At 42.8% G+C, this 288358-nt stretch overlaps 2 protein-coding genes and 1 pseudogene across 7 annotated transcripts; 1 reads left to right on the top strand and 2 right to left on the bottom strand.

The window, feature by feature from the left end:
• Window positions 1-23909: 23909 nt before the first annotated feature.
• On the bottom strand, window positions 23910-40158 carry KCNMB1 (potassium calcium-activated channel subfamily M regulatory beta subunit 1). Its single transcript, XM_069954327.1, has 5 exons — window positions 40011-40158; window positions 34438-34572; window positions 31628-31831; window positions 27141-27336; window positions 23910-24273 (listed from the first exon to the last, which is right to left on the bottom strand). The coding sequence occupies exons 3-5, from the start codon at window positions 31759-31761 to the stop codon at window positions 23989-23991; spliced, it is 615 nt and encodes a 204-aa protein (XP_069810428.1). The 5' UTR covers window positions 31762-31831; window positions 34438-34572; window positions 40011-40158; the 3' UTR covers window positions 23910-23988.
• Window positions 40159-81703: 41545 nt separating this feature from the next.
• LOC138781819 (U6 spliceosomal RNA) lies at window positions 81704-81804 on the bottom strand (annotated as a pseudogene).
• A 36147-nt stretch (window positions 81805-117951) lies between these two features.
• KCNIP1 (potassium voltage-gated channel interacting protein 1) lies at window positions 117952-273986 on the top strand. Of its 6 annotated transcripts, XM_069954270.1 has the most exons (10): window positions 117952-118316; window positions 139343-139372; window positions 167982-168026; window positions 224140-224264; window positions 238434-238503; window positions 239922-239992; window positions 249178-249285; window positions 257942-258046; window positions 269770-269832; window positions 273358-273986. In XM_069954270.1, exons 1-10 carry the CDS (start codon window positions 118256-118258, stop codon window positions 273403-273405), a joined length of 726 nt encoding a protein of 241 aa, XP_069810371.1. In that variant the 5' UTR covers window positions 117952-118255; the 3' UTR covers window positions 273406-273986. The 6 variants fall into 6 exon arrangements, with proteins under 6 accessions (XP_069810371.1, XP_069810382.1, XP_069810389.1 ...); XM_069954281.1 differs by lacking the exon at window positions 139343-139372; XM_069954288.1 differs by lacking the exon at window positions 167982-168026.
• The last annotated feature ends 14372 nt before the right edge of the window (window positions 273987-288358 follow it).

Raw genomic sequence — 288358 nt, 5'->3', positions numbered from 1 at the left:
CAGAAGGAGATTCCACCAACTTCTTCCCTATACTTCTACTATAAGTTGATGAAATGAGTTTTCACTGAATAATACTTATTACCTAACCATAGAAACCCTCTTTAGACCCATCCTGTCCAGCCAACTATCAACCTGTCTCCAATCTCCCCTTCTTCTCTAAACTCCTGGAATGTCTGATCTACTCTCGCCTAACCTGCTATCTCTCTGATAACTCTCTTCTTGACCCTCTACAGTCTGTTTTCCGATCCTTCACTCCACTGAAACTGCTCTCACCAAGGTGTCAAATGATCTCCTGAAGGCCAAATCACAAGGAAACTACTTCTTGCTGATTCCTAGGATCTCTCTGCAATGTTTGACACCATAGACCACCAGCTTCTCTTCTCCATGCTCAGCTCTTTTGGCCTCAAGGACTCTGTTCTCTCCTGGTTTTCTTCCTATCTCTCTAACCACTCAGTGTATCCTTCTCTGGCTCTACTTCTTCTCCCTTACCTTTTACTGTTGGGGTTCCCCAGGGATCAGTCCTGGGTCCCCTCCTCTTCTCCCTCTATATAGCCCCCATCAGACAGACCATCAGCAGCAGATTTGGCCTTTAATACCATTTTTACATTGCTGACACCCAGCTCTACATGTCTTCTCGAGACATTACCCTTACATTCCTACAAAATACTGTGTTTCCCAAAAAATAGGACAGTACCTTATATTCATTCTTCTTCCCAAAGAGGCACCATGTCTTATTTGCGGGGGCTGTGTTTTTTCAGTACCCCTGCATCCCCCCTTGGCCCTCTGCCCTTGTCTCTCTGCCTTCCTCGGCTCTCTCCTCCCTCATCTCTCTTTCTTTCCCGTGTCCTCCCCCCGTCATCCCCCTTCGTCTCTCTTTCCCCTTGTCTCTCTCTCTCCCCTCAGCCTCCCCCCTCGTCTCTCTCTCCAGCCTCCCTTCTCAGCTCTCTTCCTGCAGCATACTCACAGGACATCAGGATGTGGTGCAGCGGTGCGGCCAGATGTTGGGACGTGCGGCTAAACATTGGGATGTGCGATGGAATGTTGGGAAGTGTGTAGGTGAGCTGGGACGTGTGGTGGGACATGCGTACGGCCATGGAATAGTGAGCCTGCGGCACCTGCTGTCAAGATCCACAAGGGGATTAGGTGAGTAGAGGGAGGCTCGGTCGGATCGGTGCTTATTGGCCTTACTTTTGGCCGGTGCCTTACTTTTAGGGGGTGCCTTACTTTTTTTTTTTGGGGGGGGGGGAGTGCCTTATTTTAGGATAGTTGTAGGATAGTGGGGTTGTCTTATTATAGGATGATGTCTTATTTTCGGGGATGAAAGGTACCAGTGACTGTCTATCTGCTCTCTCTAACACTTTGACCTCTCTTTTTTTTTAAACTCAACTTCTAAAACTTTTCTAAAACTAAACTTCACATATTCCCTCCCTCACTATCAGTCTGTGGTACTAGCATAACTCCTGTGTATCAAACTCAATGTCTAGGAGTTTTGCTAGACTCGAATCAATCTTTTGCTTTCTATATCCAAGCCCTTGCATACTCCTGTCATCTACAAAAACATCACCATAATCCGCCCATTTCTCACCAATGACACAGACTCTTACTGTCACCCTTATCCATTCTAGTCTTGACTATTGTAACTCCCTACTAATCAGTCTTCCTTTCTCTAAACTCTCTGCTCTCCAGCCTATCCTTAATGCGGCAGCCAGGCTCATCTTTCTCTCCAGCCGTTACATTGACGTCTTCTCCCTGTGCCAGGCACTGTACTGTCAGGGCCGGTGTCAACACGTGGCTTAGTGCTGGGGCCCACAGCTGCTCAAGGGGCCCCCCGCTACTTGCCCGAGCAGTGAGCCACTGGACACTTGCAGCAATGCCACCCGCCGCATTCCCCCCCCCTCCCCCGGACTCGGGGGTGTAAAGGGAATCGGGGGTGCGAAGGGATGCCACTCTCCACCTCTATGGCTTCCTGGGCCTCCCTCTGCAGCGCTGCGTGGATGGGATGACGACGTCATTGCACCTGCTGGAGGATCCATCCTTGCGGCGCACATGAGGGTGAAGACAGGAGGGAGAAGAGCACCCGTCCCCTGGCTGGATTAGGTGAGCATGATTTTATTTTTATTTTTTTTGTGTTAAGGCAGAGCAGGGGGCATCTACTATGGGACAGGGCAGGGGAAATTACTATGAGGGCAGAGCAGGGGGCATCTACTATGGGGCAGAGCAGAGGGAATTACTATAGGGGCAGGGAACATTACTATGGGGCAGAGCAGGGGGCATCTACTATGGGGCAGAGCAGGGGGTATTACTATGGGGGCAGAGCAGGGGACATAACTATGGGGCAGAGCAGGGGACATTACTATGGGGGCAGAGCGGGGGACATTACCATAGGGGCAGAGAAGGAGACATTACTATGGAGGCAAAGCAGGGGACATTACTCTTGGGACAGCAGGGGACATTACTATGGGGGCAGGGCAGGGGACATTACTATGGGGACAGCAGGTGACATTACTATGGGGCAGAGCAGGGGACATTACTATGGGGCAGAGCAGGGGACATTGCTATGGGGGCAGAGCAGGGGACAATGCTATGGGGCAGAGCAGGGGGCATTACTATGGGGACAGAGAAGGGGACATTACTATGGGGACAGAGCAGGGGACATTACAATGGGGGCAGAGCAGGGGACATTACTATGGGGGTAGAGCAGGGGACATTACTATAGAGACAGAGCAGGGGACATTACAATGGGGGCAGAGCAGGGGACATTACTATGGGGGCAGAGCATGGGGACATTACTATGGGGCAGAGCAGGGGACATTGCTATGGGGGCAGAACAGGGGACATTGCTATGGGGGCAGAGCAGGGGCATTACAATGGGGGCAGAGCAGGGGACATTATGGCGGCAGACAGTGTCGGACTGGAGTGCCTTGGCCCACCAGGGGAAATCATTCTTGGGGCCCACCCTTCTGCCACCGCACTTATCTATGGTAACATTAATAAGGGTCCATTAACACGGCGTGATATGGGGCAGCATAGGGCTGCAAATGATTGCTAATCAGCAGGGCAGGGGATGTGCAGCCGACAGCAATGATCTTAGCCGCACAAAAGATCAAATCAGTCGACTATGGGATATTTGCTGGCATGTCAGCAGATCTCTGGCACTTTTACATGGGCCGATCATCGCCTGAATAGACTTCCTAGGAGCACTTGTTACCGATTATTGGCCGGTGTAATTGGGCTATAAGACAATATTCTTTGCATGATAGCGCTGTATACTTAGATACAAGTCATACAGCTACCAATAACACCAGTATACAAAGAGCAAATATCCCCACACATATTACCGCTATATAGTAACTGACCAAATCCTGTCTATCAAGACCGATATTACCAATAAACCAGTATATTTACCGCAACACCACAACCGCATATTACCGCAACACCACAACCATTGCTACCATATTGTTACTGACCAAATCTGGTATACTAAGACCAATGAACACCACACCAGATTACAAGTAACAAATAATACCCCCACATACTGACTAACACCACCACATACTGACTAACACCACCAAATACTGACTAACACCATCGCTGCTACTGAATAAAATCCTCTGAACAAAAGATCAATATCCCCTCATACAGTCATATAGAGGTAGCCCCAGCTCTACACTATATACGTTACAGTGCACATAGATTTAGTGACTCACAGGGGACGTCTTCTCTGATCGGAGTTCTTCCCTTTTCATCTTCTTCTCCATCTGCCCTGGGCCCTTATGAGAACTTCTCCGAGCCACGAATCCACAGAATCTGCCAGAGAAATATATTAGGCTCCTCACTCTGTCACCATCCTAATCTCTCTACACACTGCACATCTGTACTGGCCCCTTTACACCTTCTCTCAGTGATTAGCCCTGACTATTTGTAGCGTGTGTATGTGTGTGTATATATATATATATATATAGTGTACACACCTTGTAGATGGCCCCTTGTTTAGTTCTCCATATAGATGGCCCTGTGTGCCTCTACTATAGTAGAGATCCCCCTCTGTGTAATCCCCTTACAGTAGATGACAACCTCTGTGCATTCCCTATATCAGGGGTAGGGAACTTCTCCAGCTGTTGCAAAACTACAACTCCCATCATGCCTGGACAGCCACAGCTAAAGCTGTAGTTTTGCAACAGCTGGAGAGCTAAGGTTCCCTATTCCTGCCCTATAGTATATGGCCCCCTCTGTGTAGTCCCCTTATAGATGACCCCTCTGTGTAGTCCACTAAAGTAGATGCCCCTCTCTGTGCATGCCCTATTGTATACACACCGCACCCAGTAGTTACCCTTATACATTGTTGTCCCCCTCTGTGTAGTGCCCTTTATAGATGCCTCCTCAGTGTTGTCCTCCTTATAAATTGCCCCCAACCAGTGTCCCTTATAGATGGCTCCCTGTGTTATCCCCCTTATAACTGGCCCGCTTGTGTTATCCATCCCCCCATATAGATAGCCCCCTTATGTTGGCCATCCCTACCCCCCATATAGCTCCTTATGTTGTCTATTCCCCCGTATAGCCCCCTTAGGTTGTCCTTGCCCCATATAGCCCCTTATGTTTTCCTTCCCCTGTATATAGCCCCTTATGTTGTCCTTCCCCTGTATATAGCCCCTTATGTTGTCCTTTCCTGTATACAGCCCCCCTTATATTGTCCTTTCCTGTATACAGCCCCTTATGTTTTCCTTCCCCTGTATATAGCCCCTTATGTTTTCCTTCCTTGTATATACCCCCCTTACGTTGTCCTTCCCCTGTATATACCCCCCTTATGTTGTCCTTCCCCTGTATACAGCCCCCCTTATGTTGTCCTCCCCCTGTATATAGCCCCCCTTCTGTTGTCCTCCCCCTGTATATAGACCCCCTTCTGTTGTCCTCCCCCTGTATACAGACCCCCTTATGTTGTCCTCCCCCTGTATACAGACCCCCTTATGTTGTCCTCCCCCTGTATATAGCCCCCCTTATGTTGTCCTCCCCCTGTATATAGCCCCCCTTCTGTTGTCCTCCCCCTGTATACAGACCCCCTTCTGTTGTCCTCCCCCTGTATATAGCCCCCCTTATGTTGTCCTTCCCCTGTATACAGCCCCCCTTATGTTGTCCTCCCCCTGTATATAGCCCCCCTTCTGTTGTCCTCCCCCTGTATACAGACCCCCTTCTGTTGTCCTCCCCCTGTATATAGACCCCCTTCTGTTGTCCTCCCCCTGTATACAGCCCCCCTTATGTTGTCCTCCTCTGTATATAGCCCCCCTTATGTTGTCCTCCCCCTGTATATAGCCCCCCTTCTGTTGTCCTCCCCTGTATATAGCCCCCCTTATGTTGTCCTCCCCTGTATATAGCCCCCCTTATGTTGTCCTCCCCCTGTATATAGCCCCCCTTATGTTGTCCTCCCCCTGTATATAGCCCCCCTTATGTTGTCCTCCCCTGTATATAGCCCCCTTATGTTGTCCTCCCCTGTATATAGCCCCCCTTATGTTGTCCTCCCCCTGTATATAGCCCCCCTTATGTTGTCCTCCCCCTGTATATAGCCCCTTATGTTGTCCTTCTCCTGTATATAGCCCCCTTATGTTGTCCTCCCCTGTATACAGCCCCACTATGTTGTCCTCCCCCTGTATACAGACCCCCTTATGTTGTTCTCCCCCTGTATACAGACCCCCTTATGTTGTTCTCCCCCTGTATACAGACCCCCTTATGTTGTCCTCCCCCTGTATATAGCCCCCCTTATGTTGTCCTCCCCCTGTATACAGCCCCCCTTATGTTGTCCTCCCCCTGTATACAGACCCCCTTATGTTGTTCTCCCCCTGTATATAGCCCCTTATGTTGTCCTCCCCCCTGTATATAGCCCCTTATGTTGTTCCCCCTGTATACAGCCCCCCTTATGTTGTCCTCCCCCTGTATATAGCCCCCCTTATGTTGTCCTCCCCCTGTATACAGCCCCCCTATGTTGTCCTCCCCCTGTATACAGCCCCCCTTATGCTGTCCTCCCCCTGTATACAGCCCCCCTTATGCTGTCCTCCCCCTGTATACAGCCCCCCTTATGCTGTCCTCCCCCTGTATACAGCCCCACCCTTATCTTACCCCCTCTGATAAAAAAAACAAAAAAAAACACAAGACTACTCACCTAACCACACGATCCCCCGTCGGTCGCCGGCCTCCTCTTCTCTCTTCTCCTGACAGGTGAGCAGCTTCGTTGCGAAGTCCCGCCGGCGCCATCACTGACCTCAGTGTGCGCCGCAGTGGCTGGGACTTCCGGTATGCGCTCCATGAACCGGAAGTCCTAGCCGCCGCGGCGCACACTGAGGTCAGTGATGATGCTGCTGGGACTTCGCAACGGAGCTTACGACACTCTTGTGATCGCAAGCAAATCTCTGCTTGCGGTCACAAGAGTGATTGACAGGGCGGGAAGCCTACGGCTTCCCGCTTTGTCAATCAGAACACTGCTTACATTTAACTGGAAGCGATTGTTGCGATCGCTTCCAGTTAAAAAGGGAGGCGCGGCCCCCGGCCCCCCTAGGAGCGGGGGGGCCCACTCCAGCTCGGGGCCCACCGGGGGTTTCCCCGGCCCCCCGGTGGCCCAGTCCGAGCCTGGCGGCAGAGCAGGGGACATTACTATGGGGACAGAGGGCATTTTTACTTTATGGAAGGCACAGCATGAGGACATTATTACTATACGGGGGGCACAGCACGGGATCCTACATATGGGACCCACATACCTCCTTACTTTACTGTACATGATACCAAGCAGCAGAATTACTACTGTATGAAAGCCTATGGATGGGAAAAAAGGAAGGAAGTTGCTGGAAATGTGCGGAGCCTAAGATGTTTGTCTGACAGGTTCTGAAGAGAAGAATTGTAACTTGAAGAAATCATCATGGTGATCTGGGCAAGATGGAGAGGAAACAGAGAGCAATCGCCTCAGATCAAAGAAGACATCACCTGTGAGTTACTGAATTACGTTTTTTCCGGTATTTTGTCAAATTTTATTTGGAAGGTGTGCCCCGAGTTGAAAAAGGTGATCAGCGATGTATTATATACTTATTATCCTCCTCCTGTATGAGTGTGTATATATCTTTCCATTCTGTGTAGGTGATCAGCAGTGTATTATATACTTATTATGCCTCTCCTGTATGAGTGTGTGTATATATGTGCCCAGTGTTGGACTGGGGTATCTGGGGCCCAGCAGAGAAATTCTTCCTGGGGCCCACCAATAAAGAAACTGTAAGAAATTACATTTCAGTCAGTGTTTGTGCAGGTTCTAAAGCTGGAGGCCCCCCGAAGGATCCTCCGGTCCTCTGGTGGGCCAATCCGACACTGTATGTGCCTGAGAGATAGATATATACACACTCATACAGGAGAGGGGATTATAAGTATATAATACACTGCTGATCCCCTACACAGAATCGAGAGCTAGGGACCCTCTAACAATGATGCCACATAATTTGCTATAGAAAGGGGCCCGCTGAGGCTCACTCGACCAAGGGCCCACAAAAACCTGGAGCCGGCCCTAGAACTGGTTGTCCTTAAATCTTAAATTCAGTTTAAACTCCTCACCCTCACCCATAAAGCTCTCCACAACTCTGCCCCTCCATACATTTCCTACCTCATATCCACCTACCGTCCTACCCGTGACAAAATACAGGAAGTCTGTTAGTGCCATCAGACCTCTGGATTCTATTGTGCTGTCAATCACAGTGCAGCAAGCCCAGCAACAGACTTCTTATAAAAGATTAGGTGAGCAGAATGTTATTTCACTGTAAATTTCACATTTGTGGTAAAATAGCTTATCAAGATAGACATGACTATGGAAAGCATAAATTAGTAATTCAACAGCAGGCACATCAGCAGAAATCGTGACACCTAGTGGTCAATGTTATACCTTTCAATTACACATAGAAACAACTTTTTTTTTTCTCTCAATAAAGTGAATTACAATTATGTTACATATTGATGTCTCTATCCAGAGTTGTTTATAATGACAGTGACCATTTGATATCAACCTTTCTTTTCATCTACTAAACATACATTATGAGTTGCTTAACATAATAACAGAGTTAATAATATTAGAAATCAGTTAAAATTGCCAGAAATAGTAGATGTGTTTTATGTTATCTTTAACTACTTTTTAGTCTCCTTTATCCGGGAGCAAATATTACCATCATACAGTGATGAATGGTAAAGTGGACTGAGGTGACCCAGGAAAGTCCCCTTGTCAGGATTAGCAGACGTGAGCCCACAGTGCCACATGACCATCTGTCCCTAAGAGAGTTATCCAAGTATGCCTTCCATTCATTATTAGATACTAATAGTGGAGATAGGCCTTCCCGGAGGACACACCCGGTCGCTACCCCTTGAGACAATCAGAACAGGTGGCAACTGGTACAGGCAGACCAGATGGCAAGGGTGGTAACTACCCAAGTTGCCCACTGACAGTTCAGACACAACAGATGTAAGAGACAGGCACAGGTAGGTATGGGAATCACCTCAGGACAGAAACACATGGACAGGCAGGATCCAGGAACCAACAAAGAGCGCAGGACCAGACAGCAGGAACAATGAGGTATGGATACACCACAGTGGGAATACGTGAATCTGGACAGAGCATGTGGGATCACCACAGGAACACAGGAACCAGGACGGAGAATGCAGGAAAGCTCAGGAATGCTTGTTCAGCAGAGAGACCTAGCAGGACCTTTGAAATCTAACGCACAGACACGGAACATATGCTAGAAGCTTCCTTATAAAACTCCAAACCACAGGAAGTGGTAGGGTTAGTTAAGGCACTGTGCCTTTAAATCTGAGAAGGGTGAGCACTCCGTCCAATGGCTTCATCTATACTGCACGAAAGGCGGAAGAGAGAGAAACATCCTGCTCCATGCAACTAGACCCAGAGGCCTAAAGGCCCAGGCCGTGATGGAGAGCAGGACGGCGGAATAGAGCTGGGAAACCACCCACTGCAGATGGGAAAAAACAGCGGGGGGGGGGTAGCTTTTCTCATTAGTTCCTCACAGGATAGGTAGTAGATTAATGGCCCTAATATGTAGCTGGCCTGAATATGTAAGTTGCCCCCCGTTAGTAATTCTCCCCAGTATGTAGGTCTCTCATTAGGTAGTTTCCATCTGTAGATACAACCCCCTTGGCAAGATTAAAAAATAAATAAAAATACTTACCTTCTCTCAGATTCTGGCTCCCTCTAAACTTACCAGGACATATCCTCACCTTTAGGCCACAGGGAGTTTAAAGGGGTTATCCAGCACTACAAAAACATGGCCACTTTTCCCCCTCTCTTGTCTCCAGATTGGGTAGGGTTTGGAACTCAGTTTTATTGAAGTAAATGGATCTTAATTGCAAACCACACCTGAACTGGAGACAAAAGAGGGGGAAAGTGGCCATGTTTTTGTAGGGCTGGATAACCCATTTAATGAATGAGGCCAAAGGGGGCAGGGTGCTCCTCCTCATTCAGGACTTGCTGCTGCACACATCATTAGGACCTGTGCATCCTAAAGGAAGAAATGCTTCCAGCCCCTTATGTCTGAAGGTATGAATCTGCCTGTGGCCTAGAAGACTTATTGAGTGACAGAGCAAGGAGCCAATGGCTCCTGAGTGCTCCAGTTGTAAACATGTCATTAGAATATGCTAAGCTAAAAATACTTCTGCATTTATACATGGGTATGTGGGCCAAATTTTGTTGGAACCCCCATCTCACTTCCTTGTAGCTGATATCAAAGTTAGGATAATAGAAGCCCCAATATTTTTATTTATTTATTTTTTTGCAGTTTGCATAGTTTAATTGCTACTTTCTTAATCACATCCATTCTGCTTAATTACATACATACTGTATATTTATTAGGGTTGTAATAATAAAATCAGGTTATTAATGATTTAACAAGAAACATATCTGCTCTCCAAATGGCCTATTTACAATGCAGGTGAACACACTTTATTAATATTTTATGGTTAATGCAAAGAATGATTTATGTTTGACCTGGTTTGTTAATGTTCCAGTTTTATCCTAGAATCAAGTTTTATAAGAAATATCAACTGCGGTAGGTTCAGGACTCCAGTCTTGTCTTTAGAAATAAAAGTCTGTCAAACTTCAGTCACCAAACATCATAACAAAGTTTTCCCAAGCAGATATAGAAGTGTACATTGTGCTTATATAAAGGTAAAGTGACTTCAGCCATTAAACCCAATTAATTACAGGTGTTTTCATCACAATTAGAGATGAGCGAATCTACAGTAGGAATCTGATCAGTCTGCGGGCTGCTCAACTTTGTGCCGCTCCTCCCTGGGTGCTGGAAAAAGATGGATCCAGTCCTGGAAAACTGGAAGAAGTTTCCCAGGACTGGATCCATCTTTTCCCAGCATTCGGTCAGGAGTGGCATGGAGTGGAGCAGACTTTAAAGCTCGCAGCCTGATAAGTGGAATGCAGATAGGAACAAAACCATTTGCTCCATTTCTACTGTAAATTATCTCATCTCTACACATTTGCTTATTCGCTTGTTCTCTTACAACACTTACCATATACAATATAAATAAACATGTACAATATGCATAGTGATGTATAATATTCGAAAACATAAAATATACATATATGCATATTAACTTGTTACATATGCAGACCAGTTGGATTTATAAGAATAAATACATGTCCCCTACCTTCACTGTCCGTTACAGAGCAGCTGCATGCAGGGCATGAAGACCGTCACCTGCCGCCAACCCCAATGTCCCTATGTTCTCTTCTCCGGCCGTCACTTGTAAATGTGCAGGAAAGGAATCAAGAGACCCATCACCTGCTGCCATCCCCCTTCTCCCCTACCGCCAGATGTAGAGCTGCACAGAGTTTGCTGTTATCCCGTCGCTTGCTGCTGTCCCTACAGTGCTGTAAAAGTGTGCTGTGGTGAGCTCCTCCTGGTGGCCGGAAGCCACCATACTGTATGCTCTGTCCCCGCTGTGCATGTGATGTGATATATTTTTCATGGAAAAATAAGACATCCCCTTAAAATAAGACCTTGAGTATCTTTGGGAGTAAAAATTAATATAAGAAGCTGCCTTATTTTTGGGAAAACATGGTAGGATGGGATCAAGCATTTCAAAGTAGGTGGTATCATGATTCATCTTCTCCCACTTGAGCCCAGAGACTTCTTCACAGGGCACAGTCACCCCCCACCAATCATGTGCAGGAAGTAAGTAAAAATGTATCACAATATACAAGTCAGTAAAAATATAGCTGAGTCACTCCTAATAAACCATTCTTTTAGATTATTTTATATAAGTTTTGGCACAGTGTATTTCAGAGGCATGGTACATTTGGTTTAGTTTTATTGCTTCCATTTTATGCCACCCTGCTTGCTTAAGTAATTAAATTATCAATAAAATAACATAGTAGTTTTGGTAATGACTTTTTTTTTTTACTTTTCAGCAGACAAACGCCCAATATTTATCTAATGGCAGCCAGAAAATGTGAAATAATAGCTTTACAGAGCATGAGCAGGTCATTTAGTGTCCATTGTTAAAGAAATGCAAGTTGCTGAGTTTCCATTTTAATTTGAATACTTCTACTTTCCTTTTAATTAACCGTATTTGCCTAATTAAGCCAGGCTGATGATGCGCTTCTTTTCAAGTTAGTGTAGCCCATAGTATAATTATTTTTCCAACAAAGTATACACATAACTTCCATTGATAGTGGTCAACCTGACCTTCTGCTAGACCAGTATAGAACACCATCATTTTTTAGCTCTCTCCCTGCAGTGCGCTCCGCTCTCAGATATACCCACTAGGGAGTCTGCAGAAGTTGGATGTTTCCCTAGGGAGTCCTGGAAAACATGGATACAGCCATAGGCTGGGACCACCAGTTCTTCTAAAAAAAAAAAAAAAAAACATATAAATCAAGTGTTTCTTGCTTTCTTTATATAAAATCCAAAAGGGGCATCTTATGGGTTGCTTAATAAAGAAAAAATGTAAATATACAAATCATGAAGTATTAAAAAATGTAAATGTAAAATAAAAAAGAAAGAAAAAAGCAAACCGCACTTAATGAACTGTGTATAATTATACTCACATGTACTCACTCACATATACTCAAAGTGTGAAATCCACAGCGGATGCGTTATGTGTGAGTGCATCCTTAGGAAGATTTATCAGTAAACATATATATTTTTGTACTTACTTACATTGATTCTTGTTCCTAATTGGCTCACAGTTTAAATTCCAAATATTCTTACTGCATGTTTTGGAGTTTCAGGAGGCAAGCCAAGCCACTGTGCCCTTCAATATACCACATTTTTGGCAGATACTTTCAGGGCGTTCACACGTTACATGCACTAATATTGTAATATATGTGTTCAGTTCATATAGTTAAAAATGAAAAGGTCTCCAGTGATGGAATGAAATTTAAAAAAAAGGAGTTTTCCCTTCGCTGTGATTTTCCACCATTGCTAGTCCAGGGGCACCTGGACTCTGCCGCTCACCACTTCCTGGTTTCCTCTCGAAACAAAGAAGTGTTTACACAGCCAAATATCTGGAAGGAAAGGGGGGGGGGGGCACCACTGAAGTCAATGATTGACAGGATGAGCTCTTCCAATTGGGTTGGTGAGTACGGTTTTAGCCCAGCCCTGCCACTATTAAAGAACTCTGGGGAAATATATAAAAAAGTAGTAAAGAATAAAGATAGGATAATACTTGCCTGTCCCTATAGGGCAGCGCCACCAGATAAGGACCCCCACCGGCCTCTTGCAGCTTACGATCTGGTGATATCATATTGTGGGTCAGAAACTCACGCTCAGACAGTCAAGAACACCGCTGCAGTTACTAAATGGCTTAACTGGTACTTACCACCGGGATGTGATGATGCAGGAAGCCAGGAAAACCAAAGACCAAAGGACAACAGAGAGCTGGTGATACTGTACTGCGGAGGCATGGGAATGGCTAAGCATAACTTCTTTGTTATGTTTCCCCTACACCCTGCCCACCAGGGATTATTAGATTTTGCCATAGTTCTCCTTTAAAGATTTTAAAAAATTTAAAGACAGCTCCTTTAACAAAATTTTCCCTATTCTGCCACCTTGTGGTATTGACTGTATAGTTAGACGCTCCATAGCCTAGAATTACCCTTGGCACCAACTCATGCTGCAAATTGAGTATAACAGGTAAATAAGTCCCCAATGTCAGGGCCCAATTGGAGCCAATTTGTGTCATCTGATGTAGATTAGACCATCACATTTTATATTTTTGTGGGTAGGTAAAGGGTGATCCATGCGCAATGCCATCTACCCTTTTTTGTTCAGTGGTTAAAAAGTGTTATAGAACAAATCCAACATACAAAATAGAAAGGATAGTTCACACCACATTCAGGCTGTACAACAATGGTGTATGTCAGGCTGCCAGCATAAAAGCAAGCCAACTTATACTGCAGTTTACCCTTGGGGAGGCTATTTACTTTATGTACTAAACATAATTTACAAGTGACTACGTTTTATTATGCAGTAATTAAAGCATGGTCTACTGAGCATTTGTTCAGGAAACATAGACACTTACAGACAATGTTTAGTTTGTTGGATACTTTTTTGCTAGTATCTTGAAGTATACCAGCAACATATAGCACAATCATGGTGTGAACCCAGTCTCTTCATATTCACATAGGACAAAGTTACAATACCTTGCCCAGCTGCTACAAAAGGAAAAGGCATGGTGTGTGCATGGTTTGCACCACAAATGAAAACAAATAAATAAATATTTTTAAATGGGGGGGGGGGGGGGCGTTGGGGCGGGGAACAAATCTAAAGGCAGTGTACAATAGGGCTTCTCACCCTGAATAAGTAAATGTAACTCTTATATGAATCCCTTGCTCGAGCAGTGAGATATACAGTACAAGCCGGCATAAGAGTGATCACATTCCTGGGCTTCTGTAGCACAGGGGAATGTCCCGTGGGCTTTGTCTCCTAATTTGCATTAAACTTCTAAAGCTTATAGCTTACTTATGGAATGAGGGATATTTCTCCTGACACTGAGATGTCTGTGGTACAATGCAGAAGACTGAAATGGCATTTTTTGCTTAAAAAACCAAGGGGTAAATTTATCAAGGGCTTTGCGCCTATTTTTAGGTGAATAATTGGATTTTTCAACTATTTTTGGTCTAAGTTCTGTTTATGAACCAGTATTTGACGGGCGAATATTTTTTAGATGTAACTTTTTTTTAAACCCTTTGACAATCTGGGGGTTACTCACTCGTTGGGATCGCCATCTCCCGGGTCAAAGATGGTTGGCACATCACAAATTGCAGTTCAGTCAGCGCTGTACGGTTTTATACTGACCACAGTCAGCTTTATTTATCAGTTCAAAACATAAGAGACAAGCAACACTTTGCAAAATAAAATAAACCTAGGCCGTCTAGCCACTGACTATACAACACAGCTTCCCTAGCTGCACTCCTGAGCCTACTGCTCAATACTTCCAGGTACACTGGTCTCACCCAGACTTCTTGTCTGCAGCTCCCACAGGCCTAGCACTGCCTGTGTTCTCCCACTCTGGGAGCCTTCACCTGGGAGCCATCACCTGGAAAGCTCTGGAGTCTCTAATAGAGCTCCACCAGGTGGGTTTCAGAGCCTCATCAGCTCTAGGGCTAAAGTGGAGTATCTGGACCAGGAGCTCCACCTGAACTTCAATTCCCACTCCAGAGGCATAGAACTGCCTCTTACAGCCCCACCATGCCACACCCTTCATGGCTGAAGGTCATTGATGCACGAATGTCCAGGTTAAATTAAAGCAATGTTCCTCCTAGCCTTCTAAGAGCCAATGCGCTTTTTTGCGCCATGATCTCTTGTTTTTATTTATATCATGGAGTTATTTATATCATGGGGTGTTTTTTTCCACATTTCATTTACACTGTTCACCGTGTGGGAACAATATTGTTATATTGTAATAGATCGGACAATTCCACACCCTATGATATGTAATATGTTTATTTTTTATTTTTATTTTTTTATATTTTGGATTTCTGATTGCATATACTGATGAATGCTATGCTATAGCATAGCATTTATCAGTATTATCGGTGATTTGTGCATAGTCTGTCTGACAGCAGACTCTGAACAGATCGAAGATCTCACAGGACGGTGGTCAGTAGCTTACCCCTGCCTGTCGGTACAAGTGATCAGGCCCCCGCAGTCGTGCTGCGGAGGTCCCACTTAGTCAGTGACAGGTCCTTGTCCTGTCACTGACTACCTTAAATGCTGCGATCGCTGTTCATCATGGCATTTAAGAGGATTAATGACAGGCAACTGCGTGACTGCGGCCGCCTGTCATTAGCTCTGGAGACGGCCACACTGATGTGTGCAGAACCACCCACATTGGAGTGATCCCGCACACATTTAAAGCCCCTTCAGTCTAGGAATGTATATATATATATATATATATATATATATATATAGGACGTGAAGGGATGAATCTGCTTGTTTTTAGTATTCATTCAAAACTTCACACAAGGCTGGGTTCACACTGTGTTTTTGCAATCCGTTAAACGTATACGTTGTATGCAAAATATAGATGCAAAAACGGATGCAATTGTGTGTAGTCCGTTTAAATCAGTTTGGATTAAAAAGTCTACTAAGTGTTTTTGCTTTCACTGTTTTGGAGCATATTTGTTTGTTTGTTTTTTTATTTTGCATGTTTTTTTTCTGGCATGAAACACATTTTCCCTTATGAAGGCAGCACTTTCTGTCTTACCAAAATCCAAACCACAAGACTCCAAAAAACTAAATGATGTGTCTGTAGACCGTAGACATCATTTTTGACATAATTGTTAAGGTAACATCTGGCTGCTACATTCTTTCCCTAAAAAATACATTGAAAACCGTAACAAAAAATAGCAACACTTAAACTAGCCAATAGGTATTTTTGTTGTAAAAGAAACCATGGCACAGCGATGTTCTTGTTTAAGTACTTTATTTAACATTTTCCTTTAATATATTAATACATTTTTGGTTAATCTGTAATTGCTAGAAAACAATCTGTATAAAAATAAAGGCAGCTATTCAAATGCATTTATTAAATAGGTGATACACTGGTTAAAAATGTACCACCTGTGAATACTTTATCAGTCCCCATTCTGGCTTGCTGCTACGGCTCCTGGCATCCTGACATCCCGCTCAGCCAATCAGTGGAAAACGCAATGATTGGCTGAGTGGGACGTGAGAATACCTGGAGCCATAGAAGCAAGCTGGAATGGGGACCAGTAAAGTATTTACCAGGCCGCCACGGGTAAGGGGGATGGCATTTACATACTTGCAGAGAATGAAAAATCTGCTGCGAACTTGCAACATAAAATTTACTGCAATTCCCTTATGTGTGAACCCACCCTAAGGGTATCTTCACACGTACCGTATCACAGCAGATCCACAGCAGATTTGACTAAATGAATGAACACAGCACCAAATCTGCATCATCAAATCTGCTGCGGATCCGCAGCAGATCCGCAGAAGATTTTACAGTGCGGATTTGATGCTATGTTCATTCTTTTAGTCAAATCTGCCATGGATCCGCAGCAGAAAATCCACTGCGATGCGGTATGTGTGAAGCTACCCTTTAAGGCTATGTTCACACTACATAAACTTACGGTCGTACTTACGACCGCAAAAATACGAACGTAAGTTTGAGGTTCACTGATATGAATGTAATGCAATGGAACTACGGCTGGGAAGTGCACACTACGTACAAACTTATGGTCGGATTTTATACGGCCCCGTGAAAAATGAACAAGACCATTATTTGCGGCCGGAAATGCTGCACCTACGGCCGTTAGTTTCAATGCGGACGCAAACGTACATCTGATATCTGCCAAAGTAAACTTGATTTTGATATAAATTATATTCTAAGTGGTTTCTCGGGCTGGGCCCTATATTTAAAGTAAACGACCTGTGTCAGCCCGCTTGAAATCATGCTAGGAATCCACATTAAACAACGTCCGTATGTTCACGGCTAGCACTTACGGTCGGAAGTGCGATCGGACATACGACCGTATGTGCGAACACAAATCCTCGGGCGTGAAAAATTACGACCATAAGTTTACGTAGTGTGAACATAGCCTAAGGGTGCGTTCCCACGTACAGGATCTGCAGCAGATTTGATGGCCCAGATTTGAAGCTGCAGATGGTTAAGCAAATCAATTCTGGGCCATCAAATCTGCTGCAGATCTGCTACAGATTCAAATCTGCTGCAGATCCTGTACGCGTGAACGCACCCTTAGGCTATGTTCACACTGCGTATGAGTCCGGACGCATTTTGTTCGCCGCCGTCCATGTGTGGCTGAAACTACGGGCGTGGGAAAAATCGACATGCGGGCGGATTGCAAACATACAGGCGAACCGCGAACATACGCCCGTAGTAGAGTTATGCTTCCCTAGCTTGTTTCGAAGCGATCTGAAACAGGTCATTTACTTGGAAATCTTCGCCCAGACCAATAAAACTCACAGAACCTTTTGGATCTAAAAATCAAGTTCAATTTGGCTGAAATAAGTACTCCGTACAGGGCCGCATGGAAATCCACGGCCGTGTGTTGGAACATTTCCGTCCTCAAACAATGGTCTTGTTAATTTTTCACTGTGCAGTATACGATCCGGCCGTAAGCTCATACGTAATGTGCATTGTGCGGGCAAATATCGTATACTTTCAAGCGAACGCATCAACCTCAAAACTACGTGCGTATATTCACGGTTCGCACTACGGCCGGACTCATACGCAGTGTGAGCATAGCCTCAGGCTATGTTCACACTATGTATGTGTGCGGCTGTATTTTTTATGCGGCTGGAAATGTGCGGCTGAAACTACGGCCATGGGAAAAAATAGACATGCGGCTGAAAACATACGGTCATTTACTTGGAAATCTGGTTCAACTAAAAATAACAAATAAAATCTTAAGAAAGTGATGCAAACACCTCTGGAATGCATCTGGGAAAGCAGGGAAACAGTTTACATGAATTGCTATTACCGGGGTTTGCGATCCTCTGCAGTATGCCGATGCCGATGCCTCTCATGGTTAATATATTGAATTAATAAAACACATTTTGCAATTAAATATACTGTTAAAATAAATATATATATAAATAAATGTATATTTATATATATATTTATTTTTTGACAGTATATTTAATTGCACAATGATGGATTCGTTTAAATTAAATTATTGAACAACAAAACTGATTTTATTATTTTATTTTATTTATAAAAATGTGTTTTATTAATTAAATATTAATTAGTACAGGAAGCTTCATAAGCCGTTAATTCATATTGCCGGCAATAGAGCATTCTGTACTAATCATCAGTTTACTTTAATTAAAACATCAAATGTTTCTTCTAATTATGTTATCACAATAGCATTATTAGAAGACACATTTAGAATTATATGTGCGCTCAGCTGATTGGCTGATCGGCTGAGGGCACATATAAAGAGCCGGTCCGCAGTACAGTGACTTCATTGTGCTGCGGACCAGCGAAGAGGACACATCGGGGTGAGTATACAGCTCTCCCCACCCCCTCCCCAGCACTGCACCCATCCCAGTAAGGAAGGGGGGTCACTTAACCCCTTCCTTGCTGGGATGGGTGCAGTCTGACATCAGTCTGGCCCCCAAGGGGTTAAGGGGGATGCAATACATCCTCCCTTAACCCCTTGGGGGCCAGACTGTAAGCAGCGATCTGTAAAGATGCTGCATACTGTAAGGAGCACAACACCGCTCACAATGATGGGTGTTGTGCTCCTGTTTGTGTGTTTTTTGTGTGTTTCTCCCTTTTTGTTTTTCAGATATCGGTATCCTGTGGATTACGTCGGATTCCGTGGACTACGTCGATGACCAGCAGTTGTTTGTTGTTTTTAGTTAATAAAATGGTCAATGAGGGGTGTGGGGGTGTTTTTATTTGAATAAAACATTTTTTTAACTTGTGTCTTGTCTTTATTTCTTTACTTTATAGACTTACTTGTGGAAGTCGTCTAATAGACGGAATCCATTACTAAGTCGGGGCCTAGTGTTAGCCGGTATAAAATGGCTAACACTAACCCCCCATTATTACCCCAGTACCCAATGCCACCAGGGGTACTGGGAAGAGCCGGGTGCCAGTGGTCCCGGAGCGTCAAAATTGGCGCTCCTGGACCGGGCAACAGCAGGCTGGTAAGATTTAGGCTGTGGAGGGCCTAAAACAATGGCTCTTCCCACCCTGGTGTTACCAGGCTGCTGTCGTTTGGTTTTTAACCCGGCTGGTTATAAAAATAGGGGGGAACCTATGCGGTTTTTTTTTTTTTAAATAAATAAATAATAAAAAAAACCTCATAGGGTCCCCCCTATTTTTATAACCAGCCGGGTTAAAAACCAAACGACAGCAGCCTGGTAACACCAGGGTGGGAAGAGCCATTGTTTTAGGCCCTCCCCAGCCTAAATCTTACCAGCCTGCTGCCGCCCGGTCCAGGATCGCCAATTTTGATGCTCCGGGACCACTGGCACCCGGCTCTTCCCAGTACCCCTGGTGGCATTGGGTACTGGGGTAATAATAGGGGGTTAGTGTTAGCCATTTTATACCGGCTAACACTAGGCCCCAACTTAGTAGTGGAAGCCGTCTAATAGACGGAATCCATTACTAAGTCTATAAAGTAAAGAAATAAAGACAAGACACAAGTAAAAAAAAATTTTTATTCAAATAAAAACACCCCCACACCCCTCATTGACCATTTTATAAAAAAAAACAACAACAAACAACCGCTGGTCATCGACGTAGTCCACGGAATCCGACGTAATCCACAGGATACCGATATCTGAAAAACAAAAAGGGAGAAACACACAAAAAACACACAAACAGGAGCACAACACCCATCATTGTGAGCGGTGTTGTGCACCTTACAGTATGCAGCATCTTTACTGATCGCTGCTTACAGTCTGGCCCCCAAGGGGTTAAGGGAGGATGTATTGCATCCCCCATAACCCCGTGGGGGCCAGACTGATTTCAGACTGCACCCATCCCAGCAAGGAAGGGGTTAAGTGACCCCCCTTCCTTGCTGGGAGGGGTGCAGTGCAGGGGAGGGGGTGGGGAGAGCTCTATACTCACCCCGATGTTGTCTCTTCGCTGGTCCGCATCACAATGAAGTCACTGTGCTGCGAACCCGCTAATTATATGTGCGCTCAGCCGATCAGCCAATTCTAAATGTTTCTTCTAATAATGCTATTGTGATAACATAATTAGAAGAAACATTTGATGTTTTAATTAAAGTAAAGTGATGATTAGTACAGAATGCTCTATTGCTGGCAAGATGAATTAACGGCTTAATGGAGCTTCCTGTACTAATTAATATTTAATTAATAAAACACATTTTCGAATAAATAAAATCAGTTTCGTTGTTCAATAATTTAATTTAAAGGAATCCATCATTGTGCAATTAAATATACTGTCAAAAAATAAATATATATATAAATATACATTTATTTATATATATTTATTTTAACAGTATATTTATTTGCACAATGATGGATTCGTTAGAATTAAATTATTGAACAACGAAAGGGACTTTATTACAAAGAAAATGTGTTTTATTAATTTAATATATTAACTATTAGAGGCATCGGCATTCGGCATCATTGCCGGCTATTTTTGAAGTACTCCGTACGGACCGTCTGTCAATCCATGGCCGCATTTCCAGCCGCAAACAATGGTCTTGTTCATTTTTTATGGGTCCGTTTACGATAGGGCCGTAGATTCATACATAGTGTGCACTGTGCAGCCGTATATCGTATACTTTCCAGCGTACGCATGAACCCGGAAAAATCCGGCCGATGATTTACCGCCCGCAATACAGCCGCACAGATACAGAGTGTGAACCTAGCCTTAGGGTGCGTTCACACCTACAGGATCAGCTGTGGATCCTGTAAGTGTGTACGTACCCTTAGGGTACAAACACACACAGCATGTACGCTGCGTATTTACTGCTGCAATACGCAGAAGATACGCAGCAGATACGCAGCAGATTAGATCTAAATAACTGAACACAGCATCAAATCTGCTGCGTATTTGCTGCGTATCTGCTGCGTATCTGCTGTGTATACGCTGTGTGTGTTTGTACCCTTAGGGTATAAACCCACACACCGTATACGCAGCAGATATGCAACAAAAACGCAGAGGATTTGTTGGTACAGATTTGATGCTGTGTTCAGTTATTTAGATCTAATCTGCTGCTAGTTTGCTGCGAGTTTGCTGCGTATCGCAGCAGCAAATACGCTGCATATACGGTGTGTGGGTTTATACCCTTAAAGTAAATTTGTCAGTCCCTGCCCACTGAACTGGCAGTTCTAATGGATTATTTAATTATTATTATTATTATTATTATTAGATAGATATCAATAAAAGCAGCCAGAACACACCTTTGTTGCCTGTGTCTGTGTTTCTATTTTTATTACAAAAAACTTTATTTGGGCTGTGGTTAGTGTCAAAGAGGCCTATAGTTAGGCCTCGTCTCTTTGACACGAAATTCATAAAAAAATATATATATTTTTTTTATGGAAGGACAAAACACGAAGGCTTACTATCTATTTAATATCTATCCAGCGGCACCACCCGGTTTTTGACAATCAGGACAACAAGGGGCTATGGTCGCCATCTTCGGCTTATGACATCACATGAATGATAATATCACCATATGATGTCATAGATGTCTCTGTGATGTAATGGTGATCATTAAAGGAGTATTCCCATCTCAACTAATATGGTTAAACTTGTAGGACTCATCAAGTTAAACAGTTTTGCAAATGCGTTCATTTAACTTGCCTCCTTCACCTGACATGCCTGCCATTTCCCTCCCTTTGTTGACAGGTCATTGCATAGGTTATCAACCACCACTCTACTCTAAAAGTAGTGGTTGGACACAGCAAGAGAGAGAGAGAGAGAAAGAGAGAGAGAGAGAGCACAGGTATATAGATATATGGGGGAGATTTATCAAACTGGTGTAAAGTAGAGCTGGCTCAGTTGCCACTAGCAACCATTTAGATTCCCCTTTTTATTCCTCACAGATTCTTAAAAAATGAAAGGTGGAATCTGATTGGTTGCTAGGGGTAACTAAGACAATTCTACTTTACACCAGTTTGATATATCTCCCCCATAGTGTGTATACTTGGGCCAGGTTCACACACAGTATGACACCGGCCGTTCAGTGACATGGTGTCAGTGAAGTTCATCTCGGCTGGAACAGCAGTACTGGCGGGATGTACTTAATTACTTTAGAATTGGGATGTGGTCACATTCCGGTGTGCCCGCATTCCAATTACCCGGTTCGCACTTTACCTTGTCTGCTCTGTCAGTCTTGTTCTGCTTCTATTCAATAAATAGCGTCCACACACAAAACTGACATGGGAGTTTTTTGTGTGGCCGCAAGGATACCCCACCGGAGTGTATTCAGAGTGTATACACTCCAGCCGGGATTCCATTACAACCAATACAATGTATTTTTCATTTAATAACGTCCGCTGTTACAATGGTCGTTACTATATAAAAAAATACATTGTGTGAACTTAGCCTTATACTTAGCAAGACCATTACTTTTAGAGCAGAGTGGTAGTCGGTAACCTAGACAACTAGGGAAGGAAAAGACAAGGTATATCAGGAGAAGGAGGCTAGTTTGGTGATTGTATTTGCCTTGTAGTGCCCTACAAGTTTACCTCTGTAAGTTTAAATGGGAATACCCCTTTGAGCCCTAAAGGGGCAGTACAATTGTACAGTATGCACCATATACTGTTTGTATGAAGTAAAAAATAAATAAAAAAAGATTTCACTAATTGACTTGGTAACAGCTGGTTAGTTTTTATTTTTCCCATTAGCAATATCCTCCAGCTATGGATTTTTTTTCCATACATATTTTTGCATAGCATTATGAATCTGAATCTTTTTTTGGATTCAGGCACAGCTTTAACCAAAAGAAAGTACATTTAAAAAACATACACACCTCTAACATTTGCCTTTTTGTCTTAAGTATAACATTATACATTTTATTTACAAGCTTTTTGGTGATATCTTTCAATGAATTACATTTCTTTTTGCAACATTTACTTTGTGCATGGCCTTATGGAAGAGCTGTTTGAAAGGCATTATGGGTTACCTAATGCTTGAATTGTATTGCTAAACGTATTGCTAAAGGTTTGAGTACATGCTATATTTTTAGCAGAATGTTAGTTTAATTGGTCTGGTCCTCTGAATTCTAATCCTAAAGATGGGCCATTAATAAAATAAAAAAATAAAAAACGTCTTCTGAGTTTTCTTACATCAGTTTTAGGTTATGTGAAAAAAATAACTGTATTTTACAAAAGTACGTAGTAAATAATGAGCTTGTTCATTATTTGGATGGCCGTAGTTATTACAGGCTAATTTCCCATTTACTTAATTGGAGCGCATTATTATGTAGAATATAGTTATATAAAATATACGGCCTTGTTTTAATCTTAAAATTAAGGTTGCATTTTTATGCTATTTATGCTGTGTGTGTGCCATTATTATTATTATTTACTAGAAGATAACTCCCTCATAGAAGGACAGACTCGTATGCTGGGTGGTCCTGCAGCTCTTGGTTATACACCAGCAGTTTTAATCAATAAGAGCTTTGCAGCAGAGGCAGATGCATACTATGCCTTTATTACTGTGTCTGGTCAGATCCTAAAATCAGTAACCGATGCCAAAATCAAAGCCAACTCATTCACTCAGTACGTCAAACATGCACACATGTACATGTAACAAACCAGTGACAGGTACTGTAAGTAAAATATATAAGCAAAATCAATATAAACTATATCTTTGTATATCATATCATATAGATAATATTGTGCTTAGTCGTTTTTTACAGGTTTTTTTGTGTGGTTATGACTTAGAAGAATTGTGTTAGTAATACCATAAGCATGTGGGGTTAACATGTACACATAGATTGCATATTGAAAGAAATTCACAGAATCAATTACCTGCTCTGTTTGCTTGGACAGAAACCATGGCAAAACACTGACTTATTTTTACTATAATAACAACAAAAAGTCCAACAGTAAACATTGATGTTGGCCAAAAAAAGTATGAAATCATTTTTTGAGGTCCAAATTTCCTTACTAAAATAATGCTCTTCTGTCTCCCTTTAGGATCAAAGTAGCAAGCAAATGAAGATGACTTATTGAATCTTCCCTGAATTTCTTGTACATGCATTTCCACTTCTGTGTAGTTTTCCTTACAGTCAGGAATGTAGGTGCACTGTAAAGATAAAAGACAATGAATATTCTGTTAACTATTTACACAGTATAAGCAAAGCCCTAAAGAATATCCTAGGTATCTGTGCAATATCTTAGGACCTGTGACCAAAGTAACTTACATATAGATAATCCTAATATCCCTACATATGGGTAATCTATAGGTAATATAGGTAATCTATATGGGTAAACATATAGGTACCTAATCCTTATACATGGATGGTAAAGACAACTACAGTGTCCCAGAACCCTATCTGTACACTGCTGCTGTATGAATATACTGTATGTCGGGCAGCAATTTCTATATTTTTATTTCAGGTCTAAAGGGTAATCTGGAGATGAAGGATGTTATACTGCATTTTGGTCTGTAGATGTCATTCTCTGCTCTTCTTTGTAAGCATGTTGAATGTGTACATAAGGGTTAATTGTGTAGGACATGTTTTTCTATCTGTTCCACCTGCTTGAGAATTTGTTTCTCAGGTGATTCCTGGGTTGACCAATCCCTGTAAAGGTCACCCAGCAAATGTTACTTTCCTGATTGCCTAACCTATCAGAGCCCAGACATACTGCACGTAACCATCCATTGATACATGCTGCAGTCATGATTTAACCACGGACTGTAATGGGTTAAACTACCAGGATCAGAGGTTTCTCCAGTCCTGGCCAACTGTTCAACTGGCATATAAAAAACAAGCCTTATACACAACAACAAAAAAGGTTGAAAACAATTAAAAATGGAACAATGCATTATCCCACTACAATATAAACAAAGACACGTATATTAAGTTTTTCTATGTTTGCTTTGTCAGTTCAGTAGTAAAGTGCTCTGACTGTTTAAGAGCTCATTGCATCATAATGAATTATGATGCAGGGAGTTCTGTGATGCTGGTTTCAAACAATTTGCTGGAAAACTGTCATTATGCTGGGGTAGCTCTGTGGTGTTGTGGTTGCTTGCGTGGGTGAAGGGGTCACTTGGGCATTCGTCACGGTGGCCAGAGTGGTGTTGGAACCCACTCCCGGACAAATGGCCACTGTGCTTAAGGTTTGAGGATAACCCAAGGGTGTATAGGTGCAGGTGTGACAATATAGACCAGAGTCCAATAGCTTAACCAGGATAACTTGGTTTACTGGTAAGGACTTCAATGCAATACGTTAGGTACACTTTTGTAATTTCAGGTGCAGGCAAGAGGTAGTAGCAGGAGTTGTAACAGCAGGGTAGACTAGAGGAACATCTTAAGGGCCCTGTCCAATATAGCAATGTACTCAGCTGGGATAGCGTAGTGGAAAACAGAAGTAGGAGAAGTAGATACTCATACTCATGTATAGATTCTCTAATCTGACCGCCTTTTGCCCTACAGTGTCGGCTTCCCATTCTAATATGGTAGTACGAGGTCCCAGGACACTGCATTGGGTTGAGCAGACTTTCCAAGACTTCCCAGAAGAGTCGTGCATTACAGTAGGATATGTCAGCTTGAAAAAACGCTATTAGTTCTACATGGGTCAGTACCTAGCTGTGGGTACTGCCCTGTGTCTTGTAGAAGGTATTCCTGGACAAGGTTTTTCTCAGAAAACGTCACTACCTGCAGCACTGCATGCTAGCTGTAGTCACTGACATAAGTAAAGTTAAAGGGAACCTGTCACCCCCCGTGCCGGGGTGACAGGCTCCCAACCCCCCGCTACAGCCCCCTATACTCACCTGATCCCGCCGAGTCCCGCTTCTGGATCCGGTCGGGTCACAGAGATCTCATCCGCTGCAGCCCGGCACGCGCTGAGAGATGAGTCCAACGCTCATAGAGAATGACGGAGCGCTGGACTCTCCGTCATTCTCTATGAGCGTTGGTCTCATCTCTCAGCCCGCGCGCCGGGCTGCAGTGGCTGAGATCTCCGTGACCCGACCGAATCCAGAAGCAGGACCCGGCGGGATCAGGTGAGTATAGGGGGCTGTAGCAGGGGGTCGGGAGCCTGTCACCCTTTAAGTCTCTAGGTCCCTGACAAGGGTTCTGGCCTAAGCCAGGCCCTAGCTTCACTGCAGCAGGAAGTGTCTGTGTCTCTCCACCTCTACTGACAAAAGACAAAATACCCTCCTTCCAGGAACTATCTCCTTTTTATAGGGGCAACTTAGCTAGTGTGTGATTGCTGGGGCTGTGTGTGGACAAGTAAGAAGAGAGGTAATAGGAGGAAAAGTGAGGGAAAAGAGCCTGCATCTGTAATAGGACAAACCATAACATAAACATTTTAACCCATTATTCCTCCTATGCTGTGTACAGTATACACATAGCACATAGAAGAAATACAAAAGTGACACCTAGTGGGGAAAATACTTAACACACTCTCCTTCATCACCTTCCGTGTGAAACCTGAGAGAGTTACATTACCCAGGTGCAATAAGACTTAGTGGAACACTTGTGCTGGGACACTACAGCAGTTGTGCCAAAGCCAGAAGTGGTTTCAAACAGGATGGGAAATATAAAGGGAGGACATCTCTTTCCAGCTGGATCCCCTTCTGGTTTTGGCATGAAATCTGCTATGCCTTTTTTCTTAAAAACTGTCATGTGTGAAGCCACTGGCCAGCATAACAGGTAATTGTTCCTCCCATGACGTTGCCAGCACACAGACCGTATATCACTGGCAGTATATTGTGTGTGGATGAGGCCGAAAACTCTGAATGTGCTGGAGCAGCCTAAGGGGATATAATATAGCCAAGAAACTGAGAATAACAGATTGATAAAGTAAAAAGTAATTCCTCTGGTTCTTTCATAATTGGTCTCATATAACAGTTTAACAGTTGTTCCACACATTTACTAGATGTAATATCTGATGTATACACATTTATTGTTAACTAACCGGCAGACAGATAAAACTCCGTACTACCTTGTTATTCCATTCTGAAGACTCCTCTGTGTGATATAACATAAATACATCTTCTGAAAAATTCAAATTCACCAATACCTCCAGGCAGGGGTATTTTAATATACTTTCTGGCTTTGTATTGGAATTATGAATACAGTTGGCTCGTTCTTTGAAAGTTGCTTGAACAAGGGTACATGTAGTTTCTTCAGTCCACACACTAGGAAAACAAGTGTCATTATGTTATTCATTATGTAATTTGTGGTGTAAGGCCATTGAAGCAGCACACAGTATAATATACCCTTATAGATACATAGTTTAGTACAGTGGTGGACAAATGCACAACCTGCTTGGCTGAAAAGGAGACCAATGTTATAACTTTTAAAGTCTAAATGATTCTATCTGATACAGCGAGTTAGCAATTTACAGTACTTTTTTTTTTTTTTTTTCCATGCTTTAACCCCTTCACGACCCAGAATGTAACTGTACATTCTGGGTCGGGTAGGGGAGTTCAGAGGGAGGCGACTCCGCTCTGAACCGCCACAATCCCGGGTGCTACTAATAGCCCGTGACCATGGCAGTTCCAATCGGACCACGCCCGCTAAAGACCCATTTAAATGCAGCTGTCAAAGCTGACAGCTGCATCTAAATGAGATTTTCTTCCCCTCCGTGATGGTCTAGTGGCATTCCCCCCCCCCCCCCCGGCGATGCGATCGTGGAGGGGTGAGACGTTCAACTTACCTGGTCGGGCCTTAGCGTTGAAATGACGCTGATCCCGGCTTTGTATTCTATCGTTCTGGTCTGCAGCAGACCAGACCAAAAGAGTACCGATCTAATGGATCGGTGCTCTATTATATACACAGCATTGATCTCAATGGGGAATTCGTATTACTGTGTACAAAAAAAAAAAACGTTTTTTGATTAATAAAAAATTCCTTCCCCTAATAAAAAATGTAAATCACGTTCTTTTTCCCATTTTATAAATAAATAATAATAATTAATTAATTATTAGTAAATAAATAAACATATTTGGTATCGCCGGTAAAGCCGTAAAATAAAAGTTATACAAGTTACATATCGTTGTAATCGTACCGACTTGAGGAACATAGATAACATATCAGTTTTACCACAGTTTTTTTTCCTGTTTCGCAGCATATTTTATGGAAAAATTAAGTCTGCCATTGCAAAGTACAATTAGTGGTTTGTGTGGGTTTGTAGGTAAAAAAAAAAGGAAGTGCTCTGGCCTTTTAAACATGAGGAGGAAAAAACAAAGTCAGGGGCCCTGACGAAGTCAGACACACATAGGGTGTGCAGTTCGGAGCCCCATCTCAGAGTCCTGGGTGATATGTGATCTTTATTTTGGTTATACGTTGATTCCTCTGTTTGGAGTATTTTGCCAAATTATGGTTACTGTTAGATACAAGTGTGTTTTCATGAACTGATTATTTATTTATTTATTATTCATCTGTGTGGGCACTTGCACTTTCAATAGGTTTACATACAAGGTTTCTAGTTTACGCCATGAGGATTGTGTAATATAAGTCTACAGGGCTTTGATTGAGAATTGTTTGGGGTTACAGTGGGAGTGATAGTTATATTTCTATATGTCTCCCTTGTGATGGTTTACCCTTTAGTGGCTTTTTAAGTGTTTTTAACATGTACAGTGGTACCTTGGTTTAAGAGTAACTTGGTTTAAGAGTGTTTTGGTTTAAGAGCTCACAGTTTTTCAAAATTGTGACTTGGTTTAAGAGCATTGCTTTGGTTTAAGAGCTCCCTGTACTGGGTGGGAGCGTGAGTGGGGCAGGGGCATGGTCTGCATAGCGGGGTCTACAGCCCTGTACTCTGACCCAGGAAGTATGCCTCACCTAATCATAGCAGATCCACTTCGGGCTAGGGCTTACATCAGGGGACAGGACTGTGGAGGTAATCTCTTCATAGCTGTAACACTTCTCTCCCTGAACAGAGAGTGCTGCATGCATGCACCCAAATATGTCCTGCTCATTCCTTCACTCTCCCTGCAGTCTTTGTCCACCCTTGTGTTTCCTATCCTCTCCATTACTGTACAGTAACTTATAATATGACATATTCTGCTGTTTCTGAATGTTTATTTCATTTGTTTTACATGTTATTCAGAATAATAAATCATTATTTTGGGGTGTGGAACCAATTGTCTGCATTTCTATGATTTCTTATAGGAATATTTGCTTTGCTTTAAGTGTGGATTTGGATTGCAAGCACGGTCCCGGAACGAATTATGCTCGTAATCCAAGGCACCACTGTATTTCCATTTTGACATGTTTTTTTTTAATTTTTTTTTTTTATGAATAATAAAGTTGTTATTGATTTTTTCAGATATTTGTGTGGTTTTATTGTTTCTCTGTTCTTAAGTGGTAAAATTTTCTGTAGTTGGAACATTGGCAGCATCCACCTATATTTTTTGTAGTAGCTCCCACCTTTCTTTTTGTATAAACATCATACATTACCTAACTATGTTGCAGGCTCCTGCACTCCTCTTCCTCCCGCTCCAGCAGCAGCTTCGGTGCGGCCTGTCTGAGCTGACAGATCGCTCAGCCAATCGTTGGCTGCGGCGGTCCTGGCCAGTTATTGGCTGAGCGGTCTGTCAGCCAACAGGCCGCACCGAAGCTGCTGCGCGCGCAGGACCGTGAGGAAGAGGAGCACAGGAGAAGCCCTGCAACATGGTTAGGTAATGTATGTTGCTTGTGGAATCGTCGGTCTCCCGCTATTCCACACAGCGATGCGCGCGTGGCGACTGATTTGGCCGATGATCGCTCCGTGGAATAGGCCCCTTACCCTAGCATAGTTTTTTAGCCAAGCTGTTTTAGGCAAAAGTTGTGGAAAAAATTGTGTAAGAATTATCATTACATTTGTATATGCCTAATAGTAAATTTTGCACAAGGAAAGCAATAATATACACATTGCGCAGATGATACGTTCCCCCATAACGTTATGGGTGATCAGTATGTTTGTAGCTCTATCTATCACTGAATTATATATATGCCTACTTGAGAAAACTATCCACATAGAAGTCCATTTTTCAATGCAATTATTGCCATACTTCTTGTATGTTTTCTGACTATGACAGCAGCTGCAACGAGACATTTTGCTGACTTACAAATACATGTGTGTAGTCAGGGGACCTTTCTGTATAATAGTGTTAAATTATTAAGAATTTGCCTTGAGCTAAACTTTGAAACCAGAATTTATACAATTGCATTTGTCTTAATTATTTTAAGGCTATGTTCACACATAGTATTTCCATCAGTCTTATTTCAACCAAAATCAGGAGTGAAACTGACAGGGCAAAATTATCATGGAAAGATTTGCACAGTATCTTTGTTTTCAACCCACTCCTGGTTTTGGTTGAAATAAAACTGACCAAAAGACTGACAGAAACTGACCAAAAGACTGACAGACTGACAATGAAAAAAGAAAAACTGTGTGTGAACAAATAAAAAATAACCGGTGTTTGCAATAGGCATCCAGAAATAATTGTTATGATCATTATTTTTATGTCCGCACAGACGTCCGGCATTTTATACACTGTGTGCATTTGATGTCCGTCATTTCATTGACTTCAATACATTGCATTAAAGTCGATTAAATTGCAGCAATTTCAGATTGCTTCTTTGTTTTTTTAATTTAAGCGATAATCTTTCCAGGTATATGCAGGCAAGGATCAAACAACTAATGAAAAATTTTTTGTATTTCATTAATCACATCCTTTGAGTTGACCATAACGTTTGTTTGTAATGACAATTGTATGTATACTAGAGTATACAAACAATCATAATTGCAATCGTAAGTGCTATCTTAACTAATGATTGTTGTTCTGAGTATTATGGTGACTGATTTCAGGTCGTTCCAAAAAGCGCTAGTTTGCAATTGTTTATCGTTAGTCAAAGAAAATGAAAAATCGCTTAGCCTAGTAGAACCCTAGGCAAAGCTGTTTGGGGCGGAGGGGGGGGGATATGTTCCTTAGGCACAGTGATGTAAGAATGCAATGGCAAGTGCAGGATAAGGTTGCCAGTTGCCTGTAGGTGCTGTATTTCCCCTTCCTCTCCTATCACTGCAGTCGCAACTGTTGCGACAGATAACTTTGCATTACTATGAGCTTTCATAAAAAAGCACATGTTAAAATTACAACAGAAATGCAAAGTGTGAACTCGAGGGTCCAACCACTGCAATGTTAAGACTCCTTTCTTTGAAAGGAGCGGCAGGTTGACATGTGTACTTCCGCTCCATTCATTGACATTGTGAACTTCGTAAGGTAGCCAAATGTTGCGCTGCTTCATTTATATAGAAATGTTTTTTTTACGCTGCCAATTCTCTGCAATTGAATAATAACTCTGTAAAAGGGCATGGGCAGAAAATGAATTTACAATCAGTATAGTATGTAACCATCATAATATTTTTCAAATGGGTGGTACATTAAAGAATAAGTACTTCTCCATAAGTCACAAACAAACTGAAATAGATTAAAGATACAGTACCTTTTTATATATTTAGGTAGCACGGTCACTCCCAGTAGAAAAAACATCATGACAGCACAGATAATCATGCCAATGCCCAGACCGACTGCTCGTGTTTCCCCTCTCTTTTGGGCCATAAAAAGTTTCTTTCCCATCGTTCATGCATTTAGGTCTTGCGTCAATTATTCAAATGATGACAAAACCTTGTGATCCCTCTCCTTGTAGCTGTAGAATACAGAATGTAATGATTACATCAGAGAGAACTATGACACCCGTATAAGGGTATATTTTTACAGATGTATCCTTCCATAGGCACTGACAGTCACTTTTCCATAGACTTAATTGTAACACATATTAAATAAAAAAGGGCAGATTTTTGTACCATTTTTGGACTGTAACCCGAATTTCCAATGACAGGAGCGACTGCATGCAGATTGGGTGAGGAAACATAAGGACAGGCTGACTTTAATACCCACTACCACACACACACACACCAGTTATGTAGATAGGTATTCCCATCTAAACTGAACTTGATACCAAGCTAATCACTGGAGGTCCGACCACCTGACCCCCAGTATTCCCGGTAACAGGGACACACTTGCCCTGCAATGTGGAGTGGAGTGCTAAGTGTTGCTGTCCTTGGATTCATTAGGGTCCTGGCAGTTAGATCCCCAATGGTCAGCTTATCATCCCTTATCCATAAAACAACAAGCTTTGATGGGAATATGCGACCAGTAGGTTGTTAATCCCAACCCCCATTACATAGATTTCCTCAGTAGGAGTGTGTGCAATATATAGGGGAGAGAAGTGTGGACAGCGCTCCATAGTGTAAAGTCTGATGGCAAATGTGTAAAGGAAAGGCGAGAAATTGGAGACTCTCACCTGTGAAGGTTGTGCATATGGAAGGCACAACACTCAGTAAAGCATGTGTGTGGACCGCAGCCACTCCCAGAGACCAAACCGGTAAGCAAATGATCAAATCCTCCACTCCAAAAACTCTGGGTAGGTACAGGCGCAGGTCCAAGATAGGCAAGATAAAAATGGATGGAACTAAAAAAATATTTATTAAAACAATGACACTTGTTTTAATAAATATTTTTTTAGTTCCATCCATTTTTATCTTGCCTATCTTGGACCTGCGCCTGTACCTACCCAGAGTTTTTGGAGTGGAGGATTTGATCAATATATAGGGGAAACATCTTCCCCTTAAAAACAGAGCTCAACATAAATAGCTGCTGCAGAACATCTTTGGAAGCAAACGTGTCAGTCACCTGATTGCAGAAATTACATAATAAATACCACTGAAGTGCAAAATCGGGACAGGGCAATATATGGGGAACACATTTTCCATGTGTAATCGGGTCTTACAACTAACGAACACAAAAATAGCATAAGTAACAGCTGTTGCAGAACATAAGGGAAGCACACCTATCAATTACCTGACACATCACATACACAAGCACACACACACCACTATATCTATTCACACACACAAACAGAAGTACATACTTTTGCACACATACAGCACACTACATACATACACTGACACAGGCACAGATACTGATACATCTTCATCTACACAGATACATCTATTTGATGGTCTAAACTGACAGTGTGGTGTATTTTTATTTACTTGGTTTCTTTTTTATGATCTCTTTTATCTGTTATAAATGTTATAAACTTCAATAGAAGTTTATTTAAAAAAAACAAACATTTTTTTCTTTATTATTTTTTTTTTAGCATTTGGTAACATTAAAATGACTTTGTACCAACAATCTGTCCCCCCTCCCCCCCTAAAGCACTTGTACCGTTGGATAGCTGCTTTAAATCCAACATCTGTCCTGGGGTCCGTGCGTCTGGGTGATGCAGTAATTGCCCTAAAAAAAAAACATTTAAACTTGCAGCCCTGTGTCAAACTGCCGTGGCTTCCAGAGTCCTAGGCCTGCACCGCCTTTCCTTCCCTCCTCCCGCCCTCTTCACCATTAGGAATGCCCCTGCGCAGGATTTCTCTTAATCACCACTTGTCTGAACACTGCACATGTGTTCAAACAAGTGATGATTAGGGCATGGGCATTCTTAATGGTGATAAGGGCGGGGAGGAAGTTCGCAGAGGTAGTGCAAGCCTAGGGCACTCTAGGCCATGCCAGAACAATAACTGCATCCCCTGCCGAACAGACCCCAGGACAGATTTTAGATTAAAAGTAGGTATCCGGTGATACAAGCAGTTTTGGGTGGCAGATTGTAGGTTCAGAGTCGCTTTAAAGGTATATGCTGTACACTAAAAAAGTACACTAAAAATGTTTTATTTATTGCTGCGGCTACAAAGAAAAAAAATGCATAATCAGCTACCTTGTTCCCTTGGGGGTTCCCCTAGCACATCCCATTAAATGCTGGCCGCTACTTCCAAGGTGGACTCCTTTTATCAATGATAGCCTAATTAACCAATCACTGGTCATAGTTGTGACTAGCCCTAGAAAAAAATTAGGTGACTGGCCTTTCATGCTAGTCACTGTAGGACATGCACACAAGAGACACATAAGAAGCAAACAAAACTTCCTGTCTTCTGCAGCTCACTTGACAGTCCTCCCCTAGGTCCTTCTTACAGTAATAATTCTTGCAACTGTTTGATCACTGTCATGGGCAATTGTGGGTTGTGACCCAATTTATTTCTTTTAGTGGCAATGACTTGTCGAAATGTCAACTTTTGAATACTGTACTTGGTGCTTTCTTTACTTTATTCCCCGATCCACGCTATATACGTATACATCTATGATCTTTTTTTTTGTCCTATTGCTATTTCTTCTTCAGTCAGTGTCTATTCATTCTATTACCTTTTCTGATCATGCCATCATTTCTATGTCCCTTGCACTTTTGCTTGCAGTTTTCTTCCCAACCACTGTCTTCGAGGAGGTCTTTGTTCAAGACCCTTCTGTCATGGAAAAAATATGCAAGGATCTCACTACCACCTAAACAGAAAAAAAGCAAAGAATTTAAAAAAAGAAAATGGAAAAATTATTATCAGCATCAACATGCAAATCCTGGAAACTGCAGCAAATAAAAACTTTGGGTGAGATAAATAAAAGTGTGTGCACCAGAATTTTGCCACAATTTGACAGATTTGTAAAACAAATTTGAGTGGACATGCAAAAAAGTCACAGATTTTCAAGCAGTCTGAGCCACTGTTAAATCCCTGATGCAGTTCTAGGCTATGTTCAGACTACGTAAGAAAGTCTCTGAAAAGATCATTCCGGTCGGTACTGCAGTACTGGCCTGATGATCTTTAGCCCTGCAGAGTTCTGATGAGGGCGCATCAGAACTCCCCACTGCATACTATGGAGGGTGCCGCTGGAGCTTTATAGTGTGCACTGACAGGGTTTTCTGTGGCCACTATTCACTGACATGTCAGTTGTTTGCGGCGCCGCTAGGGATCTCGGCCGGAGCGTATACTATGCGTATAGGCTCTGGCCGGGATTTCATAGACGGGAAGGCAATGTACATTTTCCTATTAATCACGGCCGTTGTACAACGGCCGTGGTTTTACGAAAATATACGTTGTGTGAACTTAGCCTTAGGCTAGATTCAAATTATGTATTTTTTCTGCAGGCCTTTAAGGGGGTTTTACCTCCCCATATTTCTTGTAGGGGCCATTTATATATTTAAATAAATTAATCATATCTCCCTTTAAACGTCTCTTCTCTAGACTAAACAAATGTAATTCTTTTAATCACTCCTCATAACTAAGATGCTCCATTCCCCTTATTAGTTTAGTTGCCCATCTTTGTACCCTCTCCAGCTCTAGAACATCCTTTTTATAAATCAGATTCCACAACTGGACAGCATACTCCAGATGAGGCCGCACCAAGGCTTTATAAAGCGGTAATATTTTATCCCTGTCCCGAGAGTCCATGCCTGTACATGATTCATTTGTACATGATTAATTTTTTCTTCTTCTCATGCTTTTGTCTAAGAGTTAGACAGTTTTTATTTTATAGATACTGAAGTATACCTTCTCCTAAGCCAAGGTGTGTTTGATTAAATGCTGTCTGTATTATTGTAGCTTGGGTACAGGCCCATCAGATCTCTACTCACCCAGGCCACAAACTCACAACTGCTTCCTATTCCTGCTATACTTGTCAGTACAATTAATTTCCACTAGAGAGGTCAGTGATTCTGAAAAACCATTAGATAAGCTAAGTCTTTCTGTCCTACACCCTACATTAGTTCCCAGAATACTGAGCTAAGTTATTCCGCTCCCTCTTCTGCTGTCAATGGTGTCTTATCTAAGTACTTCCCTATTACAAATGGAACCTTCTAGGAACCCTCACCCCCTTATACTCTTATATGGAGTGCATGGTATTTTTTATTTCCAATATCTTTGTCCCCTTCCTAATCTTCTCATTAAAATTAACCTAAAATGTCTAAGACTCACTACATTTTCCTATCACCTATCATGCTCTTTTCCCCTGCTGTCTCTTTTCCATTTCGGTTATTAAAAATGTCTTCCTAAAGCACCTGACAGTTTATGTGATTGCCCACATCTCCAGCCTCCAGAAACTCCGCTCCTTTCTTCTATTCTCTCAAATAAGACCTAGGTTTCTGATCTAATGAAACTTTTGCAAGGTGAATGCCACAAAAACATATCCCAATAAATTATGGTAGAATTGATGTTTGTTTTTTTCAGTCATGACATTTCAGTCATGACATTTTCAAAAAATGGCAGCCCAATAAAGAAATTTTATATGACAGCATCTTGGTAATAGCCCATGATTCAGCCACAATTATTTTAGCTTTGAGCTGGCATTGTTCTTTAGTATATAACATCTTTCACTTTATTGATTGCTTTTGTAACAGACCCAATAAATACAATAGTAAACACACTTCAGATAGCAACATATAAGATGATGAATTACTCTCATAAGTGAAACAAATCACATTAAGTATCTCAGAAGTGTCTACAGCACTGCATATTAAAAAAATATATAAATAACAACTACAAAAGAACAGATATGCCTTCCTTTTTATATCATTAGTTGAAATTTTGTAACAAATAGTATTTTTTGACTCTGAAGATACCTAAAGCATAAAGCACAGGCTTATCAGAAAGGTAATAAGTGTAAAAAGTAGAGTTGTAGATCCGCTGTACCACCGCTAGTGATGGACTAAGCTGCACCAGGGAGCGGAGTCTAAGGGAACGCTGGTCTTTACCAACTTCCACCACAAGGTAGGATGGACATGCTGCAGCAGATGATCCCCAGGTCACTACCCCTGGCTTGGCTTGTTAGCGGGGGCCACGTAGGCAGATGGCAGGAATCACAAGCAGGCAGTAGCGGATTATAATAGGTTTGGGGGGCCCATGACCACCCAAAAAGACATACTTTAAGTGGTGTATTGTCTCCTGACTACAGTTCTGCCATGATTTGCAAAAAAAAAAATGCTGCTTTTTACTGCAATTTTGCACAAATCAGGACATCATGACATTATCTATCCTGTACTATGAACACCATGCTTGTGCTGCCATTGGTACAGTGGGGAGGGGGGCAAGCCTTGTGAACAGCCCGGGGCCGAATGGTAAAGTTAATCCGCCCCTGTGGGCAGGAACCACAAGAGATTAAACCCTTATACACCCGAGAACCACGACCATTTATTTACAATTCAGATGCAAGATATTCTCTTCTGAAACACTACACCTACAATGAATACCTGTGCCTTGACAAATCAGGATCGAAACGGCGTTGGAGTGTGAGGTGGGTGCAATTATTCTGGGACACCAGGTTTGATATAGCACTACTAGCTTTTGTGCATCTTAAATAACAGAGAGGCGGCACGTGCTCGCCAAAGGAGGTGGGTACGCGCACCAGTCAAAAGGAGAACAAGCAAGAGCATGTAAGGCGAATTGCGGGGCTGAAGAAACGGCAGGACTGGGCCCCTGGGGGGGAAAACTGTTGCAGCAGCAGTCTGGAGCATAGGACACTGCCGCAGCCATTATAATGAAATTTCTGGAGGCTTTAAGTGAACTTTAAAAGAAGAAGTCAGAGGAGTGAATAGCTCTGCATTACATTGACATATGCCAAAATTGGTCAGGTCCTAAAAACAGGCAGTTTACTGAAATATCCATTTGAGAGGCTTAAAGTGTCATTGTTGTTTTAATTGGTCCGGGAGTATTCAGACCCATACCGATCAGGAGATTGAAGTTAGAAAAAAGTGTTAGAAGAGAGAGTCAAATTTATAATGGAACTTGATGGAGCCCAACTCTTTTTTGCAACTGCAGCGCAGTCTTCTCCCCGTTCGTTCACCAAACACTCAGACCCGGACCGATCAAAACTTTTGACATGTCTCTATGAGATGTTAACATTTTTTTGTAGGGACAGTGACACATTAAAGGGGTTGTGTCATGAAGAAAACTGTGCCTTTATTTAGAAAACTGTGGACTATACAGTTCATTATGTAAGATGAAACACATTTCAAATATACAAGCCTTTCTTAAAATGTATCATTTGAAAGATTTAGCCTTACTAATCCTCAATGTTCCTGTTTTGTTTTGATAAGCTGTTGCCCTTGGTTGGGCATCGAAGTTGGGTCACTCATACTCAGTTTTTTTGCAGTGTCCTACCTGATCTGTACTATGCCTTGTCTCCACATGCAGACATGGGGGATTGTGGGAAAGTGTCTGCACTGTTACATGGCAACAGCAAGGTCACAGTTTTTGGCTATGTTCACACTACGTATATTTGAGGCTGTATGTTTGAGGCTGTATAGCAACCAAAACAAGGAGTGGATTGAAAACACAGAAAGGCTCTGTTCACATAATGTTGTAATTGAGTGGATGGACGTCATTTAATGGCAAATATGTGCTGTTATTTTAAAACAACGGCTGTTGTATTGAAATAATGGAAGTTATTTACCGTTATATGGCGGCCATCCACTCAATTTCAACATTGTGTGGACAAAGCCTTTCTGTGTTTTCAATCCACTCCTGGTTTTGGTTGCTATGAGGACCTGACATGAGGGCCAAATACAGCCTCAAATATACATAGTGTGAACCCAGCCTAAAGAGGAAACAAGGAAGTAAATAGGTCCATGGAGGAGAAAAGCTGTGCAGTGATGTAACACAGACAAACATAAAAAATGTGAGCTTTAAAGAAGTCTGGCCAAGTACTTTTTTCTTTTTTTTTTTTTAAGGTAGGGGCAAAAACAATCTCAACTCCCCTCTTAACCTGGTTGATTGACTAGCTGCTTAGCCAGTCAGTGACTGGGGCAAGATGTCGCTTCAGTCACTGATTGGCTGACGGCCAGTCCATCAGTATTTTCCCCCGAGTCGTGACATCATGACAACTCAGGGGAAAACGCCTTCCAGCTGGGGTCCCAGGGCCGGTTGAGAGGCATGAAGAGAGTATTATGTTCCCCCCTGCCCCTTCCTTTAAAACAAAAAAGTACTTGGCTGGATTTTCACTTTTAATGTGGGGAGATAGTCAGACCATTTAATCAAGAGGAAGCTCTTTAAGCCCTTAAGCCCCTACACAGTATAATGGCCTTTTTTCTTTACTTAGAACGCAAGAAACTGGTATTCATTTTGCTGTTAAATTTCTTTTCTTTTCTTTTTTGTCTTCCCATAATATAATGTGGCATTGTTTTATTGTTCTTTTAAGATTTCTGAGAACAAATCTATCATCTATCTATCTATCTATCTATCTATCTATCTATCTATCTATCTATCTATCTCCTATCTCCCTATCTATCTATCTATCTATCTATCTATCTATCTATCTATCTATCTCCTATCTATCTAGTTATTCTAGAATTTAACTGTTGCATTTACTTAACACAATCAGAAACACAAATGTGCTTTTATGATCATGACACTAAAAATACAGAACTATGAATAATTTAGAATAGGACAATAAAAATAGACAAAAAATACTAATAAAAAATAGATTATCTATCTATCTATCTATCTATCTATCTATCTATCTATCTATCTATCTATCTATCTGGACACCAGTAGCTAACATCTTTTAACCAAAACAATAACAGAAACAACTGTAGTTATTAACGTACAATGCGGTACTTAGGAAATGTCATGTTATTCAATAGGTATTGTAGACATTGCTCAGTAGATATATTGCATACTCCACCCTAGTACATCTGTATAATGAAGCAGTTTACATATATAAATGTAACTGTCAATGTAACATTAAAACGTTTAGGTGACATGCTGCATTATTATTGTAATACTTATCTATGTACTTATGTAGTGATCACACATGTGATATAAAACAGGTCTAAATAAATTAGTAATAAATGTACATACAATAATGAATACAGTACATGAAAATAAGTTGTCATTTAGATTAAAGCCATTTTCCTTATATTATTGTAATAGGGTAACTCCATAAATTATACTTACAGTGTATGGTAATGCTTTTGTTGTTTCTTAAGGTTCTGCTCACTTTTCCATATTCCAGTAAAGAAAAAGTGAATAAGTGTCCAGTAAAGTAACAGATCTCCATACACAGGACGGCTATTCTTGGCCGGCTTCTCTCTGCTTCCATTAATCACAACAATTAAACTCATCTTTTGGCCATAAATGGTAAGGTATGAATCTCTCCTATGCCTCGACCACAGCTCGCAAGAAATTAATGCTAAGCAGCTAAACTGCCATTAAAGAGTAAAAAAATAGTGTTTAAATATTAAAATGCAGATTTTTATGGTCTCTGTTGCACTTATTGCATAACATATCGAAAGACAGTCACTTATTTAAAAAAAAATATACATTTAGGAGGCAATAGGCGCATTTAAATGTGCATTAGTCCATTTTCAACCATATGAAACACTTTTTTTAATACAATTCTTCAGTTTTTTTCTGTAATTTAAATTAAATTGTATTTTGTTAATTGCCTTATATGTTGCACATTGTTCAAATGTTGATATCCTTCAATCCTACCCCAGAGACTACTGTGATGAAATCTTGATGATAATGAAGAAAGCCATGTATCAATCATGGGATGATGGAAATAAAGGCAGGTGTAGGTGGATGAAGAAAGAAAGCTAGTGGTTAAGTACATGGAGACACCACTGACTGCTGCTATTAGAACAGGTGTTGACAAAAGCTGTAACGTCTCCCAAGACCTACGCTGTAGCCAGCAGTATGGATTTCACTGGTAACTGAGATGCTATGTGTGCTGGCAAGTAGAAGTAGAACAACATAGATCACATCACAATAGTTTTCTGTTTTGTAAATGTAGCTGGCATTTACTCATTTACCAAGATTTATTTGCTTGTTCATTAATAAAATATGTACTGAGATTTCAATTGTACTGTATTTCTTAGTCCGCTTTTAATTTGAATCTATTTGAATCCAGTTTTCTCACTATTTCATATTTACATACATATTTAAGGCTCAATCAATTGTGCTGCTGGGCCTATTAAAGGGGTTATCCAGTGTGGGGGCACTTTTTGGGGGGGGACTGGGGAGGAGGTGGCTGAAATAAAAGACGTCCACTCACCTCCCCGGTTCCAGCGGCGGGTCACTCATCCCGGCGCTCTGGTCCCCTGTTCCCGGCCGCTTCCTGGTGTCTGACGCTGCCCGAGACGCTACGTCTCAGGGCCGTTCAGCCACTCAGTGAAGGAGGCGGGATCCATTTGAAGTCCGCTCGGATCCCGCCTCCTTCACTGAGTTGTTGAGCGGCCCTGACATCTCGGGCAGCGTCAGACACCAGGACGCGGTCGGGAACCGGGGACCAGAGCGCCGCGATGAGTGACCCGCTGCTGGAACCGGGGAGGTGAGTGGTTGTTTTTAATTTCAGCCACCTCCTCCCCGCCCCCCCCAGAAAGTGCCCCCATGCTGGAGCACCCCTTTAAGTTCATCATAGTCGGCTGCTCATTCCTGTTTATATGGGAACATTAGAGATGTTGCAAGTCGAGTGAGAATGCTCAAATCCAATCATTCTGCATTTGAATACCAGTGGCTGGAGAAGCTGGATGCAGCCCTATGGGAAAAAACATGGATACAACCTATGGCTATGTTCACATAGCATAAGTTTTGTGTTATTCATGGCTGTTGTTGCTGATTTGCAACAACGGCCATGATTAATACAAAACGTTTGTTACACTACAGTCAGAGGGAATCCTGGACGGAGTTTATACACATAGGGGGAGATTTATCAAACATAGTGTAAAGTAAAAAATGTCTCAGTTGCCCCTAGCAACCAATCAAATTCCACCTTTCATTCCCCCACAGACTCTTTGGGAAATGAAAGCTGGAATCTGGTTAGTTGCTAGGGGCAACTGAGCCAGTTTCTGTTTACACCACGGTTGATAAATCTCAATGATAGTTTACACTGCGACCACACATTGAATAGTGGCCGTGCAAGCCTGACAGCTCACACAATAGAGAGTGTGACTCCAGCTGCATGCTCCATTGTCGGCTATGGTGAATTGGGATGCAGGCGCAAACGGATGCACCCGCATCCCAATTCAGCACAAGTGAAGATCATCCGGCCAGTACTGCAGGACTACTGGACTCTCTAGGGCTGCATCCCTAGTGAAGATGTTTGACCAACTAGAGATGATTTAGAGTGAATGTAGCACCAGCCACTATGGGATTTTTACATTAACAGACTGGCACCGGCGCGAGGTAACCGTGGCACAGTCCTTTTTTTAACTGCCACCTGGTTCCCGCATACATCGCCGGTCTATTCCTGAGCACCAGCTGATCATGAAGCACTGGAGACATACCTGCCAAACCCCAGTGTGACGATCTCTGCCCCCCCAGTGCTTCATGCCTGGCCAGTGATTGGCAACCAGGTGGCGGTTCAAAAAAAGGACCACAATACCGGCATCACTGCGCTGGCACTGGTCTATTCACTTTAAATGCAATAAGATGCGATCAGCCGAAGAACTAGCGATTTTTCAATAAGCTCATTGCTGGCAGTTTTACACAGGCCAGTTATTGATAGTAAGCATTCCTGTCTGCTGATAATTTGTCGGTGTAGAGGGGCCATAGCAGGGACATTGCTAACTTTAGATATCCGAGGAATAAGCCCTAAATTTTCAACCCATTGCCCCAGATGCTCTAGACACAGATGCAGTCAAATATAATGATAGAGGGAGCAGCTGTCTCCATCATTATCTGTCTTTCACACAAACAGGCTGCAGACAAGTCAGGTCTGCAACATGTGAGCTGTCAGGACATGATTCCTGCATGAGCTGGCACAATGATATGAAATCTCCATGCCTGCCCAGAAATCCAATTCCTGCAGCCTGTGTAAGCGAACAGCAGAAAGAGAGAGGCAATTTTTTCAGTGTGGATGCCAGACTAGGTAAGTAGTATGTTTTAATTTCATTTTGCCACAGTGGGCCACTATTTCTGTATGCGGGCACAGGAGCATCATCTCTATAGGGGGGCACAGCCACTGTATAGGGGTACAGGGGGCAAAATGTGTGTATATGGGCACAGAAACATTATTTTTGTATCAGGGATAAGGGGGCATCATCTCTGTATGGAGGCACAGGGAGCAGTAGTTCTGTATAGGGGCCCAGAGGGTATTATTATTTTATTGAACACAGAGGGATATTATTTATGTGTGGAAGAATTATCTCCAATGCCCCATAATGTAGTCCCTTCTCACCAACTTGTAAGATGAACTAAGGTTGTCTGCCTGTAAACACATGCACAACAAAGAAGTAGGGGGGAGGTGGGGTTGTGCATGTAGGAAAGATTTAAGTCTGTGATTTGGACAGACCTTGGTCAGGGTTTTTGAATACTTGACTTCACACAATCTGATACTACCGGCTTTTCCTATGGGAAAACTCCTATAGGGGACAAATTAAGGAGTCAATGTAGGGGCTATGTTCGCACAACGTTTTTTCTTCTCCGTTTAAAATGACGCCCGTCATTTTGAGTTTAAAATGATTTAGGGTGCCTTCACACACACTGGAACCGCAGCAGATCTGCAGCAGATTTGATGGTGTAGATTTGATGCTGTTTTCAGTTATCTAGATCTAATTTGCTGCGTTGCGGTGTGTGTGAAGCTACCCTTTAACTGTTTGGCCGCCTGTCCGTGCAATGACGGCTGTTGGTCCATTATTCTTGTTCAGGTAGACTAATTGGTCTTTTGGGTGAGTCTTTAATTGAATTTAATAGTACAAACAGTAAAAGAACGGTGAAAAAAGAAAAACTGTGTTTAAATAAAAAAAAATTAAAAAATTGACATGATCATTATTTTGACGTCCGCACAGAGAACATTCATCATTTTATACACTGTGCATTGGATGTCCACCATTCCATTGACTTCAATGCACTGCATTGAAATCAATTACATCACAGCATTAAATTGGATATCTTTTTAAATAGAAACGGCTGCCGCCTTTTTTCTTTTTTTGACGTGTAAACATAGCCTAAATGCTACATACTAAAAATGGACTTTAGTTAGCAGTGGAGTATCAGAAGGATGTGTGCTAAATTGCTTCATTAGTATCATTGTAGATTACCTGGGTTCACACTAAGTATATTTCAGTCGGTATTGTGGTCCTCATATTGCAACCAGAACCAGGAGTGGATTAAAAACACAGAAAGGCTCTGTTCACACAATGTTGAAATTGAGTGGATGGCCGCCATTTAATAGCAAATATTTGCTGTTATTTTAAAACAACGGCTGTTATATTGAAATAATGGCAGTTATTTACTGTTATATGGCGGCCATCCACTCAATTTCAACATTGAGTGAACAGATCCTTTCTGTGTTTTTAATCCACTCCTGGATTTGGTTACAATATGAGGCCCACAATACTGACTGAAATATACGTAGTGTGAACCCAGTAAAAGTAAAGCAGCAGTTTTTGCTGATAATCAAAATATGAGCTGAGCTTGTCTATAAAACATTACAGAAAGATTTACATATACTGGCAGCATGGGCAAGAACATGACAAATGGATTTTAATTTTGATAAATGTAAAGAAGTGCACCTAAGCTGCAGTAATCATATTAATGCATATACAGTAAATAAACCTGGGTATTGTGATTACAAATAGCAATGTCAGGCAGCAGCCAAGCAAATCAGATTCAGGGTCTATAAAAAGGGAGTTAAATTCCTGCAATTCCAATATAATAAAGCCCCTCTACAAATCTCTTGTAAGACTCCACAATATAAAAATGATATACTGTAGGAGGGCAGCAGGAGGGCTGGAGAGGGTTCTAAGGAATATGGAGAAAAAGCAGCCTAGCTGATTACTTCACAGCTCAGCAATTTTTTCACTTCTACATTGTAAAACCTGTAGGGTTTGTATTTTGTAGGCTGACTTAAATTTTTCTTTGGCACCATTTTGTGGTACATTTAAATATTAACTTTTAATAACGCTTTCTAGATGAAATTTCACTTTTTTTTTACACTGTTTTACGTATATAGACACTTTTATTTTGTAGGTTAAATTATGTTTTTCTATTTTTATGACTAAGTTCACACTATGCGATTTTTAGCCATCATTGCTGATGACCATTAAAAAGACGACTAATATTTGCTAATAATGGTCATCTGATCACGATCATTACAGACGGCTGTCAATTTTATAAATCAGTTCTGTTGATGATAATGAAGCTGAATTGCAATACCTACCTGGATACAAGGGTGATGTTGTTCTTGTATGAAACTAGCTACGTTTATTCTAATCCTGTTTATTCTATTCCTGGATGTTCCAAACTGCTGTCACCGATAGATAGAGATGAGCAGATTTCCCGAAGTTCGGGTTCGTATGAACGCCTAGAAAACTGGGATACAGCCTATGCCAATGGCTGTATGCCAATTTTCTAGGCGTTCCTTAGGCTGTATCCACCCGCTGCACAGAGCCGGCAGAAAGTGGGAGTCAGATGCCGATAGTTCAGGTTCATACGAACCCGAACTTCGGGAAATCTGCTCATCTCTACTGATAGATAGTTGTAATAGTGTATTTACACAGATTTATCTGACAGATTTTTGAAGCCAAAGCCAAAACAGACTATAAACAGAGAACAGGTCATGAAGAAAAGATTGAGATTTCTTCTCTTTTTAACTCCATTCCTGACTTTGGCTATAAAAAACTGTTAAATAATCTGTCTGTGTAAACACACCATTAGGTGAAGGAGACCCATTACCTTTCATATAGTAATCTGTACTTCCAGAACATATAAAAATACTTTTAATCTACAGTTCATAATGTCAGGGAGGTTTTCCTAAAAGGAAACTGACAGCACAGATATGCATATATCAGCGCTGCCTGTTTCCCATTGCTGATCACATGAGCAGTGCGTATGTCAAGGAGACACTGAGGTAGGAATATGAGCTGTAAATACAGAAAAGCTTCTTGCAAAGATGATTCTTTTTTTTAACAAAAAAAAAAGAAGAAAAATCTGGAAGGGGGGGTTCAGAACTTTAAGCATGCCCACATCCTTGGGGTTATCAGAAGACATGTAGCTAACCAATGCAGTTTCCTGACTAATGTTATTATTAGAGATGAGCGAATCAGCCGGATTTCTGGTTCGTATGAATCAGAAATCTCATCGGCTGATTCCCGCTGTCTGCTCCCTCTGTGCAGCGGGTGGATACATCATAAGGAACGCCTGGAAAACTGGGATACAGCCAATGCCAATGGCTGTATTACAGTTTTCCAGGCGTTCCTTACGATGTATCCACCCGCTGCATGGAAGGAACAGACAGCGGGAGTCAGCCGCTGAGATTTCTGATTCAAACGAACCAGAAATCCGGCTGATTCGCTCATCTCTAGTTATTATCCATGATCTCTAATTTGTACATGATCTCTTTGGATGTACAAAGACCATTCAGGTGGATACTCACCATAAAGAAAATCTGTCAGATGGTTTCACATAATGTAACTAATCACAGTGTTAGGTAGAGGCTAAAGGGAAACTTAACGCATGTTTGCTCATACGGACCATTTAATATGGGGCAATAGGGCAAATCATGCTGTTTAAATCCTTACCACTTTTAGCCAGATCTGTTGTGCAGTTTTGTAGATATGTCGGTATATAAAACAATATGCAAATTAGGTAATAAATATTCATGTGACTCCTCTGCTGGGACCCTGCTGTCAGGTGCAGATGCTGCAGCTAGGCAGTGTAACTAAACTTGTGCAGGATCAGAACAAGATCCACCTACATCACAGCAGAGGATTAACAAGGTAATTTAATTGGCTTGATTCGTCTTACCGGCAGGTCTCTATGTGTGAACCTGCTGTTAGTTTCCATTTAAAAGCATATTCACGGGCTTACCTGTAAACTTTTGCTTGTGAGTCGAGTAATTTCAGTTTCATATATGAAAATAAGTAGTAAGTGCCCACAGGGCAGGACCGATCATCTCAAGTGCCCAGTACTTCCTTCCCCCATCACTCCTGGCCTCTCCTCATTCTGCTTTTGATCTGTATCTCACTTGTCTATAATGTTCAGATGCTACTTATAGCTTCTCAATGCTTTGTGTTTATTTTGAGCTTTTTTTTACTGTGTCTGGATACATTGCTGGGTTTGTCACAGTATTAAATTATAATGAGAATATTAGCTACTCTGATTAAACAGTCCGATTGAACTATTCAAATTAAAAATTTAACATACTTTACATTAAACAGTAAACAGGAAGGGTGACAGCCTTATGTTAATGAGTGTTTTGTACTGATGCCTTTAATGTGAAAGTCATGTTTGTCTTAAATGTGTTAAGCTTATATTTACAAACTTGTAAATGGTGGAGTTTAACCTTTTAATGACTTTTCTTTCGATTTAATCACAAGACGCAATATAGTAATTTTGTTAGGTGCTGCATGAATGGCTGTAATGCTTACTTCTTTGTGAGGCTATCTGTAGTAAAAATAGGTTTTTGGAGATTTCACTTTTTAAGAAACAGTGGGATTTTGGACACGTCTCCACTATGTCGCCTAAACCCCCTATAATGTGTTTATCTTGTCTCTGTCTTGCCACAGTTAACATATGGCCGTGAATAAGGCAAGGCCTCTGCCAACTAAACAACTATCACTCTGGTGTTGATTCCTTTGTATACATTTGGTCATATATCCTGCATACCCTGTCTAATCCTAGTTCAAACAAATGGTTTTGTTTCCTGTGTCTGGTAAGGTCTCATTTTCAAAATATGTTTTCAGTGATTCTCCTTTACCGCATATTCGCCTATTGTCCTATTACCAGAACCTTGACATAGCAGTTACAGGCTTTCTATAAAGTATTAACATGTTTCAGTTTTACTTATCGATCAAGCAGTATGCTCCCTTGCTTTTATATTGCACATAAACCCATCATTTCTCCAGTTAAAATGCTTGATTTGATGTAATGTGATAATGGGAGGACTCCTATTATTCATGTCTGTAGTGTATACAGTGGTTTTTTTATGAAACAGAATCTGTAATTGGAAGAAAAATGGGACACTTGGCAGGATTAATGTGGGCTGCCCAATAAGGAGGAGCAAACTGTTTGCAACTCACCCCCAGTGATGATAAAAATCATGGTCCAGCACCACCACTGTGATGCAAGCTGATACTCCGATCCAAATAGGATTGAGTATGTTTATTTTTTCCAGCATCTAACCTGCTCTTATGTTCCTATAGCACATGGGGCACTTAAGATGAAGGTAATCTTCTTATCTTGATCCTCAGCTCCATTTTTGTGGGAATCTTGACTTTATTTACTATGCAAATTAGATGGTTTGGTGCACTGAGGACCGGAACACCACCCTTGGTGCCTTGACCCACCCCTCCCCTCCTAATAAATTATCATAAGCGCTCTGCAGTAGGTTAGAGATCAAGATGCTTGATCATAATATGTGTGTGAAAATTAAAAGAAAAAAAAAATTCTAAAGTTCTTTACTTTATTCCAATATCAGCGTTACAGATAGAGAATACAGTGTGTTGTGTGGTGTTACAGGTAGAGAATACAGCGTGCTGTGTGGTGTTACAGGTAGAGAATACAGTGTGCTGTGTGGTGTTACAGATAGAGAATACAGTGTGTTGTGTGGTGTTACAGGTAGAGAATACAGCGTGCTGTGTGGTGTTACAGGTAGAAAATACAGCGTGCTGTGTGGTGTTACAGGTAGAGAATACAGCGTGCTGTGTGGTGTTACAGGTAGAGAATACAGCGTGCTGTGTGGTGTTACAGGTAGAGAATACAGTGTGCTGTGTGATGTTACAGGTAGAGAATACAGTGTGTTGTGTGGTGTTACAGGTAGAGAATACAGCATGCTGTGTGGTGTTACAAATAGAGAATACAGCGTGCTGTGTGATGTTACAGGTAGAGAATACAGTGTGTTGTGTGGTGTTACAGGTAGAGAATACAGCATGCTGTGTGGTGTTACAGATAGAGAATACAGCGTGCTGTGTGGTGTTACAGCTAGAGAATACCGCGTGCTGTGTGGTGTTACAGGTAGAGAATACAGCGTGCTGTGTGGTGTTACAGGTAGAGAATACAGTGTGCTGTGTGATGTTACAGGTAGAGAATACAGTGTGTTGTGTGGTGTTACAGGTAGAGAATACAGTGTGCTGTGTGGTGTTACAGGTAGAGAATACAGTGTGCTGTGTGATGTTACAGGTAGAGAATACAGTGTGTTGTGTGGTGTTACAGGTAGAGAATACAGCATGCTGTGTGGTGTTACAGATAGAGAATACAGCGTGCTGTGTGGTGTTACAGCTAGAGAATACCGCGTGCTGTGTGGTGTTACAGGTAGAGAATACAGCGTGCTGTGTGGTGTTACAGGTAGAAAATACAGTGTGCTGTGTGGTGTTACAGGTAGAGAATACAGCGCTGTGTGGTGTTACAGGTAGAGAATACAGTGTGCTGTGTGGTATTTCAGGTAGAGAATACAGTGTGCTGTATGGTGTTATAGGTAGAGAATATAGTGTACTGTGTGGTGTTACAGGTAGAGAATACAGCGTGCTGTGTGGGTGGGACCACAATGAAATCATAAATTACTGCAAATAATTCAGTAACTCAATGAAACTGCAATGTGTGAACACAGCCTAGATGTTCTGCAACAACTTTGGGCAGGGAATAGGCAGGGTGGAGGACTGTGATGAACAGCTGAGGAAAAGCATTGCATTCTGGAACCTGTAGTACTGTGTACAACTGATAAACCAGGAAGTGCAGAAACACAAAACAGAACAAAACCCCCCAAAACAAATGGATTTTTGGTAGTTTCAAAAATGGAATCGATAGGTAATTAATGCTTTATGCTTCTTCCGAAGTTTAATTTTTTTTAACCTCTAACCTCTTTTCTGAAGATGGGTTTGCACTGCCCATTATACAGGGGGGGAGGGTTCAAGAAGGAATGAGTGAGTTGGGAGAGCTGAGAAACAACCTGTGCAATATACAGATTTCGTGGCCAGACAAAACGCTGGATTCCCATGTTAGACTGCCTATTACAATAAGTGCACGTGAAAGGGAGTGAGGAAGCATAGTACTCCTACACCCAGAAGCAGAACACATGCTAGGGGCTTGATGCTGTCCAAATGATTGTATGTCTGCTGTGAGGAAGACTTTACTTCTATGATGAATACCATGTAGAAACATAGAAGATTAAATGGGTATTCCACTAAAGAGCTAAAAAATAAAATGCTCCCAATTATAGAAAATTTAGCTAATCGAGGCTGGAGACGTCTTAGTTCGGGGACCGCTTCTGTCAACAGAGGAAATGATCCTTGGGGTCCACCAATATAGAACCAGTGAGACAGGACATGCTGACCCCGTCCTTTCCTGGATTCATCTGTATCTGTGACAAAATCCCTTGGGAATAACATTTTCAGTCGAACTAAAACTCTCTGAAAACCGTCCATTTATACAGCTCTCAGGGTATGCTGGAAGTTGTAGTTTCTGAGTGGATTTAATAAATCACTGTGTGGCTCCTGGTGGCTGTAATCTGCGGGTGACAACCATCAGCCCTGAAGGTCCAGCAATACATCTGTCTACAGCGGCAGTTATCAGAGGGATGTACTACTGTACTACAACTCTCAGCATATCCTGAGGGCTGCAGACTGTCAGTAAATGCTGGGAGTTGTAGTGGCTGCAGTTGTAGTCACTTACCTACACTGAGCCCCCACAGATCTATGTATTCTGATCTCCCACAAAGCATCCAGTGTATAGGACCCAACTACAACAGCTGCAGGCACTACAACTCCCAGCATGTAACAAAACACAGTAATCACTGAACTCAAGGAGAACAGTGAAAAAAACTCCAATGAAGTACTCAATCAAGAGCCTCCACTGATGCCCCCAAAAATTTAAATATGCAAAACAAGAGTCTACTCCACACTGGCGAGGGGCAATACCCCGAAACAGCTGTCTGTGGATGGAAGCCTGCCTTGGCAAGCCCTTGTCATGATCGCAATACTCGTACCTTGAGTTAGACATTGACAAAAAGGGGCCACCCTCGTATTTCCCTATTTATGTTCCAATACTCGCAACCGAGTGGGACTTAAGGGGCTATTTATCAGGGTGGTGTGGTGCTCTCCCCATCATGGAGGCACCCCGTGGCAACAGGCTAGAGATATCTGGCTATCCCGTGTTTTGAGACTCGCAACCGAGACTCCACGGACTCTTGTTTTGCAATCTCCCTGCATGTACTGACAGTCTGCAGCCCTCAGGATATGCTGGGATTTGTCGTGCCTGCAGCAGTTGTAGTTGGGTTCTAGTTTAAAAGTTTGCGCTAGTGTACTGTAGTGACCGCGGGGCTGTGTCAGTACACTGCCGCAAACAATACATTTACCCATTTAGACCCCAATGGTACACAGGCTCTGCACACTATAGAAGTGATTACAGTGCAGTTACTAATGACTCACAGGTGATGTCTTGTCCAATTGCAGTCGCTCACTTTTTGCTTTCTTCTCCATCTGGTGCAGCCATCATGAAGACTTCTCCGACCACAACTCATCTGCAGGTGGACAGCTTGGGGTGAATGAAGGAGGGAGGCAGCTGGGGGTGGCAGGGGGAGCAGCTGGGGTGACAGGGAGAGCAGCTGGGGTGATAGGGGGAGAATCTGGGGGGGCAGAGGGAAAATCTGGGAAGGCAGGGAGATCAGCTTGAGGGCAGGGGAGCAGCAGGGAGGGGAAGCTAGGGTGGTAGGGAAGAAGAGGGGGCAGCTGGGGTGACAGGGGGAGAAGATGGGAGGCAGATGGGGTGACAGGCAGGTGGAGCAGATAGGGGGCAGGGGGCAGCTAGGGTGAGAAGATGGGGGGCAGGAGGAGCAGCTGGGGGCAGCTGGGGTGACAGGGGGAGTAGCTGGAGTTACAGGGGAGAAGCTGGGGTCAGGGGGAGAGACTGGGGGGTCAGGGGGAGAGGCTGGGGGCAGAGAAGCAGCTGGGGGCAGGAGAGAAGCTGGGGATAAGGAGAGCAGCTGGGGGCAGGAGAGAAGCTGGGGATCAGGGTGAGAGGCTGGGGGGCAGGGGGAGCAGTAGGGGGCAAGGGAGAACCGGGGGTTCAGGGGGAGAGGTTGGGGGTCAGGAGCAGTAGAGGGGCAGGGGAGGGCCTAGTCCACTCATAGATATATGTTTATCCCAGCCATGGTTAAAATGGTATCTGGGGACTCATGAAGGTGGTAAGATAAATAACCTATACTTTCTCTTTCACCTGTTCAGTCAATCAGCAGCTGAGGAGACACCGCTTAGGCCACTGATTGGCTGAGAAGGTATATCCTTGTGTCAACCCCTAACCCAGGAGTGATACAAAGCAGGACAGTTTTGTGTACTATTATATTAAGCTACTGTTGCTATATGAGTCTATTCACATAAGCATGTAAGGAGCATGTGCTATTTGTATATGTCATCAGAGAGGTATTAAAATACAGTTGCATACAGATTTGTGTTTTGCAAACTGATTTGTGTTTTGTATTGCAATTCTATTTCAGTTTTACATCCGTTCTTTTAAGTGTAATATAATTTATTGTCTACACAATAGCCAATCTGTGTTTACTGAATGGAAATATAGACGCACTACTGCCATACTATGAGATACTGATGTTATTTCATCTACAATACATCAGTATATTGAATCTGTACAGTATTATGCTATGTTCACACTGCATAAAAAAAACGGCTGTATTTTTTTATGTAGTATGAGCCCGGCCTTACAGACATTACCGATATGTGCATGTGATGCTGGCTGAGCTTGAGCAGGAAGGCATAGGAAAAGTACCGTATATGCAGCAAACGCACAAAAAAGAAGTGCAACCTACACACAACCAATCAGATCATCTATTTAATTTTTTATGTAAAGTGTCTGGCCAACTCCAGACAGAGGGTCAATAAATTTTGGAACTACTATCAATGTACACACACTAGTTTCTGTGCACTCCAACATTCAGAATATGAAACATTGCTAATGGTTTCCATGTTTAAAGGGGTACTCTGAAAACTGTATATATATATATATATATATATATGTATATATATATATATATATATATATATATATATATATTTGTTTATTTATTTTTTTTTTTGGGGGGGGGGGTAATACATTGCTTTAATAAAGTTGTATTAAAGGAACATTTGTGGCATGAATTGCAGGGCTGTCTAAGTGTGGTGAACCAGGGGTGCTAGATTGAACTTGCAAGGTGTTGTAGTAGCGCTGTGGCACTTATCATGGGCCTTGGAGTGGTATATACCCCCCCTGGTTCCCAACACACACCCGTTATAGAGCAGTGTAAGTGCAGTTGTAGTGCAGAGGAACCACAGACTACAGGACAACTTTTGCTAAGGTTGCTCTTAAAGGCACAGTACATGTTAATAACAGTTCCTTTAATTAAGGTGCAATTGAGTTAGCTTGAGAGTTTACTGGCTGAGATCCCTTTTATACTTGTAATACTTGAAATCACTGCCTCCTAGTAGGTACACTGAAGATACCGTGAGATCAAAGGGGGGACATGATTCAAACCCTTAAGTATGTTAAAGGACTAAATAAGGTTCAGGAGGGAAGTGTTTTTAGTAACAAACTAAATTCAAGAACAAGAGGACACAGTGAGAGGTTAGTTGAAGAAAAAAAAAGAAGCAACGTGAGAAAATATTACTTTACTGAAAGAGTAGTAGATACTTGGAACACACTTCCAGCAGATGTGGTTGGTAAATCTACAACAAAAGAATTTAAGCCTGCCTGGGATAAACATATATCTATCCTAAGATAATAAGAATGGAAATACTAAAAGGGAAGACTAAATGGACCCAGTGGTCTTTTTCTGCCAACAATCTTCTATGTTTATATCACTGCTGCGAGCATGTTTACTGAGTTTAGCAGTTCTTGAGCAAAGTCTCTTGGACTTGGACTTTGGTAGTTTAGACTTTACTTGAGACTAGGTGGCATTGGGATAAGGGGGACCTATCTAGACAAAGTCCTCAGCTATAGGGGGTATATGTGAAACATATAGCACAGGGAAACTTTTGGAGAGATCAGTAATCAGCATCCTAGAATCCAACAGGTGGGTCCTGGCCTCCAGGCCAGGCCCTGGAAAGCCTCTTAGTAGGGATTACTCTGGCTCTTACTCTGACTGGACCAGAACTATCCGAACAATCTGCTACCCCACTTTATAAAGAATTAGGGAGATAACTGATTAGAAAAGACTAGTGGAAACAACATAGGAAGACTGTAAATCTGGCGTATTATAGGTTACTATGTAGAGAAGGGACCTGTAATTGTAACTCCACAGGAATTGGTTAGCTAGCCAACTCTAGGCTGGTGGCAATACAACAAAAAATACATGACTTTGGACTATGATAACAGCTCACAAACAGTTTTCTCTTTATTCAGCACAAATCAGCAGCTCAGAACTGGGAGAAGGAGACTAGAATGGTAACAACAAGAAACAATTGTTTGTCTCCAGGAGGGCGAATGAATCACAATGTGAGTGGAATACCCTATTAAGATGTGTGAGCTGGCCAGTCAAGTTCTCCCACACCAAACTCACCTAACCATGGCTTAATGTAATTAGCTTTTTGTACTGACTTTTGTTTTCTTTTTGAAAATGACTTTATGTACAATTAGTCATCATAAGCATATACAATGCATGCTATGAAGCAGCACACAATAAATTATTAAAATCACCATACATAGCAAGGCAGTGCAATATACAGCAGTGACATAGCCACACTGTACATAATAATACATGTTACGCAAACATTCCTGCAATAATTAGAAAAAAATCAAACAATTAAGAATTTCAGTCAGTGATAGGAAATAGAGATCGGGTGTGAAGTAGACAGGGGAGATCACAGGCCCAAAGCTTTATTGAAAGACAAAACACAGGTAAGAGGGGGAAGAAGAGGGGTGTTAATTGCCCCACAATGTTAGGGGAGGCTGCCCCAGTAGTCCGTGGGACAACAGAGTTAGGTCCGAGATGCCTTGATAGTGGCTTGATAGTGTCTTGATAGGTCTCCTCATCATGGGGATATGGACCACGGCACTCCAGACATCACGGACGCCGACATCATATCTATTTGAGGGACTGTCACTACCTTGACAATCTACTTAGGGACGGGACAGTCTCTTCACAGTAGGACTTCGGGAGACACTATCAAGCCATCACCGACATCTCGGACCTAACTCTGTTGTCCCATGGACTACTAAGGCATCCTCCCCTAACATTATTGGGCTACAGTACACTATAATGAAGATACCCTTGGAATGATACTACCTTTATTCTTTAATATACAGCAACAACTACCATTCACCCCCAACTAAGAAATGTATTCATTTCTATACAAGACCCACACCTTATTTCCCTGATGAACCCACCTTATGGTGCGTTTACACAAACAGATTTATCTGACAGATCTTTGAAGCCAAAGCCAGGAACAGACAATAAACAGAGAACAGGTCATAAAGGAAAGACTGAGATTTCTCCTCTTTTTGAATCCATTCCTGGTTTTGGCTTAAAAAATCTGTCAGATAAATCTGTCTGTGTAAACGCACTATTACTGTCAATATTAGGAGGGGGAAACGCATTGGATGACAAGTGTGACGTCTTTTCTTAATCAAATTTGCTATGAAATCAGGGTCTGATTAATTATGTATATGCAGACATGGTGGAGGATGAATTGGCGCCACAAGTGTAATTCAGTGCTTTATTTATTTATATACACTGGTATATCGGTACTTACCTAGATTATCAGTGACAATACGTGATCTTTTGAACTATATACCACCAATCACTGGCATATCGAGACTTACCTGTATTATCAGTGACATTACGTGGTCCTATGCAATTTTTATTCATTCATTTTGTGGCTCCAGCATAGGGAGAGTTCCCCTGCACCTGGAGTTTGGGGACGCCCACACCAGGGGGTCCTGTATTTAGTGTAGGCAGGGACATTGTAGTCATCTGTATATATGCAAATATATTTGTATGTCTGTATTTGTATGTTCACCACAACTTTTTTTGTAATAAATTCTTCCACATATGACGAAGAAAGGTCATACAGGAACAGATACTACACTTAATCTAAGTCAAAAGGCAGAAAGGCTTTGTATAACGATGTTGGGCCAGAAAAGGACCTTATCCAAACCGCTCCCACAAAGTTGTGAGCATACAATTTTCCCGATACCGGTATAATAATTGTCCTTGAGAATTAAATATGGAGAATTATGACTGCACCTTTTGGGACCTTGTTGCCGTCCTCTGTTTGTAAGGTATGACCAAGACTGCGCTTTTGGCCATGAATTTGTGCTTATTATGTGTGTTATTTGCATTGCATGGTTAGTGATTGGCTGAGCAGGCTGTCACTCCCGAGACGATAGTGACATCCCGCTTAGCCAATCACTAGCTGCTGCATGGCCAGACAAGAGTGACAGCCCGCTTAGCCACTTACTGACTGAGACAGCTCTGTGGCTCAGCCAGTGGCTGAGTGGGCTGTTACTCTAGTGTTGTGAGTTACTACCTGCTTAGCCAATCACTAGCCACGGTGCTGTCCCATTTCAGTCAGTGATTGGCTGACCAGGCTGGAGACGACTGCGATCAGAGACCTGTAGGAGGACATCGGGAAAGTACAGAAGGGTGGACATACCCTTTTTTTGTTTTCTATGTCTATTAAATTGTGCAGCAAAAAATACCCAGTTTTTTACCAAACTTTTAGCAAAGTTCATAACGAGTTTTAGTTCATAAAGTTTGGTTTACTCATCTGTAGATATCTCACCTAATAATTTACTCTTTGAATGTCAAGATATGGCATAAGGGACTGCTAAAAAATTTTTTAAATTAAAAAGGATTACTAAGATGTTTTCTAGTTCCTGTCTACATAACAATTATGTTACCCACTTACAAACATTGTGGAGAAGACAGTGCAGTATTACATGTAGACACTTTAAAGTGTTCTATGTCTTGTACGAAGGTGAAAAGATTTTAAATGTTATTTTCACTTACAGACGTACAGTGATAACAAATCCCCCCTAAGTCTCATGTAGATAGGCTTCTCACCACTTTTTTACTTGGAAACCTGAGCATCTACTCCTGTGAGAGGCAGCAGATAGGATTCCTGAGTAGCTGAGCTCTATTGGGCACTGCTAAAGCTAAAGTGTGGTACTCGGCCAGTAGGATTATTGTCATGAAGCCAGTGCTTGTCCAGCACACAGGTGTGATGTTAGTACCTGTTTTGTTGGTGGCTGGTTTGTTTCCTCAAATGGTCGGTAATCTGACGGGTTATAGTGGGTCCCTTGGGATCTTGTCACAGCAGTCCTGAGTGTCAACTGACCCAACCAGACTGTCGGTATTACCACCCACAGAAAGGGGAAAAATAACCCACACTGATTTTTAGTGCTTCAACTTGTTGGGCTTGAGAAGGTGCTTGAGAGTAGAGGAGAGGTAGCTGTAGTGGTGCTTGAAGAGTAGAGGAGTGAGTCAGAGGAGCCCCAACCCAATGTAGCTGTGTACTCTGCCAGAACCTGAAGAAATACTAGAGAAGTGTTAACTTGTAGTTCTGTTTAGACTTTTGTCTCACCACCTTTTGCCCTACAGTCTCGAGCTACCTGTCCTGTCAGGGTACTACAAGCCCCAGTTGTGGTTATCTGAGCAAGTGTCCAGGGGTCTCCCAGTACTGCACAATAGGATACTTAGGTCTTTAGTACTGGCTGCTTTGTCCTATTGAAGCTAGTTCCTCTTGCTTCAGGATACTGCCCTGCTCCTTTAAGACATGTTCTCGGCGTGGGTTAGGGTGTTCTTCTGTGACCTTTCCCTTTAATTTGCTTAGCACTGCATAGTAGATGTAGTAGAAGTAGATAAAGAACTGTTGATGTCTAGCTGCATCTGCACACTCTTGTGTCTAGACTAGACTGCACTGACTGACTTCCTGCCACCGGCAGCTTACTAACTCGTCCTACAGGGGATAAATGTGTGCAGAGCATGGATAGGCAGAAAGAGAGAAAGCTCCTCCTATAGGTTAGCAAAAAAAAAAAAAAAAACACAAGGTACAACAGCAACAAAATTAGCCCAGTACTGTGCAATACATAGACATAGAAAATACTGACACCTAGTGATGAAACTGAAGAATACCTCATCACCACTTAACCATGAGTGAGAACTTTGTAACAGGTGCATAAGGCACTCAATAGTGGGACACCACAAAAGGACCTTTTCTGACATCATGTGCTCTGTTATGTGGGGAGGGTAGAATTTGAAGAAAGAATTTGAAAAAATGCTAAGTGCTCCATGTTTTCATAACTTTGCACTGTGCAAACACATAAACAATCACACCATACTTGGCACCTACATCTCTGTATGCATCACCTACACACCTCTGCACTGCATTCATTACCTACACACCTCTGCACTGCATTTGTTGCATACACACCTCTGCACTGCATTTATCACACACGCCTCCACCTACTTCCTACCAACCAAAACCACACTTCCTTCATAATATACACACTTCTTTTTATAAATAGATTTATGCAGGTAACAATGGGTAAACCTGTCACCAACCAATTCCTGTATGTACAGGTGTAAGTGAGTGTGTGTGAGGTTGGGGGAGGTGCCAAATTAGGGAACCCTTTAAAAAAAAAAAAAAGTGTTTTGAGGGCCCATTTAAAGTATTCAATATTGGGGATAAGCCTGATTTTTCTTGGGTAATACATTTCATAGAACTGGTGCAGCTCAAATAAAGTCTTTAAGGGTAGCTTCACACGTACCGTCTCGCAGCGTTAATAAGGCTGCGAGTCGGCTAGGTCCTGGCAGATCACTTTCACTACATACACACAGCGGTCTGAACGACCGCTGCGTGTATGTAATTCTGCCGGCCGCTTAACCCCTTCAGCTGCCGCCCGTCTCCCGCTCCGCTCCCGATCTCTATACATTATCTGTTCTCGCTGCACGGGGTCCCGGCGTACTGCTCTCCCGCCCGACCAATCAGTGTGTTGCCCAGCCGCAGCCACTGATTGGCCAGGCAGGAGAGCAGTACGCCGGGACCCCGTGCAGCGAGGACAGGTAATGTATACAGAGCGGGAGCCGGGCGGCAGCTGAAGGGGTTAAGCGGCCGGTAGAATTACATCCAATTACAGCCAATCATAGGTGAAAGACACTTTACCCCTTTCTTCTCTATTCTCTCTTTCTTCCTGTCACACAACCCTATAAAGGTTAAGGTAGCTTACTTGTCTAGAGTTCTCCTAGACAATGTGCATAAGACACAGGTTCCTGCTGCAGTGACCAAGCAGGCCTGACTTAGGCCAGAGCCTTTAACCCCTTAAGGACGGCGGGCGTACATGTACGCCCCTACCGCCTAGGACTTAGCGCATCAGGGCGTACCCCGTAGACACAGTGATGGCTTGTATAACTGATAGCAGGTCATCTGTGCTTGTCGTCCCGGGGGGTAATCTACTCCCCCGCGACGACGATCGCTGTCGCTGATCACTGTCTTTCATGGCTCCGGTGACCCGCTAACCCGCAAAGAAATGGTAATTGGTGCTGTCCGACACAGCACCAATCACCATTCAGACCATGGACCCCTTAGCCATGGTAACACCCCTCCCCCCCCCTGCAATTGCCGTGATTGGTCGGTTGGGACCATATGACCAATCACTGCAATAAGGGGTTAACCCAAACATCATCCCTGGCGTTGCACACCTCAGTCAGTTAACTGTGGTGTGCAAAGTAGGTGTGCTGCCACCATACTTACCTGATCCAGGTGTGCAGAGCCGGGGATCGCCACCGGAGACGAGCTGCTGCAGGTCCTGCTTCAGGGCCTGGTCCTCTTCGGCTGAATTCAGCTTTCTTCGTCCAAGGTTTTTTGGACTGTGTGCTGCTTCCCCCTAGCGGCTGATGAGTGAACCTACACTGATCAGCAGCCTTGGGGTGTGCAACTAGTGAGGTTTTTTTCCCCACTTTTTTTGACTTTATAATTTTACTTTTTTTTTTTGACACCCTACCGCCGCTGAGTGCTGATTTGTGCGGCACGTTACTGCCGCACTAATCAGCAACTCCTTTTTAGGTGTTTTTTTTTTTTTTATTACAGTTGAAAACACGTAAAAAAAACACTACACTACACCACACTACATTATAATACACAATTTGAAATAAAGTTTCATACTACACTACATTGCACTACACATTTACATTCCTTATATAAAAATGGCCCACAAGGTGTTTTCAGCGGAGGAGACACGCTCTTATTGCCTCCGACACCGAAACAGCCAGTGATCCTCATCATCATCATCATCATCATCATCCACTGAGGATGAATACTCACATAGGCGTCCCAGGAGGACACCTCGGGCTGTCCCCCAGACACGTGTTCCCCTCCCTATCCCAGCCCCCCAGACAAGTGACCCTATACCACCCCCTGGCCTCAAGACAGGTGATCCCAGTTGGACCCCAGCCCCCCAAAATTATGAACCCCAGATTCCTGGCTATGTAGCACAAGCAGGAATTCAAATTGAGTCCTCAGGCTTCACAGAAATAGAATTTTTTAAGCTCTATTTCTGTGATGACCTTTAAAATTTGATGGTGGCGCAAATAAACCTGTACGCACCAATTTATAGCCCAGAACCCCTCCTCTTCTTTTGCTAGGCCCATGGCGTGGACCCCTGTTGATGCAACCGAAATTAGAAAATTTTGGGGGCTCCTGCTGCATATAGGCCTAGTAAAAAAAAAAAAAACACAGTTCGGCATTACTGAAGTGGGGATATTATATATAATACCCCACTTTACAGTATGGCCATGGGACGGGTACAATTCGAAACCATCCGAAAATTCTTGCATTATAATGACAATGCAAGGTGCCCCCCGTGAGATGATCCCTCATATGACCGCCTGTACAAAGTACGGCCGGCAATAGATCATTTCTCATCCAAATTTGCTGAGATGTATATCCCAGAGAAATACATCCCAGTAGATGAGTCCCTCCGCAGCTGCAAAGGAAGGCTTCTTTTCCGCCAGGAAATCGCGGTATGACTTGAAATTATATAAACTCTCTGAGAGTACCTCAGGGTACACTTACAGATTTAGAGTATATGAGGGTAGGGACATCCAAATCCAACCCCCAGAATGCCCCCCCATTCTTGGAGTTAGTGGGAAGATCATTTGGGAACTGATCTTCCCACTGCTGGATAAAGGTTATCACCTGTAGGTTGATAACTTTTATACCAGCATCCCCCTGTTCCATTCCCTCGCTGCACAAGCTACTGTAGCTTGGGGCACAATTCGGAAAAATCAAAGAGGCCTCCCAAGTCATCTGGTTAGACAACTGATGCAAAGGGTTGAGAGCAAGGCTTATGCCTGTGAAAATATGTTGTTGGTCAAATATAAGGACAAACATGATGTCCTTATTTTGACCACAATTCACAGGAATAGCACCACCCCTGTCCCTGCCCGTGGTACCACATGTCACGGCCGCGGCGGCTTCCCGCGTTCCGGGTTGCCGCCGCGACCGCCTCCTGTCCCGTGCAGCCGCCGGGGTCCTTGTGTAGGGACCCGGCGCTGCTGCTGCTTCGGCCCCTGGGGCGCCTCACCTCTCCTCCGTGCATGTCGCGGTCTGTGCCGGCCGGCGCGCGCGGCCCCGCCTCCTAGGGCGCGCGCGCGCCGGCTGTCTCAGATTTAAAGGGGCAGTGCGCTCCTAATTGGTTAGTGTCACCAATCACTCCCCTATAAATCCCAGCATGCCCTGTCCTTAGTGTTGGAGCCTCTACATGCTTCCCATAGCGTTGGCCCAGCCCCCTGTTGTTCCTGAGTCCTATCCGTTACCTGGTCCCAAGTCCCTGTTCCTGAGTCCTATCCGTTACTCGGTCCCTAGTCCCTGTTCCTGGTTCCTGGTTCCCTGTCACTCCATCTGTTCCTGCGCTCAGCCTGTCACGTGCGCTCTCACCTGCAGACCATTGCCAGTGCCATCTCCTGCCTACTGCTCCTGCCACGCCTCGCCTGCCGACACCAGCAACCAAGCCAGGGGTAGCGACCTGGGGGTCGCCTGCCGCAGCAAGTCCATCCCGCCTTGCGGCGGGCTCTGGTGAAAACCAGCGGCCCCTTAGACTCCGCTCCCTGGTGAGGTTTGTGCCATCGCTGGTGCCGGTCCAGTGGATCCACTACTCCGGGCGTTACAGTAGGCTCCAACCATGGATCCCGGCGAGGTGCCAGATCTCCGTGACGTCGCCAGAGTGGTCGCGCAACAGGCTCAACAAATCCAGAAACAGTCACAGCAGATCCAGCAACTCACTGCCGCCTTACAGCAGCAGACTACTGCCCAGCGCACACCATCTCCTGACGCTGCCTCTTCACTCCGACTGGCCCTCCCAAGCAAGTACTCTGGGGACTCTAAGTTGTGCAGAGGATTCCTGACTCAGTGCACCATGCACATTGAACTTTTGAGTAGTCAGTTTTCCACCGAGCGCTCTAAAGTGGCTTTCATCATCAGCCTATTAGAAGGTAGAGCCCTGGCCTGGGCCACGCCACTGTGGGACCGTGATGATCCTGTTGCTGCCAATCTCCGGGCCTTCCTATTCGAGTTTCGCTCCGTCTTTGAGGAACCTGCCCGTGCTTCTTCAGCCGAGACTGCTCTCCTCAACCTCTCTCAAGGCAGCTCCTCTGTTGGTGACTACGCCATCCAGTTCCGCACCCTGGCAGCTGAATTGGACTGGAACGAGGCCGCCCTATTGGCCACCTTCAAGAAGGGCCTGTCTAGTCGAGTGAGAGACGTGCTCGCTGCCCGAGACCTGCCTACCTCCCTGAACGAACTCATTCTACTGGCCACCCGAGTTGATACTCGTTTTTCGGAGAGGGAGGAGGAGGTTCGGCATGAACATTTACTAACCCATTCCCGTCGCCATCCCCAGCTGGCGCCGGTTTTCCAGAATCCTGACCTTTCGATGTCCCAACCCTCTCCTGAGATTCCTATGCAGGTGGAACGGGCTCACCTGACGCCTGATGAAAGAATCCGGCGCCTGGAGCAGAATCTCTGTCTCTATTGCGGTGGTTCCGATCACTTCCGGCTGGGATGTCCCCTACGTCCCCAAACATCCGGAGGATGCTCGCACCTGGGTCCGGTGGGACAGGTGTCCCTAGGTGCGAATGCCACCATTCCAAGTCTGTCTATGCCAGTTTCCATCCGGACTCCCTCAGGACAAAATCATCAGACTACTGCCTTCCTCGATTCTGGCTCAGCAGGCAGTTTTATTGCGGCAACATTGGTCCAAAGATGGCGGCTACCCGTGACCCGACTAGCCAGGCCCCTGACTATCTCCTCGGTCACGGGCGAAATTCTTACCGACCGTGTGTACTACCAGACCGCATCTTTAGTCCTCCAGGTGGGTCCTTTACATCAAGAAGAGATATCCTTCTACGTCCTGCCCCATTCTTCCCCCGCGGTCCTCCTGGGACTCCCGTGGCTACAAGAACATGCCCCTCAGCTGGACTGGAGAACCGGGGAGATTCTCAGTTGGGGTCAGGACTGTTCCCACCAGTGTCTCAAGTCACCTCAGACCAAGTGTATTATGTCATTTCCTGTCCCGGCCAAGCCTCTATCCGGCCTACCGGCAGAAGACCAAGACTCGGCGGATGCCTTCTCTGACGAGGTGTACCCTCTCCCCGTACCCAAGACTAAGGTCGTGTCCTCTCACCACCGGAAGAACTTACAGAAGGTCCTCGTCCACAGACCCACAGTCCCTTGCCACGTTATACCGCCTGATCGCCTAGTACCAGTCGTCACCTCCACTCTTCAGAGAGTACCCCCCGGAAAGACTCATGTTCACCCTGCGCTTCGAAGAGGTATTTTGAAGTGGGGACATTCCTCGTTGGAGGCCGGGCACCCTGGAGTCCGTAAGACCGGCCAACGGATCTCTCGCCACTACTGGTGGCCCAGCCTATCCCAAGATGTCAAAGACTTTGTGGCTTCCTGTGCCATTTGCAGGCAAGAAAGAGGGGGAGGCCAAAGGGGGGGGGGTACTGTCACGGCCGCGGCGGCATCCCCCGTTCCGGGTTGCCGCCGCGACCGCCTCCTGTCCCGTGCAGCCGCCGGGGTCCTTGTGTAGGGACCCGGCGCTGCTGCTGCTTCGGCCCCTGGGGCGCCTCACCTCTCCTCCGTGCATGTCGCGGTCTGTGCCGGCCGGCGCGCGCGTCCCCGCCTCCTAGGGCGCGCGCGCGCCGGCTGTCTCAGATTTAAAGGGGCAGTGCGCTCCTAATTGGTTAGTGTCACCAATCACTCCCCTATAAATCCCAGCATGCCCTGTCCTTAGTGTTGGAGCCTCTACATGCTTCCCATAGCGTTGGCCCAGCCCCCTGTTGTTCCTGAGTCCTATCCGTTACCTGGTCCCAAGTCCCTGTTCCTGAGTCCTATCCGTTACTCGGTCCCTAGTCCCTGTTCCTGGTTCCTGGTTCCCTGTCACTCCATCTGTTCCTGCGCTCAGCCTGTCACGTGAGCTCTCACCTGCAGACCATTGCCAGTGCCATCTCCTGCCTACTGCTCCTGCCACGCCTCGCCTGCCGACACCAGCAACCAAGCCAGGGGTAGCGACCTGGGGGTCGCCTGCCGCAGCAAGTCCATCCCGCCTTGCGGCGGGCTCTGGTGAAAACCAGCGGCCCCTTAGACTCCGCTCCCTGGTGAGGTTTGTGCCATCGCTGGTGCCGGTCCAGTGGATCCACTACTCCGGGCGTTACACCACAACCGTGGTGCACAAACCTGATTGTGTTCTAGACTACAATCAGTATATGGAAGGAGTCCTCAAACCATATAACGCCACAAGCAAAACCAGAACGTGGTACAAAAAGGTGGCCATACATCTGGTCCAAACAACGATATACAATGCTTTTGTGCTGTATCCATGTGCCAGCCACCCAGGGAAATACCTTCAATTCCAGGAAGCAGTAATAAAAGGCCTAATATTCGGCAGCCATGGAGAGGGCCCCCAGCGCTTCTGGAAATGAAGGACCCCGTATTGTACAGGGACAACATTTTCCAGGTAAAGTACCCCACACTGAAAAAAAGGGGAAATCCCAAAAGAAGTGCAGAGTGTGCCACAAAAGGGGGATCAGGAAGGAATTTTTTCCCATTGATGAGGCTACTGTCGTCTGCCTCACAAGGGTTTTTTGCCTTCCACTGGATCAACACAGGTTGAATTTGATGGACTCCTGTCCTTTTCAACCTTATAAACTAATAATTGGCAAAATACCCCCAAATAAATTAAATAGGCATGGCTTCCATTCCCATTAGAGGCTTGCAATGTTGCATTTACAAAGCTTCTGTGCTGCCAGGACAGTGGGAACCCCCCACAAGTGACCCCATTAATTTTTAATGTAATTTTTACACAACATCATTGATCTAGTCTTGACATTTTTCATTTGCACAAGGGATTAAAAGAGAAGAAACAAAACAAAATTTGTAGAGAAATTTTAGTACGAAAATACCCCACATGTGGACTTAAGGCGCAATGCTTTGCGTTTAGCAGTGAGGAGGAGCTTGATAAAGGTGTCAGTCCGACACCGAAATGCGTCGCTCATTTTTAAGCCTAGTGTGAATAAACGCCCAAGATGGACACCTGTGAGGTCCTTGCAGTTATTTTGTGAGTCCTGCGCCGTGGCTGTATGTATGGTCCAATGGTCGATTCCAAAATGTCGCATTTACAAAGCCCTTGTGCTGCCAAGACAGTGGAAACCCCTCACAAGTGACCCCATTCTGGAAACTAAACCCCTCAAGGAATCTAACAAGGGGTGCAGTGAGCATATGGACCCCACTGGGGACGGGCACAAATGTGGAACAATGTGACATGAAAGGGAAAATTTAAATTTTTTCATTTCACGGCACAAATGTGCCTGTAATCAAGGGGGCTTTGTAAATGCGACATGGCCCTTGAAATCCGTTCTAGTTGAAATCCAGCTTCAAAAAGCCAATTGGCGCTCCTTCCCTTTGGAGGCTCGTCCTGTGTCCGCTTGGCACTTTATATCCATTTGTGAGGTATTTCTATACTCGGGAGAAACTGCGCTACACGTTTTGTGTTTTTTTTTTCCTTTTATCCATTTGTGAAAATGAAAAAGTGAAGGCTAGAACAACATTTTAGTGTAAAAAATAAATTTTTCCTTTTTCACGCCACATTGTTCTCAAAATCTGTGTAGCACCTGTGGGGTCCAAACGTTCAGCACATTCCTTGTTACATTCCTTGAGGGGTGTAGTTTTGTAAATGGTGTCCCTTTAGGGGTCTCTTTTATGTTTTGGCACCCCATGACCAAATTTAGCAGTGACGTTAAAATTCACTAGGCCCTCCGTTATATCTGAGGCTTGTGGTTGTATCAAATAACGCAATAGGTGCCACATATGGGGTATTTCTATAAACTGTAGAAATGGGGCAATAGATATTGGGGTGTATTTCTCTGGTAATAGGTTTATAATTATGAAAGATATTGGATTACAATAAAATTTCTGCACGGAAAATTGACATTTTCAATTTTTGTACATACTTAGCTTTTATTTCTGTGACTCACCAAAAGGGTTAAAATATTTTTTGGATGTGCTTTTGCAGAGTTAAGGGGTGCAGTTTCCGAAATGGGGTGCTTTGTGGGGCTTTCTAAAATATAGTCCCCTCAAATACACTTTGAGGCTTTGTTCACACTGCGTATGATTCCGTCCGTAGATTGTACGCCGCCGTACATGTGTAGCTGAAACTACGGGCGTTGGAAAAATAGATATGCGTACAAACTGCGAACATACGCCCGTAGTACAGTTATGCTTCCCTAGCTCGTTTCAAAGCGATCTGAGGCAGGTCATTTACTTGGAAATCTTCGCCCAGCCCCGTAAACCACACAGAACCTTTTGGATCGAAAAATCAAGTTCAATTTGGCTGAAATAAGTACTTCGTACGGGACCGCATGAAAATCCACAGCCGTGAGTTTCAACATTTCCGTCCTAAAACAATGGACTTGTTCATTTTTCACGGCGCCGTATACGATCCGGCCGTAAGCTCATACGTAGTGTGCACTGTGCAGGCGTATATTGTATACTTTCAAGCGAACGCATCAACCTCAAAACTATGTGCGTATATTTGCGGTTCGCACTACGGATGGAATCATACACAGTGTGAACATAGCCTGAGGCTATGTTCACACTACGTAAAAAAAAAAAAAGGCCGTATTTCATACTAACTGTCGTAGTTGTGCAAATAACTGCCGTTATTTTACAAATAACGGCCGTTGTTTGCGCAACTACGGCCATTAGTATGAAATACAATTGTGTTTTTCACGTAGTGTGAACCCAGCCTAAACCTGAACAGGTCCCTAAAAAAATCTGATTTTGAAATTTTACTGAAAATTTGAAGAATTGGTGCTAACATTTCAAGCTTCCTATTGTCAAAATAAATTTAAATATCATTTAATAAATGCTGCCAACATAAACTAGATATATTGCTAATGCTATTTAATATATAATATAGTCAGTCATTGGGCTCTAGGAGAGAAGAGAAGTGCCAACATATCTGACTGACAATTCTCATCCACTTGGGGAAATCTTCAGTGGGAGCTTGACCCTGAGACATAGACCTAGGACTCAAACTACATCACCTGGCGGTCTCCGAACTTGTGTAGGCAGAAAAAGGTTGTATATGCTCAGTCCACATATACGTGAGTACGAGAAGTTCTTCTTTCAAGTATCTAACACCAAAGTCCTGGCAGAATAATGCACTAATTAGACAAGGGCCCCTAAACAACCCCTACACTACCCCCACTACCAAGTCTTTTCTCTATACTTTACCTCTACCTGCAGTCTACCTCAAGACTTGTATTACTTTTGCACTAAGCACTGTGAGCAGTTACCTTCTGTGTGTCTTTTATATTGCACCAAAGTATCTTAAGTAAAGCATCAACTGTTGGCTAAGTGCTGGACTTAAAGGGAATGTACCATCAGGCCTGGGCTGAAGCACTGGAGGCGGGCCAACCCACTCCCAGTGGCAGGAATCCCCCGCCTCTCTATGACACGCCTTAATTAGAATCAATGGTTTCCTCCCACTGGGGGTGCGTCGGTCCTCCTCCAGTGCTTCAGCCCAGGCCTGATGGTACTTTCCCTTTAACACCAGAAGCCCACCAGTTGCCACAACCTCTGCATACAGCATCCGGGTCACTACACAGGTAAAAGGGGGGCCACAGCAAGATGGGAAGGAAGAGTGGCCTTCTCCTATGCCTAATTTATTAAGGTTTATCCTGAAAACAGGCATAACCCAAGCAAAAATCTACACCTGCTCCGGGCACAGATCCAGCCTGCCTTACTAAGAGGCGTACAGGGATAAGGGATAAAAAAACATCCTCAGCCTTTTTTTTCCATTTTTTTAGGGTTAAAACCTTTGTCTTGTCTTTTGTATGCAATATGGCAGAATAAATGCTACACGTTTTGTATAAAGAGTTGCTAGACTTGTTGTTGTAGACAGAGTTTATTGACAATTACAGGAATACGCATTTTAATAATTCTGTAGAGTTTTTTTTTATTATTTAGGAAGTTGTATATGTAGAAATAACATCATATACTGTATGTAAACCAGAGAGAGAGCAGTGAGTAATGTAATGTCTGCATAATAGGTTTTTTTGCAGCATAGCATCCACACAAAGGAGTAATGCATTGTTTGAACAGTAGAGGGCAGCAAAGCTTACATATAACCTGCTTCATTTCCAAAATTGGCACAGTTGATATTGCTCAGGGAGAAAGACAGCTCTACAGGGAATTCATGTAGAAATGTAAATGGGTTGAAAGCTGAACGCTACTATAAAGCAGAGCTGTGCTAAAGGTGAAACAAGTAAAAATCAAAATAATGCATCTTGATAAATCCACCATGCCAAAGAATTATGCACTCCAGTATTCTCCTAGGCAATGTAGAATAGATAACAGACTATCATTCTTTTGCCATATAGTTCTAGGTTTCTGCTTTTGTAATAAAAATCTAAGCTACAAGATAGACCATTATTTAAATAAGCATGGTTTTTGAAGGGCTTTATTACTCATATTTGTTTTGCTAAAGCTTATATGTAATTCGTCAGAATAGTCTACACAGAAAGTATAGGTTAAATATTGACTTAGGTCTGAATGCTTGGAACACACTCACACATATCCTACTAATTCAACTAACCCACAGAATTGTAGTCCATTTTATCCACCTACAGTACATATCTCCAAACTTTTTGAATGTCCAAACAGGGACATTTGTAGTTCAGGCCCTATTCACACGTTCTCAATATTTGGCAATATCCACAAATACGGAGTACTTTGTAAGGGTGCGTGCACACTCCGGAATTGCCGCGTATAACCCGCGGCGTATTCCGTTGCTCGTACCCGCATGCGGCAGCGTGTGACATGTCAATTCTTTCGGCGGAATGCGTAATCCGCCCGTGCATAGAATAGTGTCTATGGCACGGGCGGAAATGCACACCGCCGCGTGCGGGTATGAGCGACGGAATACACGGCGGGTTATACGCGGTAATTCCTTAGTGTGCACGCACCCTAACCGATTAATAAATGGTGCAATTCAAACATACTCGTAAAAAACGCAACATAAAAAAGCAGGACTGGGTAGAATGCGGTCTGCAATTGCGGTACAGATACTCCAATAGAGTCTATGGGAGCCAGAGCCGGCCTTAGGGTAAATGGCGCCCTGTGTGAAACCTTTTTCGGCGCCCCCCCCCCCCCTTAAGGTAACATAAAGCTCCTTCAGCCTCCCATGCCTGCAGACAACACCCATCACCCCCCCCCCCCGCCATACACACAACTACCCCCCCAGCCATTCACACAACTACCACCCCCAGCCCCCCAAACAACTAACACCCCCAGCCCCCACCCAACTACAGCCCCCCCACACAACTGCAGCCCCAACCCAACTACTACCCCCAGCCCTTCCCCACACAACTACCATCCCCGGTCCCCACACACACAACTACCACCCCAGCCCTCCCCCACACACAATTATCACCCCCAGCCCCCCCACACACAGTTATCACCTCCAGCCCCCCCACAAACAGTTACCACCTCCAGCCCCCCACACACACAGCTATCACCTCCAGCCCCCCACACACAGTTTTCACCTCCAGCCCCCCAAACAACTACCACGACCAGCCCAACCCTGCCCCCCCCCCAAATACACACACACAACTGTCACCCCCATCCTTTCCCCCACACTACCATTACCCCCCCCCCCCCCCCCCCCCCCCCGGGAGAGTTCTGTTACCTGAGCGCCGGCGTTGAATGACCTAGACTGCACGTCCCCTTACTGATTGGCTGGACATGCGGTAGGGCTGGGCGATATTGGCCTAAATCAATATCGCAGTTATTTGTACAGGTAGCTGCAGTAACAATAATTGAACCATAATTATGACATGCTCCTTTTTGCAAGCCACATCCACTTGGCCATTCCAAAAAGGAACTCACTGAGCATCAACACAAGGTCGTGCCATTTAGTCTATAGCCATTATTATTATTATTTGTTATTATTAGGGGGTCTCAGCAGAAACCTGGATGAATATATACACAGGTATACAGCTATATATGTTCACACTAAAGGATGTGTATATACAGGTATACAGCTTTGTACACACTACAAGAGTGTATATCCAGGTATACAGCCACTACAGGACATGTATTTACAAATATACAGCCACTACAGGATGTGTACATGTAAGTATACAGCTATGTACACACTACAGAATGTGTATATACAGGTATACAGCCACTACAGGACGTGATACAGCTATGCAGTACATAGCTTTATACCTCTACATACAAGTCCTGTAGTGTTTACATAGCTGTATACCATACCTCCCAACCGTCCCGGATTTCGCGGGACAGTCCCGTTTTCGGGGTGCTGTCCCGCGGTCCCGGAATGGCCCCCCGTGTCCCGCATTATATGTGGCCCCACCGAAAAAAACAATAAATCAGTAACTCACCTGTCCTCCGGTCCCAGCAGCTCCTCTCCCGGCAGAGCGCGCACTCCCGTCATCCTCCGGGGCGGGCAGCGGGTGACAGAGACACTGACTGTGCCGGAAGTGACCTGCAGCCTCTATCATGAATCACTTCCGGCACAGTCAGTGTCTCTGTACCCCGCTGCCCGCCCCGGAGGATGACGGGAGTGCGCGCTCTGCCGGGAGAGGAGCTGCTGGGACCGGAGGACAGGTGAGTTACTGGTTTATTGTTTTTTCCGCTGGGGCCACACTAATGGGGGTAATTGGCTACTCTGTGGGGCGTTATCTGGGGGATTGGCTACTATATGGGGGATTGGCTACTATGTGGGGCACTACATGGGGGGATTGGCTACTATGTGGGGCATATTTGGGGGCATTGGCTACTATGTGGGGCACTATATGGGGGCATTGGCTACTATGTGGGGCATATATGGGGGCATTGGCTACTATGTGGGGCATATTTGGGGGCATTGGCTACTATGTGGGGCTCTATATGGGGGATTGGCTACTATGTGGGGGATTGACTACTATGTGGGGCATATATGGGGGCATTGGCTACTATGTGGGGCACTATATGGGGGATTGGCTACTATGTGGGGCTCTATATGGGGGATTGGCTACTATGTGGGGCACTATATGGGGGATTGGCTACTATGTGGGGCATATATGGGGGCATTGGCTACTATGTGGGGCATATATGGGGGATTGGCTACTATGTGGGGCACTATATGGAAGATTGGCTACTATGTGGGGCATATATGGGGGATTGGCTACTATGTGGGGCACTATATGGGGGCATTGGCTACTATATGGGGGCATTGGCTACTATGTGGGGCACTATATGGGGGATTGGATAATATGTGGGGCACTATATGGGGGCATTGGCTACTATGTGGGGCACTATATGGGGGCATTGGCTACTATGTGGGGCACTATATGGGGATTGGCTACTATGTGGGGCACTGTATGAGGGGATTGGATACTATGTGGGGCACTATATGGGGGATTGGATACTATGTGGGGCACTATATAGGGATTGGCTACTATGTGGGCACTATATGGGGGCATTGGCTACTATGTGGGGCACTATATGGGGGCATAGGCTACTATGTGGGGCTCTATATGGGGGCATTGGATACTATGTGGGGCACTATGTGGGGGATTGGATTCTATGTGGGGCACTATGTAGGGAATTGGACACTATGTGGGGCACTATGTAGGGAATTGGACACTATGTGGGGCACTATGTAGGGAATTGGACACTATGTGGGGCACTATGTAGGGAATTGGACACTATGTGGGGCACTATGTGGGTGATTGAATTCTATGTGGGGCACTATGTAGGGGATTGGACACTATGTGGGGCACTATGTGGGGGATTGGGCACTATGTGGGGGATTGGGCACTATGTGGGGGATTGGATACTATGTTGGTCACTATATGGGGGCATTGGATACTATGTGGGGCACTATAATGGGGGATTGGATACTATATAGGGCATTTTTGGGGGGATTGGATACTGTATAGGGCACTATTCAGTCAGCAGCATGTGGTGACTGTAGGGGAGTGGCTACGGAGGGTTGCTATGGGGGCGTGGCTACGGAGGGTTGCTATGGGGGCGTGGCTATGGAGGGTCGCTATGGGGGCGTGGCTATGGGGACCGCGGCGCACATGTCCCTCTTTGCTCTTTGCAAAAGTTGGGAGGTATGGTATACATATATGTACACATCCTGTATATACATGTTCTGTAGTATGTACATAGTATGTACACACAAGACGAGTATTTACAGGTATCCAGCCATGTACACACTACAGCTGTAGGAGCAGTGCAGACTAGGAAAGCTAGACTAGCAGACTAGTAAGAGCAGTGCAGTGCAGCTGGTACAGCAGTTTCATTTAATATATCAGCTCATCTATCCCAGTGTGTGTGTATGTATGTATATATATATATATATATATATATATATATATATAGAGAGAGAGAGAGAGAGAGAGAGAATTGCTCATCTAAATGAAGCGAAGTGCTTTGCTTGCTCAGCGCTCTGCTCATCAAGCCGTTTGCCTGTCAGCGCTGCTCTGCTCCCTGCCACTCCTCCCAGGAGAGCTGGATCCAATCCTGGGAAACATCTCTTAGTTTTTCAGGATTTGATCCAGCTTTTCCCTGGCACCCAGGGTGGAGCAACAGGGAGTGGAGCAGCGCTGAATGGCAATTGGCTCGATGAACAGAGTGCTGTGCCAGCGATTCGCTCATCTCTGAAAAATATACACACACAGTATATACACACACACAGTATATACATGATGTGTGTAGAGGCCAGGCTTGTATATAAGGCCCCAGGCCTCTCCCCTGCATCCATCCAGGCACAGCTCTGCCTCCTTTATGAGAGGAAGCTCACATCACGCACATCATAGCCGCCCTCCATCCCAGTGATGTCCACACACACATCATACATAACACTGTCCCCCATCTCATCCTTCTCATGGGGTAAGGGGAGCACTGCTGCATCAGATTCAGGAGGCTGGGAAAGCTGGGTGACAGGTAATGATCAGCCAATATCCTTCTATATACACTCTGCCTGGTTGTTTAGTAAGAAAGGAACACAACAGAACAGGGCCGCCATCAGGAATTTTGGGGCCCCATACAACCAATGTGGGCCCCCCACATTAATAAAAAAAAAAAAATTGTGTGTTCGCCCCACGCCTTGCTGGGAGGTATAATTTGGTTCAGATCAATTCTAGAGAACTGGCTCATATACCCCATTTTCCCCAGTGGCTTAAAATGTAACCTCTGTTATACAGTTATAAAATTGTAGAAACTAAATTTGAACAAGGTGCAATTTAAATGTCACCATACAGACACTTACTTGTATAGCTGCCTCTTGTGCTCTGTATGCAGTGCATTATATTCACCCCTGCAACATACAATTTATAGCGTGTCTACAAGCCCAGCGGGGCTCATTATGATGGAGACTAAAACTTATACAAGAGTGGGGTAGGGGTTCCCCTGTATTCAGAATGCTGTTGAGTACTAGGCAATGCCCCGTTTGGGGTTATTGAATTTCGAGGGTCTGGGGGGCTGTTAGATTTGTATATGTTCACCAATATCCCCCCCCCCCCCCCCGGTATGCTCACTAACATAGAATATGTTGATAAGGCTAATATAATGAGGCTGTTCCATGTTAGTGAGCATATACAAATCACACAATCCCCCAGGCAGACTAGTTTAGCTCACCCAAGCCAGTGATAGCGAATACATGGCGGTGAGAACGCTTTCTAGGAGATCCTGTTTGTGCAGCAGAGGTGTCTTTATCCTGCTCTGCATAGACCCTCGAAATTCAATAATCCCAGACGGGGCATTGCCTAGCACTCAACAGCATTCTGAATACAGGGTAACCCCTACCCCACTCTTGTATAAGTTTTAGTCTCCATCATAATGAGCCCCGCTGGGCTTGTAGACACGCTATAAATTGTACATTGCAAGGGTGAATATAATGCACTGCATACAGAGCACAAGAGACAGCTATACAAGTAAGTGTCTATTTGAATTGCACCTTGTTCACATTTAGGTTCTACAATTTTATAACTGTATAACAGAGGTTACATTTTAAGCCACTGGGGAAAATGGGGTATATGAGCCAGTTCTCTAGAATTTATCTCACACACAGACACCAGCACACATGTATACAGACACCAGCACACATGTATACAGACACCAGCACACATGTATACAGACACCAGCACACATGTATACAGACACCAGCACACATGTATACACACATACAGACACCAGCACACAATGAAGTTTGAACTTCTGCAACCTGGAGAAATCACCTGCAGTCCTATGTAACACCACATAACACAGTGGTATCTCTGAGTACAGATAATGTAGTAGATTTCACCTGCAGTCCTATGTAACACCACAGATAACACAGTGATATCTCTGAGTATAGATCATGTAGTAGATGTCACCTGCAGTCCTATGTAACAGCACAGATAACAGTGATATCCCTCAGGGTACAGATAATGTAGTAGTCACCTGCAGTCCTATGTAACAGCACAGATAACACAGTGATATCTCTGAGTACAGATAATGTAGATGTCACCTGCAGTCCTATGTAACACAACAGATAACACAGTGATATCTCTGAGTACAGATAATGTAGTAGCTGTCACCTCGGGGCGCCCCTACTAAATGATGTTCTACAAAATAAGAAAAGTGTCATACAGTGACTCACAGGTGACGTCTTCTTTGATCTTCTTTGAGGTGTCACTTTCCCTTTTCCTCTCCATCCGGCCCAGACCTCCATGATGATTCCTTCCAGATATGCTTCATCTTTTCAGAACCTGCGAGACAAACAATTTAGGCTCCGCACATTTCTAGCAGCTTCCTTTCCTTTCTCCCCCCTGTCGGCTCCCATAGTAACTGCGCTGTTTGGTGTTATGTGCAGTAAAGCGAGTAGGAATGTGGGATGCCCCCTGTATGTAGGATCCCCTGCTGTGCCCCCTGTATGTAGGATCCCCTGCTGTGCCCCCTGTATGTAGGATTCCCTGCTGTGCCCCCATGAGCTAATAATGCCCCTAGAGGTGGCCCCCATGAACTAATAATGCCCCCAGAGGTACCCCCATGAACTAATAATGCCCCCAGAGGTGGCCCCCATGAACTAATAATGCCCCTAGAGGTACCCCCATACACTAATAATGCCCCCAGAGATGCCCCCATGAATTAATAATGCCCCCAGAGGTGCCCCCATGAACTAATAATGCCCCCAGAGGTGCCCCCATATACTAATAATGCCCCCATGAGCTAATAATGCCCCCAGAGGTGCCCCCATATACTAATAATGCCCCCAGAGGTGCCCCCATGAGCTAAAAATGCCCACAGAGGTGCCCCCATATACTAATAATGCCCCCAGAGGTGCCCTTATGAACTAATAATGCCCCCAGAGGTTCCCCCATATACTAATAATGCCCCCAGAGGTGCCCCCATAGGTGCCCCCATAAACTAATAATGCCCCCAGAGGTGCCCCCATATACTAATAATGCCCCCAGAGGTGCCCCCATGAACTAATAATGCCCCCAGAGGTGCCCCCATGAGATAATAATGCCCCCAGAGGTGCCCCCATGAGATAATAATGCCCCCAGAGGTGCCCCCATATACTAATAATGCCCCCAGAGGTGCCCCCATACACTAATAATGCCCCCAGAGGTGCCCCCATATACTAATAATGCCCCCAGAGGTGCCCCCATACACTAATAATGCCCCCAGAGGTGCCCCCATACACTAATAATGCCCCCAGAGGTGCCCCCATACACTAATAATGCCCCCAGAGGTGCCCCCATACACTAATAATGCCCCCAGAGGTGCCCCTAAAAAAACAAACATCCTACTCACCTAATCCGCGCTGTGGCTGCAGGCAGCAGCTCTTCCTCCTCCTCTTCGGGCTCCATCTTGCGAGCCGCAGGGACGGGACTTCCGGCAGGCGTGATGACGTCACATCATCATGCCTGCCGGAGAGGTCACGTCCCGGCCTCCCATAGGCTGCTGGTATGAAGTGCCGGCAGCCTATGGGAGAGAATACAGGAGGAGGACGCTGACAGGTCCTTCTCCTGTATTCTGATCGCTGCAATGTTCCGCCCGCTCAATGTGCGGGCGGAACATCAAAGCGATCAGTGCATCCCGAGAAGCTGCGCGGCCGCAGCTTCTCGGGATTCTCAAAAACAGGCGGCAAGGGGGGCCGTGCGGGCCCCCCTAGCGTCGCGGATGGGGGGCGGCGGGCCCCCCCCCATGTCTCTTAGGGTCCGGGCCCCATACGGCAGTACCACTTGTACTGCCTTATCGGCGGCCCTGCAACAGAATGGCCGTACAGAAAACTAGGAAAGCTGGGTGATCGGCAGTAGTGGTCAGCAAACCCAAGAGAAAACACAGTATAGTAATTACTAGCAATGGATTTCATATTTCCTTCTCATATCTCAGCATTCCTGCAGCAGCCTGTATCTCAGCTTCCTCATGCCTGCAGCAGCCTGTATCTCAGCTTCCTCATGCCTGCAGCAGCCTGTATCTCAGCTTCATCATGCATGCAGCCTTACCAGGATGAGCTCCATCTCCTCCCTCCAGAACATGACTGTAAGAGCGCCCCCTACCGGCCCGAGGCTCCTCCCCCACTGCGGTTGGTGTACCTGGTGCTGAGCTGTGCAGGGATGGGCACAGTGGTCCATTGTTAGGAGCCCAGGCTGTATGTATGGAGCGCTGATCCCCTCCTCCTGCCTCCTCACAGGAGGATGAGAGAGACATGGTGCCGCCCCCGGCCTGCCACACACTGCCCTCCTGTGGTGGAGGACACTCACTGCAGCTTCTGACAGGACACAGAGACCTGAGGCTGGGAGCTGTGCGGAGTGACATGTCACCTGCTGTAATGTGTAGCGGCCAATAGGGAGGAGGTGATGGCGGGAATACAAGGTCTCGTCCACGCAGCAGCAACAGCACTATCTCTGTAGTGTCCTCCGGCAGAAACACAGCACATCTAACTTCTATTTGTAGTTAGGTGTGCAGTGCATCTCTCTGCCAGAGCGCCCCCTAGCTGGCCGGGAGTGAGGCGCCCTGTGCAAGTGCACAGGTCGCACACCCCAAAGGCCGGCCCTGATGGGAGCCTTCACTTTTTGCAGAGAACACCTACGCACTTCTGACATGTCACTATGACATGTCAGAAGTTTTTAAAAAGGGTAGGTATACTTTAAAATCAGATACTCAGTACCACTAGGTATATCTAAGTGGTCAAACAACGCATTAGGACTGACAGCTGATCACTGGCCGCATGGCTGTTTTTTCTCAGTCAGTGATTGGCTGTCACTGCCTACACAAGTTTGTCTCAGAAGTGGCAGCAGTCAACGGAGGACGGAGCAGGTCAGGAGGACCCCGGGTGTTGCAAGGTTAGAATAGGCTCTTTATTATTTTCCTTATTACTACAGCATAATAGCCAACATTTTTAAGTGCCAGATAAGCCCTTTAACCCCTCCCCACCACATCTGTAATTAGGCCCCCCTGTACCCCCCACATTTGCAATTAAGCCTCCCTGCATCCCACACATGTGCATGTAACAATAACTCTCCAAAATTTCCCCTAAAGCAGTCGGCACTACTGCAGGTTCCTCCCTGTAGGGAAGTATCTATGTTACTAATGCACATACCGGCATCTTATGGGTATGTATGGCAGTATCGTGGATGCACCTGACAGGACCTATGGGCTGCAGTGGTATATGTCTGCAAGCCAGCTGTAGGAAATCACTTGATTTTCTTGGTGGGCCTAAGGGCCCTTTTACACAGAAAGATTATCTGACAGATTATCTGCCAAAGATTTGAAGCCAAAACCAGGAACAGACTATGAACAGAGATCAGGTCATACATGAAAGCCTGAGATTTCTCCTCTTTTCAAATCCAATCCTGGCTTTGGCTTCAAATCTTTGGCAGATAATCTGTCAGATAATCTTTCTGTGTAAAAGGGCCCTTATGCATCGGAGGGCCAGCTGTAGGAAATCATTGAATTACCTCAGCGGGCCAAAAATAATGGCACTGTGGGTCAGAGTTTGACATGTCTGCTCTAGAATCAGTATCCTATGAGATAGTCTCCCTTTTATTAAATATGTAATGTTTATACAGCTGCAAAAACTTTTAATGTAGAACCATGTAAAGGCCTGATAGGGGGTCGTACCCACAAAGTCTTTAAAATCATTCAGTGTGGCTTATGTAGCCTAGCTGAGCAAAAATTAAGAATTTGAGAGGTCTGAAGGAAAAGATCTCATTAGAAGTCTGCCACACTTTTGTCGTTCACATGAAGCAAAAAATATGTAACGCCAGGGGCGTTGCTAGGGTCCTAAAACATCCGGGGCCCGGGCCCTCTGAGTGCCGTCATAAGCGCTTAGCGAAGGAGCCCGATGCAGAAGCTAGTAACCCCAATGACTGCTCAATTAGTCCTGCTCTATTGCCTCCACTCTTAATAACTGTGGCTAAGCAGGCACAGACAGCTCCTTCACAGCTCCCCCTGTACACACAGCCTCTGGGAGGTCTGCCCTAGCTCCTATCCTCTAGGCCAGTGTTTCCCAACCTTTTCTACCTCGGGGAACTCCTACCAGATAACGTTCTACAAAATGCAAAAACCTCATTCAGTGACTCACAGGTGACGTCTTCTTTGATCTGAGTTGTTCTCTTTCCCTTTTCCTCTCCATCCGGCCCAAACCACCATGATGATTTCTTTCAGTTGCAATTCATCTCTTCAGAACCTGCCAGACAAACATCTCAGGCTCTGCACTTTTCCTTCAATTTCCTTCCCTTTTCCCCTCCTATAGGCTCCCATACAGTAGTTATTCCACTACCTGGTGTCAGTGAGTAGGTAGGTAAGTATGTTGCCCCCTGTAGGTAGGATACTCTGCTGTGCCCCCAAATAGTAATAATGTCCAGTGTTGTGCCCTATAGTAACAATGCCTCCTGCTGTATTACCCCACATTGTAAAATGTCCCCCTGCTGTGTACCCTTATATAGTAATAATGCCCTCTGCTGTGCCCTATATAGTTATTATGCCCCCTGCTGTACCCTCCATATAGTAATAATGCACCCTCTGCTGTGCCTCCTATGTAGTAATAATGCCTCCTGCTGTACCCTCCATATAGTAATACCCCCTCTGCTGTGCCTCCTATATAGTAATAATGCGCCTGCTGTACATACCATAGTAATAAAGTTCCCATCCTGCCTGCAATTAACCCGACTGCCATCCCCAAACACACTACCCCACCTGACCCCTTCCACCCACACACACTACCCCACCTCACCTTCTCCACCCACACACACTACCCCACCCGGCCCCCTCTTTTCCCCATGCTTCTCCCCCCCCCCCCCGCTTCTCTCCCCTATGCTTCTCTCCCCAATACTTCTCCCCCCTGCTTTTCTCCCCCATACTTCTTCCCCTTGCTTCTCTCCCCATACTTCTCACCCCTGCTTCTCTCCCCCATACATCTCTTCCCCGTGCTTCTCTTCCCTGCTTCTATCCCCCATACTTCTCCCCTGTGCTTCTCTCCCCTGCTTTTCCCCCCATAATTCTCCCCCCTGCTTCTCTCCTCTGCTTCTCTCCCCCATACTTCTCCCCCCACTTCTCTCTCCCATGCTTCTCCCCCCATATTTCTCCCCCATACTTCTTCCCTGCTTCTCTCCCCCCTGCTTTTCCTCCCATGCTTCTCTCCCCCCATGCTTCTCTCCCCCATGCTTTTCTCCCCCATATGCTTCTCTCCCCCATGCTTCTCTCCCCCATATGCTTCTCTCCACCATGCTTTTCTTCCCCCATATGCTTCTTTCCCCCCATGCTTCTCTCCCCCCATGCTTCTCTCCCCCATATTTTTCTCCCCCCTTGCTTCTCTTCCCCCATATGCTTCTCTCCCCCATGCTTTTCTCCCACATATGCTTCTCTCCCCCATGCTTTTCTCCCCCATATGCTTCTCTCCCCCATGCTTTTCTCCCACATATGCTTCTCTCCCCCAAGCTTTTCTCCCCCATGCTTTTCTCCCACATATGCTTCTCTCCACCATGCTTTTCTTCCCCCTTGCTTCTCTCCCCCATATGCTTTTCTCCCCCATATGCTTCTCTACACCATGCTTTTCTTCCCCCTTGCTTCTCTTCCCCCATGCTTTTCTCCCCCCATGCTTCTCTCCCCCATATGCTTCTCCCCCCATATGCTTCTCTCCCCCATGCTTTTCTCCCACATATGCTTCTCTCCCCCATGCTTTTCTCCCACATATGCTTCTCTCCACCATGCTTTTCTTCCCCCTTGCTTCTCTCCCCCATATGCTTTTCTCCCCCATATGCTTCTCTACACCATGCTTTTCTTCCCCCTTGCTTCTCTTCCCCCCTGCTTTTCTCCCCCCATGCTTCTCTCCCCCATATGCTTCTCCCCCCATATGCTTCTCTCCCCCATGCTTTTCTCCCACATATGCTTCTCTCCCCCATGCTTTTCTCCCACATATGCTTCTCTCCACCATGCTTTTCTTCCCCCTTGCTTCTCTCCCCCATATGCTTTTCTCCCCCATATGCTTCTCTACACCATGCTTTTCTTCCCCCTTGCTTCTCTTCCCCCATGCTTTTCTCCCCCCATGCTTCTCTCCCCCATATGCTTCTCTCCCCCATGCTTCTCTCCCCCATGCTTTTCTCCCCCCATGCTTCTCTCCACCATGCTTTTCTTCCCCCTTGCTTCTCTTCCCCCATGCGCTTTTCTCCCCCATATGCTTCTCTACACCACGCTTTTCTCCCCCCTTGCTCCTCTCCCCCAGATACTTCTCTCCCCCGTGGTCCTCTCCCCCATACCTCTCTTCCCCCATGCTTCTCTCCCCCATGCCTCCTCACCTCCACAGTCACCTCCACCTCACCTCACCTCCACCGAGTTTCACCTACTGGCCGCTCGTAGCGGCCGCCGGATGTGCTGCGCTGCGGCGGGCCGTGGTGTACGCATCCAATCAGCGCGTGCGCCACGGCCCGCCGCAGCGGCCCCGCACTTCCTGTCTCCGTTGGATTGGAGCAGCATGCACGGCGGGCGCTACGGGTGGGCAGTAGATAAGATGAGCAGCTGGCGAGGCGGGCAGCAGCCGCGATCTGCGAGCCAGATGCGGCCATCAAAAGAGCCGCATCTGGCTCGCAAGAGCGGGGCTGAAGAAATCCGGGGCAGCAGGCATTTTATTCGGGGCATGAGCCCCGAATAAAACTGCCTAGCGACGCCACTGTGTAACGCGTTACAAATTTGTGTCATACTTGCATAGGGCTCGTGCTAATCTTCTTTGTGTCATTCCAATTTTAGTATGTGCTGAAAAAGCAAGCACTTCGATGGTGCTCAAAACATCTTGTATTGGATATTTTTATTATTATTATTCGAGACCAGATTTTAATCTGATTATTTTTTGCTTTCCCTTATTACTAATGTGACATGAAAAATATCAGAACTAGGCCACATGTTCTGATTATATCTTACCAGACATTTGTAACTCATGGCATGGCATTTGTGTAACACAATGATTGCAAAGCACCTAAGGGATTAAAATAAAAGATTGACATAAATTGGGCATTGGTGCATTAGGAATACTAAAGGCGTCTTTTATTTTTAGTCATTACTAGACATATGAGAATACTGAGTACATTTTAACAAATGGGTTCTTTAAAAGGATATTCTAGAGAAGATTTTACATTTAAAAGTTCAGGGTGTCGTAAAAAAAGTTATACTCACCTGATCTGGCATTGCCGGTTCCTGCTATCAGGGCTTCCTCTTCTCCGTCCACTACAAGAAATCATTGTAATATAGTGTAAATATAGCTTGTAATCTTCCTTCTTTGAAGAAAAGTACTCCTACCCTTTTCACAGTTAAGGTTCCCATACATCTTATACTTTTGGCTGTCCATATAAGGTGTATGGGGCTCTCCTAAATGACCAGATGATGTCGGCGGAGATAGGGGTCGAATGTTACAGAAAATTATTGACCGACCCCTCTAACAAGCTTCTCCTTGTTCCCTGCTCGCTGCCGCCGCTATTGCAGGGGTGAGAGCCGGGGGTCCAGGCAGCCCATAGGGGATAGCGGCAGTCTGCTGCTTCTGCTCCTATTCCACAGAGCAAAGGCAGCATCTCGTTGGTGTATGAGTCAGCTAATCGTTGCCTTCTACTACACGGAACAATTATAGGCCATATCGGCTGATTTCAGCCGAATACGGCCCATAATCATTCCATGTAATAGGGCCTTCAGGCCTTGGAACAGGAGTTTGAACCTGCTTAGGTGTGTAAAATAGAAACTGATGTAAACTGTCCATAAAAAACGTTCACAGCTCAGCTTCCAGGTGTAATTGGTTGCGTTAGCCATTTTACATCAGTTTTTGTTTGGCACAGTTTCACAAATCTGAGCCACTGCATCACTATCTTACAGTGGGAAAAATATTTTTAATAAAGGTAAATGGGGTACATAAATAAATCAACACATATTATGTCACCAGTACCCCACTGCTGTAGTTTAGATGCTCACTAGGTGCCTGCTGATCTCTACTTCCTACTCCCAACTAGCTACACAAAAATGCCCGGCTTGGCAGAGTGCCACAGAGAATCAGTAAAACAGTATAACAGTAATGAGATTTAAGTAAGGTAACAATTTTTTATTGTTTTTGTGCTAGTATACCACTTAACAAAAAAAAAAAAAAAAAAAAGATTGCTGCAATAAAAATATAGTCATTTTTTTTATTGTTTTTATGCTAGTATACTACTTAACAAAAAAAAAAAAGATTGCTCTCATAAAAATATAGTCACTATAGTCTTTAGTAGCAGACGTCATGTAACAATTTAAGACACATACAGGTCAGAGAAGTAGAAATCCAAAGGCATGTATAAGACAGTCCAGTCAAATCCAAAGTAGCATATACCAAACATTAGAGATGAGAGCAACTCGAGCATACTCGAGTCCGATCGTTCAGCATTTTAATACCGGGGCTCAAGTAGTTTGATGCAGACCTAAGGAGTCAAGGAAAACATGGATGTTGTAGGGCTACAACAGACTATTTCTGCCCGTCCCCCCCACAATCCCCCCCCTTCCCTATTTAAATGCCAAATGTTTAAACTTGAGCATGCTCGAGTTGTGTTCATCTCTAACAAACATCTTAACAAATGACGTACAAGAAAAAGATTGCCAATCTGCCATACTCAAAGTTTCCAGCGCTGCCCCCAAAAAACAGTGGGAACTTTAGGATGTAAAAAAAATAAACAATTTTATGTAAATATTGTAAAAGAAATCACAAAGGTATTACCCATTTCGGGAACACTTTGCCTACATCAGATGCAGTGCATACAGTATAGGGTATAAAAGAGGTTTAAATCACAAAAAAAGGTGCCAACCCTGCCACTTTAACCCCTTAAAAACTGGGCGTATTTTAGTTTTTGCGTTTTCATTTTTTTCTCCTTGTGTATATAAGGCCATAGTAGTTGCATTATTACACCTACGGACCCACATGAGCCCTTATACAGTATTTTGTCACTAATTGTACTTTGCAATGACAGGCTGAATTTTTGCAAAAACGCAATTCTTTTTCTTTGGGGGGGATTCATTTTTACGCCGTGTGTCCTATGGGAAACATGTATAACTTTTATATTATGTGATGGCTCTTAAATAAATAAAACCTTTTACAGAAAATAAACGTTCCTTAAAATCGCTCTATTCCCATGCTTATAGCGCTTTTATCCTTTGGTCTATAGGGCTGTGTAAGGTGTCATTTTTTGCGCCATTAATATGTACTTTCTATTGGTACCTTGATGGCGCATATGCAACTTTTTTATCGTTTTTTTTTATTACAATTTTTCTGCATTTGATGCGGCCAAAAATGCGAAATTTTGCACTTTGGCATTTTTTTGCGCTTACGCCGTTTACCATGCAACATCAGGAATTAAATAAATTAATATTTCGGGCGATTACGCATGGGGCGATACCAAACATGTTTATTTATTTATTTTTATTTATAAAATGGGAAAAGGGGGTGATTTGGACTTTTATTAGGGGAGGGGGTTATTTATTAATAAAAACACTTTATTTTTTTTCCACATACAGTAATTAGAAGCCCCCTGGGGGACTTCTATATACACATCACTGATCTCCCATTGAGATCAATGCTTTGTATATAATAGAGCAATGATCCATCAGATCGGTGCTCTATTATAATGGTCTGCTGCAGAACACATACAGTACATGGATTGCCGAGCCGGGATCAGCGTCATTCCGACGCTGAGCCCCAGCCGGCTCATTAGAATGGATCTCCCCTCTGCGATCGCATCACGGAGGGGGAGATCCCTTACTAGACACCAGGGAGAGGGGCCACATACAGTATTCAAATGCAGCTGTCAGCTTTGACAGCTGCATTTGAATAGTTAATTTGCCGGCCGGTCGGCGACTAAGACCTGTGGTCCCTGGCTCCACATAGCAACCGGGGACCGCGGGCTGCAGAGAGGGCTCACGTCGGGAGCCCTCTCTGATCCCCCTTAACGGCCGCCTGATGGGTATACCCATCATGCATCATTAGGCAGTTAAAGGCACCTTTTTGGTGATTTAAACCTCTTCTATACCATACACTGTATGCACTGTATCTGAGAAAGGTAAAGTGTTCCCGAAACGCATAATACCTGTGTGCATAATTTTATTATTATTATGATATTATTTTCTATTTTTTTATTTTTTTATTCCTGAACGCCCCACTGTTTGGGAGCAGGGCTGGTGGCAACTTTAAGTATGGCAAATAGGCATTTTCTTCCTTCTTTTTTTTTAATTACTGAAGGCATAATGCCTGTACTAATGTTATATACATATTTAATACGTCGACTTAAAAAAATAAATGCCAAATTAATCAAATGTTGGATATTTTACTATATAAACCAGTTCATGAAACACATCAAAGCACTGTTTATGAGAGCAGCTTAAGGGGCCTTTCAATCCAGACACACTCAGTTTATTCATCTGCCCTTAACCTCTTAGGGCCGTATTCCACCAGACAAATATCGTTTAGATTATCGTAAAATCGTTCAAATCTAAATGATAATCGTTCGGTTGAAATGCACTTAACGATTAACGACCGAACAAGAAATCGTTGATCGCTTTATAAGACCTGGACCTATTTTTATCGTTGCTCGTTCGCAAAACGTTTCGCAAATCGTTCGCATTGACTAAGATGTCATTCGGTCGTTCGCAATAGATACGAACACAATAGCGAAGAAATAGCGAAGAAAAAACGATCGCAAATACGATCATAAGTAACGATTATGTTTCCATGGAAATGAGTGAACTTTTTCAGGTCTTTCGCAATAGTGGTCGTTTGAGATCGTTAATTGTTAATGATTATGCGAACGATAATCGTCTGGTGGAATAGGGCCCTTAAGGACGGAGCCAATTTTCGTTTTTGCGTTTTCTTTTTTTCCTCCTTGTGTTTAAAAGACCATAGAACTTGCATTTTTCCACCTAGAAACCCACATGAGCCCTTATTTTTTGCGTCACTAATTGTACTTTGCAATGACAGGCTGAATTTTTGTATAAAGTACACTGCGAAACCAGCAAAAAATTCAATGTGTGGTTAAATTGAACAAAAAAAGAAATTTTTTTTTATTTAGGGTTTTTTTGTTTTTACGCCATTCGCCCTGGGTAAAACTAACTTGTTATCCATGTTCCTCAAGTCGGTACGATTACAACGATATATAAAATGTATCACATTTATAATATCTGATGGCTTGTAAAAAATTCAAACCATTGTTAACAAATATATGTTCCTTAAAATCGCTCCATTCCCAGGCTTATAGCGCTTTTATCCTTTGGTCTATGGGGCTGTGTGAGGTGTCAATTTTTACGCCATGATGTTTACTTTCTATCGGCGCATATACAACTTTTTGATCGCTTTTTATTAAAAAATTTTCTGGATTTGATGCGACTAAAAATGCGCAATTTTTCACTTTGGTATTTTTTTTCGCTTACGCCATTTACCGTACGAGATCATTAATGTGATTAATTAATAGTTCGGGCGATTACGCACGCGGCGATAGAAAACATGTTTATTTATTTATTTATTTACTTTTATTTAAAACATGGGAAAAGGGGGGTGATTCTGACTTTTATTAGGGGAGGGGGCTTTTTACTAATAACAACACTTTTTTTTTTTTTTTTTTTTACACTTATACTAGAAGCCTCCCTGGGGGACGTCTAGTATAAGTATTCTGATCTCTCATTGAGATCTTTGCTGTATAGTTATACAGCAAAGATCAATGAGATCGGCACTCGGATGTATTCGGCTGCTGCAGCCGAAAGCATCCGAGTGCCGAGCCGGGTTCAGCGCCATTTTGGCGGAGACACCGGCCAGAGCAGGATGTGTGGATCGCTCCTCCGGGACAACTTCCACCCCACTAGACACCAGGCAAGTGCTGCATCGGGTAATCGGATGCAGCTGTCATCTTTGACAGCTGCATCTGATTACTGTATTAGACCGCTAATACCCGCGGTCCCGGGCTACACGCGGCACCCAGGACCGTGGCGGTTCAGAGCAGGGTCGCCGCGCGGCCCCGCTCTGAACACCTCTTGCGGGCGCATGACGTATGGGTACGTCATGCGTCCTTAAGAGGTTAAAAGGGACTTGTCAGCAAAAATAAAATAGGATGCATACTGGCGTCATGCTAATATGAATAATACACTGCAAAACAAAATTATTACAGTTTATAATATGAGCAATGAAGTCCAACATGGTCTCTACAAGTCCCTTAAGACGAAGGGGGGTTGTGCTACTCCTTTGCAGTCACTGCAAGGCGAAACCATTACCCCAAAAGTTCTATAAAGGAAGATGTTAACCCACCCTAAAATAAAAAAAAATAAAAAAAAAACAGGCCTTCACACAAAAAAAGGAATGGCTTTAACCCCTTCAAGACAGAGCCCTTTGATGCACAAAAGTCCAGGTCAAATTAATGCAATGTTCCTCTCCGCTTTCTAAATGCCATAGCGCTTTTACTTTTCCACCTACAGTGTCGGTTGAGGTGTCATTTTTTGCGCCATGATCTCTAGTTTTTATTAATAACATATTGATGTAACAGAAAAATTGTGATCACTTTTTAATTTTTTTTCCTACTGCACTGGGCATATGCAGTAGGAACATATATACAGATTACTGATGGGAAGGGGTTAAGAATATGGTGACATAAAAACACATTTTTAAAGAGGAAATTTTTAAAGGTGGTTTTATTGTGCTATTAAACACAAAAAGACATAAAGCATACAAAAGTGTGAGAATACACTTAACATGTCACTAATGCCACATCAAAAATTGCAGATCTGCTATATTTTGTCCCCAATTAGTACATTATACATATGCCAAATTGGTGCCATTGAATAATACAAAAAACACATTAAAAAAATAAATAAATAAATAAAAAATATATTTACTGGCCCAGATGTACAAAGGTGTCTGGGCCAGAATTCTGTCCAAAAAGTGGCGCACAGGACTTCTCTCCAAATTTTCTATGCGTTTTAGAGACTAAAGAGACAAGTTTCCTTCCTATTCTGAAAAAGGGGTGCAACGCATAAGATATGATGCTATGTGGCAAACAATGTACCAAAATTGGGCTCAACATTCTTTCATAGTTTAAGTAACCTGATAGTTGGACTAAACTTATAGTACTCAGCCTTCAGATGTGGCTGAAACAAACAGCCTGCAATACACTGATAAATCTGGTGCACTTGTACACTGTCTATTCTAAGGCCCCTAGTACATGGCGCAATAACCGACCGAATTGGGCTGATTCGGCTGATTATTGCTCTGTGTAATAGGGGTCTTAGAGAAGACAGTGTCAGGGGCGGAACCAGAAAGGGCTGGGCCCTACAGCAAACTTTTGATTGCCCCCCCCCCCCCCTATTCCACTGTAGGAAATCCCCCTGTTAGTTAAGCCTCAGCCCAGTAGATAGCATACCTTAGGCATCTCCCCAGGTATTCCCCCTAGTAGATAATGCCCCCCATGGTAGATATCTCCCTTAGTGCCCCCATGGTAGGCATCTCTCCAGGTATCCCCCCATAGATTCTGTCCCGCAAAATAGGCTTCTCCCCTACTATACTACCCCCTAGTACATAGTGTCCTTCATGATAGGTATCTCCCTTGGTAGTATGATGACAGCTCAGGAGACCCAGTGTATTGCAGGGATGGGCTCCCTAATGTGGTGGGCCCCATAACAGCCGCTATAGCTGCTATGGTGGTAGTTACGCCCCTGAACAGTGTACAAGTGCACCAGATTTATCAGTGTATGGCTCCATGTAGTAGGGACAATGTTCAGTCGATTAAAAAAATCATTGGTTGATCATTTTTCTTTAGGTCCAGACCTAAAATCATTGGGTGTCAGGCGCACATTGTAACGGTAATAGTGACGTGCGGCTGACGACTATAGTATAAAATAATAAAGTATTAACTTACCTTACCATGTTCCCTGGTGTCCTCGGGCATTCCCTGGCCTCTGCAGCTCTACCTTCTGCTCCCTAGTATACTGACAGGCTGTGGCTGCTCAGCAAACCTAGGGAGTCTGGAAAAACATGGATACAGCCTGTGGCTTCCTAGGGCTACAACATTTTATTTCTGACCCTTATATTCAAATCATCAGCCATCAGCCGAACACCACTATTACATGTTACAATGTGTGCCGACACCCAATGATTTTAGTTCTGGACGTAAAAAAACGATCAGCCGATGACTGTTTCAGTGACTGAATGTTCTCCCTACTACGCATATCAATACACTGATAAATCTGGTGTACTTGTATTATGCATTTCAGGAACATTTTCCCTTTCTCAGACTTGAGGATTTCAGTAATAGAAAAAAAAAATGCCTATTGGCCATACTTAAAGTTGCTACCCGCCCTGCTCCCAAAACAGTTGGATGTTCAGGATTTAAAAAAAAAAAAGAATGTAAAATAATGCACACAGGTAGGTTTCAGGAACACTTTCCCTTTCTCAGATAAAGTACATAGAGTGTAGGGTAAAAAAGAGGTTTAAATCACAAAAAAAGGCACCTTTTTTGTGATTAAAACCTCTTCTATACCCTACACTGCATGCACTGCATCTGAGGAAGGTAAAGTTTTCCCGAAATACTGTACCTGTGTGATTTACTTTACAATATTTATTTTTTTACATCCTGACCTTCCCACAGTTTTTTAGGACAGCGCTGGCAAGTTTGAGTACAGCTAATTAGCATTTTTTTTTCTTGTACGTCATTTGTTAAGATGTTTCTTAGAGATGAACACAATTTGAGCATGCTCAAGTTTGAGCGTTTAAATACGGGGGGCAGATATAGTGTGTTGTAGCCCTAGGGAGCCACAGGCTGTATCCATGTTTGCCTTGACTCCCTTGGTTTGCTAAGCGGCCACAGCCTGTCAGTACAGAAGGGAGCAGAAGACAGAGACCAGGAAAGTCCCAAAGATACCAGGGAACATGGTAAGGTAAGTTAATTATAGTGCTTGAAAAGCACTATATTGTAATCCGTATTCTTCTTCTTCTTCCGTTTCTTCTTCCAGCCATTTTTCTGCGCGTAATACAGCCCGAACCGCTTTGCGCACACATTCCATTCAAACTGCGTTTCAAAGCCCTCGGCGGTGTGTGGTGTGCTATCTATTTTTCGTTTCAATCGGATTTGTCGTTTTTAAGAAATTTACGTTAAACGACCCAAAATTTCCCATAGAAAATAATGGCCCATTGCAAATAATGGCCACACTCTAACCGCTGACAGCCAATCACAGCACATATGCAAATAGCTGAAAAATAGCAGCCAATAGGAACTCTAAGGTTTTGTCAGGCAATGTATCACACCATTTACAGTCACATGTCCACTATTGGCCAATAGAAGATGTAATATATGGAAGGTCCTTAATGATTTTGTCTCACTGACATGAGGAAGATTGTCATGGTAACCGAGCAATGATCTTTACCATTATAAGTACCCAGATCGCTCTTAAAGGGACCCAGGTCGCCCTTAAAGGAACGCAAGTTGCTCTTAAAGGGACCCAAGTCGTTCTTAAAGTGACCCAAGTCGCTCTTAAAGGGTCCCATGTAGCTCTTAAAGGGATCCAAGTCGCTCTTAAACTGACGGGACCCAAGTTGCTCTTAAACGAACGGGACGCATGTTGCTCTTAAAGGGACCCAAGTCACTCCAAAAGGTATGGGACCCATGTCGCTCTTAAAGAGACACATGTCGCTAGAGCGACCTGGGTCCTTTTAATAGCGACCCGGGTCCCTTTAAGAGCGAACTGGGTCCCTTTAAGAGCCACCTATGTCCCTTGAAGAGCGTCCTGGGTCCCTTGAAGAGCGTCCTAGGTCCCTTGAAGAGCGTCCTGGGTCCCTTGAAGAGCGTCCTGGGTCCCTTGAAGAGCGTCCTGGGTCCCTTGAAGAGCGTCCTGGGTCCCTTGAAGAGCTAAATATGTCAATTTAAGAGCTAAATATGTCAATTTAAGAGCGAACTGGGTCCCTTTAAGAGCAAAATATATCCCTTTAAGCGTGAAATTGGTCCCTTTGAAGAGCGAAATGGGTCCCTTAAAGAGCGAAATGGGTCCCTTTAAGAGCGAAATATATCCCTTTAAGCTTGAAATTGGTCCATTTAAGAGCAACCTGGGTCCCTTTAAGAGCGACCTGGGTCCCTTTAAGAGCAAAATGGGTCCCTTTAAGAGCGACCTGGGTCCCTTTAAGAGCAAAATGGGTCCTTTTAAGAGCGACCTGGGTCCCTTTAAGAGCTAAATGGGTCCCTTTAAGAGCGACCTGGGTCCCTTTAAGAGCTAAATGGGTCCCTTTAAGCATGAAATTGGTCCCTTTAAGAGTGTCCTGGGTCCCTTTAAGAGCGAAATATGTCCCTTTAAGAGTGAAATGGGTCCTTTTAAGAGCGACCTGGGTCCCTTTAAGAGCGACCTGGGTCCCTTTTAAGAGCGAAATATGTCCCTTTAAGAGCGAAATATGTCCCTTTAAGAGCAAAATGGGTCCCTTTAAGAGCGACCTGGGTCCCTTTAGGAGCAAAATATGTCCCTTTAAGAGCGACCTGGGTCCCTTTAAGAGTGACCTGGGTCCCTTTAAGAGCGAAATTGGTCCCTTTAAGAGCGACCTGTGTCCCTTTAAGAGCTAAATGGGTCCCTTTAAGCATGAAATTGGTCCCTTTAAGAGTGAAATTGGTCCCTTTAAGAGTGACCTGGGTCCCTTTAAGAGCGACCTGGGTCCCTTTAACAGCGAAATATGTCCCTTGAAGAGCGAAATGGGTCCTTTTAAGAGCGACCTGGGTCCCTTTAAGAGCGACCTGGGTCCCTTTAAGAGCGACCTGGGTCCCTTTAAGACGACCTGGGTCCCTTTAAGAGCGACCTGGGTCCCATGTCTTAAAGGGATGCGACCCAAGTCTCTTAAAAGAGACGGCACCCAGGATTAAAGTTTCTCTTAAAAGGAAGTCACTGGTAAATGGGCGCTCTGGAAGTCACTGGTAAAGGGGCGCTCTGGAAGTCACTGGTAAAGGGGCGCTCTGGAAGTCACTGGTAAAGGGGCGCTCTGGAAGTCACTGGTAAAGGGGCGCTTTGGAAGTCACTGGTAAAGGGGCGCTCTGGAAGTCACTGGTAAAGGGGCGCTCTGGAAGTCACTGGTAAAGGGGCGCTCTGGAAGTCACTGGTAAAGGGGCGCTCTGGAAGTCACTGGTAAAGGGGCGCTCTGGAAGTCACTGGTAAAGGGGCGGTCTTTTCAAGCACTATGTATTTCCCTTGAAATGCAAATCTAGTTATTATTATCAATACAATCATCAGCCGTTGGCCGCACATCACTATTACATGTTACAATGTGTGCCTGGCACCCAATGATTTTAGGTCTGGACCTAAAAAAAGATTAGCTGATGATTGTTTCATCGACTGAACATTCTTCCTACTACACAGAGCAATACACTGCTAAATCTGGTGCACTTGTATTACGCATTTCAGGAACACTTTACCTTTCTTAGATAAAGTACATAGAGTGTAGGGTATAGGAGAGGTTTAAATCACAAAAAGGTGCCTTTAAAGTGTCAGGGTTGGCACCTTTTTTTGTGATTCTATACCCTACACTGTATGCACTGCATCTGAGGAAGGGAAAGTGTTCGCGAAACACGTAATACCTGTGTAATTAACCTTAAAATATTTATTTATTTACATCCTGACCTTTCCCCTATTTTTTGGGGCAGTGCTGGCAACTGAGTACGGCAAGTTGGCTTTTTTTTTTTCTTGTACGTCATTTGTTAAGATGTTTGTTAGAGATGAACACAACTGGAGCATGCTCAAGTAATAACTTACCTTACCATGTTCCCTGGTGTCCTCAAGCCTTACCAGGTCTCTGAAGCTCTACTTTCTGCTCCCTTCTGTACTGACAGGCTGTGGATGCTCAGCCAATCACTGGCCAAGACTGGCTGGCTGTACGGCCAGCAGTCTGTCGGTGCAGAGACAGGAACCAGAAGGTAGATCTGCAGAGAACAGGCACGGCCCAATGACATCGGGTAATGTGGTAAGGTAAGTTAATACTTAATTATTTTACTCTACAGGCATCCGTGCAGCCCCTGCTGCCCAATAGTTGGAACAAGTAATTACTCAGTAAACACTTTATTATCAGGCCGTGTAATAGGACCCTAAGTTTCCAATAAGTTTCCAAAAGTTTTAGTATATCTGGTCATACCTCAAATACTTAACAGACAGTATTTTGCCCAAAATCTGAATCTGTTCTAGTCTAAATAGTTAGGACCATCAACAACATAGATACAGTAGGAAACACAGCAGAGGCATACAATAAAATGTGTATTACAAAATATCCCATGCATTTCTCTTGAGTAGCATAAGTTAGCAAATGTTTAAAACAATAATGAATTTTATTTTAATTTAATAACTATAAATTATTATGAAGGCATTTTTTTTATAATTTATAAACAACTTGACAAAAAATCACAGAAGCAACAATTTTTATGGTATTCCAGTTATGAAATGCTGTCAAAATTACAAATGAACTCAGCATTTTGCTTTAAAGAGGTTTTGTTTCTTTTTGTATGTATGTCAACTGCATGAAGAGTGTTAATTAGGCAATTTTAATTAGTATAATTAACACAAGGCAACATCCTATCAGAGTTCAATTTTCTTTCTATGCTTGTCATGTAGAGACTATGCAAGGCTTTAAACTATGCAGCCTTAATACCAGATGGTGACCTGCTCTGCTCATTGTGGTGACTCACTGTAATTTCCCCAAGCAATACTGTCACAAAATATGAAGCTGTTAGTAGTGAAGAATAAAGAAGTGCTATTTCATTATGCACTTGTTAAATAAAAAAAAATGTCTACAGCAGAAAGAAAAATAATGCATTTTTTTCTATTAATGTAGAGTATTCCACGGAAGTGTAAATTGTATTGGTAATACAAGATTTCCCATGAACTGCCCCAGAAGTGGGGTATATAACACGGATAACTGTGTTAGCGGGTAAGCACAATGAACTTTTTTTTCCCTGGAAAATACTTCTGTGTAAGAGGTCATGTACACCTTAAGGAGTTCAGTTGTTACAGGATAGGTCTTGTGAGCATGGGTTTGCCATATGCTTGAAGCCTTAGGGCACATTAGGCAGCAGACCCTGTGCATAGTATGGAGCAATACCAGATTTATTGGATTATGTACAGATGTGCAATGCTCAGAGAATACCCCTGCATCCAATGGAGCATGCCATAATTATTCATCCTGTTTCTCGATTCCATCAGAATTATGAGCATTTCTATATTCTACATGAAATTGCATGCATGCAGAGGTTCATCTTGTCGCTGCAACATGTAAATTAAAACTAAAATGCTTTATTAGATATGCATTAAAAAGGTCCCTAAACCATCTCAGATATGTTAATGAGCAGTGTGAGATTAATCAATCAAAAGCACTACGTATAATAACAACCACTAATACTCTGCCCGAAAGCAGTGAATTCAACCCCTCAGACAAAACAAATGAATAATTTAATCAAAATGGTGACACATATCTGCCATCGTGGTCTCTACACATTTCTCCCTCCTTGGGATCATCAGGAGACCGACATCAAAAGTACAATGGCTGACAATAGGGGTCATGCCACTGCTTTCTCAACCATAAGGTGCCCTTAGGGACAGAATAAGACAGGTGAAGAGCAACAGTAGCTCAATGTGGCCGTGGCATATAAATCATAAAAATGAATCAATAAATTAATAATATGCAAGTCAATCAGCAAGTGTCATACAATAAACTGCTATCACACTAATAGTCAAGTTGAAAGCGCCTCAATAGACAAACATGCTGAGGCACTACAGTATGAGACCTGGTACCTGAATATGGGGATCCCTGAGTGGCTTGGATGAGCCTGGGCATGCCACGTCTTTTCGTACTGATTGATGTTTGTCAATTGAGACGCTTTCAACCTGACTATTAATGTGATAGCAATTTATTGTATGACACTTGCTGGTTGATTCTGATATGTATGACTTGCATACCATTAATTTATTGATTCATTTTTATGATTTATATGCCCCTGCCACATTGATCTACTGTTGCTCTCCACCTGTCTCATTCTGTCCCTAGGGACACCTTATGGTTGAGAAAGCAGTGGCATGATCATGATGGCAGATATGTGTCACCATTTTGATTGAATTATTCTTTTGTTTTCTTTCTGAGGGGTTGATATCACCGCTTTCGGGCAGAGTACTAGTTGTTGGTATTATACGTAGTGCTTTTGAGTGATTAATCTCACACTGCTCATTAACATATCTGACAACTTTTTAATGCCTATCTAATAAAGTATTTTAGTTTTAATTTACATGTTGCAGTGACAAGTTGTTCTAATTGTCATGTAAAATCCTTATTTGCCTAACTGACTATACAGTGACTTTTGTCATGCAGAGGTTCAGTATAACAGTTCTTTTATGGTTCAGTATGTTTTTATTAAGACATTAGACATTGAAAATAATAGGCCATAAGCAAAAAGCCCAAGGCAAAACATAAAGAGCAAGGTCCATTGTTTGACATTGTAACGAAGAGTCATCAAGTATGAACATGAACTGTATAAAGCATATGACATCCACAATATAACGAATAGTCAGCAGACAAAATCTGCAAGGACTCATGCACCCCAAAGGTACTTTGACAACAGAATGGTGTCCAACCCAATTGTGTCACAAAAATGAATGTATAATCAAACACAGACACACCGACAAACATACAGCTCAGGGAAAAGAAGTGGAAACGAAGGAAGGAGAAAGACTTGAAAGAGGAAGAAACACATGAAGATGGGGGGAGGGGCAGAAGAGAATGTGCACTAGGTCACATGTGTGTTGTATCCTTAATAAGACTCATATCTAAGCCCTAAGCTTATAATACAGGTGTGACATAACTGTGAGTGCCAGAAAACATGTATACCCCTTGCAATTGAAGGATAAACTAACAAACTATATAGTGTAACTATAATCAATAAAGAAAGAAACAAAGAAAGTGGAGGGTGAAGACACAGCAGAGGGAAGAAAAGAAGTTGAGAGGAAAGAAAAGGGAAAATAAATGGGAAAAGAGATTAGGAATTGGGTGCCCTCCTCGGTCACCAGTTAGCCATTTCGCCATCGCCGGTAAAGACTGGAAATAACAGCTCTTTTATGTACAAGGTTTTTGTTTTTTTTGGGCTCACATAAAATAAAGTTGCCAAACACATTTTCCTACCATATATAATAGATAATGAATGGTTGAGTTTTCATTTCTCTAGGTTACAAGCATCTAGGTTACACTTACCTCATCTTAATGTTATTTTGCTACATTGAACCTGTTCTGAAGCCCTTCACTGTTTTTGCTGTGACAGCTCTTGAGACTATTCCACATATTCCCAGACCAGTTCTCATGGTAAAGAAGGCTTGTCGACTTCTATTACCTTTTTTCTCCAGGCAAAAGATTTTTTACCTTTAACAAATTTGCACCATATCTTTTGTACAGGCCATGTATGTACCTTAAAAAATTGACCATGCCCCACTTTAAATGTCTCTTCTGAAGACTAACAAATTAAATTTTTCTAATTCCCAAATTAGTTTATTTGCATGCTTTTGTACTCTTTCCAGTTCTAGGGCATACTTTTTATGAACTGGAAAACTGAATGGCATACTCCAGTTGAACTTTATAAAGTGGTAGGTGGCTCTCTTAGTTTTACACTCCCTAGGGCATATAATGCATTCAGGCTATTAGTAGTCAGATATATAACTTTACATTTATCTAAATTGAGCCTCATTTGCTAAGTGGATGTCCAAACATGTGGTTGTTCAGGTCCACTTGTTACTTATGCACATCTTCCACAGACTGTACTTTACTACAAAGCTCTGTGTCATCTGCAAAATATTGCTGTTAATTCCATCCTCAATATCATTAATAATCAAGTTAAACAGAAGGGGGCCCAGTACTGACCCTTGGCAGGGCCGTTTTAACAGCTGCTGCCGCCCTAGGCCCTAGACCTGAAGAATCCCCTATCTTCACTCACCAATTAGCATCATGATTTTCTAGTTTCTGAACATCATATTCATATCTTGGTATAATGAACACCCTGTGACTTGATATAATGTCCAGACAGCACCCAGTGACTTGGTATAATGCCACGTCAGCACCCAGTGACTTGCTATAATGCCCAGCCAGCACCCAGTGACTTGGTAAATGCCCAGCCAGCACCCAGTGACTTGGTATAATGCCACGTCAGCACCCAGTGACTTGCTATAATGCCCAGCCAGCACCCAGTGACTTGGTAAATGCCCAGCTAGCAACCAGTGACTTGGTATAATGCATACCCAGTGACTTGGTATACTGGACACTGGCTTCCCAGGTGCCACAGAAAACCACACACAATCTACCCACAATAAGCCCACAACCTACAATCCACCCTCCTCTCATCTCATCTCTGTTCCTATTCTCTGTATTTCTCCTAACAGCCTGCTGCCACCTACTCTCTACTACACACACAGCTGACTGCCCATCTCCAGGAGCTTGCAGGTGATTGGATGGGTGTACAAGGGATTATGGATATTCCCTTGCTCCCACCAAGTGACAGTACTATAAGCTAACATGTGCGGCCACCATGTTTAGCGAATTTGGTAACGAATCGCTGTGAATTCGCTTTACTTATCTCTGCTCACAATATGTTTTGCTATTTGGATTTGTGTTAATCTTTCTTGAAAAGCAATAAAAGAATACATTTAAAATCCAGGCCCAAAAGTTATCATATACAAAGGCTAGCTCTGCTGAGCAACCTTGCTTTCCTGGACCATCCCACATAGTAACCTACCTACACAGAGTAGGTGATATAGTTCATAATTACATGTCTCACATTATACATTTAATATTTACATTTTTTAACCTTGAAAATACTGATACACTGACTTGACTTTGAATACTGCAAAAAAAGTATGTGCAAAGTATCTCTTTCACTACCACCTATTAAAATCAGTGTTTCACTCTAACTTGGAGTTTTAGAACATGACTGGGGATATGTGCCAGGCCAGAAATCTCTCTAGAAGGACAGAGAGCAAAGAAAAAAAAAACTTGCAACTCTTATTGTTGTGCCTATTTGACCAGGCCCTGTTGGATACCCTGGAATATGAACTTGTAAACTCTGTTCATATGAGCAGCCTATTGGATCAGACAGTGCTTTAAGAACTATTTCTTGCTGATCACATGATTTGGGCTTCCCAAGATGCATAGTAATTTATAAACTGTTATAAGGATGCTTGCTTGCAAAGAAACAGCTGAACATCAACTTTAAGTAGATGACCTTCCAGAACTGCTGCAGGCTGATGCACCACCTGCTGAGAAACTATTCTATCATCGACAATCTGGATGTCAAGGAAGAAGAGGACTATTCCCCTTCTCCTACACTAAGTATCAATAAAGCTTTGGCCTGTTATTCCCCCCTCTTTCCCACATCACTTTCCATGCATCACTAGTCTGTTATGCTTGTTGATAAATGTGAAGGTTTATTAGTATCATGTTGTAGCTCAGTGTGTGCAATGTATTGTGTAGGGCCTGTAGTAGGGCTGTTTTAATTCATTGGTGGGCCCGTTGTACAGCCCTCAAGAGTGGTCCCCTTCCCCTTTTGGCACCCCCCCCCCCCCCAACCCAGCGTTATCAAAATCGGTGCTCCACACACAGTATAATGCCCCCACACTGTATTAGGAGCCCCAATACATATGGTAGTTACCTTATAACTTTATAAAGAAATCACCAATGATACCATTACATAATACCGCCACACCATGACCACTATCACTACAGACCCTATAACAGAGTGCAGTTACATCCATTTACTCACAGGGGGCGTCTTCTCTGATTAGAGTGTGGGCCCACATCCAAATTCCCCGCTGCACACAATGGAGCGTGAACTGACTGATTATCTGTGGCCGCTATTCAATGAATAGCGGCCATAGAAAACTGGCAAGTTAGTTTCTTTTGTGCCCGGATGGAATCCCAGCCGGGACGTATACTATGTGTATACATTCCATCCGGGATCCCTTTCATTCACAACACATGACAACACATGGGTTGTATAAATCATAGCCATTGTTGCAAATTGCAACAACAGTGGTGATTTATACAAACCATACGTTGTGTGAACATGGCCTAAGAATGTATTATCTTTTGTACTATTAACTGCACCGCAATATACAGCATGTACGTTTCTCTTGATGTCTGATTATGAATAAATCTTATTTTGGAAAACCGAGCGAACCCCATTAAAGTCAATGGGGTTTGTCCGGCTCCTATCACATTCGTTTGTCCGGCTCCTATCACATTCGAGTGCTAAATAGCAACTAGGGTGGCAGTCTCAGAACTAAGCTTCTGTCAGAGTGGACCCAGACTAAGATTCTTAGTTGGAGTAAGACACTGACTCAGCCCAGTGGAGCATGAATGACCTGTATCTCCATGTATCTTTATGATGCTCTTCTCAAAGAAAATGATTAGCCCTTTGGTCCCATGACTTTGAATACAAAAGGTTTTTATTATTCATGTTCAAGGGAACTATACATTTATGCAGATATGCACCCCTTCAAGTCTTCTCCAAAAGAAAAATACTGAAGCTGAAAATCTTTTTCAGAAGTAGTTGCTGATCTGGAAACACCTTCTAGAAGGCAATAATAAAGATTATTCCTGTATATACTACAGTCCATAAATAGAAGAGAGCAGTCGGCACTACTGTTAAAAATAGCTCATAGCGCAGTCCGATTGATGATAATATTTCAGAGTTTTACACATAGTAACTGAAATGGGGTGTTCATTTCTACGACAGTTTTATGATCCAAGACGACAAATGGTAGAAAAAATGAGAAAATATAGGGGGCACACACCATAAAAATTGTAGCTTTATTGACGAAAGTTTAAAATGCCATACAGGGCAACGGCAGACGGCGAGGACGCCAGTAACTAAGACTGTCTGACAGCTGTTTCGCAGACTTCAGTGCGCTTCTCCAGAGAAAGGATTGCAAAACACACGTCAGGGTTCGGGTCCACAATAATGGGTTAGATTATTGTTTAACACATGTGGGGGTTTGCAATGGTGGGCATCAGCTACTTTATATTTTTTGGTGCATAAGGATGGTTAGGGGATTAGCTGTGATTATATACGTTGGTGAGGTCCCTGTTTCCCTTTAATGGACATTGTGCAATATTATGTAATGCACATGTCAAGGTAAGATAGCATTAGTAGTACTACTGTGTATAGATATTTAAGTGACTTGCTATCTGTGGCTAAAACCTAATGAGAGAAATAATTCTGGTAACTCACATAGCTGCTGTGTAGCTGTACCATGCATTGATTTGTCATGTTGGAGATTGCCTCTTGATTTTAAGTATCATCATTGTGTTTGGGGAAATAAAATTTATTGATTTTAGATGGCTTTTGTTCTGGCTATGGTAAAAAAGGGATTACTGTGAATTATATATTTTATAATGGACTATTATAGTAATACTACCTGATTACCACTTTACATGTGAGTACCTCTATATTTTCTCATTTTTTTCTACCATTTGAAGTCCTGTGTATACTACGTTATCTTGTTGTAGGGTGGAGAGATTCCATGTTTTGCTGCTGAAAGGGAACAATATATAAAGATGAAGATAATATGACTACACAAAGCAGCAACAGATGGCGTAATGAATAAATACAACTATCAACCAGTCTCTGACATCAACTTATCCCGCTGGTAATATACTGTAACACAGAACTAATCTTAACTCATTTTTTTATGTCCATTTTGTTCTTCATTTTGTATCTTTTTTTTTTTTTTTAAATAGAGGATGTCTCAACAAAATGCATAAACTTGATGTGAACAAGAGTCTTAAATGACTACCTTTATTGTATCCCGTTACATTATCCTTGGTTAGAAATGCATGCTACAGCATTTTCAGATTTTAATGAAATCAAGGTTATTTAGAGCCGTAAATAGACAACTAATTAGTATTTAAGTAACAGCTCTGAGCATATACCACATATTTAGTGCCAAAGATTGAGACTGCCCTTGTCATTAACTACATGGATCATGCCCTTACAGCTTCTAAGGTCTCAGCACATGCTTCTGATTGTAAGTTCATATATTTATTATGTGTGTAAATATTGCAGACCAAATCCCTGCTAGTATCACATATAATAAGACCCATTTTTCTCATACTTGATGACTATTTTCACAAGGGCCAAAGTAGACCGAAATGTCAATATTAATTAGGTTTGACATATTCAATGACAATAAATATATAAATACATAATAAATGTGCGCTGACATTTTATTATTGCACTGTGTAGATTAGAGTTCCTACTTTCCCATAATGCTTAAAAGGGTACTCCAGCGGGGGGGGGGGGGGGGGGGGGGGCAGTTTTTTGCTGGGACCGGGAAGGAGGTGGCTGAGGAAAAAGACGTCCACTCACCTCCCTGGTTCCAGCGGCGGGTCCCGCATCGTGGCTCTTCGGTGCCCGATTCCCGGCCGATTCCGGGTGTCTGACGCGGGCCCGAGACGTGATGTCTCAGGTCTGCTCAGCCACTCAGTGAAGGAGGCGGGATCCGTTTCAAGTCCGCTCAGATCCTGCCTCTGTCACTGAGTGGCCGGCGTCAGACACTCGGATGCGTCCGGGAACCAGGGACGTGAGTGGACGTTTTTTCCCTCGGCCACCTCCTCCCCGGTCCCAGCAAAAAAGTGCCCCCCGCTGGAGTACCCCTTTAATTATAAAGCACCTTGAGACCATTTGAGTTATGGTGATAAGAATAATTCCAAATACAGCCTGGTGGCTTAAAACGTAACTTTTAATAAATCAATTCTTACCAAACTACATGTATTTACGTGGTTTGTTATGTATCTTTGAGAAAGCCAACGAGGTGTTGGTGAAACATGTTGGTAGAAAACAGGCAAAAGTGTGCTTTTAACGTATAATTTGGGGTAAATGTTAGTAGTTGGAGTGGCACCTAGGATGTGTATAAGCAAAATCGCATCTCAGGAACATATAGTGAGATCCCGATATAGGGACGCTATTAAATCCCTTTTGTCTAGAAATAGACAAAAGGTTAAAGGAGGAAGGAGTGGTGTGAGTTCATGGTGACAGCATGGTTTGTGTTTATCGCTGTTTCACCTAGTATTGATAGTCGATAGAACGAGTGTTCATCAGTCTATCACCCACGGCCGGGGTGCTTTCTTGGACCACTACTCGATTAACACCTCCATGTTATACACCCCTCTATAAGGTAAAAAACTATACTTGCGATACCCCAACATACTTTTAAATACACGTATGCACCTATTTTGAGCACCATATTTTAGTTTGGTAACAATTGATTTAATAAAAGTTAAGTTTTAAACCTCCAGGCTATATCAGGGCATTAGGGAGCCACCCATTGTATATACATCATAGTAGGCCTCCTGGACTTGGCTGGGATCTCCCCTCCTTGTACAGGAATAATTCCTTGCGCACTCCGTGTTCCTCCATATTGTGCCTTCATGCAGGGCCTTCTTTCCCATTGGGCAGGGTAGGCGGCTGCCCGGGGGCCCATGACTCATGGGGGGCCCCAGTGGCAGTCGCCTACCCTGCAGAAAGGGAAAGACCCCCAAACACACACTTATGGGCTGTGGCTTTTACTGCTACTCTGCAGACATGCCGTGTTCAGGGAAGCTGATGAGCCATGCTGTGCCCCCCCCTCTCCCCAAGAACACTTATGGGGCTGGGCAGTATACCGCAAAAATACCGATACCGTCACTGGCGTCACTTTGCCCGGACGGTATCTGCGGTATTTTTCCTCCCCTCAGCCGGTGGACGCATGCTCTGCTCCCCTCATTTAGCCTTCTCATGTCCCTCTTCCTCCGCTGCCTGGCCTAGGTAAAACTATTCTGCTGTATGGAGGGGGGGGGGGCACCGCCATGTGTGACGCTCGGCCCAGGACATTGTTAACAGTTAACATCACCATCACATTTCTGTGCAGTGGAGTGGGGGGGGGCGGAAAGATGATCCTCCGATTCACCTCCAGATCCCAGCAAGGGATGGAAGATCCTGCTGCTGGGGGTAAGGAAGAAGGTAGCTGGAGATCTGACAAGCTGTTTCCAGGTAGCAGCTCCCCCTCCAGTGTGTGCTCATCGCTGCTGCTGCTGCCGGGCGGCTCTGGAAGCTGCACTCACAGCGAGCCGTGCCCCCCCCCCTCTCCCCACATACAGTGGCTGCAGGGGGTCAGGTATAGGTCGGCACATCCTCCCTCCACTGGGCACCGCACTCTGTCCCGCGCAGGAATCCTCTGCGCCCGTTATCTGTTGGCAGTGTTGGAAGCAGCCATGTGTGACGCTCGACCCGACCCATACCTGACCCCAACTGTATGTGTGGGAGGGGGGGGGGGGGTCAGGGCAGAACAGCACATAAAATAGATAGATATATATATATAGATATGAGAGAAAAGGGATAGATTATAGATAGATAGATTATAGATAGATAGATAGTCCTATCTATCTATCTATCTATCTATCTATCTATCTATCTATAATATATCTCCTCTCCTATCTATCTATCTATCTATCTATCTATCTATCTATCTATCTATCATCTATCTTAGATAGGTTGATCGATAGATAGCTATAGCAAACAATAAAGGCATCACTGTGGGTGCCAGCAGACGAATCCTAAACCTTGGATCAAATCAGCTATTAAAAAATTCTCCGCAGCACTCTGATGGTAGTACAAGTGTGGGTTTATTCCATATAATGATGGGTAGCAAACTTTATACGTTAACCACAGGGTTTCAAATGGGTGTGGTTTTCAAAAGGGGGCGTGCCATAATTATTGTTCAATTTATCATTATCGCGGCAATATGTAAGATAAACCACGATATTAATTTAGGCCATTATCGCCCAGCCCTACTTATGGACCACTAACTTTTAGATTCCGCGCAGACGTGCTGCGCGCAGGCACGTCTGCTTCCCTGACGTCCCTTTCGGCGACTGACGTCACTTCCTGGACGTGCCGCTGAGGATCCAGGAGCCACCGCAGCTGCTGGGTACCGGAGCTCCTGAAGGAAGAAGACTTTGCTGGGGAGCAATGTTTGAGGTGAGTATATTTTTTTCCCCACATGGAGCTGCACAGCACAAGATTAGGGGGTCGGGGGGAGGGGGATGCAGGGACTTGATCTTGGGTCGGGGGGCCCAGTTCACAGCTGTGCCCAGGGGCCCATAGTTCTGTTAAGACGGCCCTGCCTTCATGAAGTACTGTATTCAGATCTGTATATAGCTTCTGTTTAAAATCTCAAGCCTTCAAGTACTTATCAGCTGCTGTATGTCCTGCAGGAAGTGGTGTTTTAGTTCTTATCTAAAATAGTGCTCTCTGCTGCCACCTCTGTCCATGACTGGAACTGTCCAAAGCAAGAGAGGTTTACTACAGGGATTTATTATTGCTCCTAACAGTTCCTACTAGGGACAGAGGTGGCAGCAGAGAGCACCATGTTGGACTGGAAAGAATACATGCTTCCTGTAAGGCATTTCCTGTAACAGCTGATAAGTACTGGAAGACTTGAGTTTTTTTTACATAGAAGTCATTTACAAATCTGTAGAACTTTCTGAAATCAGTTGATTAAAAAACTATTCTCTGGAGTACCAAAGGCACAAAGCACACAAAGAGGGAGAGTATGTTCCTATAACAGGGAACAGACTCCACAGTTTATTGTTAAAAAAAAAAAAAAAAAATTGTAACCAGGAAAATAACTAATGATAACAGTTAATTTAAAAAGGGTTAGAGGATTGACAAAAAGGCTTTGTCAGGTAACAGATATTCTTTAAGATGTACTTTAATTTCTTTATTTATATAGCCTAAACTCAGTGTTGGACTGGGTATCTGGGGCCCACAAAAGGAAATGATCCTGGGGGCCCACTAATGAAGTACCAGTGAGAAACAACATTTCAGTCAGGTTCTAAAGCTGGGGGCCCACTGGAGGATTCTCAGGTCCTCTGGTGGGCCAGTCCGACACTGATCACATGTCCTCTGTCTCTGAGATTACAGCCTTGCCCACTGCAGAGACGGAGCACACATGATCAATGTCGGACTGGGGTACATGAGGCCCACCAAAGGAAATTATCCTTGGGGCCCACCAATAAAGAACCTGTGAGACACGACATGCTGACCCGGTCCTTTCCTGGATTCATCTGTACCTGTGACAAATCCTTTCTGAATAACATTTTCAGTCGAACTAAAACTCTCAGAACACCCTACATTTATATAGCTGTATGCTGGGAATTGTAGTTTCTGAGAGGACAACCCTTGAATAAATCACTGTATGCAGAGGCCCTGGTGGCTGCAATCTGTGGGTCACAACCATCAGCCCTAAAGGTCCAGCAATACATCTCTCCACAGCAGCAGTTATTAGAGGATTGTCTTCTTACTAAACTACAACTCCCAGCATATCCTTAGGGGTGCAGACTGTCAACTTGGCCCTCCCCTTCCTCGAACAAGCGCATGCTATTGGAGTATATATTTACACCAAGACAGACATTACCAATAATACCAGTATATAGAAAGGAAATATTATCACCATATATATTACCGCCATACCTGTTACTGACCAAATTCTGTATACTGAGACCAATATTACCAATAATACCAGTATACAAGGGGTAAATATTACCGCTACACCATAACCACTACCATCGCCACCATATTGTTACTGACTAAATCCTGAATACTAAATCCAATAAAACACAGTACCAGATTACAAGTAACAAATAATACCCCCACATACTGACTAACACTGCCACATACTGACTAAGACCACTACATACTGACTAACACCACCACATACTGACTAAAACTACCACGTACTGACTAATACCACCGCATACTAACTAATACCACCGCATACTGACTAATATCACTACATACTGACTAATACCACCACATACTGATTAAAACCACCACATACCAACTAATACTACCACATACTGACTAATGCCACCACATACTGACTAATACAACCACATACTGACTAACACCACCATATACTGAATATTAACACCACATACTGACTAATACCACCGCTGCTACTGAATACAAACCATTGTACACAGATCACTATTACCTCATCCAGTCATATAGAGATGGACACAGCTCTACACAGGTTCTGTACACCATATACATTACAGTGCAGTTACATCAAGTGACTTACTGGGGACGTCTTCTCTGATTAGAGTGCTTCCCTTTTCATTTTCTTCTCCATCTGCCCTGGGCCATTATGAGAACTTCTCAGAGCCACGAATCCACAGAATCTGCTAGACAAACATATTAGGCTCCTCACTCTGGCACCATCCTCATCTCTCTACAAACTGCACATCTGTACTGGCCACTTTGTGGCCTCATTTAGTGGGTAGGCTGACTCTGTGTGATCCCCCTTATAATATATGCCCCCCTCGGTGAAGCCACCTTATAGATGGTCCCTTGTTCAATCAGGAAGCTCAGTGTGCGCTGGGCGTCTCTACCTTCCCTGTACCAGAATTCCCGGCCGGCGCACAATGAGGTTCATGATGCGTGCGCACCCTGGGAAACCCCGGGACACCAACAGGGAGCAACGCATGAGGGGAGGGGGGACTCCGGCGCAACACTTACCGTGGGGGGTCCCTACCGCCCAATAGTAAGTGTGCCGTGTGCACTCCGACCCTGAATAAACTTATTCTGCAGCACTTTGCACAGCTTGTCATCACTTAAATTGTTCCCTGATCCCATTAGGGCTCTCAATCTAAATTATAAATTCATCTATCTGTGTACTTTGTAGTGTGAGAGGAAACCCACGCAAACACGAGGCGAACATACTAACTCCTTGCAGATGTTGTCTTTGGTGGGATGTAAATCCAAGACCCCATTGCTGAGCTACCGTGCTAGAATTGGAAAAAGCTGTTTAGGTATTTAATCCCTAATTATTTTTAAAGACTATATATAAAGCATGATTTATTGTTACAAACAGTACAATCCAAGGTGCAATATCACACACAATGAGATTTTATGCGCTCATTTGCAAATTTATTTGTGTTTCCTTCCCTACTGTTCTCCTTAATAAGACGTAACAACCATACAATCAAATAACATGACAAAAATTTGAATTGTTGTCATTTATTAATAGACTTAAGAGCAGTAAAGTAACTACATGAAAATAATGCACAGCTGAATGTAATAAGCATTTCAAATAATTAGTAGCATAGTGAGACTAAAAAAAAAAAAGACATACTGAATATAACCTACATCATTATACAACAGTTTGAACCCAGAAGAAGGCAAAACAATCCTATGATGTATGTAGACTACTTTTAAAATCCATAATTACATTAACCATCACAACAGTCTACAGGGGGATTGCAAGTCTTACTTCTCTTATAGTAAATAAACTTCTCTCATGTTATTGATGTCATCATCTCTGTATAGACCTACTACCATTAAAACAGGGTGAACATATTAAAAGGCATCTTGTACCAACTCATAGCATAAGGTTAAAATGTAATTTATACCACATGGAGACATGGTAAAAAGAAAGAATAGAAAACAGTATTGTGAATGTATTTTATTTAGACCATGTTGCAAAAACTGAATAAATGTGATTAAAAAGTCATATGTATTGTAACCGCTTCCATATTTCAATGATACCAACTATGGTTGATCATGAAAATTTCTAGGAAGGGAGATATTTCACTAACTGACTACAATACCACACTGGAAGTTAGTGAGATGTGTGGTAATAGGACTGAACTGCATACTTACACGCAATGATTAAGAGATAGTTACATAGTTACATAGTAAGTACGGTTGAAAAAAGACACATGTCCATCAAGTTCAACCAAGGAGGGGATGGATACAGGGAACGGGGAGGGGGGATAGGTTCTATACATATGCATTTATATTATTTTGGTCTAAGAACTTGTCTAGGCCGGTTTTGAAGCCCTCTACTGTTTTTGCTGTGACCAGATCCTGTGGTAGACTGTTCCACAGATTCACAGTTCTCATGGTAAAGAAGGCTTGTCACCTCCAGAGATTGAACCTTTTTTCTCCAGGCGGAGGCAGTGCCCCCTTGTCCTTTGAGGGGGTTTTACCTGGAACATCTTTTCCCCATATTTCTTGTAGGGGCCATTTATATATTTAAATAAATTAATCATATCTCCCCTTAAACGTCTCTTCTCCAGACTAAACAAATGTAATTCTTTTAATCTCTCCTCATAACTAAGATGCTCCATTCCCCTTATTAGTTTAGTTGCCCGTCTTTGTACCATCTCTAGCTCTAGAACATCCTTTTTATGAATCGAACTGGACAGCATACTCCAGATGAGGCCGCACCAAGGCTTTATAGAGCGGTAATATTATATCCCTGTCATGTGAGTCCTTGCTTGTTTTAATGCATGACAATATCCTGCTGGCCTTAGAAGCAGCTGACTGACATTGTGTGCTGTTCTGTAGTCTATTATCTACAAGTACACCCAGATCCTTCTCCATCAGTGACTCTCTCAGAGTAACTCCCCCTAGGACATATGATGCATGCAGGTTATTAGTACCCAGGTGCATAACTTTACATTTATCCACATTGAACCTCATTTGCCAAGTGGACGCCCAAACACTCAGTGTGTCTAAGTCATCCTGTAATATCTGCACATCCTCCATAGACTGTACTGTACTACAAAGCTTGGTGTCATCTGCAAAGATAGAAACATTGCTGTTAAAGGACAACTCCCATGAAAAACTTTTTCCCAGTAATTGAAGCACATTACAAAGTTATATAACACTGTAATATACTTCAATCACCTGTCTGTCCTCCTTCCCTGTCTTTTCCCCCCTCAACCCCCCACCAGGAAGTGTAAGAAACTCCTTCATACCTAATTACTGTCGTCACCAGGCTCCTTCTAGTGATGATGAGTCATCAGCAGGAGGGCTGGTCTAGGTCCTGTTACACCAGCCTCCCCCTCCCCTGTCTGGTCAGGTGACTAGGCTTGCTCAGCTCCCATTGGCTGAGCAACTGTAAGCCATCTGACATTCTGCAACTCAATAATGACTGGTGACTGACTCCCGGCACATAACCAGCTACAGGACCCCCTCCCCCATACTCCCTCCTGCTGCTGAGTGGACTCAGTGAGTGAGTGATGTCACTTGCTTATCTTTCTCCTCACTCCCGGCATGTCAGCTACACAGACGTCTTATCTCTCCCCTGCTGCCCTGACCTAATCCTGCAGAATGTACACTACAGTGAGGTGACAGTATGTGTGTGCAGCTTCAGTGTGTGTATATAGCAGCCTGACTGAAGAGAGCCAGAGAGGGGGTCATGTGTAGTGTATGATGGGAGTTGTAGTGAATGGAGGGGCAGGCACTTGCTGTGTCACAGCAGGGGGCTGGCTTGTCACAGCCAAGTGCATCATGGGAAGCTGAAACCAGGAAGCAAGGAAGAAATGAAGAACAAGACTAGAAATCAGAAGGTACACAGACAGTGGGAAATTCAAACAGTGACAGCTCAGGAGGGATGATAAGTGTATAAACTATGTTTCTGATTGGTTTTTGTTTTTTTTCCTTAGCGCGGGAGTTGTCCTTTAATTCCATTCTCAATATCATTAATAAACAAGTTAAACAGAAGAGGGCCCAGTACTGACCCTTGGGGTACACCACTTATTACCGGGGACCATTCGGAGTAGGAATCATTGACCACCACTCTCTGGGTACGATTATTAAGCCAGTTTTCAATCCAGTTACACATTAAACTTTCCAAACCGATAGACTTTAACTTACCCATCAGACGTCCATGAGGAACTGTGTCAAACGCTTTAGCAAAATCCAGGTACACGATATCCACAGCTGCGCCCCCATCCAGGCTTCTACTCACCTCTTCGTAGAAACATATCAGGTTGGTTTGACAGCTGGTTATCACTTATAATACTATTAGCCACTACATATTCCTGGATGTAGTCCCTTATAAGCCCCTCAAATAGTTTCCCCACAATGGACGTTAAGCTTACAGGTCTGTAGTTACCTGGGGAAGTTCGAGAGCCCTTTTTGAAAATCGGCACTACATTTGCCTTACGCCAGTCCCTCGGCACAATACCAGTAAGCAAAGAATCAATGAATATTTCATACAAGGGTAGAGAAATTACAGAACTGAGTTCCCTAAGAACTTTGGGGTGTAATCCATCAGGCCCTGGAGCTTTGGCTACATTGAGTTTATTTAATTTATCTTGGACCATATCTATAGTAAACCAGTTCAGTACATTACATGTGTTCGCAGCACTGGCCCCACCCACCACAGTTCCATCCTCTTTTGTATATACAGAACTGAAGAAGCCATTAAGTAACTCAGCTTTCTCCTGATCCCCAGTTATTAACTCCCCGTCACCATTATTTAGGGGTCCTACATGCTCTGACCTTGGTTTTTTTGCATTAATATATTAATATATAGATGTGCCCCAATACTTTTGCTCATATAGTATACATTAAATGCCCATAAACTCATCTTTTCCAAAGCGATGACATACATGTGTGTAATAGGTTGGGTATACAATTTCAAAAAAAGATGGCTTTCTTGCAGCAAAGAATTCAGGTTTTTGGTGGATGCCAAACCTCTTGCTCTAAACACCTGCAAAATTTGTTTACAATATGGGCAACGCATTTTAGAAGATTACTCAGCTACCGAAGATTACTCAGCTACCAGTCATTTATCTTTCTAGATGCCATGATCAATAACAATCAATAGCCATTAGGGTCTGTTATTATAAGCTGCCACAGTAGTTATTAAAAACATAAAAAATACACCTAATAAAAATTTAAATCACGCACCTTTACACATTTTTAAACAAATTAATACATCAAAAGTGCAAAAAAAATTGTGATGTTTAGTACCACCATGTGCGGAAATATCTGAACTGTTAAAAAATAACATTTTTCAGGCTATTTGTTGCCGATTTGCAAAAACGGGAATAATTAATATAAAACTTAGGTTGTACAGCAGTCAACTGCATCCCTAGCGGCTGCAGCGAATGCTGACATGTCAGTTTTGTGCGGCCGATATTCGTTGAATAGTGGCCGCACAAGCCTGACAGGTCACACAAAGGAGAGTGCAACTCAGGTCGCACTCTCCATTGTGTTCAATGGCAAATTGGATGATCTTCATTTCTGTTGAATTGGAATGCGGGCTGCATGTGCATGTGCCCGCATCCCAATTCAACAGAAATGAAGATCATCTGGACAATACTGCAGTACCGGCCGGGATGATCTTCACTGACAGCAACCGTTCTATGATATGGCAAGGTCACAGAACAGCCTGTGTCTTACATAGTGTGAACCCGGCGGCTCATACTGCATGGTGAATGTTATACAAATAAAATGACAGGATGGCAAAATGGAACCAATAGAACTAATGATCACTGCATAAAGGAAATAGCTCTCACACAGATTCGTAGAAAGTAAATTACCAAATAAAGGAAGTTGATAAGTCTGTTTAAAAAGATGAGTTTTGAGGGCACATTTGAAGCTTTGAGTATTGAAGGTAAGTCTGACATTCTTAGGTAATGCATTCCAGAGAAGTGGTGCAGCTTGAGTAAAGTCCTAAAGGCGGGACTAAGAGGTACGAATTATGGAGGATGTTAGGTGTACATCATTAGAAGAGTGTTAAGCACGGGTAGGGTGTAGACAGAGATGTGGGAGGACGTGTAGGGGGTGCAGCACTGTACAGAGCTTTGTGGGTAAGTTAGAGGAGCCTGTATTTTATTCTGTACTGAATGAGGAGCCAATGTAGTGACTGACATGGGGGAGGGGGGACATTGGTATAGCAGCTGGCCAGGGAGATGAGCCAGACTGCTGCATTTAGAATGAACTGGGTAGGTTGGAGTTTAGAAAAGGGAAGGCCAATTAGTAATGAATTTCAGTAGTCTTCAAGGGAATGAATCCGAGTGACAATGAGAGTTTTAGCCAACTTATAAGAAAGGAAGGACAGATTTTACAGTTGTTTTTTAGATGCAGGTGATAAGAATGTGAAAGAGATTGAATATGAGGAGTAAAAGACAGATAAGAGTCAAACATGACTCCGAGGCAATGAGCTTGCTGTCTAGGGATTATAGTTATATCACAAACAGATATGGAAATGTCAGGTGTAGGGCAGTTAGCAGGAGGAGGGAATACAAGAGGGTCAGCTTGCAGATGGAGATTGCAGACAGACTCGTGTTTTGGAGGAGTAAAAGGGTGTTGTCACAGGAGGAGTTGGGTGTCATCAGCATACAGATGGTACTGAAAACCAAACATGCTGTTGATTTGTCCAATTTTAAAAGTAGAGCGAGAAAAGGAAAGGACCCAATACTGAGCCCTAAAGAACCCCAACTGTAAGGGAAGAGGAGATGAGGTGGTGCTTGCAAATTATATGCTAAATGAGCCGTCCAAGAGGTGGGAGTCCTAGAGGCCGATAGAACGGAAAAAAGTTAACGTGTCAATTTGGCCATACAGTGAACTTAAAAACAATGAGTGCCCCACAGAACTGTTCAAAATAATTCTCTGGTTTTGCAATACGTTATATAGTAAGGTTAAACAATAAAAAGTACAACTTATCCTGTGTGAACAGCGACTTTCTGTGTTTTCAATCCACTCCTGGTTTTGGTTGCAATATAAGGACCATAATACTGCCTGAACTGTACTGTGCCACTGCCCCCTCTTTTATACTGTGCTTCTGTCTCCCCCCAGGGCTGCTTTAACCAGAGGGCACATGGTGCACGTGCTCCATGGTGCACGGGGGGCTATATATTGGGGAGAGCACAGGGGGGCTATATACTATTGGGGAGAGCACAGGGGGGCTATATACTATTGGGGGGAGAGCACAGGGGGGCTATATACTATTGTGGGAGAGCACAGGGGGGCTATATACTATTGTGGGAGAGCACAGGGGGGCTATATACTATTGTGGGAGAGCACAGGGGGGCTATATACTATTGGGGAGAGCACAGGGGGGCTATATACTATTGGGGGGAGAGCACAGGGGGGCTATATACTATTGTGGGAGAGCACAGGGGGGCTATATACTATTGTGGGAGAGCACAGGGGGGCTATATACTATTGTGGGAGAGCACAGGGGGGCTATATACTACTGGGGAGAGTGCACAGGGGGGCTATATACTAATGGGGGAGCGCACAGGAGGGCTGTATATAACTGGAGGAGCACATGAGGGTCTATATACTACAGGGACACCTTAAAACTATGGAGGCACAGAGGGGTGTAACTATGTAGGGGTACAGAGGGGTGTAACTACTGTATAGTGGTACAAGGGACCTAACTACTGTATGTGTTGGAGCCTTAAATATTTGTCTGGCAAATTCTGGAGAGAAGATTCACAGCCAGGAGAAGACTTCAAGGTGGCCCAGGCTGGATGGAGAGAAAAAGAAAAGGTGACAGACTCTGATCGGAGAAGACGCCCCCGGTGAGTCACTGGATGTAACTGCACTATGTTATAGGGTTGTAGTGTTAGGGGTCATGATGTGGCGGTATTATGTAATGGTATCATTGATGATAGCTTTCTGTTTTGTTTAGTGCAGTTTTTATGTAATATGTAATCACTGTATGGTGGAAATAGTGTTATAAGGTAACTACTGTATGTATTGGGGCTCTTGATACAGTGTGGGGGCAAATTCAGTACATTATACAATGTGCCAAAAGGGAAGGGGGGGGGGCACTCTTGAGAGCTGTGCACTGGGCCCACCAATGTATTAAAACGGCCCTGTCTCCCCCTCTTGTAATATGCTGCTGTGTCCCCTTATGTACTGTGCCACTGTCCCCTATAAATAATGTACTGTGCTCTATCGTTCTCTAACCATTGTTTATAAATCTTTGACTTTCCAGCTTTCGAAACTACACCTCTCATCATGAACTGAGAGCAGGATATGATGGGGGTTGCACTGCTGCAATCTGTAGAGACACAGGTTGCAAACTTACAACTCTCATTGTGAGCTGTCAGCAGGACATTATAGGGGCTGTAGGTCTAGGGGGGTAATGCTCACCTCTCCTGGTTTCCTGCTCTGTTCCATGCTCTGACCTTCTCTCGGCAGGTCTGGATGCAGTGTAATGTGGACTGGGCCCCCTGAACCATCAGCATTTACAGCACCTGGTGTCCAAGCGGGCCTTCAGGGTGCTGTATATATACCTTTCACTGCAAGTTCTCCTGATGAGCACTTGACGAGCACGTGTAGTTAAATGCTTAAGGTTATGACTACGCTTGATAGGTTTGTCATCCCTCGGGGTAGGGGCCCATTCAAAAGTTTGCTATGGGACATGCAACAACAGAGGACATGGATGACTGTTAGGTGAAAAGTTACAGGAGTCAGGTGGTGACTATTAGATACAGTAACACGGAAGGAGCAACAGTCAGAGCAGAAAGGAGATAATGCGGTGTTTTCTTACTGTAAATGTGCTGGCGCTGCTGTTCTCTCCTTGTTCTGAACTCCTTCCACACCCAGTGAACGAGATCAAGGCCAAGAGAGCTGCCAGAGACCAGTCCCTTCTGTCGTTGTTGGTGTGAGTGGCCTGCCCATAAAGATGGACCAATCACAGCAATCATCGGCTGGACCGAGTGATGATAGGTCTGTGGTTGGCCGCTGGGACCTCTCAGCACTCAATAACATCACCAAGAGTTAAAGTGTATCTGGCGTTTGTAAAAAAAAACAAAAAACGATCGGCGAACGAGCAGGAGAGGACACACTGCAGCACAGTGAACTCTCGCTCTGTGTTAGTAAAAAAAAAGAGTCAGGCTCATAATGGAGCTCTAAGGAACCCGTTCTCCGGATCGCTTAAGGCCTGAACACTCAGACCCAGACCAATCAAAACCTTTGACATGCCTTTATGACATGTCAAAAGTTTTTACAAACAACAGTGACTCTATAAACTGTTGTTATGTGACCAACCCCAATAATTGCTGTAAGAGGTTAAAATCGCACTGTACAGAAAAAAACAGCCATAATTTTCGTGTGTTCTTTCTTTTGTATGGACTTTAATAAGACATGTTAATAAAATGCAGATTTTTATACCTATTTTGAGTCTCCTTTTTTATTTACAGTATGCCTAGCTTTAGGGTGCAGGGCCAGAATCAGGGTACAGTAGTTTTACATAGTTAATAAAAACAGGGGGGAATTTATCAATGGTTTCTGTGTAAAATTGTCACAGATTATTAACAATTTGCAACTTTTCCTGTGTTTTGCATGAAAAATGTATGCCACCAAAGCAGCTTGCAAATTAGCATGGCTTTCATGCATGGGAGGGGATTTATCATTGCATTTGTAGAATCATGTAAATTTGTTGAAAATGTTTATGCAATCACTTGCTTTTTACTGACTAGCACTCCTCACATCTGTCTTCAGTGAAGTATGATTGATACATCTTGTTGCAGTAGTCCATGGTCCTTATGGCACATTTATCAATAGAGACTTCTGTTAAAATTTATCAAGTGCTGTACACCATTTTGATACATTTTTTTTGTAAAATATGCACATACTGTACATAAAAGGAAAAGTCTCAGACACAAGAATATATTTACACCACCAATACATAAATGCTCCTTTTAGTTTTTAAAGTACAAGCATTATGAATTTTTTTAGGTGTTTTCTTCTAGCTACCATTGATTTCAATGTCAGCTGCCAAACAGAACTGCTGTTTTCAGTGCTATTTTTGTGCTGTTTTAAGCATTGAAGTAAACTGGTCTAGAAATCATACATTTTGAGATGTTTTAGAGGATTTTTTTTTTTTCAAAATGTCTTTTTTTTTTTTTTTTTTTTGAGGCTGTGTTCCCTCTATGCTGTAACAAGCAGTACCTATCAAGGAGCATTTAAAAGGGTTATATGGAGAGCAGAAAAGGTCCTACTATTCTGCTCTCTGATGCTGCACTACCTCCCTCTGGCTGCCTCATATCATAACTTCCAACATGAGAGTGGCTGGATGCCCACAGAGAGGGCTCTGAGGGGCATAGGTTTGCCATCATGTTTCTATACCATAAAAATACCTATCCGTCTGTTACTTTCTGTGCCTGCTGCCCCATATGCTATCATTCTTTTGCTTACAGTGCTTCCAGTTCCACCAATTACCATGCTGTAACTATTATAGTGTCTAATGATGCGGATAAAGCAAGGGTCTTTAGTATATCCCTAAATTATTTTAGGCCTCCTAAATCAATTCAGACTCCAGATGTGACCTCTGAGAAACTAAACCAGACTACTCAAATTATTTCAGACATCGGACAAGACCCTTAACATTATTTCAAACCTCAAACTTCTGAAACATAAAATGCAGACCTCAGACTAGACTTCTAAAAAATAATATGCACCTTAGAACAAAAACACTAAAAAGTATAAAGACTTCAGAGGAGAACCCGAAAATTTAGAGGGGTTTGCCCACAAACCTAAAATATGGCTTCTTGGCCACCTCCAGCATGTTTGCAGTAACCACAGATGGTCAGGAAGCTGAAAACAGAGACAACTGACACTATTTGCCTATTTCTCATTGACACTAATTGGAATTGCGTGAACAAACTACGCTGTTACGTTAACACCATAACACCCGATGCTACACCGATTATACAACTCCCATTAATGCCAATGGAGGGCCTTAAATTTTAAACCTCTGCAGTAGATAGATATATGATTGATCCAAAGAAGACTATGGCATTCCACGTAAATAATATTATAATGGTCGTTTATTCATTATTTATTAAGAACACAGTGGGAAAAAAAAATCTGTGTAAACAACATAAAAAAGCTGCTGTTTGCTCAATAACATAGAGTTCAATGGAGATAATTAAAGACTGGAAACAATGGCTGTTATTTTAAAGTGTGCAGAAATCAATAGTACAGGCAGTTTTAAGAAACTTTGTAATTGGGTAAGCTGAAAAATGCATTTTTATCGTGAAAAAGCAGTTCGAAGCTCTCCCCCCTGTCTGCATGGTTCTCTTATGGAGAGGGGAGGGGTGGAGATAGATGAGGCACCAAAACAGAACAACAAAGAGTTAATTTACAGCTACATTACTGGGCTATCTCCTCTGAAGTCAGCCCTGACCCCTCTGACCTCCGAATACGGCTTTTACATAATTACCACTGTTAATTCTTTGTTCTCTGCTCTCTGCTGCCGACTAATCTCCCTCCTCCCCCTCCCTCTCCCCAGAACAGACAGGATCCGACTGATGTAAAACAGTTGAGAATTCCTGATAATGAGAAGTGGATGACAAAAAGAAGAGGAGGGAGGGGGGGTCCTGGGGAAAGTCTTTTTAAATGCAGATAATGGCATATTTGCCTAATAAACCCAATCACAATGTTTCTTAAAATCGCCTGGCCTATTGATTTCTGCAAAAAACCCCCCCCAAAAAACAGTGATACTTTAAATCAAAATGTCGTCCAAAGATAAAAAGTGCCTTTACAAATTTACACTAAAATGAGAAACCGCCAAAAAAAAAAAAAGAAAAAAAAAAGGTGTCGGAGGGAAGCCTGGTAATATTATTTGGTGTGGTGTGCAGCGCTCTTCTGTGGATATATGAATTTCTGATCCCAATCTACCTTCCTGCGGACACCGCTGCTTCTCTTAAAGTATTTTAGGTAGATACATACCAATAAGTGAGCTAGAGATATACAGAAAGGCAATATCTCTGGGTCACAGTCTTAAAGGAACATTAGCATAGAGTACAATGAAGCAAACCATATATCACAGCTAAATCCATGCAGTGTGAAATCTCTGGCACTGCCTCCATAGCTCCATTGACATGCAGAGTGTGTATTGCATAAGGTTTGCAGTAGGTTCCTCTAAGCATCTGTTCTGGTCTGATTGTTTACATGCTATCAATCCTATCGAACAGAATCTCATTCATTGGTACCCAGTACGAGCTCCTATTCGTCCCCGGAGACCCCCACCGTGCCTGCACATAGCTGATGCCTAGATGTGCATGTGTCATTGGGAGCCATAGACAACAGCAGATCCACATCGCCAGCACAAGACGCCAATAAGCCCAGTGTGTTGCTGTGCTTCCAGCCTGGCTTCCATGCAATCTGCTGCCTGCTGGGCTCTATTGGAATCTACCTAGCATTTAGCTGTTGATGGGAGCTGCTGTGAATAATAACTGTGAAGACTACAGTGTGAGTCAGTGTGTGTGTTGCTAGAGAAGAGGGGGAGAGCAGAGCTGTGAGCAGAAGGCTGAGCACCAGGCTCTCTATTCTCTCTCTATACACGGATTTCCATACAACAAGGAGACAGAGAAGTGGCCCAAGTGTCGTCTCCAGGATGGGTGCAGTGATGGGAACCTTCTCCTCCCTGCAGACAAAGCAGAGAAGAACCTCTAAAGGTAAGATCCCCCCTACACTGTGCAGTCTGTAGGCAGCCTGCATGATCTGTACTATGCTCAGGTACTATGCTGATGATCTATGTCATGGATCATTGTCATTGCTCGGCCATAATTCTCTATGGCTAGGCAAGTAATGATGTGACAGATGCAGGCAGGGTGCCATGTGTTACACGGATCAACTTAGCAGTGTCTTCTCGAGGAGGAGGGGGGGATCATGTCTGGGAGAGAGGATGAGTATGTGTGGAGCTGCATCACATCTCCTGACACCCACAACTGTCGCACACAGTGTCCCCTGCGCTATATGTCGCAGCACTACCCCAGTGTGCAAGGTCTGTTGTGATGCAACAAGCGTTTCCTGCCCAGTGTAATGGAAGGTAACCAGTGTAATGGAAGGCAGCTTGAATCCACTGAATGAGAAGGAATGGTGTCTCTAATATGGAGGACTGCCATGGAAAACTGTTGCTTCCTGTGTGCTGTTCATATTTGGGTGAAGGCAGCATGTAATAAATCATGTGTAGTCTGTAATATTCCTCCTTTATTACCTAACACAGCAGCCACACTGCTAGAGGATTCCTCTAACAACTGTTGATTCTTGCAGTCTTTATTTCTGTCTGGGTTTTCTTAGCTCTTTTTTTTTTTTTTTTCTTGTAATAGTGATCTGGTTCTCCACAGCAGGTCAATACGATGAAAAAAAAAAAAAAAAAAAAAAAAAAATATATATATATATATATATATATATATATATATATATATATATATATACTTTTTTGCGTAATGCAACAGATGATGATAACCATTGCATCTTTTGTACCAATGTAAATGCAGCCAGATCAAATTTTGGTGAATTATTCCTAAAATGTATTAGCTATAATCCTCAAGCAGTCATGACTGTATAATAGACTGGATCTGACAGACCGCTGGGTCCTCAACACCATTATGTGGATCTTGCCATGAGTAACAACAATATTTTTGGTGTGTCAGGGTCTCGTTTTTATTTTTCACATTTCAAATACAATTTAATTTTTTTTCCCGGTTAGGCACACAATATAAACAGTAACAGACGGGAAAGAATATAAAAAAAAAAAAGAAAAAAAAGAGAGAAGCATTTGTGCACAGTTCTACTGTAGAGAGAGAAAAACGGTGATGTTAGATAAACAAAGCCTCATTTCTTAGTGGTTTTCCCGTATGACAAAGTAATGACGTATCACTAAGAAATGCAATCATTCTACAACTGATGGGGGAAGGGGTGACTCCTGGGATCCCCTCTCCCAACCCACCTTTTGTAAAAATAAAGGGGATTTATTGCAGATCCCCTGCAGAGAGGCCCCCCCCCCGCCCCGCCACCTGGTAGAAAAAAAAATTAAGCAGGGGTGCAATGCTACACCAGCTCAATGTCCCCTTAACTGTCATAATAAATGGGTGCCCCAGAGATATGACCCACAGTGAGAATACTTTGTCTAGGCTAATAATAATAAAAAATATATACCATATTGCTATAGGCTTTATAAATTGATGGGGGGCCCCTAAACTGTAGGCCATTTTTACTTAAACTCATATGTGGTTAATCAATTTGGATATATATATATATATATATATATATATATATATATATATATGAAATTGTCATTAATAACCTCTTAAAGCAAAAAAAAATCTATCTATATATATATATATATATATATAAATATATATATATATATATTTTTTTTTTTTTTTTTTCCCTCTCTCCCCCCCCCCTCCCCACCAGCCACCAGTGAGGACATGTACACCAGCACCACTAAACACAATGATGCACATAAAGGCCAGTCTTAGAGCAGTTCATGTGACATAACAAGCAAAGTGGTGCAAACAGGGTTAATACAGATAAAGAATAATATACCCACGTGGCTATCTTGCAGCCTATGATCATTTGGCCTTCTCCATGCTTTATCAAGTGAGGGTTTATTACTCTCTATGCAACATGTGTATAGAGTGGACTAGTTCTCAATTGTAATACAGTTACTTAGCTGAAGATATTAAGGTCATGTTCAGGTGATTTAGATTTGTGGCGGACACTTATGGGATTGACAATCACTTTTCCTTTACATCTGTATGGAGTCGTTTCAGTTTTATGTGCATGGTTTTCTAGAAACCCATTCAGATAAATGAGACTGTAGCAGAAATGTCTGTACTATATTCTATGTGCAAAACTCCCTTAATAACTTCTTAGGAAAGGCCTGGAAATTTAGATCAGTTGTGGGGGTTGACACTCTAAGCACTAAAAAAATATAATAGTAAAGGTGCTACTGAATTTACTTTAGAAGTAACTGCAGTATGACGCTATGTGAAGTAAAAGCCCTACCTGACTACTATGTAACCTTCAGTGTGGGTGTCCCCACGCAGGGAGTCCCTTCAGTGGGTAAGTATGGCCAAAGTGATGTAGTTTAAAGGTCAGGAGGATGATAGCAAGACTCCCTGCATGGGGATGCCCACACTAAAGGTTACATAGTGGTTAGGTAGGGATGAACAGGATATATCGTTTTGAATATATAATACTCACACCTAATCTAAACCTCACAGTACAATTGAGTGGCATATATTTAATGTGTGTATATTGTCATTAATAAAAGCTAAGTTTTACTTCACTTAGTTTCCTACTGCATTTACTTTCAATAGTACATTTTGTTGATTACAAACTGTAGACCCAGGTCTCATATATACTTGTAGGTACCCAAGGCCACACACGTAGATCCATAGAGTGATATTGTCACCCCTTTACTCTATGTGTGGTTCTCCGCACCATCCACAAGCTTAGATGCTGCACATTCTATATGTACCTGTATAACACTTGTCTGTGTCTTTTATTTTATCTGAAATCGCTTCATTTAATCGGTGGACAGTGTTACTTCATCAGTGTACAGTGTCACCTTCTTTTTATTCTCACAAATAAATGTGACTGTACCAACGTTAAATCTTCAAGATGTTAGAATTAGTCGTCCAATGTAATACAACAATAAAATATTGTCTTTCAACTTACATGTAATTTTAAAGAGGAAATAGAATAAATTGCATGTGCAGCAATCTACAGTAGGCATCCCTAGTTAGTACTTGGCTGCACACCCTTTGGTGACAGCCTCCAAACATTTCTTGTAGCCATCTAAAAACTTCTCGCACTTCTCATCTGGTGTCCTTTGGGTTATTGTCTTGCTAGAGGACCCATGATCTTCGACTTACACTGGGAAGGACATTTTGCTCTAAAATCTTTTAATATATGTATGATTTCATGATTCTAGTCATACGGGTCAAGGACTCTAGTACTAGACACAGCAAAGCAACCCCACAGCATTATGCATCCTCCACCATGCTAACCTGTTGGTAGGGTGTTCTTTTCCTTATTAGCTTCATTATATTGCCTGTAAACAAGTTGTCAGTTTGCATTGCCAAAAAGTTGGATTTTTGTTTAATCTGTCCACAGAACATTTTCCCATGGTGGTTAGTCAGGGTATTTTTTGGCAAGGATCAGTGGTTCCTTTTTTTGTCTTTTTGTCAAGGCTAGAGAGACAGGAGACGGTACAAGACAGTGGGCCCTGAAGCTTGACTGTTCTTCAGCAATGATTTTTTCCTTGGCCCATAAAGCCCTGCTTGGTTTAGTGTGTGGCGTATGATACTTGTTGAAACCATGACCCCAGACTGTTCCACGTTGGCCTTCCGACCTTTGGATGTTTGACATGGTGTTGACGGTTCCTTGCTTTGCAAACTTCTTAATAACATTGGGCACTATTGAAACCATACCATGATCTTTGGAGATAGTCTTGTTTTTGCTAATAACAGTTCTGATGTGCTCAGACAGCTCCTTTGTCTTCATTGTTGTGGCACAGGAACAGGGCATACCTTGTGGCTTTTTCATACACTTAAAGGGGTAAGAAATTATTCACCAAATAACACACATTACAAAGTTATACAACTTTGTAATGTATGTTATGTATGTGAATGGCCCCCTTCCCGTGTTCGCCGACCCCCGCACGTGGACCCAGAAGTGTGGTGCGCTATACATACCTGGACAGTAAAGGCGGTGGGTGCAGCTCACTATAATCTCCGGGGCCGAGGTCACAACTAGGCAGTGACTACCCTGATCACTAAATATCAAACAGAGAATAAAAGAAAGAAGCCTAGACCTCAAAGCTAGTGTAGGTATGCAGATGGATAAAAAATGCTTTTTACTCTGACGCATTGATCCATGCTTTGAGATTTTTACTATTTTTACTATTATTACCAATATTAAATTGCTTTTTATTTGGACTATCAAGTAGACATTGGGTATATTGCCTGGACATCCAGGCTCCTCTCTCTTTCTCTTTTTTTTTTTTTTTTTTCTTGTAACTTAGGGTTGCCATTGCTTGAGCTGCTTTTATTCTGTCCTTGTCATTTTGTGGATTTTCACTTATCCATTTTCATTTCACATACCAATTTTTATCCATCTGCATATCTACACTAGCTTTGAGGTCTAGGCTTCTTTCGTTTATTCTCCATTATACATACCTGATCCGTGTCGACAATCGCAGCTGAGCAAAGTTATGACACGGCAGAGGGGGGCCGGCATGAGGGATGGCAGGAGCGGGTCGGCCGGCCTCCCGAAGACTACATCACTGTCAGACGGCAGACGGAGGTCGACACGGATCAGGTATGTATAATGCACTACACTTCCGGGTCCACGGGCGGGGGGCGGGGAACACGGGAAGGGGGCCATTCACTTACATTACATACATTACAAAGTTGTATAACTTTGTAATGTGTGTTATTTTGTAAATAAATTCTTAGCGCCGCACTACCCCTTTAAGTCATCATTTCTTGGCTTATTCATGTCCCATGGGCCCCGACAATTTTTCGCAGAGGATTCTCATTTGTGATTTAGCACTGGCGAGGCACAATGTGTTTCCATACAAATTAAATGTAAAGGGTGCTAATACCAGTTACACTTCAAGTGTTAGGTTTTTCCCTCTATTTTTGCTCTTATGTATTTAAAACAAGTGCTCTAACCAAAAAGGCTGTTTCACTTGATTCATCTTTTTCAGAAGATATTCTACATTATGTACCTAAACCAATAATGATGAGCAAGACTGTAGGCGGGGCTTCAAGGCAGTTGGGTCGTCTCTCTTTTGGGAGAGAGGGCCTACCTGCCGTAAGGTCTTGCCTAGGGGACACTGTCAACCAATGAAATGAAGCAATTTTAGCACAGAAAGGTGACACAGACAAGTTTTATACAGGTATATATCAAATGTGCAGCATTTAATTTGTGGATGGTGTGGAGAACCGCACATAGAGTAAGGTAGGAGGACGATATCTACTGACAGGACATCACCAGATATCAGTAACAACCCCTTTAAAAGGGTTGTCCAAGTAATTCTTTTTACAGGTAAGGGCGAGTTCACATTGAATAAAAACTGTGTAATACCGGGGCTGACCTTTTCGCCGCGGAATCCCACCGTGCGGCGGGCGCTGGTCCGCTCCCTCTCCTCTCCGCTTAAAGAAGTAACATGTTACTTCTACGAGCGTAGAGCGGCGGCAGCAGACGAGCGCGCGCCCTCTCATTCCTTTACAGCAGCACACTGAGCATGGCGGTATTCTACGGCGGAGTCAATAAAGTTCCGTGTCAATAAAGATAAGAGTACACTTCCTTGTGTCCAGACTGAGATTAGAAAGTTTTGCATGGGGGAGGACTGGCCACAGTCAAAACAGTGAGGAATTGGGGAGAGTGAATACATATTTTTTATTGTTTTTACCTTGGACTAAGGACCTGCTACATTGAACATGCAGTTCAGTCTGCAGACAACATGCTATAGATCAAGAGGAGCTGAAATTATTAATTTTTTGTTATCTGGAGAAAGTTTTTGTATGACTTGTCATTTATTTAGGTAAATATCTGTTCATTCCAAGCTAAGTAATTGTGGACAGACCCACTCAGTGACTGACAGCTGTGCATGTGGATCAAGCTGCCAACTGCTGAATAGGACCACCCACTTGAATACTTATAATATTTTGCCCTGAATGAGCAGAGATTCCCATGAATAAATGACAAATTAGGGCCAGTTCACACTGAGCAAAACGGAATCCTGCCGTGTCAATTCTTTTAGCGGAGAGGGGAGGAAGCGGAGGCACGCACACCCTCTCATAGAGATAATGCAGGACACTGAGCACGGTGGGATTCCTTTTTTCTCAGTGTGAACTGGGCCAAAGACTATAACTTTTCCCACAGATCTGTATATGAATCTACTCAGCTCCTCCTACTCAATAACATAATGCCTGCAGATTGGACTGTATTTTCACGATGGGCATTTACCTTTCTGGACTCTAATTTTGTGGGGAAGAAATAAAGGTCTTTTTAAAGATCAGCAGTATATTTGCCTTGTGGCCAGTCCTTTGGCACTATGCCAGTCACCAGAGATTCTCTAAATATTATAATCAAGGGTATAAATATAACTATACTGAGTTCTTTACAGGTGTAATCCATAACGGTCCAGGATCCGTGCTCACATTTCCTTTATTGACTTTTGCTTGGCTCATTTATATATATATATATACATATATATATATATATATATATATATATATATATATATATATACAGTATATATATATATATTTTTTTTTTTTTTATTTTTTTTTTCAACCAGTTCAGTACATTACATGATGTATTACCAACTTACCAGCTACTCCCTGCTCTTTTGTATATATAGAACTAATCTTTATAATTTTCAAATACTAAAGCCCCTATTACACAGGGCGACTGAGAGAAGCTTGTTTGCTCCTTGTTCCCCACTCGCTGCCGCCGCTATAACTCGCAGTGGAAGCGAGCGGGTGAGTACAAGGGGGACCACGGGGAACTGCGGGGGTGCTGCCCGGGTGATCACTAGATCGTCCGGGCAGCCCATAGCATATACAGTAGCAGCGGTCTGCAGCTGCCGCTCCTATTCCACGGGGTGACGGCAGCAGATTGTTGCTATATTAGTGGTTTGTCTTTCAACATGTTGAAAAACCAACTACTTCAACGATCAGCCGGCATCGTTCATGTCGGCTGATCGTTGCCTTCTATTATACAAGACGATTATCATCCGTAATCGGCTATGTTCACAGCAAAATGACGGCCATTTTTGTTAGACAAACATCATTTAACAGCAAATAACGGTGGTTGTTTTAAAATAACTGCTGTTAAAGGACGTCTGTCCAACAAAAAACGGCCGTCATTTTCATGGTGTGGGAACATAACCTACAGCTTACCCCTCGAACTTTTGTAATTTATTGCCCTTTCACATTTAGGCTATGTTCACACTATGTATCTTTCCGGCCGTAGTGCGAACCGCAAATATACGCACGTAGTTTTGAGGTTGATGCGTTCGCTTGAAAGTATACGATATACGCCCGCACAATGCACACTACGTATGAGCTTAGGGCCGGATCGCCATGTTAAATGAACAAGACCATTGTTTGAGGACAGAAATGTTCCAACTCACGGCCGTGGATTTCCATGCGGTCCCGTACGGAGTACTTATTTCAGCCAAATTGAACGTGATTTTTAGATCCAAAAGATTCTGTGTGTTTTATTGGGCTGGGCGAAGATTTCCAAGTAAATGACCTGTTTCAGATCGCTTCGAAACAAGCTAGGGAAGCATAACTGTACTACGGGCGTATGTTCGCGTTTCGCCCGCATGTTCGTAATCCGGCCGCATGTCTATTTTTCCCACGGCCGTACTTTCAGCCGCACATGTACGGCTGCGTACGAACTACGGCCGGACTCATACGTAGTGTGAACATAGCCTTAAAATTTAATTTTTTAGTCTGTCTGTATTTACACACTGTAAAATAAAGATTAAATACGGCCTTAATTTTGAGGTTAAAATACAGCTGTATTTTCAATATAATAACCCCCTCCCCTCATTGGCCGGCAGTGTATATAGAATATGGGCAGTAATTAATACCATATAGAATATGGGCAGTTATTAATTGTGACTAGAGATGAGCGAACCTCGAGCATGCTCGAGTCCATCCGAACCTGATCGTTCGGCATTTGATTGGCGGGGGCTACTGAAGTTGGATAAAGCCCTAAGGCTATCTGGAAAACATGGACATATTTATTGGCTGTATCCATGTTTTCCAGACAACCTTAGAGCTTTATCCAACTTCAGCAGCCACCGCTAATCAAATGCCGAACGATCAGGTTTGGATGGACTCGAGCATGCTCTAGGTTCGCTCATCTCTAATTGTGACCATCCAAATAATGGACATGCTCATTATTTATGACCTGCTTTTGCAAAATACAGCAGTTTTTTTTTTTTTTTTTTAAATCTGTTCACACATTGTTTAATTTTTACTCAACATTGCAGTCATATTTTGCTTTTATTTTACAGTGTGTGAACCTAGTTAATACCTAATATGTCAATGTGCACTCTATGGTATAAAAATTCTGAATAAATCACAAAATTATGTGCACTATAGTGACTTCTACCTCAGTTTACCTTAGATCAAATACAACCACACAAGTTTCAGTAGCAAATAGATCTTTATTATATAGCATTATTTTTTTTTTTAAGAGGGAAAACCATGCATTAAAAAGATAATGGCAATCCCAGAGGGTATATATAAGTACAAAATACTATATTATTGCTATCTGCCCACCTGACAAAAGCTGCATAAATTTGGCCATCATATTACACATATCATTACAGGGTCCATATCAAAATAGAATTAAGTGCAAGTGCAAAAAATATAAGCTACCTGGGAGTCTCAATGTATAAAGTGCTATATGCAAATAATTACATGCTTCACATCGCTTCCCACTGATATAGCTGGACCACATTTCGCCCTTCAATCTCTATTACCCCGCAAATGTTTGGGACAGGATAGAAATATTACCTCTGAGTCAATGACAATCGCACTCCTCCAGGTGTGAACCTAGCCTAATACTGTGTTCCACTGTACCTGTACACAAAGTTTGATAAATCTCCCCCTTTGTCCTTAGATAAAAAGATGTAATGGAGCAATGTTTATGGGGGAGGTGAAAGGGGTCTGAGCTACAGCCACATGCCAGTGCTATGAAAGTAATAAGCACAGGTCAATGGTAGTCACATCTGTGACATTTCTAAGGGCATATTTGGTAGTTTACACATGGATTATTGGTTGTGGAATACTCATACCTCCCAACCGTCCCGGATTTCGCGGGACAGTCCCGTTTTCGGGGTGCTGTCCCGCGGTCCCGGAATGGCCCCCCGTGTCCCGCATTATATGTGGCCCCACCGAAAAAAACAATAAATCAGTAACTCACCTGTCCTCCGGTCCCAGCAGCTCCTCTCCCGGCAGAGCGCGCACTCCCGTCATCCTCCGGGGCGGGCAGCGGGTGACAGAGACACTGACTGTGCCGGAAGTGACCTGCAGCCTCTATCATGAATCACTTCCGGCACAGTCAGTGTCTCTGTACCCCGCTGCCCGCCCCGGAGGATGACGGGAGTGCGCGCTCTGCCGGGAGAGGAGCTGCTGGGACCGGAGGACAGGTGAGTTACTGGTTTATTGTTTTTTCCGCTGGGGCCACACTAATGGGGGTAATTGGCTACTCTGTGGGGCGTTATATGGGGGATTGGCTACTATATGGGGGATTGGCTACTATGTGGGGCACTACATGGGGGGATTGGCTACTATGTGGGGCATATTTGGGGGCATTGGCTACTATGTGGGGCACTATATGGGGGCATTGGCTACTATGTGGGGCATATATGGGGGCATTGGCTACTATGTGGGGCATATTTGGGGGCATTGGCTACTATGTGGGGCTCTATATGGGGGATTGGCTACTATGTGGGGGATTGACTACTATGTGGGGCATATATGGGGGCATTGGCTACTATGTGGGGCACTATATGGGGGATTGGCTACTATGTGGGGCTCTATATGGGGGATTGGCTACTATGTGGGGCACTATATGGGGGATTGGCTACTATGTGGGGCATATATGGGGGCATTGGCTACTATGTGGGGCATATATGGAGGATTGGCTACTATGTGGGGCACTATATGGAAGATTGGCTACTATGTGGGGCATATATGGGGGATTGGCTACTATGTGGGGCACTATATGGGGGCATTGGCTACTATATGGGGGCATTGGCTACTATGTGGGGCACTATATGGGGGATTGGATAATATGTGGGGCACTATATGGGGGCATTGGCTACTATGTGGGGCACTATATGGGGGCATTGGCTACTATGTGGGGCACTATATGGGGATTGGCTACTATGTGGGGCACTGTATGAGGGGATTGGATACTATGTGGGGCACTATATGGGGGATTGGATACTATGTGGGGCACTATATAGGGATTGGCTACTATGTGGGCACTATATGGGGGCATTGGCTACTATGTGGGGCACTATATGGGGGCATAGGCTACTATGTGGGGCTCTATATGGGGGCATTGGATACTATGTGGGGCACTATGTGGGGGATTGGATTCTATGTGGGGCACTATGTAGGGAATTGGACACTATGTGGGGCACTATGTAGGGAATTGGACACTATGTGGGGCACTATGTAGGGAATTGGACACTATGTGGGGCACTATGTAGGGAATTGGACACTATGTGGGGCACTATGTGGGTGATTGAATTCTATGTGGGGCACTATGTAGGGGATTGGACACTATGTGGGGCACTATGTGGGGGATTGGGCACTATGTGGGGGATTGGGCACTATGTGGGGGATTGGATACTATGTTGGTCACTATATGGGGGCATTGGATACTATGTGGGGCACTATAATGGGGGATTGGATACTATATAGGGCATTTTTGGGGGGATTGGATACTGTATAGGGCACTATTCAGTCAGCAGCATGTGGTGACTGTAGGGGAGTGGCTACGGAGGGTTGCTATGGGGGCGTGGCTACGGAGGGTTGCTATGGGGGCGTGGCTATGGAGGGTCGCTATGGGGGCGTGGCTATGGGGACCGCGGCGCACATGTCCCTCTTTGCTCTTTGCAAAAGTTGGGAGGTATGGGAATACTGGTTAAAAAATATGACCCAAAAATAGGGCAGCAAGATGGAAGAAAACTTGTCACATTTTCATACAACAAAATTGTCCATTATAGGCATATTACACCACTTTTTCAGCGTTTCATACACATTATTAAATCTGGACCATAATATTGTTAGATAATTTCCAGTATAACTTGTTATCTATTTATTTAAGTCTTTGATCTTCTGGGCTTAGTAGTCAAGTAGGAGGTTCTACTCAGTGACTGACAGCCATCACTGTATGCACAATTATATACTGTAGGAAAGAATATCCGTCAGCTATGCAGCTACGAAAAATCCAGCCCTCACTTGACCTTAACACAGATACCAGAAATCTAAAAAATTAACAGTGGAAACTATGGCAGAAATCCAAGTCATACTTTTGGTTCCTGTATTTTACACATGTGATTATCCCCTAATATGTACTGTGGCTACTTACTGCAGATGAAGGCCATGTTCAGACATTAGGGCCATGTTCAAACATGTTCAGGAGGAGGGAATATAAGGTGATGGGGACACAGGGGAAATATGAGGTGATGGAGGACAGAGGAGGAGGGTAATATAAGGTGATAGGGGACACAGGGAGGATTATAAGGAGATGGGGACACAGGAGGAATATGAGGAGATGGAGGACACAGGAGGGAATATAAGGTGATGGAGACACAGGAGCATACCACCCAACTGTCCCAGATTCCACAGAACAGTCCCGTTTTCGCGGTGCTGTCCCGCGGTCCCGGAACGGCACCCAGTGTCTTGCATTATATGTGGCCCCACCGAAAAAAACAATAAACCAGTAACTCACCTGTCCGCCGGTCCCAGCAGCTCCTCTCCCGGCAGAGCGCGCACTCCCGTCATCCTCCGGGGCGGGCAGCGGGGTATACAGACACTGACTGTGCCGGAAGTGACCTGCAGCCTCTGTCATGAATTACTTCCGGCACAGTCAGTGTCTGTATACCCCGCTGCCCGCCCCGGAGGATGACGGGAGTGCGCGCTCTGCCAGGAGAGGAGCTGCTGGGACCAGCGGACAGGTGAGTTACTGGTTTATTGTTTTTTTTTGGTGGGGCCACATATAATGGGAGGATTGGCTACTATGTGGGCACTATATGAGGGATTGGCTACTATGTGGGGCACTATATGGGGATTGGCTACTATGTGGGGCACTATATGGGGCATTGGCTACTATGTGGGGCACTATATGGGGAATTGGCTACTATGTGGGCACTATATGGGGGATTGCATAATATGTGGGGCATATATGGGGGCATTGGCTACTATGTGGGGCGCTATATGGGGGATTGGCTACTATGTGGGGCGCTATATATGGGGATTGGCTACTATGTGGGGCACTATATGGGGGCATTGACTACTATGTGGTGCAAATTTGGGGGCATTGGCTACTATGTGGGCACTATATGGGGGATTGGCTACTATGTGTGGCACTATATGGGGGATTGGCTACTATGTGTGGCACTATAGGGAGAGATTGGCTAGTATGTGGGGCACTATATGGGGGGATTGGCTACTGTGTGGGGCACTATATGGGGATTGGCTACTATATGGGGGGATTGGATACTATGTGGGGCACTATATGGGTGATTGGCTACTATGTGGGGCGCTATATGGGGGCATTGGCTACTATATGGGGGGATTGGCTACTATGTGGGCACTATATGGGGGATTGGATAATATGTGGGGCACTATATGGGGGCATTGGCTACTATGTGGGGCATTATATGGGGGCATTGGCTACTATATGGGGGGATTGGCTACTATGTGGGCACTATATGGGGGATTGGATAATATGTGGGGCACTATATGGGGGCATTGGCTACTATGTGGGGCATTATATGGGGGGATTGGCTACTATGTGGGGCACTATATGGGTATTGGCTACTATGTGGGGCACTATATGGGGGCATTGGCTACTATGTGGGGCACTATATGGGGGATTGGCTACTATGTGGGGCACTATATGGGGCATTGGATACTATGTGGGGCACTATATGGGGGCATTGGATACCATGTGGGGCACTATGTGGGGGATTGGATACTATGTGTGGCACTATTGGGGGGATTGGACACTATGTGGGGCACTATAATGGGGGATTGGATACTGTATAGGGCATTTTTTGGGGGATTGGGTACTGTATAGGGCACTATTCAGTCAGCAGTATGTGGTGACTGTAGGGGAGTGGCTATGGAGGGTTGCTATGGGGGCGTGGCTATGGAGGGGTGCTATGGGGGCGTGGTTATGGAGGGTCGCTATGAGGACCACGACGCACATGTCCCTCTTTGCTCTTTGTAAAAGTTGGGAGGTATGCAGGAGGAGGGAATATAAGGTGATGGGGACACAGGAGGGAATATGAGGAGATGGGGACACAGGAGGGAATATGAGGAGATGGGGGACACAGGAGGAGATTATAAGGTGATAGGGCATACAGGGAGGATTATAAGGAAATGGGGACACAGAGAGGATTACAAGGTGATGGGGACACAGGGGGGAATATGAGGGGATAGGGGACACAGGGGGGAATTTGAAGTGATGGGGACACAGGGGGAATATGAAGAGATGGGGGACACAGGAGGGAATATGAGGAGATGGGGGAGACGGGAAATATGAGAAGATGGGGGACACGGGGGAATATGAGGGGATAGGGGACACAGGGGGGAATATGAAGTGATGGGGACATAGAGGGAATATGAGGAGATGAGGTACACGGGGGAATATGAGGAGATGGGGGACACAGGAGGGAATATGAGGAGATGGGGACACAGGGGGAATATGAGAAGATGAGGGACACAGGGGGAATATGAGAAGATGGGGGACACGGAGGAGATTATGAGGTGATGGGGACACAGTAGGAAATATGAGATGGGGGACACAGGGGAGAATATGAGGGGATAGGGGACACAGGGGGGAATATGAAGTGATGGGGACACAGGGGGAATATGAGGAGCTGAGGGACACGGGGGAATATAAGGAGATGGGGGACACAGGGGTAATATGAGGAGATGGGGACACAGGGAGAATATGAGGAGATGGGGGACACAGGGGGAATATGAGGAGATGGGGACACGGAGAATATGAGGAGATGGAGGACACAGGAGGGAATATGAGGTGATGGGGACACAGGGAGAATATGAGGAGATGGGGGACACAGGGGGAATATGAGAAGATGGGGGACACAGGGGGAATATGAGAAGATGGGGGACACGGAGGAGATTATGAGGTGATGGGGACACAGTAGGAAATATGAGATGGGGGACACAGGAGGGAATATGAGGAGATGAGGGACACAGGAGGGAATTTGAGGAGATGGGGGACACAGGGGTAATATGAGGAGATGGAGGACACAGGAGGGAATATGAGGTGATGAAGGACACAGGAGGGAATATGAGGAGATGGGGGACACAGGAGGGAATATGAGGTGATGGAGGACACAGGAGGGAATATGAGGTGATGGGGACACAGGGAGAATATGAGGAGATGGAGGACACAGGAGGAGATTATAAAGTTATAGGGACACAGGAAGAGATTATGAGGTGATGAGGGACAAAGCAAGAGATTATGAGGTGATGGGGGATACAGGGGGGATTATGAGGAGATGGGACACAGGAGTTAGGATTATGAAGAGATTGGGAGATACAGGAGGGGAGATTATGAGGTCATAGGGCACACGGGGTGTTATGTCATGACACAGGGGGATTGGGGGACATAGAAGGAGGGGATTATGAGGAGATTGGGGGACACTGGAGGGATTAGGAGGAGATGGGGACAAGGAGATTATGGGGGGCACAGGGAATTATGAGTAGATTAGAGACACAGCGGGAGGGGATTATGACTACATAGAGGGACAGGATGGGGGATTATGACATTACAAAATGGGGGTTTATGAGGGGAAGGGGGGACAGGTTGGAATATGAGGAGATTAGGGATACAGCCGGGGGGATTATGCGGAGATGGGGGACACAGGAGGGGGATAAGGACTACATCGGGGCACAGGATGGGGGACTATGACAACATGACGAGACAGGGGGATAATAACTTTACATCCTGGCAGGTAGTTCCTAATACTTAACCAACCCTAAGCCTCTTCTCCCAGGCGTCCTAGCCCACGTCCTGCCATTTTTTTAAGGAGGGGGCCCACTCAGACTCACTCGCCCCCCCCCATACTGAACCCCATATCTACGCCCCCGATGCATAGTCTATTTCGTGCGGCCTCTGTTCACTGAATAGCGATCGCACAAAATAGACATGGCAGTTTTCTGCCTGGCCGCAGTGTATACAGTGGACGGGGGGAGGGGGGGGTGTTGTGGATGAAAGCAATTATGTCCACGTACTTCCCCACTCCCAACGCTGGGTCCCGCATCACACTGCTCCGGTCCCCGGCCGCTTCCTGGTCCATAGCTTGAGACATGACATTTCAAGGCCACTCAGCCTGCTAAGGGCAGCGTCATAGACCAAGAAGTGGCCGGAGACAGGAGCAGCGCGATGTAGGACTCAGCGCTTGAACCAGTGAGGTAAGTGGATCTCGTTGCTTTTATCCAGCCTCTCCCCGGCCATAGTGGAAAAAGCCGTCCCGTCCACAGTACCCCTTTAAATCACTATGTATCTGTATTGTACGATAGATGAGTGTTTAAGATATAGAACAAGGGGACTTTCACATGTTCCGAAATTACAGTTCATGCACAGACAATGAAAATATAGACCAAAAATTAGCTTCTGTCCTGCAAATAAAACATACCATCAAAGCCCTATAAGAGATGTAAATGAGGCCAAAACCTATGCAAAGCATGGTTAGTTTACATAGCACTACAAGGGATTATGAGCGCCAGTGCAGCCTTTATACTGAGATATAATAATATATGTGTTCTTTGCTGGTTTCCTGCAAATATGCTTGACCCTGTTCACATCTCTTTGCATAGTGTTCCTTGGAGTATTCATATAGCTAATAGGAAAAATTGCAAATTCAAAGCATTAGATGTGACAGGCATGGCATCAGCCCATGATCAGTAGCCATAACATCCAGAGACTATCACCAGTACCCCAAGGCAAGTTTTATGATTGCTGGGTTTGTGGGAAAGGGGTGGAAAGATAGATGTCTGCAAGCGATCTGGGGGCAGGACTGATGAGGAGCACTGATGCTTGCATGGGTTTGTCTGTTTAGGACTAGCGATTGTGTAAATTCACTAGAGTGGGTATATAATAGTGGGGGAGATTTATTATGTCTGTCCTAAAATTAGACAGTATAAAGCTCCTGTACGTCAGACAGGCATAAACAGTGCTGAATGCCAAATTTTTCACAGTGACTCGCTCTCTATGACAAATCCAACACATCTTGCTAGACGTGTTAGACACTTTTCTTTATGCCACCTCTTAGCTAGCCAAATTTACACCAATATTTAGCAGCAAAACAATAGCCTTCACTATTAATCTAGCACATTTTATAACCTTTAGTCATGCTGCCTATTCTAGAGATTTTCAAAGCTGTCTAGGGAGATACTATACATCACACCCATCATGCTAGAATCTAGAATCTTGGTGTGTATTATCCAGTGAGACGCCTTCTGTGTTTGCTGTTTTCCTATGCTTAAAGAAGAACTCCGAGCTAGGGTGATTCTTGACGTGCTGAGGAGGATAAAAGAAGTATCGTGCTCTCACCGTCCTGGCTTTAGCACTGGTGACGGGATACCGCAGCTCTGATCCCCCAGTCCTGGCCGCTTCTGGGTCTGAGTTGGGACCTGAGATGTGATTTGTTGGGCCCGCTCAGCCAGTCAGTGGTTGAAGCGGTTCCCCAGCCCAGAGTTCTCCTTTAAGTACGCTCATCAAATCAAGACTTATAAACACTATCATTGTAATTGTCCACTCCTCCTGGTGTAGCCAATGACAGTACTGCTAAAGTGCTTTTCCTGACAATGCGAGCCACGTTCCAGCCCTACAATACCCTCAGATGTGACCTTTACAGTATTTAAGTTTGCATACAATGCCCTAATAATACTTCCTCTTATTGGTGGTAATCACCAGGGGCATAAAGTCTACTGAATTCAGTCTAAATATATAGACAGGGCAATAAAAAGTTATCACTAAGTTCAATGATTCTGCTTTTTAAAGAACATATTAAATGTTAAAGACAACCTGTCAGCTGTTTAAAGCCAGGGACCAGGGACAGTAAAACACAGGGGTGGGCAGCCGATGCTGGGATACTATGATCAACTCTGAAACAATTGGGCATTTCTAAGAGATGGTTTAAAAAAGCTGAGTAGCAAAGTATTAGGGTGGTTCCCTGAGGCGGCTCTCCACCCATCTGATACATCTCTCAATAGGAATTTATACAAGTTTACATAAAACCATTGGAAATAAGCAGAGAGTTCAGGTTAGTGGTAAAATAGTTCTCAGTTGGGGCCATAGTACCATAGTATCCATAGTACTGTCCATAGTACCTTCAGAAGTAAAACCACAGTATGACTATGTTCACACACAGTATTTCAATCAGTCTTTTGTTCAGTATTTTTTCACCCAAAACCAGGAGCGGGTTGAAAACACTGAAACAGTGCAAATCTTTCCATTATAATTTTGTCCCCTCAGTTCCACTCCTGATTTTGCTTGAAAAAATACTGACCAATAGACTGACAGAAAAACTGTGCATGAACATAGCCTAATTATTTAAAAAAACAAAGTTATGAGTAATCAAGAACTACACCCCAACTACACAAAGTCTGGAATATACCACCATTTCTCCTATGTCCACAGAGAGCAGAAAAAAAGCACACAGAGGCCATCCTTTGACATGTTTTTTTTCGTAGTTTTTTTTCTATACAGCTGTAATTTTAGCCAAAAAAAAAAAAAAGAGTTATTTTTTGCAAATTGCAGGATGTTTTGGTGCCAAAACTACAGCCGTCCCAAAAATAGACGCTGTGGGAATGAAGCCTTAAAGAAGTTCAGTTAATAAAAAAATCCATCTGCCATACCAATGAACAAGGGCAAAAATACCGTAGTCCCCATCATTGTGCTGTTGTTTAGTACATAAGGAAAATTGTAGCTGTCTATTGTTCTTGGGTAAGGCCCCGTTCCCACTGAGGAAAGGTAGCGGAATTCCGCGACGGAATTGTCCGCCGCGGAATGCCGTTAGCCTCCCGCTCATAATGGGAGTCTATGGGAGGCACGCGCTCCTGCCCTGTCCGCGCTGAAGAATGAACATGTCCGTTGAAAAATAAACACTCCTTATAAATTCTCTACTTACACTACGCTGTTAGCCAGGGGTGTAGCTAATGTCTCATTGACCCTAGTGCAAGAGATAAACCTGGGCCCCTTCACCCCATCCACACTATGCCCCCCCACCTCAGGAATCCACATTGTATCTATACTATTGAGCACTCCTAAACATTGTGGTTCATCTGCAGTACTCCTCCTCCTCCTTAGTATGCCCCCATGCACAGTTCCCTTCTTGGTATCTCTGCCATCCACAGTGCATTGCCACCTTCTTCCCTAGTATACCCCCTTTTATAGTGCTCCCCTAGACCTCCTCCTCCTTAGTATACACGCTCTCCACTTTGTGTCCCCAGCCCTTGCCTGCCCCCTTCTCATAAGTGTGCACATTTTTCATCTGTCCCCAATCCCTGCCTTTCTCTTAGTATGCATGTTCTCCCCAGTCCCTGGCTGCCTTCCTTTTCCTTAGTATGCACGCTCTCCCCAGTCCCTGTCTGCCTTCCTTTTCCTTAGTATGCACGCTCTCCTCAGTCCCTGTATGCCTTCCTTTTCCTTAGTATGCACACTCACCCCAGTCCATGACTGTCCCCCCTACCTTGGTATGCACAGTCTCCCAATTCCTGCCTTCCTTCCTCTTCCCTAGTATGCACGCTCACCCCAGTCCATGACCGCCACCCCACCTTGGTATGCACGCTCTCCTAATTCCTGCCTTCCTTCCTTCCTCTTCCTTAGTATGCATGCTCACCCCAGTCCATGACTGCCTCCCCACCTTGGTATGCACGCTCTCCCAATTCCTGCCTTCCTTCCTCTTCCTTAGTATGCATGCTCACCCCAGTCCATGACTGCCCCCCCCCCCACCTTGGTATGCATGCTTTTCCAATTCCTGCCTTCCTTCCTCTTCCTTAGTATGGACGCTCACCCCAGTCCATGACTGCCCCCCCACCTTGGTATGCACGCTCTCCCAATTCCTGCCTTCCTTCCTCTTCCTTAGTATGCACGCTCACCCCAGTCCATGACCGCCCCCCCCACCTTGGTATGCATGCTCTCCCAATTCCTGCCTTCCTTCCTCTTCCTTAGTATGCACGCTCACCCCAGTCCATGACCACCCCCCCACCTTGGTATGCATGCTCTCCCAATCCCTGCCTTCCTTCCTCTTCCTTAGTATGCACGCTCACCCCAGTCCATGACTGCCCCCCCACCTTGGTATGCACGCTCTCCCAATTCCTGCCATCCTTCCTATTCCTTTGTATTCACGCTCTCCTCAGTCCCTGTATGCCTTCCTTTTCCTTAGTATGCACACTCACCCCAGTCCATAGCTGCCCCCCCCACCTTGGTATGCACGCTCTCCCAATTCCTACCTTCCTTTCTCTTCCTTAGTATGTACGCTCACCCCCCAGTCCATGATTGCCCCCCCACCTTGGTATGCACGTTCTCCCCAGTTCCTGTCTTCCTCTCCCTTAGTATGCACGCTCACCCCAGTCCATGCCTGCCAAGTCCGTTTCGACAACTCTACCTGGCTGTCAGCCAGTGGATATGTCACAGGAGGCAGCAGCTACAGCACATGTAGTTGGAGAAAATCAGCACACTAGCAAGAACGGACAGAGGACAGGAAGCATTTCCAGGCATGTCTTGTTCTTGGCACTCCTCCTCTCCAGTGATTTGAGTTGAGGAGGTAAAGGGCGGGCCAGACAGATGTCGGGCAGAACAAAAAGGAAAACAGAGCAGCGGATACTGTGGGCATTGCCAAAGCCCCTACTCAATCCCTGCACCTGCAGTCCAGCAGAAGTGGCTATAAACAGGTCGGGAGTCAGTGAAGTGGCAAGGGGTCCAGTAGGCCCCCTGGCTAGCGGGCCCAGTAACGGTTGCGACCTCTGTAGCTACGCCACTGCTGCTAGCAGTAACAGTGATGGCTGTGTGTGTTTGTGCTTTTGCTTCTATAGAATTCATTGGAAAAATATGGCCCAGTATACATGGGAAACCCTGGGAGTAGTCAGACATTATGCAGATGATACTAGAGGTACAACGAGCATTGCCTACAGTTACAGGCTCTGAATAGGAACATACACATTTGAAATGCATTGCTGCTGTGGCATAGATTATGCCTTTCTTTTAGCAGATTTTGTTGGCTTAACGAAAGTAAAATTTTTAACAAAAGCATTATTGCTCCAGATTCTGGATCTAGTATGCTTAGGCAGATCCACATCGGATGCACATAATTTGCACCTATTTAAGCAGCAACAAATCTGCTGGAGATTTTCTGTGGAAGAGCGAGTGGTGTTGGCCATCCAGTTCCGCATCTCTCCTGCAACACACAATAAGCATACCTGTCATTTCCATCATATGAGTGTTGCCGTTGTGTTCACATGATTAATGCTGACCATGGCAAACAAAGGTTAAGATAGATATAACTATTAAGAATGCCTTTGTAATGCAGCTTCTAAAAGGACATCACAAATTAAATCTACCAATAGAAACACACAGATGTAGTATAATATACCCATTACTGCCCCAGAATAAGCCATCAGAATACCACAGAAACTACGGAACTGACTATACTGAATTGTTAAATGAATTTTAATCTTTGAAACTTTGTGAGTATATTAAAAACTATAGTTTAATCAAAAGAAGCTCTAGCTATACTATGCTATGGCACTACAGAGACCAGCCACCTGGCTTACAGACAAAAAACCTAGACTTACATCTGCATATTTCTACTGGTGGATTTTATTTGTGCGCCATCATTTAGAAAATACGTAACAAAGTCATTATTGATGTTTTACAGATTGGTGGAACGCAGGCTCGGCAAGTAAAGGTGTGCGAGGAATGGAAATTACAGATATGGCTAATTGGCACATTTATTGATAGTGTTGCAGGAAAGACTTTTATGCAACTCAGCAAAAATGGTGCAGTATACGCTTATATTATCAGATGTCTCTCGGCACTTAGGAAAGGTCGCAAAATTCTAATGTACTTCTGTAGATTCTGCTAATGAACTCGGCATCATTAGTGACATTGTTTTATGTTCATTTCATGAGAATGATGACAATCAATACATTACTGTATCTCAGTGTCGGACTGGAGTGCCTTGGGCCCACCAGGGGAAATCATTCTTGGGGCCCACTCTTCTGCCACCGCACTTATCTATGGTAAAATTAATAATTTCCATTAACACTGCGTGATATGGGGCAGCATAGGGCTGCAAATGATTGCTAATCAGCAGGGCAGGTGATGTGCAGCCGACAGCAATGATCTTTACAGCCGCACAAAAGATCAAATCAGCCGACTATGGGGCATTTGCTTTCATGTCAGCAGATCTCTGGCACTTTTACATGGGCCGATTATCGGCTGAATAGACTTCCTAGGAGCACTTGTTACCAATTATTGGCCAGTGTAATTGGGCTATAAGACAATTTTTTTTGCATGATAACACTGTATACTTAGATACAAGTCATACAGCTACCAATAACACCAGTATACAAAGAGCAAATATCCCCACACATATTACCGCTATACAGTAACTGACCAAATTCTGTATACTAAGACTGATATTACCAATAATACCAGTATACAGGAGGGAAATAGTATCACCATACATATTACCGCTATACTGTTACTGACCAAATCCTGTATACTATGACCAATATTACCAGTATACAAGGGGGACATATTACCGCCACACCACAACCATTGCTACCATATTGTTACTGACCAAATCTGATATACTAAGACCAATGAACACCGCACCAGATTACAAGTAACAAATAATACCACCACATACTGACTAACACCACCGCTGCTACTGAATAAAATCCTCTGAACAAAGATCAATATCCCCATATACAGTCATATAGAGGTAGCCCCAGCTCTACACCATATACTTTACAGTGCACATAGATTTAGCAACTCACAGGGGACGTCTTCTCTGATTTGAGTTCTTCCCTTTTCATCTTCTTCTCCATCTGCCCTGGGCCGTTATGAGAACTTCTCCAAGCCACGAATCCACAGAATCTGCCAGAGAAACATATTAGGCTCCTCACTCTGTCACCATCCTCATCTCTCTACAAACTGCACATCTGTATTGGCCCCTTTACACCTTCTCTCAGTGGTTAGCCCTGACTATTTGTAGTGTGTATAATATATATATATATATATATATATATATATATATATATATAGTACACACCTTGTAGATGGCCCCTTGTTCAGTCCTCCATATAGATGGCCCTGTGTGCCTCTACTATAGTAGAGATCCCCCTCTGTGTAATCCCCTTACAGTAGATGACAACCTCTGTGCATTCCCTATATCAGGGGTAGGAAACCTCAGCTCTCCACCTGTTGCAAAGCTACAACTCCCATCATGCCTGGACAGCCACAGCTAAAGCTGTAGTTTTGCAACAGCTGGAGAGCCAAGGTTCCCTATCCCTGCCCTATAGTATATGGCCCCCCCCCTCGATGTAGTCCCCTTATAGATGACCCCTCTGTGTAGTCCACTAAAGTAGATGCCCCCCTCTGTGCATGCCCTATTGTATACACACCGCCCCCAGTATAGTTACCCTTATAGATGCCCCCCATTGTTGCCCCCCTCTGTGTAGTGCCCTTTATAGATGCCTCCTCAGTGTTGTCCTCCATCCAGTGTCCCTTATAGATGGCTCCCTGTGTTATCCCCCTTATAACTGGCCCGCTTGTGTTATCCATCCTTCAATATAGATAGCCCCCTTATGTTGTATATTCCCCCATATAGCCCCCTTATGTTGTCCTTGCCCCATATAGCCCCCTTATGTTTTCCTTCCCCTGTATATAGCCCCCCTTATGTTGTCCTCCCCCTGTATATAGCCCCCCTTATGTTGTCCTCCCCCTGTATATAGCCCCCCTTATGTTGTCCTCCCCCTGTATACAGACCCCCTTATGTTGTCCTCCCCCTGTATACAGCCCCCCTTATGTTGTCCTCCCCCTGTATATAGCGCCCTTATGTTGTCCTCCCCCTGTATATATCCCCCTTATGTTGTCTTCCCCCTGCATATAGCCCTCCTTATGTTGTCCTTCCCTGTATACAGCACCCCTTATGTTGTCCTTCCCTGTATATAGCCCCCCTTATGTTGTCCTCCCCCTGTATACAGCCCCCCTTATGTTGTCCTCCCCCTGTGTATAGCCCTCCTTATGGTGTCCTCCCCCTGTATATAGCCCCCCTTATGTTGTACTCCCCCTGTATACAGACCCCCTTATGTTGTACTCCCCCTGTATACAGACCCCCTTATGTTGTCCTCCCCCTGTATATAGCCCCCCTTATGTTGTCCTCACCCTGTATATAACCCCTTATGTTGTCCTCACCCTGTATACAGCCCCCCTTATGTTGTCCTCCCCCTGTATATAGCCCCCTTATGTTGTCCTCCCCCTGTATATAGCCCCCCCTTATGTTGTCCTTTCCTGTATACAACCCCCTTAAGTTGTCCTCCCCCTGTATATAGCCCCCCTTTTGTTGTCCTCCCCCTGAATACAGCCCCCCTTATGTTGTCCTCCCCCTGTATATAGCACCCCTTATGTTGTCCTCCCCCCTGTATATAGCCCCCCTTATGTTGTTCTCCCCTGTATATAGCCCCCCTTATGTTGTCCTCCCCCTGTATATAGCCCCCTTATGTTGTTCTCCCCTGTATATAGCCCCCTTATGTTGTCCTCTCCCTGTATATAGCCCCCTTATGTTGTCCTCCCCCTGTATACAGCCCCCCTTATGTTGTCCTCCCCCCTGTATATAGCCCCCCTTATGTTGTTCTCCCCTGTATATAGCCCCCCTTATGTTGTCTTCCCCCTGTATATAGCCCCCTTATGTTGTCCTCCCCCTGTATATAGCCCCCCTTATGTTGTCCTCCCCCTGTATATAGCCCCCCTTATGTTGTCCTATCCCTGTATATAGCCCCCTTATGTTGTCCTCCCCCCTGTATATATCCCCCCTTATGTTTTCCTCCCCCTGTATATAGCCCCCCTTATGTTGTCCCCCCACTGTATATAGCCCCCCTTATGTTGTCCTCCCCCTGTATATAGCCCACCTTATGTTGTCCTCCCCCTGTATATAGCCCCCTTATGTTGTGCTCTCCCTGTATATAGCCCCCCTTATGTTGCCCTCCCCTGTATATAGCCCCCCTTATGTTGTCCTCCCCTGTATATAGCCCCCCTTATGTTGTCCTCCCCCTGTATATAGCCCCCCTTATTTTGTCCTCACCCTGTATACAGCACCCCTTATGATGTCCTCCCCCCTGTATATAGCCCCCCTTATGTTGTCCTCCACCCTGTATATAGCCCCCCTATGTTGTCCTCCCCCTGTATATAGCCCCCCTATGTGGTCCTCTCCCTTTATATAGCCCCCCTTATGTTGTCCTCCCCTGTATATAGCCCCCCTTATGTTGTCCTCCCCTGTATATAGCCCCCCTTATGTTGTCCTCCCCTGTATACAGCCCCCGTTATGTTGTCCTCCCCCCTGTATATAGCCCCCCTTATGTTGTCCTCCCCTGTATATAGCCCCCCTTATGTTGTCCTCCCCCCTGTATACAGCCCCCCTTATGTTGTCCTCCCCTGTATATAGCCCCCCTTATGTTGTCCTCCCCTGTATATAGCCCCCGTTATGTTGTCCTCCCCCTATATATAGCCTCCCCTATCTTGCCCCCTCTGATAAAAAAAAAAACAACAACAAGACAACTCACCTAACCACACAAAAAAAAAGCCAGAAAAAAAGCCCCCAAAAATTGGCAGCAGTTTTACCAGCTTTCTGCCAGTTTTTCAGTTTCTTTTCTTTTCAGCGTAAATTACTATCATTTTTTAAATCTTTTTTTCCAAATTACTCTTTGTTCTTTATCTTTTGCTTCCAATATTTCTATTAAAGGGGAACTGAGGGGGAAAAAAAGAGAAAAAACATCAACATCTAAAATAAAAGTGTATAGGGAAAAAACGAAAACATTTCTATGGAGAAACGCTGAATGCTATTAAAAAAAATGCAAATAGGCTAAAAACATCAAACTGCCTTGTCAGTATTGCGCTTCATTTTTCTCAATTGACTTTCAGCTAAACACTTGGCTGCTGTGTTTTTGACCCCAAAAAGTGCCATACGCCAAATTCTGCTTTTTAAGTGTAATTTCTTTGGAAAAACATCGAGTTCAGCCTAAGCCCATGTTCACACATTGTAAAACACGGGCCGTTCTGTGACCCAGCAAAGTCACAGAATCGCCGGTGTTACTGAAGATCATCCCGGCCGGTACTTCAGTACCGGCCGGATGATCTTTATTTTTGATGAATTAGGATGCGGGTGCATCCGCGTGCACCCGCATCCCAATTCCCCGCTGCACACAATGGAGTTTGCAGCACGCTCCATCGTGTGAACTAACATGTTCTGTGTTGCCACTATTCAATGAATAGCAGCCGCACAAAACTGGCATATCAGTTTTTTGTGTGGCCGGTTAGAATCCCAGACGGAGCGTATACTTTGTGTATACGCTCCGGACGAGATTCCATTCACACCTATACCACATATGTTTTGTATAAATCACGGCCGTTGTTGCAATTTGCAACAACGGCCGTGATTTATACAAAACATATGTTGTGTGAACATGACCTATGGGTATATGCTCACTGACGAATTCTAGAGGAATTGTAGAAGATTGTTTTTCGCCTGAAATTCCTCGCCTATTTAGCTCTGGCAGAATAATAGCAGAATTTGAGAAATCAATTCATTTGGGTACCCATACCCTAAGGCTATGTTTCCAGGACCGTCTCATTATAGAGACAGATGCTAATAATCATCATGATCATTATTAGGGGCCATCTATATTACGAGACGTGCGCATTTGCCCGAAATGGGAACATAGCCTAACACTGGTGAAAGGGTTAATAGATTTACTTGTGTCACCTGTGCCATTTCATAGCTACAGCCTACAGCCCTATCTGTGTATGACACATAATGAAATGTATTGTGGTGTGTTTTCTGACAGCTATAGATTGTGGAAGTAAGAAGAATGACATGCTAGCAGCCACAGACAAGAAAGGCACAGTCATGGTTTTATTAATAATCCTTGGTAGCAAAAACAAACATTGAAAAAAATGACTGAGCAGCCGCAACAGAGAGAAATGTTTCACTACACGTTGATGTAATGTAGTATTATATCGTTGTGTACTTTATTTTAAAAAATCAGCGGTGGAGTTTTATGCAGAATTCACATGGGTAATGTAGTCATGGATTTTTATGCTCCTATTGATTTTAATGGGAAAAAGCAATGCGGAAATTCCTCAAAAACTAATGCTCTATTCAACAATGTGCAAAAAAACATTTGTTATTTAGATTGCCAGACTGCTTCCCTTTAAAATTACTATGAGGCAGTTAGTAGGCAAAATTGACATAGATCTGGATGCATAATAAATGTCAAACTCAGCTTTAAAATCCACCTTATAAATATGTTGCATAGCTGCGAAAACACAGCTAGCTAACCTAAAGCCAGCTCAGCTTATAAAAACATGGGATTGAACTGAAGGAATGCAGTATGAGTGTGATACTTTGAGGGGATCCTGTAATGGATGCACCCAATGGATGCACCATATATATATATATATATATATATATATATATATATACATTAGTCTGCATTGCTTCATGGCGTAGTATAGATGTCTGTGCTATTCTGTACAGAAAACTATTGTACTATGATGAACCACCCAAACAGAGGCCAAACAAACACTCTGGGATGTCTGGATAGGTTCACTGTACAAGCTTCTCCAGCTCATACACTGCAATGCAAACAGTGCAATGCCTTAAAGTAGGAAGTGCCACTGGTGTACCACTTGCACAATGGATTCCGTCCACCCTGCTTCTAAGGAAGTACAGCTTGGCCATGTTCAAGTCATTATAAAATAATGTTGTATTCAACATTGTAAGGGCTTCAGGTTACAATATTTTCAATGTGCAATAGTCTTTAATGGGCCATTGTAACTTAAAGGGAACCAATCAGCGTGACTGTGCTAATATGTTCCTAGCTTCACACTAAAGATCTACTGTGCAGCTCCCCGAGCAATCCAACTAGGCGCTGATAGGCTGTGACTAGTCACGGGCGGCTCCCAGATGACTAGTTCCCACCCTTTTTTTGGCCTTGCGCTTTGGAATAAAACACCTTTTCCTCCAATGTAAAGATAGCACTGCAGACACGGCTGGTATGCTAGGGGAGCTGCACAGTTGATCTTTAGTGTGCAGCTGGGAACCATATCAGCACAATCGTGATGATTGGTTCCTTTTAAAACCACAGGTGACAGGCATTGCTGTAGACAGTCCAGGTCTACAGGACTTCAAAGGGTGTTCATTTATATAACACTAGAAAATGTACCCGGCGCTGCCCGGGTATAAAGTGTCAGTGTGTTAATTAGATTTGTTCTAAGGTGCCCAGGAGGCCAATCTAAAGGTGTTGTTTCATCAGTGGAATTAGTGTATACCTGTAGTGCATACCTACAGTGTATAGTTTTTAGGAGTCCCACATATCTGTAGTGCATAGTTGGGGGGTGGGGGGCTGTATACCTATAGTGTATAGTTGGGAGAGTCCTGTATACCTGTAGTGTGTAGTTGGGGGGGCTGTATACCTTTAGTGTATAGTTTGAGGGTCCTGTATACCTACAGGTATACAGGTCCCTCAAACTATACACTACAGGTATACAGGACCCCCGAACTATATACTACAGGTATACAAGACCTCCACCAACTATATACTACAAGTATCCAGGACCCTCAAACTATAAACTACAGGTATACAAAACCTCCACCAACTATACATTATAGGTATACAGCACCAACTATTTACTACAGGTATGCAGGACCCGCGAACTATACAGTGCAGGTATACAGGACCTTCATCAACTATACATTACAGGTATACAGCCCCCCTAACTACACACTACAGGTATACAGGACTCCCCCAACTATACACTATAGGTATACAGCCCCCCCACCCCCCAACTATGCAGTACAGATATGCGGGACCCCTAAAAACTATACACTGTAGGTATACAGAACCCCTCCAACTCTATACTACAGTATGTAGTTGGTGGAGGTCCTGTAGTGTAAAGTTTGGGGGTCCTGTATACCTGTAGTATAGAGTTGGTAAAGGTGCTGTATACTTGTTGTATAGAGTTGGTGAAGGTCCTGTATACCTGTAGTGTAAAGTTTGGGGTCCTATATACCTGTAGTATATAGTTGGTGGAGTTCCTGTATACCTGCAGTGTATAGTTTGGGGTCCTGTATACCTGTAGTATAGAGTTGGTGGGGGGTGCTGTATATCTGTATTATAGAGTTGGTGAAGGTCCTGTATACCTGTAGTGTATAGTTTTGGGTTTCTGTAAACCCGTAGTGTATAGTTTGGGGTTTTGTATACCTGAAGTATATAGTTGGTGGAGGTCCGGTATACCTGTAGTTTAAAGTTTGGGGGTCCTGTATACCTGTATTATATGGCAGTATTGGTCAGGTCTGGTATAACGGCGTTATCCAGTCACAGTATGGCGGTATTGGTCAGGTCTGGTATGGCAGTGTTATTCAGTCACAGTGTGTCAGTATTGGTCAGGTCTGGTATAGTGTTGTTATCCAGTCACAGTATGGCGGTATTGGTCAGTTCTAGTATAGCGGTGTTATCCAGTCACAGTATGGCGGTATTGGTCAGGTCTGGTGTGGCGGTGTTATCCAGCCACAGTATAGCGGTATTGGTCAGGTCTGGTGTGGCGGTGTTATCCAGTTACAGTAAGGCGGTATTGGTCAGGTCTGGTATGGCAGTGTTATCCAGTTACAGTAAGGTGGTATTGGTCAGGTCTGGTATGGCAGTGTTATCCAGTAACAGTATGGCGGTATTGGTCAGGTCTGGTGTGGTGGTGTTAATGTGACATCTGGAGCTATTACCTACCTATCCTGATGCTAATTGGTGAGTGAGGATGGGGCGTCTTCAGGTTTAGTGCTTAGCAGCTGGTAATACTGCCCTGTATACCTGTATAGATGGAGTAGGAGGTCCTGTATACATGTACTGTATAGATGGAGTGATGGAGTAGGGGGTCTACCAGTTATTTCTGTGGATCTGTTGTAAGGCATCTGGCCCCAGCAACCATTAACATTCTAGCTCCCTGTGAAAGTAGTAATCCCATTGGTTGCTAAGGCTCCCAACTGCCAACTGCTGGGCAGCTGCAGCTAATTATATCACCTGTGTGCAGTGTGGAGATTTTCCCATTCATTTCTATGGGGTGCCGCTCTTCCCCCTCCCCCTCCTCTCCTGTACATCTGGCAGGGACGGGATCTTCGCAATAACCTTCCTGGGCACCCAATGTATCTGTGTGCCAAATTTGGGGTCAAACGGTTCACGCGTTTGGAAGTCTATTTGGGACAGACAGACAGACAGACTTTCATTTTTTTATATAGATTTATTACCTAAACCTAACTAACTAAAGAGATGGACACATACTTTATGGAATTTGCAAGGTTTTGTAGTTGTTTTTGCCATCTACTAGTGGAGTCCAGGCACATCACTCCACTGGATCCCCTTGTGTGTATAGAGCTGGAAAAGCACTGGCCTCTCTATCCAAGATGTTCACAATCGAGATGAGCGCAACTCTGAGCCCACGTCCTTCGTTTTTCCTCCTCCACGCCCGCTCCCTGCCTCCCCGGTTGACGATTTGCAAATATTTTATTCGCAGATCGGCACTTTCCGCAAAAAAGTACGCCTTTTCTTCTTGATACATGTCCCCCATAGTATACACTCCGGCCGGGATCCCTAGTGGCACTGTAGAAAACTGACATGTTAGAACTCAGCGGCGCTAAAGATCATCCAGGTTGATCTTTTCTGACACCAGCCGTTCCGTGACCCAGCGTGTGACCATAGCCTATTGCTGTATCCATGTTTTCCTTGCAGCCTTAGGCTATGTTCACACTATGTATGTGTGCGGCTGTATTTTTTATGCGGCTGTAAATGTGCGGCTGAAACTACGGCCGTAGGAAAAAATAGACATGCGGCTGAAAACATACGGTCATTTACTTGGAAATCTGGTTCAACTAAAAATAACTAATAAAATCTTAAGAAAGTTATGCAAACACCTCTGGATGCATCTGGGAAAGCAGGGAAACAGTTTACATGAATCGCTATTACCGGGGTTTGCGATCCTCTGCAGTATGCTGATGCCGATGCCTCTCATGGTTAATATATTGAATTAATAAAACACATTTTCATTGTAATAAAGTCCCTTTCATTGTTCAATAATTAAATTTAAACGATTCCATCATTTTGCAATTAAATATACTGTTAAAATAAAAATATATATATATATAAATGAATGTATATTTATATATATATATTTATTTTTTGACAGTATATTTAATTGCACAATGATGGATTCGTTTCAATTAAATTATTGAACAACGAAACTGATTTTATTTAAATGAAAATGTGTTTTATTAATTAAATATTAATTAGTACAGGAAGCTCCAGTAAGCCGTTAATTCATATTGCCGGCAATAGAGCATTCTGTACTAATCATCACTTTACTTTAATTAAAACATCAAATGTTTCTTCTAATTATGTTATCACAATAGCATTATTAGAAGAAACATTTAGAATTATATGTGCGCTCAGCTGATTGGCTGATTGGCTCAGCGCACATATAAAGAGACGGTCCGCAGTACAGTGACTTCATTGTGCTGCGGACCAGCGAAGAGACAACATCGGGGTGAGTATAGAGCTCTCCCCACCCCCTCCCCAGCACTGCACCCCTCCCAGCAAGGAAGGGGGGTCACTTAACCCCTTCCTTGCTGGGATGGGTGCAGTCTGACATCAGTCTGGCCCCCAAGGGGTTAAGGGGGATGCAATACATCCTCCCTTAACCCCTTGGGGGCCAGACTGTAAGCAGCGATCTGTAAAGATGCTGCATACTGTAATGAGCACAACACCGCTCACAATGATGGGTGTTGTGCTCCTGTTTGTGTGTTTTTTGTGGGTTTCTCCCTTTTTGTTTTTCAGATATCGGTATCCTGTGGATTACGTCGGATTCCATGGACTACGTCGATGACCAGCGGTTGTTTTTTTAATAAAATGGTCAATGAGGGGTGTGGGGGTGTTTTTATTTGAATTAAAAAAAAATTCACTTGTGTCTTGTCTTTATTTCTTTACTTTATAGACTTAGTAGTGGAAGCCGTCTAATAGACGGAATCCATTACTAAGTCGGGGCCTAGTGTTAGCCGGTATAAAATGGCTAACACTAACCCCCCATTATTACCCCAGTACCCAATGCCACCAGGGGTACTGGGAAGAGCCTGGTGCCAGTGGTCCCGGAGCGTCAAAATTGGCGCTCCTGGACCGGGCGGCAGCAGGCTGGTAAGATTTAGGCTGGGGAGGGCCTAAACCAATGGCTCTTCCCACCCTGGTGTTACCAGGCTGCTGTCATTTGGTTTTTAACCCGGCTGGTTATAAAAATAGGGGGGACCCTATGCGTTTTTTTTTATTATTTATTTATTTTTAAAAAAAACCCGCATAGGGTCCCCCCTATTTTTATAAGCAGCCGGGTTAAAAACCAAACGACAGCAGCCTGGTAACACCAGGGTGGGAAGAGCCATTGGTTTAGGCCCTCCCCAGCCTAAATCTTACCAGCCTGCTGCCGCCCGGTCCAGGAGCGCCAATTTTGACGCTCCGGGACCACTGGCACCCGGCTCTTCCCAGTACCCCTGGTGGCATTGGGTACTGGGGTAATAATGGGGGGTTAGTGTTAGCCATTTTATACCGGCTAACACTAGGCCCCGACTTAGTAATGGATTCCGTCTATTAGACGGCTTCTACTACTAAGTCTATAAAGTAAAGAAATAAAGACAAGACACAAGTTAAATTTTTTTTTATTCAAATAAAAACACCCCCACACCCCTCATTGACCATTTTATAAAAAAAACAAAAAACAAAACAACCGCTGGTCATCGACGTAGTCCACGTAATCCGACGTAATCCACAGGATACCCATATCTGAAAAACAAAAAGGGAGAAACACACAAAAAACACACAAACAGGAGCACAACACCCATCATTGTGAGCGGTGTTGTGCACCTTACAGTATGCAGCATCTTTACAGATCGCTGCTTACAGTCTGGCCCCCTAGGGGTTAAGGGAGGATGTATTGCATCCCCCTTAACCCCTTGGGGGCCAGACTGATGTCAGACTGCACCCATCCCAGCAAGGAAGGGGTTAAGTGACCACCCTTCCTTGCTGGGAGGGGTGCAGTGCTGGGGAGGGGGTGGGGAGAGCTCTATACTCACCCCGATGTGTCCTCTTCGCTGGTCCGCAGCACAATGAAGTCACTGTGCTGCGGACCCGCTAATTATATGTGCGCTCAGCCGATCAGCCAATCAGCTGAGCGCACATATAATTCTAAATGTTTCTTCTAATAATGCTATTGTGATAACATAATTAGAAGAAACATTTGATGTTTTAATTAAAGTAAAGTGATGATTAGTACAGAATGCTCTATTGCCGGCATATGAATTAACGGCTTACTGGAGCTTCCTGTACTAATTAATATTTAATTAAGAAAACACATTTTCGTTTAAATAAAATCAGTTTCGTTGTTCAATAATTTAATTGAAACAAATCCATCATTGTGCAATTAAATATACTGTCAAAAAATAAATATATATATAAATATACATTTATTTATATATATATTTATTTTAACAGTATATTTAATTGCACAATGATGGATTCGTTAGAATTAAATTATTGAACAACGAAAGGGACTTTATTACAAAGAAAATGTGTTTTATTAATTTAATATATTAACTATTAGAGGCATCGGCATTTGGCATCATTGCCGGCTATTTTTGAAGTACTCCGTACGGACCACCTGTCAATCCACGGCCGCATTTCCAGCCGCAAACAATGGTCTTGTTCATTTTTTACGGGTCCGTTTACGATCGGGCCGTAGGCTCATACATAGTGTGCACTGTGCAGCCGTATATCGTATACTTTCCAGCGTACGCATGAACTGGAAAAATCCGGCCGATGATTTACCGCCCGCAATACAGCCGCACAGATACAGAGTGTGAACCTAGCCTTAAAGGGGTTATCCAGCAAAAATCTTTTTCTTTCAAATCAACTGGTGTCAGAAAGTTATATAGATTTGTACAAAGACAGGAATTGTCCAGAGCAGGAGAGGTTTTCCATGGTAAATTGCTACTGCTGGGGACAGTTCCTGTCTCAGCCAGAGGTGGCAGCAGAGAGCACTGTGTCAGACTGAAAATAAAACAACATTTCCTGCATGGCATATACTGTAGTAGTTTGGGAAGACTTGAGATTTTTAAATTACAAATACATACAAATACATTAGTACATAACCTTCAGACACCAGTTGATTTAAAAGAAAAAGATTTTTGCTGGACAACCCCTTTAGGGGCTGCAGCCAACTTCTGCAGCCACCACTACTCAAATGCTGCATGCTTTGGTGTGACGGACCCGAGTGTGCTTGAGTTGCACTCATCTCTAGTTCACAACACAGTTATCCATATTAGGAAAATGATGAACCACATATGATATGCTAGATGGATCCAATGCAGCCTAAGGTGATATAAGAAAGCACAAAATAGAAGAACGAATAGCCCTTACAGCACTCACCAAAAGTAAATCTTTTTATTTGATGTCTATGTTCCACATAACAACGCAGCAGTCACAATAGCTCCAATAGAGTTAAGTTTCTGCGGAGGTACTTGTCAATTGTCAATCTGGGATCCAGGCACCCACACACTGTGATAATACAAAAACACCACCATACCCAATGGAGCCTGTCGCATCAATATAAAAAGACAAATCAATGCTAGTCATCTCCTCATTGAGCTAGCAGCAATGACTGCTATAGAAATGCAGAAAAGCCTGCCAAGCCTATAAATCTTCACATTAAAGGGTAATTAAATGTAAGGGAAACCACAAAGACAATTGTAGCTGGAGACAATTGCCTGGAAGAAAAACATCCCACTGGAATGATTCTGCAAGGAGAAAACAGCTAGACCTGCTGCAACCTTCTTAATTGCTATGAGAGTCAATCAAGGCAAGCAGGCACTGAATCTTCCTATCTGGGTGGAAAAAATCTATTTAAGTGTACATGCAGATGGTTCTAATTACCCTAAAGGAAAGACATGGTCCGACCTTCTGTTAGTTCAACTACCCAAGTACAGTAACACCACAATAGCCAACAATGTAGCGGAAAACATCTAAGAAAAGTTAACAATGTGGCAAGGCCTGACGTTGAAGAAACACAAAGTTGTCAAGCTACTGCATGACCTTTAGTGTAATAATAGAGGTTGCAGAGGTTCCACTTGTGACCAGGCCCCTTAGTCTATTGGACCTAAGGTTTCCCCTGCCATCACAAGCAATTCAGGAGAAAGAACTTACAGTCCTATGTTATATGCTATGACAGCATCAGCACCAGAATGCGGTATGTGGCCTTACATACAATGTTTAGTACAGCTCACCTATTATAAGAGGCAAACATGGCAAACATTGTATGGTGAGCGACTGCCTCCTTTTAACACCATATACAAATAGGCAGGCACCGCATGCAATAAGTCTGGAGTGCCAGTCCATTCCAGATCCTAACAAACCATGTACATACACCAAAAAATTGATCTGGAAAAATAAGGTCTGCACCTCCACAATACAATCAGTATCCTTTATTTAAATCAGAGAAAAGACACAAACATTTTTTAAAAACCTATTAAAAACACACAAGTAATCTGATTACTGGCCAAGATAAGGCACAGTGAAACACTGGTCCACCCCACATGATAATACAGAGATAGCAGCAATAAGATATATAACAGTGATATTTATGTGTAAACAAATATATGTAAACTATCTGTTCCTATTATTAGGTACCACAAAGTGCAAGTGCATATAATAAAGAGGAACAATGTCCTAAAAAAGAAAAGGTGAATGAATAACAACAAAGAATAATACAGTTGATACAAGCATAAATAAGGCAGAATAATAAGGAATCGCAATTGCTATCTCACGGGTGGATCAGGTAGATTAACCCAACTGCCTCCTTTTAGCAACATTGGGGGGAGATGGAAAGGTAGCCTTAGCTGTGAAAGGCCAAAAAGAAGAAAAAGTCATGCTGTCTCTGATCTAATGACTAGCGATGAGGAACTATGAATACCTGATATTACTCCTCACATGTACTGTTCCCAGGTGGAGATTAACTACAGGGTAATCTTTCATTAGCGGTGCCCCTCCCTGCACAGGGTGCTGCATACCCCTGCTTCCTCAAAACACTGGTCCTATCAAAGGACCCTTGTTGTCTTAACTACTGGCTGCAGCAGTACTAAACAAGTTTAAGGGTACGTTCACACTTACCGGATCTGCAGCGTATTTTCTGCTGCGGATCCGCAGCAGATTTCATTTAAATAACTGAACACAGCATCAAATCTGCACCATCAAATCTGCTGCGGATCTGCTGCAGATCTGCTGCGGATCCTGTAGGTGTGAACGCACCCTAACAGGCTGATTTTCTGACAGCACTGCATTATTCTTGAGCTTTGCAGACAAAAACAGAAGCATTTGATGCTGATTGGTCACATTCACTGAATGCTTACATTCAGGCCCAATGGTTAGCCAGTGACTTATTTGCATATTGGATAAACCTAACACAAACATCTTTGGAAACCAGGAGGGTTAGGTGAGCCAGATTTTGTTCTTTTGTTCCGATCAGCTAGTGACAGTGTCCTGCTGACATTGTTAGATAGCTGTTAGGACAAGGAAACACGTGGTACTGTACCTTTTATATATCCAGCTGGGCCTTCACAATGTAGAAAAATGCTTTTATTCTATAGTACAGTCAAAAAGGCTTTTTTAAGCTTCAGAAAAGCTCTAAGCTGGAATACTGCCCCTGTTTGATTGACACATTCGGAGATCCAACGAGATCCATAGTGAGAAATCAGTGGGTAGGTCTTTTTCAAGCATACAAAATAGGTATACTGTGAGGGAATATGTGTGTAACTGAAAAAAAACACAGCCAATGGGAGAGGGAGGGGAGGGGGGATCCTGAATTAGAGAGGAATGTATAAAAAGTCCAGTCTATATAGCAGTATAATTATCCATGTATATAGTTAGCACATGGAATAAATAAACAACAATATATAAGCATCACAACATTGAATCATGTTATCTTAGCCGATAAACCTAAAATGTAGCGCGCCCTAACCAGGAATGGGGGGAGTAAGGAGGTGTTACATCTTGCTTCTCTTCAGGAGATCAACTGCGTTGTACTGAGTATGAAAGCCTTTTTCTACCTTCTGGAAGCCAATTACTAGAAATATCGCTATTACGCTAACCAATTGTGCTATTTCAGCCCATACCAACACACTTCCTATACATATATCTATTGCCTGCCCTGTATAACCTGCAAACGTACTTTGATAGGTCCCACACTATATGTAAATGTGGGTCAACTAGTTGTCTCCTGAGGCTATAATCCAGCGCTCTAATCACGCCCCCTTTAGGCATGATTCACATTGATGTATCTTTATTACGTCACACAGAGGTGGGCCTGGCATAGTGTAAGCGCTCAGACATCGGTAAAGGGGGATAGTTACTGCGCATGTACACCAGAATGAAGACATCAGAACGCTTACCCAATGCCAGGCCCTCCTCTGTGTGACATAATGAAAATACTCTGCTGTGAAACGCTGGCCATCCCTGGGGCCGTGACTGCTTCACAAGGAGGAAACCCCCAGATGACTAATGGACCAATATTTGCATACAGCACAGGACTTTGTCAAAGTACGTTCACGGGTTATACAGGGCAGGGATGCAGGCGATAGATTTATGTATGGGAAGTGTATTAGGGGCTGAATTAGCATGGTGATTTATGGTAACAGTGATTTTTCTAGTGATTGGTTCCTTTTAAGGCTCTATTCATGCAAGTTTTTTTTTTCCGGCTGCATTATTGGATGACTGAGGCAAAAATGCGTCCATATTTTGATATTTAGATTTTTTGACTACCAGAAAAGAAACTTGTGATCATAGCCTCAAAGCTATTTACAGCTCCCAGAAACCTCTTCCTACTTTTAGATGTAGGGATTTGTTTGTATTTTCTGCTCATTTTTCTTATTTAGGATGACATTTTTGGGTTATATTAATACAACGTTTTTCTTCGCCTGCATTATTGGACGACTGTCATGTTAAGGCAAAAAAATACAGCCATATTTTCCGATTACAGCCGTGATTTTGTGACCTCTGAAAAGAAATATTGTGTAAACATAACCTCAAAGCAATTTTTTAATGCTCTAGAACAAAATATAGAGTCTTATTCACATCAAATTTTCTGCCATATGAGGTGTACGTCAGTACTTCAGGCATATGTAAGGCTCTAATGCATTGTAAGGCTATGTTCACAATTTGTAAGACACCGACTGTTCCGTGACCCGGCCGGTTCATAGAACGGCCGGTGTCTGAGAACATCATCTAGGCCAGTACTGCAGTATCGGCTGGAAGATGCGGACTCATCAGAATTCCCCACTGCTCACAATGGAGCGTGTGGCTGGAGCCACATGCTCCATTCTGTGCACTGACTGAGTTTTCTGCGGCTGCTATTCACTGAAGTTCACTGTCAGTTTCTTGTGGCACTGCTAGGGATCCCGGTCAGAGTGTATACCATGTGTATACACTCCGGCTGGGATTCCATTAAAGGCAGCACTACCTAAGCTATGTAGTAATTACGGCTGTTGTTGCAAATAGGCAAAAACGGCCATGATTATTATTGAGCTTACGTTGTGTGAACATTGCCTCAGAATGAATCCTTGAGGAAGCTTTATCATGAGAGCTTCCATAAGGAAGCCAGTCAGTCTTCTTTGCTTACCCCTAAGTTTCATTTCCATCTATGGGTTGTTACAGAAACTACCTAATACAGCCCACTTGGCCTTTTTCTCAGTCTATGACGTTGCTGTGTCTGTGGACATGCCCTATATGTTTCAGATGGGAATACCTCTTTAAAAGGAATCTATCAACACCTGGGCCCTAAGATATAGTTTGATCTCCTAACATAACTGTGTTGGAGCTTTTGACATGTCATAGAAACACACAAAAAAAGTTGTATGTAACTTGGCCATGGCGGCAAGCATACTGCAAAGTGTGAACTGAGGTGTTGGAGTGCTGTCCATTTTTTGCAGAGAGACATATGAAAAGTCCATGCTCAGCATGGTCCTCTCCCGTCTCTGTGTCACATCATGAGTCAAATAATGAAAGTCTATGAACTAGACTCTTTTCATTGATACAGAACAGGGAGCGGACCGTGCTGCAGTGCATTCCTCTTTCAGCTCTTTCTCGCGATTGGTAAGGGTCTAAACACTCAGACCCATCTTCCAATAATCCTCCTGCTTCACTTTAGAATTTCTGCTATCTGTGTCATTACATTGCATAGGAGCCACAGGTAATGATTACATGTGCACCATTATAAAGGTGCTGATAGCAGTGTTAATGAGCTTGTACTCCTTGTGTGTCCCTGTAAAGAATATGTAACATATGAAATCATTACTTTGTGTACCTGTCAAGAAACACCAACAATTGTGCCCAAAAATTATGCGTCCGAACGCACTAACCAACATTACAATATTTACAGGAAAAATTGCTGGACAATAATATAAACAATATAATATACAATGTATACTTTATTTCATAAACAGAAAATTTACTGAATATACATTTTGAAAATAAAATATATATTTTGAAAATAAATAGGGATGAAGGATACAGACTTCCTGTAGATGCGTGGGGGAAAAGTAAAGTAAAGTGACTAACAATGTGCATAGTTGCATAACGAGGGACACAGTACTGTACATAGGAAACATATACACTTCTCAAAAAAATAAAGGGAACACTCAAATAACACATCCTAGATCTGAATGAATGAAATATTCTTATTAGATACTTCTGTTCTGTTGAAAGTTGAATGTGCTGACAACAAAATCACACAAAAATCATCAATGGAAATAAAAAACTTAAAAAAATGGAGGCCTAGATTTGGAGTAAGAGACAAAATTAAAGTGGAAAAACACACGTCAGGCTGATGCAACTTTGATATCAAAATCAAAATGAGGCTCAGTATTGTGTGATGCCTCCATGTGCCTGGATGACCTTCCTACAATGCCTGGGGATCCCCTCCCAGACCTGGACTAAAGGATCCGCCAACTCCTGGACAGTTTGTGGTACAACAACACATTGATGAATGGAGCGAGACATGATGTCCCAGATGTGCTCAATCAGATTCAGGTCTGGGGAACAGGCGAGCCAGTCCATAGCTTCAATGCCTTGAACTTGAATGCCAATGGACTTTTCTAAATTCTTGTTCGTGAGAACCAGAACGATCAGCATCGGATTCTCGCTGTCTGCTCGCTCTGTGCAGCGGGTGGATACCTCCTAAGGATTGCCTAGAAAACTGGGATACAGCCATTGGCATTGGCTGTATCACAGTTTACCAGGCGTTCCGTAGGAGGTATCCACCCGCTGCATAGAGCGAGCAGACAGCAGGAATCTGACGCCGATCGTTCTGGTTTTCACGAACCAGAAATCCAAAAAGTCCGCTCATCTCTACTGCTGACACACTCCAGCCACATGAGGTCTAGCATTAGGAGGAACCCAGAGCCAACCGTACCAGGATATGATCTCACAAGGGGTCTGAGGATCTCATCTCAGTACCTAATAGCAGTCAGGCTACCATTGGCGAGCACATGGAGGGATGTGCGGCCCTCCAAAGAAAAGCCACCCCTTATCATTACTGACCCACTGACAAACCGGTCAGGCTGAAGGATGCTTCAGGTAGCAGAGCGTTCTCCACCACTGTCGCCAATGTCAAATCTGCCAATCTTGGTGATCTTTGGTAAATGCCAATTGCCCTGTACAGTGTTGGGCTGTGAACAAAACATCAATTTGTGGAAGTAGGACACTCGTTACACCCTAATGGAGTCTGTTTCTGACAGTTTGATCAGATACATGGATATTATTGGCCTGCTGGGGGTCATTTTATAGGGCTCTGACAGTGCTTCTCCTTGCATAAAGGAGAAGGAAGCGGTCCTGCTGCTGGGTTTTTACCTTCCTCCATCCCCCTCCACATCTCTTGGTGTACTGGCCTGTCTAATGGTATCTGCTCTATGCTCTGGACACTCCGCTGACAGAGATAGCTAACCTTCTTGCCACAGCTCGCATTGATGTGCCATCCTGGATGAGCTGCACTACCTGAGCACCATCTATGGGTTGTAGACGCCACCTCATCATACTTCTATGGGTTAGAGCAATGACAAAATGCAAAAGTGACAAAAAAGAAAAAAAAAAACCAAAAGGGATGAGAACAGAAAAATGGTCTGTGGTCACCACCTGCAGCACCAATCCTTTATAGGAGTTGTCCTGCTATTTGCTTATTATTCCTACCTGTTAATAGTAGAAAAACATTAATAGAGGAAAGTTTGTTCATTGGATTAAATGGTGATGAATTTTTCAGTCTCGTAGGAATGTAACCTTTATTGGGCTCCTCTACTTCATTTTGAATATTTTTCCCATTTAAAAAAGTTTAATTTTAATATTAGCATTACATTTGAACTTCTGAACTTGATAACTTTCTCAAATGTTTCAAAGCACAAATCAGAATCAAATTTTAATCCTTTTCTATAGGCTTCTTATGTTTCTCAGTCAAAATGATATTTGAAAAATATTTTACAACCTCTTTTTCTAACCTTCTTTAATTTTTTACTTTTTCCACACAATCCATGTTCCTGCATTTCTCATTCCTCTCTGGGAAAATCCCAAGTATTTAGTTGATTCTCTAGAGGAGGAAAAAACGATTAAAAATAGTAAATGTGGAGTCTGTTTCCATTACCCTGAACATTTATTCCCACGTGCAGTATTTGGTTTATTTGTGTGGCTTATTTCTTTGATTTATATTCTTTTTTACTTGTTGAAAACCATTTATAGGGTTGATGTTGTAACTACATAATTAGAAACTGCAGGCCTCTCATTTATATGAGAAAAGAGGAGATCTGTTCAAAGTGATACCGTAGGTTAGGGCCCTACTACACGTTGTCCTAACACGTGACCTAACACGTGTTGTAAACGTGACCTACCACATGATGACCTAACATGTGTTGTAAACGAACACTGATCATTTAGATTGGTGGTCATTTACTGAGCCTATTACAAGACTCAGTTACCATTCCAGTAGGGCTGCACAAACAATTGTTGGATCCTTCAGGTAACCCTTTGGTGCCATCTTTCACCAGCTGCACATCCCAAATTACACTGGGCGATGTGTGGAGGACATACTACTTTTTTTTGACAGGTTAAATCTGATTTGTTTAATCAGTTAATTGGGTGATCAATTAACCACTTGTTTTATCGATTGTTTTATCATAACCGATTGTTTAGCAGATAATTAATGCATGTAACGGGGCCCTTATTCTATTGGCCGAGAAAAATAGAAGACTTTAAATTTATCATTAAATTTCCCAAAGAATAAATGTGTCCTAATTTCAGTAGCAAATTACTGTAGATGGTGGATTAAGTTTTCATTTTAAACCTTCTATGTTTTCTCCTGGTTCTAAATCCTACTACTTACAGTAATTCTACTTTTTCTTTTTTACACTTTGACTTTCACTTATACACCCTTGAAAAGGATAGGCTTATTCAGATTTTATGTTTTAAAGTATAATTTCATGCTCAAGTTAATTTTTTATTTTTTGACAGCACTTAAAGGGCAAGTGCCATGAAAAACTTTTTCCCAGTAGTTGAAGCACATTACAAAGTTATATAACTCTGTAATATGCTTCAATCACCTATCTGCCTCCCTTCCCTGTCTTTTCCCCCCTCCACCCCCCAGCAGGAAGTGTCCTGACTCACACAGACCTGATTACTGTCGTCACCGTCACCAGGCAGCTCCTTCTTGTGAGGATGAGTCATCAGCAGGAGGGCTGCTCTAGGTCCTGTTACACCAGCCTCCCCCTCCCCCTCCTTGTCAGGTGCTCAGCTTATCTTCTCTAGTGACATGACTCCTTTACGGAGTCCACGGCAGCAGGAGAGAGGGTATGAGGGGAGGGGGGAGCTGCCTAGGTGCCGGAGTCAGTCTGAGGGAAGATAAGCAAGTGAGATGTGACAAGTGATGGCTTGCAGTTGTTCAGCCAATCGGAGCTGAGCAAGCCTGTCACCTGACAAGGCAGGGGAGGGGGGAGGCTAGTGTAACAGGAGAAGGAGCTGAGAGAAGAGCTTGGTGACGGTGACGACAGTAATCAGGTCTGTGTGAGTCAGGACACTTCCTGGTGGGGGGTGGAGGGGGGAAAAGACAGGGAAGGGAGGCAGATAGGTGATTAAAGCACATTACAGAGTTATATAACTTTGTAATGTGCTTCAATTACTGGGAAAAAGTTTTTCATGGCACTTGTCCTTTAAGTTCTTACATTTTTAAAGGGCAGCAATATTACTTTTATACCAATTGCTTTGGTCTTTCTTATTTTAACTTCCTACTCTCAATGTAAACTTTATTGCTTCCCAGGAACATTTATCAAATATTTTTCTTCGCTCTGACAACCTTCACAAGCTGTGTCATTACAGTGCCGCGAATATTCAAACACTTTCCCCGTTGCTGGCATAATATTGATACATCACGCTAGGCAGGGAAAACTTTTACAAAGCTTCCTTGTCCGTGCTATCCGTGCTTTAATTAATGTGGGAATAAGCACTTAATCCCTGGGGATTAATGTGTTCTACAATATGTTTTTTCCAACATTGGTCCAGATTTTTAAATTAGCCTGATGTCAGTCATTTAACCACATGTCACACTAATGTCAGTCTTTTAACCACCTAAATAATGTGAAGAATAACAATCACAGCATTTAAGTGCCTCACTAATGCGGACCAAGATTGCTCATAATACTCTCCTAGGAGGGCCTCAAATGTTTGACATATTAATAAAAACCCTCCCTTATGAAATTGTCCAATTTATTAAAATATAACATTAATAATACTGCATTGTAAATGGTGTAAAGGAAAAAAAAAAAGATCCGGACATTATAGCTTTTAAAAGTCATGGAGGAAAAATTAAAATGCAAAAATGGGGTTAAGGGAATGTCTGTTTAGAAAATGACCAATTAATTAAGGTTTTTCTTAATAAATTTTTGGTTATTTTCTTTCCAATTTTCCATTTCACTTTTTATTTTCAAATAATCCTAACATCTTACAGTATTAATTCTTATCTCTAAGCCTAAAACCAGGCTGTGACTCCCTATTTTGTCTATGATGATAATGAGGTGACTGCTGGAAAGGGATTTGTACAGAATTACAGCAAAATGGCTCCCATACAAAAATAGTGTCTAGAGTTGTTCATTGTGGTTAATTTAGTCTTTGTCTATGGGGGTTGTTGTAAAGCATATCATTAAATGCTCTTAAAATCAGCCCAGGCAAAAAATAGCTGCCCATCTATTAATGAGCAAAAAAAATTAATAGTTTGTTATAATTCAAAATTTAAGTGTAATTTTTACCATTTAAGAGTGCTCGGTACATTAAAGGGGTTATCAGGCCTTTAAAATTATCCTCAGAGGAAGCCATTGTTGATGCAAATTCCAACACCAGCCGTGATTGACTAAAAATATCCATTGCATTGAAGTCTATGGAATCCCGGCTGGAGCGTATACACTCTGTATACACTCCAGCTAAGATTCCTTGTGGCTGCACGAAACGCTGTCATGTCAGTTTTGTGCATCCGCTATTCATTGAACATTGTCTTCACAAAACTGACTGTGCAGACAATGTAAAGTGCGGCTCCGGCCGCACTTTACATTGTGTGCTATGGGTAATTGGAATACGGGCACACCTGAATGCCAGTACCAGTACTGCAGTACCTGTTGGGATGAACCTCACTGACACTGGCCGTTCTGTGAACCTGGCCTTAAAGTGTAACTGTCATTTTAAATATCTATGCAGAAATCAATGGTACAGTGAATATAAGTAAGACTGTAGTAGGTCTTATTAGGCAAAAGGGCTCCCTTCTGTACTCACAAACACAAAGCTGCAACCCCCCCCCCCACACACACACACACAATTCTAGAGACACACACTTCACCGAGAAGCAAAGTGAAGATGGGTTTATATGCCTTTTATATCCTATGGAGGGGGAGGGGCCACGGGGGAGGGAGCAGAAGGAGGAAAGAAGAAGCCATGCACTGTGCAGACTCTGTGGCCACAGAAAACACTGGATTCACATTTTAGCCTGCTCAGTGCTGGTCTGGCAACTGCTTAATGTTTGCTACAGCAAAGTAGGATTGCGGGATGTTGTTTTTAGTGACTATGTAGTGTATAGAAGGCAGACAGCTAATCATAGGAAAAGCAGACAGATGGAGTTTTCAGGAAGTAATAGAGGGAAAATTGCATATACTGGTGATAAAATGATCAGATATAGTACTGCTTCTCATCTACATGCATCGGCCAGCAAATCCTGAAAAGTCACCTGAAATGACCTAAAGTTACACTTTAAATAGAATAATGTGAACGGGCCCTAATAGTATGTTGATTCAAGGACAAGACTGTGTGAACATTTCTTTTAAAAGCCTTGTTAATTTCTTTAAAAAATATTATTGTTTTAGTACTCTGTGTTCACTCATAGGGGTTATACCAGGCCTTTTTGTATGCCTTTTTCTATGCCACACACACACACACACACACACACTGATTATACCAGAGATCCCTTAGTTAATGAAACATTTACAAACCACTCAATACTTTAGAGTGGAGAGAAACAATAATGACATATTATTACCAGCTATCGTTTAGAGTGGCTTGAGAATTACAAAAGCGTCAATCATATTAAATACAGACAATACTAAGTTAAATACATGCAATACTAATAAAAGATTGGATACATATGGATACAAATGTTGCTTTTTTGAGACAACACGGCAAATGTTTATGAGATATAGATATAAGGGATATATATAAGTATAAGCAGTGCAACAACTTTTCTGGGATCCTGACAAAGAGACCAACTTGTTTATGAGGTAAAAACAAAAAGAAAGAGTTTATGATAACCTAAGATATTTTGGTACCTACAGTATTTACATTTTATTTTACTGTATGGGCCCAGCAGGATATGTTTTATTGTATTTATTCTTTCCAGAATTAATGTTTATTAAAGTTTTAAATACAAAGCATGGAAAACAAAACAGAGGGCAATGTAACCTCCCAAACCTTAGGAGAAGGAGGAACAGTAGGAATGCAGTATTAGGAACAATAGAACAATACAAAACTGTATGAAACCAAAAAGCCTGTGGCTCACACAGTGACAAAAGAGGAAAAAAAATTATATATTTGAACATTTATACAATGAATCCCAAGTGCCAGAGAATAGTACATAAAGTTGCATGATTATATGAATACAACTTAGAAAGAGGAGCTATTAAACTATACTGTGGATTGTTGGAGTTGACCAAACATTAATTCCCAAAAAGAAATTAAATTCCATGATTCAAAATGTACCAGGTCGGGGAAGGAATGGGATTTATGTTGGGTGTGAGGGACCAATGCAACATATAATTTGACCATGAGAACCCCTGAGCTTCAAATTTGTTATTTGAGTTTAGTTATAAGTAGTCATCATTTTCTCCCAAATTTGGCTAACTTGATCACCAATCCAATCTAACTGCCAATCTAAAAAAAATGTATTGACCCATTGTATAATGGCAAACCAGACCTGTATTGTTAAGTTCAGGACCAGGCAGGATTACCATTTGAGTTTGAGTAAATGTTTATGTTAATGTTTTTATTAAGTATTAAGTAATATTGGAGTAGCTCAGGGACTGTTTTCTCAGGCTGGAACATGTGTTGGTACAGTGTTCTTGTGCATTGGTAGGAATAGGCCTCCAAGGTTGTAAAACATGGTCAATTTGAAGGCATTTGTAAAAGGTGTTATAAGGAATTTATAATTTTTGAACCAGTGTTTGAAAAGGTAGTAGATCATACTAATAAAGGCCAGACAATTCTCGCTTATGATATTTGATATCCGGTAGAAGGGAGGGACATAACTTTAGTGGTTTAGGTCAAATGAAAGTATGGTTATAATCAGAAATTGCCAAAATGACATGGATGTACATGATAGACAGGTATTTTTATTAAAGTTGAAGGCTTTAGTCCTTTATGGTGATGGGGTAGAGCAAATAAAACATTAGCATCTTCTCTTTGTATTGTTCAAGGAAATATATATATATATATATATATATATATATTACATGGCAATGTAAAAAATTTAAGCTTTGATATATCTGATCTCTGCTCTCATAGGAATGTAAGGAGCTCTGATATATCTAATCAAAATAAAATGCTTCTTTCTCCACTTACCAGGTGCCTCTCTAGGGCCCCGCTCTTGGCTCAGTAATGCTTCAGGTTATATGCTGCCCATACACATTTATAGAGAGGAGAGGGGCAAGGATGAATATGGTAGGGCAGTGATTAGAGAGAACCAGAAGCAAACAAAGCACAAAACAAGTTTACTGTGGTTATTTGATCTCACTCCAGTGATGAATTCACAACTTAGACTGCTCAGTATTACTCTATAATGTCCTCTTTGCTGGTGCTTTTAAAGGTGTAATTTAAAGGGGTTATCCAGCTTTAGAAAAACATGAACACTTTCTGGCAGCACATGGCTGTTGTCTCCAGTTTGGGTGGGCTTTTGCTGACCAGTTCTATTGAAGTAAATGAAGCTTAATTGCAAACCACATCTGAACTGGAGACAGGAGTTGTGTCATCTCTGAAAGAAAGTAGCCATGGTTTTGTGTGTGTGTGTGTGATCTGTACTTCCTAGTTCACAGACAGATGGAAATGAGAGATAAAGAAAGCCATATACAAGTTATATATTAGCCAGAAATAGTACTTCTTCTCATGCACCCACATGACAGCTTATACTAAAAAGAGACCTGAAATGACAAATGCCCTTTAACGTGTCCCTGTCACTTAAAACTTTTCACATGTCCTAGAGACATGTTAATTCTTTTGAACGGGTGGGGTCTTGGTGTCCAGGACCCACTGATCTTTAAAGCCAAGAGAAACAAGGAGATACTGTTATTTTAATAGTTTGTAAGAATGGCTGATAATGAATGGCATTGCCCTTTAGAGTTTTGTTGGTTTGTAAGTATGAATAATAGTTGGCATTGCCCTATAAAGTTTTACATTACACTACAAATATAAATTAAATAGTTTCTTCCTGAGTTATAGCTATGCATAATCATACAAAATGTCCTCATTATACATATTTACAGCAAAAATCTTTACCCTGAAATATTTCTGCTTTCTCATGCTGTGATAATGTGATGCGTTTGAATAGCCTGTGGGGATAATCGCTTGAAATATTACAAAATAAAAGGGGAAAAAATGGACAATTGCTTGGAAAAATATGTGTGTTTACAGAGGTCTGTAGAGTAAAAATAATCCAGTCATGGATTCTACTCACTTTTCCACTGAAGAAAATATATTTAGCTTCTATTAAAACTATTATTTTACTGTACTATTTTCTTTTTTTGTTATAATTCTGAAATCCATTATACACAAACATGCGATAGTAGTTTTGGTACACACTAAAACAGAATGGTTGGTCTTACAAAAATTAATTTACTTTAACCTGTTCCTGCAAAAGGATGCTACTGTGTATCTATTTTTCCGGTGAGTTACCGCAAATGGGCATACAGTAACGTCTGTTGATGCAACGTGCACGGAAGCTGATAACCTGTGGGATCCCAGCAGTTATGCTTATAGACATTGGGGTCAGTGCAATTCCAGCATCTATAGGGAGAAAAGAGGGAGAAATCTTCTTCTGTTTACCATTAGGGCTCTGCAAAGCGATCACAGAGTCCCGATGGTACCTATGAGAACCAGTTGCCTCACTGAAGCTGATCAGACATCAGTCTCTGCCCTAAGGCATAATACACTGCACTAGAGATCAGCATTGCAATGTATTATACTATGTCATCAGGCAATCAAATACTTAAAGCGTAACTGTCATTTCAGGGTCATTTTTTTGAAAACATTAAATATCAACAGTACAAGCGATTTTAAGAAACTCTGTAATAGGTTTTATAAACAAAAAGAGTTTCCTTCTGTACTGAAAAAGCAATCTCCCAGCCTCCCCCTTCACTGCAGAAGCAGCAGGATTTCTGTCTCCATTATGTGGCTATGGAGAGGGGAGGGGCTGTTAGGAGTGACTGAGCACGGAGCAGTCCTGCAAAGCACAACACCCTGCAATCTTCTCTCAGTAAGTTCATAGATAATCACTGACCTTTCTGACACCTGAATTTAGCGTTTTAGGTGCCCAGAGAGTCTACAAACAGCTGACCTTCATGTCACCTCTTCCTGCTCCCTCATCTCCCTCAGCCCCTCCCCCCTCCATAAGGATAGAATGGAAAGAGCAGAGCCCGTCTTCACTGGCTTCTCTGTAATGAAGACGTGTTTGCCTGATAATGCACAGATAAGAAGTAGGGGGGGGAGGCTGGGAGATTGCTTCTTGAGTACAGAAGGAGGCTTTTTTGGCTGATAAAACCTATTACAGAGTTTCTTAAAATCGCTTATACTATTGATTACTGCAATAAAAAAAACATGACAGTTACGCTTTAAGCCCCCTAGTGGAAAAGTAAAATAAAATGTAAACCTTAAAAAAAAAAAAATAAATAAATAAATAAAGTGAAACAAACACATGGGGGGACATTTACTATCCTTACACCCCTGGCATATGCAGATTCGACCCTTCTCTCTGGCATACGCTTGCCATATACTCTGCTTGCCTGATAGGTGGTGGTAGGGCATGGCAAGGCGTGGAAGAGGCAGGCGCTGCCTGATTTAGATTTGTTGAGTCGGCCAGCCAGGAAAAAAGGGGCAGGGCTTTATTTAAGATCAGCATACTCTCTATATTCCCCAAAGCAAATAATAAAAGTAGTAAAAAAAAGTAAACACATTTGGTATTGCCACGAGCAAGTACATTCTTTTAAAGAAGAACTTCAGATGTTGCAGGCATATTGAATAATGTGTTTAAACGCTAAATGTATCAAAAGCAGTGAATTTCACAGAATAGGTCATGTCATCATATCTGCAAGGATTTTCTGTGGTGTATGTGGAAATGGTTTTGTATAACCTAATTGATATGTATTTAAGATTTTCGGGCTGAAATTATTAGTAATCTCGTCATTTGTGCACATAGCCAAAGAGTATGGCAATAGCACATAAATGGCAAACAATGCAAGTGATAGATATTTCTGGTATTAGCTATACATTTTAAAAGACTGCACAGTTTTTTTTTTGTTTTTTTTTAACTGGAAGTTTTACTATACGGGGCCCTCCAATATTTTGCCAAGAATAAGAGTCTTCTACTGTGCATTATTTCTTTTACAGGTCAACTGTATGTTATGGACTACGCCCCTCGCCAAAACAAGTCAGGTATTGGATTTTTGTATTTCTGACTTGCTGGCTTATTCATTGGCATCAGATTCACGACATAGTCCATGGAAACCATTTGCATTAATTCATAGCTTTTTGTCAGCTTTTCATGTTCTTGTTACATAGGGACAATTTTTAATGTAATCTTAAATTATATTATGGACAAAAAAGAAAGTTCCATACACTTGCATAAGTTCCTATCCAGTTTTTAAAAACCTGATTAACCATACTAGTGGAGGAATAAAAACTGATGATGATGGATCATGAGCGGATAATGACAAATCAGATCCGTTCTATCCATCATGCATCTGTAAAGTAATTCTAGTGTAAACAGAACCCTATTTTTTATAACAGTTGGTTGAGGAGATCTTGGGAAAAACACTAAATGAGTTTTGGCATTTTGATACATGTTCAAATATATTGCACGTTCTGACATTTATGCATAACATATAATAATATTAACTATTGAATAAGTAAATGTAAACTGATATATTCATGTCCACACTGATATATTCATGCCACAATCCTGTAAACAGCATGGAACCATGGCTTGTTGAGATTTACATTGTATAAAAAGATCTTGTTAGACAATGTTGGCTGTTTTCATTGCTTTTATTTGTGTTTTATTGCATGGAAGCTTATATATATATTTGTATGTATGATATATTGTACTTTACATTATTAACCCCTTGCCTCTAAAACCTGTTTTGGCCTTAATGACCAGGCTCATTTTTCAAAATCTGACCTGTCTCACTTTATGCACTTACAGCTCAGTGATGCTTTAACGTATGCTAGCGATTCTGAGATCGTTTTTTCGTCACATATGGCACTTTATATTAGTGGCAAAATTTGGTTACTATTTTGTGTGTTTTTTGTGAAAAACATCAAAATATCATGAAAAATGTGAAAATTTTGCATTTTATGAAGTTCTGAAATTCTCTGCTTCTAAAAAAGGAAGTCATAGCACATAAATTAGTTACTAAATCACATTACCAATATGTCCTCTTTATTCTGGCATAATTTGGGAAACATATTTTACTTTTTTAGGGTGTTATGGGGCTTAGAAATTTATTAGCAAATTATCACATTTTGTGAAAGTTTCCAAAACTGATTTTTTTAGGGACCAGTTCTTTTTTTAAATGGATTTAGAAGGCTTGTATACTTAAAACCCCCATAAGCGACCCCATTTTGGAAACTAGACACCTTAAAGAGTTAATCTAGGGGTATAATGCGCATTTTAACCCTACAGAGGCTGGAGGAAAGTATTCAAAATTAGGCCGTAAAAAAAATCGAAAATTTAAATTTTCAAATAATATATACGTTTAGATTAAAGTTTCTCATTTTCAAAAGGAACATGAGAAAAAAAGCACCACAAAATTTGTAACACAGGTTCTCCTGAATACAACGGTATCCCATATGTGGGCATAAACCACTGTATGGGCACACAGCAGGGCTCAGAAGGGAAGGAGTGCCAATTAGCTTTTTTAATGCAGATTTTGCTGAAGAAGTTTCTGAGCGCCAGGTGCGTTTGCAGTGCCCCTGTAGTGTCCGCAGAATAGAATCCCCCCAAAAGTCACCCCATTTTCAAAAGTACACCCTCAAAGAATTCATCTTTGGGTAGAATGAGCATTTTGACCCCACATGCTTTAGAGGAAAGTATTCAAAATTAGACAGTAAAAATGAAAAACACAAATATTTCCAATAATATGTTCGTTTAGTTTGAAATTTCTTAATTTCACGAGGAACAAGAGAAAAAAAGTACCCCAAAATTTGTAACGCAGGTTTTCCTGAATACAACGGTACCCCATATGTGGGCATAAACCACTGTATGGGCACACAGCCGGGCTCAGAAGGAAAGGAGCGCCAATTAGCTTTTTTAAGGCAGATTTTGCTGAAGTAGTTTTTGAGCGCCAGGTGCGTTTGTAGTGCCCCTGTAGTGTCCGCAGAATAGAACCCCCCAAAAGTCACCCCATTTTGGAAAGTACATCCCTCAAAGAATTCATCTTGGGGTGTGGTGACTATTTTGACCCCACATGTATTAGAGGAAAGTATTTAAAATAAGACAGTAAAATTGAAAAACTACAATTTTTCCAATAATATGTTCGTTTAGTTTGAAATTTCTTAATTTCACTAGGAACAGGGGAGAAGCTGCATGCCAAAATCTGTACCGCAGGTTCTCCTGAGTAGAACAGTACCCCATATGTGGGCATAAACCACTGTATGGGCACCCAGCCGGGCTCAGAAGGGAAGGAGGGTCAATTAGCATTTTCAGTGCAGATTGTTCCGAAAAAATTTCTGAGCGCCAGGTGCGTTTGCAGTGCCCCTGTAGTGTCAGCAGAATAGAACCCCCCCAAAAGTCACCCCATTTAGGAAAGTACACCCCTCAAAGAACTCATCTTGGGGTGCAGTGAGCGGTTTGACCCCACAGATATTAGAGGAAAGTATTCAAAATAAGACAGTGAAAAACTCGAATTTTAAAATTTCTCAATTTCGAGAGGAATGGGAGAAAAAACATACCCCAAAATCTGTAATGCAGCTTCTTCTGAGTAAAACGGTACCCCATATGTGGGCATAAACCACTGTATGGGCACACAGCGGGGCTCAGAAGGAAGGGAGCACCAATTTTCTGGAGCAAAACTGCAGCTAGTAATAGTTATTAGAATAGCGCAGTTACTAAAATACAAAAAAAAAAATGAGATTACAGGTAATGTGGGTGGTCACAGGCAACCTGGGGTGGTTATGGGCAACCTGGGGTGGTTACGGGGGGCAACGTGGGGTGGTAACGGGCAACGTGGTGTGGTTAAGGATAAACTGAAGTGTTTAAAGGTAATCTGGGATGGGTACCTGTAATTTGGGGTGGTTACAGGCAATCTGGCGTGGTTACGGGCAATCTGGAGAGGGTCACTGGCAATTTGGGGTAGTAAGGCAACGTGCGGTGGTCGGAGGCAACGTGCGGTGGTCGGGGGTAACATGCGGCGGTTGGAGGAACCGTCCGGTGGTCAGAGGCAATGTGCGGTGGTCAGAGGCAACGTGCGGTGGTCAGAGGCAACGTGCGGTGGTCAGAGGCAACGTGCGGTGGTAGGAGGCAACGTGCGATGGTCAGAGGCAATCTGGGGGGAATTACGTGTGATTAGGGGCAACCTGGGGTGGTTACAGACAATCTGCGTTGGTTACGGGCAACATGGGGTGGTTACAGACAATCTGCTGTGGTTACGGGCAACATGGGGTGGTTACAGACAATCTGGGTTGGTTACGGATAAACTGAAGTGCTTATAGGTAATCAGGGGTGGGTACATGTAGCATGTGGTTACAGGCAATCTGGGGGGGTTTACTGGCAACGTGCAGTGGTCAGAGGCAATGTGCGGTGGTTACGTGCAATCTGGGGGGTTACTGGCAATCGGGGCTGATTACCGACCATCTGGAGGGGGTCACTGGCAATTCGGGGTGGTTACGGTCAACATGTGTTTACAGGCAACGTGCAGTGGTTATGGGCAACGTGCGGTGGTTATAGGCAATGTGTGGTGGTTAAAGGCAATGTGCGGTGGTTATGGGCAACGTGCGGTGGTTATGGGCAATGTGTGCTGGTTAAGGGCAACTTGCGGTGGTTATGGGCAACGCGCGGTGGCTAGAGGCAACGTGCGGTGGTTATGGGCAACGTGCGGTGGTTAGAGGCAATGTGTGGTGGTTAGAGGCAACGTGGGGTGGTTAGAGGCAACGCGCGGTGGTTATGGGCAACGTGCGGTGGTTAGACGCAGCGTACGGTGGTTAGAGGCAGCGTGCGGTGGTTATGGGCAACGTGCGGTGGTTATGGGCAGCGTGTGGTGGTTAGAGGCAGCGTGCGGTGGTTATGGGCAACGTGCGGTGGTTATGGGCAACATGCGGTGATTACGTGCAATCTGGCGTGATTACGGGCAACCTGGGGCGGATATGGGCAACCTGCAGTGGTTACGGGTAATCTGGGGGGGTTAGGGGTAATCTGGGAGTAAACTGCAATTATTACTATAATAAAAAGTGTGTGTTTTATTTTTTTGTATGTTTTTCACTTTTTGTACTTTATACATTCATTTTCACTGTATTACTATGATTACTGTGATATTTTCTATCACAGTAATCATAGTTCAGTGACAGAGACCAAATTGGTCTCTGTCACTTTAAAATTTCCGAGATGACTGATTCTGGAGCGCATGCTCACTTCAGAATCAGCCTGGACGCCGAGGAGGACGGACCTCCCTGGATCAGGTAATGTATATGGGAAGGGGGGGGCTGGGGGACGGGGGTGACTGGGGGGGTGGGGGGCGACTTGGGGGGTGACACTGTATAACTTTTTATCCCCTGTCACCAATAATTTATGGTGACAGGGGATAAAAAGTGCCAGCAGCACTGGGAACAGGCGATCAGCGGTATATAATATATACCGCCGATTGCCTGCTCCGGGACCCCACAGGGGGGTCCCCGATCACTGCGCCATGCTGTCCGCTACCTGCGGTGGCGCAGAGTATGGGGCTTTGATCATTATTTTATTTCCATCCCTGTGAACAGAGATAGTCTGTTTACAGGGATGGGGTCGGCCATCTTGGATGTGATGGCCACCCGGGGAGGGGAGCGGGTTAGCGATCGCCCAATGGGGGGGCTGATCTGGGGTCTGATTGATACATTTTCATCTCCCCCCACCATGGATTCACAATGGGGGGGGAGATGAAAGCTGTCGGCGGCGCCGACAATGCCCGGTACTGGCGGATCGCCGCTATAACGGTAATATCGGCGATCCAACGGTATCGTAGGACGAGGGGAGGGGGCCGGGGGACATAGGAGAAGTGGCGGTGGGGGGAGGCAACGTGCTGCAGCCTCCCCCCGCTGCCCGATTGGCGGGAGGACACAGATCTCCCCCATAGATGCTGCGGTTGCACTGACCGCCAAATTTATGGGGTTAACTGCCCGGGAGGAGCGCGGCACCCCACCAGGCAGAGGCAGCGGGAGGATGCTGTGTGACATAGCCTCCTCCCGCTGCCTGATCACTGTTAGAGAAGGCGGGGGGAGGCAGGGAAGCCATGACGTTTGGGAAACGTCATATTGCAGGAACTAACTGCTTTACATGACGTTTCCCAAACGTCATTTTGCGGCAAGGGGTTAACCTGATGGATGCTAAATTAAATTTTTTTTTTCTAATAATATGTTGAATGTATACTTTACGTTTTATAGATTAAACTCACTAAGTATTGCATATTAGATGTCTGCCGCAAAATTCCCTTTTTTAGGGCCCTTTTATACCTTCTAAGCATAATGTGTATTTACTTGGGAGTCAGAAAGGTATTAGTAAGCTAAATGAGGCTACATCCTCTTAGTACTGCTGAATGACAGCACAATGGATGTACTTCCGTAGAGTTCGCATTAGCATGGACAAAATTCCTAGAGAATAGGTGATTCTTGATGCCTTATATAAGCCGTATAATGGTTCAAAAGTATTTTTTTTGGCACGGACCCACAGCCCTTTTACCGATTTGTAACAACTACAGATGTGTCAAAGCTAAAGATGAGTGATACACTTATCTCTAGTCACAAGGTCCATTGACATTAATAGGTACTATAATTGCGGACTTTATAATACTAATGTGTAAAAGTAGCCATAGAAAAAAACTTACATTTTTGCTTCTTGAAAGTTATGTTTAGTAGCACACACGTAGCAGAAACCATACAAATATATTTTCACATTACTGTGACATTATCTGCATAGCTAAAGAAAACAGAACTAGAGGTTAATCCATAACACAGTGTCATCTATGGGTGACTTTACACCTTCCACATGGTAGAATCAGTCCTGATGAGATCCCTAATCATTCCTTCCAGTACTTCTTTAAATTCAATGGAAAGAGCCCTTGGAAGGCAGAAAAGATTGTACACGTTGACCCAGATTTACTAAAATTGCTTTTTTGCACCAGTGCACTAAATGTTATAAAATGGTGTGGGTAAAGTGTCTTTTTTTCAATCTTACTTTCATCAACCTGCGTAATGCTGTTTAATAAATAATGTTCTTGTGTGTTCTTCGACTCAGCTTAATGTGCTTACATGTGTCAAACTGCGCCACAATTCTTTATGTGACAGCATATGCCAATTTGTGACATGCTAACCTATGTAAATGCTGCAACGTCTACAATCATCAGAATTAAAAGTGAGCCGAGCTTCCTGAAACAAGATTCGTTCCAAACTTTGCAAAAAGTTTGGTTGCAAAGTTAAGACAGGTTCGGTAAGAGTGGTGGCATGTCTCAAAAAACAAAAAAAAGTATTCTTACCTGTCCACGCTCCCTCTGTGTATTCTTGTGGCTCTCCGGTCCCGTCCAATCATTTTCTCTAATGAAAACCTGCTCAGCTAATCACAGGCTGACTGGGACAGCACCACTGCCTGTGATTGGCTGAGCTGGCTGACACTCTATTTTATTTTTCCATAGTCATAAAAGATTTGTTACAAATTTGTCCTAATAAAATGAACTATACATGAACCAAACAATAGATTTCAAATTTTTTACAGTTCCCGTGTCCAGTGACATATTATAATATGTGTGTTTCGTGCAGCTGCTCAGGGCTTCCAGTTCCCAGGGAGAACATCACCACTCAAAACGCTCATATTCCCTTTGCCCCCCCCCCCCCCACCACTGTGGGAATACAAATGTATTCTCATCTGTGGTCCACTTTATGATGAAGAAGCGTAGATCCAGTGTGATTTGAATATTCTGATTAGAGATGAGTGAACTTTAACAAGCTTCTCATTATACTTACATGTCCATGCTTCCACAGGGTCCTTCTTCTCCGATCTGGTCCCATCGTCTTCTCTGGTGATGGTCCTCTCAGTCAATCACAGGGTGATTGGGATGGGACAACACTGTGGCCTGTGATTGGCTGAGCAGGTTGTCACTCTTATCTCTAGAGTGACAGCTTGCTTAGCCAATGACAGGTCATGGTGCTGTCCTTTTCCTGTGAGCCTGTGATTGGCTAAGTGGGCTGTCACTCCTGAAACAAAAGAGACAGCCTGCTCAGCCAACCACAGGCTGACTGGGATGGGACAGCACCGTGACCTGTCATTGGCTGGGAAAACTGTCAATCTAGAGACAAGAGTGACAGCCTGCTCAGCCAATCACAGGCCAAGGTGCTGTCCCATCCAAGTTATCCTGTGATTGGGTGAGTGGGCCTTTACCAGAGAAGACGACAGGACCGGATCAGAGAAGAAGGACCCGGGGGAAGCGTGGACATGTAAGTATAATGAGCGGCTTGTTAAAGTTCCATTTGGTTCGGCATACTTACCGAACTGAAGTTCGCTCATCTCTAATCAGAATATTCAAATCACACTGGCTCTAGGTTTCTTCATCATAAAGTGGACCATATATGAGAATACATTTGTATTTCCACAGTAGGGGGCATAGGGAATATGATCATTTTGGGTGGTAATGTGCTCCCTGGGAGCCCTAAACAGCTGTATGAAACACACATATTATAATATGTCACTGGACACAAGTGAAACGAAATAGACAGCAATAACATTATATGTCCAAACCTAAATTTGAATATATATATGCCAAATCAAAAATACACACCACAACATTAGGCCTTATGCATCTGTGCTCCACAATTCATGGATCACTGCATTATGGATAGTGATCTAAGGCACTGATTGCAGCCCTTTAAACATGTACGGATCGGTGAATGGGTTCTAATTTTTGTCCATAATTGCTAACAGAAATACAAATGTGTGAATAAGGCCTTAAAGAGTGTGTTATGTATAGAAAAGATTTATACTAAATTGACATGGTTTTCACAAATGTTAGGAAGTCATACGACTAGGTAGCATAGGTAGCTGAGGGATCCAGAGCAGGTATTTGTACATTACTCACCTGTCCCGGGGTCCCGATCGGCGTCTTCCGGGTTCGCGGCGTCCTCGTCTTCTCGTTGGGTCTTCGGCTTCTTCCGTGGGGTCCCCTTCGGCTTTTTTCGGCTCCAGCGTAGTCTTTTTCCGGATTTTGCGCTGTGCTGCCCTCTAGCGGTTGATATGTGTAATACACTTATAAGCAGCTATAGGGATGTTCAGCATGTAGTAAAAGTTTTTTTTCAATTTTTTTTTCTATTTTCCGCACCCTATCGCCGCTGAGTGTTATTCAGCATCGCACGAAAGTGCCCTGCTAATCAGCAACTCCTCCTTTTTGGCATAGGTTGTTTTTTTTCTATATCCTTCCGCCACGCCACATAAGTGCGGCATTTATCAGCAACACCATTTTTGGCATACGTTTTTTCTTTTATACTTACTGTAAAAAAACACGTAAAAACACTAGATTACACCACACTACACTACATTGAATAAAGTTTGACACTACAGCACTACATACCCCATATACCAATCTCCATATAAAAGTGGCCCCCTGGCGTGTTTTCGGTATCAGACGCATACGTTATTTTTGCCTCCGACACCAAAACAGCCTGTGAGGATGAATGGGGGGATCCTTCTTTCCTCCATTCATCCTCATCCTCATCATCCAGTGACGTGTCTGGGGTAGCGTAGCGTACGCTGCCCCCCAGACACATCTTTTCCGCCAGTAACGTCCCAATAAGAGATGACAGTATGGTGTGAAATTCTACAAACTCTGTGAGAGTACCTCAGGGTACACTTACAGATTTCGGGTACGTGCACACTGCGGAATGGCGAAGGATAACCCTTTGGTCGGATTCCATCGTCCATCCAAAGAATAAATACGTTGAACGGAGAGCGGAATCCGCCTGTACATAGAATGGAGTCTATGACATGTGTGGAGACATGCGTGCCCGCATCAGTCCGCTGGCGGGTGCCAGCTGTGGAATGCGTGAAGGTTATCTGTTGCGATTCCGCAGTGTGCACGTACCCTTAGAGTGTATGAAGGAAGGGACACCCGAATCCAGCCCCCAGATGCCCGCCCCCATCCTCGGAGTTAGTGGGGAGATCATTCGGGAACTGATATTCCCACTGCTGGATAAAGGTTACCACCCGTACAGGCATAACTTTTATACCAGCACCCCCTCTTCTGGTCCGTCGCTGCCCGAGATACTGTAGCTTGCAGCACGATCCGAAAATATAAAAAGCAGTTATAGAGCCCTAATATTTAGCAGCCATGGAGCAGACCCAGCACTTCTGGATATGTAGGACCCCGTATCGCACCAGGGCAACATTTTCCAGGTGACGTCCCCCACACTGGAAAACAGGAGACCCCAGAAGAAGTGCAGAGTGTGGCATAACAGGTGGATCAGAAAGGACACCATTTTCCAGTATGACACCTGTCCTGATCACCTCGGCCTCTGCATACAGGATCGCTTCAAGGCGTACCATACGTCATTGGAGTTCTACATTTTCTAAATTCTGTCCCTTATTCTTATTTCAGGGGTCACGTTGATCCGGGGATTATTCTGATTGCCATTATGGAGTCGGGAAGGATTTGTTCCCCTGAGATGAGGATACTGTCGTCTGCCTTACAAGGGTTTTTTGCCTTCCTCTGAATCAACACAGGTTGAATTTGATGGAAAACTGTCATTTTCAACCTTATAAACTAATAATTGGCCTAATACCCCCAAATAAATTAATAATTGTCCCTTTTCCCCAGCTAAATAGGTATGGCCGCCATTCCCATTAGAGGATGCCATGTTGCAATTACAAAGCCTCTGTGCGGCCAGGACAGTAGAAACCCCCCACAAGTGACCCCATTCTGAAAACGACATCCAATAAGAAATCTAACAAGGGGGGCAGCCGGGATATGGCTCCCTGGTGACGGACACATTTGTGCCGTGAAAATGAAAAAAATTGTATTTTTTATTTTCACACCACATGTTCTACATAAGTGCCCGTCACCAGTGGGGTCCATATCCTCACTGCACCCCTTGTTAGATTCCTTATGGGGTGTAGTTTCCATAATGGGGTCACTTGTGGGGGGTTTCTACTGTCCTGGCAGCACAGGAGCTTTTTAATTGGGACATGGCCTCCACCCTCCATTCCAGCCTCTAAATGGCGCTCTGTCCCTTTGGTGGCTTGCCCTGTGCCACCAAATGGCACATTATGTCCACATGTGGGGTATTTTCGTACTCAGGGGAAATTACCCTACACGTTTTGCATTTATTTTCTTTTTTAACCCCTTGTGGAAATGGAAAAAATCAAGGCTAGACCAACATTTAGTGTAATTGTTTTAACATTTTTACTCTAAATCATTGATCTTGTCTTGATTTTTTCATTTTCACAAGGGGATTAAAGATAAAAAAAACACAAAATGAGTATGGAAATACCCCCACATGTGGACATAAAGTGCCATGCGGGTGCAGGGTCACTTGTGGGGGGTGTCCAGTGTTTTGGCAGCACGAGGGCTTTGTAAATGCGACATGGCCCTTGAACCCTATTCATAAAAAGGATGTTCTAGAGCTGGAGATGGTACAAAGACGGGCAACTAAACTAATAAGGGGAATGGAGCATCTTAGTTATGAGGAGAGACTAAAAGAATTAAATTTGTTTAGTCTGGAGAAGAGACGTTTAAGGGGAGATATGATTAACTTATTTAAATATATAAATGGCCCCTACAAGAAATATGGGGAAAAGATGTTCCAGGTAAAACCCCCTCAAAGGACAAGAGGGCATTGCCTCCGCCTGGAGAAAAAAAGGTTCAATCTCCGGAGGCGACAAGCCTTCTTTACCATGTGAACTGTGAATCTGTGGAACAGTCTACCACAGGATCTGGTCACAGCAAAACCAGTAGAGGGCTTCAAAACAGGGCTAGACGGGTTCTTGGACCAATATAATATAAATGCATGTGTATAGAACCTATCACCCCTCCCCCTTCCCTGTATCCATCCCCTCCTTGGTTGAACTTGATGGACATGTGTCTTTTTTCAACCGTATTAACTATGTAACTATGTAACTAAAATCCATTCCAGTGAAATCCAGCTTCCAAAAGCCAATTGGCGCTCCTTCCCTTTGGAGGCTCGTCCTGCGCCCGCTTGGCACTTTATGTCCACATGTGGGGTATTTCCGTACTCGGGAGAAACTGCGCTACACGTTTTGTTTTTTCCTTTTATCCCTTTGTGAAAATGAAAAATGAATGCTAGAACAATGTTTAAGTGTAAAAAATAAATTTTTCTTTTTTCACGCCATATTGTTCGGAAAATCTGTGAAGCACCTGTGGGGTCCAAATGCTCACCGCACCCCTTGTTACATTCTTTGAGGGGTGTAGTTTTCTAAATGGTGTCCCTTTAGGGGTGTTTTTTATGATTTGGCACCCCAGAGCCTCTGCCAACCTGAAGGTACAGTCAAAAATGACCAAGTATAACAGAGGTGTTGAAATTCACTAGGCGCTCCTTTGTATCTGAGGCTTGTGGTTGTGTCAAATAGCGCAATAGGGCCACATATGGGGTATTTCTATAAACTGCAGAAACGGGACAATAATTATTGGGCTGCATTTCTCTGGTAATAGGTTTATAATTATAAAAAATATTGGATTACAATAAAATCTCTGCACAGAAAATTAAAATTTTCAAATTTCTTACACACTTAGCTTTTATTTCTGTGACTCCCCTAAAGGGTTAAAACACTTTCTGGATGTTCTTTTGCAGAGTGTGGTGGGTGCAGTTTCTGAAATGGGGTGCTTTGTGGGGGTTTCTAACATACAGGACCCTCAAATACACTTTAACCCCTTAACGACCGCGGGCGTATATTTACGCCCTGCGGTCGGTAAGGATGTTCAGAGCGGGGCTCTGGACCGCGGCAGTCCCGGGTGCCGCTTGTAGCCCGGGACCGCAGGTATTAGCGGGCGCGGTCCGATCGCCGTGCCCGCTAATACAGTAATCGGATGCAGCTGTCAAAGTTGACAGCTACATCCGATTACCGTTTGCAGCGTCATCCCTGGTGTATAGTGGGGAGATCGCTCCTCCGGGACGTTGTCCCGGAGGAGCGATCTCCGTTTCTGAAGCCGGCCGGGGACCGCTCCAAGATGGCGCTGTCCCCGGTTCGGCACTCGTTTACTTCCGGCTGCAGCAGCCGGAAGTAAACGAGTGCCTATCTCATGGATCTCTGCAGCATATCTATGCTGCAGAGATCTCTATGAGAGATAAAAGCACTTATACTAGAAGTCCCCTAGGGGGGCTTCTAGCATAAGTGTAAAAGTAAAAAAAAAAGTGGCATTATTAATAAAAAGCCCCCTCCCCTAATAAAAGTCTGAATCACCCCCCTTTTCCCAGGTTATTAATAAAAGTAAATACATAAATAAATAAACAAACATGTTTGGTATCGCCGCGTGCGTAATCGCCCGAACTATTAATTAATCACATTCCTGATCTCGTACGGTAAACTGCGTAAGCGCAAAAAAAATCCCAAAGTGCAAAATTGCGCATTTTTGGTCGCATCAAATCCAGAAAAATGTTAATAACAAGCGATCAAAAAGTCGTATATGCGCAATCAAGGTACCGATAGAAAGAACATGTCATGGCGCAAAAAATGACACCTGACACAGCCCCATAGACCAAAGGATAAAAGCGCTATAAGTCTGGGAATGGAGTGATTTTAAGGAACGTATATTTGTAAACAATGGTTTTAATTTTTTACAGGCCATCAGATACAAGAAAAGTTATACATGTTACATATCGTTTTAATCGTAACGACTTGTGGAACATATATAACAAGTCAGTTTTACCCCAGGGCGAACGGTGTAAAAACACATATCCACTAAAAACACAAAATGTGTTTTTTTTTTTCAATTTCACCACACATTGAATTTTTTTCTGCTTTTGCAGTGTATTTTATGCAAAAATTCAGCCTGTCATTGCAAAGTACAATTAGTGGCGCAAAAAATAAGGGCTTATGTGGGTTTCTAGGTGAAAAAATGCAACGGCTATGGCCTTTTATGCACAAGGAGGAAAAAACAAAATCGCAAAAATCAAAATTGCCCCGGTCCTTAAAGGGTTAAACCTGAACAGGTCCCTAAAAATATCTGATTTTGACATTTTACTGAAAATTTGGAAATTTGCTGCTAATGTTTTAATCTTTCTATTGTCTAAAAAAATGAAAGATAGTTTAATAAATGCCGCAAACATAAAGTAGACATGTTGCTAATGCTATTTAATATATAATTTATGTGGCATAACCATTTCTGTATAAGCAAAAAAGTTGAAAAGTTGAAAAAATGCATTTTTTCACAATTTTTCACGTTATTTTGGGTTTTTTCATAAAGATTTGTTATAAGTATCGACTCCATTTTACCAGAAATGTAAAGTACCATATGTCACGAGAATCATATGTCAGAATCAGCCAGATAAGTAAAAGCATCCCGAAGTTATTAATGAATAAAGTGACACTGGTCAAATTCATAAAATTTGTCTCTGTCCTTAAGGCCATTTCACGCTCTGTCCTTAAGGGGTTAAAGCATTTTAAATTACATTGATTACATAACTGTTTTTTTCTCGGACTGCACAGATGTCAGATCCGTGCAATCTGTGAAAAATCTCAATCTCATAGATTTCTATCTGGAAATCTCTGTCGTGATCGTGTCCGAGTTATGACATGTGAATAGCTTAATAGAAAGCAATGGGCTGTAAAATTGTCTATGATCATAGACAACTTCATGGAACGTGCGAATGCAGCCTAAGAGTACAGCCATACTTTATATGGTACATGATAGCTAGACTCACCTTTCTATTCATGAAATCCTTGATGTTGTTATTTGCTTTAACTTTTGTATCCAGAATATTTATGCTATAAGTAAAATCACAATTACATTACATAAAAAACATTTTAGGGGGAGTTTATAAGCCCCATGCCTGGTGTACATCAGAAAAAGCTCTGTGACTTTTTGCCGACATACACCCTGCTCCCTTGAGTGATGTGCAGCAAGGCTCAGAAGAGACATGGCCTCCTCCCACGCCTGATGTACTATAATATATGCCAGCTCTGCAGCAGGTACAGATTTTTGGGACTGCCGCACGGCTGCCACAGGTTTGCTGGATTTACTGAGAGATGCGCACCTCTCAATAAATCTGAAGTTGGTCACTTGCAAAGTGAAATAATGCAAGTGGTATGGTTTTTTAAACACAAGGAGGAGAAAATGAAAGAGCAAAAATAAAAATTGGCTTCGTCCTTAAAGGGTTTAGGCAGTTATTTTGTTATTTTGTTTCCAAAAAATGAGAAACAAGATCATGGATGACCTTACACTTATTTCTAAAAATAAAAACTTTTTGTGATAGTCACAAGGTCACCTAAGACCTTCTTACCTACAGAGAAATATTGTGGTTGTGTATTGCAATCACAGTCACATCAGAATTAGGCTATGTTCACACTACGTATCTTTCCGGCTGTAGTGCAAACCGCAAATATATGCACGTAGTTTTGAGATTTATGCGTTCGCCTGAAAGTATACGATATACGCCCGCACAGTGCACACTACGTATGAACTTACGACCGGTTTGTATACGGCACCGTGAAAAATGAACAAGACCATTGTTTGAGGACGGAAATGTTCCAACTCACGGCCGTGGATTTCCATGCGGTCCCGTACGGAGTACTTATTTCAGCCAAATTGAACTTGATTTTTCGATCCAAGAGGTTTTGTGAGTTTTATTGGGCTGGGCGAAGATTTCCAAGTAAATGACCTGTTTCAGATCGCTTCGAAACCAGCAAGGGAAGCATAACTGTACTACGGGCGTATGTTCGCGGTTCGTACGCATCCGGCCACATGTCGATTTTTCTCACGCCCGAAGTTTCAGCCGCACATGTACGGTGGCGTACGAAATGCGTCCAGAATCGTATGCAGTGTGAACATAGCCTTATATTGTAACTTATGTATAAGGCTGGGTTCACACTAATGTTTTCCTTATTTGCTAACGGATCCGTCCATAGTAATTGAACGGATAAGAAAAAAACTGATGAGCAGAATGATGCAAACTGATTGCAAAATGTTCTCTTTTTTCATTTGTCCGTTTGCATTTTAGCTTTAAAAAACTGACTTTTCTCCATTAGTTAGCATCAGTTGGCATCCGTTTTCATATCAGTTTATTTATTTTCTTTGGTTTCTTGCTTCTTTTGCACATGCTCTGTGAAATAACTGATGAAAACTGTTAACTTGCAAACGGATGTGAAAGGAAATACCTTCAGTTTAGATCCGTTTTCATTGACTATAATGTAAAAAAAAAAGTGCACTTTTCATTCGTGTACTTTTTTCAAACGAAGGGAAAAAAGCTGCATGCAGAATTTTTCTTTCTGTTCACAAAAGCGGAACCCTGACGGAATACATGCAAACAGAGCATAAATATGACATACGGAGCACAATAAAAATACATAGAAAAGGATGGGGTATTAGATGGATACGTCAGACTCCATTTATGTTGTTTAAAAACGGAACAGCTAAACGGAACTGTGGCGGAGAGAAAAACGTTAGTGTGAACCTAGCCTAAGTTGTGTATCACAACTAACATACTTGTATGGCTTGACTTATTTTTGCAAATACATTAATTTAGCAAACTTTCCTTCTCCTGATATGTCCACCCTTTCCTCCCATTGTTGACGGCTTGTTGTCTAGGTTACCAGACACCACTGTGCTCTTAAAGCAGTGGAAGCCTTAAAGGGGAACTCCAGGTAGAGGTTAAAAAAATGAAACTTCTGCAGAAGCATAAAGTATTACCTAAATATTCCAGTTTTGAAACTACCAAAAATCCATTTGTTTTGGGGGGCTTTGTTCTGTTTTGTGTTTCTGCATTTCCTGATTGAGCAGTTGTACACAGTACTACATGTCCCAGAGTGCAATGCTTTCCCTCAGCTGTACATCACAGTCCTCCGCCCTGCACTTTCCCTGCCCAAATCTATTGCAGAACATCTAGGCTGTGTTCACACATTGTGTTGGAGTTTCATTGTGTTACTGAATTATTTGCATTTCTTTATCATTTTATTGTGTTTCCAACCACGCTGTATTCTCTACCTGTAACACCACACGCCATGCTGTATTCTCTACCTGTAACACCACACATCACGCTGTATTCTCTACCTGTAACACCACACAGCACGCTGTATTCTCTATCTGTAACACCACACATCACGCTGTATTCTCTACCTGTAACACCACACAGCATGCTGTATTCTCTACCTGTAACACCACACAGCATGCTGTATTCTCTACCTGTAACACCACACAGCATGCTGTATTCTCTACCTGTAACACCACACATCACGCTGTATTCTCTACCTGTAACACCAAACATCACGCTGTATTCTCTACCTGTAACACCACACAGCACACTGTATTCTCTACCTGTAACACCACACAGCACGCTGTATTCTCTACCTGTAAAACCACACAGCATGCTGTATTCTCTACCTGTAACATCACACATCTCGCTGTATTCTCTACCTGTAACACCACACAGCACGCTGTATTCTCTACCTGTAACACCACACAGCACGTTGTATTCTCTACTTGTAACACCACACAGCACGCTGTATTCTCTACCTGTAACACCACACAGCACACTGTATTCTCTACCTGTAACACCACACAGCGCTGTATTCTCTACCTGTAACACCACACTGCAAACTGTTTTCTCTACCTGTAACACCACACAGCACACTGTGTTCTTTACCTGTAATGCTAATATTGAAATAAAGTAAAGAACTTTTTGATTTTTTTTCTTTTTATTTCCACGCACATATTATGATAAGGCATCTTTGAAGTTGAGCCCCACAATCAGGCTCTGATCCTCTCTGCCGTTTAGCATCATTTTCTTGTGTTACTGCATCATTTTTGTGAATACGCTGCAGTACTGCAATGACACTCCAACATGTGTGAACACAGCCCTAATTTCACTGCTCACTTCTGCACAATCAGAGAAATCAGTGCAGCACCTGCTTCTGGCTGGTCAGAGATGGTGGATCACTCAGGGGATTGTGGGATCCAGCCTAGCCTCCTGGGAGATCACGCCCTGCCCCCTTTCTGCATCATCAGCCTGATCTCAGCAAACACACACAATGTGAGAGAGAAGTATTGAATATTTGTCTCCTAAGGGGGGATAGCAGCAGGAGACAATGTGGATTGGCACAGAGGCCATTTTTTTTCACTTCCTGGATTTCTATCAGCTACCAGTGTGACAGAACCATACAGATGCGGTAATACATTATATAGACACATCTATATTCTTTTTAATGTACTTTTAATAGAAAACAAGTTTTGCTTATCCTGAGTTCCCCTTTAAGCCTCTACCCACACCATGATGTACATTTGCATTGTGGTGCCAATAAGGGGGCATAGAGAGGGCTCACACCCTGATCCAACTCTATACCGAGCAGCTTCCAGCTGCTATCAGTAGCCAAGGACCACAGGTAACAGTCTCCGTTGCCAGCTATTTAACTGTTTAAATGCCACTGTCAATTCTGCTAGGCCACAGATGCTTCCATGGCTCAACAATTGCTGGAGGCTGCCTTTAGCAGTACCCAGAGGATACTGGTATTGCCCACAGGGACAACAAGAGAGTAATAAAAGAAAAAAAAAAAATGTATGGTACTGATAAAAACTACAGATAATCATGGCAGCTGGGTGGCTCAGTGGTTAGCACTGTAGCTTTGCAGCAGTTCAAATTCCACCAAGGGCTACATCTGCAAGGAGTTTAAATGTTCTCCCTGTGTTTGTGTGGGTTTCTTCCGGGCACTATGATTTCCTCCAACACTCAAAAACATACAAATAGGCAAATATAGATCGTGAGCCCCAATTGACAAGAAATGTGAAGGGCTGCGGAATCAGTTGATTCTGTATAAATAAGGAATTATTATTATTATTATTATTATTAACCCTTAGAGTACTGGGCCAATTTCAATTTTTGCGTTTTCCTTTTTCCCTCCTTGTGCTTAAAAGGCCATAGCACTTGCATTTTTCCACCTAGAAACCCACTAGAGCCCTTTTTTCTTGCACCACTAATTGTACTTTGCAATGACAGGCTGAATTTTTTCATAAAGTACACTGCGGAACCAGAAAAAAATTCAAATTGTGGTGAAATTGAAAAAAAAAAAAAAAACATTTCTTTTATTTTTTTATTTTTTTATTTTTTTACGCCGTTTGCCCTGGGGTAAAACTTGACTTCTTATATATATCCCTCAAGTTGTTACGATTTTAGGTCCCTAAAAATATCTGATTTTGACATTTTACTGAAAATTTGGAAATTTGCTGCTAATGTTTTAATCTTTCTATTGTCTAAAAAATGAAAGATAGTTTAATAAATGCCGCAAACATAAAGTAGACATGTTGCTAATGCTATTTAATATATAATTTATGTGGCATAACCATTTTCTGTATAAGCAAAAAAGTTTAAAAGTTGAAAAAATGCATTTTTTCACAATTTTTCACGTTATTTTGGGTTTTTTCATAAAGATTTGTTATAAGTATCGACTCCATTTTACCAGAAATGTAAAGTACCATATGTCACGAGAATCATATGTCAGAATCAGCCAGATAAGTAAAAGCATCCCGAAGTTATTAATGAATAAAGTGACACTGGTCAAATTCATAAAATTTGTCTCTGTCCTTAACCCTTTAAGGACATGGCCCATTTTCGTTTTTACGTTTTCGGTTTTTCCTCCTTGTGTTTAAAAGGTCATAGCACTTGCATTTTTCCACCTAGAAACCCACATGACCCCTTATTTTTTGCGTCACTAATTGTACTTTGCAATTACAGGCTGAATTTTTGCATAAAGTACACTGCGAAACCAGAAAAAAATTCAAAGTGTGGTGAAATTGAAAAAAAAAACGCATTTCTTTTATTTGGGGGAAATGTGTTTTTACGCCATTCGCCCTGGGGTAAAACTGACTTGTTATGCATGTTCCTCAAGTCGTTACGATTAAAACGATATATAACATGTATAACTTATATTGTATCTGATGGCCTGTAAAAAATTCAAACCGTTGTTAACCAATATACGTTCCTTAAAATCGCTCCATTCCCAGGCTTATAGCACTTTTATCCTTTGGTCTATGGGGCTGTGCGAGGTGTCATTTTTTGCGCCATGATGTGATCTTTCTATCGGTACCTTGATTGCGCATATACGACTTTTTGATCGCTTTATATTAAATTTTTTCTGGATTTGATGCGACCAAAAATGCGCAATTTTGCACTTTGGGATTTTTTTGCGCTGACGCCGTTTACCGTACGAGATCAGGAATGTGATTAATTAATAGTTCGGGCGATTACGCACGCGGCGATAGCAAACATGTTTATTTATTTATTTATTTGTTTACTTTTATTTAAAACCTGGGAAAAGGGGGGTGATTCAGACTTTTATTAGGGGAGGGGGCTTTTTACTATTAACAACACTTTTTTTTTTTTTTTTACACATATACTAGAAGCCCCCCTGGGGGACTTCTAGTATATACACTGTGATCTCTCATTGAGATCTCTGCAGCATAGATATGCTGCAGAGATCCATGAGATCGGCACTCGTTTGCTTTCGGCTGCTGCAGCCGAAAACGAACGAGTGCCGAGCCGAGGACGGCGCCATCTTGGACGCGTCCCCGGCCAGTGTGACTGCGGGGGTCCCGATCATTGAAACGGACTGCCGGAGGTCTCTCACCTGCCTCCGTGCGGTCCGATCGGCGATCTGCTACACTGAGCCTGCACAGGCAGGCTCAATGAGCAGATCGCCGATAACACTGATCAATGCTATGCCTATGGCATAGCATTCATCAGTGTAGAAATCAAAGTACTGTATGTACAAGTCCCCCAAAGGGACTTCAAAAGTGTAAAAAAAAAAAGTTCAAAACACTATTACACTACCCCAAAACCCCTCCCCCAATAAAAGTCTAAATCACCCCCCTTTCCCATTATATAAATAAAACATATAAAAATGAATAAATAGATAAACATATAATATACCGTAGCGTGCGTAATTGTCCGATCTATTAAAATATAACAAGCGTCATTGCGACCGGTAAACGGCGTACACGAAAAGAGGGAAAAAGTGCGCAGATTACCGATTTTATGTTACATTATATATTTAAAAAAATCAATAAAAAGTGATCAAAACGTCCGATCTTCACAAATATGGTATTAATAAAAACTAGAGATCATGGCGGAAAAAATGACACCCCATACAGCCCCGTAGGTGAAAAAATAAAACCGTTATAAGCGTCACAATAAGCCCATTTTATTAATATTTAATTGGCAAAAAAAAGGATTTCATAAAAAAAAATATATAACATTAGAGAATCTGTGTAACCTGCATATGGTTGTGTTCGGACTTACCTATAGAATAATAGTGTCATGTCGCTGTTACCATATAGTGCATTACGTAGACACAGGAACCCCCCAAACATTACCATATTGCATTCTTTTTTACGATTTCACCTATTTATATCTTCATAAATAATATATTTGGAATTCCATCATACATGTTATGGTAAAATGAATGACGCCATTACACAGTACAACTATTCCTGTAAAAAACAAGCACTTACATGGCTTGTAGATAGAAAACTGAGAGTGCTAGAGCTCTTAGAAGGGGAGGAGGGAAAAACGAAAACACTAAGATCAAAATTTGCGCGGTCCACTGGGTCATTTTGGGCCTGGTCCTCAAAGGGTTAAGGCCATTTCAGGCTCTGTCCTTAAGGGGTTAAAGCATTTTAAATTACATTGATTACATAACTGTTTTTTTCTCGGCCTGCACAGATGTCAGATCCGTGCAATCTGTGAAAAATCTCAATCTCATAGATTTCTATCTGGAAATCTCTGTTGTGATCGTGTCCGAGTTATGACATGTGAATAGCTTAATAGAAAGCAATGGGCTGTAAAATTGTCTATGATCATGGACAACTTCATGGAACGTGTGAATGCAGCCTAAGAGTATGATAGCTAGACTCACCTTTCTATTCATGAAATCCTTGATGTTGTGATTTGCTTTAACTTTTGTATCCAGAATATTTATGCTATAAGTAAAATCACAATTACATTACATAAAAAACATTTCAGGAGGAGTTTATAAGCCCCATGCCTGGTGTACATCAGAAAAAGCTCTGTGACTTTTTGCCGACATACACCCTGCTCCCTTGAGTGATGTGCAGCAAGGCTCAGAAGAGACATGGCCTCCTCCCACGCCTGATGTACTATAATATATGCCAGCTCTGCAGCAGGTACAGATTTTTGGGACTGCCGCACGGCTGCCACAGGTTTGCTGGATTTACTGAGAGATGCGCACCTCTCAATAAATCTGAAGTTGGTCACTTGCAAAGTGAAATAATGCAAGTGGTATGGTTTTTTAAACACAAGGAGGAGAAAATGAAAGAGCAAAAATAAAAATTGGCTTCATCCTTAAAGGAGAAGTCCGGCGAAAATTATTTTTTTATATGTTATTACTTATGGAAAGTTATACAATTTTCTAATGTACATTAATTATGGGAAATGCTCATATACTGCTATTTCCCTTAATTTAGTGTATCAGGAAGTGTTAGAATTATCTCTGAAGCAGTGACGTCACGACCAACGGTGTAATTCCTATGGAGTGTCCAGCAGGGGGCGCTCTATATATAGAAGTCAATGAGTACCATTGACTTCTATATATAGTGCGCCCCTGCTGGACACTCCATAGGAATTACAGTGTATGTAATGTAATGTAATGTAATGCACTGTACTGTTGTGACTTTATGAATACATTTATGGAATACTTTGGGGAGCAAGTGTCCTTGCTCCCCAAAGTATCCCATAAATGTATTCAATGAATACATTTGCAGGGCACCGAGCAGGGAGGGAGAGAGGTGCCATCTACCTCCCCCCTCCTTGCTCGGTGCTGGGAACATATACAAAGCACTACTCCCCCATTATCTGCAGATAATGGGGGAGTAGTACCTTTTGCTATCCCTATCACCGCCTGCGCCGCCGCCGCTCACACAGGGGCTGCTATTCATGCCCCCCGCCGCTCCCCCTCCTCCTCCTCCCGGCATCAAACTTACGAGTCGCTCGTAACTACCCGCCCGCTCGCTCGCCCGCCCCGTTCCTGGCCGCCGCTCTCTGCTCATACCGGCCGCGTCAGCCCGCCCCCACCCCGGCCGGGGACACCAGGAAGCGCCGTGCTCCCGGCCGGGGTGGGGGTGGGCTGACGCGGCCGGCATGAGCAAAGAGCGGCGGCCAGGAATGGGGCGGGCGAGCGAGCGGGCGGGTAGTTAGGAGCGGCGCGGGCGGCGGGGAATCAGCGGCGCGATGAATAGCAGCCCCTGTGTGAGCGTCGGCGCGGGCGGTGATAGGGATAGCACAGGTACTACTCCCCCATTATCTGCAGATAATGGGGGAGTAGTACTTTGTATATGTTCCCAGCATCGAGCAAAGGGGGGGGGGAGGTAGATGGCACCTCTCTCCCTCCCTGCTCGGTGCCCTGCAAATGTATTCATTGAATACATTTATGGGATACTTTGGGGAGCAAGGACACTTGCTCCCCAAAGTATTCCATAAATGTATTCATAAAGTCACAACAGTACAGTGCATTACATAACATTACATTACATACACTGTAATTCCTATGGAGTGTCCAGCAGGGGCGCACTATATATAGAAGTCAATGGTACTCATTGACTTCTATATATAGAGCGCCCCCTGCTGGACACTCCATAGGAATTACACCGTTGGTCGTGACGTCACTGCTTCAGAGATAATTCTAACACTTCCTGATACACTAAATTAAGGGAAATAGCAGTATATGAGCATTTCCCATAATTAATATACATTAGAAAATTGTATAACTTTCCATAAGTAATAACATATAAAAAAATAATTTTCGCCGGACTTCTCCTTTAAAGGGTTTAGGCAGTTATTTTGTTATTTTGTTTCCAAAAAATGAGAAACAAGATCATGGATGACCTTACACTTATTTTAAAAAATAAAAACTTTTTGTGATAGTCACAAGGTCACCTAAGACCTTCTTACCTACAGAGAAATATTGTGGTTGTGTATTGCAATCACAGTCACATCAGAATTAGGCTATGTTCACACTACGTATCTTTCCGGCTGTAGTGCAAACCGCAAATATATGCACGTAGTTTTGAGATTTATGCGTTCGCCTGAAAGTATACGATATACGCCCGCACAGTGCACACTACGTATGAACTTACGACCGGATTGTATACGGCACCGTGAATGAACAAGACCATTGTTTGAGGACGGAAATGTTCCAACTCACGGCCGTGGATTTCCATGCGGTCCCGTACGGAGTACTTATTTCAGCCAAATTGAACTTGATTTTTCGATCCAAGAGGTTTTGTGAGTTTTATTGGGCTGGGCGAAGATTTCCAAGTAAATGACCTGTTTCAGATCGCTTCGAAACCAGCAAGGGAAGCATAACTGTACTACGGGCGTATGTTGGCGGTTCGTACGCATCCGGCCGCATGTCGATTTTTCTCACGCCCGAAGTTTCAGCCGCACATGTTCGGTGGCGTACGAAATGCGTCCAGAATCGTATGCAGTGTAAAATTCCTTTTTCCCTCCTTGTGCTTAAAAGGCCATAGCACTTGCATTTTTCCACCTAGAAACCCACTTGAGCCCTTTTTTCTTGCACCACTAATTGTACTTTGCAATGACAGGCTGAATTTTTTCATAAAGTACACTGCGGAACCAGAAAAAAATTCAAATTGTGGTGAAATTGAAAAAAAACAAACATTTCTTTCATTTTTTTTTATTTTTTTTATTTTTTTACGCCGTTTGCCCTGGGGTAAAACTTGACTTCTTATATATATCCCTCAAGTTGTTACGATTACACCGTTAGGTAACATGTATAACTTTTATTGTATCTGATGGCCTGTAAAAAAATTCAAACCATTGTTAACAAATATATGTTCCTTAAAATCGCTCTATTCCCAGGCTTATAGCACTTTTATCTTTTGGTCTATGGGGCTGTGTGAGGTGTCATTTTTTGCGCAATTACTGGCGATTACGCTCGCGGCGAAACCAAACATGTTTATTTATTTTTATTTATAACATGGGAAAAGGGGGGTGATTCAAACTTTTATTAGGGGAGGGGGCTTTTTATTAAAAACAACACTTTTATTTTTACTTTTACACTTATACTAGAAGTCCCCCTGGGGGACTTCTAGTATAAGTACTCTGATCTCTCATACAGATCTATGCTGCATAGATATGCAGCATAGATTGATGAGATAGGCACATTGATTGCTTCCAGCTGCTGCAGCCGGAAGCAATCAAGTGCCGAGCCGGGATCAGCGCCATTACTGGGTAAGATTTGTGGATCACTCCCACTAGTGAACCTCCCCACTATCTCATGGATCTCTGCAGCATATCTATGCACCTAGACACCAGGGAACAGCTGCATCAAGTAATCGGATGCAGCTGTCAACTTTGACAGCTGCATTCGATTACTGTATTACCGGGCACGGCGATCGCACCATGCCCGCTTATAGCCGCGGTCCCAGGCTATGAGCAGCACCCAGGACCGCGGTGGTTCAGAGCGCGACCCCGCTCTAAAAACATGGAGGCGGCCTTGGACGTACGGGTACATCCAGGATCGCCTAGGGGTTAACCTCTTAAGGACGCATGACGTACCCGTACGTCATGCGCCTGTAAGAGGTGTTCACAGTGGGGCCGCGCGGCGACCCCGCTCTGAACCACGGCGGTCCCGGGTGCCGCTTGTAGCCCGGGACCACGGGTATTAGCGGGCACGGTCCGATCGTCATGCCCGCTAATACAGTAATCAGATGCAGCTGTCAAACATGATGGCGCCATCCCCGACTCGGCATCAGCAGCCGAAAGCAAACGAGTGCCGATCTCATTGATCTTTGCTGTATAACTATACAGCAAAGATCTCAATGAGAGATCAAAGTGTATATACTAGAAGTCCCCCATGGGGGGCTTCTAGTATATTTGTAAAAAAATAGAAAAAGGATTGTTATTAGTAAAAAGCCCCCTCCCCTAATAAAAGTCTGAATCACCCCCCTTTTCCCAGGTTTTAACCCTTTGAGGACCAGGCCCAAAATGACCCAGTTGAATGGCTTGTAATGGCTTGTTTTTTACAGGAATAGTTGTACTTTGTAATGGTGCCTTTCATTTTACCATAACATGTATGACGGAATCACAAATCTATTATTTCTGAAGATATAAATAGGTGAAATCATAAAAAAGAATGCAATATGGTAACGTTTGGGGGGTTCCTGTGTCTACGTAATACACTATACGGTAAAAGAGAAATAATACTATTACTCTATAGGTCAGTCCAAACACAACCATATGCAGGTTTACACAGATTCTCTAATGTTATATATTTTTTTTTATTAAATCCTTTTTTTTGGCAATTAGTTAATAATATAATGGCCCTATTGTGACACTTACAACGGTTATATTTTTTCCCCTATGGGGCTGTATGGGGCGTCATTTTTTTCCGCCACGATCTCTAGTTTTTATTAACTCCATATTTGTGAAGATCGGACGTTTTGATCACTTTTTATGATTTTTTTTTATATATATAATGTAACATAAAATGGGTAATCCGCGCTTTTTTTTCCCTCTTTTCGTCTACGCCATTCTCCGTTCGCAATGACGCTTGTTATACTTTAAAAGATCGGACAATTACGCACGCTACAATATATTATATGTTTATTTATTTATTTTTATATGTTTTATTTATATAATGAAAAAGGGGGGTGATTTCAACTTTAATTGGGGGAGGGGGTTTTTGGGAAGTGTAATAGTGTTTTTAACTTTTTTTTTTTACACATTTGAAGTCCCTTTGAGTGACTTTTACATTCAATACTTTGATTTCTACACTGACCATTGCTATGCCATAGGCATAGCATTGATCAGTGTTATCGGCGATCTGCTCATTGAGCCTGCCTGTGCAGGCTTAGTGCAGCAGATCGCTGATCGGACCGCACTGAGGCAGGTGAGAGACCTCCTGCGGTCCGTTTTAACGATCGGGACCCCCCGCAGTCACACTGCGGGGGTCCCGATCGGTAAGTGACAGGGGACTCCCCCTGTCACTTACACTAAAACGCCGCGGTCGTGCCAAGATCGCAGCGTTTAAGGGGTTAATGACACGCGGTAGTGCGATCGCTGCAGCGTGTCATTACCGGTGAGGTCCTGGCTGCTGATTGCAGCCGGCCCCCACCTGCTGTGAAGCGCGCTCCGCTCCGGAGCACGCTTCATAGACGGAGAAACACCCAGGACGTAGAGTTACGTCCAGGGTCGTCTGGTGACAGACTTCCATGACGTAACTCTACGTCCTGGGTCGTCTAGGGGTTAAATAAAAGTAAATAAATAAATAAACATGTTTTCTATCGCCGCGGGCGTATTTGCCCGAACTATTAATTAATCACATTACTGATCTCGCACGGTAAATGGTGTAAGCGCAAAAAAATCCCAAAGTGCAAAATTGCGCATTTTTGATCGCACCAAATCCAGAAAAAATGTAATAAAAAGCGATCAAAAAGTCGTATATGCGCAATCAAGGTTCCGATAGAAAGTAAACATCATGGCGCAAAAAATTACACCTCATACAGCCCCATAGACCAAAGGATAAAAGTGCTATAAGCATGGGAATAGAGCGATTTTAAGGAACGTATATTTGTTAACAATGGTTTGAATTTTTTACAGGCCATCAGATACAAGAAAAGTTATACATGTTATATATCATTTTAATTGTAACGACTTGAGGAATATGCATAACAAGTCAGTTTTACCCCAGGGCGAATGGCGTAAAAACACATTCCCCCCAAATAAAAGAGATGCGTTTTTTTTTTTTCCAATTTCACCACACTTTGATTTTTTTTCTGGTTTCGCAGTATACTTTATGCAAAAATTCAGCCTGTCATTGCAAAGTACAATTAGTGACGCAAAAAATAAGGGCTCATGTGGGTTTCTAGGTGAAAAAATGCAAGTGCTATGGCCTTTTAAACACAAGGAGGAAAAACCGAAAACGCAAAAACGAAAATTGGCCATGTCCTTAAAGGGTTAAAGATCATGGTGCAAAAAAAGAATTCTTATACAGCCCTACAGTCTTAGGCTATGTTTACACTACGTAAGTTTCCGGCCGTAACGCGTTCCGTGAATAAGTGGCCGGAGACTTTGCGCATAATGGAAAGTATACGAAGTACGGCTGCACAGTTCACACTACGTACGAACTTACGCCCGGATCGTACGTAAAAAATGAACCAGACCATTGTTTGCGGACGAAAATGCCGTAACTTACGCCCGTAGCGTAACATGCGGTCCCGTACGTAGTGGTGATTTCTTCATTTTTGCAGCTTTTTGTGCCGATCCAAAAGGTTCTGTGGGGTGTCCGGGTCTAGGCGAAGATTTCCAAGTAAAAGACCGCTGTCAGATCGCTACGTAGGGCGCTCGGGAAGCGTAAGTAGACTTCGGGCGTAAGTTCGCGGTCCGTACGTAGCCGGCCGTAAGTAGCGTAAATCTCCGGCCGGAGTTTACCGCGTATATGTCCGGCCGCGAAAATATGCAGCCGGACATATACGCAGTGTGAACATAGCCTTAAAGAATAAATGTAGGGAAAAAACATAACATAAATACATTTTAAAAAAATATATAAAAAAAGTTCTAGAAATTGGTTATCAGTCTAGTCGGACTGAATTTCAAAATATAGATAATGTGTCATTTTTACCACATGACAAACGGTTTAAAATATTTATCTGTAGAGTAAAATGGCCGATGGCCAGAGATGGGTAACTTATAGAGATGAGCGAACTTTTTAAAAGTTTGTTCCGACCTGACTTCCAGATTTTTTTGAAAAGTTCGGTTCGACCGAATTTCGGATTTCTTCTGATTTCATCATTTAAAGCATCTATGTTATACGGGGGTAGTGTATTTGGTTGAATTTAGGGCTCTTCATGTCAGTAAGATCATTATCTTTTCAATATCTCAAAGTCAAATTTTTTTTTTTTAGACTTTAATATTCATTACAGGGTCTATGCAGGAAATTCACAATTACAGGGTCTATGCAGGAAAAAGGGGCCAACTATAGAACTTGTATATCTATAGCACTTTTTTTTTAGAGTTTTATTCTACACACATGCACGAGGTATATATTTGTGTCTCAGGAAAACACCTATATCATATAAACTCTCGCAAGGGCCCAATTATAGTACTTGTATATCTGTATAGCACTTTTTTGAGAGTTTTATTCTACACACATGCACGAGGTATATATTTGTGCCTCAGGAAAACACCTATGTCATATACACTCTTGCAAGGGTGACAGTATAGTATAGTACTTGGATATCTATAGCATGTTTTTGTTCTGTGCACCCTTTGCTCTCCTATGCCTAATCTATCTACCTATCTATCTTTCGCCCTCTCTATTTTTCTCTCTCAATCACTATATGTTTCTCCGCTTTCCTAATAATCTTTTTGTCTTTGCTTTTGTACAATATCTGCTCAGTACAGCAGCGTGCAGCAGCAGTGTTTTGTCACTGATGAGCTCTGTGCACTGCTAACAGTCTCCTTCCTCTCTCTGTGCAGACTGCCTCATGCGGTCATGTGACCGATCCTCTTAAAGCAATACCGTCGTCACACAGGGGATGGGCTAGTGCAACATCCCTGCTGATTGAATGTGTTCTGAGCATCATGGGAAAGCACTTTTCCCGCCCAGAACACTTACTGCTTTCTAAAATGGCGGCTGCCATTTTAGAAAGCAAGAAAAGAAAAAAAATTCGGAGCCGACTTCCAAAAATCCGAATCCTACCGGACTCGGATATTTGGAAAAATCCGAACCGGATCCCATACAGGCCGAACTGGTTCGCTCATCTCTAGTTAACTCTAACTCGCATCTCTAACTTAAGATGAGTCAGTAAGTGCGAATTTCTTTTGCAAATACCACACACAACCTCATGTGCAATATAACAGCAACATAGGTGAATATTCACGAATATAATGCAATAGGCCTAAATATCACAGGGAATAGAAACATAAACATAAAGTAGGATAAGCTTCTGTCCAATGGGAAACACTCTTAAAATCATTCATTATTCATAAGCCGCTAAAAGCTCAGCTTCCATTAGGGTACAGAGTACATCTTTAACTTTTTATAGTCACTTGATAACTTTGTCCATATTAAAGTTTTCCTATTAACATTTGTAAACGAAAGAGTCTGGTGACTATGGGGCTGTATGAGGTGTCATTTTTTGCGCCATGATGTTTCTATCGGTACCTTTATTGCGCATATACGACTTTTTGATCGCTTTTTATTACATTTTTTCTGGATTTGATGCGATCAAAAATGCGCATTTTTGCACTTTGGGATTTTTTTTGGCGCTTACACCGTGCGAGATCAGTAATGTGATTAACCCCTTAACGACATCGGGCGTAAATTTACGCCCTGATGCCGGTAAGGACGTTCAGAGCGGGGCCGCGCGGCGACCCCGCTCTGAACCGCGGCGGTCCCGGGTGCCGCTTGTAGCCCGGGACCGTAGGTATTAGTGGGCACGGTCCGATCGCCGTGCCCGCTAATACAGTAATCAGATGCAGCTGTCAAACATGACAGCTGCATCCGATTACTGGATTCAGTCGTTCCCTGGTGTCTAGTGGCGGAGATCTCCGTTTCTGAAGCCGGCCGGGGACCGCTCCAAGATGGCGCCGTCCCCGACTCGGCACTCGTTTACTTCCGGCTGCAAGTGCAACATTGCGCATTTTTGGTCGCATCAAATCCAGAAAAATTGTAATAAAAAGCGATCAAAAAGTCATATATGCGCAATCAAGGTACCGATAGAAACAACACATCATGGCGCAAAAAATGACACCTCACACAGCCCCATAGACCAAAGGATAAAAGCGCTATAAGCCTGGGAATGGAGCAATTTTAAGTGACGTATATTTGTTGACAATGGTTTAAATTTTTTACAGGCCATCAGATACAATAAGTTATACATGTTACATATTGTTTTAATCGTAACGACTTAAGAAACATATATAACAAGTCAGTTTTACCCCAGGGCGAATGGCGTAAAAACACATTTCCCCCAAATAAACAAAATGTTTGTTTTTTTTCAATTTCACCACACTTTGAATTTTTTTCTGGTTTCGCAGTGTACTTTATGCAAAAATTCAGCCTGTCATTGCAAAGTACAATTAGTGACGCAAAAAATGTGGGTTTCTAGGTGGAAAAATGCAAGTGCTATGGCCTTTTAAGCACAAGGAGGAAAAAACTAAAATGCAAAACTCAAAATTGGCTCTGTCCCCTAGGGGACTTCTAGTATATACACTTTGATCTCTCATTGAGATCTTTGCTGTATAGTTATACAGCAAAGATCAATGAGATCGGCACTCGTTTATAAAAGACGGCATTAGCAATCACAGTAGTAGCATGTTTTTAACACAGTAAACCCCAACAAAAGTAAAAAACAAAAAACAAAACAAAACATAATAATAGGCAGGTTTCCTGCCACATACGTGGTGTAATGACCAAGCATTTTTCTTAAAGTGGCACTATCAGCAGGCTCGGGCCAGTGACCTGCTGATATGAGCCAGCCGCTTTTTACCTCAGGATTCCTGGGCTGTCCTTCTTATTCCTGTGGGGTCCGGTCTACTGATGTTTTCTTCTAATTACTGATATGCTAATTAGCGGGTTCGGAGCATTTGGGGCGTTCCCCATGTTCCCGGAGCACCTGCTCAGCCCGCCTAGCCTGCCCCCTCCCTGGCCGTGCAGGTGATCCGGGAGCATGGGGAATGCCCTAAATGCTCCAAACCTGCTATTTAGCATATCAGTAATTAGAAGACAACATCAGTATACCGGACCCCACAGGATTAAGAAGGACAGCCCAGGAATCCTGAGGTAAATAGCGTCTGGCTCATATCAGCAGGTTCACTGGCCTGAACCTCTTGATAGTGCCACTTTAAACATAAGATGATGTTGTAAACTCATCTCTGGAGTGACAGCCAATCCAGCCAATCACTGGCCTTGACTCTATCCCTTCTCAGTCAGTGATTAGCTGAGTGAACTGTCGCCCCCAAGCCAAGTTTGTTTTGGAAGTGTCGGTGGCAGCAGTCACCGAGGCACTTGGAGACACTGCAGCAGGACATTGCTACAGGACATTCCCAGGTTGTGGTTTCCAGAGTAGTCAGCAGTTGGCAGCGTGGAGCTTTATTGACAAAAGGACACAGAAAATGTAACAAGAAAGTATTGTGACTCGAGGACAGCAGTCAGACGTAGCCAGAAGTCTAAGACAGTAAACAGGAACAGAGGTAGTACCACAAGTGAGAGGAAAACTAACAGAATGGCAAGGTAGAAGCATAGTGGGAAGTAGGCCAGGGTCAGGGTATATGGAATTTCATCTGGATCTAGATTTAAAATACAAGATACCGGAGCTGTTTGGTGACGTGACATCACAATCCTGCTTAACCAATCATTGGCTGAGGCGGGACACGGTTGCATCCAGAAAATGGCTATGCAGGCTTGTGACATAACATCCCCAAACCTGTACAGTGCTGTACAGCAAAGAGCAGAGCAACATTATACAGACAGGAGTGCTGGAACGAGGAACGTAGGTGTCTGGTGTTTAGACAACCCTTTCCTGCAAATTCGTATGCATGTATTTGGGGTTTGCTGCTGTTATGCAACACCTCACAAACAAACACATGAAGCTCTTAACTTCCTGGATGACTTTATCAAGTGATGACAGATTGCGGCATCCAGCCAAGGGCCTCTCATCCTTTGGCCTGCTCTACGATCGATGAAATTGGTCCCTTTGTACAGGTGGACCATTGGCAGTGAGGATGACAGGAGAGCTGGCCTCTGATGATCCCCTCCTCTGTGCATGAGAGGAGTTCAGGCCGGGAGAGAAAAGCATAGTCAGCACAGTTACAGTAAGCACAAATGCACAATTTACCCCCTTTGTGCTGATTGTTTTCCCCTGTCCTCTACCTGTATCAAATAGAGTCCCCTGTTGCTTTACCCAACAGACTTCCCTGTCTCCTGTCCCTGTAACTAATAAAGTTTCTTGCTCCTTATTGCTGTATCTGTTGCTCTACCTTCCCCTGTTACTGTCCTGAAACAGTCTCCATTGTCCTCCATTACTGTACTTATTACTGTAGCTGTTTTACTGTACTGTATTACTGTTGGTACTGTAGCTGATACCAGTAGCGGATTATAATAGGTCCGTTTCGGGCAGTAGCCTGGGGCCCTGAGCTCCTGGGGGTCCATGGCCACCCAAAAAGACTTATACTTTCAGTAGTGTAATGTCTCCTGGTTACAGTTCTGTCGTGATTTGCAAAAAAATCTTTGATTTTAACAGAAATTTTGCACAGTTCAGGGCATCATGACATTATCTATAGTTACAGTTGAATGGGGGGGGGGGGGGGGCAGGCTTGGTGAACAGCCCGGGGCCTATGGTAAAGTTAATCCGCCCCTGGCTGATACTCCCCCCCTGTCCTCTGTTGCAATACATGATCTTTGTTCCTGTTAGTGTACCTAATCTGCACTCTTGTTAGTGTATCTGATTGCCACCACTGTTACTGTACACAATCACTGCTCCAGAAACTGTACATTCAGTAATTGTCGCTTTTGTTACTGTAACCAATTGTTGCCATTATAACTGTATGTGAAATTTTAAAAAATTGCTGCTAAGCATCTAAGCCTAATAACATTCTAAAAAGTAAAAGGTCCCTTACCAAGTAATGCCAACATAGAGTAGACATAAGTGTAAACTATTATATCATTTGTGTTGCAGTGAACTTCAAACCTAGAGAAATGCGAATTTATGTCAGTTAAGTATCACAAAGTTATTAGAATATAAAGTGAGGGAGGTCAGATTTGACAAAATACAGCCAAGTGTCTGTGGAGGCAGGAAGTTAAGAATAATAATAATAATAATAATAATAATAATAATAATAATAATAATAATAATATCATGTATAACATTCTAGAGGCAAAGCTAACTGACTGTGGCATTCAGGCATTCATTATATAGCAACCAGAAATGAGCTAACAATCAGGAAGCCAGGGGAATTCTGCAAGGCAACAGCACAGCAGGAGTTTACAAATCACTAGCTGAGCCAAATGACAGATTAGTGTGACCATAGGTCAGAGGAACACATAGAACTATAATATCCTTCTATGAGGTGGGCTAAGTCACATTTATCAAAAAGATCAGCATCAACCACAGATTGCCTAGCAACACAGTAGGATTACTGCAAATAAAAGGGTGTCTAGGTGTGGAGTGGGGGATAACAGTGTCATTTGTGACAGTATCACAACTCTTTGGGCCCCTACCTATAGATTTTTCCTAAAAAGAATTCAGAAGACTTCTTGAGGAATGCACAGGAGAGACATGGCAGGAGAGACATGGCTGGATAAATAATAAGATAAAAATTAATAGGACCTGAGTAGTCCTCTTTTTGCCGAGAATAGTGGGGCAGTTGTAGATGACCACAGTTCAGACACAGGTCTTGGGATAACCTCCTCAACCATTCCAGTATGATCGGGGGCGAATTAATCCTTTTTGCTGCCGGAGGCAAACTTTAGAAAGGCACCCCTGATATATATTCTGTATATATATATATATCTATCTATCTATCTATCTATCTATATATATATATATATATATATATATATATATATATATCTATATATATATATATATACATATATACATTTTATGCGTGTGTTTGTGTTCCTATAGGCTATGGGGGAGATGTATCAAACATGGTGTAAAGTAGAATTGTCTCAGTTGCCCCTAGCAACCATTCAGATTCCTCCTTTCATTTTCCAAAGAGTCTGTGAGGAATGAAAAGTGGAATCTGATTGGTTGCTAGGGACAACTGAGCGAGTTTCACTTTACACCATGTTTGATAAATCTCCCCCTATATGTATTTGTAAATACCAGTGCTTCACGATCTCTGCAAACTGTATAAATGATGGCCGTTACTATTATTCAGTTACTCACAGGTGAGTCTTCTATGACAGGAGTCACTCACTTTTCCTTTTTTTTTTTCATTCATTGCAAACCATGACTCTTTGCCTCCTTATTCCCCTCTGTTCCCCAATACAGTACTAAAGGGAAACTTACAGCATTGATATGCACATACAGTATTTATGCTGCCAGTTTCCAGATGCCTATTATATGAAGGTTGCATACATATCATTTGCGATGCTGTGTGATCCAGCATCTTTGGTAAAAACTATCTTTATTTTGGACTGACAGTGTTACAGAGGTGGGTCTGTGATACTGCCGGCACCAGCCCTACTCTCTGGTCCCCTCTGTGTCTTCAGCCATCCTCGCCTCCTCCAAAATGATTAACAGCCAGCTGTCATGCATTGTGGGGGAGACGGGCTGGGCTGAAGACAGAAAGTATCCCCATTTAGGTAATCCCCCTGGAAGTAGTCCCCCCATGTAGGCATTCCCCCTGTCTACAGCTCCACATGTAGGCATTCCCCCTGTAGGCAGCACCCTATGTAGACAGCCCCCTGCCCTCGTAGGCATTCTCTCTGTAGACAGCCTTACCTGTAGATATTTCCCCTGTAGGCAAGTAGACACCCCAGACGCGCACTATGTTGGTATTCCCTTTGTAATTAGCCCCCAGTGTAATAATATAAAAAAACATACTCCCCCTGCAGTGCAACAGTCCTCTGCTGTCTACCTTCCCTGCTCTGCAAGCTCACAAGTGATGCTATTAGAGCACCAGAGTGCTGGGGGAGGAAGCAGCCTCTTGTGGATGCTACCTGCGGCCACAAGAGCGATTGGCATGGTAGGGAGTCTATGGCTCCTCACTTTATCAATTACAGTGCCACATTTATCTCTGTGCACTCCTGATCAGGAACGCGTACCTGCAGTGCTGATGCTGGCTATGCCTCTCCTCTTTTGACAGCAGGGGGCATTGCCTAAAGCCACTACATCAAGTGACCTCCTGGGTCAAGTGTCCCTGAGTATGTTTAGGTTGTTCATCAGGAGTTAGTCTGATATAGGCAACATCTGAGCAGTGGCAAACCCAGGAGCCTGAGTAGATAAGGATAGAGGTTACCCAATATGCTTAGCTCCTTCTCTGAAACAAAAAATGTAATTCGGAGAATGTCACAGCTAACTAGTTCATCTTTAATATGGGTTGCCAGTCTCTCCCAGTTGATAGCCTGCAGTACCTAAAGAGGTGATGTCACCCCAAACTTTTTGATATGTTGTGAAAAAGAGTCGGGAGAAGACAAGCTCAGCGCAATCCTCTCCTGGCCCTGTGTCACGTGATGACCATAATGACCAAGATGGGACATTTCTTTTTAATAGTTTCTTGGATATTTTAAAGGAATCTAGCATTGATCTTACCCATATAAACATTTTAGAGCGCAATGGAGAAGTGCATTAGCATATAAACAGTATTGCTAATAACTCGGTAATTGGACCTTAGATTTTAAAAAGCTGCACACCCGCACACACTAAAATCTTTATATGGAAAAGGTTAAACTTTAAAGTCCCTAATATTAACAGGAGAAATCCCAAATTTAAGTAGGGAAAGAGAGAGGCATGGCATGGGATGGGAAAAACATTAGACAACATTCAAAATAGAAGTCCCCCGAAAAGTTAGAGTGGCCTATTTAAGGGTGGCATAAGCTCTGTATGGGAAAAAAAGTTTTTAAATCATTTAGAAGTCCTTTGCAAGTTAGAAGGTAATGCCCAGTGAGTGTTCCCTTGGCTGCAAAAAGCCAAGCAATGTTTAGCTTGTCAATCTAGAGTGGACATGAACCGGGACATGAACCCGGCCCCTCTCCTTCTCTGGACCCCTAGAGCGTTGTGGGCCCCGGACGTTGGCCCTACATGCAGGCATAAGGACATTAGAGGATAATGTACTAAACATTGCTAGGCATTTATGGCCCAGGTAAATGCCCCATGGGCTTTTTTTCTCTAATTTCTATAAGCCGCTGGAGTGGCAGACTGAAATAAGAGTTATATCTCCTGATTAATAAAATTTACTGACATGTTTGTTTTAAATACAAGTAATAAAAGAAGTAGGAGGACTACATTACTTAGAAAAGGATGGGAGGGGTAGGTGTCACCTAATAACTATGTATATATCAGAAGGCAGTACAAAGATCTCTGTTATGAACCTTCTGTACCCAGGGCTGCATCAGTAACAAGGGGACATCCTATGCCTAGAGAAAAAAAGTTTCTATACCACTAAAGTAGTTGTTTCTGCTAATTTCATCAAAAGAAGCCTTTTAGATTTAGACCAGAATGAGGTTTGTAGAGTTTACTGAAAGGGTGTGGTATGCTAGAACTTTTCGTTTTGGCACCAATACATTAGCAGCAGATTTTTCAAATTACAATGAGGAGCCTACATCGATATAGCTTTTTTTTCCAGCACATTTAACAGATTTTTTTTATCAAATCGGGATCTGGGGAATATGAACTTTTTGTCATGTTGCTCTAACCATTCCTAAATAATTCTGGTATAGTAACAGAGCACATTTTTCTACTGAAAGTGGCCACTGCCATTTAGGTAATACCATTGGTATGAAAGAATATACTGTACTTATGTAAAATGTTCCAGTAGGTGTTATGTGTACGTGATATCCATACAAAATGCCATAATTATATCTAAGCAGTAAATTGTCCAGAGCAGCACACTTTCTCCTTCAGCATGCCATCGCTTACCCATTCAACTTACAGATATGGTTAAAAGCTGTTAAAGGACCTTTCATATTAATCTTGCCTCTGGAAGATAACCAAGTAGGCTTTGTCAGGGATAGGGAGGCAAATCACAACATCAATAAAATTCTTGTTATGTCCTGCAGCCAGACCAGAAGAATTCCCACTTTTCCTTTATCCATTGACACAGAAAAGTTTACTAGAGTCCATTGGAACTTCTTGCATGCTACACATCAACACGTTAGTGTTGGCCCTCACCCAGTAGCGAAATTAGGGCTGGGGACCACTAGGGCTGGGCGATTGAAATCAATATTGATTTTATTATTATTTCGGGCTGCACATTGTCAGGCGCACGTGCTGTACAGCTCTAGGACCCGCAGCGACGTGATCACCTTCTCCTGTAGTCCCTGCGGCCTCCTCCAGAGACCGGTCAGCTCCATGTCTGGCCAGGAGGATAACGTTTGTGTGGAGGTAAGAGGAGGAGGAGGTGTATGTGCCCTCCTGCTCCAATCACCCCCAGCTGCCCCAGTCCCCCCCCCAGTGCCCCCCCAGTCCCCTCAGTGTCCCCCCAGTCATCTCAGTGTTCCCCCAGTCCCCCTCAGTGTCACCCCAGTCCCCCTCAGTGTCACCTCAGTCACCTTAGTGTCACCCCAGTCCCCCTTAGTGTCACCCCAGTCCCCCTCATTGTCACCACAGTCACCTCAGTGTCACCTCAGTGTCACCCCAGTCCCCCTCAGTGTCCCTTAATCACCCCTCTTCTATACCTTTACTACTGCACCCCTTATCTACTATACCTCCACTACTAATCTCCTCATATCTACCTATACTATTACTACACCCCTTATCCACTATACCTCCACTACTACACCCTTTATCCACTATACCTTCACTACTAAACCCCTCATATCTACCTGTACTACTACTACACCCCTTATCCACTACACCTCCACTACTATACCCCTTATCCACTATACCTCCACTACTACATCCCTTATCAACTACAGCTCCACTGCTATACCCCTTATCCACTATACCTCCACTACTACACCCCTTATGATGTTGGTCATTTCCAGCATCTTGTACTCAGTATAATTGGGTCACCCAGCTTTCCCAACATCTAATACTCAGTATGATGGAGGTCACCCAGCTTTCTCAGCATCTAATACTCATTATGATGGAGGTCACCCAGCTTTTCCAGCATCTAATACTCAGTATGATGGAGGTCACCCAGCTTTCCGAGCATCTAATACTCAGTATGATGGAGGTCACCCAGCTTTCCCAGCATCTAATACTCAGTAAGATGGAGGTCACCCAGCTTTCCCAGCATCTAATACTTAGTATGATGGAGGTCACTTAGCTTTTCCAGTATCTAATACTTAGTATGATGGAGGTCACCCAGCTTTTCCAGCATCCTCTACATACTGTACATGCTTTCCCTTTACTGCCCAGAGAAGGCCTACTGGGGAAAGGGGTGGTATACTACAGAGGGACCTATACTGCACATAGGGGGCAACACTACAGAGGGGCCTTTACTGCACATAGGGGGGCAACACTACAGAGGGGCCTATACTGCACATAGGGGGGCAACACTACAGAGGGTCCTATACTGCACATAGGGGGGCAACACTACAGAGGGGCCTATACTGTATAGAGGTTGCATGAAGGGTGCTACACTATGGGGAGTTTGTATAGACGTGAGGATGATCCTGGATCAAGGAGTCAAAAATGTTTCTGTTGCTATGGTGCTGTTTCTGGAACAAAGCAGCTTTGGTTCTCTTATCTTGCATAACCCCTTTAAATTTTACATGGCCATATATGTGAAAAGTAGAAAGCCTTTTACACTGCTCTCAATCCCTGTTCTCTATGAGAAATGTAGTAGAATATTTCCTTTAATATTTGGCAAGCAGTGTAGTCTGCTGAGGTTCCCTATGGGTAACTTAATTGGTTGGGGGCCCACTCAGACTTGCTCGCCCCCCCTAGACTGAACCCCTAGCTACGCCCCTGCCCTCACCTCATGATCTTCTATAGAGGACCCTCAATGCAGGTCTAGGTAAGTGACTTCCCCCCCTTCCTTCTTGCACATTGGTAATGACTGGGCTCTTCACTGCTGTTTGGTCTAGCAATGGAGCACTTGGTAGTTGCCTTATGAAAAAAATCCTGACATCCATGATATTATGCTGGGTGCTGGGGTCCTTTACCTGCTTACATTAATGTGCAATTAATTGCTTTATATGGGGGACAAAGAAGCCCCAGATAAGTATGTCTACTCTAGAGTGCTGGGGGATGGGTATTTTGGATTTCCAATGGTATCTGGGGACTGCACAAGTGGTTTACTGGTTCTGTTCTGAGAACCAAAATCAGACAGTTGGATTGGAGGAAGAACTTTCACCTATGACACCTTTCCTGGATCAACTGTAAGTGTTTATATCCTTCTTTTTCTTTACCTCTGTTGACTGCTTATTGTATGTCTGTTTGGGATAGGTTTATTAAATGCAACCTTCTTAGTTTTATACTTATATCTATGATGAGCCAGACTTTGTGTGCCTGAGTTCAGAGTGTAGTCTATTCTGGGTTGATAGTATACATAGTGAACTTGATTGGCTCCAATTCTTTCAGGCAATGCAGCCCTTCCTTCTTTTGATATCTTATGCAGTGTCTGCACATTTAGGCCTCGTTCCTGGTTTTCCTACAACCAGTTGAGATCCTTTCTGTCCTCTCTAGGCCCCTCTCAGGTATTTGTATGCTCACTTTCTCCCTTTGCTTTTCTGCTACTACAAACTTCTCCACAAACTATGTTTGGGTGGAGGAACTGGGGGTCTTGTTTGCTCCTGAGCAATGGAATACAGCTGGTCCAGAAAATACCCATGTCTTGTTTCTCTACAAAAAAAAAAACTTCTGGGATAGAGTTCTTATTCAGATCTCTGACACTTGCTGTGGCAACACTAGGGAATCTATGCGTCATATTTGGTGGGACTGCCTTTGGATTAATCAGTTGTGGCATACCACATTTCAAATTTGTGATCAGGTTTTTTAGTGAGCAATATGAGACCCCCTCCTCCTTTTCACCACTTTACAGTATAACGACAGCCAGTAACATCAATCCTCAGCACTGATGGTCCTCTGTCACCCAATCTAGGGTCTATGAGGTTTACCACTTTTGTGTTATGGAAGACATTTGTTGGATAATACAGGTCAGGTTAATACATTTTATCAAATGTGGTCTGGCTTGCCCAACATAAGTAGCCTGTGTGATTGCATGGTCATTACTCTCATAGCAGTTGTTGTTTAGTCTCTTCCTCTTCTTGTACTTTCCCTTCTACCTATGGTCTCTGTTTTACTTGACCCCTCCCAACAGAGTTTCACCTATACATATGTTTGCATTATTAGAATTTATCAGAGAAGATTGCAATTGCATACCTGTTTGTTGCCTTATTTCCATTGTTCTGTTGACCCACAACAATACTGCTTTATCTGTGGCAATTGTTAACTGTATTTTACCTTTGCATATTGCTTCCATGTTTTGTGTTTAGAAACCTTTGTGGTACCATAAATTAAGCTGAATTATAGAAAAAAAAAAAAAAAGAAATTTAATGGCAAGGGAACTGCTCAGGCTTGTTGCCTTTGCATATGCACCCAGACACTAAGGCAATGGTTGAGGGGACAGCATGTCAGTGAAAAAAAAGAAAAAAAGCAGAGTGGTGGTCTATAACCTAGACAATGAGCTATCATCAATGTAAGTAAAAAAGGGGCAAAATATCAGGAGAAGGAGGCAAGTTTGCTAAATGTATTTGCAAAAATATTTAACTTGGTTAGTGGTATATTCTTTTTAGTCTGGCATAGTGCTCTCTGTCGCCACCTCTGTCTGTGACAGGAAATGTCAAAAGCTGTACCAAATGCCCATAGAAAACCTCTCCTGCTCTGGACAGTTTCTGTCATGGACAGAGGTGGCAGCAAAGTGCACTATGTCAGACTGGAAAGAATACATCACTTCTTGCAGAACATACAGCAGCTGATAATAACTGGATTACGAGAGATTTAATTGTCTGTAACGGACTTCACAACGAAGCTTGCAGCGTAAAATTCGCTGTGAATAGTTAAGCTTGTAGGGCTTGTTCATGTTAAATATTCTTGCAAATACATTAATTTAGCAAACTTGTTACCTTTTCCTGATATGCTTGTTTTTCCCCTCTAATTGTTGACAGCTTGTTGTCTATCTTACCAACGACTCTTTTGAAGCACTTGATGTGCTGTCTGCCTTCTATGTGTTATTTTTTCTACCTTGTGGATCTGAGGCTAACCACAGTAGACTGGCACTCACACAATCAGATACTGTGGTAAAATAGAGCAAACATGGTGCTATTATACTGCAATTACACCAATTGCCGCAAAATAGCAGCAAAAATGCACCTTAAAAGCATAAAAAGACCATGTGGGAACACAGCCTGAATAACCACTTTAAATAGTTTAATTTTGTTGCTTTTGTTAGCTGTCTACAACATGTTATAAAGCAGAAGGAGTTGAGCAGATTAATGAATAATATGCGATATGGGAAAGGATTTAGTATAAGTTTATACTTTATAGTTTAATTTATTTATTGAAATCTCTGATCTTCTCATGCCATAAGTCCAGTGAGTGATCCTATCATTGAGTAACACTAAATGGACACCTTAAAAAGAATCTGTCAGCTGTAATTCACATTCCCCTCTGCTTACACAGTCAAAATTTCCCTCACCAAGCAGGTGACCTGTTCACCTCCCCCACCCCCAGTCACCCTATCTCTCCTGCAAAAGGGCAAGCCAGCAGAAGCCTCCCTTAGCATGATGTTGCAGCTGGATTGCCACACTTGTCTTTATGCCAGTACTGGGTGACTCCAAAGGCTTTTCTCATATCTCTTGGTTGGCTGCCCCTAAGGCCTATTTCTCTTTTGCCAAGCAGCACAATCTAATGTTGGGTGTCACTAGCTACTCTGACCACTCTGATCACTTTGCATCACCTATGATAAAGAAAAACACATATATAGAGCAGCATACCATCATACATTAATATATTTTCTTAAAGTCAAAATGTGCTGCAGTATTCAGTGCTTTGACCATTTCTAGTGTACAATGGCCATGGAGAGTGTATATAAGTAGTATGTGGTTTTACTAGGGAGACTTGTCATCTTTACATGCTATTTGTTTCTGGAAAATAGTTGTAAACTTAAAAAATGACGATTGAAACAGTTCTTTATATTCCAGAATATAAATAACAGATCAGCAGTAAAAAATAAGCCATCACCTCTGCCCAGTATTTAAATAATTTAGGACAGTGCCAAAGTAGATGTGTGAGATCTGCTGGATCTTGTAGATGATTCAGCAAGTTCAATCCTATCTGAAAGCTGATTGCTTTTACATATACAATAGGGCACAGTTATAGCATAAAGGGGGGGGGTACCTGTCCGTACACTTATATTTTGGTGAAATATGCACTATTTATCAATACTTAAAGCAACTCTGTACCCACAATCTGACCCTCCCAAACCGCTTGTACCTTCAGATTTTAAAAGCTGCTTTTAATCCAAGATCTGTCCTGGGGTCCGATCGGCAGGTGATGCAGTCATTGTCCTAAAAAAACAACTTTTAAACTTGCATCCCTGTGCCCAACGGCCGTGGCCTAGATTGTGTATGCATTAGGCTGGCACACCCTCTCTGTCCCTCCTCCCCACCCTCCTCATCATTAGGAATGCTCCAGGCAGATTGTCTCCTATTCCCCACCTGTGGCAGCCTGTGGATCGTTAAGACACCTGTGCAATGTTCAGCATGGAGAAAATGTTCTAGGGGCATTCCTAATGATGAGGAGGGCGGGAAGGAGGGACGGAGGGGTGGTGCAAAGTTAGGGCACAGATATTCTAAGCCACACCCATTGGGCATGGGGCTGCAAGTTTAAAAGTTGCTTTTTAGGACAATAACTGCATCACCTGCCGAACAGAGCCCAGGACAGATCTTGGATTAAAAGCAACTATCCGAAGGTACAAGTGGTTTGGGGGGTTTAAGATTGTGGGTACAGAGTGACTTTAACATTCCCGTTCATTAGTTTAGCTTTTTGCTAGATATTGGGGAAATGGCCTAGGTTTTCAGATACATTTTGGTGACTTAAAAAAATTGCAAATTTATGTACAATATCAATCCACAAGGCAAGTGGGAGAAATGGGCTGAATTCATTGGGTAACAATATCATAAATGTGTTACATTTTACACAGAGGAATAAGCATAAACTAAAAAAAGAGGTGGAAGAGAGAAAAGGAAATAGCCTGGCTAAATTTCATCAGGTCTGCTGTAAGCTCTGAAGTCTAATAATACATTAATTTTATCAGATAAAAGTCTGCATTTCTGAACCAAATGCAACCACCCATCTAATCATTACATACATGTAATAAATTCACTTGTTCTTCCAGATTTGAAGATTTGTTTATAACATGAAAGCAATTAGCCGTTCACAATTACTATCTGTCCTAATGTCCATAGTTGTTGTCCATAGGGGTTGTCCAGTGAAAAACTTTTTCTTTCAAATCAATTGGTATCAGAAATTTATATAGATTTGTAATTTACGTCTATTAAAAAATCTCAAGTCTTCCTATACTTATTAGCTCCTGTATGTCCTGCAGTAAATGTTGTTTTATTTTCAGTCTGACACAGTGCTCTCTGCTGACATCTCTGGCCGAGACAGGAACGGTCCAGAGCAGGAGAAGTTTTCTATGGGGATTCATAGAAAACCGAGACAGGGTTCCTGTCTCGGCCAGAGATGTCAGCAGAGAGCACTGTGTCAGACTGAAAATAAAGCAACACTTCCTGCAGGACATACAGTAGATAATAAGTATGGAAAGACTTAAGATTTTTTAATAGAAGTAAATTACAAATCTATATAACTTTCTGATGCCAGTTGATTGGAAAAAAAAAGTTTTTACCTGGACAACCCCTTTAAGTTTTAGTGTTCACATTATATATGCTGGTGTGTACTAGCAAAGAAGTTAGAATCAGAAAAATGAGAATCAAAGTACCTGTTAAATAATGGTAGCTCACTACTAACATTTCTGCAGTGAAATTTATTTCATTTAAGTTAAAGTTAAAGTGCTAACTTACCTCTTCCTGTGCCCACAGTAAGCGTTGGGACCACAGGCAGAAGGCATTTTGCCTGTCCCTGCTGGGTCGTGACATGTCACTGTAGATCCGGGGAGAGGTAAGTTAGTACTTGTAATCAATTTCCACTCTGCTCCTGACGGCTGCCATTTCTTCAAATAATCCGCCGTATTTCTCCTTTAAGCTACATTCCAACTTATTGAGCGCTTTTATTATTACAGCTCAAATGTCCATGTACCTGTGCAGATGACAAAACATAGCAAAATGAAGTTCAACCAAAGAGAGATCGAGTGTTTATAAAAGGGGAAATTTTACTATGTACATACATAGTACATGTCCATATAAGGGGGTTGTAAGACTTGATGATGGACAAGGCTTGTTCCAGATCAACCAGGTTCTTTGTGGTACACCTCCTTCCATCATTGGTGAAGTAAAGGCCAAACATAAGAGTATATCGTACTTCAGTGAATAGTCACAGAAGGCATTGTTTAGACAGTGTGAAAGCTGCCAAATCCTCAAACTTTAGTAAGTACCTCTGGTCACTTTCAGGATATTTGCAGTGTCTCTGTATCTAAGGAACCCTCAGATGATGTTATCTTGGTCTAGGGTTAGGTCCCAAAGATTGGTGTATATACTGTATACAATATGTTCATTTGTCCTTTTAGTTGCTTGATCTGCTCCTAAAATAGTGTGTTAATATTTGCGTGACTGCAATGGAAATACCTCATACGATGGATACAGGGAGGCCTTTAATATGTGTCAACTACGATTCTTATGATCAAAGTTGTGTTTGGCGTGTCCAGTGTCTTCGACCAAGAGAGGCTTGGATGGATTCCAGGGCCTTGACAATATGACGTATCTGATGCACCTCTGTTTTAATGGTCAAGAATTCCTTTAATACTGTTGGCAGAGTCTGTATGTACGGGTCCAGTGTAGCATCTTGTTCAAGATGTACTTATAGGAGTTATCCAACAAAACTATTTTGTTTTCAAATCAACTGGTGTCAGAAAGTTATACAGATTTCTAAATTACTTCTGTTTAAAAATCTCAAGTCCTCCAGTATTTATCAGCTGCTGTATATCCTGTAGGAAGTGGTGTATTATTTTCAATCTGACAGTGCTCTCTGCTGCCAACTCAGTCCGAGATAGGAACTGTCCAGAGCAGTAGCAAATCCTCATAGAAAACCTCTCCTTCTTTAGACATTTCCTGTCACTTACAAAGATGGCAGCAGAGAGCACTGTGTCAGAAAGGAAAGAAAAACCCACTTTCTGCAGGACACACAGCAGCTTAGTACTAAAAGACTTGATTTTTTTTAAAGTAATTTACATATCTGTATAACTTTCTGGTGTCAGTTGATTTGGGGGGGAAAATACTTTTTTCACTGGAGTTCCCCATTAAGGCAAAATAATTTAATTATGCACCACAGAGGTTTCTTCTCAGAAATTTTTCCAGACTGGACTGATCCTATTTGGATTTGGAAGTCTCAAGAATTGGTAGATTTCAATATCTGGAGTTTAGTTCAATACTGAGTTAACAAGAGTTTGTGTCCTAACGTAGTGAGTGACTAGAACCTGCTCCCTGAATTCTGTGCATTAAGATTTATTTTTTAGGAACTGCACATCTAAGGCTGAGTTCACACAACTGGCTGGATTCTCAGCCGCCGAATCCCACGAGCCTCCGTTTCATACTGGCCGTCTATGGGAGGCTCGCCCACGAGCCTCCCATAGACTGCCAGTATGACATAGAGGCTGTCGGGATTCTGCAGCAGAGAATACCGCCCAATTTTACTCTGTGTGAACTGGCCCTAAAACACTAAAACATTTATTGTCATGCATTTTTTTTAACAAAACTTTGCATCAAAACAAAGTTTTGATGCAAAGTTATGTTACTGTAAAGTACATGGTGACATGTTAACAAAGTGACAAGTGTTTAAAAAATGGGAAGTTTTATTTGTACATGTGAAAAGCATAAAAATTATCCACTCAGCAAAAAGGTTAAAGTAACTTACTTTACACCTTCAGTGATCCCAACTAAAACAATTTTCCTATTCTTTCCTAAAGAATATCACCATTGTTCCTTCAAACTTACCTTTTCATTTAAAGGTTTTTGTTTTTTTTTTCGTTTTCGTTTTTTTTTTTTCTTTGCCTGTTTTCAAAGCTCCTAATCGTTGACTTATGTTCATTCAGTCAGATTGTAATAGGAAAAGAGGTTTGACCTACATATGCTTCCCCACGGGGACACTTTAGTAGGTAGATAACATCTTTGCTCTCACATGTGAAAAAAGAAATCACTAAATTTTATTTCATGACTAAGTTATTATACATGGTTATTATAAAATTGCAATGCTGGCAAGAAGGAAATGTCCTTGTCTTTTTGGTACTAAAGTCCTTGATTTCTATTGGGGGCTATTTGCATTGATTATTCTAAATAGCAAAGGATTTCACTGTATAATAGGCATGAAGAAAATTAGTCATCATGGTGGTACTATGTTTACTTAAATATAGTAAACTTTTAGATTGGCCAGATCTACTTGAGGAAGTGGATGTGAAGGATAGTAAGGGTATGTCAACCTTTATGTTAATGCTAAGGTTACAACAACAAACTGCACAGAAAATACTGATGTATGCTAAAAACAAACAAACAAAAAAAACAGTAGCGTCAGTCAATGCAACAAATAATCAAGATTCATGAATATTTATTAAAAAAAGGTAAGAAAAGTGTTAATTTTACTGACTCATTTAGAGATAGCAGTACATGCTCTAACAAGACTAAAAATAAAGAGTATGTTTGATATTGCCTATATTGTCCTTAGGTACTGCTCCTGTCACTGACACCCTGTATGACCACCGATATGCCTTTTCACGGTGATCATTAGGGTGCTTATTCTAGGTCAACACCTTTTTACCATAGGCTTAGAATAAGGCATTGCAGGTCCCACATGCTGAGATAGTGGGAGCTCTGCTGTCAGTGTGATAGCTGGGCCCTCGCTGTGTCTACTGTTTCTGGTAGATTAACCCTTTACATGCTGTGGTCAGATCATGACCGTGACGTGTCAAGAGTATACGGCCTGCATACTTACCCATTGGCTTTTGGATGGCAAAGATCTCTGTCCAAATGCGTCTCCATGGCAGTGGTGGGGCCCCAAAGTCTGCAGCCGGGACTTTGCCGGGTATATCAATGCACGCTGTAATACACTGCACTAAATAGCCAGTTCAGTGTATTACAGTAGTAATCTAATGATCACTGAAAACATCCCCTTGTTGGACATGAAAAAAGTACAAAAAATAAACATGTACATGTAATAAAATTACGACCTGAACAATAAAATAGTTTTATTGTTTTTGCCGCATAGTGAACACAGAAAAAAAATGCTTAAAGGGGAACTCCGGCTAAGAAAAACTTGTTTTCTATTAAAAGTACATTAAAAGTTATATAGATGTGTCTATACAATGTATTACCGTATCTGTACGGTTCTGCCACACAGGTAGCTGATAGAAATCCAGGAAGTGAAAAAAATGACCTATGTGCCAATTCAAATTGTCTCCTGCTCCTTCTGCTATCCCCCCTTAGGAGACAAATCTTACATGCCTCTGTCTCACATTGTGTGTGTTTGCTGATGATGCAGACAGGAGGCTTGGCTGGATAACCCAATCCCCTGAGTGATTTACCTTCTCAGACCAGCCAGAAGCAGGTGCAGCACTAATTTTTCTGATTGTAATGGGTGGGGGCTGTGATGAAGGCATTGCATTCTGGGAAATGCCAAACCAGGAAGGACAGAAACACAATACAGAGCAAAAAAACAAACAAACAAATGGATTTTTGGTAGTTTCAAAACTGAGATAGACAGGTAAGTAATGCGTTATGCTTCTGCAGAAGTTTAATTTTTTTTAACCTCTACCCAGAGTTCCCCTTTAAACAAATGCTATGATTAAAAAGACACGCAAAAAGTCCAAAGTATTCTAAAATGGTACCAAAAAACTTGTCATGCAAAATATAAGCCCTCATATGGCTATGTCAGTGGAAAAATAGGAAGGTTTTGTTACTTGGGCAATAAGGCCCTGAATGTGTTATGGGTTAAGGTATTATTGATGGACAGCAGTGCCATTGCTTCTGTCTGTTATTGTAGTGGCTGCTGGCACTCCAGTGTCTGCGGTGCTGCCAACACTGAAGCAGCGCTGCACACATTACAGTCCCCTTCACTTTTACACTAGGAATGTATATGTACACTCCAACTGGCATGGGGCCCCAACATACAGTATATAACTGTATAGCCGATGTGAAGGGATTAAACAGGACCTTTAGCCAATCTCTCCCCCCAAAAGTGATTAAACTGTTATAGAATAGGGCGCCTGATCACATATATTTCCACCGTTTCTTGATTCACTCTTTTATTGCCAAGAAATGCAAGTTTATAATTTGTCTGACATTTAGTTAATAGACACTTTTCATTCCTCACAGATTCATTGGAAAATGAAAGGGGGAATCTGACTGGTTGCTAGGGGCAACTTAGCCAATTCTACTTTACACCATGTTTGACAAACCTCAATATTACCCTAATATTTTCACCATACAATGGTCATACTGGAACCAATTTTTGTTGTAATTTGAGCAATTAATGTTTACATACAGACAGAAATCATTATAAAAGATAAAACGTTTACAACAATAACAATACAATTGTTTGATTAGTGTTATTCTTTAAAATATGAAAAATACATATGTTAGCATGGTTCAGAATTATGACAGAACATTCATTTAGGCTCATAGGTACTAGTTAGAGATGAGAAAACCTCAAGCATGCTCGAGTCCATCCAATCCCAATCAGTCCGCATTTGATTAGCGGGGGGTGCTGAAGTTGGATAAAGCTCTAAAGTTGTCTGGAAAACATGGATACAGCCAATGACTATATCCATGTTTTCCACATAGCCTTAGGGCTTTATCTAACTTCGTCAGCCACCGCTAATCAAATGCCGAACGATCGGGTTCGGATGGACTCGAGCATGCTCGAGGTTCTCTCATCTCTAGTACTAGTGCCTCTCCTCTGACCTGATGATCTTTCTGTAGTATTACTATATGGTGATAACCACTTGTAGTTAACATGTAATAGGCCTAAGAAATGCATGTTTTCAGTTTTACCATTGTAAACAGTCTGTATATGGTTTATAATCTAGGGTTACCTTTCCCACTACTTACATGCTCACCAAATCTCTTATACAAAGGATGTATAGTTGTTACAATATAGTATAGACCACAGTACTACATATATCACATACTGTATGTGGTTCTACACGTTATAAACTGATCAGTCCTCCAATGAAAACCCCCCAACTGTCTCCAGTTGGTGACCCAAGCCGCAACTTCAACTCCAAATCCTGAATTTTAACAGGCTCCAACTCCGGCTCTTACATTAATGGCCAGTCAGACACCAGGGGGGTTATTTATCACACTGGTGTGAAGTAGAACTGGCTCAGCAGCTTCTTACTAATGTCCTACATGATTCTGAGGCGACCTCTGAGTGAATGAGGCAAAGATATAATGCAGATTCTCCTTTGTGTGTGCACAGTGGATGCAGTCAGTCTCCAGCCACCATGTCCTGAAGAACTGAAAACTAGACTAGATGGTGCAGGTAGTCTTTTCCTGCTCATAATCTTCTATGTTTCTAACTAAATATTCACCATATACAAAGAAAAATTGCTAACAATGCCAGATACAAGAGGTCAGACATAGGCCTAGATTTATCCGCTGTCAACAGCTGTGCTCCTGACTCATCATGGCCCCAGCCAGTCAGTGACTACAACTGTGTCCCGCTGAGTGGGGCTGTGACATTACAGGATCGGTAGCCTTACCGAGACCATGAGCCGTGACACTGCACTGTGGGGCCACAAAGACAGGTAAATAGGAATTCTTTATAATTATCCCACCACACCCCATTTTTTACTTTTGCCCAGAATACCTATTTAATTTCGGCCTCTTTCTCTCTTTTCTCCTTCTCTATATGAGCCAGGATATCTACATATTACACTGCTGCTCATATACAATTATCCAGGAAGAGAACAGCACAATGGACTCTTGTAGCTCAAAACAAACTGCCAAATAGTAACCTCCAACTTTTTCCCTACCACCTACCCTTGATATATGGAGGAACGGGGTATTTCTAACTATTTGTTTGTGAGAAAGTGTTGTTCTGTTTTTTATAAATAAATATTAGATTGATAGAACATAAAATTCATATGAAAATTCAATAATTTGCTGCTCTATTCATTGTCATAGGCTGTGGGCACCTCGTGTCTGCAGTCTATGAGAAACCAGGAAATGATCTCTGGGAGCGAGAAACCAGAAGCAAGAAGATGGAAAAAACAGCTCTCTGGAATAGGTATGTATTTTTTATTTTTTTTTAATGCTGAAGCACACGAGGGAGGGTGAGAGGAGGGCTTTTTACAGCAAGAGGCAATATTACTGGGGGGGGGGTCAAAACAGGGGCTTTATTACTGTGGGAGGCTGTACACAGCTGGGGGCATCAATTACGATGGGGAGCTGTATATATCAGGGAGCATTACTACTATGGGTTGTGATCACAACAGGGGGCATTATAACTGTCGGGGCTGTACACAGCAGGGGGCTTTATTACCATGTCGGAGGTCACAACAGGGGGCTTTATTTCTATGGGGGGTGGTCACAACAGGGGGCTTTATCACTATTGGAGGTGGTCACATCAGGGGGCTTTTTTACTATGGGGGTGGTCACAACAGGGGGCATTATTACTGTGGGGGCTGTACACAGCAGGGGGCTTTATTACCATGTCAGAGGTCACAACAGGGGGCTTTATTTCTAAGGGGGCTGTACACAGCAGGGGCATTATTACTATGGGGGTGGTCACAACAGGTGGCTTTATTACTATGGGGGTTGTCACAACAGGGGGGCATTATAACTGAGGGAGCTGTACACAGCAGGGGGCTTTATTACCATGTTGGAGGTCACAACAGGGGGCTTTATTTCTAAGGGGGCTGTACACAGCAGGGGGTATTATTACTATGGGGATCACAACAGGGGGCTTTATTACTATAGGAGGGTCACAACAGGGAGCTTTATTATTATGGGGGTCACAACAGGAGGGCTGTACACAGCAGGATGCATTATTACTTTGGGGGCTGCACACAGCAGGGAGCATTATTACTGTGGGGGCACAGCAGGGGGCATTATCACTATATGAAAGGTCATAAAAGGGGACCTTATTACTGTATGGGGGATCCCAAATATGGGGGCAACCCACATACCTACTCACTATACTGTGCATGACACCAAACTGTGGAATTAGTACTGTATGGGACCCTATAGGTAGGAAAAAGGGAAGGAGGTTGAAGGGAAAGTGTGGTGCCTAAGATGTTTGTCTAGCAGGTTCTAAAGAGATGAATTGTAACTGAAAGAAATCATCATGGAGGCCTAGGCCAGATGAAAATGAAAAGTGATGCCTCAGATCGAAGAAGATATCACCTGTGGGTAACCCTGTCAAGCTGCATTAAACTGTTCCTTGGACTTTTTCCATGCAACTACTATGTTTTCTATATACTGGATGAACTAAATGAGGATTTTGTACATTAAAAATCTTTGGCTCTTTAAAATCTGCCAGATGTAAATGTTGGTGCTACTGGACTTCCCATTGCCGTTTCAGACCACTGATGGTACCATTTTTTAGCAAACTGGTACGTGTTATGGGCCAGGACAAACTCCAACATCTTATAGACATATTCCAAAAATCTCTGATCCAGATTCATAGCATGGCAAAAGTGACGCTGGACAGCCTGGACACCCGAATCATCATTTTCTTGACCAGTTGTGGTCTAAATGCTGAGTCTGTGATCAATTAACAAAAATTTTGACATCTGTTAAATTTTAAGTTTTTTTTTCTTTTTTCTGTGACACATATGTTTAAAGTGACACTGTCACCTTCTTTTTGCATTCTGACATCTACACAGGTGTAAAGGGTAAATTTAGCGGTTTTCATACCTTGTTTTATATCATACGTCAAGGTGCTTGTGCAAATAAAAAGTCATCTTTTATCAACTGCAGATTGTCTTAACTGGGCGGGGCCTCGCGGCATTAGCGCCACTTAGCCCCGCCCACAATGCCACAGTTGGCCCCGCCCCCTTGACGCCCATTGGAACAGGCTGGCCGAAAGGTCTAGACCCCACCCCCTTTACGTCGGCCAACCAATGGGCATCAAGGCGGCGGAACCAACTGCGTCGTTGTGGGCGGGGCTAAGTGGCGTTAATGCCGTGAGGCCACGCCCACTTAATACAATCTGCAGTTGATAAAAGGACACTTTTTACTTGAACAAGCACCATGACGTATGATCTGAAATAAGGTATAAAAAACGCTAAATTTACCCTTTACACCTGTGTAGAGATGTCAGAATGCACAAAGGGGGTGACAGTGTCACTTTGAAGATGCAAAGCATAAGAGAAAAAAGGATTTAATGGAGTATATATTCTGTTTGAATGCAGTTTGTGTAGTATCCCATATTTGCTTCAAAACTTAGCTTTCCCTTTTAGTTAGCCTAGTTACCAAGATGTTAGAAAATTCTATGGAAAAAGGATTGTTCTCTATACTTACTGTACTATACTGTACTAAGATTCCCGTGTTTTTCCTGGTTACACTTGTTCTAGGGACCTCTAGTGGTGCTATAGGACAAGGCAGCAGAGTCTAGCTTAAATGGAGTAAGCCCAAGCTGAAATACAGTAGGCCTACACCTAGTGGTCAATGTACAGTATTTGCTTTCAGTATTAACATTCCAACACAAATGTATTCAAAAGGTTTCATTTATTTATTTATTTATTTTTTATAGGCATTAGAATAGATCTGTAAGGTATTGATATGGTTAATAACAGACATCATTATCTTTTCCATACTTTTTATGTGTGTTAAGTAAACATTGTGAGCAACACACAGCTTTTCAAGGATGCTAAATGAACAGTCATTTCTTCCTGTACACAGACAAGCCACACATTTTGGGGTCTTATCTGGCCTCCATTATAATTCTTGGTAGTGTTGATTTGTATGTGGGTCTCATAGTAATTTTGGAACCCAATACTGTATTTTTGTATGGCTACAATCTACATATTTCTTGCTTGGTTGCAGCATTGCATTTAGAAGAGAATACAGTGCCTTCATGCATTCCATATGAATTTAGCATGAGCCTTTTTTTTTTTTTACTTTATAAGCCTGGGTAATTTTCAAGTGGTTTGAAAGTGGCAAAGCCACAAGAGTCTCTGACGGAGGGAGCCGATGGCTCCCGCTCTGTCAGTTCTGCTGCAGGTAACTATGAACACTCCTTGCGAGTGCTTATAGTTACTTTGCAGAGCGCACTGGTGGGCAAGGGGGCCCTGCAGGGGACGCCATCGGGATAGGTAAGTAGAATAATTACTTACCCATCTCGATGGCGCCCTCCCTGACAGACTGTCAGCCTGCGTCCTGTGCGACCACAACATTGCAACGGCCAGCCTGCTTGGGGGGCCCTTTAACCAGTGGGCCCGGTATACAGGCACCATTTGCCCTATGATTTAAGCGGCCCATCAATAAACAGAACCAGAAGCAGTTGGTGGCCATGCTGTATTACTGCAGCTCAGCTCCTGTTTAAGTTATTGTTCATATACAAATAAAAAAAATTGAAGACATCAGCAATGGGCCTCATTTATTAACAATTGGTCAATTTTAAGCTGTTATACTATCATTTGTGTCTGGGGTTTTTTTTGCATCCAATCCATTAATGTGGTCAGTGCCCTTGGTAAATCTGGAAGGTTTTTCACAGGACAAAACTAAAACCCGACCATCCCACTACCCAAGAAGTGGCTGGTTTTTAGAATTGAAAACTCATAAAAAAAAATTATGGTTTGCGTAATAAATCTGACTCACCCATGAGATACCCACCTGGTGGGTTTTTTGACAAAAAAGAGTTGTTGTTTTTTTTTCTGGGTTGTGTCAGGTTTAGTAAATGTGTCAGGACATTAAACCAAAAGGGAAAATGGACAAAAACCTGATGATTTCCTGCTGTGAACACCTTAGTAATCAGCCCCAATGATGTTTATGTTAAATAATAAAGCTCAATAATGTGAAAGGGCACATAGTAGGCAAGAGCATTGAGCTAATAATATGAAATGAAATCCTGACATTTATGCCTTTAGGGGCAATTGTACAGTGTAGCTAGCTGGCATATCCAATAAGCTTTATAATGGTATCCTCCTCTGCTCGACTCACATGCCCAATAACCTGAGCTGCACTGAGTGTACTGTAGCAAAGAGGTGTTAGGACCTAATGTCCAAAATATGACTGCATATCCCAACTTTGGGAGAATGGGACATATTGGATACCCAAAACTGTGCAGACAGCAAAGATGGTATTACAATTTATATATTGCTTCATCTATAAAAAATTTCTGTAACTGAAGGGGAAAACTCTTGTCTGTACCAACTTCACAACAGATACACTTCTTGCGTTAACACTTAAAATTTCCAACATGTGTCACATAGGTTTCCTGATATTAGGATCTTATTAGATGACCCAATCAAAAAGTGTAAACAAGCACCGATCTACTAGACACTGGGGAAGGCCTCCGAGGACACCGGGGAACGTGGTAAGGTAAGTTACTACTATTTTTTACTACATCAGCTGTCGCCCATGCATTCCTATTACATGTAGCAATGCGCACCCGGCGATTTTAGGTTAATTGTTCCCACTATTACACAGAACGATAATCTGCCAAATTGACCTGATTCAGCTTATTATCGCTCTGTGTAATAGGGCCCTTAGCCTCTAGAAATGTCAACAAACCCACTTGTTTGGCACATGTAGGTTTCCTGAGGAGGAGATTGTGTCAAAACGCTCCTCACTTGCAAGCTTTTTGGATATGCCAATTTAAACAATTTCCCCCTAAAGGTTTGAACAAACATTATGATTTACTTTTACATTATAGGTTCCATGCTCTTATGTGTTATGGACAAATTCATTATACTGTGTATTTGGTACTTTAACGTTAGCGGCATTGTTCTCTGCTGATGCCCTTTGTGTTCTATTAGTATTGCTGAAAAGCAGTTGAATCCATCTGGCTGCAGATTTAACAACATAGCCTCTTTATTGCAACATAGACAATTGCAAACTCCTCTACTTGTTTCCAATGTAAACCATACCTCTTCTCAAAGTATTCTTTTTATATATGGAATAATTACTGACACACTATGGACCGGTTCATCAAATGATATAATGTCCTTTGATTTGCAATAGTGGAGAGTTTATATATGTGTTCCTATTTGTTTTTGGAAATGTTGTGTATAGGAAAACAGAAAACAAGGATTACGCTCAGGACTAATAGTAAGAAGAAAGTATTAGAAATATCAGGATAGCTGGCATACTCACTCCACATGGGAGGCCAGACAATGAAATCATCTATATCCCCCCTCCAAGTCAGCATAAGCATAGTCGTCACACTGGTAACCTCCAATGGACAAGTTTATTCCAATTGTAGACAATAAACTTGTCCATTTGAGGATGCCATGTGAGGACTATGCTTATGCTGACTAGGAGGGGGAATTTCATTGTCTGTCCCCTCATGTGGAGTGAGTATGTCAGCTATCCTGATTTTCCTAATAATTTCTTTTCCCTATTAGTCCTAAGCGCAATCCCTGTTTTATGTTTTCCTACATGTGAGCTGACCACTGTCCACACTTTGGAACGTTTTGGATTTACGGATGTGCCTGCTCTCCTTAATGGTTATCACTTATCTGATGGACAGATCATTGTGTTTCACGTGGCTCTTTGGTGATATGGGAGTTGTTTGCACACACTATCACCCATTGAGTAAAATCTCTTCATTGCCTTTCTTGCGGATTTCATTTGGATGAGCGCTGTCCCAATGATTTATTTCATTTTTGGAAATATGTTTTGTAAATGATTCTTTTATGTTTGTTAGCTTTGCAATGTTCCGCTTATGTATATGTGATTGGCAGGGACTCTCTTTGTATTCTCTTTTGTTTGGCACTAACATTATCAATGGCTAAAGGCCACTAGTGCCACAAATGCATTGGAGTAAGAGTGTTTTTGTGACCTGCGTTGTTGCCCTACAGCAGAGTATAATGGAGCAGCACTAGTTTCTGTCTTTCATTTGTTGCTTCCTGATGCCGCCTTGCACTTCCATGTGCGCTTCTGGGTTAGCACAGTGGTGAGGTGGCCCTGTGTGTTTGCTTGATCATATATGACTATATAATGTGTTTGTGCCAGATCTAACCTAAAAATGTGTCTATTTTTAAAAATGTGCCCTTTTGTGCTTATACCTGTTGGTATTGTTGAATTAGATCAATACATTTATATTAAACATAATCTATTATATTTTGTATTCTTTATCTAAATCTATTTATTCATATTCTTGTTTTGCAGATAAAATAGAAGATGAACTTGAAATGGCAACAGTTTGTTATCGGCCAGAAGGACTTGAACAACTTGAAGCACAAACAAAGTTTTCAAAACGAGAGTTGCAAGTTCTCTACAGGGGTTTTAAAAACGTAAGTTAATATGGTTATCAGTTATAAAATCTATGTTATATGCACTTGGGCATTTATAAATTAAATATTGGTAAAATAATATCTAAAATATGGTAAAATTTATATCTAAAGACTTATTAACTACATGTGTATTATTTAGCATGGTACTGTATATTGTTTATTCAATGCATTTGTGAGTGATGGTGCCGTACCTTTAACTCCTTGTTGTATTTGCACCTAAAGACAACTATCAGCCAATGACAATGATTATCGGCTGATCGAGTCTTTAGGTCCTGACTTGTTGTTTACTTGGCAGTCGGCATCTCCCAGATTCCCAAGACTGTCGTCAGTCGGCAAGTCAACTTCTCCAAGTTTCCCAGGACTGGATCCACCTTTTTAGGCACCCAGAGTGGAGCGTCATGGAGATCAGAGGCAGCCGGTGCATAAACCGACTGCCGAGCATACGAAGTGCTTCGCTTTGTTCATAATGTATATTCTCATCTCTAGTCTTGACCTGAAATAATCGGCTGATGATTGTTTAAAAAAATAATAAAGTTCATACATACCTGACTATGCTCCCTGTTGTCCAGAGCCACCGGTGGAACTGTAGAGGCGGTCTTTAAAGCGACAGGCCGCTTTGCTGAGCGGCCAGTCACTTCAAAGTCCATCTCTGCAGTACTTGCGGCAGCTGCGGGACCATGCAGAAGACAGGAAAGTACCAGGGAGCTGGCAGAAGCACCGGGGTGCTCGGTCAGGTATGTATGAACTTCCTTATTTCCTAACTTGGCAACGGCTGCACTGACATTACTAATGATGGTCGAGCTGTGTAATAGGCTCAAGAGTTGAGCGATGATCTAGCAGATCGGAGCACGTTTACATTGTTGATCAGCCGGGTAATAGGCCCTTTGACATGTGCAGATAAATTGCTTAAGTGACTTTTTAGCGAATGACAAGTGACACGTTGCTGCGTTTACACCGGAAGATTATTGCTTAAATTCAAATTATTTAACAATTTTTTTTCACAATAATCGTGTAAAAGGCTCTTAACCCTTTTAGGGCCTGTTCACACTACGGAATCGGCGCAGAGTTTCTGCTCAGAACCCCCACCCACAGACCCCTCACTCAATCCCACCTGCTATCTCTCTCATTGGGAGGTCTAGGGGTGGGTCACCCGCCGTGGATTCCGCAGCTTGAACCTGCTCGCAGCCGCATCTTCGCCTGTGCCATAGACTCCATTCTATGCACAGACAGATTCCATCATCCACGCAGAGAATGAACCCATTCATTCTTCGGGTGGACGGCAGAATCTGTCTGACCATAGAATGAAGTCTATGGCACAGGCGGAGATTGAAGCCGGAGCGCGTGGGGACCAGCGGTGGAATCTGACACAAGTCCTCCTCATGTTTTTTCTCAGTGTGCACATACCCTAATAAAGGCTCCCAAAGCTGTCTAGTCAACTTTTCAGTTAAAGGAGGCTGTCCAGTTTAAATGACAGAACTATGCTTCTGACAGGGCTGCAGGGGACACAACAGTGCTACATACTTACCTGTCTTGTTACCTGTACCTGTCTTGTTACCTGTACCTGTTACCTGTGATGTGCTATTCCAACAGGAAATGGCCATATAGTATATAGACAGTATAGTGTCATCTATGGTTAAAGGAGCCCTTAACCTTTTCAGTCCAACAATTCAATCTCTAGGCCTCACTGGATTATTAAGACAACCCTAGGCTTAATAAAGGCTTCTAAAGCTGTCCAGTCACCTTGTCAGTTAAAAGGTGCTATCTAACTTAAATGACAGAACTATGCTTCAGCCAGGGCTGCGGGGGACACAACAGTGCTATATACTTAACTGTCCTGTTACCTGTGATGTGCCATTCCAACAGGAAATGGCCATATAGCATAGCCAGTATAGTGCCATCTATAGTTAAAGGGGTTGTCCAGGCTTATAAAAACCAGGCCACTTCCATAAACAGCACCTTTCCTTTTCTGAGTTTGGGTGTAGTTATGCAGCTCAGTTTAATTGACGTGAATGGAGCTGTATTGTAATACCACACACTGCCTGGGGACAGGGGTGGTGCTGTTTTTGCAAGAAGTAGCTATGCTTTTTCTTATCCTGGATAACCCATTTAACAGCCATTTCCTATGGCATGCCACCAAACGTTGTCAGAATGAGGACAGCGGGTGGCCTAGTGGACTGGGCTGCTGTGGTGGAGCAGGACAGGTAAGTATAGGCCCTGTTTTTTTCCCCCACAGCCCAGACAGAAGCATAATTTTGTCAATTAGGTAGGACAACCCCTTTAACATAAACCCGAGGCATGGTATTATAGAATCTAGAAACAAATGTGTTCAAAACCACGCGCCCATGCATTCACCAGTGATGTTGACAATCAATCTCAGCATCATTGTTCAAGTATTGGTGAATGCATGAGAGCGTGGTTTCAGCCACATGCATTCCTAGGTATGTGAGAACGTATCCTAAAAGAGAGGGTAGTATTCAGGCCTGTGGCCAATTTTTACTTTCCTGGGACTGTGGTGCTTTTGAGGCATGTCTTTGCTCTGTAGGACCCACAGACCTGAGAAAAAGTGCTGCTGAATTGGGTGGCCTGCACTAACTTGCAGATGTGCCTGATGTGCCTACAGATCCTATGAGACAGCCAGGGGTTCAGGATGTAGCTTTAACCCCAGGGGATTTGACTCAACAGTAAGTCGTTCCTGTTGTGACTGGTGGTACCACGTCTGCTTTCTCAGCTGCTGATAAAGTAGGATACTGGCACAACTGCTCTCAGGGTCAACATGCCCAGCCTTGCTCTATCATTACCTAAGAATGTTGCCTATGTTACACTGTTGTCATCTGCTATTGTTGATTCGAAGAAATGAAACACGACCTGTGTCCTGATAACACATGAGCTGCAATTCTTTTATTCACCCTGTTATTTTAGCACTATCAAGACTACTTATTATTAGTCTGTGTAATTCAAAAGGGGCGATTTACTGAAGAAAATGTGCCAGAATTCTAGCAACAAAACAGGCACACATACCATGCTGCAAATTTAATATGTGTTTTAGGCACTTTTTATACCTCCCTGGAGAGTATTGAAAAGTGTTATTTTCAGTGCAGAGTTAAAATGAAAATAGACAAAACACTTATGGACTAGAAGAAGAGGCTTATGACATGAAGCCAAGGAGGCCCACAGCAACTAAGAATCTGTGCAAACTCTCTGAAACTTATTAGTGTAACCTCTATACTGAAAAAAGTTACTTTTTGGAAACACAGCATGGAATTAATAATGGTAATACATTTGGCCAGAAAAAAAGGCATGGTTGGCAGTCATATGCAATGTGATAGGGTAGAATGTGTGTGAAAAAGTGAACTATGAGCAGGTTAGATTCATCTAATCTGCTGATAGCTCTCTACTGTTCATGGAGCGCTGGCGATGAAGGTATGTCTTTTACATTCATCCTCGGCATTGTTCCCATGCTGTTTGTTGTATAATCCTGTGTTTAGATTGAAGCACTGCGTTTTCTGTTTGAAGCACTGGACAGCGGGCCCTCTGACTGCAGGCCAGATCAGTGCTCCCGCAGTGCTACAAACGACTTTACTGGACACAGGATTACTCTACAAACCGCATGGGAACAGTGCAGAGGAGGAAGGTAAGAGACTTACCTTCATCCTCAGTGCCCCAATGCCCAATAGGGAGCTGTCAGCAGGTTAGATTTGTCTAAACTGCTGATAGTTCCCCTTTAACCCCTTCTCTTTGCAATGATTTTGGTTTTATTTATTTTTTTCAGATATCAATAGTACAGGCGATTTTAAGAAACTTTCTAATTGTGTTTATTAGCTGAAAAATGCATTTTTATAATGAAAAAAACAGTTTGAAGCTCTCCCCCCATCTACATGGCTTGCTTATGGAGAGGGGAGGGGTGGAGAGAGATGAGGCACCAAAACAGGACAACAAAGAGTTAATCTACAGTTAATCACCTGGCTATCTCCTTTGACAGTAAGCACTGACCTCTCAGACCTTTGAATACCACTGCGTAGAGATGAGCGAACCTCGAGCATGCTTCAGTCGATCCGAACCCGAACTTTCGGCATTTGATTAGCTGTGGCTGCTGAACTTGGATAAAGCCCTAAGGCTATGTGAAAATCATGGATATAGTCATTGGCTGTATCCATGTTTTCCAGACAACCTTAGAGCTTTATCCAAGTTCAGCAGCCCCAGCTAATCAAATACCGAACGTTTGGGTTCGGATCGACTCGAACCCGAACCCGGTTCGCTCATCTCTACCACTGTGTAATCCTTTGTTCTCTGCTCTCTGCTGCCGACTCATGTCCCTCCTCCCCCCTCCCCTCTCTATAGAACAGACAGGGTTGTGTCTAATGCAACAAGTCACAATTTCCTGATATTTTGCAGTGAATGGAAAAGAGGAGGGGGGGTGGACCTGGGGTAAAGTCTTTTTGAATGCAGATAATGGCATATTTGGCTAATAAACCCAATTACAATGTTTCTTAAAATCACCTGGACTATTGATTTCTGCAAAAAAAGAAAAAAAAAATATGACAGTGACTCTTTAAATTATATCTTCTCCTCCTTCTTATCCTTTCAATGACGGAGCTGTATGAGGGCTTATTTTTTGCAGGACATTTAAATAAATGTTGTAAGTAAAAATAATGGAAACATTTACATTTTTCCAAATGTGAAATGTTCTGATTGTAAGAAGGATACTCATGCCACATAATTTTGTTATTAATTCACATTTACAATATGTCTACTGTATGTTGGTATCATTTGTTAAATGCCTATTCACTTTTTTAAGGGGAATAAAACAACAATTTACTATTAAGTGGTCTTTAAATGGAGGCATTAGACATGATGGAGAACTGTAATGATGGCATAAGAGCCATCATTTTTGTATTTTTTTCACTGACAATGGTGTGTTGTGGGATGAGTTCACACTTTTAGTGGTACTATATGTGGGTGCATTTGTTTATTTAAATACATGGAGAGAGATTGAACTGGCTCAGTTGCCCCTAGCAACCAATCATTCCACTTTTCAGATTCCTTGGAAAATGAAAGGTGGAAGCTGATTGGTTGCTAGGGGCAACTGGGCCAATTCTACTTTACACTAGTCTGATAAATATTCCCCATCTATATCATAAAAATGAAAGTCTGTCTGTCTGTCCTTCTGTCTGTCTGTCTGTCTGTCCTCTATAGACTTTCAAACGCCTGAACCATTTGACCCCAAATTTGGCACACAGATACATTGGGTGCCCGGGAAGGTTATTGCGAAGGTCCCGTCCCCACCAGATGTACAGGAGGAAAGGGGGAGGGGAAAGAGAGGCGCCCCATAGAGATGAATGGGAAAATCTCCTCACTGCAAACACAGGTGATATAACACAGGGAGCAATGGTTGCTAGGGAAGCTGCCTCACAACATCCACAGTAATAACTGGTAGACCCCCTACTCCATCTATACAGTACATGTATATACAGGACCCTCTACTCCATCCATACAGTACATGTATACAGGACCCCCTACTCCATCTATACAGTACATGTATATACAGGACCCCCTACTCCATCTATACAGTACATGTATATACAGGGCCCCCTACTCCATCTATACAGTACATGTATACAGAACCCCCTACTCCATCTATACAGTACATGTATATACAGGACCCCCTACTCCATCTATACAGTACATGTATATACAGGACCCCCTACTCCATCTATACAGTACATGTATATACAGGACCCCCTACTCCATCTATACAGTACATGTATATACAGGACCCCCTACTCCATCTATACAGTACATGTATATACAGGGCCCCCTACTCCATCTATACAGTACATGTATATACAGGACCCCCTACTCCATCTATACAGTACATGTATATACAGGGCCCCCTACTCCATCTATACAGTACATGTATATACAGGACCCCCTACTCCATCTATACAGTACATGTATATACAGGACCCCCTACTCCATCTATACAGTACATGTATATACAGGACCCCCTACTCCATCTATACAGTACATGTATATACAGGACCCCCTACTCCATCTATACAGTACATGTATATACAGGACCCCCTACTCCATCTATACAGTACATGTATATACAGGACCCCCTACTCCATCTATACAGTACATGTATATACAGGACCCCCTACTCCATCTATATAGTACATGTATATACAGGACCCCCTACTCCATCTATACAGTACATGTATATACAGGGCCCCCTACTCCATCTATACAGTACATGTATATACAGGGCCCCCTACTCCATCTATACAGTACATGTATATACAGGACCCCCTACTCCATCTATACAGTACATGTATATACAGGACCCCCTACTCCATCTATACAGTACATGTATATACAGGGCACTACAGGTATACCAAACTTTGACTGGGTAACACTGCCACACCAGACCTGACCAATACCGCCATACAGTGCTGGATAACACTCATACCAGACCTGACCAATACCGCCATACTGTGACTGGATAACACTGCTATACCAGACCTGACCAATACCGCCATACTATGACTGGATAACACTGCCATACCACACCTGACCAATACCGCCATACTGTGACTGGATAACACCACTATACCAGACCTGACCAATACCGACACACTGTGACTGAATAACACTGCCATACGGGTAAATACGACCCTGCAGGTATACAGGACACTACAGGTATACAGGACCCCAAAACTATACACTACAGGTGCACGGGACCTCCACAAACTATATACTACAGGTATACAGGACCCCAAACTTTACACTACAGGTATACAGGACCCCAAAACTATACACTACAGGTATACAGGACCTCCACCAACTATATACTTCAGGTACACAGGACCTCCACCAACTATATACTACAGGTATATAGGACCCCAAACTATACACTACAGGTATACAGGACCTCAAAACTATACACTACAGGTATACAGGACCTACACCAACTCTATAATACAGATATACAGCACCTTCACCAACTCTATACTTCAGGTATACAGGACCCCAAAACTATACACTACAGGTATACAGGAACTCCACCAACTATATACTTACTACAGGTATATAGGACCCCAAACTATACACTACAGGTATACAGGACCTCCACCAACTCTATACTACAGTTATACAGGACCCTCAAACTATGCACTACATGTATACTGGACCCCCGAACTATATACTACAGGTATACAAAACCTCCACTAATTATACACTACAGGTATCCAGGACCCTCAAACTATAAACTACAGGTATACAAGACCTCCACCAACTATACATTACAGGTATACAGGACCCCCGAAGTATACAGTACAGGTATACAGGACCTTAACCAACTGTACACTGCAGGTATACAGGACCTCCCTCAACTATACACTACAGGTATACAGCCCCCCCCCAACTACACACTACAGGTATACAGGACCCCCCCCCCAACTATACACTTTAGGTATACAGCCCTCCCCAACTATGCACTACAGATATGGGAGACCCCTAAAAACTATACATTGTGGGTATACAGAACCCCTCCAACTATGCACTACAGGTATACACTAATTCCACTGATTAACTAGCTTGGCCTCTTGGGCACCTTAGAACAAATCTAATTAAAACACTGTCACTTTTTACCCGGGCAGCGCTGGGTACATTTTCTAGTAATTAATAAAAGGGCATACGGGATATGTGTGTGTGTTTTTTTATCTATTTTTGTTTACTGTAGGGGGAGAGAGCGAGGGGACTGAAAGGTATAGCTTCTGCTTCAGTGTATGCAGCAGTATCCTTCTACAACCCCTGACAACCATCAGTTACATTGGGGATTGCTGGTTGCAAAGTAGAGAGTGAGCTGTGATGATGGGAGGAGGAGGGTGAGGTGATTGTACATGTAGAGAGCCGGGGATCTTCAAAGCACAGCTACTACATCAGGGACAATGAATAAAAGTCAGAGCAAGGGAGAAGAAGGAAGGTGGTTCAGGAACGTGTGTGTGTAAGGGTCTAGCCGAGGAATAGAAAAGTACATTCTTTTTTCAGTGTGTATTGCACTGTACTTTTAAGCTTTCTAAATCTGATCTAACTCAAGAAGTCTTTTGCACTAATATACTGTATATTACACCACCTGTACGCTGTATATTTCTTACCTGATCACATTGTGGCCTCTGGCCACTGCTTTGTGGAGTTTGCATATGTCTACAGGTGCTGAGACATCCTTATTGCCATCTATCATTAGCAGGGCTCCACAATGACTGTGTCTTGTCTACATCTTCTAATTATATAGAAATGTGTTGCACAATGCAGCATTCTTTTTACAGAAGTGTATTGAAAATCAAAAGATGCGGGAAGAGTATGTGGCCATAAGTCCTGCCTGACCTTTCTCCGCTGAATCACCACAGTAATACCGACAGCATGGAGCAGCAGGGCCTCTATAAAAAGGGAGAGAGAAGAGGTCACCAGCAGAACACTCAGGCCCCCGACTTCTGGTAATCAGCAAAACCAGTGATCTACAGCTGACACTCTTAGCGTCTGCATGGGCTATCATCAGAAGTGAGATCTTCCAGTGGTTATACAGCCCCCCTGGGAGCATAGCAGTTGTCCGGTCTGCCTACATTGTAGCTATGCCATTCGATCAGTGCAAAACATTTTGTGACCACGTGTTGCCTCCAGTAGCGGATTACCATAGGTCCGTTTCGGGCGGTAGCCCAGGGCTCTGAGCTCTTGGGCGGCCCATGGCCACCCAAAAAGATTTTTACTTTCAGTGGTATATTGTCTCCTGACTACAGTTCTGCCATGTTTTGCAAAAAAAATTGCTGCCTTTTTTACCGCAATTTTGCACAAATCAGGGCATTATCTATCCTGTACTATGGCTAGTGTTGCCAAAGTTACAGTGGGAGGGGGGGCCCAGGCTTAATGAACAGCCCCGGGCCTATGGTAAAGTTAAATCACCCCTGGTTGCCTCTCATAGCAGGCCTTCAACTAGTAAGTGTGCAGGATCTACAAGCCCATTTACATCTGTGGCTAATGTGCAGCAGGATGGAATAAAGAACCACTTTACATCAATGCCCAGTTGTATTAGGTACTAGGGTACTCTATTTTTCCCCATAAAATTACCATTTTGCTCTGATATTGTATTGTGAGTGTATGTTGGCGCTGCCCATTGATCAAAGGATTTCGGGATACAATATTCAAAACACACATTTAGGAGTAACATTTACCACAAATTGGTATTCTTTCATTATTCCTTGCACAATTTCACAAGTCAAAAATATTTTGCTCATTTTTTTTTTTTACTGCAGCCAGGACAGTCATTTCAAGACACTGGAGATCCTCAACTATTCTGACCATAATAAGTGGGTAAAAAAAGGTCAATTGCTTATGTTATATGGAGAACATGCTGGTAGTTGACAATGCCAAGTTTGATGCATTATATAAATAATGGAGAAACAGAACAAGTGGATGTTGGATCCAACATCCACTTGTTCTGTTTCTCCATGTGAATCCACTAGCGGAGGCTAGCATTGGGATCCGTGCACCCTCCCTTCTCCACTTACTGCAATCTAACCTCATACCTCTACTGATGGCAGGTGAGCTGATCCGCCCTATTTTTCTTTCTTGTTTATATTGAAAATGGTCCTATTGTCTTCAGTTCAGAGATGTACTTTTCAGGTGGTTAAATTATTTGAGTTGCTTTTTAAAGCCATGTTCACACACTGTATCTGTTAGTAAAACAATGACCGTTGTTGCAGCTTGCAACAACAGTCGTTTTTAAATAACAGTACTCAGTTGCATTGAAGTGAATAGAACAACGGCTATAGTGTATACAGCCAGTCTTCTTCTAGCTGTTTTGTGGACATTTTTTTTGGATGGCCTATGCACCGAAATGCGCCCTTATTATGCAAATAAAACAAATAAGTCTTGCCACCAAAATAATGTTTGTCCAGAAAATGGCTATGACAACATAGCCATAAAGTGGCATTTTGTGTAAATATTAGCTTTAGTTGAGCTTATTAAATTCTTTTTGATTTGTAAATTGCAAATAAACCAAATCTTCAATAAAGGTTAAATAATTTTTATTGCAACTGTAAAAACGACTTTGGTTTTCCCTGGGAGCATTACCATAATGACTTTTTATTGGCTGAATCTACATGTAAGCAGAATCAGTACTTTCCAAGGGTGTTAAATCTCAAGCAGTCAATCACAACTATTACAGAAATTCAGCCATGAAATTAACCTACAAAGAATAAGCACAGCATTCTGGACAGGAGTAGAATAGACAGCTCTGTATTTTTAATTTATCCACAATAAAATTTCAGTGTTGATAAATTGAATGTGATCGCAAACCATTCAGCAACTCAGATTCCTAACATAGGCATACATTACAAGTTAGTAATGAATATGCAATTTCACAGTCCTGCAGGTCTAGTAAGGGCATTAAATTAAAAAAGGAAACAAGTTCAGTTTCAATAGTTACAGAATATAACAGAGAATGTCCTGGCAAAAGAACCTCTCATATCTAGATGCTAGACAAATGTATTTTTATCAAGTAAGTATTTCTCAAGAATCTACCATCTTGAATATGTTCCCAGACACTATGATCTTTTACAAGAAACTTATGGCTTTGTATAAGAATAATAATGGAGCATTTAGTCATCTGCACCTGGCATTTTCTCCCTTTTAATAAAAGTACTTAGCCTTTGCTTTCCCAGGGACCTGATAGAGCCTTAAGCTACATTTACACATCCTACTTTCACACATCCACAGTTTTTGTCCAATCGATTGTTATAGGGCTCATTCACATGTCTGTAATTTTACGGATCTATAGCCATGATCCGTGCTGCAAAAATGGATTCACCAGTAGAAGTCAATGGGAGCATCTGTAATTTGCAGACATTATGCAGGTAAAGCCTGTAACGTCCACAAAATAAAGCGATACTGTATACACCAATCCACCCACAAACCATTGTTACAGGCTGTTTGTTAAGAGAAGGTTCTTCCTGGCCATGTCTTTTAAAATGTGCTAAAGCCTTGGTTAGGGTAAAAAAGAATGTTTTAACCTGAAGCAGCCGAGTTAATGTGGCATGGCCTAGAGTGTCTGAGCCCTAGGCCTGCAATGCATCTCCTTTCTTCTTTTCTGTCCTCCTCATCATTAAGTACATACCTGGAAGGATTTCTCTTGTTCATCGTTTGTTTAAACAGTGCACATGTGCTGTTTGAGATTGTTTAGGCACATGTGCACTGTTTAGATGTGATGAATAGAAGAAATTATGCCTGGGGAGTTCCTAATAATGAGGGGGGGGGGGGGGAAGAGGCGTTGTAGACCTTGGACAAAGATACTCTAGGCCACACCACATTAACTCAGCTGCTGCAGATTAGAAGATAATTTTTTACCCAAGACACTGCGCACATTTTAAAAGACAGACACGAGAAGGACTTATGGTACTTTTACACGGAGCAATAATTCGCTCGATCGCACGATTAACGATTTTGAATGAACGATGTTTTTTTTATAACGATCAGCATTTAGACGGAACGATACATCGTACGGAAAAATCATTATGCGATCGTTTTGCGATCGTTTAAGCCTATCTCACACATAGGGGAAATCGTTGAAAGACTGTTTACACTGAACGATCTGCGAATTTTTTGCAAACGACCAACAATAATTTGAGAACATGTTGAAAGATCAAAATGAACGATTTCTCGCTTGTTGTGTGATCGTTCGCTGCGTTTACACGTACAATTATCGTTTGAATTCGATCGTTATTGTGCAAATTCGAACGATAAATCGTTCTGTGTAAAAGGACCATTACTCTCATTAAACGGAGGGTACCAGCGGCACACGACTCTAAAGCAATGTTGTGTTCAGATTTGTGTTTTATATTTAATTGATAACCTGAATTATGTTTAAAGGTATTGCATATATTATGATTGTAGTATATTGTATATACTTGGCACTATTTATATAGTTGATATAATTATAGATGAGACTGAAATCTATGGGCCGCACAATTGCTTTTCCATTTTTGCCCGGCGTGGGTCACAGACCCAACACAGATCCGTAACACCATATGTGTATAGAGCCATATAAAAGAATCAGAAAGCATTCTGTTTGCATTTGCGGGTCTACAACAGCAGACAGAATAAAGGAATGTGTAAAAGGGACCTAAGAGTTAGAGATACAAGCAGGGAAGTGAGGAGGTTGTACCCACCAGAACATACTGTTTTAATCGTATGACAGTCAGGATTTAAACCGGGAATGTATTTTGGTGATAATTTACAGCATAAATCCACACATTGAACTCACATGTATTATACTACTTGGTACCGATGCTGAAAAAGCGGTCAACCAAGGAGAATCGTCCTACATACATGTGGTGTTAACTAAATTAGATATACCTGACATTTTGATATCTGCTATATTCATATTATATCCGTCACCAAGTCCATGCCTTCGCATCAATGGCACACCATCCCTCTCCTTCCTGATCACGAATAGGACCAGGCAAGGATGCCCCTTGCTTTTTATCCGAGTCATGGAGTCCCTTATACAATCATTTAGACAAAATCAAGCTGTCCAAAGGTTTACATATGAGAATTTTATCCAAAAAACAGCAGCTTTGGCAGACAATCTCCTGCTCGTCATCTACAATCCCAAAAAACCACACGCCCATGTTCTAGATATCTTTTGAAAGTGTTTAACTTTAAAATATTTACAGAGTTGTCTTCCGTAAAGCGCACATCACCATTTTCCTGGCCTTCTAAATCTATTAAATTAATGAATTAATGAATTAACCTAATTCCCTTACTCCAGGAAATTAAAAAACTATTGGAAGACTTAAATTTGCCTATGACTTCCTGGATGGGAAGAAAAACTACCTAAAGACATACATAATTCCTCAAATTCTATAAGTGATGCAAACCATCCCCATACACATCGCCTCCTCTTATGTTACATCACTCATCGGCATGGACTTGCCTGATCTATGTCTGCATTATAACACAATTCAGCTTGCCAGATAGATATGCCTGACAAAACCAATATATATTCTGATCTTTATGCACAAGCTGAAAGGTCTTTATTGAGTGGAAAAAAATCTGGTTCTCTGTGGTCTTCACTTCAAACGTCTAAACTGTCACAAATCTACAACCAAAGGAACAGTTCTGGTTTATAGGAAATTCATTCTTTCGTTGTCCCCTCCAAGCCAGATTACTCCATTAGCTCCTTTAAATTAACTCTCTTTTACATTGACCTTGCCCAAGGTCATGAGAATATATGGCTTGACTTTCTGAACCTTAAACTATTACAGGCATATAATACTGATTTAGAGGACATTTCTTCTTTGTTCCCAAAAACATCACAACCCAAGTTAATTTCCTCACATTATTGCACTCTCACCAAGCCTTCAGAAAACTCAAAACAATCTTACCTGCATTACTTAATTGCTTGGAGAAATTACTCTCACTACCCAAACGACCCAAAGGTTTCATTTCCACTATTTATAAATCCTTTTTATCCGACTCGTTACCGGAAGCAGCAAGCTATATCCTTTCCTAGGAGAATGAGTTGGGTATCAAACTGCCTGGGAAATAGAGGTCTTTTATACTTACTCATTCTCATGGCTAACCCTAGTTTCTTGGTATCAATATTGAAACTCTTTTTCGTGTACATAAACATACTGTTTCAAGCGATGTGAACATATTTGTGATATCTTGCTCATCTCTGTACATGACTAAAGGTTTGATACTAATGTGTTAATTATAAAAAAATGAATAAAAAAATATAGATTTGTAATAAAAAAGCTCATATGCTCTTAGGAAGGATGTCCTGACATTTAACAAAATTTACATGGAAATTGAAAGAGATTAAGTTCTTCCCGTGTGTGTGTGTGGGTTTTCTCCAGATCTGGTTTTCCTCCCAAACGTACTGAGGTTGACTTTAGATTTTAGATGGTGAGCCCCACTTGTGACAGAGACCAGTATGGTAATAACAAGTTATGAACAGTACTGTTTGTACTATTTAAATAAAGATATTATAAATTTGAATTTGTGTACTTTCTCAAACTGTATGTTACTGTTTAAGAGTTCTGTTACATGTTACCTAAATATTTAATTATTACATATTTGTAAACCTGTTTTCTTTTCTTTTTTTCTTTTAAGGAATGTCCTAGTGGAGTAGTTAATGAAGATACATTTAAGCAAATCTATTCACAATTCTTTCCTCATGGAGGTGAGTATTTTATTTGATATACATTGAAGTTTTAATTTGGTATTCATACAGTGACATTAGAAAATAAATTGTAGGTAACTATTACAGAATCCGTAGTTATCTTTCCGAAAACAGCTGAGGAACTAATGTTCATTGACATAGTAGCACAGATTTATCAATCTGTCTGAGATGAAAATTGGATACATTTTTGTCCCAGGCAGATAGCAACCAATCATAGCCCATAAAAGTGGGTTTAATTTTTGTCTCAGGCAGATTGATACATTTTCAGGCAGTATCCACCTTAGATTTACCTTGTGCAGACCCCTGGTCCCTGTTATCTCTGCAGCTGTAGACATTACATATCTCTGGGATGTTTATCGTAGGGTGGCAATTTTAACTTTATTACGTTTAATGGTACTGTGTGATTTCATATTGTATTCTAACTGCATTTTTATTCACTGACAATAAGCATGCACTGAAGTCCCATATGCTAGGGTTATCTGTGTTTTTCATATGTACCAAGTATCTCCTCATCTCTAAGAGCCAATCAGTGCCCAAGGTACGTCATACCCCACTTAAAAAAGATTCAGAACTAGGGATGAGCAAATTTACAGTACTAGCAGAGTGAAGTGAAGTTTCCCAGGACTGTATCCAACTTATTTAGCCACCCAGAGCAAAGTGGCTGTCATGGCTGTGGCAGTGTTGCACCTGCTCTGCCCGAGGTTCTCTGTTGACGGGCACCAGACCCCACATTCTGGGGCCATGCGCCGCCATCTCTTCAACCCAGCAGGGTGTCTCACCTGCTCCATGCTCCTGCTATATCCCCCACTGTCTAATTGGTGGTTGCACACTGACACTCCCCTATAAAACTCCCCTGCACCTCTGCATTCTTATTATGAGGTCCCAGGTCGCCCATGATTCCTGCCCATGGTTCCTGCTGTCTGCCTGTGATTCTAGCTGGTAACTGCTGTCCCGGTTCCAGCTGTGAGTCTTGCTGTGTCCATGCCTGCCTACGTGTCTCCAGCTGCACCTCGCTCGCCGCCGCTAGCAAGGCAAGCCGGGGGTAGGGACCTGGAGGTCGCCTGCAGCAGCAAGTCCATCCCACCTTGCGGTGGGCGCTGGTAAAGACCGGCGGCCCTTAGATTCTGCTCCCTGGTGCTTCTTACACCATTGCTAGCAGTGGTACAGCAGATCCACGACTCCAGTTGTAGCAGTGGCACGGAGCGGAGTTCAAAGGTAGTAGGCTTAGAAGCCGCCCACCGAGCCTAGCAAAGTGCTTCGCTAGTACTATAAATTCACTAATCCCTGGTTAGAGTCAGAGATATCATATTTCTTGGAGATGAAGGTTTTCTTTGGGGTAGAACAAAAAACCTTTTACGGCAATAACTCTGTATTTTCAACCCTCTAACCCATATCTTCTTGTATTTTTCTGTCGACAGATGCCAGTATGTATGCCCATTATCTATTTAATGCATTTGATGCAGCTCAGTCTGGATCAGTAAAATTTGAGGTAAAGAAAGTAACAGAATCATAAAGTGCAGAGTGTGGTTTGCATGTGTTAAGTGTTAGGCTATATTCACACTACGTAAAACTACGGCCGTAGTTCTCGCCACAGAACTACGGACGTAGTTTTGCGGAGTTGAACATAGCCTTGTGTGCAATGGGATCCCGGCCGGAGCGTACACACATCATATACGCTGCGGCCGGGATCCCATGCGACGCCGGAAAAAACTGACAGGTCAGTTTTCTGTGTCCGGAATTCAGTGAATTCCGGCAACAGAAAGACCTGTCAGTTCACACAGTGAAGCAAGCGGCTCCGGACGCTCGCTTCGCTGTGTGCTATGGGAAACTCTGATGCGGGCATGCGCTGATGCGCCCGCATCAGAGCTTCCCATGGCACACAGTGAAGCGAGCGGCCAGAGCCGCTTGCTTCACTGTGTGAACTGACAGGTCTCTCTGCGGCCGGAATTCTTTCTGCGGCCGGGGTCACAGAGCGACCTGTTACGACGTGTGAACATAGCCTTAAAGCGTAAAAATTCCCCTTAAAATCATCTAATGCATTAGTGTTATATGGCAACATTTTAGCAACCATCTAGGTCTTGGTATTGTAGCTGTAACATAGATGAAGACATATATGAGATAAGACAAGATAATCCTTTAATAGTCCCACCATGGGGAAACATCCTGCTAAAACCAGCCTTAGGGATAAATAATAATAATAATAATAATAATTAATAATAATACTTATTAATAATATTATTATTATTATTATTATTATTATTATTATTATTATTATCAGCATTTATCATAAAGCTTTTTTTGTTGGGAGTTTGCAGAAATTGAAGGCTAGGGCTGGTCTTGCAACCAAGAATTACTGTGCAATCAATCATCTAAGCAGGGCAGTTTCTAGGTCATTTTGGCAACAGGGCGAATTTTGATAAAAACGCCCCCCCCCCCCCCCCACCTCACTCAGTTCCGCTCTGGGGAAGGAAGGGGGGCTTTTATCAAGATTCAGGATACTAGGGGGAAGCAGTGTGTGTATTGCAGCATAGAGCAGTGCAGCGCTCCTAACAGATAATGTTTTACTCAATACAAATTCATCATACAGTGACTCACAGGTGACGTCTTCTTTGATCTGAGGCGTCACTTTCACTTTTTCTCTCCATCCGGCTCAGACCACCATGACGGTTTCTTGCAGCTACAATTCATCTCTTCTGAACCTGCCAGACAAACATCTCAGGATCCGCACTTCCAGAAACTTCCTTCCCACCTATAAGGTCCCAAACTGTATGCTGGGAGAGCTGGATGACCTCCATTACACTGACATACAGGATGCTGGGAAAGCTGGGTGACCTCCATTATACACTGACATACAGGATGCTGGGAGAGCTGGATGACCTCCATTACACTGACATACAGGATGCTGGGAAAGCTGGGTGACCTCCATGACACTGACATACAGGATGCTGGGAAAGCTGGGTGACCTCCATTACACTGACATACAGGATGCTGGGAGAGTTGGATGACCTCCATTACACTGACATACAGGATGCTGGGAGAGTTGGATGACCTCCATTACACTGACATACAGGATGCTGGGAGAGCTGGGTGACCTCCATTATACACTGATATAGTGACATACAGAATTAGGTGATCTCCATTATACACTGCCATACAGGATTAGGGGAGAGCTGGGTGACCTCCATTATACACTGATATACAGGAATAGGGGAGAGCTGGATGACATCCATTATACTGACATACAGGATTAGGGGAGAGCTGGGTGACCTCCATTATACTCACATACAGGATTAGGGGAGAGCTGGTTGACCTCCATTATACACTGAAATTCAGGATTAGGGGAGAGCTGGGTGACCTCCATTATACACTGACATACAGGATTAGGAGAGAGCTGGGTGACCTCCATTATACACTGCCATACAGGATTAGGGGAGAGCTGGGTGACCTCCATTATACACTGACATACAGGATTAGGGGAGAGCTGGGTGACCTCCATTATACACTGACATACAGGATTAGGGGAGAGCTGGGTGACCTCCATTATACACTGACATACAGGATTAGGGGAGAGCTGGGTGATCTCCATTATACACTGACATACAGGATTAGGAGAGAGCTGGGTGACCTCCATTATACACTGCCATACAGGATTAGGGGAGAGCTGGGTGACCTCCATTATACACTAACATACAGGATTAGGGGAGAGCTGGGTGACCTCCATTATACACTGACATACAGGATTAGGGGAGAGCTGGGTGACCTCCATTATACACTGATATACAGGAATAGGGGAGAGCTGGGTGACCTCCATTATACTGACATACAGGATTAGGGGAGAGCTGGGTGATCTCCATTATACACTGCCATACAGGATTAGGAGAGAGCTGGGTGACCTCCATTATACTGACATACAGGAATAGGGGAGAGCTGGGTGACCTCTATTATACACTGACATTCAGGATTAGGGGAGAGCTGAGTGACCTCCATTATACACTGCCATACAGGATTAGGGGAGAGCTGGGTGACCTCCATTATACTGACATTCAGGATTAGGGGAGAGCTGGGTGACCTCCATTATACACTGCCATACAGGATTAGGGGAGATCTGGGTGACCTCCATTATACTGACATTCAGGATTAGGGGAGAGCTGGGTGACCTCCATTATACACTGCCATACAGGATTAGGGGAGAGCTGGGTGACCTCCATTATACTGACATTCAGGATTAGGGGAGAGCTGGGTGACCTGTCAGCTCTGGCGCCGGGGGGCGTGGCTTATCATCGGGGGTGGGGCTTATCGCTGGGGGGCGGCGGGCCTATCGGGACATATCGGGGCTCCCTCTGTACAGGATCCCCCACCAGCTACTCACCTCTGTCCCTGCTGCCTCCAGCTCCTCTTCTCGGTGAGTCCCTCCGTCCTCTTCTGGCTTCCGGTGCAGGCAGCCACCTGTCATACACAGCCGCCTGCACAGGAAGCCTCTGTGTCTCTGCTCCGGCTGCTGTTTCTTTTAGCTGTGCATGCTGTACGCACAGCTAAAGGTCGCTCTGGCCAGGGGATCTGGAACTTAGATTCCAGATCCTCGGGCCAGTCCTAATGATGCGGGGGCTGCAGGCCGGGTACTGTCGAGCGCCGCCTGGCGCCCCCTAGCTGTGGGCGCCCCGTGCGGTGGCCCGGCTCGCCCGCCCCTAGAAACGGCCCTGCATCTGAGCGTATACTACCAGTAAACCAGCAATGTGTAAAGCTGATGATGTTCCTCTGGGCAGGGTGCACAGATTGCCTGGGTCGATCGCTTTGCATTTGGCCCAAGGAGAGTAGGAGTGTGGAGATTCTAGTGAAACCTCCCAAAATAAATCAGAGGTTTCACTTTGATTTAGAGACAGATTGTAGCAGCACTGTTGTTGTTAAGTCTATATTTTCACACTGTCAAAATGACGGCCATTTTTATCAGACGGCTGTTATTTACCAAATAAAGGCCATTATTTTAAAATAACGGCCAATATTTGCTGATACATTTTGACAGATTGAGGTTGTCAGGCTATGTTCCCACAAAGTCAAAAAAAGTGAGAATAATGGCCGTTATTGCAAAACAACAGTCATTATTAATGATAATTAACCCCTTAACGACATCGGGCGTACCTATACGCCCCTGCAGGGTGGGCTTTAACGCAAACGGGCGTATAGGTACGCCCAATGTTTCCCCGATCGTTCACACACAGCGGTCGGGGAAGATGGCCTGCTATAATGTATAGCAGGCCATCTCTGCTCGTCGGCACGGGGGGGTGATTAACCCCTCCCGTGCCGACGATCGCTGCTATATGCTGATCAATACAGATCAGCATATAGCAGCTGAAAACAGCTTTCCGGGTCATCGGTGACCCGGTGGCCCGGAAAGCAATGGTGATTGGTGCTGTCCGAGATAGCACCAATCGCCATTAGTGTCCCCAACAAAGATGGCGCCGATGCCACCCCCACAATCGCCGTGATAGGCCGGCCAGGACCGGCCGGCCCATCACGGCGATCATACTGTAAAAAACAGTGTTGCCGAGTTCTGCACCCCTCAGCTAGGTAGCTGAGAGGTGCAGAACAGGTGTGTGTGGTGCAGGTGTACCATACTCACCTGATCTGGCTGTCCGGAGCGAAGATCTGCAGTCCGCGCCGTCCTCGCGTCTTCTTCGCGTCGCTTCCGGGTTCGTTCGTCCAGCGTCGGAAATGTTTGGAAACACTCGGGTCTTCGTTTTCGGCATGTCTCGGTAATCTCCAGCAATCTTCTCTCTACTGCCCCCTAGCGGCTGATCAGTGAATATCATTCACTGATCAGTTGCTTTGGGTTAAAAAGATTATTATTTTTTTTTTCCCCAAATTTTTTTTTTTTTACTTTTTTTGCGCCCTAACGCCGCTGAGTACTGATCAGCATCGCACATCAGTGCGCCACTGATCAGCAACTCCTCCTTTTTGGCGTAGGAGCGTTTTTCCCCCCTATATCCTACCGCTACTGTCTGCTGAAAAGTGCCGCACGTAAGTGCGGCATTTATCAGCAGCTCCTTTCTTGGTGTAGGGATATTATTTTCTTACTGTCAAAAAAACTTAAAAACACTACATTACACTACACTACATGAAATAAAGTTTTACAATAAACATTTACATACCCCATTTACTAGTCCCCGTATAAAGATGGCCCCCAGGGTGTTTTCGGCATCGGACGCATATGCTATTATTGCCTCCAACACCGAAACAGCCAGTGAGAATGAATGGGGGGGATCCTTCTTTCCTCCATTCATCCTCATCATCATCATCATCATCATCATCATCATCAAGTGACGTGTCTGGGGGTAGCGTAGCGTACGCTGCCCCCCAGACACGTCTTTTCCGCCAGTACCGTCCCAATAAGAGATCACGGTATGGCGTGAAATTCTACAAACTCTGTGACAGTACCTCAGGGTACACTTACAGATTTAGAGTACGTGCACACTGCGGAATGGCGAAGGATAACCCTTTGTGCATTCCGCAGCTGGCACCCGCTGGCGGACTGATGCAGGCGTGCGTCTCCGCCCGTGTCATAGACTCTATTCTATGCACGGGCGGATTCCGTTGTCCGTCCAAAGAATGAACACGTTCATTCTTCGGACAGAAGGCGGAATCCGCCCGTGCATAGAATGGAGTGTGACACGAGCGGAGACGCACGCCTGCATCAGTCCGCCGGCGGGTGCCAGCTGCGGAATGCACAAAGGGTTATCCTTCGCCATTCCGCAGTGTACATGTACCATTACAGTGTATGAAGGAAGGGACACCCGAATCCTGCCCCCAGATGCCCCCTCCCCCCCCATCCTCGGAGTTAGTGGGGAGATCGTCCAGGAACTGATCTTCCCACTGCTGGATAAAGGTCACCACCCGTACGGGGATAACATTTATACCAGCGCCCCCCTCTTCTGGTCCCTCGCTGCCCGAGCTACTGTAGCTTGCGGCACAATCCAAAAATATCAGAAGCCGTAATAAAGCCCTAATATTTAGCAGCCATGGAGCGGACCCAGCGCTTCTGGATATGAAGGACCCCGGATCGCACCAGGACAACATTTTCCAGGTGACGTCCCCCACACTGGAAAACAGGAGACCCCAGAAGAAGTACAGAGTGTGGCGTAACAGGGGGATCAGGAAGGACACCATTTTCCAGTGTGACGCCTGTCCTGATCACCCCGGCCTCTGCATACTGGATCGCTTCAAGGTGCACCACACGTCATTGGGGTTCTACATTATCTAAATTCTGTCCCTTATTCCTATTTCAAGGGTCACGTTAGTCCAGGGATTATTCTGATCGCCATTATGGAGTTGGGAAGGAATTTTTCCCCAGTGATGAGGCTACTGTCGTCTGCCTCACGAGGGTTTTTTGCCTTCCTCTGGATCAACACAGGTTGAATTTGATGGACACCTGTCATTTCCAACCTTATAAACTAATAATTGGCCTAATACCCCCAAATAAATTAGAATTGTCCCTTTTCCCCAGCTAAGTAGGTATGGCTGCCATTCCCATTAGAGGATGCCATGATGCAATTACAAAGCCTCTGTGCGGCCAGGACAGTAGAATCCCCCCACAAGTGACCCCATTCTGGAAACTACACCCCATAAGGAATCTAACAAGGTCAGCAGCGGGGATATAGCCCCCTGGTGACGGCCACATTTGGGACGTGAAAATGAAAAAAATGGTATTTTTTATTTTCTCGGCACATGTTCTACGTAAGTGCCCATCACCAGTGGGGTCCATATGCTCACTGCACCCCTTGTTGGATTCCTTATGGGGTGTAGTTTCCATAATGGGGTCACTTGTGGGGGGTTTCTACTGTTCTGGCAGCACAGGAGCTTTGTAAATGCGACATGGCCTCCATCCTCCATTCCAGCCTCTAAATGGCGCTCTGTCCCTTTGGTGGCTTGCCCTGTGCCAATATGGCACATTATGTCCACATGTGGGGTATTTTCGTACTCAGGGGAAACTACCCTACACGTTTTGTGTTCACTTTCTTTTTTAACCCCTTGTGGAAAAAGAAAAAAATCAAGGCTAGACCAACATTTAGTGTAAAAAATGTTTAATTTTTACACTAAATCATTGATCTTGTCTTGATTTTTTCATTTTCACAAGGGGTTAAAAGATTAAAAAAAAACACTAAATGTGTAGCGCAATTTCCCCTGAGTATGGAAATACCCGACATGTAGACATAAAGCGCCATGTGGGTGCAGGGTAAGCCTCCAAAGGGAAGGAGCGCCATTTGGTTTTTGAAGGCTGGATTTGGCTGGAATGGATTCCAAGGGCCTTGTTGCATTTAAAAGGCCCCTGTGTTGCCAAGACAGTTGAACCCCCCCACAATTGACTCCATTATGGAAACTACACCCCTCAGGGAATGTAACAAGGGGTGTAGTGAGCATATGGACCCCACTGGTGACGGGCACAAATGTGGAACAATATGGCGTGAAAATTAAATATTACATTTTTTACACTATAATGTTGGTTTAGCCTTAAATTTTTCATTTTCACAAGGGGTTAAAAGAGAAAAAAACACACAAAATGTGTAGAGCAATTTCCCCCGAGTCCGTAAATACCCCACATGTGGACATAAAGCGCGTGGGTGCAGGGCAAGCCTCCGAAGGGAGCGCCATTTGGATTTTGAAGGCTGGATTTGGCCAGAATGGATGATGAACGCCATGTCGCATTTACAGAGCCCTCGTGCTGCCAAAACACTGGAAACCCCCCACAAGTGACCCCATTCTGGAAACTACACCCCTCAAGGAATTTATCAAGGGGTGCAGTGAGGATATGGACCCCTTGATGATGGCCACATTTGTGCCGAGAAAGTGGAAAAATGAAAATTTTCCCTTTCACGTCACATTGTTCCACATTTGTGCCCGTCACCAGTGGGGTCCATATGCTCACTGCACCCCTTGTTAGATTCCTTGAGGGGTGTAGTTTCCAAAATGGGGTCACTTGTGGGGGGTTTCCAGTGTCTTGGCAGCACGAGGGGTCTGTAAATGCGACATGACCCTTGAAATCCATTCCAGTAAAATCCAGCTTGCAAAGGACAATTGGCGCTCCTTCCCTTTGGAGGCTCGTCCTGCGCATGCTTGGCACTTTATGTCCACATGTGGGGTATTTCTGTACTCGGGAGAAACTGCGCTACACGTTTGGTGTTTTTTTTTTTCTTTTATCCCCTTGTAAACATGAAAAATGAAGGCTAGAACAACATTTTAGTGTAAAAAATAGAATTTTTCCTTTTTTACACCACATTGTTCTGAAAATCTGTGAAGCCCCTTTGGGGTCCAAATGCTCACCGCACCCCTTGTTACATTCCTTGAGGGGTGTATTTTTCTAACTGGTGTCCCTTTAGGGGTGTTTTTAATGTTTTGGTACCCCAGAGCCTCTGCCAACCTGAAGTGGTACGGTCAAAAATAACCAAATATAACGGAGGCGTTGAAATTCACTGGGCGCTCCTTTATATCTGAGGCTTGTGGTTGCGTCAAATAGCGCAATACGGCCACATATTGGGTATTTCTATAAACTGCAGAAACGGGGCAATCAATATTGGGGTGCATTTCTCTGGTAATAGGTTTATCATTATGAAAGATATTGGATTACAATAAAATCTCTGCACAGAAAATAAAAATTTTCTAATTTCTTACACACTTGGCTTTTATTTCTGTGACTCCCCTAAAGGGTTAAAACACTTTCTGGATGTGCTTTTGCAGAGTTTTGGGGGTGCAGTTTCTGAAATGGGGTGCTTTGTGGGGCTTTCTAACATACAGGCCCCTCAAATACACTTTCAACCTGAACAGGTCCCTGAAAATATCTGATTTTGAAATTTTACAGAAAATTTGGAAAATTGCTGCTAATGATTTAAGCTTTCTATTGTCTAAAAAAAATGAAATATAGTTTAATAAATGCTGCCACCATAAATTAGACATGTTGCTAATGCTATTTAATATATAATTTATGTGGCATAACCATTTTCTGTATAAGCAGGAAGGTTTCAAAGTTGGAAAAATGCATTTTTTCAAAATTTTTCACGTTATTTTGGTGTTTTTCATAAAGATTCGTTATGAGTATCGACTCCATTTTACCAGAAATGTGAAGTACAATATGTGACGAGAAAACAATCTCAGAATCAGCCGGATAGGTAAAAGCATCCCGAAGTTATTAATGACTAAAGTGACACAGGTCATATTCATAAAATTTGTCTCTGTCCTTAAGGCCATTTCAGGCTCTGTCGTTAAGGGGTTAATAACAGCCGTTGTTTTGCAATAACGGATGTTATTTCCTTTTATTTTTACTTTGTCGGAACATAGCCTGACGGTATGTAAACATGGCCTAAACTAAAAGCAAAATCATTTTGAGTGAAACAATACAATATGTGAACTGGTGGGAAAAAAAGAAGTAAAAAACAGGTTATTATATAACCTGTGTGTGTACTGCCAAACAATTTTCCATTTACTTCAAATAAGCCTAATATTAGCTTGATAATACAGCCATATTTTTACTATAAAATTGGCTGTATTTTGGTATTAATTTACCCTTTGTGAACATGGGAGCCTTAACCTGATGGAAAATTCCAAACCTAAGTTGGTTTCTATGCTTTCTATTAATACACAGGCTTTAGAGCTGACCACTCTATTAGTGTACTGTGTTTTCTCTTGTAGGATTTTGTAGCAGCTTTGTCAATTTTGTTAAGAGGAACAATCCATGAAAAGCTGAGGTGGACTTTCAATCTCTATGACTTAAACAAAGATGGATACATCAACAAAGAGGTATACATTGTACAAAATTGTTGTTATTGTTATTGTTGTCGAGAATTTGGGTGGACCTGACAATTTTTGTTTACGACCTTAATATATTTCAAGGATATGGGTATATAGATATAGGAATAGGACAGTATACTGAGTTAGCTCAGCAGTCCGCTTGTCAGCTGGCTGTCTTTGAAGTCTTTGCCACTCTACTCCGGGTACCTGGAAAAGCTGGATCCAGTCCTTTGAAAATGAGTTTCCCAGTACTGGATCCAACTTTTCCAGGCATTCAGAGCGGCATGGACTTTAAAGGTAGCAGGCTGAGAAGCTGACTGCCAAGTTTACAAAGCGAGTCACTTCCTTATTACTGTAAATTCGCTGTAAAGCTCTAATACTACAGGGCAGAGGCCCTGGGTGAAAGAAAGCCTTTCTCTCCCTTCTTCTCTTTCTCTTTTTGTAATCAAAAAGGCCGGGAGTTTTTTTTTTTTTTTCAATTTCAGCCACTGTGATTTAGTTTTCCTGATGCAGGATGCTTGATAAGAGGACTGATATGGAGTAGCTAAGTTAAATAAGTCTAAATTGCTGCATTATGGAATGTAAAACATATTTTAAATGTAGAAGCATTTCTAAAAAACATACTAATTAAAGTGAACCAATCAGCATGATTGCTCTGAGCTGCAGCCTATAGATCTACTGTGCAGCTCATCCTAGCATGCCAGCCACGTATACTGCAGGATCTTTACATTGAGGAAAAAGGTAGTTGCCGTTCTTCTCTAGGCCTCACACACCACAATAAAACACCTTTTTCCCTGATGTAAAGAGCCTCCTGCAATGCGGCTGGTACGCTCAGGAAGCTGCACAGTCGATCTATAGGGTGCAACTGGGAGCCATATCAGCACAATTGGTTACCTTTAAGATATACAGGCCCATGTGCCTGCTTTAGTTTGATAACCTGATGCCCTTGGTTACAATCCACTAATGAGTTAGACATGCTTAGTTCATCTGCAATCTCCAGTCTGGGAAATACTAGCTTAGTTAGTGTCCATTGCACATGCAAGTAAGAGGGGTTATAGGAAAGTGTATGCAATGTTGCATAGCAGCAGCACAGACACAGTTCAGACAGGAAACCAGGAAGTAATCAGATCCATGGAGAAAAAAAAAGAACTCTACAGCAATGTTACTTTAAAAAGAGCACATTAGTTTTCCCTTGATTGGCCCACATTTACTTTCTGAAACAGTGTCTTTAGATATACAAAATCTCTGATTATATATATATATATATATATATATATATATATATAGAGAGAGAGAGAGAGAGAGAGAGAGAGAGAGAGAGAGAGAGAAACTGCAGTAAGTAAGAGTCATCTAGTTAAAAAAAGCTGAGGCTATAGGCTATGTCACTGTGTCTATTGAACCACTAATGGCATGATTTATGATCCTATGGGAGACATATTACAGTTATTACAGTTATGCTATTTCTGTGGCAAGTTATGCTATAAGTGTATTGTCCCAGAGAATATATGTATAGAAGCAGGGACTCCTGTTTCTCCCCAGACTCCCTGCTCCTGTACCTTCAGCACTGATGCAGTACATTACATTTCGTAGCACATTCACCAGGCTGTGTGCAGTAGGTGCTGTGCTCAAAAGAATTGCGTCATTTCATGCTTACATGGTAATGGGAAGATGAGTGATATAAACAACTCTTCTTAGTAAAAATGTTGTCTCATTGACTGTTAATGTTAAAAAAATGTTGTGGTAAGCATCTCTATATCCACAAATGATGTCCAGTCCAGTGAAAAGATTTTTCTTTATTTCTAGCTTGCACAAAAATACAACTTAAGTTTCAGGCAATTGTATGAAACCTTAATCACGTAAATACATTACGTAATCACGTAAATTAAATACATTCGACAAGCAATAGGGCAACCTGGGGCTAACTGTTCACATCATGCAGAAAATGCAAACATTTAACCCTATCCCTAATTATAAAAATGGAGCTAGTCTCCTAATGACTCATTACCATTGTGTCTGGCGGTACGGCATTAAATGGAAGGCTATGCAAGAAATCTAAACAGTTATCCCTTTTACATAGAAATATAACCTTATTCCTGATAGCAAGGACAAACTCCTTATGTAGCGGATGATTCTATCTATGTCCTACTGTGTGAACAATACGATATTAGTTCTCTGCACACTCTCCTGGAAAAATGTTACAGATTGAATTAACTATGTTAAATCTAGGTGTGAAAGATTATTGGTTACTACAATTAATACTGGACACAAAATTATATCTCAGTGTATAGTCAAATAAGGGTAATTTGCTAATACATTGCTGTTAATACCTGCTAAAATAGTGACCAATAATCAAGAATAGCCCATACCAATGAAGGTAATAATTTTAACCCCTATTAGACGGGTATTCAGATTAGATGAAATTACAGCAAAATAAGTCTCAATGCCCAATATATCATAGTGTAATATATTTTACTTTTTACCATATTTGAAAAATATGAGCTCCGTGTTTTCCTTCTCCCCACAGAAGCTGTGCATTGCTCTTTCCCTTCTGCTTGTCATTCCTGGCAGCTTGCATTCTCTGCTTGTTCCCCCTCCCTTTCTGCGCCCAACATGTCACAGTTTCAGCTCATGAGACTCAGCTTGATGCAGCCTCACTATACAGGCCGAGCCGAGGATGAGCTAAATAAATATAGTACATACTATAGTATATAGCGTTATTCACTCTGTCCAGAGGCCATTTGTTCATTTCAATGAATTCCCGAGGTGTTGAGAGCAGTGGTTACATGGGACCACACACACAGTGAGGACTCTCCACCAGTAGAGAGTTCCACAGCTCCAACAGTTTCATTGCACACCAAGCAGCCATAGGTGTCATGCTCATTACACACCGCTGTCTTTGCCTGGTTAATTTCCATGCACTTAATAGATGTTGTCACACACCGATTATATGTCCTGCCAGTGACAGACATCTTTAGTGATAAATCTGCTTGTGATCTGATGATCAAGATCGATTATAGTGGCCTTGTGTCAAAATGACAGCTGTTTTTATCGGACGGACATTATTTAATGACAAATAACCATTATTTTATAACAACGGCCATTATTCTTATAGTAAATGTCATTGTTATACTGTAATTTTTACTGTGCCTGAACAAAGCCTCAGACTACCCAAAATACGTCCTTTTTTATTGGACAGCCATCATACAAAGTGACTCTGTACCCACAATCTGACCCCCCCCCCCCCCAACCGCTTGTACCTTCAGATAGCTCCTTTTAATCCAAGATCTGTCCTGGGGTCCGTAAAGCAGGTGATGCAGGTAATGTCATAAAAAAAAAACTTTTAAACTGGCAGTCCCGTGCCCTTGGGCCGTGGCTAACATTGTGTATGCATTAGGCTGGCAATACCTCTCTGTCCCTCCTCCCCACCCTCTTCATCATTAGGAATGCTCCAGGCAGATTGCCTCCTATTCATCAGCTGTGTCAGCCCAGCACATGGGCTGGATCGTTAAGGCACACTGCAGGTTGCACGCTGCTTGTGCCTTAAGTACATACAAAAAAAAGAAGGGGCAACAGCAACCCACAGGAGCAAGGGCTTACCATACATACTCCTCCCAGCGTACACATGGCAAACACATGCTCTGTAGATATTCAAAAGTATGGAACTTAACAAACTATTTGATCAGAGTGTACCATGTCACCAACGTTAAGGCGTCCTCGAGACATGGTCCCTACTCTAGCATTTCACACTAGCAATGACCTCTCCTGGTCTGAATAAGCCTACAACTGGGCAGATAGGAGCCAAATGATCTCTTTTATAGCACCCTTGGGACATGGTGGAGTACAGGCCAACAGGAGGTAGCCACACCCCCCACATTCAACAGGAAAAAAATGTAAAAAAATTGGCAGCAAATCTATGACTCTGTTCACACTGCAGGTTGCACGCTGCTTGTGGCTTAAGTACATACAAAAAATAACATAAGGTGCAACAGCAACTCACAGGTGCAAAGGCTTACCGTATATACTCCTCCCAGCGTACACGCGGCAAATACCTGCTCTGTAGATATTAAAAAGTGAGGATCTTAGCAAACTATTTGATCAAACAGAGTGTACCATGTCACCAACATTAAGGTGTCCTCAAAAACATGGTCCTTGCTCTAGCATTTTCACACTAGCAATAGCCTCTCCTGGGCTGAATAAGCCTACAACTGGGCAGATAGGAGCCAAATGATCTCTTTTATAGCAACCTTGGGACATGGGCGGAGTGCAGGCCAACAGGAGGTAGCCACACACCCTACATTCAACAGAGAAAAAGGAAAAAAATTGGCAGCTCATCTATGACGCTGTTCACACTGCAGGTTTTTTCCTTTTTTTCTGTTGAATGTGGGGTCTGTGGCTACCTCCTGTTGGCCTGCACTCCACCATGTCCCAAGGGTGCTATAAAAGAGATCATTTGGCTCCTATCTGCCCAGTTGTAGGCTTATTCAGCTCAGAAGGGGCTATTGCTAGTGTGAAAATGCTAGAGTAGGGACCATGTCTCTGAGGACACCTTATTGTTGGTGACATGGTACACTCTCATCAAATAGTTTGCTAAGATCCTCGCTTTTTAATATCTACAGAGCAGGTGTTTGCCGTGTGTACACTGGGAGGAGTATATATGGTAAGCCCTTGCACCTGTGGGTTGCTGTTGCACTTTCTGTTTTTCTGGCTGGATCGTTAAGGCACCTGTGTAGTTTTAACTTTAGAGGAATTAGAAAAATGGTGAAGAGGGTGGGGAAGAGGGACGGAGAGGTTGTGCTAGCCTAATGCATACACAAACTAAGCCACGGCCAAAGGGCACAGGGCTGCCAGTTTAAAAGTTGTTTTTTTTTATGACAATAACTGCATCACCTGCCGAACGGACCCCAGGACAGATCTTGGATTAAGAGCATCTATCTGAAGCTACAAGCGGTTTGGGTGGGTCAGATTGTGGGTACAGAGTCACTTTAAAGGAAAATAATGTCTTTTATTTTATAATAACGTCCATTGTTAAACAAATAATTGCCGATTGTATTAAAACGTTTCAGAGATCATCATAATAAAAGGTGATGCCAGGAGCGTGGAATTGGTTAAAATATTTGCGCTACTGTACTGACACACTACTGTATGTCAGTACAGTAGTGCAAATGTTTAAAAAAGCACCCTGGGCACCCCAAGGTCAAACATCAAGCCTGATTAAGCAGCCTGATGCTCAATCAAGCACTGTGCTTGACCAAGCATACTCGCTCAACACTACTGAACACAAAGTGAGAAATTGATTTTAAAGGAGAAAAAAGTCAGTGTTTCCTTTATAAGTGTCCTCCATTTATGATCCACCTCTAATTTTGTATTTAGTAATTGCAATTACAAAAGCTGAGTCTGTTAACACACCATGAGAGGAGCAAAAAAAAACAAAAACCAAAAAAACTGGTAAACAATCCCTATTTATTATATTTCATTGTAATAGATCTAGATAGATTGCTATACATGCCTCACATTGGTATCTGAAGTTATTTATTAAGGACTCCCTGGAGGTAAACTAAAAGGAAAATCACTGGAGTGATCCACATACCACTTTATTGCTCTTGAGTGTGAACTAAACTGTGTAGCTTCTATTTATTGAAGAAAGTGCAACACTGACATCTAGTGGTGAGACTGTGGAAATCCACCTCAAATAAGACGAGTTAATAGGAATCATGCTTTGCCTGAACGGATATAGCCCTGTTGTAACTAAAACTAGCCAGTCAATTTAGTTGATCATCATCATTTATGATCAATTTATTGTTCCTGTACAGTATTATAAGTAATTGCTCATTTATATCTGCATTTACATATTGAGCATCTAAGTTGTTTTTTTACCTATATTCATATTTAGGCTATGTTTACACACACAGTAAAATAATATGACCGTTATTTTGGGTAAAAATAAAAAATGATGTGAGAACAGATGAAAAACAGGCATATTTAGCAAAAGCATTTTGTAAATAATGAGCATGTTCATTATTTAGACGATGGTAAGCAATTACAACTGTTATTTTATACGTTGTGTGTGCACTGCAGGCCAATGCTCCATTGACTTTAATGGAGTGCCTTATTATATTGAAAATACGGCTATATTTTAACCCATATATATCTTTCCCATTCCTACTAATGCTGAACAAACAGGGATAGATGTCTCTGTGCAATGTATTACTGTCTCTGCACAGTTCTGCTGCATTGGTAGTGGTTTGATATCTAGGAAGTGAATGAAACTAGCAATCCACTTGTCCTGCTCCAATGTCCTGCTCCCTCTGCTCTCCCCCTGCAGGAGACAATAACTATGTGACCTCTATCTGACAAGTTTGCTTGCTGAGCAAAGAGAGAGCGGAAAGGGGGGCAGAGAGGGGCGGGTGCTGATACGAAGCCTGTACAAAGCCTCTATTAATAGAAGGTGGTTTGACAGGAGCGTTGAAAGGGTCTTAAAAGATCAGGAGCACAAGCCCCCAACACCCCCCCCCACACACACACACACAAAAAGAAAAAATATTTCTATGCATTGGTATCAAACAATAAAACTTTAAAGGGGTCGTCTGGAATTAGGTACAAATCTTCACTGCTGAGGGGGCTGCAGGGACACAACAGTGCTGTATACTTACCTGTCCCGCTCCACCGCAGCTGCCGGTTCCTGAGCCGCCACTCTCCACCACTGTCATAATTTTGCCAACATTGTTGATGTGTCGTTCCCACAGGAAATGGCTACTCAGCATAGACAGCATCATACTGTGCTACACACTATACTGTCTATGCCAAACTCTCAAAATTATGACAGTGGCGGACAGCGGAGGCCTGGAAACCTGCAGGTTAGGTAAGTATACTGCACTGTGGTGTTCACCACAGCCTTAGCAGCAGCATAGATTTGTGTGCTGGACACACAGCAAGTGATGCTGAGGGAGCTGCAGGGAGCAGGTATATAGGTGAAGGAGCTGACCTCTATAGACAGGGAGCAGGGAGCTGCACTATATCTGCAGACATCGATGTCCTCCCTTACCATCCCTACATGTGCTGCTAACAGGGAAGCAGGAGGCCTGTCAGATGTCAGAGCGGGGGGGGGGGGGGAGGAGAGGGGAGAGAGCAGAGGGGGGATTTCTTAAGGAGCAACGTCATTTAAGGTACACCAGGCAGGAACCAGGGCCAGTAGCAAGAGGCAGCGTTTTCACAGTAAACTGCTGCAGCTTGCAGACATCATAGCGACTGTAGGGGGCCCCTTGGGGATGGGGGCACTAGGCAGTTGCCCTGTTTGCCCCCCCTAACGCCGGCCCTGGTTGTAGAAACAGGATGCTCTGAGCATGCATCACAAAGACTACTTGGAAATGTAGTCTGTGCATAAGACGATAACAGCAAGAGATACGAAGCAGGCAGCAAACTGCATCAGAGTGGGACTACTGTAAAACCACATGAAGAGTGTCAGTATGGAACATAGGTAAGAACATGACACTGTTTGGCCACGACCACATAACATCTTTTTTTGGCTGTTTGACTGCCATCTTTTTGGATGACCATCATTTTGAACCCAAGTGACATCCATTATTACAAAATAACGTCAGTTATTTGAGCTCAATATGACATCCGTCAAACGGCCAAAAAAATACATTTTGCGTTCACAGCCATTGGAAGTTTTTTTTTGTTTATAAGGCTGCTTGGATTTCCCCTTTAAAGAGGAACGATCAGCAGGTTAGATGAATTTAACCTGCTGAGATGTCTCTATTGCACAGGAGACTTCAAGGAGGAGAGTAAATGTCTTACCGTCATCCTCAATGCCGTTCCCATGCACTTAGTCGTTCACTGCACGGTTCACTCCATCGTTTGGAACTCTGGGGTGATGTTAGAAGCCCCATCCTGCCTGCCCCTTCTAATGGTTATCAGTGGAGAGGGCTGGGAAGGGTGGGCCGGATCATCACTAGGGGGCTGGGTAGGGGTGTAGCTAGAATTCACGGGGCCCCATAGCAAAAAATTTTAAGGAGCCCCCCTCCCCTACGCACAACACAATGCACTGCACATATTAATATATATATACACACATATATATATATATATATATATATATATATATATATATATATATATGCTTTACTGCTGGTGCACTGATAACCCCCGACCTCTGCACCGGAGCTCTGCACATTTTCCTTTCCCACTTGATTGGTAGCTAGAGAAAAGAGGTCAGGGGTTATCTGAGCAGTGAAGCAGAGATCTCTCTCTACTGCTTATTAACCCTTTTTTGTGTTGCAGCATGTAAGTAAACATTGGGCCACTTGCACACACATAAGGGGTTAAGCAGAAGGACACACACTCATGCATGGGCCCCCAAACAACTGCCTACCCTGCCTCTATGGTAGCTACGCCACTGGACCAAGGAGTGAGCAACTAGGAGCACGGGAGTGGCACGGAGGATAAATGTAAGAGACATACCTTCATTCTTGGTGCCTCCTTGAATTTTACATTGTGCACTTTGTTTTCAACATGGACTTCAATAAAATCTAGTTGGAACCATTGTTTTGTTCATTTATGGAGTTAATGATGATGCTATAGAGGTAAGGTGAATTGGATCTGCCTATCTGTCTATCTTTTTATTTATCTATTTATATAAATACAAACATTAATATGTTTTTAACAGGAAATGATGGATATAGTAAAAGCTATATATGACATGATGGGAAAATATACCTACCCTGTACTCAAAGAAGATGCCCCCAAGCAACATGTGGATTTTTTTTTTCAGGTCAGTATGAATTTACTCTTATTGAATTGAATTCACTTTACATGTACACCAGATATTTGTGGTAGCTTATTAAACTTCATAGTATAATAGTATTTTAAAAATCTTATAAGCCTTTCAATGTACATGTATCTCAGACTTTTGAGGTCAAAACTTTGTCCCAAAAACACATTTATGATGTGTTTGAGACACCATTTGTACCTCACTGGGCAAGGGCCAGAACTTAAAGGAGAAGTCCGGACAAAATTAATTTTTGATATGTTGTTACTAGGGATGAGCGAACTTTTGAAAAGTTCGGTTCGGTTCGATCCCCCGAACTTTCCCGAAGTTCGGGTTCTGACGAACCGAACCGAAAACGAACCTTGCAATAACAGCTGAATAAGTGCAGCTACAATACTGGGAGTGTGATAGGGTATAGTTTCGTGTAGTTGCAGTTGCTATTACAATGAAAAAAGTGGAAAAAATCAAAGTGCAAAAATCGTGAAAAAAAAAAATAGCCGGCAAATCGGCAATAATGCCGAGCCGACTCCCTTAATGGTTAATATATTTAATTAATAGAACAAATTTTCGTTGTAATAAAGTCACTTTCGTTGTTCAATAATTTAATTAAAACGATTCCATCATTGTGCAATTAAATATACTGTTAAAATAAATATATATAAATAAATGTATATTTATATATATATTCATTTTTTTACAGTATATTTAATTACACAGGTATGGATTTGTTTAAATTAAATTATTGAACAACGAAATTAATTTTATTACAACTAAAATGTGTTTTATTAATTAAATATTAATTATGACAGGAAGCTCTTTTAAAGCCGTTAATTCATATAGCCGGTAAAAAGAGCTCACTGTAATAATTAATACTTTACTTTAATTAAAACATCAAATGTTTCTTCTAATTATGCTATCACAATTGCATTATTAGAAGAAACATTTTGAATCATATGTGCGCTGAGCTGATCAGCTGATCGGCTCAGCGCACATATAATTAGCAGGTCCGCAGCACAGTAACTTCATTGTGCTGCGGACCAGCAAAGAGGACACATGGGGGTGAGTATACAGCTCTCCCCACCCCCTCCCCTGCACTGCACCACTCCCAGCAAGGAAGGGGGGGTCACTTAACCCCTTCCTTGATGGGAATGGTGTAGTCTGACATCAGTCTGGCCCCCAAGGGGTTAAGGGGGATGCAAGGCATCCTCCCTTAACCCCTTGGGGGTCAGACTGTAAGCAGCGATCTGTAAAGATGCTGCATACTGTAAGGTGCACAACACCGCTCACAATGATGGGTGTTGTGCTCCTGTTTGTGTGTTTTTTGTGTGTTTCTCCCTTTTTGTTTTTCAGATATCAGTATGCTGTGGATTATGTCGGATTCGGTCATCCCGCTGCCAGTATGTAATTCCCGGCCCTATTAACCCCCCCCCCCCCCGGAATAATACATTACCGGCAGCGCGATCCGGCCGCATCTGAGGCTCAGATGCGGCCGGATCGCGCTGCCGTTAATGTATTATTCCGGGGGGGTTAATGGGGCCGGGAATTACATACTGGCAGCGGGATGAAAATCCCGCTGCCAGTATGTAATTACATTGGAATTCACAGGGGAGGTATTCGCTGCAGATCCGCCCGTGTGAATTTACCCGATCCGGAACTGACACACTGAGCTCAGTGTGCCTGCTCCGGCAAAAAAGAAAGAAGATAGAAGAAAGAAGATAGAAGAAAGGCAAAGAAGAAAGAAGACCTGGGAGCATGAGTAACCCCCCCCCTCCCCTGCACTGCACCCCTCCCAGAAAGGAAGGGGGTTCACTTAACCCCTTCCTTGCTGCTATAGGTGCAGTCTGACAACAGTCTGGCCCCCAAGGGGTTACTTAACCCCCTGGGGGCCAGATTGTTCAGCATGGCACCCAAAGGGTTAAGGGGGATGCAATGCATCCTCCCTTAAGACCTTGGGTGCCACACTGTAAGCAGCGATCTGTAAAGATGCTGCATACTGTAAGGTGCACAACACCGCTCACAATGGTGTTGTGCTCCTGTTTGTGTGTTTTTTAGTGTGTTTCTCCCTTTTTGTTTTTCAGATATCGGTATCGAGTGGATTACGTCAGATTCGGTGGACTACGACGATGACCAGCGGTTGTTTGGATTTTTTAAAATAAAATGGTCAATGAGGGGTGTGGGGGTGTTTTTATTTGAATAAAAAAAAATTTCACTTGTGTCTTTATTTCTTTACTTTATAGACTTAGTAGTGGAAGCCGTCTAATAGACGGAATCCATTACTAAGTCGGGGCCTAGTGTTAGCCGGTATAAAATGGCTAACACTAACCCCCCCCATTATTACCCCAGTACCCAATGCCACCAGGGGTACTGGGAAGAGCCGGGTACCAGTGGTCCCAGAGCGTCAAAATTGGCGCTCCTGGACTGGGGCGGCAGCATGCTGGTAAGATTTAGGCTGGGGAGGGCCTAAACCAATGGCTCTTCCCACCCTGGTGTTACCAGGCTGCTGTTGCTTGGTTTTTAACCCGGCTGGTTATGAAAATAGGGGGGACCCTATGCGTTTTTTTATATAATTAAAAAAAAACAAAAACGAGTAGGGTTCCCCCTATTTCCATAACCAGCTGGGTTAAAAACCAAGCGACAGCAGCCTGATAACACCATTGGTTTAGGCCCTCCCCAGCCTAAATCTTACCAGCCTGCTGCCGCTTCAGTCCAGGAGTGCCAGTTTTCACGCTTCGGGACCACTGACACCCAGCTCTTCCCGGTACCCCTGGTGGCATTGGGTACTGGGGTAATAATGGGGGGTTAGTGTTAGCCATGTTATACCGGCTAACACTAGGCCCCGACTTAGTAATGGATTCCGTCTATTAGACGGCTTCCACTACTAAGTCTATAAAGTAAAGAAATAAAGACAAGACACAAGTGAAATTTTTTTTTTATTCAAATAAAAACACCCCCACACCCCTCATTGACCATTTTATTTTAAAAAATCCAAACAACCGCTGGTCATCTTCGTAGTCCATCGAATCCGACGTAATCCACATGATACCGATATCTGAAAAATAAAAAGCGAGAAACACACAAAAAACACACAAACAGGAGCACAACACCCATCATTGTGAGCGGTGTTGTGCTCCTTACAGTATGCAGCATCTTTACAGATCGCTGCTTACAGTCTGGCCCCCAAGGGGTTAAGGGAGGATGCATTGCATCCCCTTAACCCCTTGGGGGCCAGACTGATGTCAGACTGCACCCATCCGATCAAGGAAGGGGTTAAGTGACCCTCCTTCATTGCTGGGAGGGGTGCAGTGCAGGGGAGGGGGTGGGGAGAGCTGTATACTCACCCCCATGTGTCCTCTTTGCTGGTCCGCAGCACAATAAAGTCACTGTGCTGCGGACCCGCTAATTATATGTGCGCTGAGCCGATCAGCTGATCAGCTCAGCACACATATGATTCAAAATGTTTCTTCTAATAATGCAAATGTGATAGCATAATTAGAAGAAACATTTGATGTTTTAATTAAAGTAAAGTATTGATTATTACAGTTTGCTCTTTTTACCGGGTATATGAATTAACGGCTTTAAAATAGCTTCCTGTAATAATTAATATTTAATTAATAAAACACAATTTTGTTGTAATAAAATTAATTTTGTTGTTCAATAATTTAATTTAAACGAATCCATACTTGTGCAATTAAATATACTGTAAAAAAATAAATACATATATAAATATATATTTTTTTATATATATATATATATATATATATATATATATATATATTTTAACAGTATATTTAATTGCACAATGATGGAATCGTTTTAATTAAATTATTGAACAATGAAAGTAACTTTATTACTACGAAAATATGTTCTATTAATTAAATATATTAACCATTAGAGGAGTCGGCATTATTGCAGAGGATCGCTAACCCCGTAATGCCGATTCCTCTAATACTGTTTCCCTTCTTTCCCAGATGCATTCCAGAGGTGTTTGCATCACTTTTTAAAGATGTCTTTGATTCTATTTGTTATTGTTATTTTAACCAGATTCGTTACGAACTTTCTCAAAGTTCGGTTCGGTGACGAACCAAACTTTCTGCAAAGTTCGTAACAAATCAGGTGCGTTACGGTTCGGTTCGCTCATCCCTAGTTGTTACTTATGAAAAGTTATACAAATTTCTAATGTACATTAATTATGGGAAATGCACATATAGGGCTATTTCCCTTAATTTAGTAGGTCAGGAAGTGTTAGAATTCTCTCAGATACAGTGACGTCACGGCGAAAGGTGTAATTCCTATGGAGTGTCCAGCAAGGGGCTCTCTATATGTAGAAGTCCATGGGACTTTATTGTTTCTATAGATGTCTATGTAAAGTAATGTAATGTAGTGTAGTGTACAGTATGCTTTATTGAATGAATACATCTATGGAATACTTGCTCTTTGCTCCTTGCTCCCCAAAGTATTGCATAAATGTATTCATTCAGTACATTAGGATATCACAGTAAGCCCGCCGATCCGCCGCATTCCCGATGCCCGCCGATCCGGGCTATATACACTGAACTACAGCTCCCATCATCTGCTCATAGTATGAGCAGGTGATGGGAGCTGTAGCTGGGTTATGGCTATGACTTGCCTGCTGCCGCTGATGCCACTGCTTATGCTGCCGGGTGCAGGGGGGAGCCACTCAGTACACAGGAGCGCTCCCCCCTCCTCCTCCTTCCGGGATCCTGGGAACCTCCCCCCTATCCCAGGGCTGACTCCCCACCTGGACGCCGCTTTCCCCCCACACATACCGGCTCCCGATGCATTCTGGTGTCCGCACTGATGTCGGGAGTCGGTATGTGTGGGGGGAGAGCGGCGGCCAGGCAGGGAGTCAGCTGTGGGATAGGGGGGAGGTTCCCAGGATCCCGGAAGCAGGAGGGGGGAGCGCTCCTGTGTACTGAGCAGCTCCTCCCTGCGCCCGGCGGCATAAGCAGTGGCATCAGCGGCGGCAGGCAAGTCATAGCCATAACCCAGATATAGCTCCCATCACATGCTCATACTATGAGCAGATGATGGGAGCTGTAGTTCAGTGTATATAGTCCGGATCGGCGGGAATGCGGCGGATCGGCGGGCGGCGGCAATGCGGCGGATCGGAGGGGGGGCGGGAATGCGGCGGATCGGCGGGCTTTCTGTGATATCCTAATGTACTGAATGAATAAATTTATGCAATACTTTGGGGAGCAAGGACACTTGCTCCCCAAAGTATTCCATAGATGTATTCATTCAATAAAGCATACTGTACACTACACTATATTACTTTACATAGACATCTATAGAAACAATAAAGTCCCATAGACTTCTACCTATAGATCGCCCCCTGCTGGACACTCCATAGGAATTACACCTTTCGTCGTGACGTCACTTTATCTGAGAGAATTCTAACACTTCCTGATCTACTAAATTAAGGGAAATAGCCCTATATGTGCATTTCCCATAATTAATGTACGTTAGAAATTTGTATAACTATTCATAAGTAACAACATATCAAAAATTTATTTTGGCCGGACCTCTCCTTTAACTAGGAGATGTGGCTTCACTGTGGACCGGCATGGCTTACAATTTGTCACACTTTGCCAGAATACACCAAAACTTAGGCATAATTTTTAAGACAAACTCAAATTGGCATAACAAGCCCAAAATACATTTTCCTGTTTTGGATTCCCTGGAGGTATTCAAACAGTAAGAGCTGTGATCGTCTGTTGCCTTGTTGAATATACTTATGTGCTACAGAGTGTTGTGCCTCTCTTTCTTGCACAACCCCCCTAAGTCAGAATACACAGTTATTCTTTCACTATCTAACTTATTAATTGGCTGTCTACACCATGGAACGCTGTCTGTTTTTCTATTTCTAAAACTCAAATTAGACAGCCTATCATAGTTCCCTAAAGAAGTATCTGAGTGTACAGAGATGTATTCCAAAGTATTCGCTTTTGACACATCACTTCCAATAGCAGCTTTATAGTTCAAAGATCTGATTCTGATACACCAACTGGCTCTGTATTATTTCTCTTAACCTCTTTCCTCTCAGCAGTGTACATTAAGGGCCCATTCACACAGGCGAGGATTCCAAAAAGAACCCCCACCTGTAGACTCCGCTCAGAACCCCTCCTGCTATCTGTTTCAATGGGATGCCTCACGAGCCTACTTTCTCTGCGTCTCTCCACTGAAAGAGTTGGCTTGTCAATTCTTTGAGCAGAGAGGCGCAAAGAGAGACGCATGAGGCATCCCACTGAAACAGATAGCAGGAGGGGTTCTGCTAGGAATCTCCACCTGATTTCTGAAGTGTGAATGAGCCCTAACAACAAGCTCAACCATAAAAACCTTAAACAGTTCAGTCAGCAGGGGAAATAAAGTTATGAATGTTGTTATATGGGGACACAAGGCTTTTTTACAGGGTTATCCTAAGATTTAAATTTATGACAGAAAATGGGTAAAAAGTGAACAGTTCGTTTCCAACCACATAGACTGGAACTGATCATGAAAATGGGGATCCTGGTGTTCTTTTGTGAATAGAGCAACAGTATGCATAATGGACCACCGCTTCACACTCTAGGGGACTGCTCAAGATAGTCAGGCACTGTACTCTTCTATTTTAAGCAGTCTCATAAAGTTTTAAGAAGTGTGCCTACATGAACACTGCTTCATTCAAATAGTGGCATTAAAGTGACACTGTCACCCCTTTGTGGATTCTGACTTCTCTACACAGGTGTAAAGGGTAAATTTAGCGTTTTTCATATCTTATTTTATATCATACATCATGGTGCTTGTTCCAGTAAAAAGTGATGTTTTATCAACTGCAGTGTATTGTATCAGTGATCAGCAGATTACTGGTTAATGTATACAAGTGTACAATAATGTACATTAGTGTAGAAGTGGAAAAAGTGCAAAATAAGACATAATGAAATAAATCCACCACCCTCCAAATTAATAAAATGTTATTCCTTATTAGAGATGAGCGAACCGGGTTCGGGTTTGAGTCGATCCGAACCGGAACGTTCGTTATTTGATTAGCTGGGGCTGCTGAACTTGGATAAAGCTCTAAGGTTGTCTGGAAAACATGGATACAGCCAATGACTATATCCATGTTTTCCACATAGCCTTAGGGCTTTATCCAAGTTCAGCAGCCACCTCAAATGCCGAAAGTTCGGGTTCGGATCGACTCGAGCATGCTCCAGGTTCGCTCATCTCTATTCCTTATCCAAAATAAACTGTTACATAAAAACATAAAAAACTGTACACGTTTATTATTGCCACGTAATGACCCAAGCTATAAAAACATACCATTGTTTTAACCACACAGTGCAAGCTGTAAAACCACTTGGTCCATATAGTCTGCTCTTTTAGTATTTTCTTTCATATTATCTTAGGAGAGATATATGTATAAAGCCGGCAGGTTTACCTACTTTTATTGTAGATTTGCCTACCACATCTGCTGGAAGTTTGTTTCAAGCATCTACTACTCATTCACTAAAGTAATATTTTCTCATGTAGCGTCTGATCTTTCCCCCAACTAACCTTTGACTGGGTCCGCTTATTTTTTATTATATATATATATATATATAAACACTTTCTTCTTGAACCTTATTTAGTCCTTTGGGCCAGGTTCAGACTATGTAAGTGTGCGGCTGTATTTGCGGCTGTAATTGTGCGGCGGTATTTTTGGTGGTTCATGCGTACGCTGGAAAGTATACGATATGCGGCTGCACAGTGCACACTATGTATGAATCTACGGCCCTATCGTAAACGGTCCCGTAAAAAATGAACAAGACCATTGTTTGCGGATGGAAACGCGGCCGTGGATTGACAGGCGGTCCGTACGGAGTACTTCAAAAATAGCCGGCAATGATGCCGAATGCCGATGCCTCTAATAGTTAATATATTAAATTAATAAAACACATTTTCTTTGTAATAAAGTCCCTTTCGTTGTTCAATAATTTAATTCTAACGAATCCATCATTTTGCAATTAAATATACTGTTAAAATAAATATATATATAAATAAATGTATATTTATATATATATTTATTTTTTGACAGTATATTTAATTGCACAATGATGGATTCGTTAGAATTAAATTATTGAACAACGAAACTGAATTTATTTCATCGAAAATGTGTTTTATTAATTAAATATTAATTAGTACAGGAAGCTCCATAAGCCATTAATTCATATTGCCGGCAAAAGAGCATTCTGTACTAATCATCACTTTACTTTAATGAAAACATCAAATGTTTCTTCTAATTATGTTATCACAATAGCATTATTAGAAGAAACATTTAGAATTATATGTGCGCTCAGCTGATTGGCTGATCGGCTGAGCGCACATATAATTAGCGGGCCTGCAGCACAGTGACTTCATTGTGCTGCGGACCAGCGAAGAGACAACATCGGGGTGAGTATAGAGCTCTCCCCACCCCCTCCCCAGCACTGCACCCCTCCCAGCAATGAAGGGGGGTCACTTAACCCCTTCCTTGCTGGGATGGGTGCAGTCTGACATCAGTCTGGCCCCCAAGGGGTTAAGGGGGATGCAATACATCCTCCCTTAACCCCTTGGGGGCCAGACTGTAAGCAGCGATCTGTAAAGATGCTGCATACTGTAAGGTGCACAACACCGCTCACAATGATGGGTGTTGTGCTCCTGTTTGTGTGTTTTTTGTGTGTTTCTCCCTTTTTGTTTTTCAGATATCGCTATCCTGGGGATTAAGTCGGATTCCGTGGACTACGTCGATGACCAGCGTTTTTTGGTTTTTTTTTTTTTTTATAAAATGGTCAATGAGGGGTGTGGGTGTGTTTTTATTTGAATAAAAAATTTTTTTAACTTGTTTCTTCTCTTTATTTCTTTACTTTATAGACTTAGTAGTGGAAGCCGTCTAATAGACGGAATCCATTACTAAGTTGGGGCCTAGTGTTAGCCGGTATAAAATGGCTAACACTAACCCCCTATTATTACCCCAGTACCCAATGCCACCAGGGGTACTGGGAAGAGCCGGGTGCCAGTGGTCCTGGAGCGTCAAAATTGGCGCTCCTGGACCGGGCGGCAGCAGGCTGGTAAGATTTAGGCTGGGGAGGGCCTAAACCAATGGCTCTCCCCACCCTGGTGTTACCAGGCTGCTGTCGTTTGGTTTTTAACCCGGCTGGTTATAAAAATAGGGGGGACCCTATGCGTTTTTTTTTTAAATAAATAAATAATTTAAAAAAAAACGCATAGGGTCCCCCCTATTTTTATAACCAGCCGGGTTAAAAACCAAACGACAGCAGCCTGGTAACACCAGGGTGGGGAGAGCCATTGGTTTAGGCCCTCCCCAGCCTAAATCTTACCAGCCTGCTGCCGCCCGGTCCAGGAGCGCCAATTTTGACGCTCCGGGACCACTGGCACCCGGCTCTTCCCAGTACCCCTGGTGGCATTGGGTACTGGGGTAATAATAGGGGGTTAGTGTTAGCCATTTTATACCGGCTAACACTAGGCCCCGACTTAGTAATGGATTCCGTCTATTAGACGGCTTCCACTACTAAGTCTATAAAGTAAAGAAAGAGAAGACACAAGTTAAAAAAAATTTTTATTCAAATAAAAACACCCCCACACCCCTCATTGACCATTTTATAAAAAAAAAAAAAAAACTACCGTTGGTCATCGACGTAGTCCACGTAATCCGACGTAATCCCCAGGATAGCGATATCTGAAAAACAAAAAGGGAGAAACACACAAAAAACACACAAACAGGAGCACAACACCCATCATTGTGAGCGGTGTTGTGCTCCTTACAGTATGCAGGATCTTTACAGATCGCTGCTTACAGTCTGGCCCCCAAGGGGTTAAGGGAGGATGTATTGTATCCCCCATAACCCCTTGGGGGCCAGACTGATGTCAGACTGCACCCATCCCAGCAAGGAAGGGGTTAAGTGACCCCCCCTTCCTTGCTGGGAGGGGTGCAGTGCTGGGGAGGGGGTGGGGAGAGCTCTATACTCACCCCGATGTGTCCTTTTCGCTGGTCCGCAGCACAATGAAGGCACTGTGCTGCGGACCCGCTAATTATATGTGCGCTGAGCCGATCAGCCAATGTTTCTTCTAATAATGCTATTGTGATAACATAATTAGAAGAAACATTTGATGTTTTCATTAATGTAAAGTGATGATTAGTACAGAAAGCTCTTTTGCCGGCAATATGAATTAACGGCTTATGGAGCTTCCTGTACTAATTAATATTTAATTAATAAAACACATTTTCGTTGAAATAAATTCAGTTTCATTGTTCAATAATTTAATTCTAACGAATCCATCATTGTGCAATTAAATATACTGTCAAAAAATAAATATATATATAAATATACATTTATTTATATATATATTTATTTTAACAGTATATGTAATTGCAAAATGATGGATTCGTTAGAATTAAATTGTTGAACAACAAAAGGGACTTTATTACAACGAAAATTTGTTTTATTAATTTAATATATTAACCATGAGAGACATCGGCATTACTGCAGAGGATCGCAAACCCCGGTAATAGCAATTCATGTAAACTGTTTCCCTGCTTTCCCAGATGCTTTACAGAGGTGTTTGCATCACTTTCTTAAGATTTTATTTGTTATTTTTAGTTGAACCAGATTTCCAAGTAAATGACCGTATGTTTTGAGCAGCATGCCTATTTTTTCCCACAGCCGTAGTTTCATCCGCACATTTACAGCCGCATAAAAAATACAGCCGCACAGTTACAGTACATAGTGTGAACCTAGCCTTAAGGTGTCAATTATGTCTCTTTCTCTTCTTTCCACCAGACTATACCAATTCAAATTCTTAAAGTGATACTGTCACCGCCTTTTTGCATTATGAATTCTTTACACAGGTGTAAAGGGTAAATTTGGCAGTTTTCATACATTATTTTATATCATACGTCATGGTGCTTGTTCCAGTAAAAAGTGATCTTTTATCATCTGTGGATTGTGCTATCTGGGCGGGGCTTCACGGTCGAAGTACCACTTAACCCCACCCACAATGTCACCATTGGCCCCACCCCGTGATGTAATTGACACATAGGCCCCACCCCTCGAGGGCCATTGGTACAGGCCAGCCTAAAGGTATAGGCCGCACCCCCTCTAGGTCGGCCCAAACCAGTGGCCGATAAGGGGGCGTGGCATATGCAATTATGATGTCACGGGGCGGGATCAACTAAGGGGCACTGCAGCCGTGAAGCCCCTTCCAGGTAGCAGAATCCTCAGCTGATAAAGATCGCTTTTTACTGGAACAAGCCCCATGACTTATAAGGTAAGAAAACTGCAAAATTTGCCCTTTACACCTGTGTAGAAAAGTCATAATTCAAAAAGGGGTTGACAGTGTTACTTTAAAGTGAATGTACCACTAGTACATAATTTTTTTTTTACATGAATAGACCGGTGCTTGTGTGGGTCTATTACCGAGCGCCGACCCAGCATGAAGCACTAGGGGCGGGCCTGCCGCACCCCAGTGTGATGATCTGCCCTCCCCTCTGTGACATGGCTCCAATAAAATCAGCAGAGGGAAGGGGAGGGCAGATCGTCACACTGGGTCTTCCTCCAGTGCTTCATGCGCCGCTGCTGGTCTATTCATGTAAAAAAAAAACAAAGTGGTACATTCGATTTAAGTCTTTCTTGATATGTTTTAGTTTTACATTTTAACATCTAAAACCCATTTAAAATATTTCTTTTATTCAGAAAATGGACAAAAATAAAGATGGAGTTGTAACCTTGGATGAATTTATTGAATCATGTCAAGAGGTAAGAAATTGTTTTATTAGATGTAAAGAGGCACTGTTGTGAACATGTTTTAAAGAAATCAACAGGGTCTGTGATCGCGAGTCGTTTTGCAGTATATGCAATAAGCGAAGAAGAAATGAATCACAGCACTCACCAGTCTTCTCTTCTGACTTTTAACCCCTAGACGACCTAGGACGTACCGGTACATCCTGGAAGTCTGTGCCCAGACGACCCTGGACGTACCAGTACGTCTTGAGCTATGAAGCGCGCTTCGGAGCGGAGCGCGCTTCAAAGCACGTGGGGGCCGGCTGCAATCAGCAGCCGGCACCTCACCATTAATGATCGCTGCAGCGTGACATTAACTCCTTAAACGCTGCGATTGCGACGCAGCCGCAGCATTTAAGTGTAAGTGACAGGGGGAGTCCCCTGTCACTTACCGATCGAGACCCCTGCACCAGGACACTCACGGAACAGATGGAGAGTTTACGTCAGCAGACCTAAACTCTCCATCTGTTCCGTGAGTGTCCTGGTGTCCTAATGTGAACTGTGACCAGCCTGGCAGGGTGGTGGACTTTTTTCATACTATTGCTATTGTCCTCTCTACAGCGGCTTTGTAAATATCACTAAGTGGTGAAACTTTGCAACTATTTTTGTGCTGAAGATAATAAAGTAAGAAAGCATTGGAGTTTTGGTGTATGCCTCTTACTGAATTTGATATTGGGAGTGCAGGCACCTACTTACACTGAGAAGACTGAATTAGCAAAGTGCACTTTTTTATTCTGATCAATGCTATGCCTATGGCATAGCAGTGATCAGTGTAGAAAATAAAACTAATGTATGTACAAGTCCCCCAAAGGGACTTAAAATGTATTTAAAAAAAAGTTAAAAATCACTATTACACTACCCCAAACCCCCTCCCCCAATAAAAGTTTAAATCACCCCCCTTTCCCATTATATAAATAAAACATATTAAAATAAATAAATAAACATATACTATACCGTAGCGTGCGTAATTGTCCGATCTATTAAAATATAACAAGCGTCATTGCGATCGGTGAACGGCGTAGACGAAAAGAGGGAAAAAAATGCGCGGATTACCGATTTTATGTTACATTATATATAAAAAAAATTGATAAAAAGTGATCAAAACGTCCGATCTTCACAAATATGGTATTAATAAAAACTAGAGATCATGGTGGAAAAAATGACACCCCATACAGCCCTGTAGGTGAAAAAAATAAAACTGTTATAAGCGTCACAATAGGCCCATTTTATTAATAATTAATTGCCAAAAAAATTATTTAATAAAAAAAAATATATAACATTAGAGAATCTGTGTAAACCTGCATATGGTTGTGTTCGGACTGACCTATAGAGTAATAGAATCATGTCGCTTTTACCATATAGTGCATTACGTAGACACAGGAACCCCCCAAACGTTACCATATTGTATTCTTTTTTACGATTTCACCTATTTATATCTTCATAAATAATATATTTAAGATTCCGTCATATATGTTATGGTAAAATGAAACATAACCCAAGAAAAAAAACCATATGCACAAAGAGGTAGCACATCACAAAAAATTCTTTATTGCAACATTATCAAAAATACAAAAAATACCGCTAAATCAAGACTATTTCCCATCTGACCCGTTTTTTTATACTTTTGAGGACTGTATATGGTGATCATTTCTATTCTCTTATTTCATGTATCTACCATTGTGGTGATGTTATATGTTACAGGGACTCTGCTTAGGCAGTTTTGTTAGACTCTAACATTGTTTACACAGTCCAGGGTCAGTGTGGTTGATTAGTCCTTGCTGGTACACCGGCAGGACTCATGTGAACATTGTAAGTGTTTTTAATGTAGTGTGGTATTTGGGGTATGTCTCCCTCATTGCAATACTCCTGCATAATTGTTTTAGCTGTATTTTTTGTATTTTTGATAATGTTTCAATAAAGAATTTTTTGTGATGTGCTACCTCTTTGTGCATATGCTTTTGTTTTCTTGGGTTATGTGTTATTTTTATGCATTGGTCTAGCTTTCCTTTATTTATAGTGGTGCCCACTGGTTTTACATGTATACAATGGTAAAATGAAAGACACTATTACAAAGTACAACTATTCCTGTAACAAACAAGCCATTACATGGCCTTGTAGATAGAACTGAAAGTGCTAGAGCTCTTAGAAGGGGAGGAGGAAAAAATGAAAGCGCAAAGATCAAAATCTGCGCTGTCCACTGGGTCATTTTGGGCCTGGTCCTTAAAGGGTTAATTTATCATCATATGGAATAAAAAGTGCAATGGAGGGGGTGCAGAAATTCCATTGATGTTCCATGGCATTTCTGCATCGGCTCCCCTGCACCTTGTATTCCATATTATGCTGAATTAAAAGTCAGAAGAGAAGACTGGTGAGTGCTGTCATTCATTTCACCTTTGTTTTTGGTCTATGGGGCTGCTTGCCCTGTCATTTTTTGTGTCATGATCTGTACTTTCTCTCGGTAGCTTGCTTGCATATGTGCAACTTTTTGATGGTAGCAAGATGAGAAATGTCATAATTTATTAGTTCCCGGATTCCATATGCATCAATAACAAATATGTTTTTTTTTTCTCTTTTTAAATTTTTTTTTATTTATAAATTGGTTATTTATACTTCTAATATGGGAACTTTTTTTTATTTTTAATTTGAAGTCCCTGTAAGGAACTGTTTTGAACAATGCACTGATTGCTCATAGAGATTAATGCAGTACATATGTACTGCATTGATCTCTGCAGTTGGTGCTTGATTGCTAAGGACTGCTAAAGCCCATAGTAAACGATTGCCAAGCCAGATTCAGTTTCATTATGTTGCTGAGGCCTGGACAGCAGGTTGGATTGCTCTTCTTGATGGTATCAAGCGGGGGGTGCTGCCACTAGACCACCATGGATCTATAAGGGTGTCGTGTGTCCTTAAGGAGTTAAACTGTTTTGGAGCTCCCAGCATCATAATGATTCATCTGATCAATTATTAGAGAGACATACACCTCATATATACACCTGTTATACATGAAGTGTATAAATAAACACAAGTGTAGATGGACCTTTTAGCCCCTTGGACTCTGTGCATATGACCCTGTTGTGGGGTAGCTCAAAGTGTGATGGCTGCCAGACAATGGATTCAGGGAACGGGGATCTACCAGTGTAAGAGCAGATAGGAACATGCAGTTCAATGAGTAAAAAAAAGGATTCCCGGATTAATTTCCTGGCACTTCCAAAAACTCTTTTACAACAATTGTAAAATAAAGAAGCTGATTTATTGTTAAAAAAGCAGTATAAAGTCATGCATGAAAGTCATTTCCCGATAATCTTTCCATATATATGGCATGTGCACTGAACTTGGGAATAAGGCCTAAGTGAATTTAAGCATGACTGGCATAAACATACAGTATATCTATCCTAAAATAAAAATGAAAATGAAATAATTTAAAGTGAGGCTAAATAAACTGGATTGTCCTTTTTTTCGTCTTTCTTTGCATTCTAACTTTGCTTGTTTTCTTTATTTTAGGATGATAATATTATGAGGTCATTGCAGCTGTTCGAGAATGTTATGTAACACAGAAAATGATGTTTGTTATGAAGAACAAGAAAATAAAAAAAATTAAAAAATCACCTTGTGAAACAATACAACAAACCACAAAAAAAATGTTTTGTCCTGACAGTTGAAACATTTTTCAATAAGGAAGAAATTCATTTTCTATGGATCCATAGAAGTATCAATTTCCACATTTTCTTTTCCATTACATTGGACTTCTACCTGTATGCATGTTTCTTCGAATGCATATTTTTTGTTTATTTTTATTTTCTATGTTATTTGTAGACATTTTATTGTTTGTTGTAAATGCTCCTGCTTTTCTAACCTGATATTATTAGAATGAGTTAAATCCTTGACTCTGTGATATTACCTTCCTTAGACATTTACTAAGATTGAAAGCTATATGATTACTAATAAAGTTTTATATATGTTTAAGGAACACACTATAGTGATATATGATCACTCTTTTATTATAAAATTGTCAAATCAAAGGGTTTCTGATCGTTAACTCTTTTGCTGCCTAGAGTTAATGGAAGTTTTGCACTTCTATTAGCCTGGACTATTTTCTCACACCTGTATATTTTTTAAAAAATAGATATCAAATAAATGCTCAAACTCCACCCAGCACTGTTCATTAATGATCACCTTCATGTAATTTTGCATCAAATGGTAGCTTTTTGTAAAAAATGTGCATAGATTAAATTTTGTGGCTAAAGGTCTCTCCTAGGGTCAGCATTAGGTACACAAACTTACATGAAATAAAAGTACAAGAGGTGAGAAGATGATACCACCAGTGCCATTATGTATCCTTGTGCTGGCACACTGATTATAAGATATTTTATTCAGGTGGTGTGGGGTCAAAGAGGCGGGGGCCTAGAGAATCTGTGAGAGAGAGGTGCTGCAGGCCTAGGGCACATATGCTCTGGACCCCATCTCTTTGGTCCTGCGCCACCTAAATAAACCTTTTTTTTTACCAGAATGCCAACACCAGGAGGAAACCAGATCTCAGCACCAGCCATGGATTCATTGGAGTTACATAGTTACATAGTTAGTTCGATTGTAAAAAAGACACATGTCCATCAATTTCAACTAAGTATGGGATAGATGGAAGGAAGGGGGAGGGATGATGGGTAGATTCTATACATATGCATTTATGTTATTTTGTTCTAAGAACTTCTCTAAGCCTACATACTGGTACTGGTGGTTTGGTGGGGCAAAGGCTTAGTACAGAGTCTCTTTAACTCTCTTTAAGCACATATCTTCATTAAATTACCAGTATTGTAAAGACCAAAATGTTGCTTTTAACTGACAAATTTAAATGGTCACAGTTATTTCAAACAACTTTAATCCACTTAATAGCCTGCAATCTGATGTCCACTGCTTGTTGTTATGCTCAAAATACAAATATGAACAGCGCTCCATGGTGTGATGTCTGCAAAGGATAGAGTGATGAAAGAGAGTAGATGGGAGACTCTCACCTGATGTAGTTGTGCAAATGCAAGGCACAACACTCAGTAGTAACATGTATATGGACTACAGCCACTCCCAGGAACCATACAGGATACTAAAAGTAAAAAATTCCTCCACTCCAACCCTGGGTGGAAACAGGTGCAGGTCCAAGATAGGCAAAGAATAAAAAAAATATATGAAATATTTATTAAAAACACAACGTGTTTCGAAGTCATGCCAACTTCTTTATCAAGTGTCTAATACAAAATACATTCTAGGATCCATAAAAAAGGTGTGCACATGCTCAGAACAAGCAGAGCATAGGTGATATCTAATTAGGTGCACAATGACTGACAACTCCCACTAGAAGCAAATCGCACCCAAAGGCACACACTTAAAATTAGCATATATACAGATATACACACAGAATACACAAGAAAACATGTAAAAATTATATTTAAAAATTGCCTATTTTGCATTTTCAATTCTTTCATTAAATCCCTGTGGTGTAAGAGTGAATAATTAAAAAATAGGATTCCTGGTTTATAAGCTGTCTATACCTATTGGGTTCTGGGATCTATTCTAATATGGTGAGTGTTAGATCTGTAGGATTGCTCTGATGATGAACATGATGAATTTTTTTAAATACACTGTGAAAAAGAAATGCTTTTTTTTATATTGGACCTATGTTTATTCAAGCGGGACCGCAACGTCTGAATGGTGCGGCCCACGTATTGTAACCCGCAGCTACATTCAAGTAGGTGCACCAAGAACTGCGTTGCACAGGTAAGTTTACTATGTATTGGATAAGATTCCCCTGTAATCTTAGATTTAATTATGTTTACTGGGGCGATGGCATCCATTTGCAGCACAAACAACGATTACCTTATAGATCCCACCTCACCCGTACCTAATTGTATAGGATGGAAATTTGTGTCCTGTATCTTGCGGAGTCTGCTAGGGGCTACATGACCCCGCAAGGTTTTTGTTCTACGAAAAATGATATTGGGTGTTTTTGGAATAACTATTTTAAATATCGGGTCATCACATAAAATGGACCAATTTTTTTGTAAATAGTTCTTAATTCTAAAAAAAGAACTATTTACAATAAAATTGGTCCATTTTATGTGATGACCCGATATTGAAATTAGTTATTCCAAAAAGGCCCAATATCATTTTTCATAGAACAAAAACCTTGCAGGGTCATGTAGCGCCTAGCAGACTCCGCAAAATTGCTGATATTCACTTATGCTATTGATTTATGCAAAGTTTGTTTAAAAGACAGTGCCTATTTAACTTATCCTGATAATTTTTGCTAGCTAAATGGGCTTAATTGTTCAAAAAATAAAGTTCTCCAGCACTGTGAACAAACAGTTAAAAATCCATTTTGTTTTGCCCTTAAAAAAAATAAAAAAAATAAATAAATCCCATTCTGATGCGTTTCAAGTAGAGATGGGTGAACCGAACTGCACAAACCCAAAAGAGCATATCTACTTAACCCCCTGAGGGCCAAATTGTTCAGTTTGTGCCCTGTGTCTCCTTTTTGTTTTTCAGATATCATTTTCCTGAGTACTACTTTGGATGCCATGGACTATGTCAATGACCAGCAATTTTTTTTATTATTATTAAAATGGTCAATAAGGGGTGTGTGTCAATAGGTAAATAGTTATATAATTAGTGCAGTTGAAAAAAGACACGTCCACCAAGTTTAACCAAGGAGGGTGTTTTTATTTCAATAAAAAATATACTATTGAGTATTGTCTTATTTTATTTACTTTACTGGCTTAGTTATTGAAGCCGTCTGATAGACAGCATCCAATACTGAGCGGGGCTCAGTGTTAACCCATATAAAAATAATTCACAATTATACGAGTACTCCCTGTCACAAAGGTACTAGGAAGAGCTGGGAATCAGTAATCCCAGAGCATTTGTCTCTTTCAGGCCTAGAGCTTTGGGTACAGCACAAAGCCAAATGATTATAGCTCGGGAGCGCATATTGCATACAGTGGGGGACTATTGTCCACTTGTGGCCAAATTGTTCAGTCTGTCCCCCACTTAACCCCCCTGGGGGGCAACACTGTTTAGTCAGATGAGTTAATCCTAATGCTCAGTAGTTGAATACCAGTGGCTGGAGAATATATACCCAGCTCTAGGGTTGTGCCTGGAAACAGCCTAATATGCAAAAGAACACTGCAGAGACACCATCACATGTCTTAACGACAGTGAACTAGCCAGACCTTCCTCCGGGAAGGAAAAACCAAGCCAAGGAAACCACCTAAGCAAGGTATCCATCCACAGACAGCTGTTCCGGGGTTTTTGCCCCTCATCAGTGTGAAGTAGGTTTCTGGCTAGTGGGAGCAATGACTAGTAAGTGCATGCAAAAGGACGCTGGTTGACCTCAAGGAGATCAACCAAAACACTGCAGACACCATCACGTGTCTCAACGTCAGTATATTCTAGAACATTGCCCCCTGGGAAATCAAATATGAAAAAGAACACTGCAGAGACACCATCACATGTCTCGACGTCAGTGAACTAGCCAGACCTTCCTCCGGGAAGGAACAACCAAGCCAAGGAATGTCTCCAATTAAGGAAACCACCTAAGCAAGGTAGAATACACTGAATACACTAGAATACACTGACGTTGAGACACGTGATGGTGTCTCTGCAGTGTTTTGGTTGATCTCCTTGAGGTCAACCAGCGACCTTTTGCATGCACTTACTAGTCATTGCTCCCACTAGCCAGAAACCTACTCCACACTGATGAGGGGCAAAAACCCGGAAACAGCTGTCTGTGGATGGATACCTTGCTTAGGTGGTTTCCTTAATTGGAGACATTCCTTGGCTTGGTTGTTCCTTCCCGGAGGAAGGTCTGGCTAGTTCACTGACGTCGAGACATGTGATGGTGTCTCTGCAGTGTTCTTTTGCATATTTGATTTCCTAGGGGGCAATTTTCTAGAATACACTGACGTTAAGACACGTAATTGTGTCTCTGCGGTGTTTTGGTTGATCTCCCTGAGGTCAACCAGCGTTCTTTTGGAAACAGCCATAGGCTGGGTTCACACTACGTATATTTCAGTCAGTATTGTGGTCCTCATATTGCAACCAAAACCAGGAGTGGATTAAAAACACAGAAAGGATCTGTTCACACAATGTTGAAATTGAGTGGATGGCCGCCATTTAATGGCAAATATTTGCTGTTATGTTAAAACAACGGCTGTTATATTGAAATAATGGCAGTTATTTACTGTTATATGGCGGCCATCCACTCAATTTCAACATTGTGTGAACAGAGCCTTTCTGTGTTTTTATTCCACTCACAGTTTTGGTTGCAAGATGAGAACTTCAATACTGACTGAAATATACGTAATGTGAACCCAGCCTTAGGCTGTATACATTTTTTCCAGGAAGTCCTAGGGCTGCATCCACCTTCTTTAGCCACCGGGATTTAAATAAAGAGGGGAACATTTACTATTCTTGCTCCCCTGGGCAGATTCGCCCCTTCTCCCTGGCAGACGCTTGCCGTATCCCTGCTTACAGGCTTAAATCATGGCAGAAATCTACACCTGCTCAGGAACATGTGTAGATTTCTGTGCCCGCCACATGGCATTTGCAGGTCAGACTGGATTCACTAAGAGGCATGCACCGTTTAGTGAATCTGGCGTGGCAATTCGGGACAGAGCCTTATTTAAGAAATAAATGTCCCCCAGAGTGTTCTGGTCTGTGTGAACCCAAACTTACTCATCCAAAGGAGATTAATGCGTGTGGAGTTGCAGACCCAATCACCAGGTGCAGTTGCTAAATGAAGACAAATCTGAAGCTCCTGTACCAGTATTATGAGAAGATAAATGAGTTTAAAGGCAATGTGTCAATACAAAAAAGTTCTATTCTTTAAACCAAATTTTTATGTTAAACACATAGTTACATAGTTACATAGTTAATACGGTTACAAAAAGACACATGTCCATCAAGTTCATCTTTAATAGAGATAAGCGAATAGTATTCGATCGAATACTGCAGTATTCGAAAGATTTGAGTTCAATTGAATATGTGATTGAATATTCGAATCTAAATTAACTTTACTAAAACAGCTAAACAATTATTTAGCTGTTTTAATAAAGTGTACTGCTTCCTGGCAAAGCAGGGAATCAGTATTACAGGGCACCGTATTACTGAGGTTAACGATCCCCGGCAATAATGCTGATCCCTGTAATAGGTAATATTTAATTAATAAAACAAAGTTTTGTTCTAAAAAAATGTTATTTTCGTTGTTAAATAGCTTAATTAAAACAAACCCATGCTTTTGCAATTAAATATACTGTTAATAAAAAAATAAATACAGTGGTACCTCGGTTCTCGAACTTTATTGGTTTCCGGAAGGCAGTTTAAGAACCAAGCAGTTTGAAGACCGAGCAGTGTCTTCTCATAGGAAATAATGTAAATGTGATTAATTGGTTCCAGCAACCACCAATAATTACCTACAATACTCATTTATTACACTGATAAGTGCTCAGTATAATCACTACAGTACAGTACAGAACAGCACTATACTGTACAGGACATTAAACATAAGAAATGTTCATCAGAACCAGCAATTATAGAACAATAGTCACCAACTCCTCACCCATCCTTTACTGTATAGCGTCCCCCCCATCCGAACACTGTAATGTATGGGAGATGGTGGTGCACTGCCTGTAGTACTACTGCACTGTAGTTGCACTCCAGCAGTCTTATACAGCACTGTACTGTATGTGAAGCCTCACCACTGCTTAACTCGCCAGGTACAACCCACCATCCACGCTCGCAAAAACGTTCAAATTCCAAACACTACTTCTGGGAAAATTTTTCGTTCGAGTTCCAAAGAGTTCGAAAACCGAGTTATTACTGTATATAAATAAATTTATAAATATATATATATTTATTTATTTACAGTATATTTAATTGCAAAAGTATGTATTCATTTTAATTAAGCTATTGAACAATGAAAATAACTTTATTAGAACGAAAATGTGTTTTATTAATTAAATATTAACTACTACAGGAAGCTTTATTGCCGGCAATTCCTGTTGCCGATAATACAGCTGAATGTACTAATTAATACTTTACTTTATTTAAAACAGCAAATGTTTCTTCTAATGATGCATTTTTTTTTTATCACAATAGCAACATTAGAAGAAACATTTAGATTTATTTGTCCGCTCAGCTGATTGGCTGAGCGGACATATAAAGAGACGGTCCCGTCACACTAAGCTCAGTGTGTCGGGGACCGGTGAAGAGAGAAGATAGATGAGAGAAGATTGAAGAGAGAAGATCGAAGAGAGCTGGGAGGGTAAGAAGAAAGCTCTTCCCTCCTGCACTACACCCATCCCAGCAAGGAAGGGGGGGGGGTGTCACTTAACCCTTTCTTGCTGGTATGGGTGCAGTCTGACATCAGTCTGGCTCCCAAGGGTTTAAGTGTGGACCCTTACTTAACCCCCTGGGGGCCAGATTGTTCAGTATGGCACCCAAAGGATTAAGGGGGATGCAATGCATCCTCCTTTAACCCCTTGGGTTCCACACTGTAAGCAGCGATTTGTAAAGATGCTGCATACTGTAAGGTGCACAACACCGCTCACAATGATGGGTGTTGTGCTCCTGTTTGTGTGTTTTTTTTGTGTGTTTCTCCCTTTTGTTTTTCAGATATTGGTATCCTGTGGATTATGGCGGATTCAATGGACTACGTCGATGACCAGCGGTTGTTGGGATTTTTTTTTTTATAAAATGGTCAACAAGGGGTCTGGGGGTGTTTTTATTTGAATAAAAAATATTTTTCACTTGTGTTGTGTCTTTATTTCTTTACTTTATATACTTAGTAGTGGAAGCCGTCTAATAGACAGAAGTCAGGGCTTAGTGTTAGCCAGTATAAAATGGCTAACAGTAACCCCCCCAATATTACCCCATTACCTAATGCCACCAGGGGTTCTGGAAAGATCCGGGTGCCAGTGGTCCTGGAGCGTCAAAATTGGTGCTCCTGGACTGGGCGGCAGCAGGCTGGTAATATTAAGGCTGGGGAGGGCCCTTCCCATCCTGGTGTTACTAGGCTGCTTTTGCTTGGTTTTTAACCCGGCTGGTTATGAAAATAGGGGGAATCCTACACGTTTGTTTTTTTTAATAAATAAATAATTAACCCTGCTGTTCTGTTCGGTTCTACTATACACATATAATGTTTCTGTCATTTTTGACCGGGCCTATTAAGGTCTGGATTTTAAACTAAGTAGTGTTTTATTTGAATATCTTTTGCATTATTATACTGTATGTGAACATGGTTGTTCATAAACAAATGAAAAATGAAATAAAAAAACTTAATTTATATATTTTTTTTTTGTAAAAAAAATGTTAGATGGCCTTATTGCATTATTCATGCATATTGCACATTTGCACAACAAAAGTCTTTGTAAGGCTATGTTCACACTACATAAATCTCCGGCCGTAGTTCTTGCCGCAGAACTAAAGCCGTAGATTTGCCGGGATTTGCGGGGCGGCGCCGCAAACAACTGACAGGTCCATTATTTGCGGACGGAATTCAATTAATTCCGCCCGCAGAAGGACCTGTCAGTTCACACAGTGAACCGAGCTGCTCCAGCCGCTTGCTTCACTCTGTGCTATGGGAAGCTCAGATGCGGGCGCGCGCTGATGCGCCCGCATCAGAGCTCCACGGAGGAAAGATCATCTGGCCAATACTTAAGTACCGGCCGTGATGATCCGGGCGGAGAACTGCCGTTCCATGACCCGTCCGGAGTCACGGAACGGCCGGTCTCATACGTAGTGGGAACATAGGCTAAAACTGTAAACTATAACTAGTAACATTAAACTGTATGTTAATATATTTTTTTAAAAAGTCTAGTTTTTTTCTATATAAAATGTGAAATAAGGTTCAAGGTGCTAAATTTACTATTTGCATTCGTTACAAGTATAATTTACATGTCTTTTGCATAAGTACTTTGCAACATATCACACTTGATGTTGGAAAGAAGGCGCATAATTTCCGTTTTAGGCTGGTTGCACTGCTGGTGGAGGCCGTGGCCATCGTCGCAGTGCTGGTGGAAGCCCTTTGTTCACTTTCTTCAGCATGCTGTTGGATCCTGTGGACAATGGCTGCAGCTCCATCACCTTTGGGTGTTAATTTTCTTTGTTCAATATATGGGCTATCCAGTGATTTTCCCATTCTTCTTTTATACAGTTTCTTTTGTTCCAATTTGGATCTATTTCACGCCATAACACAAATGCATTGTACACCGACACATCAAGAATATTGTAAAAAAACAACCATTGGCCACCGATTAGTTTTGCATTTACAGGTGTAAGTGCCTATGAGTTGATGTAGAGTATCAACTGCCCCTTTAGTGGCATTGTAATGTAACATCATGTTACTGATTGACCAAAATTAGATTATAACCCCTTTATTTTTAAAAAAAAAATGGTTGGAGATTAGTATAAAAGGCTATCGGCCTTTTTTGACCGAACAGTACAAGAGTAAAAAAAGACATGGGGCAAAAAGTAAACAATAAATAAATAAATAAAAACTGCTATTAGTAAGAATCCCTCAAATGAGGAAAAGTCAATGAACCACAAGTTTCAGAACCGCATAATGAATATTTTAAAAAATATAAAATTTCATATTCGGTCATTTTTGACTGAACAGAACAGCAGGGTTTTTGGTCCTCCCCAGCCTTAATATTACTAGCCTGTTGCCCCCCCCAGTCCAGGAGCGCCAATTTGGATGCTCTGGAACCACTGGCACCCAGCTCTTCCCAGTACCCCTGGTGGCATTGGGTACTGGGGTAATAATGGGGGGTTAGTGTTAGCCATACTGGCTAACACTAAGCCCTGACTTAGTAATGGATTCCGTCTATTAGACGGCTTCCACTACTAAGTCTATATAGTAAAGAAATAAAGACACGACACAAGTGAAAAATATTTTTTATTCAAATAAAAACATCCCCACACCTGTTGTTGACCATTTTATAACAAAAAAATCTCAAGAACCGCTGGTCATCGACGTAGTCCATGAAATCTGCCGTAATCCACAGGATACCGATATCTGAAAAACAAAAAGGGAGAAACATACCAAAAAACACACAAACAGGAGCACAACACCCATCATTGTGAGCGGTGTTGTGCACCTTACAGTATGCAGCATCTATACAGATCGCTGCTTACAATGTGGCACCCAAGGGGTTAAAGGAGGATGCATCGCATCCCCCTTAACCCTTTGGGTGCCATACTGAACAGTCTGGCCCCCAGGGGGTTAAGCAAGGGTCCCATTAAACCCCTTGAGGGCCAGACTGATGTCAGACTGCACCCATACCAACAAGGAAGGGGTTAAGTGACCCCCCTTCCTTGCTGGGATGGGTGTAGTGCAGGGGGTGGGGGGAGAGCTTTCTATCTTCTCTCTTCTTTCTTCTATCTTCTCTCTTCTATCTTCTCTCTTCGTCGGTCCCTGGCACACTGAGCTTAGTGTGATGGGACCGTCTCTTTATATGTCCGCTCAGCCAATCAGCTGAGCGGACATATAAATCTAAATGTTTCTTCTAATGTTGCTATTGTGATTAAAAAAATAACATCATTAGAAGAAACATTTGCTGTTTTAATTAAAGTATTAATTAGTACATTAAGCCGTATTATCGGCAATAGGTATTGCCGGCAAGAATACAGCTTCCTGTAGTAGTTGATATTTAATTAATAAAACACATTTTCATTCTATTCCAAGTTATTTTCGTTGTTCAATAGCTTAATTAAAATGAATACATACTTTTGCAATTCAATATACTGTAAATAAATAAATATACATATTTATTTATATATTTATTTTTTTATTAACAGTATATTTAATTACAAAAGCATGGATTCATTTTAATTAACCCCTTAACGACATCGGGCGTACCCATACGCCCCCGTTGCCTGGGCTTTAACGCAAACGGGCGTATAGGTACGCCCGATGTTTCCCCGATCGCTGTGTGTTCACACACAGCGGTCGGGGAAGATGGCCTGCTATAAATCATAGCAGGCCATCTTAGCTTCACGGCACGGGGGGTGGTTAACACCCCCTGTGCTTACGATCGCCGCTATAGGCTGATCAATTCAGATCAGCCAATAGCGGCGATCGGAACCTTTCCGGGTCATCGGTGACCCGATGACCTGGAAAAAAATGGCGGTCGGTGCTTTTTCGAGGACGGCACCGACCGCCATTACTGTAAAAAGTAATGGTGGTCACCGTGCCACCGGCCCGATCTCCCTGAACGGCCGGCCGGCCGTTCACGGCGATCGGGCCGGTGGCACGGCGATCAGAGTCCCACAATATAGTAAATACCTGCCCTGGACCCCTCAGCTAGGTAGCCGAGGGGTCCAGAGCAGGTATTTGTACATTACTCACCTGTCCCGGGCTCCTGTGGTGTCTTCCGGGTTCGCAGTGTCCTCGTCTTCGTTCGGGTCTTCGGCTTCCTCCGTGACGTCACGTTCGGCTTCTCTCGGCTATTTTCGGCTCCGGCGTCGGCTTTTTCCGTATTTTTCGCTCTGCTGCCCTCTAGCGGCTGATATGTGTAATACACTTATCAGCAGCTACAGGGATGTTCAGAATGTAGAAAAAGTTTTGTTTTGTTTTTTTTCAAATTTTTTTTTTTCTATTTTCGGCACCCTACCGCCGCTGAGTGTTGATCAGAATCGCACGAAAGTGCGCTGCTAATCAGCAACTCCTCCTTTTTGTCGTAGGGTGTTTTTTTTCTATATTCTACTGCCACGGTCTGCTGATAAGTGCCGCACATAAGTGCGGCATTTATCAGCAACTCCTTTGTTGGCGTAGTTTTTTTTTTTATACTTACTGTAAAAAAACACGTAAAAAAACACTACATTACACCACACTACATTGAATAAAGTTTGACACTACACCACTACATACCCCATATACTAGTCCCTGTATAAAGATGGCCCCTAGGGTGTTTTCGGTGTCGGACGCATACGTTATTGTCTCCGACACCGAAACAGCCAGTAAGGATGAATGGGGGGATCCTTCTTTCCTCCATTCATCCTCATCATCCTCATCATCCAGTGACGTGTCTGGGGGTAGCGTAGCGTACGCTGCCCCCCAGACACGTCTTTTCCGCCAGTACCGTCCCAATAAGAGATGGCGGTATGGTGTCAAATTCTACAAACTGTGTGAGCGTACCTCAGGGTACACTTACAGATTTAGGGTACGTGCACACTGCGGAATGGCAAAGGATAACCCTTCGTGCATTCCGCAGCTGGCACCCGCCGGTGGACTGATGCGGGCGCATGTCTCCACCCGTGTCATAGACTCCATGTTATGCATGGGCGGATTCCATCGTCCGTCCAAAGAATGAACACGTTGGACGGAGAGCGGAATCCGCCCGTGCATAGAATGGAGTCTATGACACGGACGGAGACGTGCGCCTGCATCAGTCCGCCGGCGGGTGCCAACTGCGGAATGCACGAAGGGTTATCTGTCGCGATTCCGCAGTGTGCACGTACCCTTAGAGTGTATGTAGGAAGGGACACCCGAATCCAGCCCCAGATGCCCCCAGATGCCCCCTCCCCCCCATCCTCGGAACAAGTGGGAAGATCGTCCGGGAACTGATCTTCCCACTGCTGGATAAAGGTCACCACCTGTACGGGGATAACCTTTATACCAGCGCCCCCCTCTTCTGGTCCCTCGCTGCCCGAGCTACTGTAGCTTGCGGCATGATCCGAACATATCAGTAGCCGTAATAGAGCCCTAATATTTAGCAGCCATGGAGCGGACCCAGCGCTTCTGGATATGAAGGACCCCGTATCGCACCAGGACAACATTTTCCAGGTGACGTCCCCCACACTGGAAAACAGGAGACCCCAGAAGAAGTGCAGAGTGGGGTGTAACAGGGGGATCAGGAAGGACACCATTTTCCAGTGTGACACCTGTCCTGATCCCCCCGGCCTCTTCATACTGGATCGCTTCAAGGCGTACCACACGTCACTGGGGTTCTACATTATCTAAATTCTGTCCCTTATTCCTATTTCAGGGGTCACGTTGATCCAGGGATTATTCTGATCGCCATTATGGAGTCGGGAAGGAATTTTCCCCTGTGATGAGGCTACTGTCGTCTGCCTCACGAGGGGTTTTTGCCTTCCTCTGGATCAACACAGGTTGAATTTGATGGACACCTGTCCTTTCCAACCTTATAAACTAATAATTGCCCTAATACCCCCAAATAAATTAGAATGGTCCCTTTTCCCCAGCTAAGTAGGTATGGCCGCCATTCCCATTAGAGGATGCCATGATGCAATTACAAAGCCTCTGTGCGCCAGGACAGTAGAAACCCCCCACAAGTGACCCCATTCTGGAAACTACACCCGATAAGGAATCTAACAAGGGGGGCAGCGGGGATATGGCCCCCTGGTGACGGCCACATTTGGGACGTGAAAATGAAAAAAAATTTATTTTTTATTTTCTCTGCACATGTTCTACGTAAGTGCCCGTCACCAGTGGGGTCCATATCCTCACTGCACCCCTTGTTAGATTCCTTATGGGGTGTAGTTCCCAGAATGGGGTCACTTGTCGAGGGTTTCTACTGTCCTGGCAGCACAGGAGCTTTGTAATTGCGACATGGCCTCTATCCTCCATTCCAGCCTCTAAATGGCGCTCTGTCCCTTTGGTGACTTGCCCTGTGCCCATATGGCACATTATGCCCACATGTGGGGTATTTTCGTACTCTGGGGAAACTACCCTACACGTTTTGTGTTCATTTTCTTTTTTAACCCCTTGTGGAAATGGAAAAAAATCAAGGCTAGACCAACATTTAGTGTAATTTTTGTAAAATTTTTACTCTAAATCTTTAATCTTGTCATGATTTTTTCATTTTCACAAGGGGTTAAAAGATAAAAAAAAACATTTAATGTGTAGCGCAATTTCCCCTGAGTACGGAAATACCCCACATGTGTACATAAAGCGCCATTCGGGTGCAGGGTAAGCCTCCGAAGAGACGGAGCGCCATTTGGTTTTTGAAGGCTGGATTTGGATGGAATGGATTTCGAGGGGCCATGTTGCATTCAAAAGGCCCCTGTGTTGCCAAGACAGTTGAAACCCCCCACAAGTGACCCCATTATGGAAACTGCACCCCTCAGGGAATGTAACAAGGGGTGTAGTGAGCATATGGACCCCACTGGTGACGGGCACAAATGTGGAACAATGTGGCGTGAAAATGAAATATTACATTTTTTACACTATAATGTTGGTTTAGCCTTGAATTTATCATTTTCACAAGGGGTTAAAAGAGGAAAAAAAAACAAAATGTGTAGAGCAATTTCCCCCGAGTCCGTAAATACCCCACATGTGGACATAAAGCGCCATGTGGGCGCAGGGCAAGCCTCCCAAGGGAAGGAGCGCCATTTGGATTTTGGAGGTTGGATTTGGCTAGAATGGATGATGAAAGCCATGTCGCATTTACAGAGCCCTCGTGCTGCCAAAACACTGGAAACCCCCCACAAGTGACCCCATTCTGGAAACTGCACCCCTCAAGGAATCTAACAAGGGGTGCAGTGAGGATATGGACCCCTTGATGACAGGCACATTTGTGCCATGAAAGTGAAAAAATGAAATTTTTAACTTTTACGTCACATTGTTCCACATTTGTGCCCGTCACCAGTGGGGTCCATATGCTCACTGCCCCCCTTGTTAGATTCCTTGAAGGGTGTAGTTTCCAGAATGGGGTCACTTGTGGGGGGTTTCCAGTGTCTTGGCAGCACGAGGGCTCTGTAAATGCGACATGGCGCTTGAAATCCTTTTCAGTGAAATTCAGCTTCCAAAAGCCAATTGGCGCTCCTTCCCTTTGGAGGCTCGTCCTGCGCCCCCTTGGCACTTTATCGCCACATGTGGGGTATTTCCGTACTCGGGAGAAACTGCGCTACACATTTTGTGTCTTTTTTTGCCTCTTATCCCTTTAAGAAAATGAAAAATTGAAGGCTAGAACAACGTTTTAGTGTAAAAAATATTATTTTTTTTTCCACTCCATATTGTTCGGAAAATCTGTGAAGCACCTATGGGGTCCAGATGCTCACCGCACCCCTTGTTACATTCCTTGAGGGGTGTAGTTTTCTAAATGGTGTCACTTTAGGGGTGTTTTTTAGGTTTTGGCACCCCAGAGCCTCTGCCAACCTGAAGTGGTACAGTCAAAAATGACCAAATATAACGGAGGCGTTGAAAATCACTAGGCGCTCCCTTATATCTGAGGCTTGTGGTTGCGTCAAATAGCGCAATAGGGTCACATATGGGGTATTTCTATAAACTGCAGAAACGGGACAATAATTATTGGGGTGCATTTCTCTGGTAATAGGTTTATAATTATGAAAAATATTGGATTACAATAAAATCTCTGCACAGAAAATTAAAATTTTCAAATTCCTTACACACTTAGCTTTTATTTCTGTGACTCCCCTAAAGGGTTAAAACACTTTCTGGATATGCTTTTGCAGAGTTTGGGGGGTGCAGTTTCTGAAA

The sequence above is a fragment of the Dendropsophus ebraccatus genome, chromosome 1 (assembly GCF_027789765.1).
Source record: "Dendropsophus ebraccatus isolate aDenEbr1 chromosome 1, aDenEbr1.pat, whole genome shotgun sequence".
Classification (NCBI taxonomy): domain Eukaryota; kingdom Metazoa; phylum Chordata; class Amphibia; order Anura; family Hylidae; genus Dendropsophus; species Dendropsophus ebraccatus.
This window is presented reverse-complemented; position numbering and strand designations above follow the sequence as displayed.

Excerpts from the sequence above, each read along its gene's own strand:
- KCNMB1 (XM_069954327.1), bottom strand. The coding sequence starts at position 31,761 with ATGGGAAAGAAACTTTTTATGGCCCAAAAGAGAGGGGAAACACGAGCA. Across the intron at positions 27,337-31,627 it reads CTACCTAAATATATAAAAAG|TGTGTGGACTGAAGAAACTA; the intron begins GTACTGTATCTT and ends TTGTTTTCCTAG. Across the intron at positions 24,274-27,140 it reads CTTCAGAATGGAATAACAAG|TGCACCTACATTCCTGACTG; the intron begins GTAGTACGGAGT and ends TTATCTTTACAG.
- KCNIP1 (XM_069954270.1), top strand. The coding sequence starts at position 118,256 with ATGGGTGCAGTGATGGGAACCTTCTCCTCCCTGCAGACAAAGCAGAGA. Across the intron at positions 168,027-224,139 it reads CCCTCGCCAAAACAAGTCAG|ATAAAATAGAAGATGAACTT; the intron begins GTATTGGATTTT and ends CTTGTTTTGCAG. Across the intron at positions 239,993-249,177 it reads CTGGATCAGTAAAATTTGAG|GATTTTGTAGCAGCTTTGTC; the intron begins GTAAAGAAAGTA and ends TTTCTCTTGTAG.